Source organism: Lonchura striata, chromosome 6 (assembly GCF_050655825.1).
Source record: "Lonchura striata isolate lonStrDom1 chromosome 6, ASM5065582v1, whole genome shotgun sequence".
NCBI classification, from domain to species: Eukaryota; Metazoa; Chordata; class Aves; order Passeriformes; family Estrildidae; genus Lonchura; species Lonchura striata.
This window is the reverse complement of record NC_140708.1, coordinates 8,420,243-8,708,600: the sequence shown is the minus strand read 5'-3', so window position 1 is coordinate 8,708,600 and position 288,358 is coordinate 8,420,243.

Sequence of the window (288,358 nt, the reverse complement as noted above, 5' to 3'; positions counted from 1 at the left end):
TGACATCAGGAACCTGGACTGCTGAGTTTTCTTTCCCAGGGAAAATGGAAAAAGGATATGCCCAGGGGCCCCTGGCCCTGACTGCAAAAAATCCTTATATCGAAGTATGGACCCCACATCAAAGTGGTCCCCACCTCAAACTTGTGCTGCCCTGATACACCCAAGGGAACCCTACAAACTGACATCAGGAACCTGGACTGCTGAGTTTTCTTTCCCAGGGAAAATGGAAAAAGGATGTGCCCAGGGGGCCCTGGCCCTGACTGTAAACAATCCTTATATCGAAGGATGGAGCCCACACCAAAGATGTCCCCAACTCAAACTTTTGCTGCCCTGATACACCCAAGGGAACCCTACAAACTGACATCAGGAACCTGGACTGCTGAGTTTTCTTTCCCAGGGAAAATGGAAAAAGATTGTTCCCAGGGGCCCCTGGCCCTGGGGTGGGGCCTCACTACAAAAAATCCTTATATCGAAGGATGGAGCCCACACCGAATTTGTCCCCATCTCAAACTTGTGCTGCCCTGATAGACCCAAGGGAGCCCTATAAACTGACATCAGGAACCTGGACTGCAGAGTTTTCTTTCCCAGGGAAAATGGAAAAAGGATGTGCCCAGGGGCCCCTGGCCCTGACTGCAAAAAATCCTTATATCGAAGGATGGAGCCCACACCGAAGTTGTCCCCACCTCAAACTTGTGCTGCCCTGATAGACCCAAGGGAGCCCTACAAACTGACATCAGGAACCTGGACTGCTGAGTTTTCTTTCCCAGGGAAAATGGAAAAAGGATGTGCCCAGGGGCCCCTGGCCCTGACTGCAAAAAATCCTTATATCGAAGGATGGAGCCCACACCGAAGTTGTCCCCACCTCAAACTTGTGCTGCCCTGATAGACCCAAGGGAGCCCTACAAACTGACATCAGGAACCTGGACTGCTGAGTTTTCTTTCCCAGGGAAAATGGAAAAAGGATGTGCCCAGGGGCCCCAGGCCCTGACTGCAAAAAATCCTTATATCGAAGGATGGACCCCACATCAAAGTGGTCCCCACCTCAAACTTGTGCTGCCCTGATACACCCAAGGGAACCCTACAAACTGACATCAGGAACCTGGACTGCTGAGTTTTCTTTCCCAGGGAAAATGGAAAAAGGATGTGCCCAGGGGGCCCTGGCCCTGACTGCAAACAATCCTTATATCGAAGGGTGGACCCCACACCGAAGTTGTCCCCACCTCAAACTTGTGCTGCCCTGATAGACCCAAGGGAGCCCTACAAACTGACATCAGGAACCTGGACTGCTGAGTTTTCTTTCCCAGGGAAAATGGAAAAAGGATGTGCCCAGGGGCCCCTGGCCCTGACTGCAAAGAATCCTTATATCGAAGGATGGACCCCACACCAAAGTTGTCCCCACCTCAAACTTGTGCTGCCCTGATAGACCCAAGGGAGCCCTACAAACTGATATCAGGAACCTGGACTGCTGAGTTTTCTTTCCCAGGGAAAATGGAAAAAGGATGTGCCCAGGGGCCCCTGGCCCTGACTGCAAAGAATCCTTATATCGAAGGATGGACCCCACACCAAAGTGTTCCCCACCTCAAACTTGTGCTGCCCTGATAGACCCAAGGGAGCCCTACAAACTGACATCAGGAACCTGGACTGCTGAGTTTTCTTTCCCAGGGAAAATGGAAAAAGGTTGTGCCCAGGTGCCCCTGGCTCTGGGGTGGGGCCTCACTGCAAAAAATCCTTATATCGAAGGATGGAGCCCACACCGAATTTGTCCCCATCTCAAACTTGTGCTGCCCTGATAGACCAAAGGGAGCCCTACAAACTGACATCAGGAACCTGGACTGCTGAGTTTTCTTTCCCAGGGAAAATGGAAAAAGGATGTGCCCAGGGGCCCCTGGCCCTGACTGCAAAAAATCCTTATATCGAAGGATGGAGCCCACACCGAAGTTGTCCCCACCTCAAACTTGTGCTGCCCTGATAGACCCAAGGGAGCCCTACAAACTGACATCAGGAACCTGGACTGCTGAGTTTTCTTTCCCAGGGAAAATGGAAAAAGGTTGTGCCCAGGGGCCCCTGGCCCTGACTGTAAAAAATCCTTATATCGAAGGATGGACCCCACACCGAAGTTGTCCCCACCTCAAACTTGTGCTGCCCTGATAGACCCAAGGGAGCCCTACAAACTGACATCAGGAACCTGGACTGCAGAGTTTTCTTTCCCAGGGAAAATGGAAAAAGGATGTGCCCAGGGGCCCCTAGCCCTGACTGCAAAAAATCCTTATATCGAAGGATGGACCCCACACCGAAGTTGTCCCCACCTCAAACTTGTGCTGCCCTGATAGACGCAAGGGAGCCCTACAAACTGACATCAGGAACCTGGACTGCTGAGTTTTCTTTCCCAGGGAATATGGAAAAAGCATGTGCCCAGGGGGCCCTGGCCCTGACTGCAAACAATCCTTATATCGAAGGATGGAGCCCACACCGAAGTTGTCCCCACCTCAAACTTTTGCTGCCCTGATAGACCCAAGGGAGCCCTACAAACTGACATCAGGAACCTGGTCTGCTGAGTTTTCTTTCCCAGGGAAAATGGCCAAAGGATGTGCCCAGGGGCCCCTGGCCCTGACTGCAAAAAATCCTTATATCAAAGGATGGACCCCACACCAAAGTGTTCCCCACCTCAAACTTGTGCTGCCCTGATAGACCCAAGGGAGCCCTACAAACTGACATCAGGAACCTGGACTGCTGAGTTTTCTTTCCCAGGGAAAATGGAAAAAGGTTGTGCCCAGGGGCCCCTGGCTCTGGGGTGGGGCCTCACTGCAAAAAATCCTTATATCGAAGGATGGAGCCCACACCGAATTTGTCCCCATCTCAAACTTGTGCTGCCCTGATAGACCCAAGGGAGCCCTACAAACTGACATCAGGAACCTGGACTGCTGAGTTTTCTTTCCCAGGGAAAATGGAAAAAGGATGTGCCCAGGGGCCCCTGGCCCTGACTGCAAAAAATCCTTATATCGAAGGATGGAGCCCACACCGAAGTTGTCCCCACCTCAAACTTGTGCTGCCCTGATAGACCCAAGGGAGCCCTACAAACTGACATCAGGAACCTGGACTGCTGAGTTTTCTTTCCCAGGGAAAATGGAAAAAGGATGTGCCCAGGGGCCCCTGGCCCTGACTGTAAAAAATCCTTATATCGAAGGATGGACCCACACCGAAGTTGTCCCCACCTCAAACTTGTGCTGCCCTGATAGACCCAAGGGAGCCCTACAAACTGACATCAGGAACCTGGACTGCAGAGTTTTCTTTCCCAGGGAAAATGGAAAAAGATTGTGCCCAGGGGCCCCTGGCCCTGACTGCAAAAAATCCTTATATCGAAGGGTGGACCCCACACCGAAGTTGCCCCCACCTCAAACTTGTGCTGCCCTGATAGACCCAAGGGAGCCCTACAAACTGACATCAGGAACCTGGACTGCTGAATTTTCTTTCCCAGGGAAAATGGAAAAAGGATGTGCCCAGGGGCCCCTGGCCCTGACTGCAAAAATCCTTATATCGAAGGATGGACCCCACACCAAAGTTGTCCCCACCTCAAACTTGTACTGCCCTGATAGACCCAAGGGAGCCCTACAAACTGACATCAGGAACCTGGACTGCTGAGTTTTCTTTCCCAGGGAAAATGGAAAAAGGATGTGCCCAGGGGCCCCAGGCCCTGACTGCAAAAAATCCATATATCGAAGGGTGTACCCCACACTGAAGTTGTCCCCACCTCAAACTTGTGCTGCCCTGATAGACCCAAGGGAGCCCTACAAACTGACATCAGGAACCTGGACTGCTGAGTTTTCTTTCCCAGGGAAAATGGAAAAAGGATGTGCCCAGGGGCCCCTGGCCCTGACTGCAAAAAATCCTTATATCGAAGGATGGAGCCCACACTAAATTTTTTCCCACCTCAAACTTGTGCTGCCCTGATAGACCCAAGGGAGCCCTACAAACTGACATCAGGAACCTGGACTGCTGAGTTTTCTTTCCCAGGGAAAATGGAAAAAGGATGTGCCCAGGGGCCCCTGGCCCTGACTGCAAAAAATCCTTATATCGAAGTATGGACCCCACATCAAAGTGGTCCCCACCTCAAACTTGTGCTGCCCTGATACACCCAAGGGAACCCTACAAACTGACATCAGGAACCTGGACTGCTGAATTTTCTTTCCCAGGGAAAATGGAAAAGGGATGTGCCCACGGGGCCCTGGCCCTGACTGCAAACAATCCTTATATCGAAGGATGGAGCCCACACCGAAGTTGTCCCCACCTCAAACTTTTGCTGCCCTGATACACCCAAGGGAACCCTACAAACTGACATCAGGAACCTGGACTGCTGAGTTTTCTTTCCCAGGGAAAATGGAAAAAGGTTGTGCCCAGGGGCCCCTGGCCCTGACTGCAAAAAATCCTTATATCGAAGGATGGACCCCACATCAAAGTTGTCCCCACCTAAAGCTTGTGCTGCCCTGATAGACCCAAGGGAGCCCTACAAACTGACATCAGTAACCTGGTCTGCTGAGTTTTCTTTCCCAGGGAAAATGGCCAAAGGATGTGCCCAGGGGCCCCTGGCCCTGACTGCAAAAAATCCTTATATCGAAGGATGGAGCCCACACCGAAGTTGTCCCCACCTCAAACTTGTGCTGCCCTGATAGACCCAAGGGAGCCCTACAAACTGACATCAGGAACCTGGACTGCTGAGTTTTCTTTCCCAGGGAAAATGGAAAAAGGATGTGCCCAGGGGCCCCAGGCCCTGACTGCAAAAAATCCTTATATCGAAGGATGGACCCCACATCAAAGTGGTCCCCACCTCAAACTTGTGCTGCCCTGATACACCCAAGGGAACCCTACAAACTGACATCAGGAACCTGGACTGCTGAGTTTTCTTTCCCAGGGAAAATGGAAAAAGGATGTGCCCAGGGGGCCCTGGCCCTGACTGCAAACAATCCTTATATCGAAGGGTGGACCCCACACCGAAGTTGTCCCCACCTCAAACTTGTGCTGCCCTGATAGACCCAAGGGAGCCCTACAAACTGACATCAGGAACCTGGACTGCTGAGTTTTCTTTCCCAGGGAAAATGGAAAAAGGATGTGCCCAGGGGCCCCTGGCCCTGACTGCAAAGAATCCTTATATCGAAGGATGGACCCCACACCAAAGTTGTCCCCACCTCAAACTTGTGCTGCCCTGATAGACCCAAGGGAGCCCTACAAACTGATATCAGGAACCTGGACTGCTGAGTTTTCTTTCCCAGGGAAAATGGAAAAAGGATGTGCCCAGGGGCCCCTGGCCCTGACTGCAAAGAATCCTTATATCGAAGGATGGACCCCACACCAAAGTGTTCCCCACCTCAAACTTGTGCTGCCCTGATAGACCCAAGGGAGCCCTACAAACTGACATCAGGAACCTGGACTGCTGAGTTTTCTTTCCCAGGGAAAATGGAAAAAGGTTGTGCCCAGGTGCCCCTGGCTCTGGGGTGGGGCCTCACTGCAAAAAATCCTTATATCGAAGGATGGAGCCCACACCGAATTTGTCCCCATCTCAAACTTGTGCTGCCCTGATAGACCAAAGGGAGCCCTACAAACTGACATCAGGAACCTGGACTGCTGAGTTTTCTTTCCCAGGGAAAATGGAAAAAGGATGTGCCCAGGGGCCCCTGGCCCTGACTGCAAAAAATCCTTATATCGAAGGATGGAGCCCACACCGAAGTTGTCCCCACCTCAAACTTGTGCTGCCCTGATAGACCCAAGGGAGCCCTACAAACTGACATCAGGAACCTGGACTGCTGAGTTTTCTTTCCCAGGGAAAATGGAAAAAGGTTGTGCCCAGGGGCCCCTGGCCCTGACTGTAAAAAATCCTTATATCGAAGGATGGACCCCACACCGAAGTTGTCCCCACCTCAAACTTGTGCTGCCCTGATAGACCCAAGGGAGCCCTACAAACTGACATCAGGAACCTGGACTGCAGAGTTTTCTTTCCCAGGGAAAATGGAAAAAGGATGTGCCCAGGGGCCCCTAGCCCTGACTGCAAAAAATCCTTATATCGAAGGATGGACCCCACACCGAAGTTGTCCCCACCTCAAACTTGTGCTGCCCTGATAGACGCAAGGGAGCCCTACAAACTGACATCAGGAACCTGGACTGCTGAGTTTTCTTTCCCAGGGAATATGGAAAAAGCATGTGCCCAGGGGGCCCTGGCCCTGACTGCAAACAATCCTTATATCGAAGGATGGAGCCCACACCGAAGTTGTCCCCACCTCAAACTTTTGCTGCCCTGATAGACCCAAGGGAGCCCTACAAACTGACATCAGGAACCTGGTCTGCTGAGTTTTCTTTCCCAGGGAAAATGGCCAAAGGATGTGCCCAGGGGCCCCTGGCCCTGACTGCAAAAAATCCTTATATCAAAGGATGGACCCCACACCAAAGTGTTCCCCACCTCAAACTTGTGCTGCCCTGATAGACCCAAGGGAGCCCTACAAACTGACATCAGGAACCTGGACTGCTGAGTTTTCTTTCCCAGGGAAAATGGAAAAAGGTTGTGCCCAGGGGCCCCTGGCTCTGGGGTGGGGCCTCACTGCAAAAAATCCTTATATCGAAGGATGGAGCCCACACCGAATTTGTCCCCATCTCAAACTTGTGCTGCCCTGATAGACCCAAGGGAGCCCTACAAACTGACATCAGGAACCTGGACTGCTGAGTTTTCTTTCCCAGGGAAAATGGAAAAAGGATGTGCCCAGGGGCCCCTGGCCCTGACTGCAAAAAATCCTTATATCGAAGGATGGAGCCCACACCGAAGTTGTCCCCACCTCAAACTTGTGCTGCCCTGATAGACCCAAGGGAGCCCTACAAACTGACATCAGGAACCTGGACTGCTGAGTTTTCTTTCCCAGGGAAAATGGAAAAAGGATGTGCCCAGGGGCCCCTGGCCCTGACTGTAAAAAATCCTTATATCGAAGGATGGACCCACACCGAAGTTGTCCCCACCTCAAACTTGTGCTGCCCTGATAGACCCAAGGGAGCCCTACAAACTGACATCAGGAACCTGGACTGCAGAGTTTTCTTTCCCAGGGAAAATGGAAAAAGATTGTGCCCAGGGGCCCCTGGCCCTGACTGCAAAAAATCCTTATATCGAAGGGTGGACCCCACACCGAAGTTGCCCCCACCTCAAACTTGTGCTGCCCTGATAGACCCAAGGGAGCCCTACAAACTGACATCAGGAACCTGGACTGCTGAATTTTCTTTCCCAGGGAAAATGGAAAAAGGATGTGCCCAGGGGCCCCTGGCCCTGACTGCAAAAATCCTTATATCGAAGGATGGACCCCACACCAAAGTTGTCCCCACCTCAAACTTGTACTGCCCTGATAGACCCAAGGGAGCCCTACAAACTGACATCAGGAACCTGGACTGCTGAGTTTTCTTTCCCAGGGAAAATGGAAAAAGGATGTGCCCAGGGGCCCCAGGCCCTGACTGCAAAAAATCCATATATCGAAGGGTGTACCCCACACTGAAGTTGTCCCCACCTCAAACTTGTGCTGCCCTGATAGACCCAAGGGAGCCCTACAAACTGACATCAGGAACCTGGACTGCTGAGTTTTCTTTCCCAGGGAAAATGGAAAAAGGATGTGCCCAGGGGCCCCTGGCCCTGACTGCAAAAAATCCTTATATCGAAGGATGGAGCCCACACTAAATTTTTTCCCACCTCAAACTTGTGCTGCCCTGATAGACCCAAGGGAGCCCTACAAACTGACATCAGGAACCTGGACTGCTGAGTTTTCTTTCCCAGGGAAAATGGAAAAAGGATGTGCCCAGGGGCCCCTGGCCCTGACTGCAAAAAATCCTTATATCGAAGTATGGACCCCACATCAAAGTGGTCCCCACCTCAAACTTGTGCTGCCCTGATACACCCAAGGGAACCCTACAAACTGACATCAGGAACCTGGACTGCTGAATTTTCTTTCCCAGGGAAAATGGAAAAGGGATGTGCCCACGGGGCCCTGGCCCTGACTGCAAACAATCCTTATATCGAAGGATGGAGCCCACACCGAAGTTGTCCCCACCTCAAACTTTTGCTGCCCTGATACACCCAAGGGAACCCTACAAACTGACATCAGGAACCTGGACTGCTGAGTTTTCTTTCCCAGGGAAAATGGAAAAAGGTTGTGCCCAGGGGCCCCTGGCCCTGACTGCAAAAAATCCTTATATCGAAGGATGGACCCCACATCAAAGTTGTCCCCACCTAAAGCTTGTGCTGCCCTGATAGACCCAAGGGAGCCCTACAAACTGACATCAGTAACCTGGTCTGCTGAGTTTTCTTTCCCAGGGAAAATGGCCAAAGGATGTGCCCAGGGGCCCCTGGCCCTGACTGCAAAAAATCCTTATATCGAAGGATGGACCCCACACCAAAGTGTTCCCCACCTCAAACTTGTGCTGCCCTGATAGACCCAAGGGAGCCCTACAAACTGACATCAGGAACCTGGACTGCTGAGTTTTCTTTCCCAGGGAAAATGGAAAAAGGTTGTGCCCAGGGGCCCCTGGCCCTGACTGCAAAAAATCCTTATATCGAAGGATGGACCCCACACCAAAGTGTTCCCCACCTCAAACTTGTGCTGCCCTGATAGACCCAAGGGAGCCCTACAAACTGACATCAGGAACCTGGACTGCTGAGTTTTCTTTCCCAGGGAAAATGGAAAAAGGTTGTGCCCAGGGGCCCCTGGCCCTGGGGTGGGGCCTCACTGCAAAAAATCCTTATATCGAAGGATGGAGCCCACACCGAAGTTGTCCCCACCTCAAACTTGTGCTGCCCTGATAGACCCAAGGGAGCCCTACAAACTGATATCAGGAACCTGGACTGCTGAGTTTTCTTTCCCAGGGAAAATGGAAAAAGGTTGTGCCCAGGGGCCCCTGGCCCTGACTGCAAAAAATCCTTATATCGAAGGATGGAGCCCACACCGAAGTTGTCCCCACCTCAAACTTGTGCTGCCCTGATAGACCCAAGGGAGCCCTACAAACTGACATCAGGAACCTGGACTGCTGAGTTTTCTTTCGCAGGGAAAATGGAAAAAGGATATGCCCAGGGGCCCCTGGCCCTGACTGCAAAAAATCCTTATATCGAAGGGTGGACCCCACACCGAAGTTGTCCCCACCTCAAACTTGTGCTGCCCTGATAGACCCAAGGGAGCCCTACAAACTGACATCAGGAACCTGGACTGCTGAGTTTTCTTTCCCAGGGAAAATGGAAAAAGGATGTGCCCAGGGGCCCCTGGCCCTGACTGCAAAGAATCCTTATATCGAAGGATGGACCCCACACCAAAGTGTTCCCCACCTCAAACTTGTGCTGCCCAGATAGACCCAAGGGAGCCCTACAAACTGACATCAGGAACCTGGACTGCTGAGTTTTCTTTCCCAGGGAAAATGGAAAAAGGTTGTGCCCAGGGGCCCCTGGCTCTGGGTTGGGGCCTCACTGCAAAAAATCCTTATATCGAAGGATGGAGCCCACACCGAAGTTGTCCCCACCTCAAACTTGTGCTGCCCTGATAGACCCAAGGGAGCCCTACAAACTGACATCAGGAACCTGGACTGCTGAGTTTTCTTTCCCAGGGAAAATGGAAAAAGGTTGTGCCCAGGGGCCCCTGGCCCTGACTGTAAAAAATCCTTATATCGAAGGATGGACCCCACACCGAAGTTGTCCCCACCTCAAACTTGTGCTGCCCTGATAGACCCAAGGGAGCCCTACAAACTGACATCAGGAACCTGGACTGCAGAGTTTTCTTTCCCAGGGAAAATGGAAAAAGGATGTGCCCAGGGGCCCCTAGCCCTGACTGCAAAAAATCCTTATATCGAAGGATGGACCCCACACCGAAGTTGTCCCCACCTCAAACTTGTGCTGCCCTGATAGACGCAAGGGAGCCCTACAAACTGACATCAGGAACCTGGACTGCTGAGTTTTCTTTCCCAGGGAATATGGAAAAAGCATGTGCCCAGGGGGCCCTGGCCCTGACTGCAAACAATCCTTATATCGAAGGATGGAGCCCACACCGAAGTTGTCCCCACCTCAAACTTTTGCTGCCCTGATAGACCCAAGGGAGCCCTACAAACTGACATCAGGAACCTGGTTTGCTGAGTTTTCTTTCCCAGGGAAAATGGCCAAAGGATGTGCCCAGGGGCCCCTGGCCCTGACTGCAAAAAATCCTTATATCGAAGGATGGACCCCACACCAAAGTGTTCCCCACCTCAAACTTGTGCTGCCCTGATAGACCCAAGGGAGCCCTACAAACTGACATCAGGAACCTGGACTGCTGAGTTTTCTTTCCCAGGGAAAATGGAAAAAGGTTGTGCCCAGGGGCCCCTGGCACTGGGGTGGGGCCTCACTGCAAAAAATCCTTATATCGAAGGATGGAGCCCACACCGAATTTGTCCCCATCTCAAACTTGTGCTGCCCTGATAGACCCAAGGGAGCCCTACAAACTGACATCAGGAACCTGGACTGCTGAGTTTTCTTTCCCAGGGAAAATGGAAAAAGGATGTGCCCAGGGGCCCCTGGCCCTGACTGCAAAAAATCCTTATATCGAAGGATGGAGCCCACACCGAAGTTGTCCCCACCTCAAACTTGTGCTGCCCTGATAGACCCAAGGGAGCCCTACAAACTGACATCAGGAACCTGGACTGCTGAGTTTTCTTTCCCAGGGAAAATGGAAAAAGGATGTGCCCAGGGGCCCCTGGCCCTGACTGTAAAAAATCCTTATATCGAAGGATGGACCCACACCGAAGTTGTCCCCACCTCAAACTTGTGCTGCCCTGATAGACCCAAGGGAGCCCTACAAACTGACATCAGGAACCTGGACTGCTGAATTTTCTTTCCCAGGGAAAATGGAAAAAGGATGTGCCCAGGGGCCCCTGGCCCTGACTGCAAAAATCCTTATATCGAAGGATGGACCCCACACCAAAGTTGTCCCCACCTCAAACTTGTACTGCCCTGATAGACCCAAGGGAGCCCTACAAACTGACATCAGGAACCTGGACTGCTGAGTTTTCTTTCCCAGGGAAAATGGAAAAAGGATGTGCCCAGGGGCCCCAGGCCCTGACTGCAAAAAATCCATATATCGAAGGGTGTACCCCACACTGAAGTTGTCCCCACCTCAAACTTGTGCTGCCCTGATAGACCCAAGGGAGCCCTACAAACTGACATCAGGAACCTGGACTGCTGAGTTTTCTTTCCCAGGGAAAATGGAAAAAGGATGTGCCCAGGGGCCCCTGGCCCTGACTGCAAAAAATCCTTATATCGAAGGATGGAGCCCACACTAAATTTTTTCCCACCTCAAACTTGTGCTGCCCTGATAGACCCAAGGGAGCCCTACAAACTGACATCAGGAACCTGGACTGCTGAGTTTTCTTTCCCAGGGAAAATGGAAAAAGGATGTGCCCAGGGGCCCCTGGCCCTGACTGCAAAAAATCCTTATATCGAAGTATGGACCCCACATCAAAGTGGTCCCCACCTCAAACTTGTGCTGCCCTGATACACCCAAGGGAACCCTACAAACTGACATCAGGAACCTGGACTGCTGAATTTTCTTTCCCAGGGAAAATGGAAAAGGGATGTGCCCACGGGGCCCTGGCCCTGACTGCAAACAATCCTTATATCGAAGGATGGAGCCCACACCGAAGTTGTCCCCACCTCAAACTTTTGCTGCCCTGATACACCCAAGGGAACCCTACAAACTGACATCAGGAACCTGGACTGCTGAGTTTTCTTTCCCAGGGAAAATGGAAAAAGGTTGTGCCCAGGGGCCCCTGGCCCTGACTGCAAAAAATCCTTATATCGAAGGATGGACCCCACATCAAAGTTGTCCCCACCTAAAGCTTGTGCTGCCCTGATAGACCCAAGGGAGCCCTACAAACTGACATCAGTAACCTGGTCTGCTGAGTTTTCTTTCCCAGGGAAAATGGCCAAAGGATGTGCCCAGGGGCCCCTGGCCCTGACTGCAAAAAATCCTTATATCGAAGGATGGACCCCACACCAAAGTGTTCCCCACCTCAAACTTGTGCTGCCCTGATAGACCCAAGGGAGCCCTACAAACTGACATCAGGAACCTGGACTGCTGAGTTTTCTTTCCCAGGGAAAATGGAAAAAGGTTGTGCCCAGGGGCCCCTGGCCCTGACTGCAAAAAATCCTTATATCGAAGGATGGACCCCACACCAAAGTGTTCCCCACCTCAAACTTGTGCTGCCCTGATAGACCCAAGGGAGCCCTACAAACTGACATCAGGAACCTGGACTGCTGAGTTTTCTTTCCCAGGGAAAATGGAAAAAGGTTGTGCCCAGGGGCCCCTGGCCCTGGGGTGGGGCCTCACTGCAAAAAATCCTTATATCGAAGGATGGAGCCCACACCGAAGTTGTCCCCACCTCAAACTTGTGCTGCCCTGATAGACCCAAGGGAGCCCTACAAACTGATATCAGGAACCTGGACTGCTGAGTTTTCTTTCCCAGGGAAAATGGAAAAAGGTTGTGCCCAGGGGCCCCTGGCCCTGACTGCAAAAAATCCTTATATCGAAGGATGGAGCCCACACCGAAGTTGTCCCCACCTCAAACTTGTGCTGCCCTGATAGACCCAAGGGAGCCCTACAAACTGACATCAGGAACCTGGACTGCTGAGTTTTCTTTCGCAGGGAAAATGGAAAAAGGATATGCCCAGGGGCCCCTGGCCCTGACTGCAAAAAATCCTTATATCGAAGGGTGGACCCCACACCGAAGTTGTCCCCACCTCAAACTTGTGCTGCCCTGATAGACCCAAGGGAGCCCTACAAACTGACATCAGGAACCTGGACTGCTGAGTTTTCTTTCCCAGGGAAAATGGAAAAAGGATGTGCCCAGGGGCCCCTGGCCCTGACTGCAAAGAATCCTTATATCGAAGGATGGACCCCACACCAAAGTGTTCCCCACCTCAAACTTGTGCTGCCCAGATAGACCCAAGGGAGCCCTACAAACTGACATCAGGAACCTGGACTGCTGAGTTTTCTTTCCCAGGGAAAATGGAAAAAGGTTGTGCCCAGGGGCCCCTGGCTCTGGGTTGGGGCCTCACTGCAAAAAATCCTTATATCGAAGGATGGAGCCCACACCGAAGTTGTCCCCACCTCAAACTTGTGCTGCCCTGATAGACCCAAGGGAGCCCTACAAACTGACATCAGGAACCTGGACTGCTGAGTTTTCTTTCCCAGGGAAAATGGAAAAAGGTTGTGCCCAGGGGCCCCTGGCCCTGACTGTAAAAAATCCTTATATCGAAGGATGGACCCCACACCGAAGTTGTCCCCACCTCAAACTTGTGCTGCCCTGATAGACCCAAGGGAGCCCTACAAACTGACATCAGGAACCTGGACTGCAGAGTTTTCTTTCCCAGGGAAAATGGAAAAAGGATGTGCCCAGGGGCCCCTAGCCCTGACTGCAAAAAATCCTTATATCGAAGGATGGACCCCACACCGAAGTTGTCCCCACCTCAAACTTGTGCTGCCCTGATAGACGCAAGGGAGCCCTACAAACTGACATCAGGAACCTGGACTGCTGAGTTTTCTTTCCCAGGGAATATGGAAAAAGCATGTGCCCAGGGGGCCCTGGCCCTGACTGCAAACAATCCTTATATCGAAGGATGGAGCCCACACCGAAGTTGTCCCCACCTCAAACTTTTGCTGCCCTGATAGACCCAAGGGAGCCCTACAAACTGACATCAGGAACCTGGTTTGCTGAGTTTTCTTTCCCAGGGAAAATGGCCAAAGGATGTGCCCAGGGGCCCCTGGCCCTGACTGCAAAAAATCCTTATATCGAAGGATGGACCCCACACCAAAGTGTTCCCCACCTCAAACTTGTGCTGCCCTGATAGACCCAAGGGAGCCCTACAAACTGACATCAGGAACCTGGACTGCTGAGTTTTCTTTCCCAGGGAAAATGGAAAAAGGTTGTGCCCAGGGGCCCCTGGCTCTGGGGTGGGGCCTCACTGCAAAAAATCCTTATATCGAAGGATGGAGCCCACACCGAATTTGTCCCCATCTCAAACTTGTGCTGCCCTGATAGACCCAAGGGAGCCCTACAAACTGACATCAGGAACCTGGACTGCTGAGTTTTCTTTCCCAGGGAAAATGGAAAAAGGATGTGCCCAGGGGCCCCTGGCCCTGACTGCAAAAAATCCTTATATCGAAGGATGGAGCCCACACCGAAGTTGTCCCCACCTCAAACTTGTGCTGCCCTGATAGACCCAAGGGAGCCCTACAAACTGACATCAGGAACCTGGACTGCTGAGTTTTCTTTCCCAGGGAAAATGGAAAAAGGATGTGCCCAGGGGCCCCTGGCCCTGACTGTAAAAAATCCTTATATCGAAGGATGGACCCACACCGAAGTTGTCCCCACCTCAAACTTGTGCTGCCCTGATAGACCCAAGGGAGCCCTACAAACTGACATCAGGAACCTGGACTGCAGAGTTTTCTTTCCCAGGGAAAATGGAAAAAGGATGTGCCCAGGGGCCCCAGGCCCTGACTGCAAAAAATCCTTATATCGAAGGGTGTACCCCACACTGAAGTTGTCCCCACCTCAAACTTGTGCTGCCCTGATAGACCCAAGGGAGCCCTACAAACTGACATCAGGAACCTGGACTGCTGAGTTTTCTTTTCCAGGGAAAATGGAAAAAGGATGTGCCCAGGGGCCCCTGGCCCTGACTGCAAAAAATCCTTATATCGAAGGATGGAGCCCACACTGAATTTGTTCCCACCTCAAACTTGTGCTGCCCTGATAGACCCAAGGGAGCCCTACAAACTGACATCAGGAACCTGGACTGCTGAGTTTTCTTTCCCAGGGAAAATGGAAAAAGGATGTGCCCAGGGGCCCCTGGCCCTGACTGCAAAAAATCCTTATATCGAAGTATGGACCCCACATCAAAGTGGTCCCCACCTCAAACTTGTGCTGCCCTGATACACCCAAGGGAACCCTACAAACTGACATCAGGAACCTGGACTGCTGAGTTTTCTTTCCCAGGGAAAATGGAAAAAGGTTGTGCCCAGGGGCCCCTGGCCCTGACTGCAAAAAATCCTTATATCGAAGGATGGACCCCACATCAAAGTTGTCCCCACCTAAAGCTTGTGCTGCCCTGATAGACCCAAGGGAGCCCTAAAAACTGACATCAGGAACCTGGTCTGATGAGTTTTCTTTCCCAGGGAAAATGGCCAAAGGATGTGCCCAGGGGCCCCTGGCCCTGACTGCAAAAAATCCTTATATCGAAGGATGGACCCCACACCAAAGTGTTCCCCACCTCAAACTTGTGCTGCCCTGATAGACCCAAGGGAGCCCTACAAACTGACATCAGGAACCTGGACTGCTGAGTTTTCTTTCCCAGGGAAAATGGAAAAAGGTTGTGCCCAGGGGCCCCTGGCCCTGACTGCAAAAAATCCTTATATCGAAGGATGGACCCCACACCAAAGTGTTCCCCACCTCAAACTTGTGCTGCCCTGATAGACCCAAGGGAGCCCTACAAACTGACATCAGGAACCTGGACTGCTGAGTTTTCTTTCCCAGGGAAAATGGAAAAAGGTTGTGCCCAGGGGCCCCTGGCCCTGGGGTGGGGCCTCACTGCAAAAAATCCTTATATCGAAGGATGGAGCCCACACCGAAGTTGTCCCCACCTCAAACTTGTGCTGCCCTGATAGACCCAAGGGAGCCCTACAAACTGATATCAGGAACCTGGACTGCTGAGTTTTCTTTCCCAGGGAAAATGGAAAAAGGTTGTGCCAAGGGGCCCCTGGCCCTGACTGCAAAAAATCCTTATATCGAAGGATGGAGCCCACACCGAAGTTGTCCCCACCTCAAACTTGTGCTGCCCTGATAGACCCAAGGGAGCCCTACAAACTGACATCAGGAACCTGGACTGCTGAGTTTTCTTTCCCAGGGAAAATGGAAAAAGGATATGCCCAGGGGCCCCTGGCCCTGACTGCAAAAAATCCTTATATCGAAGGGTGGACCCCACACCGAAGTTGTCCCCACCTCAAACTTGTGCTGCCCTGATAGACCCAAGGGAGCCCTACAAACTGACATCAGGAACCTGGACTGCTGAGTTTTCTTTCCCAGGGAAAATGGAAAAAGGTTGTGCCCAGGGGCCCCTGGCTCTGGGGTGGGGCCTCACTGCAAAAAATCCTTATATCGAAGGATGGAGCCCACACCGAATTTGTCCCCATCTCAAACTTGTGCTGCCCTGATAGACCCAAGGGAGCCCTACAAACTGACATCAGGAACCTGGACTGCTGAGTTTTCTTTCCCAGGGAAAATGGAAAAAGGATGTGCCCAGGGGCCCCTGGCCCTGACTGCAAAAAATCCTTATATCGAAGGATGGACCCCACACCGAAGTTGTCCCCACCTCAAACTTGTGCTGCCCTGATAGACCCAAGGGAGCCCTACAAACTGACATCAGGAACCTGGACTGCTGAGTTTTCTTTCCCAGGGAAAATGGAAAAAGGATGTGCCCAGGGGCCCCTGGCCCTGACTGCAAAAAATCCTTATATCGAAGGATGGAGCCCACACCGAAGTTGTCCCCACCTCAAACTTGTGCTGCCCTGATAGACCCAAGGGAGCCCTACAAACTGACATCAGGAACCTGGACTGCTGAGTTTTCTTTCCCAGGGAAAATGGAAAAAGGATGTGCCCAGGGGCCCTAGGCCCTGACTGCAAAAATCCTTATATCGAAGGGTGTACCCCACACTGAAGTTGTCCCCACCTCAAACTTGTGCTGCCCTGATAGACCCAAGGGAGCCCTACAAACTGACATCAGGAACCTGGACTGCTGAGTTTTCTTTCCCAGGGAAAATGGAAAAAGGATGTGCCCAGGGGCCCCTGGCGCTGACTGCAAAATATCCTTATATTGAAGGATGGACCCCACATCAAAGTTGTCCCCACCTAAAACTTGTGCTGCCCTGATAGACCCAAGGGAGCCCTACAAACTGACATCAGGAACCTGGACTGCTGAGTTTTCTTTCCCAGGGAAAATGGAAAAAGGTTGTGCCCAGGGGCCCCTGGCCCTGGGGTGGGGCCTCACTGCAAAAAATCCTTATATCGAAGGATGGACCCCACACCGAAATTGTCCCCACCTCAAACTTGTGCTGCCCTGATAGACCCAAGGGAGCCCTACAAACTGACATCAGGAACCTGGACTGCTGAGTTTTCTTTCCCAGGGAAAATGGAAAAAGGTTGTGCCCAGGGGCCCCTGGCCCTGACTGCAAAAAATCCTTATATCGAAGGATGGAGCCCACACCGAAGTTGTCCCCACCTCAAACTTGTGCTGCCCTGATAGACCCAAGGGATCCCTACAAACTGACATCAGGAACCTGGACTGCTGAGTTTTCTTTCCCAGGGAAAATGGAAAAAGGATATGCCCAGGGGCCCCTGGCCCTGACTGCAAAAAATCCTTATATCGAAGGGTGGACCCCACACCGAAGTTGTCCCCACCTCAAACTTGTGCTGCCCTGATAGACCCAAGGGAGCCCTACAAACTGACATCAGGAACCTGGACTGCTGAGTTTTCTTTCCCAGGGAAAATGGAAAAAGGATGTGCCCAGGGGCCCCTGGCCCTGACTGCAAAGAATCCTTATATCGAAGGATGGACCCCACACCAAAGTGTTCCCCACCTCAAACTTGTGCTGCCCTGATAGACCCAAGGGAGCCCTACAAACTGACATCAGGAACCTGGACTGCTGAGTTTTCTTTCCCAGGGAAAATGGAAAAAGGTTGTGCCCAGGGGCCCCTGGCCCTGGGGTGGGGCCGCACTACAAAAAATCCTTATATCGAAGGATGGACCCACACCGAAGTTGTCCCCACCTCAAACTTGTGCTGCCCTGATAGACCCAAGGGAGCCCTACAAACTGACATCAGGAACCTGGACTGCTGAGTTTTCTTTCCCAGGGAAAATGGAAAAAGGGTATGCCCAGGGGCCCCTGGCCCTGACTGCAAAAAATCCTTATATCGAAGGGTGGACCCCACACCGAAGTTGTCCCCACCTCAAACTTGTGCTGCCCTAATAGACGCAAGGGAGCCCTACAAACTGACATCAGGAACCTGGACTGCTGAGTTTTCTTTCCCAGGGAAAATGGAAAAAGGATGTGCCCAGGGGCCCCTGGCCCTGACTGCAAAGAATCCTTATATCGAACGATGGACCCCACACCAAAGTGTTCCCCACCTCAAACTTGTGCTGCCCTGATAGACCCAAGGGAGCCCTACAAACTGACATCAGGAACCTGGACTGCAGAGTTTTCTTTCCCAGGGAAAATGGAAAAAGATTGTGCCCAGGGGCCCCTGGCCCTGACTGCAAAAAATCCTTATATCGAAGGGTGGACCCCACACCGAAGTTGCCCCCACCTCAAACTTGTGCTGCCCTGATAGACCCAAGGGAGCCCTACAAACTGACATCAGGAACCTGGACTGCTGAATTTTCTTTCCCAGGGAAAATGGAAAAAGGATGTGCTCAGGGGCCCCTGGCCCTGACTGCAAAAATCCTTATATCGAAGGATGGACCCCACACCAAAGTTGTCCCCACCTCAAACTTGTACTGCCCTGATAGACCCAAGGGAGCCCTACAAACTGACATCAGGAACCTGGACTGCAGAGTTTTCTTTCCCAGGGAAAATGGAAAAAGGATGTGCCCAGGGGCCCCAGGCCCTGACTGCAAAAAATCCTTATATCGAAGGGTGGACCCCACACTGAAGTTGTCCCCACCTCAAACTTGTGCTGCCCTGATAGACCCAAGGGAGCCCTACAAACTGACATCAGGAACCTGGACTGCTGAGTTTTCTTTTCCAGGGAAAATGGAAAAAGGATGTGCCCAGGGGCCCCTGGCCCTGACTGCAAAAAATCCTTATATCGAAGGATGGAGCCCACACTAAATTTTTTCCCACCTCAAACTTGTGCTGCCCTGATAGACCCAAGGGAGCCCTACAAACTGACATCAGGAACCTGGACTGCTGAGTTTTCTTTCCCAGGGAAAATGGAAAAAGGATGTGCCCAGGGGCCCCTGGCCCTGACTGCAAAAAATCCTTATATCGAAGTATGGACCCCACATCAAAGTGGTCCCCACCTCAAACTTGTGCTGCCCTGATACACCCAAGGGAACCCTACAAACTGACATCAGGAACCTGGACTGCTGAGTTTTCTTTCCCAGGGAAAATGGAAAAAGGTTGTGCCCAGGGGCCCCTGGCCCTGACTGCAAAAAATCCTTATATCGAAGGATGGACCCCACATCAAAGTTGTCCCCACCTAAAGCTTGTGCTGCCCTGATAGACCCAAGGGAGCCCTAAAAACTGACATCAGGAACCTGGTCTGATGAGTTTTCTTTCCCAGGGAAAATGGCCAAAGGATGTGCCCAGGGGCCCCTGGCCCTGACTGCAAAAAATCCTTATATCGAAGGATGGACCCCACACCAAAGTGTTCCCCACCTCAAACTTGTGCTGCCCTGATAGACCCAAGGGAGCCCTACAAACTGACATCAGGAACCTGGACTGCTGAGTTTTCTTTCCCAGGGAAAATGGAAAAAGGTTGTGCCCAGGGGCCCCTGGCCCTGACTGCAAAAAATCCTTATATCGAAGGATGGACCCCACACCAAAGTGTTCCCCACCTCAAACTTGTGCTGCCCTGATAGACCCAAGGGAGCCCTACAAACTGACATCAGGAACCTGGACTGCTGAGTTTTCTTTCCCAGGGAAAATGGAAAAAGGTTGTGCCCAGGGGCCCCTGGCCCTGGGGTGGGGCCTCACTGCAAAAAATCCTTATATCGAAGGATGGAGCCCACACCGAAGTTGTCCCCACCTCAAACTTGTGCTGCCCTGATAGACCCAAGGGAGCCCTACAAACTGATATCAGGAACCTGGACTGCTGAGTTTTCTTTCCCAGGGAAAATGGAAAAAGGTTGTGCCAAGGGGCCCCTGGCCCTGACTGCAAAAAATCCTTATATCGAAGGATGGAGCCCACACCGAAGTTGTCCCCACCTCAAACTTGTGCTGCCCTGATAGACCCAAGGGAGCCCTACAAACTGACATCAGGAACCTGGACTGCTGAGTTTTCTTTCCCAGGGAAAATGGAAAAAGGATATGCCCAGGGGCCCCTGGCCCTGACTGCAAAAAATCCTTATATCGAAGGGTGGACCCCACACCGAAGTTGTCCCCACCTCAAACTTGTGCTGCCCTGATAGACCCAAGGGAGCCCTACAAACTGACATCAGGAACCTGGACTGCTGAGTTTTCTTTCCCAGGGAAAATGGAAAAAGGTTGTGCCCAGGGGCCCCTGGCTCTGGGGTGGGGCCTCACTGCAAAAAATCCTTATATCGAAGGATGGAGCCCACACCGAATTTGTCCCCATCTCAAACTTGTGCTGCCCTGATAGACCCAAGGGAGCCCTACAAACTGACATCAGGAACCTGGACTGCTGAGTTTTCTTTCCCAGGGAAAATGGAAAAAGGATGTGCCCAGGGGCCCCTGGCCCTGACTGCAAAAAATCCTTATATCGAAGGATGGACCCCACACCGAAGTTGTCCCCACCTCAAACTTGTGCTGCCCTGATAGACCCAAGGGAGCCCTACAAACTGACATCAGGAACCTGGACTGCTGAGTTTTCTTTCCCAGGGAAAATGGAAAAAGGATGTGCCCAGGGGCCCCTGGCCCTGACTGCAAAAAATCCTTATATCGAAGGATGGAGCCCACACCGAAGTTGTCCCCACCTCAAACTTGTGCTGCCCTGATAGACCCAAGGGAGCCCTACAAACTGACATCAGGAACCTGGACTGCTGAGTTTTCTTTCCCAGGGAAAATGGAAAAAGGATGTGCCCAGGGGCCCTAGGCCCTGACTGCAAAAATCCTTATATCGAAGGGTGTACCCCACACTGAAGTTGTCCCCACCTCAAACTTGTGCTGCCCTGATAGACCCAAGGGAGCCCTACAAACTGACATCAGGAACCTGGACTGCTGAGTTTTCTTTCCCAGGGAAAATGGAAAAAGGATGTGCCCAGGGGCCCCTGGCGCTGACTGCAAAATATCCTTATATTGAAGGATGGACCCCACATCAAAGTTGTCCCCACCTAAAACTTGTGCTGCCCTGATAGACCCAAGGGAGCCCTACAAACTGACATCAGGAACCTGGACTGCTGAGTTTTCTTTCCCAGGGAAAATGGAAAAAGGTTGTGCCCAGGGGCCCCTGGCCCTGGGGTGGGGCCTCACTGCAAAAAATCCTTATATCGAAGGATGGACCCCACACCGAAATTGTCCCCACCTCAAACTTGTGCTGCCCTGATAGACCCAAGGGAGCCCTACAAACTGACATCAGGAACCTGGACTGCTGAGTTTTCTTTCCCAGGGAAAATGGAAAAAGGTTGTGCCCAGGGGCCCCTGGCCCTGACTGCAAAAAATCCTTATATCGAAGGATGGAGCCCACACCGAAGTTGTCCCCACCTCAAACTTGTGCTGCCCTGATAGACCCAAGGGATCCCTACAAACTGACATCAGGAACCTGGACTGCTGAGTTTTCTTTCCCAGGGAAAATGGAAAAAGGATATGCCCAGGGGCCCCTGGCCCTGACTGCAAAAAATCCTTATATCGAAGGGTGGACCCCACACCGAAGTTGTCCCCACCTCAAACTTGTGCTGCCCTGATAGACCCAAGGGAGCCCTACAAACTGACATCAGGAACCTGGACTGCTGAGTTTTCTTTCCCAGGGAAAATGGAAAAAGGATGTGCCCAGGGGCCCCTGGCCCTGACTGCAAAGAATCCTTATATCGAAGGATGGACCCCACACCAAAGTGTTCCCCACCTCAAACTTGTGCTGCCCTGATAGACCCAAGGGAGCCCTACAAACTGACATCAGGAACCTGGACTGCTGAGTTTTCTTTCCCAGGGAAAATGGAAAAAGGTTGTGCCCAGGGGCCCCTGGCCCTGGGGTGGGGCCGCACTACAAAAAATCCTTATATCGAAGGATGGACCCACACCGAAGTTGTCCCCACCTCAAACTTGTGCTGCCCTGATAGACCCAAGGGAGCCCTACAAACTGACATCAGGAACCTGGACTGCTGAGTTTTCTTTCCCAGGGAAAATGGAAAAAGGGTATGCCCAGGGGCCCCTGGCCCTGACTGCAAAAAATCCTTATATCGAAGGGTGGACCCCACACCGAAGTTGTCCCCACCTCAAACTTGTGCTGCCCTAATAGACGCAAGGGAGCCCTACAAACTGACATCAGGAACCTGGACTGCTGAGTTTTCTTTCCCAGGGAAAATGGAAAAAGGATGTGCCCAGGGGCCCCTGGCCCTGACTGCAAAGAATCCTTATATCGAACGATGGACCCCACACCAAAGTGTTCCCCACCTCAAACTTGTGCTGCCCTGATAGACCCAAGGGAGCCCTACAAACTGACATCAGGAACCTGGACTGCAGAGTTTTCTTTCCCAGGGAAAATGGAAAAAGATTGTGCCCAGGGGCCCCTGGCCCTGACTGCAAAAAATCCTTATATCGAAGGGTGGACCCCACACCGAAGTTGCCCCCACCTCAAACTTGTGCTGCCCTGATAGACCCAAGGGAGCCCTACAAACTGACATCAGGAACCTGGACTGCTGAATTTTCTTTCCCAGGGAAAATGGAAAAAGGATGTGCTCAGGGGCCCCTGGCCCTGACTGCAAAAATCCTTATATCGAAGGATGGACCCCACACCAAAGTTGTCCCCACCTCAAACTTGTACTGCCCTGATAGACCCAAGGGAGCCCTACAAACTGACATCAGGAACCTGGACTGCAGAGTTTTCTTTCCCAGGGAAAATGGAAAAAGGATGTGCCCAGGGGCCCCAGGCCCTGACTGCAAAAAATCCTTATATCGAAGGGTGGACCCCACACTGAAGTTGTCCCCACCTCAAACTTGTGCTGCCCTGATAGACCCAAGGGAGCCCTACAAACTGACATCAGGAACCTGGACTGCTGAGTTTTCTTTTCCAGGGAAAATGGAAAAAGGATGTGCCCAGGGGCCCCTGGCCCTGACTGCAAAAAATCCTTATATCGAAGGATGGAGCCCACACTAAATTTTTTCCCACCTCAAACTTGTGCTGCCCTGATAGACCCAAGGGAGCCCTACAAACTGACATCAGGAACCTGGACTGCTGAGTTTTCTTTCCCAGGGAAAATGGAAAAAGGATGTGCCCAGGGGCCCCTGGCCCTGACTGCAAAAAATCCTTATATCGAAGTATGGACCCCACATCAAAGTGGTCCCCACCTCAAACTTGTGCTGCCCTGATACACCCAAGGGAACCCTACAAACTGACATCAGGAACCTGGACTGCTGAATTTTCTTTCCCAGGGAAAATGGAAAAGGGATGTGCCCACGGGGCCCTGGCCCTGACTGCAAACAATCCTTATATCGAAGGATGGAGCCCACACCGAAGTTGTCCCCACCTCAAACTTTTGCTGCCCTGATACACCCAAGGGAACCCTACAAACTGACATCAGGAACCTGGACTGCTGAGTTTTCTTTCCCAGGGAAAATGGAAAAAGGTTGTGCCCAGGGGCCCCTGGCCCTGACTGCAAAAAATCCTTATATCGAAGGATGGACCCCACATCAAAGTTGTCCCCACCTAAAGCTTGTGCTGCCCTGATAGACCCAAGGGAGCCCTACAAACTGACATCAGGAACCTGGTCTGCTGAGTTTTCTTTCCCAGGGAAAATGGCCAAAGGATGTGCCCAGGGGCCCCTGGCCCTGACTGCAAAAAATCCTTATATCGAAGGATGGACCCCACACCAAAGTGTTCCCCACCTCAAACTTGTGCTGCCCTGATAGACCCAAGGGAGCCCTACAAACTGACATCAGGAACCTGGACTGCTGAGTTTTCTTTCCCAGGGAAAATGGAAAAAGGATGTGCCCAGGGGCCCCTGGCCCTGACTGCAAAGAATCCTTATATCGAAGGATGGACCCCACACCAAAGTGTTCCCCACCTCAAACTTGTGCTGCCCTGATAGACCCAAGGGAGCCCTACAAACTGACATCAGGAACCTGGACTGCTGAGTTTTCTTTCCCAGGGAAAATGGAAAAAGGTTGTGCCCAGGGGCCCCTGGCCCTGGGGTGGGGCCTCACTACAAAAAATCCTTATATCGAAGGATGGACCCACACCGAAGTTGTCCCCACCTCAAACTTGTGCTGCCCTGATAGACCCAAGGGAGCCCTACAAACTGACATCAGGAACCTGGACTGCTGAGTTTTCTTTCCCAGGGAAAATGGAAAAAGGTTGTGCCGAGGGGCCCCTGGCCCTGGGGTGGGGCCTCAACTGCAAAAAATCCTTATATCGAAGGATGGACCCCACACCGAAGTTGTCCCCACCTCAAACTTGTGCTGCCCTGATAGACGCAAGTGAGCCCTACAAACTGATATCAGGAACCTGGACTGCTGAGTTTTCTTTCCCAGGGAAAATGGAAAAAGGTTGTGCCCAGGGGCCTCTGGCCCTGACTGCAAAAAATCCTTATATCGAAGGATGGACCCCACACCGAAGTGTTCCCCACCTCAAACTTGTGCTGCCCTGATAGACCCAAGGGAGCCCTACAAACTGACATCAGGAACCTGGACTGCTGAGTTTTCTTTCCCAGGGAAAATGGAAAAAGGATATGCCCAGGGGCCCCTGGCCCTGACTGCAAAAAATCCTTATATCGAAGGGTGGACCCCACACCGAAGTTGTCCCCACCTCAAACTTGTGCTGCCCTAATAGACGCAAGGGAGCCCTACAAACTGACATCAGGAACCTGGACTGCTGAGTTTTCTTTCCCAGGGAAAATGGAAAAAGGATGTGCCCAGGGGCCCCTGGCCCTGACTGCAAAGAATCCTTATATCGAAGGATGGACCCCACACCAAAGTGTTCCCCACCTCAAACTTGTGCTGCCCTGATAGACCCAAGGGAGCCCTACAAACTGACATCAGGAACCTGGACTGCTGAGTTTTATTTCCCAGGGAAAATGGAAAAAGGTTGTGCCCAGGGGCCCCTGGCTCTGGGGTGGGGCCTCACTGCAAAAAATCCTTATATCGAAGGATGGAGCCCACACCGAATTTGTCCCCATCTCAAACTTGTGCTGCCCTGATAGACCCAAGGGAGACCTACAAACTGACATCAGGAACCTGGACTGCTGAGTTTTCTTTCCCAGGGAAAATGGAAAAAGGATGTGCCCAGGGGCCCCTGGCCCTGACTGCAAAAAATCCTTATATCGAAGGATGGAGCCCACACCGAAGTTGTCCCCACCTCAAACTTGTGCTGCCCTGATAGACCCAAGGGAGCCCTACAAACTGACATCAGGAACCTGGACTGCTGAGTTTTCTTTCCCAGGGAAAATGGAAAAAGGATGTGCCCAGGGGCCCCTGGCCCTGACTGCAAAAAATCCTTATATCGAAGGATGGACCCACACCGAAGTTGTCCCCACCTCAAACTTGTGCTGCCCTGATAGACCCAAGGGAGCCCTACAAACTGACATCAGGAACCTGGACTGCAGAGTTTTCTTTCCCAGGGAAAATGGAAAAAGGATGTGCCCAGGGGCCCCTGGCCCTGGGCTGGGGCCACACTACAAAAAATCCTTATATCGAAGTATGGACCCCACACCAAAGTTGTCCCCACCTCAAACTTGTACTGCCCTGATAGCCCCAAGGGAGCCCTACAAACTGACATCAGGAACCTGGACTGCTGAGTTTTCTTTCCCAGGGAAAATGGAAAAAGGATGTGCCCAGGGGCCCCTGGCCCTGACTGCAAAAAATCCTTATATCGAAGGGTGGACCCCACACCGAAGTTGTCCCCACCTCAAACTTGTGCTGCCCTGATAGACCCAAGGGAGCCCTACAAACTGACATCAGGAACCTGGACTGCTGAGTTTTCTTTCCCAGGGAAAATGGAAAAAGGTTGTGCCCAGGGGCCCCTGGCCCTGACTGCAAAGAATCCTTATATCGAAGGATGGACCCCACACCAAAGTGTTCCCCACCTCAAACTTGTGCTGCCCTGATAGACCCAAGGGAGCCCTACAAACTGACATCAGGAACCTGGACTGCTGAGTTTTCTTTCCCAGGGAAAATGGAAAAAGGTTGTGCCCAGTAGCAACCTGGCCCTGGGGTGGGGCCTCACTACAAAAAATCCTTATATCGAAGGATGGACCCCACACCGAAGTTGTCCCCACCTCAAACTTGTGCTGCCCTGATAGACCCAAGGGAGCCCTACAAACTGACATCAGGAACCTGGACTGCTGAGTTTTCTTTCCCAGGGAAAATGGCTAAAGGATGTGCCCAGGGGCCCCTAGCCCTGACTGCAAAAAATCCTTATATCGAAGGATGGACCCCACACCGAAGTTGTCCCCACCTCAAACTTGTGCTGCCCTGATAGACCCAAGGGAGCCCTACAAACTGACATCAGGAACCTGGACTGCTGAGTTTTCTTTCCCAGGGAAAATGGAAAAAGGATGTGCCCAGGGGCCCCAGGCCCTGACTGCAAAAAATCCATATATCGAAGGGTGTACCCCACACTGAAGTTGTCCCCACCTCAAACTTGTGCTGCCCTGATAGACCCAAGGGAGCCCTACAAACTGACATCAGGAACCTGGACTGCTGAGTTTTCTTTCCCAGGGAAAATGGAAAAAGGATGTGCCCAGGGGCCCCTGGCCCTGACTGCAAAAAATCCTTATATCGAAGGATGGAGCCCACACTAAATTTTTTCCCACCTCAAACTTGTGCTGCCCTGATAGACCCAAGGGAGCCCTACAAACTGACATCAGGAACCTGGACTGCTGAGTTTTCTTTCCCAGGGAAAATGGAAAAAGGATGTGCCCAGGGGCCCCTGGCCCTGACTGCAAAAAATCCTTATATCGAAGTATGGACCCCACATCAAAGTGGTCCCCACCTCAAACTTGTGCTGCCCTGATACACCCAAGGGAACCCTACAAACTGACATCAGGAACCTGGACTGCTGAATTTTCTTTCCCAGGGAAAATGGAAAAGGGATGTGCCCACGGGGCCCTGGCCCTGACTGCAAACAATCCTTATATCGAAGGATGGAGCCCACACCGAAGTTGTCCCCACCTCAAACTTTTGCTGCCCTGATACACCCAAGGGAACCCTACAAACTGACATCAGGAACCTGGACTGCTGAGTTTTCTTTCCCAGGGAAAATGGAAAAAGGTTGTGCCCAGGGGCCCCTGGCCCTGACTGCAAAAAATCCTTATATCGAAGGATGGACCCCACATCAAAGTTGTCCCCACCTAAAGCTTGTGCTGCCCTGATAGACCCAAGGGAGCCCTACAAACTGACATCAGTAACCTGGTCTGCTGAGTTTTCTTTCCCAGGGAAAATGGCCAAAGGATGTGCCCAGGGGCCCCTGGCCCTGACTGCAAAAAATCCTTATATCGAAGGATGGACCCCACACCAAAGTGTTCCCCACCTCAAACTTGTGCTGCCCTGATAGACCCAAGGGAGCCCTACAAACTGACATCAGGAACCTGGACTGCTGAGTTTTCTTTCCCAGGGAAAATGGAAAAAGGTTGTGCCCAGGGGCCCCTGGCCCTGACTGCAAAAAATCCTTATATCGAAGGATGGACCCCACACCAAAGTGTTCCCCACCTCAAACTTGTGCTGCCCTGATAGACCCAAGGGAGCCCTACAAACTGACATCAGGAACCTGGACTGCTGAGTTTTCTTTCCCAGGGAAAATGGAAAAAGGTTGTGCCCAGGGGCCCCTGGCCCTGGGGTGGGGCCTCACTGCAAAAAATCCTTATATCGAAGGATGGAGCCCACACCGAAGTTGTCCCCACCTCAAACTTGTGCTGCCCTGATAGACCCAAGGGAGCCCTACAAACTGATATCAGGAACCTGGACTGCTGAGTTTTCTTTCCCAGGGAAAATGGAAAAAGGTTGTGCCCAGGGGCCCCTGGCCCTGACTGCAAAAAATCCTTATATCGAAGGATGGAGCCCACACCGAAGTTGTCCCCACCTCAAACTTGTGCTGCCCTGATAGACCCAAGGGAGCCCTACAAACTGACATCAGGAACCTGGACTGCTGAGTTTTCTTTCGCAGGGAAAATGGAAAAAGGATATGCCCAGGGGCCCCTGGCCCTGACTGCAAAAAATCCTTATATCGAAGGGTGGACCCCACACCGAAGTTGTCCCCACCTCAAACTTGTGCTGCCCTGATAGACCCAAGGGAGCCCTACAAACTGACATCAGGAACCTGGACTGCTGAGTTTTCTTTCCCAGGGAAAATGGAAAAAGGATGTGCCCAGGGGCCCCTGGCCCTGACTGCAAAGAATCCTTATATCGAAGGATGGACCCCACACCAAAGTGTTCCCCACCTCAAACTTGTGCTGCCCAGATAGACCCAAGGGAGCCCTACAAACTGACATCAGGAACCTGGACTGCTGAGTTTTCTTTCCCAGGGAAAATGGAAAAAGGTTGTGCCCAGGGGCCCCTGGCTCTGGGTTGGGGCCTCACTGCAAAAAATCCTTATATCGAAGGATGGAGCCCACACCGAAGTTGTCCCCACCTCAAACTTGTGCTGCCCTGATAGACCCAAGGGAGCCCTACAAACTGACATCAGGAACCTGGACTGCTGAGTTTTCTTTCCCAGGGAAAATGGAAAAAGGTTGTGCCCAGGGGCCCCTGGCCCTGACTGTAAAAAATCCTTATATCGAAGGATGGACCCCACACCGAAGTTGTCCCCACCTCAAACTTGTGCTGCCCTGATAGACCCAAGGGAGCCCTACAAACTGACATCAGGAACCTGGACTGCAGAGTTTTCTTTCCCAGGGAAAATGGAAAAAGGATGTGCCCAGGGGCCCCTAGCCCTGACTGCAAAAAATCCTTATATCGAAGGATGGACCCCACACCGAAGTTGTCCCCACCTCAAACTTGTGCTGCCCTGATAGACGCAAGGGAGCCCTACAAACTGACATCAGGAACCTGGACTGCTGAGTTTTCTTTCCCAGGGAATATGGAAAAAGCATGTGCCCAGGGGGCCCTGGCCCTGACTGCAAACAATCCTTATATCGAAGGATGGAGCCCACACCGAAGTTGTCCCCACCTCAAACTTTTGCTGCCCTGATAGACCCAAGGGAGCCCTACAAACTGACATCAGGAACCTGGTTTGCTGAGTTTTCTTTCCCAGGGAAAATGGCCAAAGGATGTGCCCAGGGGCCCCTGGCCCTGACTGCAAAAAATCCTTATATCGAAGGATGGACCCCACACCAAAGTGTTCCCCACCTCAAACTTGTGCTGCCCTGATAGACCCAAGGGAGCCCTACAAACTGACATCAGGAACCTGGACTGCTGAGTTTTCTTTCCCAGGGAAAATGGAAAAAGGTTGTGCCCAGGGGCCCCTGGCTCTGGGGTGGGGCCTCACTGCAAAAAATCCTTATATCGAAGGATGGAGCCCACACCGAATTTGTCCCCATCTCAAACTTGTGCTGCCCTGATAGACCCAAGGGAGCCCTACAAACTGACATCAGGAACCTGGACTGCTGAGTTTTCTTTCCCAGGGAAAATGGAAAAAGGATGTGCCCAGGGGCCCCTGGCCCTGACTGCAAAAAATCCTTATATCGAAGGATGGAGCCCACACCGAAGTTGTCCCCACCTCAAACTTGTGCTGCCCTGATAGACCCAAGGGAGCCCTACAAACTGACATCAGGAACCTGGACTGCTGAGTTTTCTTTCCCAGGGAAAATGGAAAAAGGATGTGCCCAGGGGCCCCTGGCCCTGACTGTAAAAAATCCTTATATCGAAGGATGGACCCACACCGAAGTTGTCCCCACCTCAAACTTGTGCTGCCCTGATAGACCCAAGGGAGCCCTACAAACTGACATCAGGAACCTGGACTGCAGAGTTTTCTTTCCCAGGGAAAATGGAAAAAGGATGTGCCCAGGGGCCCCAGGCCCTGACTGCAAAAAATCCTTATATCGAAGGGTGTACCCCACACTGAAGTTGTCCCCACCTCAAACTTGTGCTGCCCTGATAGACCCAAGGGAGCCCTACAAACTGACATCAGGAACCTGGACTGCTGAGTTTTCTTTTCCAGGGAAAATGGAAAAAGGATGTGCCCAGGGGCCCCTGGCCCTGACTGCAAAAAATCCTTATATCGAAGGATGGAGCCCACACTGAATTTGTTCCCACCTCAAACTTGTGCTGCCCTGATAGACCCAAGGGAGCCCTACAAACTGACATCAGGAACCTGGACTGCTGAGTTTTCTTTCCCAGGGAAAATGGAAAAAGGATGTGCCCAGGGGCCCCTGGCCCTGACTGCAAAAAATCCTTATATCGAAGTATGGACCCCACATCAAAGTGGTCCCCACCTCAAACTTGTGCTGCCCTGATACACCCAAGGGAACCCTACAAACTGACATCAGGAACCTGGACTGCTGAGTTTTCTTTCCCAGGGAAAATGGAAAAAGGTTGTGCCCAGGGGCCCCTGGCCCTGACTGCAAAAAATCCTTATATCGAAGGATGGACCCCACATCAAAGTTGTCCCCACCTAAAGCTTGTGCTGCCCTGATAGACCCAAGGGAGCCCTACAAACTGACATCAGGAACCTGGTCTGATGAGTTTTCTTTCCCAGGGAAAATGGCCAAAGGATGTGCCCAGGGGCCCCTGGCCCTGACTGCAAAAAATCCTTATATCGAAGGATGGACCCCACACCAAAGTGTTCCCCACCTCAAACTTGTGCTGCCCTGATAGACCCAAGGGAGCCCTACAAACTGACATCAGGAACCTGGACTGCTGAGTTTTCTTTCCCAGGGAAAATGGAAAAAGGTTGTGCCCAGGGGCCCCTGGCCCTGACTGCAAAAAATCCTTATATCGAAGGATGGACCCCACACCAAAGTGTTCCCCACCTCAAACTTGTGCTGCCCTGATAGACCCAAGGGAGCCCTACAAACTGACATCAGGAACCTGGACTGCTGAGTTTTCTTTCCCAGGGAAAATGGAAAAAGGTTGTGCCCAGGGGCCCCTGGCCCTGGGGTGGGGCCTCACTGCAAAAAATCCTTATATCGAAGGATGGAGCCCACACCGAAGTTGTCCCCACCTCAAACTTGTGCTGCCCTGATAGACCCAAGGGAGCCCTACAAACTGATATCAGGAACCTGGACTGCTGAGTTTTCTTTCCCAGGGAAAATGGAAAAAGGTTGTGCCAAGGGGCCCCTGGCCCTGACTGCAAAAAATCCTTATATCGAAGGATGGAGCCCACACCGAAGTTGTCCCCACCTCAAACTTGTGCTGCCCTGATAGACCCAAGGGAGCCCTACAAACTGACATCAGGAACCTGGACTGCTGAGTTTTCTTTCCCAGGGAAAATGGAAAAAGGATATGCCCAGGGGCCCCTGGCCCTGACTGCAAAAAATCCTTATATCGAAGGGTGGACCCCACACCGAAGTTGTCCCCACCTCAAACTTGTGCTGCCCTGATAGACCCAAGGGAGCCCTACAAACTGACATCAGGAACCTGGACTGCTGAGTTTTCTTTCCCAGGGAAAATGGAAAAAGGTTGTGCCCAGGGGCCCCTGGCTCTGGGGTGGGGCCTCACTGCAAAAAATCCTTATATCGAAGGATGGAGCCCACACCGAATTTGTCCCCATCTCAAACTTGTGCTGCCCTGATAGACCCAAGGGAGCCCTACAAACTGACATCAGGAACCTGGACTGCTGAGTTTTCTTTCCCAGGGAAAATGGAAAAAGGATGTGCCCAGGGGCCCCTGGCCCTGACTGCAAAAAATCCTTATATCGAAGGATGGACCCCACACCGAAGTTGTCCCCACCTCAAACTTGTGCTGCCCTGATAGACCCAAGGGAGCCCTACAAACTGACATCAGGAACCTGGACTGCTGAGTTTTCTTTCCCAGGGAAAATGGAAAAAGGATGTGCCCAGGGGCCCCTGGCCCTGACTGCAAAAAATCCTTATATCGAAGGATGGAGCCCACACCGAAGTTGTCCCCACCTCAAACTTGTGCTGCCCTGATAGACCCAAGGGAGCCCTACAAACTGACATCAGGAACCTGGACTGCTGAGTTTTCTTTCCCAGGGAAAATGGAAAAAGGATGTGCCCAGGGGCCCTAGGCCCTGACTGCAAAAATCCTTATATCGAAGGGTGTACCCCACACTGAAGTTGTCCCCACCTCAAACTTGTGCTGCCCTGATAGACCCAAGGGAGCCCTACAAACTGACATCAGGAACCTGGACTGCTGAGTTTTCTTTCCCAGGGAAAATGGAAAAAGGATGTGCCCAGGGGCCCCTGGCGCTGACTGCAAAATATCCTTATATTGAAGGATGGACCCCACATCAAAGTTGTCCCCACCTAAAACTTGTGCTGCCCTGATAGACCCAAGGGAGCCCTACAAACTGACATCAGGAACCTGGACTGCTGAGTTTTCTTTCCCAGGGAAAATGGAAAAAGGTTGTGCCCAGGGGCCCCTGGCCCTGGGGTGGGGCCTCACTGCAAAAAATCCTTATATCGAAGGATGGACCCCACACCGAAATTGTCCCCACCTCAAACTTGTGCTGCCCTGATAGACCCAAGGGAGCCCTACAAACTGACATCAGGAACCTGGACTGCTGAGTTTTCTTTCCCAGGGAAAATGGAAAAAGGTTGTGCCCAGGGGCCCCTGGCCCTGACTGCAAAAAATCCTTATATCGAAGGATGGAGCCCACACCGAAGTTGTCCCCACCTCAAACTTGTGCTGCCCTGATAGACCCAAGGGATCCCTACAAACTGACATCAGGAACCTGGACTGCTGAGTTTTCTTTCCCAGGGAAAATGGAAAAAGGATATGCCCAGGGGCCCCTGGCCCTGACTGCAAAAAATCCTTATATCGAAGGGTGGACCCCACACCGAAGTTGTCCCCACCTCAAACTTGTGCTGCCCTGATAGACCCAAGGGAGCCCTACAAACTGACATCAGGAACCTGGACTGCTGAGTTTTCTTTCCCAGGGAAAATGGAAAAAGGATGTGCCCAGGGGCCCCTGGCCCTGACTGCAAAGAATCCTTATATCGAAGGATGGACCCCACACCAAAGTGTTCCCCACCTCAAACTTGTGCTGCCCTGATAGACCCAAGGGAGCCCTACAAACTGACATCAGGAACCTGGACTGCTGAGTTTTCTTTCCCAGGGAAAATGGAAAAAGGTTGTGCCCAGGGGCCCCTGGCCCTGGGGTGGGGCCGCACTACAAAAAATCCTTATATCGAAGGATGGACCCACACCGAAGTTGTCCCCACCTCAAACTTGTGCTGCCCTGATAGACCCAAGGGAGCCCTACAAACTGACATCAGGAACCTGGACTGCTGAGTTTTCTTTCCCAGGGAAAATGGAAAAAGGGTATGCCCAGGGGCCCCTGGCCCTGACTGCAAAAAATCCTTATATCGAAGGGTGGACCCCACACCGAAGTTGTCCCCACCTCAAACTTGTGCTGCCCTAATAGACGCAAGGGAGCCCTACAAACTGACATCAGGAACCTGGACTGCTGAGTTTTCTTTCCCAGGGAAAATGGAAAAAGGATGTGCCCAGGGGCCCCTGGCCCTGACTGCAAAGAATCCTTATATCGAACGATGGACCCCACACCAAAGTGTTCCCCACCTCAAACTTGTGCTGCCCTGATAGACCCAAGGGAGCCCTACAAACTGACATCAGGAACCTGGACTGCAGAGTTTTCTTTCCCAGGGAAAATGGAAAAAGATTGTGCCCAGGGGCCCCTGGCCCTGACTGCAAAAAATCCTTATATCGAAGGGTGGACCCCACACCGAAGTTGCCCCCACCTCAAACTTGTGCTGCCCTGATAGACCCAAGGGAGCCCTACAAACTGACATCAGGAACCTGGACTGCTGAATTTTCTTTCCCAGGGAAAATGGAAAAAGGATGTGCTCAGGGGCCCCTGGCCCTGACTGCAAAAATCCTTATATCGAAGGATGGACCCCACACCAAAGTTGTCCCCACCTCAAACTTGTACTGCCCTGATAGACCCAAGGGAGCCCTACAAACTGACATCAGGAACCTGGACTGCAGAGTTTTCTTTCCCAGGGAAAATGGAAAAAGGATGTGCCCAGGGGCCCCAGGCCCTGACTGCAAAAAATCCTTATATCGAAGGGTGGACCCCACACTGAAGTTGTCCCCACCTCAAACTTGTGCTGCCCTGATAGACCCAAGGGAGCCCTACAAACTGACATCAGGAACCTGGACTGCTGAGTTTTCTTTTCCAGGGAAAATGGAAAAAGGATGTGCCCAGGGGCCCCTGGCCCTGACTGCAAAAAATCCTTATATCGAAGGATGGAGCCCACACTAAATTTTTTCCCACCTCAAACTTGTGCTGCCCTGATAGACCCAAGGGAGCCCTACAAACTGACATCAGGAACCTGGACTGCTGAGTTTTCTTTCCCAGGGAAAATGGAAAAAGGATGTGCCCAGGGGCCCCTGGCCCTGACTGCAAAAAATCCTTATATCGAAGTATGGACCCCACATCAAAGTGGTCCCCACCTCAAACTTGTGCTGCCCTGATACACCCAAGGGAACCCTACAAACTGACATCAGGAACCTGGACTGCTGAATTTTCTTTCCCAGGGAAAATGGAAAAGGGATGTGCCCACGGGGCCCTGGCCCTGACTGCAAACAATCCTTATATCGAAGGATGGAGCCCACACCGAAGTTGTCCCCACCTCAAACTTTTGCTGCCCTGATACACCCAAGGGAACCCTACAAACTGACATCAGGAACCTGGACTGCTGAGTTTTCTTTCCCAGGGAAAATGGAAAAAGGTTGTGCCCAGGGGCCCCTGGCCCTGACTGCAAAAAATCCTTATATCGAAGGATGGACCCCACATCAAAGTTGTCCCCACCTAAAGCTTGTGCTGCCCTGATAGACCCAAGGGAGCCCTACAAACTGACATCAGGAACCTGGTCTGCTGAGTTTTCTTTCCCAGGGAAAATGGCCAAAGGATGTGCCCAGGGGCCCCTGGCCCTGACTGCAAAAAATCCTTATATCGAAGGATGGACCCCACACCAAAGTGTTCCCCACCTCAAACTTGTGCTGCCCTGATAGACCCAAGGGAGCCCTACAAACTGACATCAGGAACCTGGACTGCTGAGTTTTCTTTCCCAGGGAAAATGGAAAAAGGATGTGCCCAGGGGCCCCTGGCCCTGACTGCAAAGAATCCTTATATCGAAGGATGGACCCCACACCAAAGTGTTCCCCACCTCAAACTTGTGCTGCCCTGATAGACCCAAGGGAGCCCTACAAACTGACATCAGGAACCTGGACTGCTGAGTTTTCTTTCCCAGGGAAAATGGAAAAAGGTTGTGCCCAGGGGCCCCTGGCCCTGGGGTGGGGCCTCACTACAAAAAATCCTTATATCGAAGGATGGACCCACACCGAAGTTGTCCCCACCTCAAACTTGTGCTGCCCTGATAGACCCAAGGGAGCCCTACAAACTGACATCAGGAACCTGGACTGCTGAGTTTTCTTTCCCAGGGAAAATGGAAAAAGGTTGTGCCGAGGGGCCCCTGGCCCTGGGGTGGGGCCTCAACTGCAAAAAATCCTTATATCGAAGGATGGACCCCACACCGAAGTTGTCCCCACCTCAAACTTGTGCTGCCCTGATAGACGCAAGTGAGCCCTACAAACTGATATCAGGAACCTGGACTGCTGAGTTTTCTTTCCCAGGGAAAATGGAAAAAGGTTGTGCCCAGGGGCCTCTGGCCCTGACTGCAAAAAATCCTTATATCGAAGGATGGACCCCACACCGAAGTGTTCCCCACCTCAAACTTGTGCTGCCCTGATAGACCCAAGGGAGCCCTACAAACTGACATCAGGAACCTGGACTGCTGAGTTTTCTTTCCCAGGGAAAATGGAAAAAGGATATGCCCAGGGGCCCCTGGCCCTGACTGCAAAAAATCCTTATATCGAAGGGTGGACCCCACACCGAAGTTGTCCCCACCTCAAACTTGTGCTGCCCTAATAGACGCAAGGGAGCCCTACAAACTGACATCAGGAACCTGGACTGCTGAGTTTTCTTTCCCAGGGAAAATGGAAAAAGGATGTGCCCAGGGGCCCCTGGCCCTGACTGCAAAGAATCCTTATATCGAAGGATGGACCCCACACCAAAGTGTTCCCCACCTCAAACTTGTGCTGCCCTGATAGACCCAAGGGAGCCCTACAAACTGACATCAGGAACCTGGACTGCTGAGTTTTATTTCCCAGGGAAAATGGAAAAAGGTTGTGCCCAGGGGCCCCTGGCTCTGGGGTGGGGCCTCACTGCAAAAAATCCTTATATCGAAGGATGGAGCCCACACCGAATTTGTCCCCATCTCAAACTTGTGCTGCCCTGATAGACCCAAGGGAGACCTACAAACTGACATCAGGAACCTGGACTGCTGAGTTTTCTTTCCCAGGGAAAATGGAAAAAGGATGTGCCCAGGGGCCCCTGGCCCTGACTGCAAAAAATCCTTATATCGAAGGATGGAGCCCACACCGAAGTTGTCCCCACCTCAAACTTGTGCTGCCCTGATAGACCCAAGGGAGCCCTACAAACTGACATCAGGAACCTGGACTGCTGAGTTTTCTTTCCCAGGGAAAATGGAAAAAGGATGTGCCCAGGGGCCCCTGGCCCTGACTGCAAAAAATCCTTATATCGAAGGATGGACCCACACCGAAGTTGTCCCCACCTCAAACTTGTGCTGCCCTGATAGACCCAAGGGAGCCCTACAAACTGACATCAGGAACCTGGACTGCAGAGTTTTCTTTCCCAGGGAAAATGGAAAAAGGATGTGCCCAGGGGCCCCTGGCCCTGGGCTGGGGCCACACTACAAAAAATCCTTATATCGAAGTATGGACCCCACACCAAAGTTGTCCCCACCTCAAACTTGTACTGCCCTGATAGCCCCAAGGGAGCCCTACAAACTGACATCAGGAACCTGGACTGCTGAGTTTTCTTTCCCAGGGAAAATGGAAAAAGGATGTGCCCAGGGGCCCCTGGCCCTGACTGCAAAAAATCCTTATATCGAAGGGTGGACCCCACACCGAAGTTGTCCCCACCTCAAACTTGTGCTGCCCTGATAGACCCAAGGGAGCCCTACAAACTGACATCAGGAACCTGGACTGCTGAGTTTTCTTTCCCAGGGAAAATGGAAAAAGGTTGTGCCCAGGGGCCCCTGGCCCTGACTGCAAAGAATCCTTATATCGAAGGATGGACCCCACACCAAAGTGTTCCCCACCTCAAACTTGTGCTGCCCTGATAGACCCAAGGGAGCCCTACAAACTGACATCAGGAACCTGGACTGCTGAGTTTTCTTTCCCAGGGAAAATGGAAAAAGGTTGTGCCCAGTAGCAACCTGGCCCTGGGGTGGGGCCTCACTACAAAAAATCCTTATATCGAAGGATGGACCCCACACCGAAGTTGTCCCCACCTCAAACTTGTGCTGCCCTGATAGACCCAAGGGAGCCCTACAAACTGACATCAGGAACCTGGACTGCTGAGTTTTCTTTCCCAGGGAAAATGGCTAAAGGATGTGCCCAGGGGCCCCTAGCCCTGACTGCAAAAAATCCTTATATCGAAGGATGGACCCCACACCGAAGTTGTCCCCACCTCAAACTTGTGCTGCCCTGATAGACCCAAGGGAGCCCTACAAACTGACATCAGGAACCTGGACTGCTGAGTTTTCTTTCCCAGGGAAAATGGAAAAAGGATGTGCCCAGGGGCCCCTGGCCCTGACTGCAAAAAATCCTTATATCGAAGTATGGAGCCCACACTGAATTTGTCCCCAACTCAAACTTGTGCTGCCCTGATAGACCCAAGGGAGCCCTACAAACTGACATCAGGAACCTGGACTGCTGAGTTTTCTTTCCCAGGGAAAATGGAAAAAGGATATGCCCAGGGGCCCCTGGCCCTGACTGCAAAAAATCCTTATATCGAAGTATGGACCCCACATCAAAGTGGTCCCCACCTCAAACTTGCGCTGCCCTGATACACCCAAGGGAACCCTACAAACTGACATCAGGAACCTGGACTGCTGAGTTTTCTTTCCCAGGGAAAATGGAAAAAGGATGTGCCCAGGGGGCCCTGGCCCTGACTGTAAACAATCCTTATATCGAAGGATGGAGCCCACACCAAAGATGTCCCCAACTCAAACTTTTGCTGCCCTGATACACCCAAGGGAACCCTACAAACTGACATCAGGAACCTGGACTGCTGAGTTTTCTTTCCCAGGGAAAATGGAAAAAGATTGTTCCCAGGGGCCCCTGGCCCTGGGGTGGGGCCTCACTACAAAAAATCCTTATATCGAAGGATGGAGCCCACACCGAATTTGTCCCCATCTCAAACTTGTGCTGCCCTGATAGACCCAAGGGAGCCCTACAAACTGACATCAGGAACCTGGACTGCAGAGTTTTCTTTCCCAGGGAAAATGGAAAAAGGATGTGCCCAGGGGCCCCTGGCCCTGACTGCAAAAAATCCTTATATCGAAGGATGGAGCCCACACCGAAGTTGTCCCCACCTCAAACTTGTGCTGCCCTGATAGACCCAAGGGAGCCCTACAAACTGACATCAGGAACCTGGACTGCAGAGTTTTCTTTCCCAGGGAAAATGGAAAAAGGATGTGCCCAGGGGCCCCTAGCCCTGACTGCAAAAAATCCTTATATCGAAGGATGGACCCCACACCGAAGTTGTCCCCACCTCAAACTTGTGCTGCCCTGATAGACGCAAGGGAGCCCTACAAACTGACATCAGGAACCTGGACTGCTGAGTTTTCTTTCCCAGGGAATATGGAAAAAGGATGTGCCCAGGGGGCCCTGGCCCTGACTGCAAACAATCCTTATATCGAAGGATGGAGCCCACACCGAAGTTGTCCCCACGTCAAACTTTTGCTGCCCTGATAGACCCAAGGGAGCCCTACAAACTGACATCAGGAACCTGGTCTGCTGAGTTTTCTTTCCCAGGGAAAATGGCCAAAGGATGTGCCCAGGGGCCCCAGGCCCTGACTGCAAAAAATCCTTATATCGAAGGATGGACCCCACACCAAAGTGTTCCCCACCTCAAACTTGTGCTGCCCTGATAGACCCAAGGGAGCCCTACAAACTGACATCAGGAACCTGGACTGCTGAGTTTTCTTTCCCAGGGAAAATGGAAAAAGGTTGTGCCCAGGGGCCCCTGGCTCTGGGGTGGGGCCTCACTGCAAAAAATCCTTATATCGAAGGATGGAGCCCACACCGAATTTGTCCCCATCTCAAACTTGTGCTGCCCTGATAGACCCAAGGGAGCCCTACAAACTGACATCAGGAACCTGGACTGCTGAGTTTTCTTTCCCAGGGAAAATGGAAAAAGGATGTGCCCAGGGGCCCCTGGCCCTGACTGTAAAAAATCCTTATATCGAAGGATGGACCCACACCGAAGTTGTCCCCACCTCAAACTTGTGCTGCCCTGATAGACCCAAGGGAGCCCTACAAACTGACATCAGGAACCTGGACTGCAGAGTTTTCTTTCCCAGGGAAAATGGAAAAAGGATGTGCCCAGGGGCCCCTGGCCCTGACTGTAAAAAATCCTTATATCGAAGGATGGACCCACACCGAAGTTGTCCCCACCTCAAACTTGTGCTGCACTGATAGACCCAAGGGAGCCCTACAAACTGACATCAGGAACCTGGACTGCAGAGTTTTCTTTCCCAGGGAAAATGGAAAAAGATTGTGCCCAGGGGCCCCTGGCCCTGACTGCAAAAAATCCTTATATCGAAGGGTGGACCCCACACCGAAGTTGCCCCCACCTCAAACTTGTGCTGCCCTGATAGACCCAAGGGAGCCCTACAAACTGACATCAGGAACCTGGACTGCTGAATTTTCTTTCCCAGGGAAAATGGAAAAAGGATGTGCTCAGGGGCCCCTGGCCCTGACTGCAAAAATCCTTATATCGAAGGATGGACCCCACACCAAAGTTGTCCCCACCTCAAACTTGTACTGCCCTGATAGACCCAAGGGAGCCCTACAAACTGACATCAGGAACCTGGACTGCAGAGTTTTCTTTCCCAGGGAAAATGGAAAAAGGATGTGCCCAGGGGCCCCAGGCCCTGACTGCAAAAAATCCTTATATCGAAGGGTGGACCCCACACTGAAGTTGTCCCCACCTCAAACTTGTGCTGCCCTGATAGACCCAAGGGAGCCCTACAAACTGACATCAGGAACCTGGACTGCTGAGTTTTCTTTTCCAGGGAAAATGGAAAAAGGATGTGCCCAGGGGCCCCTGGCCCTGACTGCAAAAAATCCTTATATCGAAGGATGGAGCCCACACTAAATTTTTTCCCACCTCAAACTTGTGCTGCCCTGATAGACCCAAGGGAGCCCTACAAACTGACATCAGGAACCTGGACTGCTGAGTTTTCTTTCCCAGGGAAAATGGAAAAAGGATGTGCCCAGGGGCCCCTGGCCCTGACTGCAAAAAATCCTTATATCGAAGTATGGACCCCACATCAAAGTGGTCCCCACCTCAAACTTGTGCTGCCCTGATACACCCAAGGGAACCCTACAAACTGACATCAGGAACCTGGACTGCTGAATTTTCTTTCCCAGGGAAAATGGAAAAGGGATGTGCCCACGGGGCCCTGGCCCTGACTGCAAACAATCCTTATATCGAAGGATGGAGCCCACACCGAAGTTGTCCCCACCTCAAACTTTTGCTGCCCTGATACACCCAAGGGAACCCTACAAACTGACATCAGGAACCTGGACTGCTGAGTTTTCTTTCCCAGGGAAAATGGAAAAAGGTTGTGCCCAGGGGCCCCTGGCCCTGACTGCAAAAAATCCTTATATCGAAGGATGGACCCCACATCAAAGTTGTCCCCACCTAAAGCTTGTGCTGCCCTGATAGACCCAAGGGAGCCCTACAAACTGACATCAGGAACCTGGTCTGCTGAGTTTTCTTTCCCAGGGAAAATGGCCAAAGGATGTGCCCAGGGGCCCCTGGCCCTGACTGCAAAAAATCCTTATATCGAAGGATGGACCCCACACCAAAGTGTTCCCCACCTCAAACTTGTGCTGCCCTGATAGACCCAAGGGAGCCCTACAAACTGACATCAGGAACCTGGACTGCTGAGTTTTCTTTCCCAGGGAAAATGGAAAAAGGTTGTGCCCAGGGGCCCCTGGCCCTGACTGCAAAAAATCCTTATATCGAAGGATGGACCCCACACCAAAGTGTTCCCCACCTCAAACTTGTGCTGCCCTGATAGACCCAAGGGAGCCCTACAAACTGACATCAGGAACCTGGACTGCTGAGTTTTCTTTCCCAGGGAAAATGGAAAAAGGTTGTGCCCAGGGGCCCCTGGCCCTGGGGTGGGGACTCACTACAAAAAATCCTTATATCGAAGGATGGAGCCCACACCGAAGTTGTCCCCACCTCAAACTTGTGCTGCCCTGATAGACCCAAGGGAGCCCTACAAACTGATATCAGGAACCTGGACTGCTGAGTTTTCTTTCCCAGGGAAAATGGAAAAAGGTTTTGCCCAGGGGCCCCTGGCCCTGACTGCAAAAAATCCTTATATCGAAGGATGGAGCCCACACCGAAGTTGTCCCCACCTCAAACTTGTGCTGCCCTGATAGACCCAAGGGAGCCCTACAAACTGACATCAGGAACCTGGACTGCTGAGTTTTCTTTCCCAGGGAAAATGGAAAAAGGATGTGCCCAGGGGCCCCTGGCCCTGACTGTAAAAAATCCTTATATCGAAGGATGGACCCACACCGAAGTTGTCCCCACCTCAAACTTGTGCTGCCCTGATAGACCCAAGGGAGCCCTACAAACTGATATCAGGAACCTGGACTGCTGAGTTTTCTTTCCCAGGGAAAATGGAAAAAGGTTGTGCCCAGGGGCCCCTGGCCCTGACTGCAAAAAATCCTTATATCGAAGGATGGAGCCCACACCGAAGTTGTCCCCACCTCAAACTTGTGCTGCCCTGATAGACCCAAGGGAGCCCTACAAACTGACATCAGGAACCTGGACTGCTGAGTTTTCTTTCCCAGGGAAAATGGAAAAAGGATATGCCCAGGGGCCCCTGGCCCTGACTGCAAAAAATCCTTATATCGAAGGGTGGACCCCACACCGAAGTTGTCCCCACCTCAAACTTGTGCTGCCCTGATAGACCCAAGGGAGCCCTACAAACTGACATCAGGAACCTGGACTGCTGAGTTTTCTTTCCCAGGGAAAATGGAAAAAGGTTGTGCCCAGGGGCCCCTGGCTCTGGGGTGGGGCCTCACTGCAAAAAATCCTTATATCGAAGGATGGAGCCCACACCGAATTTGTCCCCATCTCAAACTTGTGCTGCCCTGATAGACCCAAGGGAGCCCTACAAACTGACATCAGGAACCTGGACTGCTGAGTTTTCTTTCCCAGGGAAAATGGAAAAAGGATGTGCCCAGGGGCCCCTGGCCCTGACTGCAAAAAATCCTTATATCGAAGGATGGACCCCACACCGAAGTTGTCCCCACCTCAAACTTGTGCTGCCCTGATAGACCCAAGGGAGCCCTACAAACTGACATCAGGAACCTGGACTGCTGAGTTTTCTTTCCCAGGGAAAATGGAAAAAGGATGTGCCCAGGGGCCCCTGGCCCTGACTGCAAAAAATCCTTATATCGAAGGATGGAGCCCACACCGAAGTTGTCCCCACCTCAAACTTGTGCTGCCCTGATAGACCCAAGGGAGCCCTACAAACTGACATCAGGAACCTGGACTGCTGAGTTTTCTTTCCCAGGGAAAATGGAAAAAGGATGTGCCCAGGGGCCCCAGGCCCTGACTGCAAAAATCCTTATATCGAAGGGTGTACCCCACACTGAAGTTGTCCCCACCTCAAACTTGTGCTGCCCTGATAGACCCAAGGGAGCCCTACAAACTGACATCAGGAACCTGGACTGCTGAGTTTTCTTTCCCAGGGAAAATGGAAAAAGGATGTGCCCAGGGGCCCCTGGCCCTGACTGCAAAATATCCTTATATTGAAGGATGGACCCCACATCAAAGTTGTCCCCACCTAAAACTTGTGCTGCCCTGATAGACCCAAGGGAGCCCTACAAACTGACATCAGGAACCTGGACTGCTGAGTTTTCTTTCCCAGGGAAAATGGAAAAAGGTTGTGCCCAGGGGCCCCTGGCCCTGGGGTGGGGCCTCACTGCAAAAAATCCTTATATCGAAGGATGGACCCCACACCGAAATTGTCCCCACCTCAAACTTGTGCTGCCCTGATAGACCCAAGGGAGCCCTACAAACTGACATCAGGAACCTGGACTGCTGAGTTTTCTTTCCCAGGGAAAATGGAAAAAGGTTGTGCCCAGGGGCCCCTGGCCCTGACTGCAAAAAATCCTTATATCGAAGGATGGAGCCCACACCGAAGTTGTCCCCACCTCAAACTTGTGCTGCCCTGATAGACCCAAGGGATCCCTACAAACTGACATCAGGAACCTGGACTGCTGAGTTTTCTTTCCCAGGGAAAATGGAAAAAGGATATGCCCAGGGGCCCCTGGCCCTGACTGCAAAAAATCCTTATATCGAAGGGTGGACCCCACACCGAAGTTGTCCCCACCTCAAACTTGTGCTGCCCTGATAGACCCAAGGGAGCCCTACAAACTGACATCAGGAACCTGGACTGCTGAGTTTTCTTTCCCAGGGAAAATGGAAAAAGGATGTGCCCAGGGGCCCCTGGCCCTGACTGCAAAGAATCCTTATATCGAAGGATGGACCCCACACCAAAGTGTTCCCCACCTCAAACTTGTGCTGCCCTGATAGACCCAAGGGAGCCCTACAAACTGACATCAGGAACCTGGACTGCTGAGTTTTCTTTCCCAGGGAAAATGGAAAAAGGTTGTGCCCAGGGGCCCCTGGCCCTGGGGTGGGGCCTCACTACAAAAAATCCTTATATCGAAGGATGGACCCACACCGAAGTTGTCCCCACCTCAAACTTGTGCTGCCCTGATAGACCCAAGGGAGCCCTACAAACTGACATCAGGAACCTGGACTGCTGAGTTTTCTTTCCCAGGGAAAATGGAAAAAGGGTATGCCCAGGGGCCCCTGGCCCTGACTGCAAAAAATCCTTATATCGAAGGGTGGACCCCACACCGAAGTTGTCCCCACCTCAAACTTGTGCTGCCCTAATAGACGCAAGGGAGCCCTACAAACTGACATCAGGAACCTGGACTGCTGAGTTTTCTTTCCCAGGGAAAATGGAAAAAGGATGTGCCCAGGGGCCCCTGGCCCTGACTGCAAAGAATCCTTATATCGAACGATGGACCCCACACCAAAGTGTTCCCCACCTCAAACTTGTGCTGCCCTGATAGACCCAAGGGAGCCCTACAAACTGACATCAGGAACCTGGACTGCTGAGTTTTCTTTCCCAGGGAAAATGGAAAAAGGTTGTGCCCAGGGGCCCCTGGCTCTGGGGTGGGGCCTCACTGCAAAAAATCCTTATATCGAAGGATGGAGCCCACACCGAATTTGTCCCCATCTCAAACTTGTGCTGCCCTGATAGACCCAAGGGAGCCCTACAAACTGACATCAGGAACCTGGACTGCTGAGTTTTCTTTCCCAGGGAAAATGGAAAAAGGATGTGCCCAGGGGCCCCTGGCCCTGACTGCAAAAAATCCTTATATCGAAGGATGGAGCCCACACCGAAGTTGTCCCCACCTCAAACTTGTGCTGCCCTGATAGACCCAAGGGAGCCCTACAAACTGACATCAGGAACCTGGACTGCTGAGTTTTCTTTCCCAGGGAAAATGGAAAAAGGTTGTGCCCAGGGGCCCCTGGCCCTGACTGTAAAAAATCCTTATATCGAAGGATGGACCCACACCGAAGTTGTCCCCACCTCAAACTTGTGCTGCCCTGATAGACCCAAGGGAGCCCTACAAACTGACATCAGGAACCTGGACTGCTGAGTTTTCTTTCCCAGGGAAAATGGAAAAAGGATATGCCCAGGGGCCCCTGGCCCTGACTGCAAAAAATCCTTATATCGAAGGGTGGACCCCACACCGAAGTTGTCCCCACCTCAAACTTGTGCTGCCCTGATAGACGCAAGGGAGCCCTACAAACTGACATCAGGAACCTGGACTGCAGAGTTTTCTTTCCCAGGGAAAATGGAAAAAGGATGTGCCCAGGGGCCCCTGGCCCTGGGCTGGGGCCGCACTACAAAAAATCCTTATATCGAAGGATGGACCCCACACCAAAGTTGTCCCCACCTCAAACTTGTACTGCCCTGATAGACCCAAGGGAGCCCTACAAACTGACATCAGGAACCTGGACTGCTGAGTTTTCTTTCCCAGGGAAAATGGAAAAAGGATATGCCCAGGGGCCCCTGGCCCTGACTGCAAAAAATCCTTATATCGAAGGGTGGACCCCACACCGAAGTTGTCCCCACCTCAAACTTGTGCTGCCCTGATAGACCCAAGGGAGCCCTACAAACTGACATCAGGAACCTGGACTGCTGAGTTTTCTTTCCCAGGGAAAATGGAAAAAGGATGTGCCCAGGGGCCCCTGGCCCTGACTGCAAAGAATCCTTATATCGAAGGATGGACCCCACACCAAAGTGTTCCCCACCTCAAACTTGTGCTGCCCTGATAGACCCAAGGGAGCCCTACAAACTGACATCAGGAACCTGGACTGCTGAGTTTTCTTTCCCAGGGAAAATGGAAAAAGGTTGTGCCCAGGGGCCCCTGGCCCTGGGGTGGGGCCTCACTACAAAAAATCCTTATATCGAAGGATGGACCCACACCGAAGTTGTCCCCACCTCAAACTTGTGCTGCCCTGATAGACCCAAGGGAGCCCTACAAACTGACATCAGGAACCTGGACTGCTGAGTTTTCTTTCCCAGGGAAAATGGAAAAAGGTTGTGCCGAGGGGCCCCTGGCCCTGGGGTGGGGCCTCAACTGCAAAAAATCCTTATATCGAAGGGTGGACCCCACACCGAAGTTGTCCCCACCTCAAACTTGTGCTGCCCTGATAGACGCAAGTGAGCCCTACAAACTGATATCAGGAACCTGGACTGCTGAGTTTTCTTTCCCAGGGAAAATGGAAAAAGGTTGTGCCCAGGGGCCTCTGGCCCTGACTGCAAAAAATCCTTATATCGAAGGATGGACCCCACACCGAAGTGTTCCCCACCTCAAACTTGTGCTGCCCTGATAGACCCAAGGGAGCCCTACAAACTGACATCAGGAACCTGGACTGCTGAGTTTTCTTTCCCAGGGAAAATGGAAAAAGGATATGCCCAGGGGCCCCTGGCCCTGACTGCAAAAAATCCTTATATCGAAGGGTGGACCCCACACCGAAGTTGTCCCCACCTCAAACTTGTGCTGCCCTGATAGACGCAAGGGAGCCCTACAAACTGACATCAGGAACCTGGACTGCTGAGTTTTCTTTCCCAGGGAAAATGGAAAAAGGATGTGCCCAGGGGCCCCTGGCCCTGACTGCAAAGAATCCTTATATCGAAGGATGGACCCCACACCAAAGTGTTCCCCACCTCAAACTTGTGCTGCCCTGATAGACCCAAGGGAGCCCTACAAACTGACATCAGGAACCTGGACTGCTGAGTTTTATTTCCCAGGGAAAATGGAAAAAGGTTGTGCCCAGGGGCCCCTGGCTCTGGGGTGGGGCCTCACTGCAAAAAATCCTTATATCGAAGGATGGAGCCCACACCGAATTTGTCCCCATCTCAAACTTGTGCTGCCCTGATAGACCCAAGGGAGACCTACAAACTGACATCAGGAACCTGGACTGCTGAGTTTTCTTTCCCAGGGAAAATGGAAAAAGGATGTGCCCAGGGGCCCCTGGCCCTGACTGCAAAAAATCCTTATATCGAAGGATGGAGCCCACACCGAAGTTGTCCCCACCTCAAACTTGTGCTGCCCTGATAGACCCAAGGGAGCCCTACAAACTGACATCAGGAACCTGGACTGCTGAGTTTTCTTTCCCAGGGAAAATGGAAAAAGGATGTGCCCAGGGGCCCCTGGCCCTGACTGTAAAAAATCCTTATATCGAAGGATGGACCCACACCGAAGTTGTCCCCACCTCAAACTTGTGCTGCCCTGATAGACCCAAGGGAGCCCTACAAACTGACATCAGGAACCTGGACTGCAGAGTTTTCTTTCCCAGGGAAAATGGAAAAAGGATGTGCCCAGGGGCCCCTGGCCCTGGGCTGGGGCCACACTACAAAAAATCCTTATATCGAAGTATGGACCCCACACCAAAGTTGTCCCCACCTCAAACTTGTACTGCCCTGATAGCCCCAAGAGAGCCCTACAAACTGACATCAGGAACCTGGACTGCTGAGTTTTCTTTCCCAGGGAAAATGGAAAAAGGATGTGCCCAGGGGCCCCTGGCCCTGACTGCAAAAAATCCTTATATCGAAGGGTGGACCCCACACCGAAGTTGTCCCCACCTCAAACTTGTGCTGCCCTGATAGACCCAAGGGAGCCCTACAAACTGACATCAGGAACCTGGACTGCTGAGTTTTCTTTCCCAGGGAAAATGGAAAAAGGTTGTGCCCAGGGGCCCCTGGCCCTGACTGCAAAGAATCCTTATATCGAAGGATGGACCCCACACCAAAGTGTTCCCCACCTCAAACTTGTGCTGCCCTGATAGACCCAAGGGAGCCCTACAAACTGACATCAGGAACCTGGACTGCTGAGTTTTCTTTCCCAGGGAAAATGGAAAAAGGTTGTGCCCAGTAGCAACCTGGCCCTGGGGTGGGGCCTCACTACAAAAAATCCTTATATCGAAGGATGGACCCCACACCGAAGTTGTCCCCACCTCAAACTTGTGCTGCCCTGATAGACCCAAGGGAGCCCTACAAACTGACATCAGGAACCTGGACTGCTGAGTTTTCTTTCCCAGGGAAAATGGCCAAAGGATGTGCCCAGGGGCCCCTAGCCCTGACTGCAAAAAATCCTTATATCGAAGGATGGACCCCACACCGAAGTTGTCCCCACCTCAAACTTGTGCTGCCCTGATAGACCCAAGGGAGCCCTACAAACTGACATCAGGAACCTGGACTGCTGAGTTTTCTTTCCCAGGGAAAATGGAAAAAGGATGTGCCCAGGGGCCCCTGGCCCTGACTGCAAAAAATCCTTATATCGAAGTATGGAGCCCACACTGAATTTGTCCCCAACTCAAACTTGTGCTGCCCTGATAGACCCAAGGGAGCCCTACAAACTGACATCAGGAACCTGGACTGCTGAGTTTTCTTTCCCAGGGAAAATGGAAAAAGGATATGCCCAGGGGCCCCTGGCCCTGACTGCAAAAAATCCTTATATCGAAGTATGGACCCCACATCAAAGTGGTCCCCACCTCAAACTTGCGCTGCCCTGATACACCCAAGGGAACCCTACAAACTGACATCAGGAACCTGGACTGCTGAGTTTTCTTTCCCAGGGAAAATGGAAAAAGGATGTGCCCAGGGGGCCCTGGCCCTGACTGTAAACAATCCTTATATCGAAGGATGGAGCCCACACCAAAGATGTCCCCAACTCAAACTTTTGCTGCCCTGATACACCCAAGGGAACCCTACAAACTGACATCAGGAACCTGGACTGCTGAGTTTTCTTTCCCAGGGAAAATGGAAAAAGATTGTTCCCAGGGGCCCCTGGCCCTGGGGTGGGGCCTCAATACAAAAAATCCTTATATCGAAGGATGGAGCCCACACCGAATTTGTCCCCATCTCAAACTTGTGCTGCCCTGATAGACGCAAGGGAGCCCTACAAACTGACATCAGGAACCTGGACTGCAGAGTTTTCTTTCCCAGGGAAAATGGAAAAAGGATGTGCCCAGGGGCCCCTGGCCCTGACTGCAAAAAATCCTTATATCGAAGGATGGAGCCCACACCGAAGTTGTCCCCACCTCAAACTTGTGCTGCCCTGATAGACCCAAGGGAGCCCTACAAACTGACATCAGGAACCTGGACTGCAGAGTTTTCTTTCCCAGGGAAAATGGAAAAAGGATGTGCCCAGGGGCCCCTAGCCCTGACTGCAAAAAATCCTTATATCGAAGGATGGACCCCACACCGAAGTTGTCCCCACCTCAAACTTGTGCTGCCCTGATAGACGCAAGGGAGCCCTACAAACTGACATCAGGAACCTGGACTGCTGAGTTTTCTTTCCCAGGGAATATGGAAAAAGGATGTGCCCAGGGGGCCCTGGCCCTGACTGCAAACAATCCTTATATCGAAGGATGGAGCCCACACCGAAGTTGTCCCCACGTCAAACTTTTGCTGCCCTGATAGACCCAAGGGAGCCCTACAAACTGACATCAGGAACCTGGTCTGCTGAGTTTTCTTTCCCAGGGAAAATGGCCAAAGGATGTGCCCAGGGGCCCCAGGCCCTGACTGCAAAAAATCCTTATATCGAAGGATGGACCCCACATCAAAGTGGTCCCCACCTCAAACTTGTGCTGCCCTGATAGACCCAAGGGAGCCCTACAAACTGACATCAGGAACCTGGACTGCTGAGTTTTCTTTCCCAGGGAAAATGGAAAAAGGTTGTGCCCAGGGGCCCCTGGCTCTGGGGTGGGGCCTCACTGCAAAAAATCCTTATATCGAAGGATGGAGCCCACACCGAATTTGTCCCCATCTCAAACTTGTGCTGCCCTGATAGACCCAAGGGAGCCCTACAAACTGACATCAGGAACCTGGACTGCTGAGTTTTCTTTCCCAGGGAAAATGGAAAAAGGATGTGCCCAGGGGCCCCTGGCCCTGACTGTAAAAAATCCTTATATCGAAGGATGGACCCACACCGAAGTTGTCCCCACCTCAAACTTGTGCTGCCCTGATAGACCCAAGGGAGCCCTACAAACTGACATCAGGAACCTGGACTGCAGAGTTTTCTTTCCCAGGGAAAATGGAAAAAGGATGTGCCCAGGGGCCCCTGGCCCTGACTGTAAAAAATCCTTATATCGAAGGATGGACCCACACCGAAGTTGTCCCCACCTCAAACTTGTGCTGCCCTGATAGACCCAAGGGAGCCCTACAAACTGACATCAGGAACCTGGACTGCAGAGTTTTCTTTCCCAGGGAAAATGGAAAAAGATTGTGCCCAGGGGCCCCTGGCCCTGACTGCAAAAAATCCTTATATCGAAGGGTGGACCCCACACCGAAGTTGCCCCCACCTCAAACTTGTGCTGCCCTGATAGACCCAAGGGAGCCCTACAAACTGACATCAGGAACCTGGACTGCTGAATTTTCTTTCCCAGGGAAAATGGAAAAAGGATGTGCTCAGGGGCCCCTGGCCCTGACTGCAAAAATCCTTATATCGAAGGATGGACCCCACACCAAAGTTGTCCCCACCTCAAACTTGTACTGCCCTGATAGACCCAAGGGAGCCCTACAAACTGACATCAGGAACCTGGACTGCAGAGTTTTCTTTCCCAGGGAAAATGGAAAAAGGTTGTGCCCAGGGGCCCCAGGCCCTGACTGCAAAAAATCCTTATATCGAAGGGTGGACCCCACACTGAAGTTGTCCCCACCTCAAACTTGTGCTGCCCTGATAGACCCAAGGGAGCCCTACAAACTGACATCAGGAACCTGGACTGCTGAGTTTTCTTTTCCAGGGAAAATGGAAAAAGGATGTGCCCAGGGGGCCCTGGCCCTGACTGCAAAAAATCCTTATATCGAAGGATGGAGCCCACACTAAATTTTTTCCCACCTCAAACTTGTGCTGCCCTGATAGACCCAAGGGAGCCCTACAAACTGACATCAGGAACCTGGACTGCTGAGTTTTCTTTCCCAGGGAAAATGGAAAAAGGATGTGCCCAGGGGCCCCTGGCCCTGACTGCAAAAAATCCTTATATCGAAGTATGGACCCCACATCAAAGTGGTCCCCACCTCAAACTTGTGCTGCCCTGATACACCCAAGGGAACCCTACAAACTGACATCAGGAACCTGGACTGCTGAATTTTCTTTCCCAGGGAAAATGGAAAAGGGATGTGCCCACGGGGCCCTGGCCCTGACTGCAAACAATCCTTATATCGAAGGATGGAGCCCACACCGAAGTTGTCCCCACCTCAAACTTTTGCTGCCCTGATACACCCAAGGGAACCCTACAAACTGACATCAGGAACCTGGACTGCTGAGTTTTCTTTCCCAGGGAAAATGGAAAAAGGTTGTGCCCAGGGGCCCCTGGCCCTGACTGCAAAAAATCCTTATATCGAAGGATGGACCCCACATCAAAGTTGTCCCCACCTAAAGCTTGTGCTGCCCTGATAGACCCAAGGGAGCCCTACAAACTGACATCAGGAACCTGGTCTGCTGAGTTTTCTTTCCCAGGGAAAATGGCCAAAGGATGTGCCCAGGGGCCCCTGGCCCTGACTGCAAAAAATCCTTATATCGAAGGATGGACCCCACACCAAAGTGTTCCCCACCTCAAACTTGTGCTGCCCTGATAGACCCAAGGGAGCCCTACAAACTGACATCAGGAACCTGGACTGCTGAGTTTTCTTTCCCAGGGAAAATGGAAAAAGGTTGTGCCCAGGGGCCCCTGGCCCTGACTGCAAAAAATCCTTATATCGAAGGATGGACCCCACACCAAAGTGTTCCCCACCTCAAACTTGTGCTGCCCTGATACACCCAAGGGAACCCTACAAACTGACATCAGGAACCTGGACTGCTGAGTTTTCTTTCCCAGGGAAAATGGAAAAAGGTTGTGCCCAGGGGCCCCTGGCCCTGACTGCAAAAAATCCTTATATCGAAGGATGGACCCCACATCAAAGTTGTCCCCACCTAAAGCTTGTGCTGCCCTGATAGACCCAAGGGAGCCCTACAAACTGACATCAGGAACCTGGTCTGCTGAGTTTTCTTTCCCAGGGAAAATGGCCAAAGGATGTGCCCAGGGGCCCCTGGCCCTGACTGCAAAAAATCCTTATATCGAAGGATGGACCCCACACCAAAGTGTTCCCCACCTCAAACTTGTGCTGCCCTGATAGACCCAAGGGAGCCCTACAAACTGACATCAGGAACCTGGACTGCTGAGTTTTCTTTCCCAGGGAAAATGGAAAAAGGTTGTGCCCAGGGGCCCCTGGCCCTGACTGCAAAAAATCCTTATATCGAAGGATGGACCCCACACCAAAGTGTTCCCCACCTCAAACTTGTGCTGCCCTGATAGACCCAAGGGAGCCCTACAAACTGACATCAGGAACCTGGACTGCTGAGTTTTCTTTCCCAGGGAAAATGGAAAAAGGTTGTGCCCAGGGGCCCCTGGCCCTGGGGTGGGGACTCACTACAAAAAATCCTTATATCGAAGGATGGAGCCCACACCGAAGTTGTCCCCACCTCAAACTTGTGCTGCCCTGATAGACCCAAGGGAGCCCTACAAACTGATATCAGGAACCTGGACTGCTGAGTTTTCTTTCCCAGGGAAAATGGAAAAAGGTTTTGCCCAGGGGCCCCTGGCCCTGACTGCAAAAAATCCTTATATCGAAGGATGGAGCCCACACCGAAGTTGTCCCCACCTCAAACTTGTGCTGCCCTGATAGACCCAAGGGAGCCCTACAAACTGACATCAGGAACCTGGACTGCTGAGTTTTCTTTCCCAGGGAAAATGGAAAAAGGATGTGCCCAGGGGCCCCTGGCCCTGACTGTAAAAAATCCTTATATCGAAGGATGGACCCACACCGAAGTTGTCCCCACCTCAAACTTGTGCTGCCCTGATAGACCCAAGGGAGCCCTACAAACTGACATCAGGAACCTGGACTGCAGAGTTTTCTTTCCCAGGGAAAATGGAAAAAGATTGTGCCCAGGGGCCCCTGGCCCTGACTGCAAAAAATCCTTATATCGAAGGGTGGACCCCACACCGAAGTTGCCCCCACCTCAAACTTGTGCTGCCCTGATAGACCCAAGGGAGCCCTACAAACTGACATCAGGAACCTGGACTGCTGAATTTTCTTTCCCAGGGAAAATGGAAAAAGGATGTGCTCAGGGGCCCCTGCCCTGACTGCAAAAATCCTTATATCGAAGGATGGACCCCACACCAAAGTTGTCCCCACCTCAAACTTGTACTGCCCTGATAGACCCAAGGGAGCCCTACAAACTGACATCAGGAACCTGGACTGCAGAGTTTTCTTTCCCAGGGAAAATGGAAAAAGGATGTGCCCAGGGGCCCCAGGCCCTGACTGCAAAAAATCCTTATATCGAAGGGTGGACCCCACACTGAAGTTGTCCCCACCTCAAACTTGTGCTGCCCTGATAGACCCAAGGGAGCCCTACAAACTGACATCAGGAACCTGGACTGCTGAGTTTTCTTTTCCAGGGAAAATGGAAAAAGGATGTGCCCAGGGGCCCCTGGCCCTGACTGCAAAAAATCCTTATATCGAAGGATGGAGCCCACACTAAATTTTTTCCCACCTCAAACTTGTGCTGCCCTGATAGACCCAAGGGAGCCCTACAAACTGACATCAGGAACCTGGACTGCTGAGTTTTCTTTCCCAGGGAAAATGGAAAAAGGATGTGCCCAGGGGCCCCTGGCCCTGACTGCAAAAAATCCTTATATCGAAGTATGGACCCCACATCAAAGTGGTCCCCACCTCAAACTTGTGCTGCCCTGATACACCCAAGGGAACCCTACAAACTGACATCAGGAACCTGGACTGCTGAATTTTCTTTCCCAGGGAAAATGGAAAAGGGATGTGCCCACGGGGCCCTGGCCCTGACTGCAAACAATCCTTATATCGAAGGATGGAGCCCACACCGAAGTTGTCCCCACCTCAAACTTTTGCTGCCCTGATACACCCAAGGGAACCCTACAAACTGACATCAGGAACCTGGACTGCTGAGTTTTCTTTCCCAGGGAAAATGGAAAAAGGTTGTGCCCAGGGGCCCCTGGCCCTGACTGCAAAAAATCCTTATATCGAAGGATGGACCCCACATCAAAGTTGTCCCCACCTAAAGCTTGTGCTGCCCTGATAGACCCAAGGGAGCCCTACAAACTGACATCAGGAACCTGGTCTGCTGAGTTTTCTTTCCCAGGGAAAATGGCCAAAGGATGTGCACAGGGGCCCCTGGCCCTGACTGCAAAAAATCCTTATATCGAAGGATGGACCCCACACCAAAGTGTTCCCCACCTCAAACTTGTGCTGCCCTGATAGACCCAAGGGAGCCCTACAAACTGACATCAGGAACCTGGACTGCTGAGTTTTCTTTCCCAGGGAAAATGGAAAAAGGTTGTGCCCAGGGGCCCCTGGCCCTGACTGCAAAAAATCCTTATATCGAAGGATGGACCCCACACCAAAGTGTTCCCCACCTCAAACTTGTGCTGCCCTGATAGACCCAAGGGAGCCCTACAAACTGACATCAGGAACCTGGACTGCTGAGTTTTCTTTCCCAGGGAAAATGGAAAAAGGTTGTGCCCAGGGGCCCCTGGCCCTGGGGTGGGGACTCACTACAAAAAATCCTTATATCGAAGGATGGAGCCCACACCGAAGTTGTCCCCACCTCAAACTTGTGCTGCCCTGATAGACCCAAGGGAGCCCTACAAACTGATATCAGGAACCTGGACTGCTGAGTTTTCTTTCCCAGGGAAAATGGAAAAAGGTTTTGCCCAGGGGCCCCTGGCCCTGACTGCAAAAAATCCTTATATCGAAGGATGGAGCCCACACCGAAGTTGTCCCCACCTCAAACTTGTGCTGCCCTGATAGACCCAAGGGAGCCCTACAAACTGACATCAGGAACCTGGACTGCTGAGTTTTCTTTCCCAGGGAAAATGGAAAAAGGATATGCCCAGGGGCCCCTGGCCCTGACTGCAAAAAATCCTTATATCGAAGGGTGGACCCCACACCGAAGTTGTCCCCACCTCAAACTTGTGCTGCCCTGATAGACCCAAGGGAGCCCTACAAACTGACATCAGGAACCTGGACTGCTGAGTTTTCTTTCCCAGGGAAAATGGAAAAAGGATGTGCCCAGGGGCCCCTAGCCCTGACTGCAAAGAATCCTTATATCGAAGGATGGACCCCACACCAAAGTGTTCCCCACCTCAAACTTGTGCTGCCCAGATAGACCCAAGGGAGCCCTACAAACTGACATCAGGAACCTGGACTGCTGAGTTTTCTTTCCCAGGGAAAATGGAAAAAGGTTGTGCCCAGGGGCCCCTGGCTCTGGGTTGGGGCCTCACTGCAAAAAATCCTTATATCGAAGGATGGAGCCCACACCGAAGTTGTCCCCACCTCAAACTTGTGCTGCCCTGATAGACCCAAGGGAGCCCTACAAACTGATATCAGGAACCTGGACTGCTGAGTTTTCTTTCCCAGGGAAAATGGAAAAAGGTTGTGCCCAGGGGCCCCTGGCCCTGACTGCAAAAAATCCTTATATCGAAGGATGGACCCCACACCGAAGTTGTCCCCACCTCAAACTTGTGCTGCCCTGATAGACCCAAGGGAGCCCTACAAACTGACATCAGGAACCTGGACTGCTGAGTTTTCTTTCCCAGGGAAAATGGAAAAAGGATATGCCCAGGGGCCCCTGGCCCTGACTGCAAAAAATCCTTATATCGAAGGGTGGACCCCACACCGAAGTTGTCCCCACCTCAAACTTGTGCTGCCCTGATAGACCCAAGGGAGCCCTACAAACTGACATCAGGAACCTGGACTGCTGAGTTTTCTTTCCCAGGGAAAATGGAAAAAGGATGTGCCCAGGGGCCCCTGGCCCTGACTGCAAAGAATCCTTATATCGAAGGATGGACCCCACACCAAAGTGTTCCCCACCTCAAACTTGTGCTGCCCAGATAGACCCAAGGGAGCCCTACAAACTGACATCAGGAACCTGGACTGCTGAGTTTTCTTTCCCAGGGAAAATGGAAAAAGGTTGTGCCCAGGGGCCCCTGGCTCTGGGGTGGGGCCTCACTGCAAAAAATCCTTATATCGAAGGATGGAGCCCACACCAAATTTGTCCCCATCTCAAACTTGTGCTGCCCTGATAGACCCAAGGGAGCCCTACAAACTGACATCAGGAACCTGGACTGCTGAGTTTTCTTTCCCAGGGAAAATGGAAAAAGGATGTGCCCAGGGGCCCCTGGCCCTGACTGCAAAAAATCCTTATATCGAAGGATGGAGCCCACACCGAAGTTGTCCCCACCTCAAACTTGTGCTGCCCTGATAGACCCAAGGGAGCCCTACAAACTGACATCAGGAACCTGGACTGCTGAGTTTTCTTTCCCAGGGAAAATGGAAAAAGGATGTGCCCAGGGGCCCCTGGCCCTGACTGCAAAAAATCCTTATATCGAAGGATGGAGCCCACACCGAAGTTGTCCCCACCTCAAACTTCTGCTGCCCTGATAGACCCAAGGGAGCCCTACAAACTGACATCAGGAACCTGGACTGCTGAGTTTTCTTTCCCAGGGAAAATGGAAAAAGGATGTGCCCAGGGGCCCCAGGCCCTGACTGCAAAAATCCTTATATCGAAGGGTGTACCCCACACTGAAGTTGTCCCCACCTCAAACTTGTGCTGCCCTGATAGACCCAAGGGAGCCCTACAAACTGACATCAGGAACCTGGACTGCTGAGTTTTCTTTCCCAGGGAAAATGGAAAAAGGATGTGCCCAGGGGCCCCTGGCCCTGACTGCAAAATATCCTTATATTGAAGGATGGACCCCACATCAAAGTTGTCCCCACCTAAAACTTGTGCTGCCCTGATAGACCCAAGGGAGCCCTACAAACTGACATCAGGAACCTGGACTGCTGAGTTTTCTTTCCCAGGGAAAATGGAAAAAGGTTGTGCCCAGGGGCCCCTGGCCCTGGGGTGGGGCCTCACTGCAAAAAATCCTTATATCGAAGGATGGACCCCACACCGAAATTGTCCCCACCTCAAACTTGTGCTGCCCTGATAGACCCAAGGGAGCCCTACAAACTGACATCAGGAACCTGGACTGCTGAGTTTTCTTTCCCAGGGAAAATGGAAAAAGGTTGTGCCCAGGGGCCCCTGGCCCTGACTGCAAAAAATCCTTATATCGAAGGATGGAGCCCACACCGAAGTTGTCCCCACCTCAAACTTGTGCTGCCCTGATAGACCCAAGGGATCCCTACAAACTGACATCAGGAACCTGGACTGCTGAGTTTTCTTTCCCAGGGAAAATGGAAAAAGGATATGCCCAGGGGCCCCTGGCCCTGACTGCAAAAAATCCTTATATCGAAGGATGGACCCCACACCGAAGTTGTCCCCACCTCAAACTTGTGCTGCCCTGATAGACCCAAGGGAGCCCTACAAACTGACATCAGGAACCTGGACTGCTGAGTTTTCTTTCCCAGGGAAAATGGAAAAAGGATGTGCCCAGGGGCCCCTGGCCCTGACTGCAAAGAATCCTTATATCGAAGGATGGACCCCACACCAAAGTGTTCCCCACCTCAAACTTGTGCTGCCCTGATAGACCCAAGGGAGCCCTACAAACTGACATCAGGAACCTGGACTGCTGAGTTTTCTTTCCCAGGGAAAATGGAAAAAGGATGTGCCCAGGGGCCCCTGGCCCTGACTGCAAAAAATCCTTATATCGAAGGATGGAGCCCACACCGAAGTTGTCCCCACCTCAAACTTGTGCTGCCCTGATAGACCCAAGGGAGCCCTACAAACTGACATCAGGAACCTGGACTGCTGAGTTTTCTTTCCCAGGGAAAATGGAAAAAGGATGTGCCCAGGGGCCCCTGGCCCTGACTGCAAAAAATCCTTATATCGAAGGATGGAGCCCACACCGAAGTTGTCCCCACCTCAAACTTCTGCTGCCCTGATAGACCCAAGGGAGCCCTACAAACTGACATCAGGAACCTGGACTGCTGAGTTTTCTTTCCCAGGGAAAATGGAAAAAGGATGTGCCCAGGGGCCCCAGGCCCTGACTGCAAAAATCCTTATATCGAAGGGTGTACCCCACACTGAAGTTGTCCCCACCTCAAACTTGTGCTGCCCTGATAGACCCAAGGGAGCCCTACAAACTGACATCAGGAACCTGGACTGCTGAGTTTTCTTTCCCAGGGAAAATGGAAAAAGGATGTGCCCAGGGGCCCCTGGCCCTGACTGCAAAATATCCTTATATTGAAGGATGGACCCCACATCAAAGTTGTCCCCACCTAAAACTTGTGCTGCCCTGATAGACCCAAGGGAGCCCTACAAACTGACATCAGGAACCTGGACTGCTGAGTTTTCTTTCCCAGGGAAAATGGAAAAAGGTTGTGCCCAGGGGCCCCTGGCCCTGGGGTGGGGCCTCACTGCAAAAAATCCTTATATCGAAGGATGGACCCCACACCGAAATTGTCCCCACCTCAAATATCTGCTGCCCTGATAGACCCAAGGGAGCCCTACAAACTGACATCAGGAACCTGGACTGCTGAGTTTTCTTTCCCAGGGAAAATGGAAAAAGGATGTGCCCAGGGGCCCCTGGCCCTGACTGCAAAAAATCCTTATATCGAAGGATGGAGCCCACACCGAAGTTGTCCCCACCTCAAACTTCTGCTGCCCTGATAGACCCAAGGGAGCCCTACAAACTGACATCAGGAACCTGGACTGCTGAGTTTTCTTTCCCAGGGAAAATGGAAAAAGGATATGCCCAGGGGCCCCTGGCCCTGACTGCAAAAAATCCTTATATCGAAGGGTGGACCCCACACCGAAGTTGTCCCCACCTCAAACTTGTGCTGCCCTGATAGACCCAAGGGAGCCCTACAAACTGACATCAGGAACCTGGACTGCTGAGTTTTCTTTCCCAGGGAAAATGGAAAAAGGATGTGCCCAGGGGCCCCTGGCCCTGACTGCAAAGAATCCTTATATCGAAGGATGGACCCCACACCAAAGTGTTCCCCACCTCAAACTTGTGCTGCCCAGATAGACCCAAGGGAGCCCTACAAACTGACATCAGGAACCTGGACTGCTGAGTTTTCTTTCCCAGGGAAAATGGAAAAAGGTTGTGCCCAGGGGCCCCTGGCTCTGGGGTGGGGCCTCACTGCAAAAAATCCTTATATCGAAGGATGGAGCCCACACCAAATTTGTCCCCATCTCAAACTTGTGCTGCCCTGATAGACCCAAGGGAGCCCTACAAACTGACATCAGGAACCTGGACTGCTGAGTTTTCTTTCCCAGGGAAAATGGAAAAAGGATGTGCCCAGGGGCCCCTGGCCCTGACTGCAAAAAATCCTTATATCGAAGGATGGAGCCCACACCGAAGTTGTCCCCACCTCAAACTTGTGCTGCCCTGATAGACCCAAGGGAGCCCTACAAACTGACATCAGGAACCTGGACTGCTGAGTTTTCTTTCCCAGGGAAAATGGAAAAAGGATGTGCCCAGGGGCCCCTGGCCCTGACTGCAAAAAATCCTTATATCGAAGGATGGAGCCCACACCGAAGTTGTCCCCACCTCAAACTTCTGCTGCCCTGATAGACCCAAGGGAGCCCTACAAACTGACATCAGGAACCTGGACTGCTGAGTTTTCTTTCCCAGGGAAAATGGAAAAAGGATGTGCCCAGGGGCCCCAGGCCCTGACTGCAAAAATCCTTATATCGAAGGGTGTACCCCACACTGAAGTTGTCCCCACCTCAAACTTGTGCTGCCCTGATAGACCCAAGGGAGCCCTACAAACTGACATCAGGAACCTGGACTGCTGAGTTTTCTTTCCCAGGGAAAATGGAAAAAGGATGTGCCCAGGGGCCCCTGGCCCTGACTGCAAAATATCCTTATATTGAAGGATGGACCCCACATCAAAGTTGTCCCCACCTAAAACTTGTGCTGCCCTGATAGACCCAAGGGAGCCCTACAAACTGACATCAGGAACCTGGACTGCTGAGTTTTCTTTCCCAGGGAAAATGGAAAAAGGTTGTGCCCAGGGGCCCCTGGCCCTGGGGTGGGGCCTCACTGCAAAAAATCCTTATATCGAAGGATGGACCCCACACCGAAATTGTCCCCACCTCAAACTTGTGCTGCCCTGATAGACCCAAGGGAGCCCTACAAACTGACATCAGGAACCTGGACTGCTGAGTTTTCTTTCCCAGGGAAAATGGAAAAAGGTTGTGCCCAGGGGCCCCTGGCCCTGACTGCAAAAAATCCTTATATCGAAGGATGGAGCCCACACCGAAGTTGTCCCCACCTCAAACTTGTGCTGCCCTGATAGACCCAAGGGATCCCTACAAACTGACATCAGGAACCTGGACTGCTGAGTTTTCTTTCCCAGGGAAAATGGAAAAAGGATATGCCCAGGGGCCCCTGGCCCTGACTGCAAAAAATCCTTATATCGAAGGATGGACCCCACACCGAAGTTGTCCCCACCTCAAACTTGTGCTGCCCTGATAGACCCAAGGGAGCCCTACAAACTGACATCAGGAACCTGGACTGCTGAGTTTTCTTTCCCAGGGAAAATGGAAAAAGGATGTGCCCAGGGGCCCCTGGCCCTGACTGCAAAGAATCCTTATATCGAAGGATGGACCCCACACCAAAGTGTTCCCCACCTCAAACTTGTGCTGCCCTGATAGACCCAAGGGAGCCCTACAAACTGACATCAGGAACCTGGACTGCTGAGTTTTCTTTCCCAGGGAAAATGGAAAAAGGATGTGCCCAGGGGCCCCTGGCCCTGACTGCAAAAAATCCTTATATCGAAGGATGGAGCCCACACCGAAGTTGTCCCCACCTCAAACTTGTGCTGCCCTGATAGACCCAAGGGAGCCCTACAAACTGACATCAGGAACCTGGACTGCTGAGTTTTCTTTCCCAGGGAAAATGGAAAAAGGATGTGCCCAGGGGCCCCTGGCCCTGACTGCAAAAAATCCTTATATCGAAGGATGGAGCCCACACCGAAGTTGTCCCCACCTCAAACTTCTGCTGCCCTGATAGACCCAAGGGAGCCCTACAAACTGACATCAGGAACCTGGACTGCTGAGTTTTCTTTCCCAGGGAAAATGGAAAAAGGATGTGCCCAGGGGCCCCAGGCCCTGACTGCAAAAATCCTTATATCGAAGGGTGTACCCCACACTGAAGTTGTCCCCACCTCAAACTTGTGCTGCCCTGATAGACCCAAGGGAGCCCTACAAACTGACATCAGGAACCTGGACTGCTGAGTTTTCTTTCCCAGGGAAAATGGAAAAAGGATGTGCCCAGGGGCCCCTGGCCCTGACTGCAAAATATCCTTATATTGAAGGATGGACCCCACATCAAAGTTGTCCCCACCTAAAACTTGTGCTGCCCTGATAGACCCAAGGGAGCCCTACAAACTGACATCAGGAACCTGGACTGCTGAGTTTTCTTTCCCAGGGAAAATGGAAAAAGGTTGTGCCCAGGGGCCCCTGGCCCTGGGGTGGGGCCTCACTGCAAAAAATCCTTATATCGAAGGATGGACCCCACACCGAAATTGTCCCCACCTCAAATATCTGCTGCCCTGATAGACCCAAGGGAGCCCTACAAACTGACATCAGGAACCTGGACTGCTGAGTTTTCTTTCCCACGGAAAATGGCCAAAGGATGTGCCCAGGGGCCCCTGGCCCTGGGCTGGAACCTGACTGCAAAGAATCCTTATATCGAAGGATGGACCCCACACCGAAGTTGTCCCCACCTCAAACTTGTGCTGCCCTGATAGACCCAAGGGAGCCCTACAAACTGACATCAGGAACCTGGACTGCTGAGTTTTCTTTCCCAGGGAAAATGGAAAAAGGATGTGCCCAGGGGCCCCTAGCCCTGACTGCAAAAAATCCTTATATCGAAGGATGGACCCCACACCGAAGTTGTCCCCACCTCAAACTTGTGCTGCCCTGATAGACCCAAGGGAGCCCTACAAACTGACATCAGGAACCTGGACTGCTGAGTTTTCTTTCCCAGGGAAAATGGAAAAAGGATGAGCCCAGGGGACCCTGGCCCTGGGCTGGGGACTCACTACAAAAAATCCTTATATCGAAGGATGGACCCCACACCGAAGTTGTCCCCACTTCAAACTTGTGCTGCCCTGATAGACCCAAGGGAGCCCTACAAACTGACATCAGGAACCTGGACTGCTGAGTTTTCTTTCCCAGGGAAAATGGAAAAAGGATATGCCCAGGGGCCCCTGGCACTGACTGCAAAAAATCCTTATATCGAAGGATGGAGCCCACACCGAAGTTGTCCCCACCTCAAACTTGTGCTGCCCTGATAGACCCAAGGGAGCCCTACAAACTGACATCAGGAACCTGGACTGCTGAGTTTTCTTTCCCAGGGAAAATGGCCAAAGGATGTGCCCAGGGGGCCCTGGCCCTGACTGCAAAAAATCCTTATATCGAAGTATGGACCCCACATCAAAGTGGTCCCCACCTCAAACTTGTGCTGCCCTGATACACCTAAGGGAACCCTACAAACTGACATCAGGAACCTGGACTGCTGAATTTTCTTTCCCAGGGAAAATGGAAAAAGGATGTGCCCACGGGGCCCTCGCCCTGACTGCAAACAATCCTTATATCGAAGGATGGAGCCCACACCGAAGTTGTCCCCACCTCAAACTTTTGCTGCCCTGATACACCCAAGGGAACCCTACAAACTGACATCAGGAACCTGGACTGCTGAGTTTTCTTTCCCAGGGAAAATGGAAAAAGGTTGTGCCCAGGGGCCCCTGGCCCTGACTGCAAAAAATCCTTATATCAAAGGATGGACCCCACACCAAAGTGTTCCCCACCTCAAACTTGTGCTGCCCTGATAGACCCAAGGGAGCCCTACAAACTGACATCAGGAACCTGGACTGCTGAGTTTTCTTTCCCAGGGAAAATGGAAAAAGGTTGTGCCCAGGGGCCCCTGGCCCTGGGGTGGGGCCTCACTGCAAAAAATCCTTATATCGAAGGATGGAGCCCACACCGAAGTTGTCCCCACCTCAAACTTGTGCTGCCCTGATAGACCCAAGGGAGCCCTACAAACTGATATCAGGAACCTGGACTGCTGAGTTTTCTTTCCCAGGGAAAATGGAAAAAGGTTGTGCCCAGGGGCCCCTGGCCCTGACTGCAAAAAATCCTTATATCGAAGGATGGAGCCCACACCGAAGTTGTCCCCACCTCCAACTTGTGCTGCCCTGATAGACCCAAGGGAGCCCTACAAACTGACATCAGGAACCTGGACTGCTGAGTTTTCTTTCCCAGGGAAAATGGAAAAAGGATATGCCCAGGGGCCCCTGGCCCTGACTGCAAAAAATACTTATAGCGAAGGGTGGACCCCACACCGAAGTTGTCCCCACCTCAAACTTGTGCTGCCCTGATAGACCCAAGGGAGCCCTACAAACTGACATCAGGAACCTGGACTGCTGAGTTTTCTTTCCCAGGGAAAATGGAAAATGGATGTGCCCAGGGGCCCCTGGCCCTGACTGCAAAGAATCCTTATATCGAAGGATGGACCCCACACCGAAGTTGTCCCCACTTCAAACTTGTGCTGCCCTGATAGACCCAAGGGAGCCCTACAAACTGACATCAGGAACCTGGACTGCTGAGTTTTCTTTCCCAGGGAAAATGGAAAAAGGATGTGCCCAGGGGGCCCTGGCCCTGACTGCAAACAATCCTTATATCGAAGGATGGACCCCACACCAAAGTTGTCCCCACCTCAAACTTGTGCTGCCCTGATAGACCCAAGGGAGCCCTACAAACTGACATCAGGAACCTGGACTGCTGAGTTTTCTTTCCCAGGGAAAATGGAAAAAGGATGTGCCCAGGGGCCCCTGGCCCTGACTGCAAAAATCCTTATATCGAAGGATGGACCCCAGACCAAAGTTGTCCCCACCTCAAACTTGTACTGCCCTGATAGACCCAAGGGAGCCCTACAAACTGACATCAGGAACCTGGACTGCTGAGTTTTCTTTCCCAGGGAAAATGGAAAAAGGATGTGCCCAGGGGCCCCAGGCCCTGACTGCAAAAATCCTTATATCGAAGGGTGTACCCCACACTGAAGTTGTCCCCACCTCAAACTTGTGCTGCCCTGATAGACCCAAGGGAGCCCTACAAACTGACATCAGGAACCTGGACTGCTGAGTTTTCTTTCCCAGGGAAAATGGAAAAAGGATGTGCCCAGGGGCCCCTGGCCCTGACTGCAAAATATCCTTATATTGAAGGATGGACCCCACATGAAAGTTGTCCCCACCTAAAACTTGTGCTGCCCTGATAGACCCAAGGGAGCCCTACAAACTGACATCAGGAACCTAGTCTGCTGAGTTTTCTTTCCCAGGGAAAATGGCCAAAGGATGTGCCCAGGGGCCCCTGGCCCTGACTGCAAAAAATCCTTATATCGAAGGATGGACCCCACACCGAAATTGTCCCCACCTCAAACTTGTGCTGCCCTGATAGACCCAAGGGAGCCCTACAAACTGACATCAGGAACCTGGACTGCTGAGTTTTCTTTCCCAGGGAAAATGGAAAAAGGATGTGCCCAGGGGCCCCTGGCCCTGACTGCAAAGAATCCTTATATCGAAGGATGGACCCCACACCGAAGTTGTCCCCACGTCAAACTTGTGCTGCCCTGATAGACCCAAGGGAGACCTACAAACTGACATCAGGAACCTGGACTGCTGAGTTTTCTTTCCCAGGGAAAATGGAAAAAGGATGTGCCCAGGGGCCCCTGGCCCTGACTGCAAAAAATCCTTATATCGAAGGATGGAGCCCACACCGAAGTTGTCCCCACCTCAAATATCTGCTGCCCTGATAGAACCAAGGGAGCCCTACAAACTGACATCAGGAACCTGGACTGCTGAGTTTTCTTTCCCACGGAAAATGGCCAAAGGATGTGCCCAGGGGCCCCTGGCCCTGGGCTGGAACCTGACTGCAAAGAATCCTTATATTGAAGGATGGACCCCACACCAAAGTGTTCCCCACCTCAAACTTGTGCTGCCCTGATAGACCCAAGGGAGCCCTACAAACTGACATCAGGAACCTGGACTGCTGAGTTTTCTTTCCCAGGGAAAATGGAAAAAGGATGTGCCCAGGGGCCCCTAGCCCTGACTGCAAAAAATCCTTATATCGAAGGATGGACCCCACACCGAAGTTGTCCCCACCTCAAACTTGTGCTGCCCTGATAGACCCAAGGGAGCCCTACAAACTGACATCAGGAACCTGGACTGCTGAGTTTTCTTTCCCAGGGAAAATGGAAAAAGGATGTGCCCAGGGGCCCCTGGCCCTGGGCTGGGGACTCACTACAAAAAATCCTTATATCGAAGGATGGAGCCCACACCGAAGTTGTCCCCACTTCAAACTTGTGCTGCCCTGATAGACCCAAGGGAGCCCTACAAACTGACATCAGGAACCTGGACTGCTGAGTTTTCTTTCCCAGGGAAAATGGAAAAAGGATATGCCCAGGGGCCCCTGGCACTGACTGCAAAAAATCCTTATATCGAAGGATGGACCCCACACCGAAGTTGTCCCCACCTCAAACTTGTGCTGCCCTGATAGACCCAAGGGAGCCCTACAAACTGACATCAGGAACCTGGACTGCTGAGTTTTCTTTCCCAGGGAAAATGGCCAAAGGATGTGCCCAGGGGGCCCTGGCCCTGACTGCAAAGAATCCTTATATCGAAGGATGGACCCCACACCAAAATTGCCCCACCTCAAACTTGTGCTGCCCTAATAGTCCCAAGGGAGCCCTACAAACTGACATCAGGAACCTGGACTGCTGAGTTTTCTTTCCCAGGGAAAATGGAAAAAGGATGTGCCCAGGGGCCCCTAGCCCTGACTGCAAAAAATCCTTATATCGAAGGATGGACCCCACACCGAAGTTGTCCCCACCTCAAACTTGTGCTGCCCTGATAGACCCAAGGGAGCCCTACAAACTGACATCAGGAACCTGGACTGCTGAGTTTTCTTTCCCAGGGAAAATGGAAAAAGGATGTGCCCAGGGGCCCCTGGCCCTGGGCTGGGGACTCACTACAAAAAATCCTTATATCGAAGGATGGAGCCCACACCGAAGTTGTCCCCACTTCAAACTTGTGCTGCCCTGATAGACCCAAGGGAGCCCTACAAACTGACATCAGGAACCTGGACTGCTGAGTTTTCTTTCCCAGGGAAAATGGAAAAAGGATATGCCCAGGGGCCCCTGGCACTGACTGCAAAAAATCCTTATATCGAAGGATGGACCCCACACCGAAGTTGTCCCCACCTCAAACTTGTGCTGCCCTGATAGACCCAAGGGAGCCCTACAAACTGACATCAGGAACCTGGACTGCTGAGTTTTCTTTCCCAGGGAAAATGGCCAAAGGGTGTGCCCAGGGGGCCCTGGCCCTGACTACAAAAAATCCTTATATCGAAGGATGGACCCCACACCAAAATTGCCCCACCTCAAACTTGTGCTGCCCAGATAGACCCAAGGGAGCCCTACAAACTGACATCAGGAACCTGGACTGCTGAGTTTTCTTTCCCAGGGAAAATGGAAAAAGGTTGTGCCCAGGGGCCCCAGGCCCTGACTGCAAAAAATCCTTATATCAAAGGATGGACCCCACATCAAAGTGTTCCCCACCTCAAACATCTGCTGCCCTGATAGACCCAAGGGAGCCCTACAAACTGACATCAGGAACCTGGACTGCTGAGTTTTCTTTCCAACGGAAAATGGCCAAAGGATGTGCCCAGGGGCCCCTGGCCCTGGGCTGGAACCTGACTGCAAAGAATCCTTATATCGAAGGATGGACCCCACACCGAAGTTGTCCCCACCTCAAACTTGTGCTGCCCTGATAGACCCAAGGGAGCCCTACAAACTGACATCAGGAACCTGGACTGCTGAGTTTTCTTTCCAAGGGAAAATGGAAAAAGGATGTGCCCAGGGGCCCCTAGCCCTGACTGCAAAAAATCCTTATATCGAAGGATGGACCCCACACCGAAGTTGTCCCCACCTCAAACTTGTGCTGCCCTGATAGACCCAAGGGAGCCCTACAAACTGACATCAGGAACCTGGACTGCTGAGTTTTCTTTCCCAGGGAAAATGGAAAAAGGATGTGCCCAGGGGCCCCTGGCCCTGGGCTGGGGACTCACTACAAAAAATCCTTATATCGAAGGATGGACCCCACACCGAAGTTGTCCCCACTTCAAACTTGTGCTGCCCTGATAGACCCAAGGGAGCCCTACAAACTGACATCAGGAACCTGGACTGCTGAGTTTTCTTTCCCAGGGAAAATGGAAAAAGGATATGCCCAGGGGCCCCTGGCCCTGGGGTGGGGCCTCACTGCAAAAAATCCTTATATCGAAGGATGGACCCCACACCGAAGTTGTCCCCACCTCAAACTTGTGCTGCCCTGATAGACCCAAGGGAGCCCTACAAACTGACATCAGGAACCTGGACTGCTGAGTTTTCTTTCCCAGGGAAAATGGAAAAAGGTTGTGCCCAGGGGCCCCTGGCCCTGACTGCAAAAAATCCTTATATCGAAGAATGGAGCCCACACCGAAGTTGTCCCCACCTCAAACTTGTGCTGCCCTGATACACCTAAGGGAGCCCTACAAACTGACATCAGGAACATGGACTGCTGAGTTTTCTTTCCCAGGGAAAATGGAAAAAGGATGTGCCCAGGGGCCCCTGGCCCTGACTGCAAAGAATCCTTATATCGAATGATGGACCCCACACCAAAGTGTTCCCCACCTCAAACTTGTGCTGCCCAGATAGACCCAAGGGAGCCCTACAAACTGACATCAGGAACCTGGACTGCTGAGTTTTCTTTCCCAGGGAAAATGGAAAAAGGTTGTGCCCAGGGGCCCCTGGCTCTGGGATGGGGCCTCACTGCAAAAAATCCTTATATCGAAGGATGGAGCCCACACCGAATTTCTCCCCATCTCAAACTTGTGCTGCCCTGATAGACCCAAGGGAGCCCTACAAACTGACATCAGGAACCTGGACTGCTGAGTTTTCTTTCCCAGGGAAAATGGAAAAAGGATGTGCCCAGGGGCCCCTGGCCCTGACTGCAAAAAATCCTTATATCGAAGGATGGAGCCCACACCGAAGTTGTCCCCACCTCAAACTTGTGCTGCCCTGATAGACCCAAGGGAGCCCTACAAACTGACATCAGGAACCTGGACTGCTGAGTTTTCTTTCCCAGGGAAAATGGAAAAAGGATGTGCCCAGGGGCCCCTGGCCCTGACTGCAAAAAATCCTTATATCGAAGGATGGAGCCCACACCGAAGTTGTCCCCACCTCAAACTTGTGCTGCCCTGATAGACCCAAGGGAGCCCTACAAACTGACATCAGGAACCTGGACTGCTGAGTTTTCTTTCCCAGGGAAAATGGAAAAAGGATGTGCCCAGGGGCCCCTGGCCCTGGGCTGGGGCCTCACTACAAAAAATCCTTATATCGAAGGATGGACCCCACACCGAAGTTGTCCCCACTTCAAACTTGTGCTGCCCTGATAGACCCAAGGGAGCCCTACAAACTGACATCAGGAACCTGGACTGCTGAGTTTTCTTTCCCAGGGAAAATGGAAAGAGGATGTGCCCAGGGGCCCCTGGCCCTGACTGCAAAAAATCGTTATATCGAAGGATGGACCCCACACCAAAGTTGTCCCCACCTCAAACTTGTGCTGCCCTGATAGACCCAAGGGAGCCCTACAAACTGACATCAGGAACCTGGACTGCAGAGTTTTCTTTCCCAGGGAAAATGGAAAAAGGATGTGCCCAGGGGCCCCTGGCCCTGACTGCAAAAATCCTTATATCGAAGGATGGACCCCACACCAAAGTTGTCCCCACCTCAAACTTGTACTGCCCTGATAGACCCAAGGGAGCCCTACAAACTGACATCAGGAACCTGGACTGCTGAGTTTTCTTTCCCAGGGAAAATGGAAAAAGGATGTGCCCAGGGGCCCCAAGCCCTGACTGCAAAAATCCTTATATCGAAGGGTGTACCCCACACTGAAGTTGTCCCCACCTCAAACTTGTGCTGCCCTGATAGACCCAAGGGAGCCCTACAAACTGACATCAGGAACCTGGACTGCTGAGTTTTCTTTCCCACGGAAAATGGAAAAAGGATGTGCCCAGGGGCCCCTGGCCCTGACTGCAAAAAATCCTTATATCGAAGGATGGAGCCCACACTGAATTTGTTCCCACCTCAAACTTGTGCTGCCCTGATAGACCCAAGGGAGCCCTACAAACTGACATCAGGAACCTGGACTGCTGAGTTTTCTTTCCCAGGGAAAATGGAAAAAGGATATGCCCAGGGGCCCCTGGCCCTGACTGCAAAAAATCCTTATATCGAAGTATGGACCCCACATCAAAGTGGTCCCCACCTCAAACTTGTGCTGCCCTGATACACCCAAGGGAACCCTACAAACTGACATCAGGAACCTGGACTGCTGAGTTTTCTTTCCCAGGGAAAATGGAAAAAGGATGTGCCCAGGGGGCCCTGGCCCTGACTGCAAACAATCCTTATATCGAAGGATGGAGCCCACACCGAAGTTGTCCCCACCTCAAACTTTTGCTGCCCTGATACACCCAAGGGAACCCTACAAACTGACATCAGGAACCTGGACTGCTGAGTTTTCTTTCCCAGGGAAAATGGAAAAAGGATGTGCCCAGGGGCCCCTGGCCCTGACTGCAAAATATCCTTATATTGAAGGATGGACCCCACATCAAAGTTGTCCCCACCTAAAACTTGTGCTGCCCTGATAGACCCAAGGGAGCCCTACAAACTGACATCAGGAACCTAGTCTGCTGAGTTTTCTTTCCCAGGGAAAATGGCCAAAGGATGTGCCCAGGGGCCCCTAGCCCTGACTGCAAAAAATCCTTATATCGAAGGATGGACCCCACACCGAAGTTGTCCCCACCTCAAACTTGTGCTGCCCTGATAGACCCAAGGGAGCCCTACAAACTGACATCAGGAACCTGGACTGCTGAGTTTTCTTTCCCAGGGAAAATGGAAAAAGGATGTGCCCAGGGGCCCCTGGCCCTGGGCTGGGGACTCACTACAAAAAATCCTTATATCGAAGGATGGAGCCCACACCGAAGTTGTCCCCACTTCAAACTTGTGCTGCCCTGATAGACCCAAGGGAGCCCTACAAACTGACATCAGGAACCTGGACTGCTGAGTTTTCTTTCCCAGGGAAAATGGAAAAAGGATATGCCCAGGGGCCCCTGGCACTGACTGCAAAAAATCCTTATATCGAAGGATGGACCCCACACCGAAGTTGTCCCCACCTCAAACTTGTGCTGCCCTGATAGACCCAAGGGAGCCCTACAAACTGACATCAGGAACCTGGACTGCTGAGTTTTCTTTCCCAGGGAAAATGGCCAAAGGGTGTGCCCAGGGGGCCCTGGCCCTGACTACAAAAAATCCTTATATCGAAGGATGGACCCCACACCAAAATTGCCCCACCTCAAACTTGTGCTGCCCAGATAGACCCAAGGGAGCCCTACAAACTGACATCAGGAACCTGGACTGCTGAGTTTTCTTTCCCAGGGAAAATGGAAAAAGGTTGTGCCCAGGGGCCCCAGGCCCTGACTGCAAAAAATCCTTATATCAAAGGATGGACCCCACATCAAAGTGTTCCCCACCTCAAACATCTGCTGCCCTGATAGACCCAAGGGAGCCCTACAAACTGACATCAGGAACCTGGACTGCTGAGTTTTCTTTCCAACGGAAAATGGCCAAAGGATGTGCCCAGGGGCCCCTGGCCCTGGGCTGGAACCTGACTGCAAAGAATCCTTATATCGAAGGATGGACCCCACACCGAAGTTGTCCCCACCTCAAACTTGTGCTGCCCTGATAGACCCAAGGGAGCCCTACAAACTGACATCAGGAACCTGGACTGCTGAGTTTTCTTTCCAAGGGAAAATGGAAAAAGGATGTGCCCAGGGGCCCCTAGCCCTGACTGCAAAAAATCCTTATATCGAAGGATGGACCCCACACCGAAGTTGTCCCCACCTCAAACTTGTGCTGCCCTGATAGACCCAAGGGAGCCCTACAAACTGACATCAGGAACCTGGACTGCTGAGTTTTCTTTCCCAGGGAAAATGGAAAAAGGATGTGCCCAGGGGCCCCTGGCCCTGGGCTGGGGACTCACTACAAAAAATCCTTATATCGAAGGATGGACCCCACACCGAAGTTGTCCCCACTTCAAACTTGTGCTGCCCTGATAGACCCAAGGGAGCCCTACAAACTGACATCAGGAACCTGGACTGCTGAGTTTTCTTTCCCAGGGAAAATGGAAAAAGGATATGCCCAGGGGCCCCTGGCCCTGGGGTGGGGCCTCACTGCAAAAAATCCTTATATCGAAGGATGGACCCCACACCGAAGTTGTCCCCACCTCAAACTTGTGCTGCCCTGATAGACCCAAGGGAGCCCTACAAACTGACATCAGGAACCTGGACTGCTGAGTTTTCTTTCCCAGGGAAAATGGAAAAAGGTTGTGCCCAGGGGCCCCTGGCCCTGACTGCAAAAAATCCTTATATCGAAGAATGGAGCCCACACCGAAGTTGTCCCCACCTCAAACTTGTGCTGCCCTGATACACCTAAGGGAGCCCTACAAACTGACATCAGGAACATGGACTGCTGAGTTTTCTTTCCCAGGGAAAATGGAAAAAGGATGTGCCCAGGGGCCCCTGGCCCTGACTGCAAAGAATCCTTATATCGAATGATGGACCCCACACCAAAGTGTTCCCCACCTCAAACTTGTGCTGCCCAGATAGACCCAAGGGAGCCCTACAAACTGACATCAGGAACCTGGACTGCTGAGTTTTCTTTCCCAGGGAAAATGGAAAAAGGTTGTGCCCAGGGGCCCCTGGCTCTGGGATGGGGCCTCACTGCAAAAAATCCTTATATCGAAGGATGGAGCCCACACCGAATTTCTCCCCATCTCAAACTTGTGCTGCCCTGATAGACCCAAGGGAGCCCTACAAACTGACATCAGGAACCTGGACTGCTGAGTTTTCTTTCCCAGGGAAAATGGAAAAAGGATGTGCCCAGGGGCCCCTGGCCCTGACTGCAAAAAATCCTTATATCGAAGGATGGAGCCCACACCGAAGTTGTCCCCACCTCAAACTTGTGCTGCCCTGATAGACCCAAGGGAGCCCTACAAACTGACATCAGGAACCTGGACTGCTGAGTTTTCTTTCCCAGGGAAAATGGAAAAAGGATGTGCCCAGGGGCCCCTGGCCCTGACTGCAAAAAATCCTTATATCGAAGGATGGAGCCCACACCGAAGTTGTCCCCACCTCAAACTTGTGCTGCCCTGATAGACCCAAGGGAGCCCTACAAACTGACATCAGGAACCTGGACTGCTGAGTTTTCTTTCCCAGGGAAAATGGAAAAAGGATGTGCCCAGGGGCCCCTGGCCCTGGGCTGGGGCCTCACTACAAAAAATCCTTATATCGAAGGATGGACCCCACACCGAAGTTGTCCCCACTTCAAACTTGTGCTGCCCTGATAGACCCAAGGGAGCCCTACAAACTGACATCAGGAACCTGGACTGCTGAGTTTTCTTTCCCAGGGAAAATGGAAAGAGGATGTGCCCAGGGGCCCCTGGCCCTGACTGCAAAAAATCGTTATATCGAAGGATGGACCCCACACCAAAGTTGTCCCCACCTCAAACTTGTGCTGCCCTGATAGACCCAAGGGAGCCCTACAAACTGACATCAGGAACCTGGACTGCAGAGTTTTCTTTCCCAGGGAAAATGGAAAAAGGATGTGCCCAGGGGCCCCTGGCCCTGACTGCAAAAATCCTTATATCGAAGGATGGACCCCACACCAAAGTTGTCCCCACCTCAAACTTGTACTGCCCTGATAGACCCAAGGGAGCCCTACAAACTGACATCAGGAACCTGGACTGCTGAGTTTTCTTTCCCAGGGAAAATGGAAAAAGGATGTGCCCAGGGGCCCCAAGCCCTGACTGCAAAAATCCTTATATCGAAGGGTGTACCCCACACTGAAGTTGTCCCCACCTCAAACTTGTGCTGCCCTGATAGACCCAAGGGAGCCCTACAAACTGACATCAGGAACCTGGACTGCTGAGTTTTCTTTCCCACGGAAAATGGAAAAAGGATGTGCCCAGGGGCCCCTGGCCCTGACTGCAAAAAATCCTTATATCGAAGGATGGAGCCCACACTGAATTTGTTCCCACCTCAAACTTGTGCTGCCCTGATAGACCCAAGGGAGCCCTACAAACTGACATCAGGAACCTGGACTGCTGAGTTTTCTTTCCCAGGGAAAATGGAAAAAGGATATGCCCAGGGGCCCCTGGCCCTGACTGCAAAAAATCCTTATATCGAAGTATGGACCCCACATCAAAGTGGTCCCCACCTCAAACTTGTGCTGCCCTGATACACCCAAGGGAACCCTACAAACTGACATCAGGAACCTGGACTGCTGAGTTTTCTTTCCCAGGGAAAATGGAAAAAGGATGTGCCCAGGGGGCCCTGGCCCTGACTGCAAACAATCCTTATATCGAAGGATGGACCCCACACCAAAGTTGTCCCCACCTCAAACTTTTGCTGCCCTGATACACCCAAGGGAACCCTACAAACTGACATCAGGAACCTGGACTGCTGAGTTTTCTTTCCCAGGGAAAATGGAAAAAGGATGTGCCCAGGGGCCCCTGGCCCTGACTGCAAAATATCCTTATATTGAAGGATGGACCCCACATCAAAATTGTCCCCACCTAAAACTTGTGCTGCCCTGATAGACCCAAGGGAGCCCTACAAACTGACATCAGGAACCTAGTCTGCTGAGTTTTCTTTCCCAGGGAAAATGGCCAAAGGATGTGCCCAGGGGCCCCTGGCCCTGACTGCAAAAAATCCTTATATCGAAGGATGGACCCCACACCAAAGTGTTCCCCACCTCAAACTTGTGCTGCCCTGATAGACCCAAGGGAGCCCTACAAACTGACATCAGGAACCTGGACTGCTGAGTTTTCTTTCCCAGTGAAAATGGAAAAAGGTTGTGCCCAGGGGCCCCTGGCCCTGGGGTGGGGCCTCACTGCAAAAAATCCTTATATCGAAGGATGGACCCCACACCGAAATTGTCCCCACCTCAAACTTGTGCTGCCCTGATAGACCCAAGGGAGCCCTACAAACTGACATCAGGAACCTGGACTGCTGAGTTTTCTTTCCCAGGGAAAATGGAAAAAGGTTGTGCCCAGGGGCCCCTGGCCCTGACTGCAAAAAATCCTTATATCGAAGGATGGAGCCCACACCGAAGTTGTCCCCACCTCAAACTTGTGCTGCCCTGATAGACCCAAGGGAGCCCTACAAACTGACATCAGGAACCTGGACTGCTGAGTTTTCTTTCCCAGGGAAAATGGAAAAAGGATGTGCCCAGGGGCCCCTGGCCCTGACCGCAAAAAATCCTTATATCGAAGGATGGACCCCACACCGAAGTTGTCCCCACCTCAAACTTGTGCTGCCCTGATAGACCCAAGGGAGCCCTACAAACTGACATCAGGAACCTGGACTGCTGAGTTTTCTTTCCCAGGGAAAATGGAAAAAGGATGTGCCCAGGGGCCCCTGGCCCTGACTGCAAAAAATCCTTATATCGAAGGATGGAGCCCACACCGAAGTTGTCCCCACCTCAAACATCTGCTGCCCTGATAGACCCAAGGGAGCCCTACAAACTGACATCAGGAACCTGGACTGCTGAGTTTTCTTTCCCACGGAAAATGGCCAAAGGATGTGCCCAGGGGCCCCTGGCCCTGGGCTGGAACCTGACTGCAAAGAATCCTTATATCGAAGGATGGACCCCACACCGAAGTTGTCCCCACCTCAAACTTGTGCTGCCCTGATAGACCCAAGGGAGCCCTACAAACTGACATCAGGAACCTGGACTGCTGAGTTTTCTTTCCCAGGGAAAATGGAAAAAGGATGTGCCCAGGGGCCCCTGGCCCTGACTGCAAAAAATCCTTATATCGAAGGATGGACCCCACACCGAAGTTGTCCCCACCTCAAACTTGTGCTGCCCTGATAGACCCAAGGGAGCCCTACAAACTGACATCAGGAACCTGGACTGCTGAGTTTTCTTTCCCAGGGAAAATGGAAAAAGGATGTGCCCAGGGGCCCCTGGCCCTGGGCTGTGGACTCACTACAAAAAATCCATATATCGAAGGATGGACCCCACACCGAAGTTGTCCCCACTTCAAACTTGTGCTGCCCTGATAGACCCAAGGGAGCCCTACAAACTGACATCAGGAACCTGGACTGCTGAGTTTTCTTTCCCAGGGAAAATGGAAAAAGGATATGCCCAGGGGCCCCTGGCACTGACTGCAAAAAATCCTTATATCGAAGGATGGAGCCCACACCGAAGTTGTCCCCACCTCAAACTTGTGCTGCCCTGATAGACCCAAGGGAGCCCTACAAACTGACATCAGGAACCTGGACTGCTGAGTTTTCTTTCCCAGGGAAAATGGCCAAAGGATGTGCCCAGGGGGCCCTGGCCCTGACTGCAAAAAATCCTTATATCGAAGGATGGACCCCACACCAAAATTGCCCCACCTCAAACTTGTGCTGCCCTGATAGACCCAAGGGAGCCCTACAAACTGACATCAGGAACCTGGACTGCTGAGTTTTCTTTCCCAGGGAAAATGGAAAAAGGATGTGCCCAGGGGCCCCTGGCCCTGGGCTGGGGACTCACTATAAAAAATCCTTATATCAAAGGATGGACCCCACACAGAAGTTGTCCCCACTTCAAACTTGTGCTGCCCTGATAGACCCAAGGGAGCCCTACAAACTGACATCAGGAACCTGGACTGCTGAGTTTTCTTTCCCAGGGAAAATGGAAAAAGGATATGCCCAGGGGCCCCTGGCACTGACTGCAAAAAATCCTTATATCGAAGGATGGACGCCACACCAAAATTGCCCCACCTCAAACTTGTGCTGCCCTGATACACCCAAGGGAACCCTACAAACTGAAATCAGGAACCTGGACTGCTGAGTTTTCTTTCCCAGGGAAAATGGAAAAAGGATGTGCCCAGGGGGCCCTGGCCCTGACTGCAAACAATCCGTATATCGAAGGATGGAGCCCACACCGAAGTTGTCCCCACCTCAAACTTTTGCTGCCCTGATAGACCCAAGGGAACCCTACAAACTGACATCAGGAACCTGGACTGCTGAGTTTTCTTTCCCAGGGAAAATGGAAAAAGGTTGTGGCCAGGGGCCCCTGGCCCTGACTGCAAAAAATCCTTATATCGAAGGATGGACCCCACACCGAAGTTGTCCCCACCTCAAACTTGTGCTGCCCTGATAGACCCAAGGGAGCCCTACAAACTGACATCAGGAACCTGGACTGCTGAGTTTTCTTTCCCAGGGAAAATGGAAAAAGGTTGTGCCCAGGGGCCCCTGGCCCTGGGGTGGGGCCTCACTGCAAAAAATCCTTATATCGAAGGATGGACCCCACACCGAAGTTGTCCCCACCTCAAACTTGTGCTGCCCTGATAGACCCAAGGGAGCCCTACAAACTGACATCAGGAACCTGGACTGCTGAGTTTTCTTTCCCAGGGAAAATGGAAAAAGGTTGTGCCCAGGGGCCCCTGGCCCTGACTGCAAAAAATCCTTATATCGAAGGATGGAGCCCACACTGAATTTGTCCCCACCTCAAACTTGTGCTGCCCTGATAGACCCAAGGGAGCCCTACAAACTGACATCAGGAACCTGGACTGCTGAGTTTTCTTTCCCAGGGAAAATGGAAAAAGGATGTGCCCAGGGGCCCCTGGCCCTGACTGCAAAAAATCCTTATATCGAAGGATGGACCCCACACCGAAGTTGTCCCCACCTCAAACTTGTGCTGCCCTGATAGACCCAAGGGAGCCCTACAAACTGACATCAGGAACCTGGACTGCTGAGTTTTCTTTCCCAGGGAAAATGGAAAAAGGATGTGCCCAGGGGCCCCTAGCCCTGACTGCAAAAAATCCTTATATCGAAGGATGGAGCCCACACCGAAGTTGTCCCCACCTCAAACTTGTGCTGCCCTGATAGACCCAAGGGAGCCCTACAAACTGACATCAGGAACCTGGACTGCTGAGTTTTCTTTCCCAGGGAAAATGGAAAAAGGATGTGCCCAGGGGCCCCTGGCCCTGGGCTGGGGACTCACTACAAAAAATCCTTATATCGAAGGATGGACCCCACACCGAAGTTGTCCCCACTTCAAACTTGTGCTGCCCTGATAGACCCAAGGGAGCCCTACAAACTGACATCAGGAACCTGGACTGCTGAGTTTTCTTTCCCAGGGAAAATGGAAAAAGGATATGCCCAGGGGCCCCTGGCACTGACTGCAAAAAATCCTTATATCGAAGGATGGAGCCCACACCGAAGTTGTCCCCACCTCAAACTTGTGCTGCCCTGATAGACCCAAGGGAGCCCTACAAACTGACATCAGGAACCTGGACTGCTGAGTTTTCTTTCCCAGGGAAAATGGCCAAAGGATGTGCCCAGGGGGCCCTGGCCCTGACTGCAAAAAATCCTTATATCGAAGGATGGACCCCACACCAAAATTGCCCCACCTCAAACTTGTGCTGCCCTGATAGACCCAAGGGAGCCCTACAAACTGACATCAGGAACCTGGACTGCTGAGTTTTCTTTCCCAGGGAAAATGGAAAAAGGATGTGCCCAGGGGCCCCTAGCCCTGACTGCAAAAAATCCTTATATCGAAGGATGGACCCCACACCGAAGTTGTCCCCACCTCAAACTTGTGCTGCCCTGATAGACCCAAGGGAGCCCTACAAACTGACATCAGGAACCTGGACTGCTGAGTTTTCTTTCCCAGGGAAAATGGAAAAAGGATGTGCCCAGGGGCCCCTGGCGCTGGGCTGGGGACTCACTACAAAAAATCCTTATATCGAAGGATGGACCCCACACCGAAGTTGTCCCCACTTCAAACTTGTGCTGCCCTGATAGACCCAAGGGAGCCCTACAAACTGACATCAGGAACCTGGACTGCTGAGTTTTCTTTCCCAGGGAAAATGGAAAAAGGATATGCCCAGGGGCCCCTGGCACTGACTGCAAAAAATCCTTATATCGAAGGATGGACCCCACACCGAAGTTGTCCCCACCTCAAACTTGTGCTGCCCTGATAGACCCAAGGGAGCCCTACAAACTGACATCAGGAACCTGGACTGCTGAGTTTTCTTTCCCAGGGAAAATGGAAAAAGGTTGTGCCCAGGGGCCCCTGGCCCTGACTGCAAAAAATCCTTATATCGAAGGATGGAGCCCACACCGAAGTTGTCCCCACCTCAAACTTGTGCTGCCCTGATAGACCCAAGGGAGCCCTACAAACTGACATCAGGAACCTGGACTGCTGAGTTTTCTTTCCCAGGGAAAATGGAAAAAGGATATGCCCAGGGGCCCCTGGCCCTGACTGCAAAAAATCCTTATATCGAAGGATGGACCCCACACCAAAGTGTACCCCACCTCAAACTTGTGCTGCCCTGATAGACCCAAGGGAGCCCTACAAACTGACATCAGGAACCTGGACTGCTGAGTTTTCTTTCCCAGGGAAAATGGAAAAAGGTTGTGCCCAGGGGCCCCTGGCTCTGGGGTGGGGCCTCACTGCAAAAAATCCTTATATCGAAGGATGGAGCCCACACCGAATTTGTCCCCATCTCAAACTTGTGCTGCCCTGATAGACCCAAGGGAGCCCTACAAACTGACATCAGGAACCTGGACTGCTGAGTTTTCTTTCCCAGGGAAAATGGAAAAAGGATATGCCCAGGGGCCCCTGGCACTGACTGCAAAAAATCCTTATATCGAAGGATGGACCCCACACCGAAGTTGTCCCCACCTCAAACTTGTGCTGCCCTGATAGACCCAAGGGAGCCCTACAAACTGACATCAGGAACCTGGACTGCTGAGTTTTCTTTCCCAGGGAAAATGGCCAAAGGGTGTGCCCAGGGGGCCCTGGCCCTGACTACAAAAAATCCTTATATCGAAGGATGGACCCCACACCAAAATTGCCCCAACTCAAACTTGTGCTGCCCTGATAGACCCAAGGGAGCCCTACAAACTGACATCAGGAACCTGGACTGCTGAGTTTTCTTTCCCAGGGAAAATGGAAAAAGGATGTGCCCAGGGCCCCAGGCCCTGACTGCAAAAAATCCTTATATCAAAGGATGGACCCCACATCAAAGTGTTCCCCACCTCAAACTTGTGCTGCCCTGATAGACCCAAGGGAGCCCTACAAACTGACATCAGGAACCTGGACTGCTGAGTTTTCTTTCCCAGGGAAAATGGAAAAAGGATGTGCCCAGGGGCCCCTAGCCCTGACTGCAAAAAATCCTTATATCGAAGGATGGACCCCACACCGAAGTTGTCCCCACCTCAAACTTGTGCTGCCCTGATAGACCCAAGGGAGCCCTACAAACTGACATCAGGAACCTGGACTGCTGAGTTTTCTTTCCCAGGGAAAATGGAAAAAGGATGTGCCCAGGGGCCCCTGGCCCTGGGCTGGGGACTCACTACAAAAAATCCTTATATCGAAGGATGGACCCCACACCGAAGTTGTCCCCACTTCAAACTTGTGCTGCCCTGATAGACCCAAGGGAGCCCTACAAACTGACATCAGGAACCTGGACTGCTGAGTTTTCTTTCCCAGGGAAAATGGAAAAAGGATATGCCCAGGGGCCCCTGGCCCTGGGGTGGGGCCTCACTGCAAAAAATCCTTATATCGAAGGATGGACCCCACACCGAAGTTGTCCCCACCTCAAACTTGTGCTGCCCTGATAGACCCAAGGGAGCCCTACAAACTGACATCAGGAACCTGGACTGCTGAATTTCTTTCCCAGGGAAAATGGAAAAAGGTTGTGCCCAGGGGCCCCTGGCCCTGACTGCAAAAAATCCTTATATTGAAGGATGGACCCCACACCGAAGTTGTCCCCACCTCAAACTTGTGCTGCCCTGATAGACCCAAGGGAGCCCTACAAACTGACATCAGGAACCTGGACTGCTGAGTTTTCTTTCCCAGGGAAAATGGAAAAAGGATGAGCCCAGGGGCCCCTGGCCCTGACTGCAAAGAATCCTTATATCGAAGGATGGACCCCACACCAAAGTGTTCCCCACCTCAAACTTGTGCTGCCCAGATAGACCCAAGGGAGCCCTACAAACTGACATCAGGAACCTGGACTGCTGAGTTTTCTTTCCCAGGGAATATGGAAAAAGGTTGTGCCCAGGGGCCCCTGGCTCTGGGATGGGGCCTCACTGCAAAAAATCCTTATATCGAAGGATGGAGCCCACACCGAATTTGTCCCCATCTCAAACTTGTGCTGCCCTGATAGACCCAAGGGAGCCCTACAAACTGACATCAGGAACCTGGACTGCTGAGTTTTCTTTCCCAGGGAAAATGGAAAGAGGATGTGCCCAGGGGCCCCTGGCCCTGACTGCAAAAAATCGTTATATCGAAGGATGGACCCCACACCAAAGTTGTCCCCACCTCAAACTTGTGCTGCCCTGATAGACCCAAGGGAGCCCTACAAACTGACATCAGGAACCTGGACTGCAGAGTTTTCTTTTTCAGGGAAAATGGAAAAAGGATGTGCCCAGGGGCCCCTGGCCCTGACTGCAAAAATCCTTATATCGAAGGATGGACCCCACACCAAAGTTGTCCCCACCTCAAACTTGTACTGCCCTGATAGACCCAAGGGAGCCCTACAAACTGACATCAGGAACCTGGACTGCTGAGTTTTCTTTCCCAGGGAAAATGGAAAAAGGATGTGCCCAGGGGCCCCTGGCCCTGACTGCAAAAATCCTTATATCGAAGGGTGTACCCCACACTGAAGTTGTCCCCACCTCAAACTTGTGCTGCCCTGATAGACCCAAGGGAGCCCTACAAACTGACATCAGGAACCTGGACTGCTGAGTTTTCTTTCCCACGGAAAATGGAAAAAGGATGTGCCCAGGGGCCCCTGGCCCTGACTGCAAAAAATCCTTATATCGAAGGATGGAGCCCACACTGAATTTGTTCCCACCTCAAACTTGTGCTGCCCTGATAGACCCAAGGGAGCCCTACAAACTGACATCAGGAACCTGGACTGCTGAGTTTTCTTTCCCAGGGAAAATGGAAAAAGGATATGCCCAGGGGCCCCTGGCCCTGACTGCAAAAAATCCTTATATCGAAGTATGGACCCCACATCAAAGTGGTCCCCACCTCAAACTTGTGCTGCCCTGATACACCCAAGGGAGCCCTACAAACTGACATCAGGAACCTGGACTGCTGAGTTTTCTTTCCCAGGGAAAATGGAAAAAGGATGTGCCCAGGGGGCCCTGGCCCTGACTGCAAACAATCCTTATATCGAAGGATGGAGCCCACACCGAAGTTGTCCCCACCTCAAACTTTTGCTGCCCTGATACACCCAAGGGAACCCTACAAACTGACATCAGGAACCTGGACTGCTGAGTTTTCTTTCCCAGGGAAAATGGAAAAAGGGTGTGCCCAGGGGCCCCTAGCCCTGACTGCAAAATATCCTTATATTGAAGGATGGACCCCACATCAAAGTTGTCCACACCTAAAACTTGTGCTGCCCTGATAGACCCAAGGGAGCCCTACAAACTGACATCAGGAACCTAGTCTGCTGAGTTTTCTTTCCCAGGGAAAATGGCCAAAGGATGTGCCCAGGGGCCCCTGGCCCTGACTGCAAAAAATCCTTATATCGAAGGATGGACCCCACACCAAAGTGTTCCCCACCTCAAACTTGTGCTGCCCTGATAGACCCAAGGGAGCCCTACAAACTGACATCAGGAACCTGGACTGCTGAGTTTTCTTTCCCAGGGAAAATGGAAAAAGGATGTGCCCAGGGGCCCCTGGCCCTGACTGCAAAGAATCCTTATATCGAAGGATGGACCCCACACCAAAGTGTTCCCCACCTCAAACTTGTGCTGCCCAGATAGACCCAAGGGAGCCCTACAAACTGACATCAGGAACCTGGACTGCTGAGTTTTCTTTCCCAGGGAAAATGGAAAAAGGTTGTGCCCAGGGGCCCCTGGCTCTGGGATGGGGCCTCACTGCAAAAAATCCTTATATCGAAGGATGGAGCCCACACCGAATTTGTCCCCATCTCAAACTTGTGCTGCCCTGATAGACCCAAGGGAGCCCTACAAACTGACATCAGGAACCTGGACTGCTGAGTTTTCTTTCCCAGGGAAAATGGAAAAAGGATGTGCCCAGGGGCCCCTGGCCCTGACTGCAAAAAATCCTTATATCGAAGGATGGACCCCACACCGAAGTTGTCCCCACCTCAAACTTGTGCTGCCCTGATAGACCCAAGGGAGCCCTACAAACTGACATCAGGAACCTGGACTGCTGAGTTTTCTTTCCCAGGGAAAATGGAAAAAGGATGTGCCCAGGGGCCCCTGGCCCTGACTGCAAAAAATCCTTATATCGAAGGATGGAGCCCACACCGAAGTTGTCCCCACCTCAAACTTCTGCTGCCCTGATAGACCCAAGGGAGCCCTACAAACTGACATCAGGAACCTGGACTGCTGAGTTTTCTTTCCCAGGGAAAATGGAAAAAGGATGTGCCCAGGGGCCCCTGGCCCTGGGCTGGGGCCTCACTACAAAGAATCCTTATATCGAAGGATGGACCCCACACCGAAGTTGTCCCCACTTCAAACTTGTGCTGCCCTGATAGACCCAAGGGAGCCCTACAAACTGACATCAGGAACCTGGACTGCTGAGTTTTCTTTCCCAGGGAAAATGGAAAGAGGATGTGCCCAGGGGCCCCTGGCCCTGACTGCAAAAAATCGTTATATCGAAGGATGGACCCCACACCAAAGTTGTCCCCACCTCAAACTTGTGCTGCCCTGATAGACCCAAGGGAGCCCTACAAACTGACATCAGGAACCTGGACTGCTGAGTTTTCTTTCCCAGGGAAAATGGAAAAAGGATGTGCCCAGGGGCCCCTGGCCCTGACTGCAAAAATCCTTATATCGAAGGATGGACCCCACACCAAAGTTGTCCCCACCTCAAACTTGTACTGCCCTGATAGACCCAAGGGAGCCCTACAAACTGACATCAGGAACCTGGACTGCTGAGTTTTCTTTCCCAGGGAAAATGGAAAAAGGATGTGCCCAGGGGCCCCAGGCCCTGACTGCAAAAATCCTTATATCGAAGGGTGTACCCCACACTGAAGTTGTCCCCACCTCAAACTTGTGCTGCCCTGATAGACCCAAGGGAGCCCTACAAACTGACATCAGGAACCTGGACTGCTGAGTTTTCTTTCCCACGGAAAATGGAAAAAGGATGTGCCCAGGGGCCCCTGGCCCTGACTGCAAAAAATCCTTATATCGAAGGATGGAGCCCACACTGAATTTGTTCCCACCTCAAACTTGTGCTGCCCTGATAGACCCAAGGGAGCCCTACAAACTGACATCAGGAACCTGGACTGCTGAGTTTTCTTTCCCAGGGAAAATGGAAAAAGGATATGCCCAGGGGCCCCTGGCCCTGACTGCAAAAAATCCTTATATCGAAGTATGGACCCCACATCAAAGTGGTCCCCACCTCAAACTTGTGCTGCCCTGATACACCCAAGGGAACCCTACAAACTGACATCAGGAACCTGGACTGCAGAGTTTTCTTTCCCAGGGAAAATGGAAAAAGGATGTGCCCAGGGGGCCCTGGCCCTGACTGCAAACAATCCTTATATCGAAGGATGGAGCCCACACCGAAGTTGTCCCCACCTCAAACTTTTGCTGCCCTGATACACCCAAGGGAACCCTACAAACTGACATCAGGAACCTGGACTGCTGAGTTTTCTTTCCCAGGGAAAATGGAAAAAGGGTGTGCCCAGGGGCCCCTGGCCCTGACTGCAAAATATCCTTATATTGAAGGATGGACCCCACATCAAAGTTGTCCCCACCTAAAACTTGTGCTGCCCTGATAGACCCAAGGGAGCCCTACAAACTGACATCAGGAACCTAGTCTGCTGAGTTTTCTTTCCCAGGGAAAATGGCCAAAGGATGTGCCCAGGGGCCCCTGGCCCTGACTGCAAAAAATCCTTATATCGAAGGATGGACCCCACACCAAAGTGTTCCCCACCTCAAACTTGTGCTGCCCTGATAGACCCAAGGGAGCCCTACAAACTGACATCAGGAACCTGGACTGCTGAGTTTTCTTTCCCAGGGAAAATGGAAAAAGGTTGTGCCCAGGGGCCCCTGGCCCTGGGGTGGGGCCTCACTGCAAAAAATCCTTATATCGAAGGATGGACCCCACACCGAAATTGTCCCCACCTCAAACTTGTGCTGCCCTGATAGACCCAAGGGAGCCCTACAAACTGACATCAGGAACCTGGACTGCTGAGTTTTCTTTCCCAGGGAAAATGGAAAAAGGTTGTGCCAGGGGGCCCCTGGCCCTGACTGCAAAAAATCCTTATATCGAAGGATGGAGCCCACACCGAAGTTGTCCCCACCTCAAACTTGTGCTGCCCTGATAGACCCAAGGGAGCCCTACAAACTGACATCAGGAACCTGGACTGCTGAGTTTTCTTTCCCAGGGAAAATGGAAAAAGGATGTGCCCAGGGGCCCCTGGCCCTGACCGCAAAAAATCCTTATATCGAAGGATGGACCCCACACCGAAGTTGTCCCCACCTCAAACTTGTGCTGCCCTGATAGACCCAAGGGAGCCCTACAAACTGACATCAGGAACCTGGACTGCTGAGTTTTCTTTCCCAGGGAAAATGGAAAAAGGATGTGCCCAGGGGCCCCTGGCCCTGACTGCAAAGAATCCTTATATCGAAGGATGGAGCCCACACCGAAGTTGTCCCCACCTCAAACATCTGCTGCCCTGATAGACCCAAGGGAGCCCTACAAACTGACATCAGGAACCTGGACTGCTGAGTTTTCTTTCCCACGGAAAATGGCCAAAGGATGTGCCCAGGGGCCCCTGGCCCTGGGCTGGAACCTGACTGCAAAGAATCCTTATATCGAAGGATGGACCCCACACCGAAGTTGTCCCCACCTCAAACTTGTGCTGCCCTGATAGACCCAAGGGAGCCCTACAAACTGACATCAGGAACCTGGACTGCTGAGTTTTCTTTCCCAGGGAAAATGGAAAAAGGATGTGCCCAGGGGCCCCTGGCCCTGACTGCAAAAAATCCTTATATCGAAGGATGGAGCCCACACCGAAGTTGTCCCCACCTCAAACTTCTGCTGCCCTGATAGACCCAAGGGAGCCCTACAAACTGACATCAGGAACCTGGACTGCTGAGTTTTCTTTCCCAGGGAAAATGGAAAAAGGATGTGCCCAGGGGCCCCTGGCCCTGGGCTGGGGCCTCACTACAAAAAATCCTTATATCGAAGGATGGACCCCACACCGAAGTTGTCCCCACTTCAAACTTGTGCTGCCCTGATAGACCCAAGGGAGCCCTACAAACTGACATCAGGAACCTGGACTGCTGAGTTTTCTTTCCCAGGGAAAATGGAAAGAGGATGTGCCCAGGGGCCCCTGGCCCTGACTGCAAAAAATCGTTATATCGAAGGATGGACCCCACACCAAAGTTGTCCCCACCTCAAACTTGTGCTGCCCTGATAGACCCAAGGGAGCCCTACAAACTGACATCAGGAACCTGGACTGCTGAGTTTTCTTTCCCAGGGAAAATGGAAAAAGGATGTGCCCAGGGGCCCCTGGCCCTGACTGCAAAAATCCTTATATCGAAGGATGGACCCCACACCAAAGTTGTCCCCACCTCAAACTTGTACTGCCCTGATAGACCCAAGGGAGCCCTACAAACTGACATCAGGAACCTGGATTGCTGAGTTTTCTTTCCCAGGGAAAATGGAAAAAGGATGTGCCCAGGGGCCCCAGGCCCTGACTGCAAAAATCCTTATATCGAAGGGTGTACCCCACACTGAAGTTGTCCCCACCTCAAACTTGTGCTGCCCTGATAGACCCAAGGGAGCCCTACAAACTGACATCAGGAACCTGGACTGCTGAGTTTTCTTTCCCACGGAAAATGGAAAAAGGATGTGCCCAGGGGCCCCTGGCCCTGACTGCAAAAAATCCTTATATCGAAGGATGGAGCCCACACTGAATTTGTTCCCACCTCAAACTTGTGCTGCCCTGATAGACCCAAGGGAGCCCTACAAACTGACATCAGGAACCTGGACTGCTGAGTTTTCTTTCCCAGGGAAAATGGAAAAAGGATATGCCCAGGGGCCCCTGGCCCTGACTGCAAAAAATCCTTATATCGAAGTATGGACCCCACATCAAAGTGGTCCCCACCTCAAACTTGTGCTGCCCTGATACACCCAAGGGAACCCTACAAACTGACATCAGGAACCTGGACTGCTGAGTTTTCTTTCCCAGGGAAAATGGAAAAAGGATGTGCCCAGGGGGCCCTGACCCTGACTGCAAACAATCCTTATATCGAAGGATGGAGCCCACACCGAAGTTGTCCCCACCTCAAACTTTTGCTGCCCTGATACACCCAAGGGAACCCTACAAACTGACATCAGGAACCTGGACTGCTGAGTTTTCTTTCCCTGGGAAAATGGAAAAAGGGTGTGCCCAGGGGCCCCTGGCCCTGACTGCAAAATATCCTTATATCGAAGGATGGAGCCCACACCGAAGTTGTCCCCACCTAAAACTTGTGCTGCCCTGATAGACCCAAGGGAGCCCTACAAACTGACATCAGGAACCTAGTCTGCTGAGTTTTCTTTCCCAGGGAAAATGGCCAAAGGATGTGCCCAGGGGCCCCTGGCCCTGACTGCAAAAAATCCTTATATCGAAGGATGGACCCCACACCAAAGTGTTCCCCACCTCAAACTTGTGCTGCCCTGATAGACCCAAGGGAGCCCTACAAACTGACATCAGGAACCTGGACTGCTGAGTTTTCTTTCCCAGGGAAAATGGAAAAAGGTTGTGCCCAGGGGCCCCTGGCCCTGGGGTGGGGCCTCACTGCAAAAAATCCTTATATCGAAGGATGGACCCCACACCGAAATTGTCCCCACCTCAAACTTGTGCTGCCCTGATAGACCCAAGGGAGCCCTACAAACTGACATCAGGAACCTGGACTGCTGAGTTTTCTTTCCCAGGGAAAATGGAAAAAGGATATGCCCAGGGGCCCCTGGCACTGACTGCAAAAAATCCTTATATCGAAGGATGGAGCCCACACCGAAGTTGTCCCCACCTCAAACTTGTGCTGCCCTGATAGACCCAAGGGAGCCCTACAAACTGACATCAGGAACCTGGACTGCTGAGTTTTCTTTCCCAGGGAAAATGGCCAAAGGATGTGCCCAGGGGGCCCTGGCCCTGACTGCAAAAAATCCTTATATCGAAGGATGGACGCCACACCAAAATTGCCCCACCTCAAACTTGTGCTGCCCTAATAGACCCAAGGGAGCCCTACAAACTGACATCAGGAACCTGGACTGCTGAGTTTTCTTTCCCAGGGAAAATGGAAAAAGGATGTGCCCAGGGGCCCCTAGCCCTGACTGCAAAAAATCCTTATATCGAAGGATGGACCCCACACCGAAGTTGTCCCCACCTCAAACTTGTGCTGCCCTGATAGACCCAAGGGAGCCCTACAAACTGACATCAGGAACCTGGACTGCTGAGTTTTCTTTCCCAGGGAAAATGGAAAAAGGATGTGCCCTGGGGCCCCTGGCCCTGGGCTGGGGACTCACTACAAAAAATCCTTATATCAAAGGATGGACCCCACACCGAAGTTGTCCCCACTTCAAACTTGTGCTGCCCTGATAGACCCAAGGGAGCCCTACAAACTGACATCAGGAACCTGGACTGCTGAGTTTTCTTTCCAAGGGAAAATGGAAAAAGGATATGCCCAGGGGCCCCTGGCACTGACTGCAAAAAATCCTTATATCGAAGGATGGACCCCACACCGAAGTTGTCCCCACCTCAAACTTGTGCTGCCCTGATAGACCCAAGGGAGCCCTACAAACTGACATCAGGAACCTGGACTGCTGAGTTTTCTTTCCCAGGGAAAATGGCCAAAGGGTGTGCCCAGGGGGCCCTGGCCCTGACTGCAAAAAATCCTTATATCGAAGGATGGACCCCACACCAAAATTGCCCCACCTCAAACTTGTGCTGCCCTGATAGACCCAAGGGAGCCCTACAAACTGACATCAGGAACCTGGACTGCTGAGTTTTCTTTCCCAGGGAAAATGGAAAAAGGATGTGCCCAGGGGCCCCAGGCCCTGACTGCAAAAAATCCTTATATCAAAGGATGGACCCCACATCAAAGTGGTCCCCACCTCAAACTTGTGCTGCCCTGATACACCCAAGGGAACCCTACAAACTGACATCAGGAACCTGGACTGCTGAGTTTTCTTTCCCAGGGAAAATGGAAAAAGGATGTGCCCAGGAGGCCCTGGCCCTGACTGCAAACAATCCGTATATCGAAGGATGGAGCCCACACCGAAGTTGTCCCCACCTCAAACTTTTGCTGCCCTGATAGACCCAAGGGAACCCTACAAACTGACATCAGGAACCTGGACTGCTGAGTTTTCTTTCCCAGGGAAAATGGAAAAAGGTTGTGGCCAGGGGCCCCTGGCCCTGACTGCAAAAAATCCTTATATCGAAGGATGGACCCCACACCGAAGTTGTCCCCACCTCAAACTTGTGCTGCCCTGATAGACCCAAGGGAGCCCTACAAACTGACATCAGGAACCTGGACTGCTGAGTTTTCTTTCCCAGGGAAAATGGCCAAAGGATGTGCCCAGGGGCCCCTGGCCCTGACTGCAAAAAATCCTTATATCGAAGGATGGACCCCACACCAAAGTGTTCCCCACCTCAAACTTGTGCTGCCCTGATAGACCCAAGGGAGCCCTACAAACTGACATCAGGAACCTGGACTGCTGAGTTTTCTTTCCCAGGGAAAATGGAAAAAGGATGTGCCCAGGGGCCCCTGGCCATGGGGTGGGGCCTCACTGCAAAGAATCCTTATATCGAAGGATGGACCCCACACCGAAGTTGTCCCCACCTCAAAATTGTGCTGCCCTGATAGACCCAAGGGAGCCCTACAAACTGACATCAGGAACCTGGACTGCTGAGTTTTCTTTCCCAGGGAAAATGGAAAAAGGTTGTGCCCAGGGGCCCCTGGCCCTGACTGCAAAAAATCCTTATATCGAAGGATGGAGCCCACACCGAAGTTGTCCCCACCTCAAACTTGTGCTGCCCTGATAGACCCAAGGGAGCCCTACAAACTGACATCAGGAACCTGGACTGCTGAGTTTTCTTTCCCAGGGAAAATGGAAAAAGGATGTGCCCAGGGGCCCCTGGCCCTGACTGCAAAAAATCCTTATATCGAAGGATGGACCCCACACCGAAGTTGTCCCCACCTCAAACATCTGCTGCCCTGATAGACCCAAGGGAGCCCTACAAACTGACATCAGGAACCTGGACTGCTGAGTTTTCTTTCCCACGGAAAATGGCCAAAGGATGTGCCCAGGGGCCCCTGGCCCTGGGCTGGAACCTGACTTCAAAGAATCCTTATATCGAAGGATGGACCCCACACCGAAGTTGTCCCCACCTCAAACTTGTGCTGCCCTGATAGACCCAAGGGAGCCCTACAAACTGACATCAGGAACCTGGACTGCTGAGTTTTCTTTCCCAGGGAAAATGGAAAAAGGATGTGCCCAGGGGCCCCTAGCCCTGACTGCAAAAAATCCTTATATCGAAGGATGGAGCCCACACCGAAGTTGTCCCCACCTCAAACTTGTGCTGCCCTGATAGACCCAAGGGAGCCCTACAAACTGACATCAGGAACCTGGACTGCTGAGTTTTCTTTCCCAGGGAAAATGGAAAAAGGATGTGCCCAGGGGCCCCTGGCCCTGGGCTGGGGACTCACTACAAAAAATCCTTATATCGAAGGATGGACCCCACACCGAAGTTGTCCCCACTTCAAACTTGTGCTGCCCTGATAGACCCAAGGGAGCCCTACAAACTGACATCAGGAACCTGGACTGCTGAGTTTTCTTTCCCAGGGAAAATGGAAAAAGGATATGCCCAGGGGCCCCTGGCACTGACTGCAAAAAATCCTTATATCGAAGGATGGAGCCCACACCGAAGTTGTCCCCACCTCAAACTTGTGCTGCCCTGATAGACCCAAGGGAGCCCTACAAACTGACATCAGGAACCTGGACTGCTGAGTTTTCTTTCCCAGGGAAAATGGCCAAAGGATGTGCCCAGGGGGCCCTGGCCCTGACTGCAAAAAATCCTTATATCGAAGGATGGACCCCACACCGAAGTTGTCCCCACCTCAAACTTGTGCTGCCCTGATAGACCGAAGGGAGCCCTACAAACTGACATCAGGAACCTGGACTGCTGAGTTTTCTTTCCCAGGGAAAATGGAAAAAGGATGTGCCCAGGGGCCCCTAGCCCTGACTGCAAAAAATCCTTATATCGAAGGATGGAGCCCACACCGAAGTTGTCCCCACCTCAAACTTGTGCTGCCCTGATAGACCCAAGGGAGCCCTACAAACTGACATCAGGAACCTGGACTGCTGAGTTTTCTTTCCCAGGGAAAATGGAAAAAGGTTGTGCCCAGGAGCCCCTGGCCCTGGGGTGGGGCCTCACTGCAAAAAATCCTTATATCGAAGGATGGACCCCACACCGAAGTTGTCCCCACCTCAAACTTGTGCTGCCCTGATAGACCCAAGGGAGCCCTACAAACTGACATCAGGAACCTGGACTGCTGAGTTTTCTTTCCCAGGGAAAATGGAAAAAGGTTGTGCCCAGGGGCCCCTGGCCCTGACTGCAAAAAATCCTTATATCGAAGGATGGAGCCCACACCGAAGTTGTCCCCACCTCAAACTTGTGCTGCCCTGATAGACCCAAGGGAGCCCTACAAACTGACATCAGGAACCTGGACTGCTGAGTTTTCTTTCCCAGGGAAAATGGAAAAAGGATGTGCCCAGGGGCCCCTGGCCCTGACTGCAAAAAATCCTTATATCGAAGGATGGAGCCCACACCGAAGTTGTCCCCACCTCAAACTTCTGCTGCCCTGATAGACCCAAGGGAGCCCTACAAACTGACATCAGGAACCTGGACTGCTGAGTTTTCTTTCCCAGGGAAAATGGCCAAAGGATGTGCCCAGGGGCCCCTGGCCCTGGGCTGGGGCCTCACTGCAAAAAATCCTTATATCGAAGGATGGACCCCACACCGAAGTTGTCCCCACCTCAAACTTCTGCTGCCCTCATAGAGCCAAGGGAGCCCTACAAACTGACATCAGGAACCTGGACTGCAGAGTTTTCTTTCCCAGGGAAAATGGAAAAAGGGTATGCCCAGGGGCCCGTGGCACTGTCTGCAAAAAATCCTTATATTGAAGGATGGACCCCACACCAAAGTTGTCCCCACCTCAAACTTCTGCTGCCCTCATAGAGCCAAGGGAGCCCTACAAACTGACATCAGGAACCTGGACTGCAGAGTTTTCTTTCCCAGGGAAAATGGAAAAAGGTTGTGCCCAGGGGGCCCTGGCCCTGACTGCAAAAAATCCTTGTATCGAAGGATGGACCCCACACCAAAATTGCCCCACCTCAAAATTGTGCTGCCCTAATAGACCCAAGGGAGCCCTACAAACTGACATCAGGAACCTGGACTGCTGAGTTTTCTTTCCCAGGGAAAATGGAAAAAGGATGTGCCCAGGGGCCCCAGGCCCTGACTGCAAAAAATCCTTATATCGAAGGATGGACCCCACACCGAAGTTGTCCCCACCTCAAACTTGTGCTGCCCTGATAGACCCAAGGGAGCCCTACAAACTGACATCAGGAACCTGGACTGCTGAGTTTTCTTTCCCAGGGAAAATGGAAAAAGGATGTGCCCAGGGGTCCCTGGCCCTGGGTTGGGGCCTCACAACAAAAAATCCTTATATCGAAGGATGGACCCCACACCCCAAAGTTGTCCCCACCTCAAACTTGTACTGCCCTGATACACCCAAGGGAGCCCTACAAACTGACATCAGGAACCTGGACTGCTGAGTTTTCTTTCCCAGGGAAAATGGAAAAAGGATATGCCCAGTGGCCGCTATCCCTGACTGCAAAAAATCCTTATATCAAAGGGTGGACCCCACACCGAAGTTGTCCCCACCTCAAACTTGTGCTGCCCTGATAGACCCAAGGGAGCCCTACAAACTGACATCAGGAACCTGGACTGCTGAGTTTTCTTTCCCAGGGAAAATGGAAAAAGGATGTGCCCAGGGGCCCCTGGCCCTGACTGCAAAGAATCCTTATATCGAAGGATGGACCCCACACCAAAGTGTTCCCCACCTCAAACTTGTGCTGCCCTGATAGACCCAAGGGAGCCCTACAAACTGACATCAGGAACCTGGACTGCTGAGTTTTCTTTCCCAGGGAAAATGGCCAAAGGATGTGCCCAGGGGCCCCTAGCCCTGACTGCAAAAAATCCTTATATTGAAGGATGGACACCACACCGAAGTTGTCCCCACCTCAAACTTGTGCTGCCCTGATAGACCCAAGGGAGCCCTACAAACTGACATCAGGAACCTGGACTGCTGAGTTTTCTTTCCCAGGGAAAATGGAAAAAGGATGTGCCCAGGGGCCCCTGGCCCTGACTGCAAAAAATCCTTATATCGAAGAATGGAGCCCACACCAAAGTTGTCCCCACCTCAAAATTTGCTGCCCTGATACACCCAAGGGAACCCTACAAACTGACATCAGGAACCTGGACTGCTGAGTTTTCTTTCCCAGGGAAAATGGAAAAAGGTTGTGCCCAGGGGCCCCTGGCCCTGACTGCAAAAAATCCTTATATCGAAGGATGGACCCCACATCAAAGTTGTACCAACCTCAAACTTGTGCTGCCCTGATAGACCCAAGGGAGCCCTACAAACTGACATCAGGAACCTGGACTGCTGAGTTTTCTTTCCCAGGGAAAATGGAAAAAGGATGTGCCCAGGGGCCCCGGGCCCTGGGCTGGGGCCTCACTGCAAAAAATCCTTATATCGAAGGATGGACCCCACACCGAAGTTGTCCCCACCTCAAACTTGTGCTGCCCTGATAGACCCAAGGGAGCCCTACAAACTGACATCAGGAACCTGGACTGCTGAGTTTTCTTTCCCAGTGAAAATGGAAAAAGGATGTGCCCACTGGTCCCTGGCCCTGACTGGAATAATCCTTATATCGAAGGATGGACCCCACACCAAATTTGTACCCACCTCAAACTTGTGCTGCCCTGATAGACCCAAGGGAGCCCTACAAACTGACATCAGGAACCTGGACTGCTGAGTTTTCTTTCCCAGGGAAAATGGAAAAAGGATATGCCCAGGGGCCCCTGACCCTGACTGCAAAAAATCCTTATATCGAAGGGTGGACCCCACACCGAAGTTGTCCCCACCTCAAACTTGTGCTGCCCTGATAGACCCAAGGGAGCCCTACAAACTGACATCAGGAACCTGGACTGCTGAGTTTTCTTTCCCAGGGAAAATGGAAAAAGGATGTGCCCAGGGGCCCCTGGCCCTGACTGCAAAGAATCCTTATATCGAAGGATGGACCCCACACCAAAGTGTTCCCCACCTCAAACTTGTGCTGCCCTGATAGACCCAAGGGAGCCCTACAAACTGACATCAGGAACCTGGACTGCTGAGTTTTCTTTCCCAGGGAAAATGGAAAAAGGTTGTGCCCAGGGGCCCCTGGCCCTGGGGTGGGGCCTCACTGCAAAAAATCCTTATATCGAAGGATGGACCCCACATCAAAGTTGTCCCCACCTCAAACTTGTGCTGCCCTGATAGACCCAAGGGAGCCCTACAAACTGACATCAGGAACCTGGACTGCTGAGTTTTCTTTCCCAGGGAAAATGGCCAAAGGATGTGCCCAGGGGCCCCTAGCCCTGACTGCAAAAAATCCTTATATCGAAGGATGGACACCACACCGAAGTTGTCCCCACCTCAAACTTGTGCTGCCCTGATACACCTAAGGGAGCCCTACAAACTGACATCAGGAACCTGGACTGCTGAGTTTTCTTTCCCAGGGAAAATGGAAAAAGGTTGTGCCCAGGGGCCCCTGGCCCTGACTGCAAAGAATCCTTATATCGAAGGATGGACCCCACACCGAAGTTGTCCCCACCTCAAACTTGTGCTGCCCTGATAGACCCAAGGGAGCCCTACAAACTGACATCAGGAACCTGGACTGCTGAGTTTTCTTTCCCAGGGAAAATGGCCAAAGGATGTGCCCAGGGGCCCCTAGCCCTGACTGCAAAAAATCCTTATATCGAAGGATGGACACCACACCGAAGTTGTCCCCACCTCAAACTTGTGCTGCCCTGATAGACCCAAGGGAGCCCTACAAACTGACATCAGGAACCTGGACTGCTGAGTTTTCTTTCCCAGGGAAAATGGAAAAAGGTTGTGCCCAGGGGCCCCTGGCCCTGGGGTGGGGCCTCACTGCAAAAAATGCTTATATCGAAGGATGGACCCCACATCAAAATTGTCCCCACCTCAAACTTTTGCTGCCCTGATACACCCAAGGGAACCCTATAAACTGACATCAGGAACCTGGACTGCTGAGTTTTCTTTCCCAGGGAAAATGGAAAAAGGATATGCCCAGGGGCCCCTGACCCTGACTGCAAAAAATCCTTATATCGAAGGGTGGACCCCACACCAAAGTTGTCCCCACCTCAAACTTGTGCTGCCCTGATAGACCCAAGGGAGCCCTACAAACTGACATCAGGAACCTGGACTGCTGAGTTTTCTTTCCCAGGGAAAATGGAAAAAGGATGTGCCCAGGGGCCCCTGGCCCTGACTGCAAAGAATCCTTATATCGAAGGATGGACCCCACACCAAAGTGTTCCCCACCTCAAACTTGTGCTGCCCTGATAGACCCAAGGGAGCCCTACAAACTGACATCAGGAACCTGGACTGCTGAGTTTTCTTTCCCAGGGAAAATGGAAAAAGGATGTGCCCAGGGGCCCCTGGCCCTGGGGTGGGGCCTCACTGCAAAAAATCCTTATATTGAAGGATGGACCCCACACCGAAGTTGTCCCCACCTCAAACTTGTGCTGCCCTGATAGACCCAAGGGAGCCCTACAAACTGACATCAGGAACCTGGACTGCTGAGTTTTCTTTCCCAGTGAAAATGGAAAAAGGATGTGCCCATGGGTCCCTGGCCCTGACTGGAATAATCCTTATATCGAAGGATGGACCCCACACCAAATTTGTACCCACCTCAAACTTGTGCTGCCCTGATAGACCCAAGGGAGCCCTACAAACTGACATCAGGAACCTGGTCTGCTGAGTTTTCTTTCCCAGGGAAAATGGCCAAAGGATGTGCCCAGGGGCCCCTGACCCTGACTGCAAAAAATCCTTATATCGAAGGGTGGACCCCACACCGAAGTTGTCCCCACCTCAAACTTGTGCTGCCCTGATAGACCCAAGGGAGCCCTACAAACTGACATCAGGAACCTGGACTGCTGAGTTTTCTTTCCCAGGGAAAATGGAAAAAGGATGTACCCAGGGGCCCCTGGCCCTGACTGCAAAGAATCCTTATATCGAAGGATGGACCCCACACCAAAGTGTTCCCCACCTCAAACTTGTGCTGCCCTGATAGACCCAAGGGAGCCCTACAAACTGACATCAGGAACCTGGACTGCTGAGTTTTCTTTCCCAGGGAAAATGGAAAAAGGTTGTGCCCAGGGGCCCCTGGCCCTGGGGTGGGGCCTCACTGCAAAAAATCCTTATATCGAAGGATGGACCCCACACCGAAGTTGTCCCCACCTCAAACTTGTGCTGCCCTGATAGACCCAAGGGAGCCCTACAAACTGACATCAGGAACCTGGACTGCTGAGTTTTCTTTCCCAGGGAAAATGGCCAAAGGATGTGCCCAGGGGCCCCTAGCCCTGACTGCAAAAAATCCTTATATCGAAGGATGGACACCACACCGAAGTTGTCCCCACCTCAAACTTGTGCTGCCCTGATACACCTAAAGGAGCCCTACAAACTGACATCAGGAACCTGGACTGCTGAGTTTTCTTTCCCAGGGAAAATGGAAAAAGATTGTGCCCAGGGGCCCCTGGCCCTGACTGCAAAAAATCCTTATATCGAAGGATGGACCCCACACCAAAGTTGTCCCCACCTCAAACTTGTGCTGCCCTGATAGACCCAAGGGAGCCCTACAAACTGACATCAGGAACCTGGACTGCTGAGTTTTCTTTCCCAGGGAAAATGGAAAAAGAATGTGCCCAGGGGCCCCTGGCCCTGACTGCAAAAAATCCTTATATCAAAGGATGGACCCCACATCAAAGTTGTCCCCACCTCAAACTTGTGCTGCCCTGATAGACCCAAGGGAGCCCTACAAACTGACATCAGGAACCTGGACTGCTGAGTTTTCTTTCCCAGGGAAAATGGAAAAAGGTTGTGCCCAGGGGCCCCTGGCCCTGACTGCAAAAAATCCTTATATCGAAGGATGGACCCCACACCAAAGTGTTCCCCACCTCAAACTTGTGCTGCCCTGATAGACCCAAGGGAGCCCTACAAACTGACATCAGGAACCTGGACTGCTGAGTTTTCTTTCCCAGGGAAAATGGAAAAAGGATATGCCCAGGGGCCCCTGGCCCTGGGGTGGGGCCTCACTGCAAAAAATCCTTATATCGAAGGATGGAGCCCACACCGAATTTGTCCCCATCTCAAACTTGTGCTGCCCTGATAGACCCAAGGGAGCCCTACAAACTGACATCAGGAACCTGGACTGCTGAGTTTTCTTTCCCAGGGAAAATGGAAAAAGGATGTGCCCAGGGGCCCCTGGCCCTGACTGCAAAAAATCCTTATATCGAAGGATGGACCCCACACCGAAGTTGTCCCCACCTCAAACTTGTGCTGCCCTGATAGACCCAAGGGAGCCCTACAAACTGACATCAGGAACCTGGACTGCTGAGTTTTCTTTCCCAGGGAAAATGGAAAAAGGATGTGCCCAGGGGCCCCTGGCCCTGACTGCAAAAAATCCTTATATCGAAGGATGGAGCCCACAACGAAGTTGTCCCCACCTCAAACTTCTGCTGCCCTGATAGACCCAAGGGAGCCCTACAAACTGACATCAGGAACCTGGACTGCTGAGTTTTCTTTCCCACGGAAAATGGCCAAAGGATGTGCCTAGGGGCCCCTGGCCCTGGGCTGGGGCCTCACTGCAAAAAATCCTTATATCGAAGGATGGACCCCACACCGAAGTTGTCCCCACCTCAAACTTGTGCTGCCCTGATAGACCCAAGGAAGCCCTACAAACTGACATCAGGAACCTGGACTGCTGAGTTTTCTTTCCCAGGGAAAATGGAAAAAGGATGTGCCCAGGGGCCCCTGGCCCTGACTGCAAAAAATCCTTATATCGAAGGATGGACCCCACACCGAAGTTGTCCCCACCTCAAACTTGTGCTGCCCTGATAGACCCAAGGGAGCCCTACAAACTGACATCAGGAACCTGGACTGCTGAGTTTTCTTTCCCAGGGAAAATGGAAAAAGGGTATGCCCAGGGGCCCCTGGCACTGTCTGCAAAAAATCCTTATATTGAAGGATGGACCCCACACCAAAGTTGTCCCCACCTCAAACTTCTGCTGCCCTCATAGAGCCAAGGGAGCCCTACAAACTGACATCAGGAACCTGGACTGCAGAGTTTTCTTTCCCAGGGAAAATGGAAAAAGGTTGTGCCCAGGGGGCCCTGGCCCTGACTGCAAAAAATCCTTGTATCGAAGGATGGACCCCACACCAAAATTGCCCCACCTCAAAATTGTGCTGCCCTAATAGACCCAAGGGAGCCCTACAAACTGACATCAGGAACCTGGACTGCTGAGTTTTCTTTCCCAGGGAAAATGGAAAAAGGATGTGCCCAGGGGCCCCAGGCCCTGACTGCAAAAAATCCTTATATCGAAGGATGGACCCCACACCGAAGTTGTCCCCACCTCAAACTTGTGCTGCCCTGATAGACCCAAGGGAGCCCTACAAACTGACATCAGGAACCTGGACTGCTGAGTTTTCTTTCCCAGGGAAAATGGAAAAAGGATGTGCCCAGGGGTCCCTGGCCCTGGGGTGGGGCCTCACTACAAAAAATCCTTATATCGAAGGATGGACCCCACACCCCAAAGTTGTCCCCACCTCAAACTTGTACTGCCCTGATAGACCCAAGGGAGCCCTACAAACTGACATCAGGAACCTGGACTGCTGAGTTTTCTTTCCCAGGGAAAATGGAAAAAGGATATGCCCAGGGGCCCCTGGCACTGACTGCAAAAAATCCTTATATCAAAGGGTGGACCCCACACCGAAGTTGTCCCCACCTCAAACTTGTGCTGCCCTGATAGACCCAAGGGAGCCCTACAAACTGACATCAGGAACCTGGACTGCTGAGTTTTCTTTCCCAGGGAAAATGGAAAAAGGATGTGCCCAGGGGCCCCTGGCCCTGACTGCAAAGAATCCTTATATCGAAGGATGGACCCCACACCAAAGTGTTCCCCACCTCAAACTTGTGCTGCCCTGATAGACCCAAGGGAGCCCTACAAACTGACATCAGGAACCTGGACTGCTGAGTTTTCTTTCCCAGGGAAAATGGCCAAAGGATGTGCCCAGGGGCCCCTGACCCTGACTGCAAAAAATCCTTATATCGAAGGGTGGACCCCACACCAAAGTTGTCCCCACCTCAAACTTGTGCTGCCCTGATAGACCCAAGGGAGCCCTACAAACTGACATCAGGAACCTGGACTGCTGAGTTTTCTTTCCCAGGGAAAATGGAAAAAGGATGTGCCCAGGGGCCCCTGGCCCTGACTGCAAAGAATCCTTATATCGAAGGATGGACCCCACACCAAAGTGTTCCCCACCTCAAACTTGTGCTGCCCTGATAGACCCAAGGGAGCCCTACAAACTGACATCAGGAACCTGGACTGCTGAGTTTTCTTTCCCAGGGAAAATGGAAAAAGGATGTGCCCAGGGGCCCCTGGCCCTGGGGTGGGGCCTCACTGCAAAAAATCCTTATATTGAAGGATGGACCCCACACCGAAGTTGTCCCCACCTCAAACTTGTGCTGCCCTGATAGACCCAAGGGAGCCCTACAAACTGACATCAGGAACCTGGACTGCTGAGTTTTCTTTCCCAGTGAAAATGGAAAAAGGATGTGCCCATGGGTCCCTGGCCCTGACTGGAATAATCCTTATATCGAAGGATGGACCCCACACCAAATTTGTACCCACCTCAAACTTGTGCTGCCCTGATAGACCCAAGGGAGCCCTACAAACTGACATCAGGAACCTGGTCTGCTGAGTTTTCTTTCCCAGGGAAAATGGCCAAAGGATGTGCCCAGGGGCCCCTGACCCTGACTGCAAAAAATCCTTATATCGAAGGGTGGACCCCACACCGAAGTTGTCCCCACCTCAAACTTGTGCTGCCCTGATAGACCCAAGGGAGCCCTACAAACTGACATCAGGAACCTGGACTGCTGAGTTTTCTTTCCCAGGGAAAATGGAAAAAGGATGTACCCAGGGGCCCCTGGCCCTGACTGCAAAGAATCCTTATATCGAAGGATGGACCCCACACCAAAGTGTTCCCCACCTCAAACTTGTGCTGCCCTGATAGACCCAAGGGAGCCCTACAAACTGACATCAGGAACCTGGACTGCTGAGTTTTCTTTCCCAGGGAAAATGGAAAAAGGTTGTGCCCAGGGGCCCCTGGCCCTGGGGTGGGGCCTCACTGCAAAAAATCCTTATATCGAAGGATGGACCCCACACCGAAGTTGTCCCCACCTCAAACTTGTGCTGCCCTGATAGACCCAAGGGAGCCCTACAAACTGACATCAGGAACCTGGACTGCTGAGTTTTCTTTCCCAGGGAAAATGGCCAAAGGATGTGCCCAGGGGCCCCTAGCCCTGACTGCAAAAAATCCTTATATCGAAGGATGGACACCACACCGAAGTTGTCCCCACCTCAAACTTGTGCTGCCCTGATACACCTAAGGGAGCCCTACAAACTGACATCAGGAACCTGGACTGCTGAGTTTTCTTTCCCAGGGAAAATGGAAAAAGGTTGTGCCCAGGGGCCCCTGGCCCTGACTGCAAAAAATCCTTATATCGAAGGATGGACCCCACACCAAAGTTGTCCCCACCTCAAACTTGTGCTGCCCTGATAGACCCAAGGGAGCCCTACAAACTGACATCAGGAACCTGGACTGCTGAGTTTTCTTTCCCAGGGAAAATGGAAAAAGGTTGTGCCCAGGGTCCCCTGGCCCTTGGCTGGGGCCTCACTGCAAAAAATCCTTATATCGAAGGATGGACCCCACACCGAAGTTGTCCCCACCTCAAACTTGTGCTGCCCTGATAGACCCAAGGGAGCCCTACAAACTGACATCAGGAACCTGGACTGCTGAGTTTTCTTTCCCAGGGAAAATGGCCAAAGGATGTGCCCAGGGGCCCCTAGCCCTGACTGCAAAAAATCCTTATATCGAAGGATGGACACCACACCGAAGTTGTCCCCACCTCAAACTTGTGCTGCCCTGATAGACCCAAGGGAGCCCTACAAACTGACATCAGGAACCTGGACTGCTGAGTTTTCTTTCCCAGGGAAAATGGAACAAGGTTGTGCCCAGGGGCCCCTGGCCCTGGGGTGGGGCCTCACTGCAAAAAATCCTTATATCGAAGGATGGACCCCACATCAAAATTGTCCCCACCTCAAACTTTTGCTGCCCTGATACACCCAAGGGAACCCTATAAACTGACATCAGGAACCTGGACTGCTGAGTTTTCTTTCCCAGGGAAAATGGAAAAAGGATATGCCCAGGGGCCCCTGACCCTGACTGCAAAAAATCCTTATATCGAAGGGTGGACCCCACACCAAAGTTGTCCCCACCTCAAACTTGTGCTGCCCTGATAGACCCAAGGGAGCCCTACAAACTGACATCAGGAACCTGGACTGCTGAGTTTTCTTTCCCAGGGAAAATGGAAAAAGGATGTGCCCAGGGGCCCCTGGCCCTGACTGCAAAGAATCCTTATATCGAAGGATGGACCCCACACCAAAGTGTTCCCCACCTCAAACTTGTGCTGCCCTGATAGACCCAAGGGAGCCCTACAAACTGACATCAGGAACCTGGACTGCTGAGTTTTCTTTCCCAGTGAAAATGGAAAAAGGATGTGCCCATGGGTCCCTGGCCCTGACTGGAATAATCCTTATATCGAAGGATGGACCCCACACCAAATTTGTACCCACCTCAAACTTGTGCTGCCCTGATAGACCCAAGGGAGCCCTACAAACTGACATCAGGAACCTGGACTGCTGAGTTTTCTTTCCCAGGGAAAATGGCCAAAGGATTTGCCCAGGGGCCCCTAGCCCTGACTGCAAAAAATCCTTATATTGAAGGATGGACACCACACCGAAGTTGTCCCCACCTCAAACTTGTGCTGCCCTGATAGACCCAAGGGAGCCCTACAAACTGACATCAGGAACCTGGACTGCTGAGTTTTCTTTCCCAGGGAAAATGGAAAAAGGATGTGCCCAGGGGCCCCTGGCCCTGACTGCAAAAAATCCTTATATCGAAGAATGGAGCCCACACCAAAGTTGTCCCCACCTCAAACTTGTGCTGCCCTGATACACCCAAGGGAACCCTACAAACTGACATCAGGAACCTGGACTGCTGAGTTTTCTTTCCCAGCGAAAATGGAAAAAGGTTGTGCCCAGGGGCCCCTGGCCCTGACTGCAAAAAATCCTTATATCGAAGGATGGACCCCACATCAAAGTTGTACCAACCTCAAACTTGTGCTGCCCTGATAGACCCAAGGGAGCCCTACAAACTGACATCAGGAACCTGGACTGCTGAGTTTTCTTTCCCAGGGAAAATGGAAAAAGGATGTGCCCAGGGGCCCCGGGCCCTGGGCTGGGGCCTCACTGCAAAAAATCCTTATATCGAAGGATGGACCCCACACCGAAGTTGTCCCCACCTCAAACTTGTGCTGCCCTGATAGACCCAAGGGAGCCCTACAAACTGACATCAGGAACCTGGACTGCTGAGTTTTCTTTCCCAGGGAAAATGGAAAAAGGTTGTGCCCAGGGGCCCCTGGCCCTGACTGCAAAGAATCCTTATATCGAAGGATGGACCCCACACCAAAGTGTTCCCCACCTCAAACTTGTGCTGCCCTGATAGACCCAAGGGAGCCCTACAAACTGACATCAGGAACCTGGACTGCTGAATTTTCTTTCCCAGGGAAAATGGAAAAAGGTTGTGCCCAGGGGCCCCTGGCCCTGGGCTGGGGCCTCACTACAAGAAATCCTTATATCGAAGGATGGATCCCACACCAAAGTTGTCCCCACCTCAAACTTGTGCTGCCCTGATAGACCCAAGGGAGCCCTACAAACTGACATCAGGAACCTGGACTGCTGAGTTTTCTTTCCCAGTGAAAATGGAAAAAGGATGTGCCCACTGGTCCCTGGCCCTGACTGGAATAATCCTTATATCGAAGGATGGACCCCACACCAAATTTGTACCCACCTCAAACTTGTGCTGCCCTGATAGACCCAAGGGAGCCCTACAAACTGACATCAGGAACCTGGACTGCTGAGTTTTCTTTCCCAGGGAAAATGGAAAAAGGATGTGCCCAGGGGCCCCTAGCCCTGGGCTGGGGCCTCACTGCAAAAAATCCTTATATCGAAGGATGGACCCCACACCGAAGTTGTCCCCACCTCAAACTTGTGCTGCCCTGATACACCTAAGGGAGCCCTACAAACTGACATCAGGAACCTGGACTGCTGAGTTTTCTTTCCCAGGGAAAATGGAAAAAGGTTGTGCCCAGGGGCCCCTGGCCCTGACTGCAAAAAATCCTTATATCGAAGGATGGACCCCACACCAAAGTTGTCCCCACCTCAAACTTTTGCTGCCCTGATACACCCAAGGGAAACCTACAAACTGACATCAGGAACCTGGACTGCTGAGTTTTCTTTCCCAGGGAAAATGGAAAAAGAATGTGCCCAGGGGCCCCTGGCCCTGACTGCAAAAAATCCTTATATCAAAGGATGGACCCCACATCAAAGTTGTGCCCACCTCAAACTTGTGCTGCCCTGATAGACCCAAGGGAGCCCTACAAACTGACATCAGGAACCTGGACTGCTGAGTTTTCTTTCCCAGGGAAAATGGAAAAAGGATGTGCCCAGGGGCCCCTGGCCCTTGGCTGGGGCCTCACTGCAAAAAATCCTTATATCGAAGGATGGACCCCACACCGAAGTTGTCCCCACCTCAAACTTGTGCTGCCCTGATAGACCCAAGGGAGCCCTACAAACTGACATCAGGAACCTGGACTGCTGAGTTTTCTTTCCCAGGGAAAATGGCCAAAGGATGTGCCCAGGGGCCCCTAGCCCTGACTGCAAAAAATCCTTATATCGAAGGATGGACACCACACCGAAGTTGTCCCCACCTCAAACTTGTGCTGCCCTGATAGACCCAAGGGAGCCCTACAAACTGACATCAGGAACCTGGACTGCTGAGTTTTCTTTACCAGGGAAAATGGAAAAAGGTTGTGCCCAGGGGCCCCTGGCCCTGGGGTGGGGCCTCACTGCAAAAAATCCTTATATCGAAGGATGGACCCCACATCAAAATTGTCCCCACCTCAAACTTTTGCTGCCCTGATACACCCAAGGGAACCCTATAAACTGACATCAGGAACCTGGACTGCTGAGTTTTCTTTCCCAGGGAAAATGGAAAAAGGGTATGCCCAGGGGCCCCTGACCCTGACTGCAAAAAATCCTTATATCGAAGGGTGGACCCCACACCAAAGTTGTCCCCACCTCAAACTTGTGCTGCCCTGATAGACCCAAGGGAGCCCTACAAACTGACATCAGGAACCTGGACTGCTGAGTTTTCTTTCCCAGGGAAAATGGAAAAAGGATGTGCCCAGGGGCCCCTGGCCCTGACTGCAAAGAATCCTTATATCGAAGGATGGACCCCACACCAAAGTGTTCCCCACCTCAAACTTGTGCTGCCCTGATAGACCCAAGGGAGCCCTACAAACTGACATCAGGAACCTGGACTGCTGAGTTTTCTTTCCCAGTGAAAATGGAAAAAGGATGTGCCCATGGGTCCCTGGCCCTGACTGGAATAATCCTTATATCGAAGGATGGACCCCACACCAAATTTGTACCCACCTCAAAATTGTGCTGCCCTGATAGACCCAAGGGAGCCCTACAAACTGACATCAGGAACCTGGTCTGCTGAGTTTTCTTTCCCAGGGAAAATGGCCAAAGGATGTGCCCAGGGGCCCCTGACCCTGACTGCAAAAAATCCTTATATCGAAGGGTGGACCCCACACCGAAGTTGTCCCCACCTCAAACTTGTGCTGCCCTGATAGACCCAAGGGAGCCCTACAAACTGACATCAGGAACCTGGACTGCTGAGTTTTCTTTACCAGGGAAAATGGAAAAAGGATGTACCCAGGGGCCCCTGGCCCTGACTGCAAAGAATCCTTATATCGAAGGATGGACCCCACACCAAAGTGTTCCCCACCTCAAACTTGTGCTGCCCTGATAGACCCAAGGGAGCCCTACAAACTGACATCAGGAACCTGGACTGCTGAGTTTTCTTTCCCAGGGAAAATGGAAAAAGGTTGTGCCCAGGGGCCCCTGGCCCTGGGGTGGGGCCTCACTGCAAAAAATCCTTATATCGAAGGATGGACCCCACACCGAAGTTGTCCCCACCTCAAACTTGTGCTGCCCTGATAGACCCAAGGGAGCCCTACAAACTGACATCAGGAACCTGGACTGCTGAGTTTTCTTTCCCAGGGAAAATGGCCAAAGGATGTGCCCAGGGGCCCCTAGCCCTGACTGCAAAAAATCCTTATATCGAAGGATGGACACCACACCGAAGTTGTCCCCACCTCAAACTTGTGCTGCCCTGATACACCTAAGGGAGCCCTACAAACTGACATCAGGAACCTGGACTGCTGAGTTTTCTTTCCCAGGGAAAATGGAAAAAGATTGTGCCCAGGGGCCCCTGGCCCTGACTGCAAAAAATCCTTATATCGAAGGATGGACCCCACACCAAAGTTGTCCCCACCTCAAACTTGTGCTGCCCTGATAGACCCAAGGGAGCCCTACAAACTGACATCAGGAACCTGGACTGCTGAGTTTTCTTTCCCAGGGAAAATGGAAAAAGACTGTGCCCAGGGGCCCCTGGCCCTGACTGCAAAAAATCCTTATATCAAAGGATGGACCCCACATCAAAGTTGTCCCCACCTCAAACTTGTGCTGCCCTGATAGACCCAAGGGAGCCCTACAAACTGACATCAGGAACCTGGACTGCTGAGTTTTCTTTCCCAGGGAAAATGGAAAAAGGTTGTGCCCAGGGGCCCCTGGCCCTGGGGTGGGGCCTCACTGCAAAAAATCCTTATATCGAAGGATGGACCCCACATCAAAATTGTCCCCACCTCAAACTTTTGCTGCCCTGATACACCCAAGGGAACCCTATAAACTGACATCAGGAACCTGGACTGCTGAGTTTTCTTTCCCAGGGAAAATGGAAAAAGGATATGCCCAGGGGCCCCTGACCCTGACTGCAAAAAATCCTTATATCGAAGGGTGGACCCCACACCAAAGTTGTCCCCACCTCAAACTTGTGCTGCCCTGATAGACCCAAGGGAGCCCTACAAACTGACATCAGGAACCTGGACTGCTGAGTTTTCTTTCCCAGGGAAAATGGAAAAAGGATGTGCCCAGGGGCCCCTGGCCCTGACTGCAAAGAATCCTTATATCGAAGGATGGACCCCACACCAAAGTGTTCCCCACCTCAAACTTGTGCTGCCCTGATAGACCCAAGGGAGCCCTACAAACTGACATCAGGAACCTGGACTGCTGAGTTTTCTTTCCCAGTGAAAATGGAAAAAGGATGTGCCCATGGGTCCCTGGCCCTGACTGGAATAATCCTTATATCGAAGGATGGACCCCACACCAAATTTGTACCCACCTCAAACTTGTGCTGCCCTGATAGACCCAAGGGAGCCCTACAAACTGACATCAGGAACCTGGTCTGCTGAGTTTTCTTTCCCAGGGAAAATGGCCAAAGGATGTGCCCAGGGGCCCCTGACCCTGACTGCAAAAAATCCTTATATCGAAGGGTGGACCCCACACCGAAGTTGTCCCCACCTCAAACTTGTGCTGCCCTGATAGACCCAAGGGAGCCCTACAAACTGACATCAGGAACCTGGACTGCTGAGTTTTCTTTCCCAGGGAAAATGGAAAAAGGATGTACCCAGGGGCCCCTGGCCCTGACTGCAAAGAATCCTTATATCGAAGGATGGACCCCACACCAGAGTGTTCCCCACCTCAAACTTGTGCTGCCCTGATAGACCCAAGGGAGCCCTACAAACTGACATCAGGAACCTGGACTGCTGAGTTTTCTTTCCCAGGGAAAATGGAAAAAGGTTGTGCCCAGGGGCCCCTGGCCCTGGGGTGGGGCCACACTGCAAAAAATCCTTATATCGAAGGATGGACCCCACACCGAAGTTGTCCCCACCTCAAACTTGTGCTGCCCTGATAGACCCAAGGGAGCCCTACAAACTGACATCAGGAACCTGGACTGCTGAGTTTTCTTTCCCAGGGAAAATGGCCAAAGGATGTGCCCAGGGGCCCCTAGCCCTGACTGCAAAAAATCCTTATATCGAAGGATGGACACCACACCGAAGTTGTCCCCACCTCAAACTTGTGCTGCCCTGATACACCTAAGGGAGCGCTACAAACTGACATCAGGAACCTGGACTGCTGAGTTTTCTTTCCCAGGGAAAATGGAAAAAGATTGTGCCCAGGGGCCCCTGGCCCTGGGCTGGGGCCTCACTGCAAAAAATCCTTATATCGAAGGATGGACCCCACACCGAAGTTGTCCCCACCTCAAACTTGTGCTGCCCTGATAGACCCAAGGGAGCCCTACAAACTGACATCAGGAACCTGGACTGCTGAGTTTTCTTTCCCAGGGAAAATGGAAAAAGAATGTGCCCAGGGGCCCCTGGCCCTGACTGCAAAAAATCCTTATATCAAAGGATGGACCCCACATCAAAGTTGTCCCCACCTCAAACTTGTGCTGCCCTGATAGACCCAAGGGAGCCCTACAAACTGACATCAGGAACCTGGACTGCTGAGTTTTCTTTCCCAGGGAAAATGGAAAAAGGTTGTGCCCAGGGGCCCCTGGCCCTGGGGTGGGGCCTCACTGCAAAAAATCCTTATATCGAAGGATGGACCCCACATCAAAATTGTCCCCACCTCAAACTTTTGCTGCCCTGATACACCCAAGGGAACCCTATAAACTGACATCAGGAACCTGGACTGCTGAGTTTTCTTTCCCAGGGAAAATGGAAAAAGGATATGCCCAGGGGCCCCTGACCCTGACTGCAAAAAATCCTTATATCGAAGGGTGGACCCCACACCAAAGTTGTCCCCACCTCAAACTTGTGCTGCCCTGATAGACCCAAGGGAGCCCTACAAACTGACATCAGGAACCTGGACTGCTGAGTTTTCTTTCCCAGGGAAAATGGAAAAAGGTTGTGCCCAGGGGCCCCTGGCCCTGGGGTGGGGCCACACTGCAAAAAATCCTTATATCGAAGGATGGACCCCACACCGAAGTTGTCCCCACCTCAAACTTGTGCTGCCCTGATACACCTAAGGGAGCCCTACAAACTGACATCAGGAACCTGGACTGCTGAGTTTTCTTTCCCAGGGAAAATGGAAAAAGATTGTGCCCAGGGGCCCCTGGCCCTGACTGCAAAAAATCCTTATATCGAAGGATGGACCCCACACCAAAGTTGTCCCCACCTCAAACTTGTGCTGCCCTGATAGACCCAAGGGAGCCCTACAAACTGACATCAGGAACCTGGACTGCTGAGTTTTCTTTCCCAGGGAAAATGGAAAAAGAATGTGCCCAGGGGCCCCTGGCCCTGACTGCAAAAATCCTTATATCAAAGGATGGACCCCACATCAAAGTTGTCCCCACCTCAAACTTGTGCTGCCCTGATAGACCCAAGGGAGCCCTACAAACTGACATCAGGAACCTGGACTGCTGAGTTTTCTTTCCCAGGGAAAATGGAAAAAGGTTGTGCCCAGGGGCCCCTGGCCCTGACTGCAAAAAATCCTTATATCGAAGGATGGACCCCACACCAAAGTGTTCCCCACCTCAAACTTGTGCTGCCCTGATAGACCCAAGGGAGCCCTACAAACTGACATCAGGAACCTGGACTGCTGAGTTTTCTTTCCCAGGGAAAATGGAAAAAGGTTGTGCCCAGGGGCCCCTGGCCCTGGGGTGGGGCCTCACTGCAAAAAATCCTTATATCGAAGGATGGACCCCACATCAAAATTGTCCCCACCTCAAACTTGTGCTGCCCTGATACACCCAAGGGAACCCTACAAACTGACATCAGGAACCTGGACTGCTGAGTTTTCTTTCCCAGGGAAAATGGAAAAAGGATATGCCCAGGGGCCCCTGACCCTGACTGCAAAAAATCCTTATATCGAAGGCTGGACCCCACACCGAAGTTGTCCCCACCTCAAACTTGTGCTGCCCTGATAGACCCAAGGGAGCCCTACAAACTGACATCAGGAACCTGGACTGCTGAGTTTTCTTTCCCAGGGAAAATGGAAAAAGGATGTGCCCAGGGGCCCCTGGCCCTGACTGCTAAGAATCCTTATATCGAAGGATGGACCCCACACCGAAGTTGTCCCCACCTCAAACTTGTGCTGCCCTGATAGACCCAAGGGAGCCCTACAAACTGACATCAGGAACCTGGACTGCTGAGTTTTCTTTCCCAGGGAAAATGGAAAAAGGATGTGCCCAGGGGCCCCTGGCCCTGGGGTGGGGCCTCACTGCAAAAAATCCTTATATTGAAGGATGGACCCCACACCGAAGTTGTCCCCACCTCAAACTTGTGCTGCCCTGATAGACCCAAGGGAGCCCTACAAACTGACATCAGGAACCTGGACTGCTGAGTTTTCTTTCCCAGGGAAAATGGAAAAAGGATGTGCCCAGGGGCCCCTGGCCCTGACTGCAAAGAATCCTTATATCGAAGGATGGACCCCACACCAAAGTGTTCCCCACCTCAAACTTGTGCTGCCCTGATAGACCCAAGGGAGCCCTACAAACTGACATCAGGAACCTGGACTGCTGAGTTTTCTTTCCCAGGGAAAATGGAAAAAGATTGTACCCAGGGGCCCCTGGCCCTGGGGTGGGGCCTCACTGCAAAAAATCCTTATATCGAAGGATGGACCCCACATCAAAGTTGTCCCCACCTCAAACTTGTGCTGCCCTGATAGACCCAAGGGAGCCCTACAAACTGACATCAGGAACCTGGACTGCTGAGTTTTCTTTCCCAGGGAAAATGGCCAAAGGATGTGCCCAGGGGCCCCTAGCCCTGACTGCAAAAAATCCTTATATCGAAGGATGGACACCACACCGAAGTTGTCCCCACCTCAAACTTGTGCTGCCCTGATACACCTAAGGGAGCCCTACAAACTGACATCAGGAACCTGGACTGCTGAGTTTTCTTTCCCAGGGAAAATGGAAAAAGATTGTGCCCAGGGGCCCCTGGCCCTGACTGCAAAAAATCCTTATATCGAAGGATGGACCCCACACCAAAGTTGTCCCCACCTCAAACTTTTGCTGCCCTGATAGACCCAAGGGAAACCTACAAACTGACATCAGGAACCTGGACTGCTGAGTTTTCTTTCCCAGGGAAAATGGAAAAAGGATATGCCCAGTGGCCGCTGACCCTGACTGCAAAAAATCCTTATATCAAAGGGTGGACCCCACACCGAAGTTGTCCCCACCTCAAACTTGTGCTGCCCTGATAGACCCAAGGGAGCCCTACAAACTGACATCAGGAACCTGGACTGCTGAGTTTTCTTTCCCAGGGAAAATGGAAAAAGGATGTGCCCAGGGGCCCCTGGCCCTGACTGCAAAGAATCCTTATATCGAAGGATGGACCCCACACCAAAGTGTTCCCCACCTCAAACTTGTGCTGCCCTGATAGACCCAAGGGAGCCCTACAAACTGACATCAGGAACCTGGACTGCTGAGTTTTCTTTCCCAGGGAAAATGGATAAAGGATGTGCCCAGGGGCCCCTGGCCCTGGGCTGGGGCCTCACTGCAAAAAATCCTTATATCGAAGGATGGACCCCACACCGAAGTTGTCCCCACCTCAAACTTGTGCTGCCCTGATAGACCCAAGGGAGCCCTACAAACTGACATCAGGAACCTGGACTGCTGAGTTTTCTTTCCCAGGGAAAATGGAAAAAGGTTGTGCCCAGGGGCCCCTGGCCCTGACTGCAAAAAATCCTTATATCGAAGGATGGACCCCACATCAAAGTTGTACCAACCTAAAACTTGTGCTGCCCTGATAGACCCAAGGGAGCCCTACAAACTGACATCAGGAACCTGGACTGCTGAGTTTTCTTTCCCAGGGAAAATGGAAAAAGGATGTGCCCAGGGGCCCCGGGCCCTGGGCTGGGGCCTCACTGCAAAAAATCCTTATATCGAAGGATGGACCCCACACCGAAGTTGTCCCCACCTCAAACTTGTGCTGCCCTGATAGACCCAAGGGAGCCCTACAAACTGACATCAGGAACCTGGACTGCTGAGTTTTCTTTCCCAGGGAAAATGGCCAAAGGATGTGCCCAGGGGCCCCTAGCCCTGACTGCAAAAAATCCTTATATCGAAGGATGGACACCACACCGAAGTTGTCCCCACCTCAAACTTGTGCTGCCCTGATACACCTAAGGGAGCCCTACAAACTGACATCAGGAACCTGGACTGCTGAGTTTTCTTTCCCAGGGAAAATGGAAAAAGATTGTGCCCAGGGGCCCCTGGCCCTGACTGCAAAAAATCCTTATATCGAAGGATGGACCCCACACCAAAGTTGTCCCCACCTCAAACTTGTGCTGCCCTGATAGACCCAAGGGAGCCCTACAAACTGACATCAGGAACCTGGACTGCTGAGTTTTCTTTCCCAGGGAAAATGGAAAAAGAATGTGCCCAGGGGCCCCTGGCCCTGACTGCAAAAAATCCTTATATCAAAGGATGGACCCCACATCAAAGTTGTCCCCACCACAAACTTGTGCTGCCCTGATAGACCCAAGGGAGCCCTACAAACTGACATCAGGAACCTGGACTGCTGAGTTTTCTTTCCCAGGGAAAATGGATAAAGGATGTGCCCAGGGGCCCCTGGCCCTGGGCTGGGGCCTCACTGCAAAAAATCCTTATATCGAAGGATGGACCCCACACCGAAGTTGTCCCCACCTCAAACTTGTGCTGCCCTGATAGACCCAAGGGAGCCCTACAAACTGACATCAGGAACCTGGACTGCTGAGTTTTCTTTCCCAGGGAAAATGGAAAAAGGTTGTGCCCAGGGGCCCCTGGCCCTGACTGCAAAAAATCCTTATATCGAAGGATGGACCCCACACCAAAGTGTTCCCCACCTCAAACTTGTGCTGCCCTGATAGACCCAAGGGAGCCCTACAAACTGACATCAGGAACCTGGACTGCTGAGTTTTCTTTCCCAGGGAAAATGGAAAAAGGTTGTGCCCAGGGGCCCCTGGCCCTGGGGTGGGGCCTCACTGCAAAAAATCCTTATATCGAAGGATGGACCCCACACCGAAGTTGTCCCCACCTCAAACTTGTGCTGCCCTGATAGACCCAAGGGAGCCCTACAAACTGACATCAGGAACCTGGACTGCTGAGTTTTCTTTCCCAGGGAAAATGGAAAAAGAATGTGCCCAGGGGCCCCTGGCCCTGACTGCAAAAAATCCTTATATCAAAGGATGGACCCCACATCAAAGTTGTCCCCACCTCAAACTTGTGCTGCCCTGATAGACCCAAGGGAGCCCTACAAACTGACATCAGGAACCTGGACTGCTGAGTTTTCTTTCCCAGGGAAAATGGATAAAGGATGTGCCCAGGGGCCCCTGGACCTGGGCTGGGGCCTCACTGCAAAAAATCCTTATATCGAAGGATGGACCCCACACCGAAGTTGTCCCCACCTCAAACTTGTGCTGCCCTGATAGACCCAAGGGAGCCCTACAAACTGACATCAGGAACCTGGACTGCTGAGTTTTCTTTCCCAGGGAAAATGGAAAAAGGTTGTGCCCAGGGGCCCCTGGCCCTGACTGCAAAAAATCCTTATATCGAAGGATGGACCCCATATCAAAGTTGTACCAACCTAAAACTTGTGCTGCCCTGATAGACCCAAGGGAGCCCTACAAACTGACATCAGGAACCTGGACTGCTGAGTTTTCTTTCCCAGGGAAAATGGAAAAAGGATGTGCCCAGGGGCCCCGGGCCCTGGGCTGGGGCCTCACTGCAAAAAATCCTTATATCGAAGGATGGACCCCACACCGAAGTTGTCCCCACCTCAAACTTGTGCTGCCCTGATAGACCCAAGGGAGCCCTACAAACTGACATCAGGAACCTGGACTGCTGAGTTTTCTTTCCCAGGGAAAATGGAAAAAGGTTGTGCCCAGGGGCCCCTGCCCCTGACTGCAAAGAATCCTTATATCGAAGGATGGACCCCACACCAAAGTGTTCCCCACCTCAAACTTGTGCTGCCCTGATAGACCCAAGGGATCCCTACAAACTGACATCAGGAACCTGGACTGCTGAATTTTCTATCCCAGGGAAAATGGAAAAAGGTTGTGCCCAGGGGCCCCTGGCCCTGGGCTGGGGCCTCACTACAAGAAATCCTTATATCGAAGGATGGATCCCACACCAAAGTTGTCCCCACCTCAAACTTGTGCTGCCCTGATAGACCCAAGGGAGCCCTACAAACTGACATCAGGAACCTGGACTGCTGAGTTTTCTTTCCCAGTGAAAATGGAAAAAGGATGTGCCCACTGGTCCCTGGCCCTGACTGGAATAATCCTTATATCGAAGGATGGACCCCACACCAAATTTGTACCCACCTCAAACTTGTGCTGCCCTGATAGACCCAAGGGAGCCCTACAAACTGACATCAGGAACCTGGACTGCTGAGTTTTCTTTCCCAGGGAAAATGGAAAAAGGATATGCCCAGGGGCCCCTGACCCTGACTGCAAAAAATCCTTATATCGAAGGGTGGACCCCACACCGAAGTTGTCCCCACCTCAAACTTGTGCTGCCCTGATAGACCCAAGGGAGCCCTACAAACTGACATCAGGAACCTGGACTGCTGAGTTTTCTTTCCCAGGGAAAATGGAAAAAGGATGTGCCCAGGGGCCCCTGGCCCTGACTGCAAAGAATCCTTATATCGAAGGATGGACCCCACACCAAAGTGTTCCCCACCTCAAACTTGTGCTGCCCTGATAGACCCAAGGGAGCCCTACAAACTGACATCAGGAACCTGGACTGCTGAGTTTTCTTTCCCAGGGAAAATGGAAAAAGGTTGTGCCCAGGGGCCCCTGGCCCTGGGGTGGGGCCTCACTGCAAAAAATCCTTATATCGAAGGATGGACCCCACATCAAAGTTGTCCCCACCTCAAACTTGTGCTGCCCTGATAGACCCAAGGGAGCCCTACAAACTGACATCAGGAACCTGGACTGCTGAGTTTTCTTTCCCAGGGAAAATGGCCAAAGGATGTGCCCAGGGGCCCCTAGCCCTGACTGCAAAAAATCCTTATATCGAAGGATGGACACCACACCGAAGTTGTCCCCACCTCAAACTTGTGCTGCCCTGATACACCTAAGGGAGCCCTACAAACTGACATCAGGAACCTGGACTGCTGAGTTTTCTTTCCCAGGGAAAATGGAAAAAGGTTGTGCCCAGGGGCCCCTGGCCCTGACTGCAAAAAATCCTTATATCGAAGGATGGACCCCACACCAAAGTTGTCCCCACCTCAAACTTTTGCTGCCCTGATACACCCAAGGGAAACCTACAAACTGACATCAGGAACCTGGACTGCTGAGTTTTCTTTCCCAGGGAAAATGGAAAAAGAATGTGCCCAGGGGCCCCTGGCCCTGACTGCAAAAAATCCTTATATCAAAGGATGGACCCCACATCAAAGTTGTCCCCACCTCAAACTTGTGCTGCCCTGATAGACCCAAGGGAGCCCTACAAACTGACATCAGGAACCTGGACTGCTGAGTTTTCTTTCCCAGGGAAAATGGAAAAAGGATGTGCCCAGGGGCCCCTGGCCCTTGGCTGGGGCCTCACTGCAAAAAATCCTTATATCGAAGGATGGACCCCACACCGAAGTTGTCCCCACCTCAAACTTGTGCTGCCCTGATAGACCCAAGGGAGCCCTACAAACTGACATCAGGAACCTGGACTGCTGAGTTTTCTTTCCCAGGGAAAATGGCCAAAGGATGTGCCCAGGGGCCCCTAGCCCTGACTGCAAAAAATCCTTATATCGAAGGATGGACCCCACATCAAAGTTGTCCCCACCTCAAACTTGTGCTGCCCTGATAGACCCAAGGGAGCCCTACAAACTGACATCAGGAACCTGGACTGCTGAGTTTTCTTTCCCAGGGAAAATGGAAAAAGGATGTGCCCAGGGGCCCCTGGCCCTGGGGTGGGGCCTCACTGCAAAAAATCCTTATATCGAAGGATGGACCCCACATCAAAATTGTCCCCACCTCAAACTTGTGCTGCCCTGATAGACCCAAGGGAGCCCTACAAACTGACATCAGGAACCTGGACTGCTGAGTTTTCTTTCCCAGGGAAAATGGAAAAAGGATGTGCCCAGGGGCCCCTGGCCCTGACTGCAAAGAATCCTTATATCGAAGGATGGACCCCACACCAAAGTGTTCCCCACCTCAAACTTGTGCTGCCCTGATAGACCCAAGGGAGCCCTACAAACTGACATCAGGAACCTGGACTGCTGAGTTTTCTTTCCCAGGGAAAATGGAAAAAGGTTGTGCCCAGGGGCCCCTGGCCCTGGGGTGGGGCCTCACTGCAAAAAATCCTTATATTGAAGGATGGACCCCACACCGAAGTTGTCCCCACCTCAAACTTGTGCTGCCCTGATAGACCCAAGGGAGCCCTACAAACTGACATCAGGAACCTGGACTGCTGAGTTTTCTTTCCCAGTGAAAATGGAAAAAGGATGTGCCCATGGGTCCCTGGCCCTGACTGGAATAATCCTTATATCGAAGGATGGACCCCACACCAAATTTGTACCCACCTCAAACTTGTGCTGCCCTGATAGACCCAAGGGAGCCCTACAAACTGACATCAGGAACCTGGTCTGCTGAGTTTTCTTTCCCAGGGAAAATGGAAAAAGGATGTGCCCAGGGGCCCCTGACCCTGACTGCAAAAAATCCTTATATCGAAGGGTGGACCCCACACCGAAGTTGTCCCCACGTCAAACTTGTGCTGCCCTGATAGACCCAAGGGAGCCCTACAAACTGACATCAGGAACCTGGACTGCTGAGTTTTCTTTCCCAGGGAAAATGGAAAAAGGATGTACCCAGGGGCCCCTGGCCCTGACTGCAAAGAATCCTTATATCGAAAGATGGACCCCACACCAAAGTGTTCCCCACCTCAAACTTGTGCTGCCCTGATAGACCCAAGGGAGCCCTACAAACTGACATCAGGAACCTGGACTGCTGAGTTTTCTTTCCCAGGGAAAATGGAAAAAGGTTGTGCCCAGGGGCCCCTGGCCCTGGGGTGGGGCCTCACTGCAAAAAATCCTTATATCGAAGGATGGACCCCACACCGAAGTTGTCCCCACCTCAAACTTGTGCTGCCCTGATAGACCCAAGGGAGCCCTACAAACTGACATCAGGAACCTGGACTGCTGAGTTTTCTTTCCCAGGGAAAATGGCCAAAGGATGTGCCCAGGGGCCCCTAGCCCTGACTGCAAAAAATCCTTATATCGAAGGATGGACACCACACCAAAGTGTTCCCCACCTCAAACTTGTGCTGCCCTGATAGACCCAAGGGAGCCCTACAAACTGACATCAGGAACCTGGACTGCTGAGTTTTCTTTCCCAGGGAAAATGGAAAAAGAATGTGCCCAGGGGCCCCTGGCCCTGACTGCAAAAAATCCTTATATCAAAGGATGGACCCCACATCAAAGTTGTCCCCACCTCAAACTTGTGCTGCCCTGATAGACCCAAGGGAGCCCTACAAACTGACATCAGGAACCTGGACTGCTGAGTTTTCTTTCCCAGGGAAAATGGAAAAAGGTTGTGCCCAGGGGCCCCTGGCCCTGGGGTGGGGCCTCACTGCAAAAAATCCTTATATCGAAGGATGGACCCCACATCAAAATTGTCCCCACCTCAAACTTTTGCTGCCCTGATACACCCAAGGGAACCCTATAAACTGACATCAGGAACCTGGACTGCTGAGTTTTCTTTCCCAGGGAAAATGGAAAAAGGATATGCCCAGGGGCCCCTGACCCTGACTGCAAAAAATCCTTATATCGAAGGGTGGACCCCACACCAAAGTTGTCCCCACCTCAAACTTGTGCTGCCCTGATAGACCCAAGGGAGCCCTACAAACTGACATCAGGAACCTGGACTGCTGAGTTTTCTTTCCCAGGGAAAATGGAAAAAGGATGTGCCCAGGGGCCCCTGGCCCTGACTGCAAAGAATCCTTATATCGAAGGATGGACCCCACACCAAAGTGTTCCCCACCTCAAACTTGTGCTGCCCTGATAGACCCAAGGGAGCCCTACAAACTGACATCAGGAACCTGGACTGCTGAGTTTTCTTTCCCAGTGAAAATGGAAAAAGGATGTGCCCATGGGTCCCTGGCCCTGACTGGAATAATCCTTATATCGAAGGATGGACCCCACACCAAATTTGTACCCACCTCAAACTTGTGCTGCCCTGATAGACCCAAGGGAGCCCTACAAACTGACATCAGGAACCTGGACTGCTGAGTTTTCTTTCCCAGGGAAAATGGCCAAAGGATGTGCCCAGGGGCCCCTAGCCCTGACTGCAAAAAATCCTTATATTGAAGGATGGACACCACACCGAAGTTGTCCCCACCTCAAACTTGTGCTGCCCTGATAGACCCAAGGGAGCCCTACAAACTGACATCAGGAACCTGGACTGCTGAGTTTTCTTTCCCAGGGAAAATGGAAAAAGGATGTGCCCAGGGGCCCCTGGCCCTGACTGCAAAAAATCCTTATATCGAAGAATGGAGCCCACACCAAAGTTGTACCAACCTCAAACTTGTGCTGCCCTGATAGACCCAAGGGAGCCCTACAAACTGACATCAGGAACCTGGACTGCTGAGTTTTCTTTCCCAGGGAAAATGGAAAAAGGATGTGCCCAGGGGCCCCGGGCCCTGGGCTGGGGCCTCACTGCAAAAAATCCTTATATCGAAGGATGGACCCCACACCGAAGTTGTCCCCACCTCAAACTTGTGCTGCCCTGATAGACCCAAGGGAGCCCTACAAACTGACATCAGGAACCTGGACTGCTGAGTTTTCTTTCCCAGGGAAAATGGAAAAAGGTTGTGCCCACGGGCCCCTGGCCCTGACTGCAAAGAATCCTTATATCGAAGGATGGACCCCACACCAAAGTGTTCCCCACCTCAAACTTGTGCTGCCCTGATAGACCCAAGGGAGCCCTACAAACTGACATCAGGAACCTGGACTGCTGAATTTTCTTTCCCAGGGAAAATGGAAAAAGGTTGTGCCCAGGGGCCCCTGGCCCTGGGCTGGGGCCTCACTACAAGAAATCCTTATATCGAAGGATGGATCCCACACCAAAGTTGTCCCCACCTCAAACTTGTGCTGCCCTGATAGACCCAAGGGAGCCCTACAAACTGACATCAGGAACCTGGACTGCTGAGTTTTCTTTCCCAGTGAAAATGGAAAAAGGATGTGCCCACTGGTCCCTGGCCCTGACTGGAATAATCCTTATATCGAAGGATGGACCCCACACCAAATTTGTACCCACCTCAAACTTGTGCTGCCCTGATAGACCCAAGGGAGCCCTACAAACTGACATCAGGAACCTGGACTGCTGAGTTTTCTTTCCCAGGGAAAATGGAAAAAGGATATGCCCAGGGGCCCCTGACCCTGACTGCAAAAAATCCTTATATCGAAGGGTGGACCCCACACCGAAGTTGTCCCCACCTCAAACTTGTGCTGCCCTGATAGACCCAAGGGAGCCCTACAAACTGACATCAGGAACCTGGACTGCTGAGTTTTCTTTCCCAGGGAAAATGGAAAAAGGATGTGCCCAGGGGCCCCTGGCCCTGACTGCAAAGAATCCTTATATCGAAGGATAGACCCCACACCAAAGTGTTCCCCACCTCAAACTTGTGCTGCCCTGATAGACCCAAGGGAGCCCTACAAACTGACATCAGAAACCTGGACTGCTGAGTTTTCTTTCCCAGGGAAAATGGCCAAAGGATGTGCCCAGGGGCCCCTAGCCCTGACTGCAAAAAATCCTTATATCGAAGGATGGACACCACACCGAAGTTGTCCCCACCTCAAACTTGTGCTGCCCTGATACACCTAAGGGAGCCCTACAAACTGACATCAGGAACCTGGACTGCTGAGTTTTCTTTCCCAGGGAAAATGGAAAAAGGTTGTGCCCAGGGGCCCCTGGCCCTGACTGCAAAAAATCCTTATATCGAAGGATGGACCCCACACCAAAGTTGTCCCCACCTCAAACTTTTGCTGCCCTGATACACCCAAGGGAAACCTACAAACTGACATCAGGAACCTGGACTGCTGAGTTTTCTTTCCCAGGGAAAATGGAAAAAGAATGTGCCCAGGGGCCCCTGGCCCTGACTGCAAAAAATCCTTATATCAAAGGATGGACCCCACATCAAAGTTGTGCCCACCTCAAACTTGTGCTGCCCTGATAGACCCAAGGGAGCCCTACAAACTGACATCAGGAACCTGGACTGCTGAGTTTTCTTTCCCAGGGAAAATGGAAAAAGGATGTGCCCAGGGGCCCCTGGCCCTTGGCTGGGGCCTCACTGCAAAAAATCCTTATATCGAAGGATGGACCCCACACCGAAGTTGTCCCCACCTCAAACTTGTGCTGCCCTGATAGACCCAAGGGAGCCCTACAAACTGACATCAGGAACCTGGACTGCTGAGTTTTCTTTCCCAGGGAAAATGGCCAAAGGATGTGCCCAGGGGCCCCTAGCCCTGACTGCAAAAAATCCTTATATCGAAGGATGGACACCACACCGAAGTTGTCCCCACCTCAAACTTGTGCTGCCCTGATAGACCCAAGGGAGCCCTACAAACTGACATCAGGAACCTGGACTGCTGAGTTTTCTTTCCCAGGGAAAATGGAAAAAGGTTGTGCCCAGGGGCCCCTGGCCCTGGGGTGGGGCCTCACTGCAAAAAATCCTTATATCGAAGGATGGACCCCACATCAAAATTGTCCCCACCTCAAACTTTTGCTGCCCTGATACACCCAAGGGAACCCTATAAACTGACATCAGGAACCTGGACTGCTGAGTTTTCTTTCCCAGGGAAAATGGAAAAAGGGTATGCCCAGGGGCCCCTGACCCTGACTGCAAAAAATCCTTATATCGAAGGGTGGACCCCACACCAAAGTTGTCCCCACCTCAAACTTGTGCTGCCCTGATAGACCCAAGGGAGCCCTACAAACTGACATCAGGAACCTGGACTGCTGAGTTTTCTTTCCCAGGGAAAATGGAAAAAGGATGTGCCCAGGGGCCCCTGGCCCTGACTGCAAAGAATCCTTATATCGAAGGATGGACCCCACACCAAAGTGTTCCCCACCTCAAACTTGTGCTGCCCTGATAGACCCAAGGGAGCCCTACAAACTGACATCAGGAACCTGGACTGCTGAGTTTTCTTTCCCAGTGAAAATGGAAAAAGGATGTGCCCATGGGTCCCTGGCCCTGACTGGAATAATCCTTATATCGAAGGATGGACCCCACACCAAATTTGTACCCACCTCAAACTTGTGCTGCCCTGATAGACCCAAGGGAGCCCTACAAACTGACATCAGGAACCTGGTCTGCTGAGTTTTCTTTCCCAGGGAAAATGGCCAAAGGATGTGCCCAGGGGCCCCTGACCCTGACTGCAAAAAATCCTTATATCGAAGGGTGGACCCCACACCGAAGTTGTCCCCACCTCAAACTTGTGCTGCCCTGATAGACCCAAGGGAGCCCTACAAACTGACATCAGGAACCTGGACTGCTGAGTTTTCTTTCCCAGGGAAAATGGAAAAAGGATGTACCCAGGGGCCCCTGGCCCTGACTGCAAAGAATCCTTATATCGAAGGATGGACCCCACACCAAAGTGTTCCCCACCTCAAACTTGTGCTGCCCTGATAGACCCAAGGGAGCCCTACAAACTGACATCAGGAACCTGGACTGCTGAGTTTTCTTTCCCAGGGAAAATGGAAAAAGGTTGTGCCCAGGGGCCCCTGGCCCTGGGGTGGGGCCTCACTGCAAAAAATCCTTATATCGAAGGATGGACCCCACACCGAAGTTGTCCCCACCTCAAACTTGTGCTGCCCTGATAGACCCAAGGGAGCCCTACAAACTGACATCAGGAACCTGGACTGCTGAGTTTTCTTTCCCAGGGAAAATGGCCAAAGGATGTGCCCAGGGGCCCCTAGCCCTGACTGCAAAAAATCCTTATATCGAAGGATGGACACCACACCGAAGTTGTCCCCACCTCAAACTTGTGCTGCCCTGATACACCTAAGGGAGCCCTACAAACTGACATCAGGAACCTGGACTGCTGAGTTTTCTTTCCCAGGGAAAATGGAAAAAGGTTGTGCCCAGGGGCCCCTGGCCCTGGGGTGGGGCCTCACTGCAAAAAATCCTTATATCGAAGGATGGACCCCACATCAAAATTGTCCCCACCTCAAACTTTTGCTGCCCTGATACACCCAAGGGAACCCTATAAACTGACATCAGGAACCTGGACTGCTGAGTTTTCTTTCCCAGGGAAAATGGAAAAAGGATATGCCCAGGGGCCCCTGACCCTGACTGCAAAAAATCCTTATATCGAAGGGTGGACCCCACACCAAAGTTGTCCCCACCTCAAACTTGTGCTGCCCTGATAGACCCAAGGGAGCCCTACAAACTGACATCAGGAACCTGGACTGCTGAGTTTTCTTTCCCAGGGAAAATGGAAAAAGGATGTGCCCAGGGGCCCCTGGCCCTGACTGCAAAGAATCCTTATATCGAAGGATGGACCCCACACCAAAGTGTTCCCCACCTCAAACTTGTGCTGCCCTGATAGACCCAAGGGAGCCCTACAAACTGACATCAGGAACCTGGACTGCTGAGTTTTCTTTCCCAGTGAAAATGGAAAAAGGATGTGCCCATGGGTCCCTGGCCCTGACTGGAATAATCCTTATATCGAAGGATGGACCCCACACCAAATTTGTACCCACCTCAAACTTGTGCTGCCCTGATAGACCCAAGGGAGCCCTACAAACTGACATCAGGAACCTGGTCTGCTGAGTTTTCTTTCCCAGGGAAAATGGCCAAAGGATGTGCCCAGGGGCCCCTGACCCTGACTGCAAAAAATCCTTATATCGAAGGGTGGACCCCACACCGAAGTTGTCCCCACCTCAAACTTGTGCTGCCCTGATAGACCCAAGGGAGCCCTACAAACTGACATCAGGAACCTGGACTGCTGAGTTTTCTTTCCCAGGGAAAATGGAAAAAGGATGTACCCAGGGGCCCCTGGCCCTGACTGCAAAGAATCCTTATATCGAAGGATGGACCCCACACCAGAGTGTTCCCCACCTCAAACTTGTGCTGCCCTGATAGACCCAAGGGAGCCCTACAAACTGACATCAGGAACCTGGACTGCTGAGTTTTCTTTCCCAGGGAAAATGGAAAAAGGTTGTGCCCAGGGGCCCCTGGCCCTGGGGTGGGGCCACACTGCAAAAAATCCTTATATCGAAGGATGGACCCCACACCGAAGTTGTCCCCACCTCAAACTTGTGCTGCCCTGATAGACCCAAGGGAGCCCTACAAACTGACATCAGGAACCTGGACTGCTGAGTTTTCTTTCCCAGGGAAAATGGCCAAAGGATGTGCCCAGGGGCCCCTAGCCCTGACTGCAAAAAATCCTTATATCGAAGGATGGACACCACACCGAAGTTGTCCCCACCTCAAACTTGTGCTGCCCTGATACACCTAAGGGAGCCCTACAAACTGACATCAGGAACCTGGACTGCTGAGTTTTCTTTCCCAGGGAAAATGGAAAAAGATTGTGCCCAGGGGCCCCTGGCCCTGGGCTGGGGCCTCACTGCAAAAAATCCTTATATCGAAGGATGGACCCCACACCGAAGTTGTCCCCACCTCAAACTTGTGCTGCCCTGATAGACCCAAGGGAGCCCTACAAACTGACATCAGGAACCTGGACTGCTGAGTTTTCTTTCCCAGGGAAAATGGAAAAAGAATGTGCCCAGGGGCCCCTGGCCCTGACTGCAAAAAATCCTTATATCAAAGGATGGACCCCACATCAAAGTTGTCCCCACCTCAAACTTGTGCTGCCCTGATAGACCCAAGGGAGCCCTACAAACTGACATCAGGAACCTGGACTGCTGAGTTTTCTTTCCCAGGGAAAATGGAAAAAGGTTGTGCCCAGGGGCCCCTGGCCCTGGGGTGGGGCCTCACTGCAAAAAATCCTTATATCGAAGGATGGACCCCACATCAAAATTGTCCCCACCTCAAACTTTTGCTGCCCTGATACACCCAAGGGAACCCTATAAACTGACATCAGGAACCTGGACTGCTGAGTTTTCTTTCCCAGGGAAAATGGAAAAAGGATATGCCCAGGGGCCCCTGACCCTGACTGCAAAAAATCCTTATATCGAAGGGTGGACCCCACACCAAAGTTGTCCCCACCTCAAACTTGTGCTGCCCTGATAGACCCAAGGGAGCCCTACAAACTGACATCAGGAACCTGGACTGCTGAGTTTTCTTTCCCAGGGAAAATGGAAAAAGGTTGTGCCCAGGGGCCCCTGGCCCTGGGGTGGGGCCACACTGCAAAAAATCCTTATATCGAAGGATGGACCCCACACCGAAGTTGTCCCCACCTCAAACTTGTGCTGCCCTGATACACCTAAGGGAGCCCTACAAACTGACATCAGGAACCTGGACTGCTGAGTTTTCTTTCCCAGGGAAAATGGAAAAAGATTGTGCCCAGGGGCCCCTGGCCCTGACTGCAAAAAATCCTTATATCGAAGGATGGACCCCACACCAAAGTTGTCCCCACCTCAAACTTGTGCTGCCCTGATAGACCCAAGGGAGCCCTACAAACTGACATCAGGAACCTGGACTGCTGAGTTTTCTTTCCCAGGGAAAATGGAAAAAGAATGTGCCCAGGGGCCCCTGGCCCTGACTGCAAAAAATCCTTATATCAAAGGATGGACCCCACATCAAAGTTGTCCCCACCTCAAACTTGTGCTGCCCTGATAGACCCAAGGGAGCCCTACAAACTGACATCAGGAACCTGGACTGCTGAGTTTTCTTTCCCAGGGAAAATGGAAAAAGGTTGTGCCCAGGGGCCCCTGGCCCTGACTGCAAAAAATCCTTATATCGAAGGATGGACCCCACACCAAAGTGTTCCCCACCTCAAACTTGTGCTGCCCTGATAGACCCAAGGGAGCCCTACAAACTGACATCAGGAACCTGGACTGCTGAGTTTTCTTTCCCAGGGAAAATGGAAAAAGGTTGTGCCCAGGGGCCCCTGGCCCTGGGGTGGGGCCTCACTGCAAAAAATCCTTATATCGAAGGATGGACCCCACATCAAAATTGTCCCCACCTCAAACTTGTGCTGCCCTGATACACCCAAGGGAACCCTACAAACTGACATCAGGAACCTGGACTGCTGAGTTTTCTTTCCCAGGGAAAATGGAAAAAGGATATGCCCAGGGGCCCCTGACCCTGACTGCAAAAAATCCTTATATCGAAGGCTGGACCCCACACCGAAGTTGTCCCCACCTCAAACTTGTGCTGCCCTGATAGACCCAAGGGAGCCCTACAAACTGACATCAGGAACCTGGACTGCTGAGTTTTCTTTCCCAGGGAAAATGGAAAAAGGATGTGCCCAGGGGCCCCTGGCCCTGACTGCTAAGAATCCTTATATCGAAGGATGGACCCCACACCGAAGTTGTCCCCACCTCAAACTTGTGCTGCCCTGATAGACCCAAGGGAGCCCTACAAACTGACATCAGGAACCTGGACTGCTGAGTTTTCTTTCCCAGGGAAAATGGAAAAAGGATGTGCCCAGGGGCCCCTGGCCCTGGGGTGGGGCCTCACTGCAAAAAATCCTTATATTGAAGGATGGACCCCACACCGAAGTTGTCCCCACCTCAAACTTGTGCTGCCCTGATAGACCCAAGGGAGCCCTACAAACTGACATCAGGAACCTGGACTGCTGAGTTTTCTTTCCCAGGGAAAATGGAAAAAGGATGTGCCCAGGGGCCCCTGGCCCTGACTGCAAAGAATCCTTATATCGAAGGATGGACCCCACACCAAAGTGTTCCCCACCTCAAACTTGTGCTGCCCTGATAGACCCAAGGGAGCCCTACAAACTGACATCAGGAACCTGGACTGCTGAGTTTTCTTTCCCAGGGAAAATGGAAAAAGATTGTACCCAGGGGCCCCTGGCCCTGGGGTGGGGCCTCACTGCAAAAAATCCTTATATCGAAGGATGGACCCCACATCAAAGTTGTCCCCACCTCAAACTTGTGCTGCCCTGATAGACCCAAGGGAGCCCTACAAACTGACATCAGGAACCTGGACTGCTGAGTTTTCTTTCCCAGGGAAAATGGCCAAAGGATGTGCCCAGGGGCCCCTAGCCCTGACTGCAAAAAATCCTTATATCGAAGGATGGACACCACACCGAAGTTGTCCCCACCTCAAACTTGTGCTGCCCTGATACACCTAAGGGAGCCCTACAAACTGACATCAGGAACCTGGACTGCTGAGTTTTCTTTCCCAGGGAAAATGGAAAAAGATTGTGCCCAGGGGCCCCTGGCCCTGACTGCAAAAAATCCTTATATCGAAGGATGGACCCCACACCAAAGTTGTCCCCACCTCAAACTTTTGCTGCCCTGATAGACCCAAGGGAAACCTACAAACTGACATCAGGAACCTGGACTGCTGAGTTTTCTTTCCCAGGGAAAATGGAAAAAGGATATGCCCAGTGGCCGCTGACCCTGACTGCAAAAAATCCTTATATCAAAGGGTGGACCCCACACCGAAGTTGTCCCCACCTCAAACTTGTGCTGCCCTGATAGACCCAAGGGAGCCCTACAAACTGACATCAGGAACCTGGACTGCTGAGTTTTCTTTCCCAGGGAAAATGGAAAAAGGATGTGCCCAGGGGCCCCTGGCCCTGACTGCAAAGAATCCTTATATCGAAGGATGGACCCCACACCAAAGTGTTCCCCACCTCAAACTTGTGCTGCCCTGATAGACCCAAGGGAGCCCTACAAACTGACATCAGGAACCTGGACTGCTGAGTTTTCTTTCCCAGGGAAAATGGATAAAGGATGTGCCCAGGGGCCCCTGGCCCTGGGGTGGGGCCTCACTGCAAAAAATCCTTATATCGAAGGATGGACCCCACACCGAAGTTGTCCCCACCTCAAACTTGTGCTGCCCTGATAGACCCAAGGGAGCCCTACAAACTGACATCAGGAACCTGGACTGCTGAGTTTTCTTTCCCAGGGAAAATGGAAAAAGGTTGTGCCCAGGGGCCCCTGGCCCTGACTGCAAAAAATCCTTATATCGAAGGATGGACCCCACATCAAAGTTGTACCAACCTAAAACTTGTGCTGCCCTGATAGACCCAAGGGAGCCCTACAAACTGACATCAGGAACCTGGACTGCTGAGTTTTCTTTCCCAGGGAAAATGGAAAAAGGATGTGCCCAGGGGCCCCGGGCCCTGGGCTGGGGCCTCACTGCAAAAAATCCTTATATCGAAGGATGGACCCCACACCGAAGTTGTCCCCACCTCAAACTTGTGCTGCCCTGATAGACCCAAGGGAGCCCTACAAACTGACATCAGGAACCTGGACTGCTGAGTTTTCTTTCCCAGGGAAAATGGCCAAAGGATGTGCCCAGGGGCCCCTAGCCCTGACTGCAAAAAATCCTTATATCGAAGGATGGACACCACACCGAAGTTGTCCCCACCTCAAACTTGTGCTGCCCTGATACACCTAAGGGAGCCCTACAAACTGACATCAGGAACCTGGACTGCTGAGTTTTCTTTCCCAGGGAAAATGGATAAAGGATGTGCCCAGGGGCCCCTGGCCCTGGGGTGGGGCCTCACTGCAAAAAATCCTTATATCGAAGGATGGACCCCACACCGAAGTTGTCCCCACCTCAAACTTGTGCTGCCCTGATAGACCCAAGGGAGCCCTACAAACTGACATCAGGAACCTGGACTGCTGAGTTTTCTTTCCCAGGGAAAATGGAAAAAGGTTGTGCCCAGGGGCCCCTGGCCCTGACTGCAAAAAATCCTTATATCGAAGGATGGACCCCACATCAAAGTTGTACCAACCTAAAACTTGTGCTGCCCTGATAGACCCAAGGGAGCCCTACAAACTGACATCAGGAACCTGGACTGCTGAGTTTTCTTTCCCAGGGAAAATGGAAAAAGGATGTGCCCAGGGGCCCCGGGCCCTGGGCTGGGGCCTCACTGCAAAAAATCCTTATATCGAAGGATGGACCCCACACCGAAGTTGTCCCCACCTCAAACTTGTGCTGCCCTGATAGACCCAAGGGAGCCCTACAAACTGACATCAGGAACCTGGACTGCTGAGTTTTCTTTCCCAGGGAAAATGGCCAAAGGATGTGCCCAGGGGCCCCTAGCCCTGACTGCAAAAAATCCTTATATCGAAGGATGGACACCACACCGAAGTTGTCCCCACCTCAAACTTGTGCTGCCCTGATACACCTAAGGGAGCCCTACAAACTGACATCAGGAACCTGGACTGCTGAGTTTTCTTTCCCAGGGAAAATGGAAAAAGATTGTGCCCAGGGGCCCCTGGCCCTGACTGCAAAAAATCCTTATATCGAAGGATGGACCCCACACCAAAGTTGTCCCCACCTCAAACTTGTGCTGCCCTGATAGACCCAAGGGAGCCCTACAAACTGACATCAGGAACCTGGACTGCTGAGTTTTCTTTCCCAGGGAAAATGGAAAAAGAATGTGCCCAGGGGCCCCTGGCCCTGACTGCAAAAAATCCTTATATCAAAGGATGGACCCCACATCAAAGTTGTCCCCACCACAAACTTGTGCTGCCCTGATAGACCCAAGGGAGCCCTACAAACTGACATCAGGAACCTGGACTGCTGAGTTTTCTTTCCCAGGGAAAATGGATAAAGGATGTGCCCAGGGGCCCCTGGCCCTGGGCTGGGGCCTCACTGCAAAAAATCCTTATATCGAAGGATGGACCCCACACCGAAGTTGTCCCCACCTCAAACTTGTGCTGCCCTGATAGACCCAAGGGAGCCCTACAAACTGACATCAGGAACCTGGACTGCTGAGTTTTCTTTCCCAGGGAAAATGGAAAAAGGTTGTGCCCAGGGGCCCCTGGCCCTGACTGCAAAAAATCCTTATATCGAAGGATGGACCCCACACCAAAGTGTTCCCCACCTCAAACTTGTGCTGCCCTGATAGACCCAAGGGAGCCCTACAAACTGACATCAGGAACCTGGACTGCTGAGTTTTCTTTCCCAGGGAAAATGGAAAAAGGTTGTGCCCAGGGGCCCCTGGCCCTGGGGTGGGGCCTCACTGCAAAAAATCCTTATATCGAAGGATGGACCCCACACCGAAGTTGTCCCCACCTCAAACTTGTGCTGCCCTGATAGACCCAAGGGAGCCCTACAAACTGACATCAGGAACCTGGACTGCTGAGTTTTCTTTCCCAGGGAAAATGGAAAAAGAATGTGCCCAGGGGCCCCTGGCCCTGACTGCAAAAAATCCTTATATCAAAGGATGGACCCCACATCAAAGTTGTCCCCACCTCAAACTTGTGCTGCCCTGATAGACCCAAGGGAGCCCTACAAACTGACATCAGGAACCTGGACTGCTGAGTTTTCTTTCCCAGGGAAAATGGATAAAGGATGTGCCCAGGGGCCCCTGGACCTGGGCTGGGGCCTCACTGCAAAAAATCCTTATATCGAAGGATGGACCCCACACCGAAGTTGTCCCCACCTCAAACTTGTGCTGCCCTGATAGACCCAAGGGAGCCCTACAAACTGACATCAGGAACCTGGACTGCTGAGTTTTCTTTCCCAGGGAAAATGGAAAAAGGTTGTGCCCAGGGGCCCCTGGCCCTGACTGCAAAAAATCCTTATATCGAAGGATGGACCCCACATCAAAGTTGTACCAACCTAAAACTTGTGCTGCCCTGATAGACCCAAGGGAGCCCTACAAACTGACATCAGGAACCTGGACTGCTGAGTTTTCTTTCCCAGGGAAAATGGAAAAAGGATGTGCCCAGGGGCCCCGGGCCCTGGGCTGGGGCCTCACTGCAAAAAATCCTTATATCGAAGGATGGACCCCACACCGAAGTTGTCCCCACCTCAAACTTGTGCTGCCCTGATAGACCCAAGGGAGCCCTACAAACTGACATCAGGAACCTGGACTGCTGAGTTTTCTTTCCCAGGGAAAATGGAAAAAGGTTGTGCCCAGGGGCCCCTGCCCCTGACTGCAAAGAATCCTTATATCGAAGGATGGACCCCACACCAAAGTGTTCCCCACCTCAAACTTGTGCTGCCCTGATAGACCCAAGGGATCCCTACAAACTGACATCAGGAACCTGGACTGCTGAATTTTCTATCCCAGGGAAAATGGAAAAAGGTTGTGCCCAGGGGCCCCTGGCCCTGGGCTGGGGCCTCACTACAAGAAATCCTTATATCGAAGGATGGATCCCACACCAAAGTTGTCCCCACCTCAAACTTGTGCTGCCCTGATAGACCCAAGGGAGCCCTACAAACTGACATCAGGAACCTGGACTGCTGAGTTTTCTTTCCCAGTGAAAATGGAAAAAGGATGTGCCCACTGGTCCCTGGCCCTGACTGGAATAATCCTTATATCGAAGGATGGACCCCACACCAAATTTGTACCCACCTCAAACTTGTGCTGCCCTGATAGACCCAAGGGAGCCCTACAAACTGACATCAGGAACCTGGACTGCTGAGTTTTCTTTCCCAGGGAAAATGGAAAAAGGATATGCCCAGGGGCCCCTGACCCTGACTGCAAAAAATCCTTATATCGAAGGGTGGACCCCACACCGAAGTTGTCCCCACCTCAAACTTGTGCTGCCCTGATAGACCCAAGGGAGCCCTACAAACTGACATCAGGAACCTGGACTGCTGAGTTTTCTTTCCCAGGGAAAATGGAAAAAGGATGTGCCCAGGGGCCCCTGGCCCTGACTGCAAAGAATCCTTATATCGAAGGATGGACCCCACACCAAAGTGTTCCCCACCTCAAACTTGTGCTGCCCTGATAGACCCAAGGGAGCCCTACAAACTGACATCAGGAACCTGGACTGCTGAGTTTTCTTTCCCAGGGAAAATGGAAAAAGGTTGTGCCCAGGGGCCCCTGGCCCTGGGGTGGGGCCTCACTGCAAAAAATCCTTATATCGAAGGATGGACCCCACATCAAAGTTGTCCCCACCTCAAACTTGTGCTGCCCTGATAGACCCAAGGGAGCCCTACAAACTGACATCAGGAACCTGGACTGCTGAGTTTTCTTTCCCAGGGAAAATGGCCAAAGGATGTGCCCAGGGGCCCCTAGCCCTGACTGCAAAAAATCCTTATATCGAAGGATGGACACCACACCGAAGTTGTCCCCACCTCAAACTTGTGCTGCCCTGATACACCTAAGGGAGCCCTACAAACTGACATCAGGAACCTGGACTGCTGAGTTTTCTTTCCCAGGGAAAATGGAAAAAGGTTGTGCCCAGGGGCCCCTGGCCCTGACTGCAAAAAATCCTTATATCGAAGGATGGACCCCACATCAAAGTTGTCCCCACCTCAAACTTTTGCTGCCCTGATACACCCAAGGGAAACCTACAAACTGACATCAGCAACCTGGACTGCTGAGTTTTCTTTCCCAGGGAAAATGGAAAAAGAATGTGCCCAGGGGCCCCTGGCCCTGACTGCAAAAAATCCTTATATCAAAGGATGGACCCCACATCAAAGTTGTCCCCACCTCAAACTTGTGCTGCCCTGATAGACCCAAGGGAGCCCTACAAACTGACATCAGGAACCTGGACTGCTGAGTTTTCTTTCCCAGGGAAAATGGAAAAAGGATGTGCCCAGGGGCCCCTGGCCCTTGGCTGGGGCCTCACTGCAAAAAATCCTTATATCGAAGGATGGACCCCACACCGAAGTTGTCCCCACCTCAAACTTGTGCTGCCCTGATAGACCCAAGGGAGCCCTACAAACTGACATCAGGAACCTGGACTGCTGAGTTTTCTTTCCCAGGGAAAATGGCCAAAGGATGTGCCCAGGGGCCCCTAGCCCTGACTGCAAAAAATCCTTATATCGAAGGATGGACCCCACATCAAAGTTGTCCCCACCTCAAACTTGTGCTGCCCTGATAGACCCAAGGGAGCCCTACAAACTGACATCAGGAACCTGGACTGCTGAGTTTTCTTTCCCAGGGAAAATGGAAAAAGGTTGTGCCCAGGGGCCCCTGGCCCTGGGGTGGGGCCTCACTGCAAAAAATCCTTATATCGAAGGATGGACCCCACATCAAAATTGTCCCCACCTCAAACTTGTGCTGCCCTGATAGACCCAAGGGAGCCCTACAAACTGACATCAGGAACCTGGACTGCTGAGTTTTCTTTCCCAGGGAAAATGGAAAAAGGATGTGCCCAGGGGCCCCTGGCCCTGACTGCAAAGAATCCTTATATCGAAGGATGGACCCCACACCAAAGTGTTCCCCACCTCAAACTTGTGCTGCCCTGATAGACCCAAGGGAGCCCTACAAACTGACATCAGGAACCTGGACTGCTGAGTTTTCTTTCCCAGGGAAAATGGAAAAAGGTTGTGCCCAGGGGCCCCTGGCCCTGGGGTGGGGCCTCACTGCAAAAAATCCTTATATTGAAGGATGGACCCCACACCGAAGTTGTCCCCACCTCAAACTTGTGCTGCCCTGATAGACCCAAGGGAGCCCTACAAACTGACATCAGGAACCTGGACTGCTGAGTTTTCTTTCCCAGTGAAAATGGAAAAAGGATGTGCCCATGGGTCCCTGGCCCTGACTGGAATAATCCTTATATCGAAGGATGGACCCCACACCAAATTTGTACCCACCTCAAACTTGTGCTGCCCTGATAGACCCAAGGGAGCCCTACAAACTGACATCAGGAACCTGGTCTGCTGAGTTTTCTTTCCCAGGGAAAATGGAAAAAGGATGTGCCCAGGGGCCCCTGACCCTGACTGCAAAAAATCCTTATATCGAAGGGTGGACCCCACACCGAAGTTGTCCCCACGTCAAACTTGTGCTGCCCTGATAGACCCAAGGGAGCCCTACAAACTGACATCAGGAACCTGGACTGCTGAGTTTTCTTTCCCAGGGAAAATGGAAAAAGGATGTACCCAGGGGCCCCTGGCCCTGACTGCAAAGAATCCTTATATCGAAAGATGGACCCCACACCAAAGTGTTCCCCACCTCAAACTTGTGCTGCCCTGATAGACCCAAGGGAGCCCTACAAACTGACATCAGGAACCTGGACTGCTGAGTTTTCTTTCCCAGGGAAAATGGAAAAAGGTTGTGCCCAGGGGCCCCTGGCCCTGGGGTGGGGCCTCACTGCAAAAAATCCTTATATCGAAGGATGGACCCCACACCGAAGTTGTCCCCACCTCAAACTTGTGCTGCCCTGATAGACCCAAGGGAGCCCTACAAACTGACATCAGGAACCTGGACTGCTGAGTTTTCTTTCCCAGGGAAAATGGCCAAAGGATGTGCCCAGGGGCCCCTAGCCCTGACTGCAAAAAATCCTTATATCGAAGGATGGACACCACACCGAAGTTGTCCCCACCTCAAACTTGTGCTGCCCTGATACACCTAAGGGAGCCCTACAAACTGACATCAGGAACCTGGACTGCTGAGTTTTCTTTCCCAGGGAAAATGGAAAAATATTGTGCCCAGGGGCCCCTGGCCCTGACTGCAAAAAATCCTTATATCGAAGGATGGACCCCACACCAAAGTTGTCCCCACCTCAAACTTGTGCTGCCCTGATAGACCCAAGGGAGCCCTACAAACTGACATCAGGAACCTGGACTGCTGAGTTTTCTTTCCCAGGGAAAATGGAAAAAGAATGTGCCCAGGGGCCCCTGGCCCTGACTGCAAAAAATCCTTATATCAAAGGATGGACCCCACATCAAAGTTGTCCCCACCTCAAACTTGTGCTGCCCTGATAGACCCAAGGGAGCCCTACAAACTGACATCAGGAACCTGGACTGCTGAGTTTTCTTTCCCAGGGAAAATGGAAAAAGGATGTGCCCAGGGGCCCCTGGCCCTGGGCTGGGGCCTCACTGCAAAAAATCCTTATATCGAAGGATGGACCCCACACCGAAGTTGTCCCCACCTCAAACTTGTGCTGCCCTGATAGACCCAAGGGAGCCCTACAAACTGACATCAGGAACCTGGACTGCTGAGTTTTCTTTCCCAGGGAAAATGGAAAAAGGTTGTGCCCAGGGGCCCCTGGCCCTGACTGCAAAAAATCCTTATATCGAAGGATGGACCCCACACCAAAGTGTTCCCCACCTCAAACTTGTGCTGCCCTGATAGACCCAAGGGAGCCCTACAAACTGACATCAGGAACCTGGACTGCTGAGTTTTCTTTCCCAGGGAAAATGGAAAAAGGATGTGCCCAGGGGCCCCTGGCCCTGACTGCAAAGAATCCTTATATCGAAGGATAGACCCCACACCAAAGTGTTCCCCACCTCAAACTTGTGCTGCCCTGATAGACCCAAGGGAGCCCTACAAACTGACATCAGAAACCTGGACTGCTGAGTTTTCTTTCCCAGGGAAAATGGAAAAAGGATGTGCCCAGGGGCCCCTGGCCCTGGGGTGGGGCCTCACTGCAAAAAATCCTTATATCGAAGGATGGACTCCACATCAAAGTTGTCCCCACCTCAAACTTGTGCTGCCCTGATAGACCCAAGGGAGCCCTACAAACTGACATCAGGAACCTGGACTGCTGAGTTTTCTTTCCCAGGGAAAATGGCCAAAGGATGTGCCCAGGGGCCCCTAGCCCTGACTGCAAAAAATCCTTATATCGAAGGATGGACACCACACCGAAGTTGTCCCCACCTCAAACTTGTGCTGCCCTGATACACCTAAGGGAGCCCTACAAACTGACATCAGGAACCTGGACTGCTGAGTTTTCTTTCCCAGGGAAAATGGAAAAAGGTTGTGCCCAGGGGCCCCTGGCCCTGACTGCAAAAAATCCTTATATCGAAGGATGGACCCCACACCAAAGTTGTCCCCACCTCAAACTTTTGCTGCCCTGATACACCCAAGGGAAACCTACAAACTGACATCAGGAACCTGGACTGCTGAGTTTTCTTTCCCAGGGAAAATGGAAAAAGAATGTGCCCAGGGGCCCCTGGCCCTGACTGCAAAAAATCCTTATATCAAAGGATGGACCCCACATCAAAGTTGTGCCCACCTCAAACTTGTGCTGCCCTGATAGACCCAAGGGAGCCCTACAAACTGACATCAGGAACCTGGACTGCTGAGTTTTCTTTCCCAGGGAAAATGGAAAAAGGATGTGCCCAGGGGCCCCTGGCCCTTGGCTGGGGCCTCACTGCAAAAAATCCTTATATCGAAGGATGGACCCCACACCGAAGTTGTCCCCACCTCAAACTTGTGCTGCCCTGATAGACCCAAGGGAGCCCTACAAACTGACATCAGGAACCTGGACTGCTGAGTTTTCTTTCCCAGGGAAAATGGCCAAAGGATGTGCCCAGGGGCCCCTAGCCCTGACTGCAAAAAATCCTTATATCGAAGGATGGACACCACACCGAAGTTGTCCCCACCTCAAACTTGTGCTGCCCTGATAGACCCAAGGGAGCCCTACAAACTGACATCAGGAACCTGGACTGCTGAGTTTTCTTTCCCAGGGAAAATGGAAAAAGGTTGTGCCCAGGGGCCCCTGGCCCTGGGGTGGGGCCTCACTGCAAAAAATCCTTATATCGAAGGATGGACCCCACATCAAAATTGTCCCCACCTCAAACTTTTGCTGCCCTGATACACCCAAGGGAACCCTATAAACTGACATCAGGAACCTGGACTGCTGAGTTTTCTTTCCCAGGGAAAATGGAAAAAGGGTATGCCCAGGGGCCCCTGACCCTGACTGCAAAAAATCCTTATATCGAAGGGTGGACCCCACACCAAAGTTGTCCCCACCTCAAACTTGTGCTGCCCTGATAGACCCAAGGGAGCCCTACAAACTGACATCAGGAACCTGGACTGCTGAGTTTTCTTTCCCAGGGAAAATGGAAAAAGGATGTGCCCAGGGGCCCCTGGCCCTGACTGCAAAGAATCCTTATATCGAAGGATGGACCCCACACCAAAGTGTTCCCCACCTCAAACTTGTGCTGCCCTGATAGACCCAAGGGAGCCCTACAAACTGACATCAGGAACCTGGACTGCTGAGTTTTCTTTCCCAGTGAAAATGGAAAAAGGATGTGCCCATGGGTCCCTGGCCCTGACTGGAATAATCCTTATATCGAAGGATGGACCCCACACCAAATTTGTACCCACCTCAAACTTGTGCTGCCCTGATAGACCCAAGGGAGCCCTACAAACTGACATCAGGAACCTGGTCTGCTGAGTTTTCTTTCCCAGGGAAAATGGCCAAAGGATGTGCCCAGGGGCCCCTGACCCTGACTGCAAAAAATCCTTATATCGAAGGGTGGACCCCACACCGAAGTTGTCCCCACCTCAAACTTGTGCTGCCCTGATAGACCCAAGGGAGCCCTACAAACTGACATCAGGAACCTGGACTGCTGAGTTTTCTTTCCCAGGGAAAATGGAAAAAGGATGTACCCAGGGGCCCCTGGCCCTGACTGCAAAGAATCCTTATATCGAAGGATGGACCCCACACCAAAGTGTTCCCCACCTCAAACTTGTGCTGCCCTGATAGACCCAAGGGAGCCCTACAAACTGACATCAGGAACCTGGACTGCTGAGTTTTCTTTCCCAGGGAAAATGGAAAAAGGTTGTGCCCAGGGGCCCCTGGCCCTGGGGTGGGGCCTCACTGCAAAAAATCCTTATATCGAAGGATGGACCCCACACCGAAGTTGTCCCCACCTCAAACTTGTGCTGCCCTGATAGACCCAAGGGAGCCCTACAAACTGACATCAGGAACCTGGACTGCTGAGTTTTCTTTCCCAGGGAAAATGGCCAAAAGATGTGCCCAGGGGCCCCTAGCCCTGACTGCAAAAAATCCTTATATCGAAGGATGGACCCCACACCAAAGTTGTCCCCACCTCAAACTTGTGCTGCCCTGATAGACCCAAGGGAGCCCTACAAACTGACATCAGGAACCTGGACTGCTGAGTTTTCTTTCCCAGGGAAAATGGAAAAAGACTGTGCCCAGGGGCCCCTGGCCCTGACTGCAAAAAATCCTTATATCAAAGGATGGACCCCACATCAAAGTTGTCCCCACCTCAAACTTGTGCTGCCCTGATAGACCCAAGGGAGCCCTACAAACTGACATCAGGAACCTGGACTGCTGAGTTTTCTTTCCCAGGGAAAATGGAAAAAGGTTGTGCCCAGGGGCCCCTGGCCCTGGGGTGGGGTCTCACTGCAAAAAATCCTTATATCGAAGGATGGACCCCACATCAAAATTGTCCCCACCTCAAACTTTTGCTGCCCTGATACACCCAAGGGAACCCTATAAACTGACATCAGGAACCTGGACTGCTGAGTTTTCTTTCCCAGGGAAAATGGAAAAAGGATATGCCCAGGGGCCCCTGACCCTGACTGCAAAAAATCCTTATATCGAAGGGTGGACCCCACACCAAAGTTGTCCCCACCTCAAACTTGTGCTGCCCTGATAGACCCAAGGGAGCCCTACAAACTGACATCAGGAACCTGGACTGCTGAGTTTTCTTTCCCAGGGAAAATGGAAAAAGGATGTGCCCAGGGGCCCCTGGCCCTGACTGCAAAGAATCCTTATATCGAAGGATGGACCCCACACCAAAGTGTTCCCCACCTCAAACTTGTGCTGCCCTGATAGACCCAAGGGAGCCCTACAAACTGACATCAGGAACCTGGACTGCTGAGTTTTCTTTCCCAGTGAAAATGGAAAAAGGATGTGCCCATGGGTCCCTGGCCCTGACTGGAATAATCCTTATATCGAAGGATGGACCCCACACCAAATTTGTACCCACCTCAAACTTGTGCTGCCCTGATAGACCCAAGGGAGCCCTACAAACTGACATCAGGAACCTGGTCTGCTGAGTTTTCTTTCCCAGGGAAAATGGCCAAAGGATGTGCCCAGGGGCCCCTGACCCTGACTGCAAAAAATCCTTATATCGAAGGGTGGACCCCACACCGAAGTTGTCCCCACCTCAAACTTGTGCTGCCCTGATAGACCCAAGGGAGCCCTACAAACTGACATCAGGAACCTGGACTGCTGAGTTTTCTTTCCCAGGGAAAATGGAAAAAGGATGTACCCAGGGGCCCCTGGCCCTGACTGCAAAGAATCCTTATATCGAAGGATGGACCCCACACCAGAGTGTTCCCCACCTCAAACTTGTGCTGCCCTGATAGACCCAAGGGAGCCCTACAAACTGACATCAGGAACCTGGACTGCTGAGTTTTCTTTCCCAGGGAAAATGGAAAAAGGTTGTGCCCAGGGGCCCCTGGCCCTGGGGTGGGGCCACACTGCAAAAAATCCTTATATCGAAGGATGGACCCCACACCGAAGTTGTCCCCACCTCAAACTTGTGCTGCCCTGATAGACCCAAGGGAGCCCTACAAACTGACATCAGGAACCTGGACTGCTGAGTTTTCTTTCCCAGGGAAAATGGCCAAAGGATGTGCCCAGGGGCCCCTAGCCCTGACTGCAAAAAATCCTTATATCGAAGGATGGACACCACACCGAAGTTGTCCCCACCTCAAACTTGTGCTGCCCTGATACACCTAAGGGAGCCCTACAAACTGACATCAGGAACCTGGACTGCTGAGTTTTCTTTCCCAGGGAAAATGGAAAAAGATTGTGCCCAGGGGCCCCTGGCCCTGGGCTGGGGCCTCACTGCAAAAAATCCTTATATCGAAGGATGGACCCCACACCGAAGTTGTCCCCACCTCAAACTTGTGCTGCCCTGATAGACCCAAGGGAGCCCTACAAACTGACATCAGGAACCTGGACTGCTGAGTTTTCTTTCCCAGGGAAAATGGAAAAAGAATGTGCCCAGGGGCCCCTGGCCCTGACTGCAAAAAATCCTTATATCAAAGGATGGACCCCACATCAAAGTTGTCCCCACCTCAAACTTGTGCTGCCCTGATAGACCCAAGGGAGCCCTACAAACTGACATCAGGAACCTGGACTGCTGAGTTTTCTTTCCCAGGGAAAATGGAAAAAGGTTGTGCCCAGGGGCCCCTGGCCCTGGGGTGGGGCCTCACTGCAAAAAATCCTTATATCGAAGGATGGACCCCACATCAAAATTGTCCCCACCTCAAACTTTTGCTGCCCTGATACACCCAAGGGAACCCTATAAACTGACATCAGGAACCTGGACTGCTGAGTTTTCTTTCCCAGGGAAAATGGAAAAAGGATATGCCCAGGGGCCCCTGACCCTGACTGCAAAAAATCCTTATATCGAAGGGTGGACCCCACACCAAAGTTGTCCCCACCTCAAACTTGTGCTGCCCTGATAGACCCAAGGGAGCCCTACAAACTGACATCAGGAACCTGGACTGCTGAGTTTTCTTTCCCAGGGAAAATGGAAAAAGGTTGTGCCCAGGGGCCCCTGGCCCTGGGGTGGGGACACACTGCAAAAAATCCTTATATCGAAGGATGGACCCCACACCGAAGTTGTCCCCACCTCAAACTTGTGCTGCCCTGATACACCTAAGGGAGCCCTACAAACTGACATCAGGAACCTGGACTGCTGAGTTTTCTTTCCCAGGGAAAATGGAAAAAGGTTGTGCCCAGGGGCCCCTGGCCCTGACTGCAAAAAATCCTTATATCGAAGGATGGACCCCACACCAAAGTTGTCCCCACCTCAAACTTGTGCTGCCCTGATAGACCCAAGGGAGCCCTACAAACTGACATCAGGAACCTGGACTGCTGAGTTTTCTTTCCCAGGGAAAATGGAAAAAGGATGTGCCCAGGGGCCCCTGGCCCTGACTGCAAAAAATCCTTATATCAAAGGATGGACCCCACATCAAAGTTGTCCCCACCTCAAACTTGTGCTGCCCTGATAGACCCAAGGGAGCCCTACAAACTGACATCAGGAACCTGGACTGCTGAGTTTTCTTTCCCAGGGAAAATGGAAAAAGGTTGTGCCCAGGGGCCCCTGGCCCTGACTGCAAAAAATCCTTATATCGAAGGATGGACCCCACACCAAAGTGTTCCCCACCTCAAACTTGTGCTGCCCTGATAGACCCAAGGGAGCCCTACAAACTGACATCAGGAACCTGGACTGCTGAGTTTTCTTTCCCAGGGAAAATGGAAAAAGGTTGTGCCCAGGGGCCCCTGGCCCTGGGGTGGGGCCTCACTGCAAAAAATCCTTATATCGAAGGATGGACCCCACATCAAAATTGTCCCCACCTCAAACTTGTGCTGCCCTGATACACCCAAGGGAACCCTACAAACTGACATCAGGAACCTGGACTGCTGAGTTTTCTTTCCCAGGGAAAATGGAAAAAGGATATGCCCAGGGGCCCCTGACCCTGACTGCAAAAAATCCTTATATCGAAGGCTGGACCCCACACCGAAGTTGTCCCCACCTCAAACTTGTGCTGCCCTGATAGACCCAAGGGAGCCCTACAAACTGACATCAGGAACCTGGACTGCTGAGTTTTCTTTCCCAGGGAAAATGGAAAAAGGATGTGCCCAGGGGCCCCTGGCCCTGACTGCTAAGAATCCTTATATCGAAGGATGGACCCCACACCGAAGTTGTCCCCACCTCAAACTTGTGCTGCCCTGATAGACCCAAGGGAGCCCTACAAACTGACATCAGGAACCTGGACTGCTGAGTTTTCTTTCCCAGGGAAAATGGAAAAAGGATGTGCCCAGGGGCCCCTGGCCCTGGGGTGGGGCCTCACTGCAAAAAATCCTTATATTGAAGGATGGACCCCACACCGAAGTTGTCCCCACCTCAAACTTGTGCTGCCCTGATAGACCCAAGGGAGCCCTACAAACTGACATCAGGAACCTGGACTGCTGAGTTTTCTTTCCCAGGGAAAATGGAAAAAGGATGTGCCCAGGGGCCCCTGGCCCTGACTGCAAAGAATCCTTATATCGAAGGATGGACCCCACACCAAAGTGTTCCCCACCTCAAACTTGTGCTGCCCTGATAGACCCAAGGGAGCCCTACAAACTGACATCAGGAACCTGGACTGCTGAGTTTTCTTTCCCAGGGAAAATGGAAAAAGATTGTACCCAGGGGCCCCTGGCCCTGGGGTGGGGCCTCACTGCAAAAAATCCTTATATCGAAGGATGGACCCCACATCAAAGTTGTCCCCACCTCAAACTTGTGCTGCCCTGATAGACCCAAGGGAGCCCTACAAACTGACATCAGGAACCTGGACTGCTGAGTTTTCTTTCCCAGGGAAAATGGCCAAAGGATGTGCCCAGGGGCCCCTAGCCCTGACTGCAAAAAATCCTTATATCGAAGGATGGACACCACACCGAAGTTGTCCCCACCTCAAACTTGTGCTGCCCTGATACACCTAAGGGAGCCCTACAAACTGACATCAGGAACCTGGACTGCTGAGTTTTCTTTCCCAGGGAAAATGGAAAAAGATTGTGCCCAGGGGCCCCTGGCCCTGACTGCAAAAAATCCTTATATCGAAGGATGGACCCCACACCAAAGTTGTCCCCACCTCAAACTTTTGCTGCCCTGATAGACCCAAGGGAAACCTACAAACTGACATCAGGAACCTGGACTGCTGAGTTTTCTTTCCCAGGGAAAATGGAAAAAGGATATGCCCAGTGGCCGCTGACCCTGACTGCAAAAAATCCTTATATCAAAGGGTGGACCCCACACCGAAGTTGTCCCCACCTCAAACTTGTGCTGCCCTGATAGACCCAAGGGAGCCCTACAAACTGACATCAGGAACCTGGACTGCTGAGTTTTCTTTCCCAGGGAAAATGGAAAAAGGATGTGCCCAGGGGCCCCTGGCCCTGACTGCAAAGAATCCTTATATCGAAGGATGGACCCCACACCAAAGTGTTCCCCACCTCAAACTTGTGCTGCCCTGATAGACCCAAGGGAGCCCTACAAACTGACATCAGGAACCTGGACTGCTGAGTTTTCTTTCCCAGGGAAAATGGATAAAGGATGTGCCCAGGGGCCCCTGGCCCTGGGCTGGGGCCTCACTGCAAAAAATCCTTATATCGAAGGATGGACCCCACACCGAAGTTGTCCCCACCTCAAACTTGTGCTGCCCTGATAGACCCAAGGGAGCCCTACAAACTGACATCAGGAACCTGGACTGCTGAGTTTTCTTTCCCAGGGAAAATGGAAAAAGGTTGTGCCCAGGGGCCCCTGGCCCTGACTGCAAAAAATCCTTATATCGAAGGATGGACCCCACATCAAAGTTGTACCAACCTAAAACTTGTGCTGCCCTGATAGACCCAAGGGAGCCCTACAAACTGACATCAGGAACCTGGACTGCTGAGTTTTCTTTCCCAGGGAAAATGGAAAAAGGATGTGCCCAGGGGCCCCGGGCCCTGGGCTGGGGCCTCACTGCAAAAAATCCTTATATCGAAGGATGGACCCCACACCGAAGTTGTCCCCACCTCAAACTTGTGCTGCCCTGATAGACCCAAGGGAGCCCTACAAACTGACATCAGGAACCTGGACTGCTGAGTTTTCTTTCCCAGGGAAAATGGCCAAAGGATGTGCCCAGGGGCCCCTAGCCCTGACTGCAAAAAATCCTTATATCGAAGGATGGACACCACACCGAAGTTGTCCCCACCTCAAACTTGTGCTGCCCTGATACACCTAAGGGAGCCCTACAAACTGACATCAGGAACCTGGACTGCTGAGTTTTCTTTCCCAGGGAAAATGGAAAAAGATTGTGCCCAGGGGCCCCTGGCCCTGACTGCAAAAAATCCTTATATCGAAGGATGGACCCCACACCAAAGTTGTCCCCACCTCAAACTTGTGCTGCCCTGATAGACCCAAGGGAGCCCTACAAACTGACATCAGGAACCTGGACTGCTGAGTTTTCTTTCCCAGGGAAAATGGAAAAAGAATGTGCCCAGGGGCCCCTGGCCCTGACTGCAAAAAATCCTTATATCAAAGGATGGACCCCACATCAAAGTTGTCCCCACCACAAACTTGTGCTGCCCTGATAGACCCAAGGGAGCCCTACAAACTGACATCAGGAACCTGGACTGCTGAGTTTTCTTTCCCAGGGAAAATGGATAAAGGATGTGCCCAGGGGCCCCTGGCCCTGGGCTGGGGCCTCACTGCAAAAAATCCTTATATCGAAGGATGGACCCCACACCGAAGTTGTCCCCACCTCAAACTTGTGCTGCCCTGATAGACCCAAGGGAGCCCTACAAACTGACATCAGGAACCTGGACTGCTGAGTTTTCTTTCCCAGGGAAAATGGAAAAAGGTTGTGCCCAGGGGCCCCTGGCCCTGACTGCAAAAAATCCTTATATCGAAGGATGGACCCCACACCAAAGTGTTCCCCACCTCAAACTTGTGCTGCCCTGATAGACCCAAGGGAGCCCTACAAACTGACATCAGGAACCTGGACTGCTGAGTTTTCTTTCCCAGGGAAAATGGAAAAAGGTTGTGCCCAGGGGCCCCTGGCCCTGGGGTGGGGCCTCACTGCAAAAAATCCTTATATCGAAGGATGGACCCCACACCGAAGTTGTCCCCACCTCAAACTTGTGCTGCCCTGATAGACCCAAGGGAGCCCTACAAACTGACATCAGGAACCTGGACTGCTGAGTTTTCTTTCCCAGGGAAAATGGAAAAAGAATGTGCCCAGGGGCCCCTGGCCCTGACTGCAAAAAATCCTTATATCAAAGGATGGACCCCACATCAAAGTTGTCCCCACCTCAAACTTGTGCTGCCCTGATAGACCCAAGGGAGCCCTACAAACTGACATCAGGAACCTGGACTGCTGAGTTTTCTTTCCCAGGGAAAATGGATAAAGGATGTGCCCAGGGGCCCCTGGACCTGGGCTGGGGCCTCACTGCAAAAAATCCTTATATCGAAGGATGGACCCCACACCGAAGTTGTCCCCACCTCAAACTTGTGCTGCCCTGATAGACCCAAGGGAGCCCTACAAACTGACATCAGGAACCTGGACTGCTGAGTTTTCTTTCCCAGGGAAAATGGAAAAAGGTTGTGCCCAGGGGCCCCTGGCCCTGACTGCAAAAAATCCTTATATCGAAGGATGGACCCCACATCAAAGTTGTACCAACCTAAAACTTGTGCTGCCCTGATAGACCCAAGGGAGCCCTACAAACTGACATCAGGAACCTGGACTGCTGAGTTTTCTTTCCCAGGGAAAATGGAAAAAGGATGTGCCCAGGGGCCCCGGGCCCTGGGCTGGGGCCTCACTGCAAAAAATCCTTATATCGAAGGATGGACCCCACACCGAAGTTGTCCCCACCTCAAACTTGTGCTGCCCTGATAGACCCAAGGGAGCCCTACAAACTGACATCAGGAACCTGGACTGCTGAGTTTTCTTTCCCAGGGAAAATGGAAAAAGGTTGTGCCCAGGGGCCCCTGCCCCTGACTGCAAAGAATCCTTATATCGAAGGATGGACCCCACACCAAAGTGTTCCCCACCTCAAACTTGTGCTGCCCTGATAGACCCAAGGGATCCCTACAAACTGACATCAGGAACCTGGACTGCTGAATTTTCTATCCCAGGGAAAATGGAAAAAGGTTGTGCCCAGGGGCCCCTGGCCCTGGGCTGGGGCCTCACTACAAGAAATCCTTATATCGAAGGATGGATCCCACACCAAAGTTGTCCCCACCTCAAACTTGTGCTGCCCTGATAGACCCAAGGGAGCCCTACAAACTGACATCAGGAACCTGGACTGCTGAGTTTTCTTTCCCAGTGAAAATGGAAAAAGGATGTGCCCACTGGTCCCTGGCCCTGACTGGAATAATCCTTATATCGAAGGATGGACCCCACACCAAATTTGTACCCACCTCAAACTTGTGCTGCCCTGATAGACCCAAGGGAGCCCTACAAACTGACATCAGGAACCTGGACTGCTGAGTTTTCTTTCCCAGGGAAAATGGAAAAAGGATATGCCCAGGGGCCCCTGACCCTGACTGCAAAAAATCCTTATATCGAAGGGTGGACCCCACACCGAAGTTGTCCCCACCTCAAACTTGTGCTGCCCTGATAGACCCAAGGGAGCCCTACAAACTGACATCAGGAACCTGGACTGCTGAGTTTTCTTTCCCAGGGAAAATGGAAAAAGGATGTGCCCAGGGGCCCCTGGCCCTGACTGCAAAGAATCCTTATATCGAAGGATGGACCCCACACCAAAGTGTTCCCCACCTCAAACTTGTGCTGCCCTGATAGACCCAAGGGAGCCCTACAAACTGACATCAGGAACCTGGACTGCTGAGTTTTCTTTCCCAGGGAAAATGGAAAAAGGTTGTGCCCAGGGGCCCCTGGCCCTGGGGTGGGGACTCACTGCAAAAAATCCTTATATCGAAGGATGGACCCCACATCAAAGTTGTCCCCACCTCAAACTTGTGCTGCCCTGATAGACCCAAGGGAGCCCTACAAACTGACATCAGGAACCTGGACTGCTGAGTTTTCTTTCCCAGGGAAAATGGCCAAAGGATGTGCCCAGGGGCCCCTAGCCCTGACTGCAAAAAATCCTTATATCGAAGGATGGACACCACACCGAAGTTGTCCCCACCTCAAACTTGTGCTGCCCTGATACACCTAAGGGAGCCCTACAAACTGACATCAGGAACCTGGACTGCTGAGTTTTCTTTCCCAGGGAAAATGGAAAAAGGTTGTGCCCAGGGGCCCCTGGCCCTGACTGCAAAAAATCCTTATATCGAAGGATGGACCCCACACCAAAGTTGTCCCCACCTCAAACTTTTGCTGCCCTGATACACCCAAGGGAAACCTACAAACTGACATCAGGAACCTGGACTGCTGAGTTTTCTTTCCCAGGGAAAATGGAAAAAGAATGTGCCCAGGGGCCCCTGGCCCTGACTGCAAAAAATCCTTATATCAAAGGATGGACCCCACATCAAAGTTGTCCCCACCTCAAACTTGTGCTGCCCTGATAGACCCAAGGGAGCCCTACAAACTGACATCAGGAACCTGGACTGCTGAGTTTTCTTTCCCAGGGAAAATGGAAAAAGGATGTGCCCAGGGGCCCCTGGCCCTTGGCTGGGGCCTCACTGCAAAAAATCCTTATATCGAAGGATGGACCCCACACCGAAGTTGTCCCCACCTCAAACTTGTGCTGCCCTGATAGACCCAAGGGAGCCCTACAAACTGACATCAGGAACCTGGACTGCTGAGTTTTCTTTCCCAGGGAAAATGGCCAAAGGATGTGCCCAGGGGCCCCTAGCCCTGACTGCAAAAAATCCTTATATCGAAGGATGGACCCCACATCAAAGTTGTCCCCACCTCAAACTTGTGCTGCCCTGATAGACCCAAGGGAGCCCTACAAACTGACATCAGGAACCTGGACTGCTGAGTTTTCTTTCCCAGGGAAAATGGAAAAAGGTTGTGCCCAGGGGCCCCTGGCCCTGGGGTGGGGCCTCACTGCAAAAAATCCTTATATCGAAGGATGGACCCCACATCAAAATTGTCCCCACCTCAAACTTGTGCTGCCCTGATAGACCCAAGGGAGCCCTACAAACTGACATCAGGAACCTGGACTGCTGAGTTTTCTTTCCCAGGGAAAATGGAAAAAGGATGTGCCCAGGGGCCCCTGGCCCTGACTGCAAAGAATCCTTATATCGAAGGATGGACCCCACACCAAAGTGTTCCCCACCTCAAACTTGTGCTGCCCTGATAGACCCAAGGGAGCCCTACAAACTGACATCAGGAACCTGGACTGCTGAGTTTTCTTTCCCAGGGAAAATGGAAAAAGGTTGTGCCCAGGGGCCCCTGGCCCTGGGGTGGGGCCTCACTGCAAAAAATCCTTATATTGAAGGATGGACCCCACACCGAAGTTGTCCCCACCTCAAACTTGTGCTGCCCTGATAGACCCAAGGGAGCCCTACAAACTGACATCAGGAACCTGGACTGCTGAGTTTTCTTTCCCAGTGAAAATGGAAAAAGGATGTGCCCATGGGTCCCTGGCCCTGACTGGAATAATCCTTATATCGAAGGATGGACCCCACACCAAATTTGTACCCACCTCAAACTTGTGCTGCCCTGATAGACCCAAGGGAGCCCTACAAACTGACATCAGGAACCTGGTCTGCTGAGTTTTCTTTCCCAGGGAAAATGGAAAAAGGATGTGCCCAGGGGCCCCTGACCCTGACTGCAAAAAATCCTTATATCGAAGGGTGGACCCCACACCGAAGTTGTCCCCACGTCAAACTTGTGCTGCCCTGATAGACCCAAGGGAGCCCTACAAACTGACATCAGGAACCTGGACTGCTGAGTTTTCTTTCCCAGTGAAAATGGAAAAAGGATGTACCCAGGGGCCCCTGGCCCTGACTGCAAAGAATCCTTATATCGAAAGATGGACCCCACACCAAAGTGTTCCCCACCTCAAACTTGTGCTGCCCTGATAGACCCAAGGGAGCCCTACAAACTGACATCAGGAACCTGGACTGCTGAGTTTTCTTTCCCAGGGAAAATGGAAAAAGGTTGTGCCCAGGGGCCCCTGGCCCTGGGGTGGGGCCTCACTGCAAAAAATCCTTATATCGAAGGATGGACCCCACACCGAAGTTGTCCCCACCTCAAACTTGTGCTGCCCTGATAGACCCAAGGGAGCCCTACAAACTGACATCAGGAACCTGGACTGCTGAGTTTTCTTTCCCAGGGAAAATGGCCAAAGGATGTGCCCAGGGGCCCCTAGCCCTGACTGCAAAAAATCCTTATATCGAAGGATGGACACCACACCAAAGTTGTCCCCACCTCAAACTTGTGCTGCCCTGATACACCTAAGGGAGCCCTACAAACTGACATCAGGAACCTGGACTGCTGAGTTTTCTTTCCCAGGGAAAATGGAAAAATATTGTGCCCAGGGGCCCCTGGCCCTGACTGCAAAAAATCCTTATATCGAAGGATGGACCCCACACCAAAGTTGTCCCCACCTCAAACTTGTGCTGCCCTGATAGACCCAAGGGAGCCCTACAAACTGACATCAGGAACCTGGACTGCTGAGTTTTCTTTCCCAGGGAAAATGGAAAAAGAATGTGCCCAGGGGCCCCTGGCCCTGACTGCAAAAAATCCTTATATCAAAGGATGGACCCCACATCAAAGTTGTCCCCACCTCAAACTTGTGCTGCCCTGATAGACCCAAGGGAGCCCTACAAACTGACATCAGGAACCTGGACTGCTGAGTTTTCTTTCCCAGGGAAAATGGAAAAAGGATGTGCCCAGGGGCCCCTGGCCCTGGGCTGGGGCCTCACTGCAAAAAATCCTTATATCGAAGGATGGACCCCACACCGAAGTTGTCCCCACCTCAAACTTGTGCTGCCCTGATAGACCGAAGGGAGCCCTACAAACTGACATCAGGAACCTGGACTGCTGAGTTTTCTTTCCCAGGGAAAATGGAAAAAGGTTGTGCCCAGGGGCCCCTGGCCCTGACTGCAAAAAATCCTTATATCGAAGGATGGACCCCACACCAAAGTGTTCCCCACCTCAAACTTGTGCTGCCCTGATAGACCCAAGGGAGCCCTACAAACTGACATCAGGAACCTGGACTGCTGAGTTTTCTTTCCCAGGGAAAATGGCCAAAGGATGTGCCCAGGGGCCCCTGGCCCTGGGGTGGGGCCTCACTGCAAAAAATCCTTATATCGAAGGATGGACCCCACATCAAAATTGTCCCCACCTCAAACTTGTGCTGCCCTGATACACCCAAGGGAACCCTACAAACTGACATCAGGAACCTGGACTGCTGAGTTTTCTTTCCCAGGGAAAATGGAAAAAGGATATGCCCAGGGGCCCCTGACCCTGACTGCAAAAAATCCTTATATCGAAGGGTGGACCCCACACCGAAGTTGTCCCCACCTCAAACTTGTGCTGCCCTGATAGACCCAAGGGAGCCCTACAAACTGACATCAGGAACCTGGACTGCTGAGTTTTCTTTCCCAGGGAAAATGGAAAAAGGATGTGCCCAGGGGCCCCTGGCCCTGACTGCAAAGAATCCTTATATCGAAGGATGGACCCCACACCAAAGTGTTCCCCACCTCAAACTTGTGCTGCCCTGATAGACCCAAGGGAGCCCTACAAACTGACATCAGGAACCTGGACTGCTGAGTTTTCTTTCCCAGGGAAAATGGAAAAAGGATGTGCCCAGGGGCCCCTGGCCCTGGGGTGGGGCCTCACTGCAAAAAATCCTTATATTGAAGGATGGACCCCACACCGAAGTTGTCCCCACCTCAAACTTGTGCTGCCCTGATAGACCCAAGGGAGCCCTACAAACTGACATCAGGAACCTGGACTGCTGAGTTTTCTTTCCCAGGGAAAATGGAAAAAGGATGTGCCCAGGGGCCCCTGGCCCTGACTGCAAAGAATCCTTATATCGAAGGATGGACCCCACACCAAAGTGTTCCCCACCTCAAACTTGTGCTGCCCTGATAGACCCAAGGGAGCCCTACAAACTGACATCAGGAACCTGGACTGCTGAGTTTTCTTTCCCAGGGAAAATGGAAAAAGATTGTACCCAGGGGCCCCTGGCCCTGGGGTGGGGCCTCACTGCAAAAAATCCTTATATCGAAGGATGGACCCCACATCAAAGTTGTCCCCACCTCAAACTGGTGCTGCCCTGATAGACCCAAGGGAGCCCTACAAACTGACATCAGGAACCTGGACTGCTGAGTTTTCTTTCCCAGGGAAAATGGCCAAAGGATGTGCCCAGGGGCCCCTAGCCCTGACTGCAAAAAATCCTTATATCGAAGGATGGACACCACACCGAAGTTGTCCCCACCTCAAACTTGTGCTGCCCTGATACACCTAAGGGAGCCCTACAAACTGACATCAGGAACCTGGACTGCTGAGTTTTCTTTCCCAGGGAAAATGGAAAAAGATTGTGCCCAGGGGCCCCTGGCCCTGACTGCAAAAAATCCTTATATCGAAGGATGGACCCCACACCAAAGTTGTCCCCACCTCAAACTTGTGCTGCCCTGATACACCCAAGGGAAACCTACAAACTGACATCAGGAACCTGGACTGCTGAGTTTTCTTTCCCAGGGAAAATGGAAAAAGGATATGCCCAGTGGCCTCTGACCCTGACTGCAAAAAATCCTTATATCAAAGGATGGAGCCCACACCGAAGTTGTCCCCACCTCAAACTTGTGCTGCCCTGATAGACCCAAGGGAGCCCTACAAACTGACATCAGGAACCTGGACTGCTGAGTTTTCTTTCCCAGGGAAAATGGAAAAAGGATGTGCCCAGGGGCCCCTGGCCCTGACTGCAAAAAATCCTTATATCGAAGAATGGAGCCCACACCAAAGTTGTCCCCACCTCAAAATTTGCTGCCCTGATACACCCAAGGGAGCCCTACAAACTGACATCAGGAACCTGGACTGCTGAGTTTTCTTTCCCAGGGAAAATGGAAAAAGGTTGTGCCCAGGGGCCCCTGGCCCTGACTGCAAAGAATCCTTATATCGAAGGATGGACCCCACACCAAAGTGTTCCCCACCTCAAACTTGTGCTGCCCTGATAGACCCAAGGGAGCCCTACAAACTGACATCAGGAACCTGGACTGCTGAGTTTTCTTTCCCAGGGAAAATGGAAAAAGGTTGTGCCCAGGGGCCCCTGGCCCTGGGCTGGGGCCTCACTGCAAAAAATCCTTATATCGAAGGATGGACCCCACACCGAAGTTGTCCCCACCTCAAACTTGTGCTGCCCTGATAGACCCAAGGGAGCCCTACAAACTGACATCAGGAACCTGGACTGCTGAGTTTTCTTTCCCAGGGAAAATGGCCAAAGGATGTGCCCAGGGGCCCCTAGCCCTGACTGCAAAAAATCCTTATATCGAAGGATGGACACCACACCGAAGTTGTCCCCACCTCAAACTTGTGCTGCCCTGATACACCTAAGGGAGCCCTACAAACTGACATCAGGAACCTGGACTGCTGAGTTTTCTTTCCCAGGGAAAATGGAAAAAGATTGTGCCCAGGGGCCCCTGGCCCTGACTGCAAAAAATCCTTATATCGAAGGATGGACCCCACACCAAAGTTGTCCCCACCTCAAACTTGTGCTGCCCTGATAGACCCAAGGGAGCCCTACAAACTGACATCAGGAACCTGGACTGCTGAGTTTTCTTTCCCAGGGAAAATGGAAAAAGAATGTGCCCAGGGGCCCCTGGCCCTGACTGCAAAAAATCTTTATATCAAAGGATGGACCCCACATCAAAGTTGTCCCCACCTCAAACTTGTGCTGCCCTGATAGACCCAAGGGAGCCCTACAAACTGACATCAGGAACCTGGACTGCTGAGTTTTCTTTCCCAGGGAAAATGGATAAAGGATGTGCCCAGGGGCCCCTGGCCCTGGGCTGGGGCCTCACTGCAAAAAATCCTTATATCGAAGGATGGACCCCACACCGAAGTTGTCCCCACCTCAAACTTGTGCTGCCCTGATAGACCCAAGGGAGCCCTACAAACTGACATCAGGAACCTGGACTGCTGAGTTTTCTTTCCCAGGGAAAATGGAAAAAGGTTGTGCCCAGGGGCCCCTGGCCCTGACTGCAAAAAATCCTTATATCGAAGGATGGACCCCACACCAAAGTGTTCCCCACCTCAAACTTGTGCTGCCCTGATAGACCCAAGGGAGCCCTACAAACTGACATCAGGAACCTGGACTGCTGAGTTTTCTTTCCCAGGGAAAATGGAAAAAGGTTGTGCCCAGGGGCCCCTGGCCCTGGGCTGGGGCCTCACTGCAAAAAATCCTTATATCGAAGGATGGACCCCACATCAAAATTGTCCCCACCTCAAACTTGTGCTGCCCTGATACACCCAAGGGAACCCTACAAACTGACATCAGGAACCTGGACTGCTGAGTTTTCTTTCCCAGGGAAAATGGAAAAAGGATATGCCCAGGGGCCCCTGACCCTGACTGCAAAAAATCCTTATATCGAAGGGTGGACCCCACACCGAAGTTGTCCCCACCTCAAACTTGTGCTGCCCTGATAGACCCAAGGGAGCCCTACAAACTGACATCAGGAACCTGGACTGCTGAGTTTTCTTTCCCAGGGAAAATGGAAAAAGGATGTGCCCAGGGGCCCCTGGCCCTGACTGCAAAGAATCCTTATATCGAAGGATGGACCCCACACCAAAGTGTTCCCCACCTCAAACTTGTGCTGCCCTGATAGACCCAAGGGAGCCCTACAAACTGACATCAGGAACCTGGACTGCTGAGTTTTCTTTCCCAGGGAAAATGGAAAAAGGATGTGCCCAGGGGCCCCTGGCCCTGGGGTGGGGCCTCACTGCAAAAAATCCTTATATTGAAGGATGGACCCCACACCGAAGTTGTCCCCACCTCAAACTTGTGCTGCCCTGATAGACCCAAGGGAGCCCTACAAACTGACATCAGGAACCTGGACTGCTGAGTTTTCTTTCCCAGGGATAATGGAAAAAGGATGTGCCCAGGGGCCCCTAGCCCTGACTGCAAAGAATCCTTATATCGAAGGATGGACCCCACACCAAAGTGTTCCCCACCTCAAACTTGTGCTGCCCTGATAGACCCAAGGGAGCCCTACAAACTGACATCAGGAACCTGGACTGCTGAGTTTTCTTTCCCAGGGAAAATGGAAAAAGATTGTACCCAGGGGCCCCTGGCCCTAGGGTGGGGCCTCACTGCAAAAAATCCTTATATCGAAGGATGGACCCCACATCAAAGTTGTCCCCACCTCAAACTTGTGCTGCCCTGATAGACCCAAGGGAGCCCTACAAACTGACATCAGGAACCTGGACTGCTGAGTTTTCTTTCCCAGGGAAAATGGCCAAAGGATGTGCCCAGGGGCCCCTGACCCTGACTGCAAAAAATCCTTATATCGAAGGATGGACACCACACCGAAGTTGTCCCCACCTCAAACTTGTGCTGCCCTGATACACCTAAGGGAGCCCTACAAACTGACATCAGGAACCTGGACTGCTGAGTTTTCTTTCCCAGGGAAAATGGAAAAAGATTGTGCCCAGGGGCCCCTGGCCCTGACTGCAAAAAATCCTTATATCGAAGGATGGACCCCACACCAAAGTTGTCCCCACCTCAAACTTTTGCTGCCCTGATACACCCAAGGGAAACCTACAAACTGACATCAGGAACCTGGACTGCTGAGTTTTCTTTCCCAGGGAAAATGGAAAAAGGATATGCCCAGTGGCCGCTGACCCTGACTGCAAAAAATCCTTATATCAAAGGGTGGACCCCACACCGAAGTTGTCCCCACCTCAAACTTGTGCTGCCCTGATAGACCCAAGGGAGCCCTACAAACTGACATCAGGAACCTGGACTGCTGAGTTTTCTTTCCCAGGGAAAATGGAAAAAGGATGTGCCCAGGGGCCCCTGGCCCTGACTGCAAAGAATCCTTATATCGAAGGATGGACCCCACACCAAAGTGTTCCCCACCTCAAACTTGTGCTGCCCTGATAGACCCAAGGGAGCCCTACAAACTGACATCAGGAACCTGGACTGCTGAGTTTTCTTTCCCAGGGAGAATGGCCAAAGGATGTGCCCAGGGGCCCCTAGCCCTGACTGCAAAAAATCCTTATATTGAAGGATGGACACCACACCGAAGTTGTCCCCACCTCAAACTTGTGCTGCCCTGATAGACCCAAGGGAGCCCTACAAACTGACATCAGGAACCTGGACTGCTGAGTTTTCTTTCCCAGGGAAAATGGAAAAAGGATGTGCCCAGGGGCCCCTGGCCCTGACTGCAAAAAATCCTTATATCGAAGAATGGAGCCCACACCAAAGTTGTCCCCACCTCAAAATTTGCTGCCCTGATACACCCAAGGGAACCCTACAAACTGACATCAGGAACCTGGACTGCTGAGTTTTCTTTCCCAGGGAAAATGGAAAAAGGTTGTGCCCAGGGGCCCCTGGCCCTGACTGCAAAAAATCCTTATATCGAAGGATGGACCCCACATCAAAGTTGTACCAACCTAAAACTTGTGCTGCCCTGATAGACCCAAGGGAGCCCTACAAACTGACATCAGGAACCTGGACTGCTGAGTTTTCTTTCCCAGGGAAAATGGAAAAAGGATGTGCCCAGAGGCCCCTGGCCCTGGGCTGGGGCCTCACTGCAAAAAATCCTTATATCGAAGGATGGACCCCACACCGAAGTTGTCCCCACCTCAAACTTGTGCTGCCCTGATAGACCCAAGGGAGCCCTACAAACTGACATCAGGAACCTGGACTGCTGAGTTTTCTTTCCCAGGGAAAATGGAAAAAGGATGTGCCCAGGGGCCCCTGGCCCTGACTGCAAAGAATCCTTATATCGAAGGATGGACCCCACACCAAAGTGTTCCCCACCTCAAACTTGTGCTGCCCTGATAGACCCAAGGGAGCCCTACAAACTGACATCAGGAACCTGGACTGCTGAGTTTTCTTTCCCAGGGAAAATGGAAAAAGGTTGTGCCCAGGGGCCCCTGGCCCTGGGGTGGGGCCTCACTGCAAAAAATCCTTATATCGAAGGATGGACCCCACACCGAAGTTGTCCCCACCTCAAACTTGTGCTGCCCTGATAGACCCAAGGGAGCCCTACAAACTGACATCAGGAACCTGGACTGCTGAGTTTTCTTTCCCAGGGAAAATGGCCAAAGGATGTGCCCAGGGGCCCCTAGCCCTGACTGCAAAAAATCCTTATATCGAAGGATGGACACCACACCGAAGTTGTCCCCACCTCAAACTTGTGCTGCCCTGATACACCTAAGGGAGCCCTACAAACTGACATCAGGAACCTGGACTGCTGAGTTTTCTTTCCCAGGGAAAATGGAAAAAGAATGTGCCCAGGGGCCCCTGGCCCTGACTGCAAAAAATCCTTATATCAAAGGATGGACCCCACATCAAAGTTGTCCCCACCTCAAACTTGTGCTGCCCTGATAGACCCAAGGGAGCCCTACAAACTGACATCAGGAACCTGGACTGCTGAGTTTTCTTTCCCAGGGAAAATGGAAAAAGGATGTGCCCAGGGGCCCCTGGCCCTGGGCTGGGGCCTCACTGCAAAAAATCCTTATATCGAAGGATGGACCCCACACCGAAGTTGTCCCCACCTCAAACTTGTGCTGCCCTGATAGACCCAAGGGAGCCCTACAAACTGACATCAGGAACCTGGACTGCTGAGTTTTCTTTCCCAGGGAAAATGGAAAAAGGTTGTGCCCAGGGGCCCCTGGCCCTGACTGCAAAAAATCCTTATATCGAAGGATGGACCCCACACCAAAGTGTTCCCCACCTCAAACTTGTGCTGCCCTGATAGACCCAAGGGAGCCCTACAAACTGACATCAGGAACCTGGACTGCTGAGTTTTCTTTCCCAGGGAAAATGGAAAAAGGTTGTGCCCAGGGGCCCCTGGCCCTGACTGCAAAAAATCCTTATATCGAAGGATGGACCCCACACCAAAGTGTTCCCCACCTCAAACTTGTGCTGCCCTGATAGACCCAAGGGAGCCCTACAAACTGACATCAGGAACCTGGACTGCTGAGTTTTCTTTCCCAGGGAAAATGGAAAAAGGTTGTGCCCAGGGGCCCCTGGCCCTGGGCTGGGGCCTCACTGCAAAAAATCCTTATATCGAAGGATGGACCCCACATCAAAATTGTCCCCACCTCAAACTTGTGCTGCCCTGATACACCCAAGGGAACCCTACAAACTGACATCAGGAACCTGGACTGCTGAGTTTTCTTTCCCAGGGAAAATGGAAAAAGGATATGCCCAGGGGCCCCTGACCCTGACTGCAAAAAATCCTTATATCGAAGGGTGGACCCCACACCGAAGTTGTCCCCACCTCAAACTTGTGCTGCCCTGATAGACCCAAGGGAGCCCTACAAACTGACATCAGGAACCTGGACTGCTGAGTTTTCTTTCCCAGGGAAAATGGAAAAAGGATGTGCCCAGGGGCCCCTGGCCCTGACTGCAAAGAATCCTTATATCGAAGGATGGACCCCACACCAAAGTGTTCCCCACCTCAAACTTGTGCTGCCCTGATAGACCCAAGGGAGCCCTACAAACTGACATCAGGAACCTGGACTGCTGAGTTTTCTTTCCCAGGGAAAATGGAAAAAGGATGTGCCCAGGGGCCCCTGGCCCTGGGGTGGGGCCTCACTGCAAAAAATCCTTATATTGAAGGATGGACCCCACACCGAAGTTGTCCCCACCTCAAACTTGTGCTGCCCTGATAGACCCAAGGGAGCCCTACAAACTGACATCAGGAACCTGGACTGCTGAGTTTTCTTTCCCAGGGATAATGGAAAAAGGATGTGCCCAGGGGCCCCTAGCCCTGACTGCAAAGAATCCTTATATCGAAGGATGGACCCCACACCAAAGTGTTCCCCACCTCAAACTTGTGCTGCCCTGATAGACCCAAGGGAGCCCTACAAACTGACATCAGGAACCTGGACTGCTGAGTTTTCTTTCCCAGGGAAAATGGAAAAAGATTGTACCCAGGGGCCCCTGGCCCTAGGGTGGGGCCTCACTGCAAAAAATCCTTATATCGAAGGATGGACCCCACATCAAAGTTGTCCCCACCTCAAACTTGTGCTGCCCTGATAGACCCAAGGGAGCCCTACAAACTGACATCAGGAACCTGGACTGCTGAGTTTTCTTTCCCAGGGAAAATGGCCAAAGGATGTGCCCAGGGGCCCCTGACCCTGACTGCAAAAAATCCTTATATCGAAGGATGGACACCACACCGAAGTTGTCCCCACCTCAAACTTGTGCTGCCCTGATACACCTAAGGGAGCCCTACAAACTGACATCAGGAACCTGGACTGCTGAGTTTTCTTTCCCAGGGAAAATGGAAAAAGATTGTGCCCAGGGGCCCCTGGCCCTGACTGCAAAAAATCCTTATATCGAAGGATGGACCCCACACCAAAGTTGTCCCCACCTCAAACTTTTGCTGCCCTGATACACCCAAGGGAAACCTACAAACTGACATCAGGAACCTGGACTGCTGAGTTTTCTTTCCCAGGGAAAATGGAAAAAGGATATGCCCAGTGGCCGCTGACCCTGACTGCAAAAAATCCTTATATCAAAGGGTGGACCCCACACCGAAGTTGTCCCCACCTCAAACTTGTGCTGCCCTGATAGACCCAAGGGAGCCCTACAAACTGACATCAGGAACCTGGACTGCTGAGTTTTCTTTCCCAGGGAAAATGGAAAAAGGATGTGCCCAGGGGCCCCTGGCCCTGACTGCAAAGAATCCTTATATCGAAGGATGGACCCCACACCAAAGTGTTCCCCACCTCAAACTTGTGCTGCCCTGATAGACCCAAGGGAGCCCTACAAACTGACATCAGGAACCTGGACTGCTGAGTTTTCTTTCCCAGGGAGAATGGCCAAAGGATGTGCCCAGGGGCCCCTAGCCCTGACTGCAAAAAATCCTTATATTGAAGGATGGACACCACACCGAAGTTGTCCCCACCTCAAACTTGTGCTGCCCTGATAGACCCAAGGGAGCCCTACAAACTGACATCAGGAACCTGGACTGCTGAGTTTTCTTTCCCAGGGAAAATGGAAAAAGGATGTGCCCAGGGGCCCCTGGCCCTGACTGCAAAAAATCCTTATATCGAAGAATGGAGCCCACACCAAAGTTGTCCCCACCTCAAAATTTGCTGCCCTGATACACCCAAGGGAACCCTACAAACTGACATCAGGAACCTGGACTGCTGAGTTTTCTTTCCCAGGGAAAATGGAAAAAGGTTGTGCCCAGGGGCCCCTGGCCCTGACTGCAAAAAATCCTTATATCGAAGGATGGACCCCACATCAAAGTTGTACCAACCTAAAACTTGTGCTGCCCTGATAGACCCAAGGGAGCCCTACAAACTGACATCAGGAACCTGGACTGCTGAGTTTTCTTTCCCAGGGAAAATGGAAAAAGGATGTGCCCAGAGGCCCCTGGCCCTGGGCTGGGGCCTCACTGCAAAAAATCCTTATATCGAAGGATGGACCCCACACCGAAGTTGTCCCCACCTCAAACTTGTGCTGCCCTGATAGACCCAAGGGAGCCCTACAAACTGACATCAGGAACCTGGACTGCTGAGTTTTCTTTCCCAGGGAAAATGGAAAAAGGATGTGCCCAGGGGCCCCTGGCCCTGACTGCAAAGAATCCTTATATCGAAGGATGGACCCCACACCAAAGTGTTCCCCACCTCAAACTTGTGCTGCCCTGATAGACCCAAGGGAGCCCTACAAACTGACATCAGGAACCTGGACTGCTGAGTTTTCTTTCCCAGGGAAAATGGAAAAAGGTTGTGCCCAGGGGCCCCTGGCCCTGGGGTGGGGCCTCACTGCAAAAAATCCTTATATCGAAGGATGGACCCCACACCGAAGTTGTCCCCACCTCAAACTTGTGCTGCCCTGATAGACCCAAGGGAGCCCTACAAACTGACATCAGGAACCTGGACTGCTGAGTTTTCTTTCCCAGGGAAAATGGCCAAAGGATGTGCCCAGGGGCCCCTAGCCCTGACTGCAAAAAATCCTTATATCGAAGGATGGACACCACACCGAAGTTGTCCCCACCTCAAACTTGTGCTGCCCTGATACACCTAAGGGAGCCCTACAAACTGACATCAGGAACCTGGACTGCTGAGTTTTCTTTCCCAGGGAAAATGGAAAAAGAATGTGCCCAGGGGCCCCTGGCCCTGACTGCAAAAAATCCTTATATCAAAGGATGGACCCCACATCAAAGTTGTCCCCACCTCAAACTTGTGCTGCCCTGATAGACCCAAGGGAGCCCTACAAACTGACATCAGGAACCTGGACTGCTGAGTTTTCTTTCCCAGGGAAAATGGAAAAAGGATGTGCCCAGGGGCCCCTGGCCCTGGGCTGGGGCCTCACTGCAAAAAATCCTTATATCGAAGGATGGACCCCACACCGAAGTTGTCCCCACCTCAAACTTGTGCTGCCCTGATAGACCCAAGGGAGCCCTACAAACTGACATCAGGAACCTGGACTGCTGAGTTTTCTTTCCCAGGGAAAATGGAAAAAGGTTGTGCCCAGGGGCCCCTGGCCCTGACTGCAAAAAATCCTTATATCGAAGGATGGACCCCACACCAAAGTGTTCCCCACCTCAAACTTGTGCTGCCCTGATAGACCCAAGGGAGCCCTACAAACTGACATCAGGAACCTGGACTGCTGAGTTTTCTTTCCCAGGGAAAATGGAAAAAGGTTGTGCCCAGGGGCCCCTGGCCCTGGGGTGGGGCCTCACTGCAAAAAATCCTTATATCGAAGGATGGACCCCACATCAAAATTGTCCCCACCTCAAACTTGTGCTGCCCTGATACACCCAAGGGAACCCTACAAACTGACATCAGGAACCTGGACTGCTGAGTTTTCTTTCCCAGGGAAAATGGAAAAAGGATATGCCCAGGGGCCCCTGACCCTGACTGCAAAAAATCCTTATATCGAAGGGTGGACCCCACACCAAAGTTGTCCCCACCTCAAACTTGTGCTGCCCTGATAGACCCAAGGGAGCCCTACAAACTGACATCAGGAACCTGGACTGCTGAGTTTTCTTTCCCAGGGAAAATGGAAAAAGGATGTGCCCAGGGGCCCCTGGCCCTTATTGCAAAGAATCCTTATATCGAAGGATGGACCCCACACCAAAGTGTTCCCCACCTAAAACTTGTGCTGCCCTGATAGACCCAAGGGAGCCCTACAAACTGACATCAGGAACCTGGACTGCTGAGTTTTCTTTCCCAGGGAAAATGGAAAAAGGATGTGCCCAGGGGCCCCTGGCCCTGGGGTGGGGCCTCACTGCAAAAAATCCTTATATTGAAGGATGGACCCCACACCGAAGTTGTCCCCACCTCAAACTTGTGCTGCCCTGATAGACCCAAGGGAGCCCTACAAACTGACATCAGGAACCTGGACTGCTGAGTTTTCTTTCCCAGGGAAAATGGCCAAAGGATGTGCCCAGGGGCCCCTGACCCTGACTGCAAAAAATCCTTATATCGAAGGATGGACACCACACCGAAGTTGTCCCCACCTCAAACTTGTGCTGCCCTGATACACCTAAGGGAGCCCTACAAACTGACATCAGGAACCTGGACTTCTGAGTTTTCTTTCCCAGGGAAAATGGAAAAAGATTGTGCCCAGGGGCCCCTGGCCCTGACTGCAAAAAATCCTTATATCGAAGGATGGACCCCACACCAAAGTTGTCCCCACCTCAAACTTTTGCTGCCCTGATACACCCAAGGGAAACCTACAAACTGACATCAGGAACCTGGACTGCTGAGTTTTCTTTCCCAGGGAAAATGGAAAAAGGATATGCCCAGTGGCCCCTGGCCCTGACTGCAAAAAATCCTTATATCAAAGGGTGGACCCCACACCGAAGTTGTCCCCACCTCAAACTTGTGCTGCCCTGATAGACCCAAGGGAGCCCTGCAAACTGACATCAGGAACCTGGACTGCTGAGTTTTCTTTCCCAGGGAAAATGGAAAAAGGATGTGCCCAGGGGCCCCTGGCCCTGACTGCAAAGGATCCTTATATCGAAGGATGGACCCCACACCAAAGTGTTCCCCACCTCAAACTTGTGCTGCCCTGATAGACCCAAGGGAGCCCTACAAACTGACATCAGGAACCTGGACTGCTGAGTTTTCTTTCCCAGGGAAAATGGCCAAAGGATGTGCCCAGGGGCCCCTAGCCCTGACTGCAAAAAATCCTTATATTGAAGGATGGACACCACACCGAAGTTGTCCCCACCTCAAACTTGTGCTGCCCTGATAGACCCAAGGGAGCCCTACAAACTGACATCAGGAACCTGGACTGCTGAGTTTTCTTTCCCAGGGAAAATGGAAAAAGGATGTGCCCAGGGGCCCCTGGCCCTGACTGCAAAAAATCCTTATATCGAAGAATGGAGCCCACACCAAAGTTGTCCCCACCTCAAAATTTGCTGCCCTGATACACCCAAGGGAACCCTACAAACTGACATCAGGAACCTGGACTGCTGAGTTTTCTTTCCCAGGGAAAATGGAAAAAGGTTGTGCCCAGGGGCCCCTGGCCCTGACTGCAAAAAATCCTTATATCGAAGGATGGACCCCACATCAAAGTTGTACCAACCTAAAACTTGTGCTGCCCTGATAGACCCAAGGGAGCCCTACAAACTGACATCAGGAACCTGGACTGCTGAGTTTTCTTTCCCAGGGAAAATGGAAAAAGGATGTGCCCAGGGGCCCCTGGCCCTGGGGTGGGGCCTCACTGCAAAAAATCCTTATATCGAAGGATGGACCCCACACCGAAGTTGTCCCCACCTCAAACTTGTGCTGCCCTGATAGACCCAAGGGAGCCCTACAAACTGACATCAGGAACCTGGACTGCTGAGTTTTCTTTCCCAGGGAAAATGGAAAAAGGTTGTGCCCAGGGGCCCCTGGCCCTGACTGCAAAGAATCCTTATATCGAAGGATGGACCCCACACCAAAGTGTTCCCCACCTCAAACTTGTGCTGCCCTGATAGACCCAAGGGAGCCCTACAAACTGACATCAGGAACCTGGACTGCTGAATTTTCTTTCCCAGGGAAAATGGAAAAAGGTTGTGCCCAGGGGCCCCTGGCCCTGGGCTGGGGCCTCACTACAAGAAATCCTTATATCGAAGGATGGATCCCACACCAAAGTTGTCCCCACCTCAAACTTGTGCTGCCCTGATAGACCCAAGGGAGCCCTACAAACTGACATCAGGAACCTGGACTGCTGAGTTTTCTTTCCCAGTGAAAATGGAAAAAGGATGTGCCCACTGGTCCCTGGCCCTGACTGGAATAATCCTTATATCGAAGGATGGACCCCACACCAAATTTGTACCCACCTCAAACTTGTGCTGCCCTGATAGACCCAAGGGAGCCCTACAAACTGACATCAGGAACCTGGACTGCTGAGTTTTCTTTCCCAGGGAAAATGGAAAAAGGATGTGCCCAGGGGCCCCTGGCCCTGACTGCAAAGAATCCTTATATCGAAGGATGGACCCCACACCAAAGTGTTCCCCACCTCAAACTTGTGCTGCCCTGATAGACCCAAGGGAGCCCTACAAACTGACATCAGGAACCTGGACTGCTGAGTTTTCTTTCCCAGGGAAAATGGAAAAAGGATGTGCCCAGGGGCCCCTGGCCCTGGGGTGGGGCCTCACTGCAAAAAATCCTTATATTGAAGGATGGACCCCACACCGAAGTTGTCCCCACCTCAAACTTGTGCTGCCCTGATAGACCCAAGGGAGCCCTACAAACTGACATCAGGAACCTGGACTGCTGAGTTTTCTTTCCCAGGGATAATGGAAAAAGGATGTGCCCAGGGGCCCCTAGCCCTGACTGCAAAGAATCCTTATATCGAAGGATGGACCCCACACCAAAGTGTTCCCCACCTCAAACTTGTGCTGCCCTGATAGACCCAAGGGAGCCCTACAAACTGACATCAGGAACCTGGACTGCTGAGTTTTCTTTCCCAGGGAAAATGGAAAAAGATTGTACCCAGGGGCCCCTGGCCCTAGGGTGGGGCCTCACTGCAAAAAATCCTTATATCGAAGGATGGACCCCACATCAAAGTTGTCCCCACCTCAAACTTGTGCTGCCCTGATAGACCCAAGGGAGCCCTACAAACTGACATCAGGAACCTGGACTGCTGAGTTTTCTTTCCCAGGGAAAATGGCCAAAGGATGTGCCCAGGGGCCCCTGACCCTGACTGCAAAAAATCCTTATATCGAAGGATGGACACCACACCGAAGTTGTCCCCACCTCAAACTTGTGCTGCCCTGATACACCTAAGGGAGCCCTACAAACTGACATCAGGAACCTGGACTGCTGAGTTTTCTTTCCCAGGGAAAATGGAAAAAGATTGTGCCCAGGGGCCCCTGGCCCTGACTGCAAAAAATCCTTATATCGAAGGATGGACCCCACACCAAAGTTGTCCCCACCTCAAACTTTTGCTGCCCTGATACACCCAAGGGAAACCTACAAACTGACATCAGGAACCTGGACTGCTGAGTTTTCTTTCCCAGGGAAAATGGAAAAAGGATATGCCCAGTGGCCGCTGACCCTGACTGCAAAAAATCCTTATATCAAAGGGTGGACCCCACACCGAAGTTGTCCCCACCTCAAACTTGTGCTGCCCTGATAGACCCAAGGGAGCCCTACAAACTGACATCAGGAACCTGGACTGCTGAGTTTTCTTTCCCAGGGAAAATGGAAAAAGGATGTGCCCAGGGGCCCCTGGCCCTGACTGCAAAGAATCCTTATATCGAAGGATGGACCCCACACCAAAGTGTTCCCCACCTCAAACTTGTGCTGCCCTGATAGACCCAAGGGAGCCCTACAAACTGACATCAGGAACCTGGACTGCTGAGTTTTCTTTCCCAGGGAGAATGGCCAAAGGATGTGCCCAGGGGCCCCTAGCCCTGACTGCAAAAAATCCTTATATTGAAGGATGGACACCACACCGAAGTTGTCCCCACCTCAAACTTGTGCTGCCCTGATAGACCCAAGGGAGCCCTACAAACTGACATCAGGAACCTGGACTGCTGAGTTTTCTTTCCCAGGGAAAATGGAAAAAGGATGTGCCCAGGGGCCCCTGGCCCTGACTGCAAAAAATCCTTATATCGAAGAATGGAGCCCACACCAAAGTTGTCCCCACCTCAAAATTTGCTGCCCTGATACACCCAAGGGAACCCTACAAACTGACATCAGGAACCTGGACTGCTGAGTTTTCTTTCCCAGGGAAAATGGAAAAAGGTTGTGCCCAGGGGCCCCTGGCCCTGACTGCAAAAAATCCTTATATCGAAGGATGGACCCCACATCAAAGTTGTACCAACCTAAAACTTGTGCTGCCCTGATAGACCCAAGGGAGCCCTACAAACTGACATCAGGAACCTGGACTGCTGAGTTTTCTTTCCCAGGGAAAATGGAAAAAGGATGTGCCCAGAGGCCCCTGGCCCTGGGCTGGGGCCTCACTGCAAAAAATCCTTATATCGAAGGATGGACCCCACACCGAAGTTGTCCCCACCTCAAACTTGTGCTGCCCTGATAGACCCAAGGGAGCCCTACAAACTGACATCAGGAACCTGGACTGCTGAGTTTTCTTTCCCAGGGAAAATGGAAAAAGGATGTGCCCAGGGGCCCCTGGCCCTGACTGCAAAGAATCCTTATATCGAAGGATGGACCCCACACCAAAGTGTTCCCCACCTCAAACTTGTGCTGCCCTGATAGACCCAAGGGAGCCCTACAAACTGACATCAGGAACCTGGACTGCTGAGTTTTCTTTCCCAGGGAAAATGGAAAAAGGTTGTGCCCAGGGGCCCCTGGCCCTGGGGTGGGGCCTCACTGCAAAAAATCCTTATATCGAAGGATGGACCCCACACCGAAGTTGTCCCCACCTCAAACTTGTGCTGCCCTGATAGACCCAAGGGAGCCCTACAAACTGACATCAGGAACCTGGACTGCTGAGTTTTCTTTCCCAGGGAAAATGGCCAAAGGATGTGCCCAGGGGCCCCTAGCCCTGACTGCAAAAAATCCTTATATCGAAGGATGGACACCACACCGAAGTTGTCCCCACCTCAAACTTGTGCTGCCCTGATACACCTAAGGGAGCCCTACAAACTGACATCAGGAACCTGGACTGCTGAGTTTTCTTTCCCAGGGAAAATGGAAAAAGAATGTGCCCAGGGGCCCCTGGCCCTGACTGCAAAAAATCCTTATATCAAAGGATGGACCCCACATCAAAGTTGTCCCCACCTCAAACTTGTGCTGCCCTGATAGACCCAAGGGAGCCCTACAAACTGACATCAGGAACCTGGACTGCTGAGTTTTCTTTCCCAGGGAAAATGGAAAAAGGATGTGCCCAGGGGCCCCTGGCCCTGGGCTGGGGCCTCACTGCAAAAAATCCTTATATCGAAGGATGGACCCCACACCGAAGTTGTCCCCACCTCAAACTTGTGCTGCCCTGATAGACCCAAGGGAGCCCTACAAACTGACATCAGGAACCTGGACTGCTGAGTTTTCTTTCCCAGGGAAAATGGAAAAAGGTTGTGCCCAGGGGCCCCTGGCCCTGACTGCAAAAAATCCTTATATCGAAGGATGGACCCCACACCAAAGTGTTCCCCACCTCAAACTTGTGCTGCCCTGATAGACCCAAGGGAGCCCTACAAACTGACATCAGGAACCTGGACTGCTGAGTTTTCTTTCCCAGGGAAAATGGAAAAAGGTTGTGCCCAGGGGCCCCTGGCCCTGGGGTGGGGCCTCACTGCAAAAAATCCTTATATCGAAGGATGGACCCCACATCAAAATTGTCCCCACCTCAAACTTGTGCTGCCCTGATACACCCAAGGGAACCCTACAAACTGACATCAGGAACCTGGACTGCTGAGTTTTCTTTCCCAGGGAAAATGGAAAAAGGATATGCCCAGGGGCCCCTGACCCTGACTGCAAAAAATCCTTATATCGAAGGGTGGACCCCACACCAAAGTTGTCCCCACCTCAAACTTGTGCTGCCCTGATAGACCCAAGGGAGCCCTACAAACTGACATCAGGAACCTGGACTGCTGAGTTTTCTTTCCCAGGGAAAATGGAAAAAGGATGTGCCCAGGGGCCCCTGGCCCTTATTGCAAAGAATCCTTATATCGAAGGATGGACCCCACACCAAAGTGTTCCCCACCTAAAACTTGTGCTGCCCTGATAGACCCAAGGGAGCCCTACAAACTGACATCAGGAACCTGGACTGCTGAGTTTTCTTTCCCAGGGAAAATGGAAAAAGGATGTGCCCAGGGGCCCCTGGCCCTGGGGTGGGGCCTCACTGCAAAAAATCCTTATATTGAAGGATGGACCCCACACCGAAGTTGTCCCCACCTCAAACTTGTGCTGCCCTGATAGACCCAAGGGAGCCCTACAAACTGACATCAGGAACCTGGACTGCTGAGTTTTCTTTCCCAGGGAAAATGGCCAAAGGATGTGCCCAGGGGCCCCTGACCCTGACTGCAAAAAATCCTTATATCGAAGGATGGACACCACACCGAAGTTGTCCCCACCTCAAACTTGTGCTGCCCTGATACACCTAAGGGAGCCCTACAAACTGACATCAGGAACCTGGACTTCTGAGTTTTCTTTCCCAGGGAAAATGGAAAAAGATTGTGCCCAGGGGCCCCTGGCCCTGACTGCAAAAAATCCTTATATCGAAGGATGGACCCCACACCAAAGTTGTCCCCACCTCAAACTTTTGCTGCCCTGATACACCCAAGGGAAACCTACAAACTGACATCAGGAACCTGGACTGCTGAGTTTTCTTTCCCAGGGAAAATGGAAAAAGGATATGCCCAGTGGCCCCTGGCCCTGACTGCAAAAAATCCTTATATCAAAGGGTGGACCCCACACCGAAGTTGTCCCCACCTCAAACTTGTGCTGCCCTGATAGACCCAAGGGAGCCCTGCAAACTGACATCAGGAACCTGGACTGCTGAGTTTTCTTTCCCAGGGAAAATGGAAAAAGGATGTGCCCAGGGGCCCCTGGCCCTGACTGCAAAGGATCCTTATATCGAAGGATGGACCCCACACCAAAGTGTTCCCCACCTCAAACTTGTGCTGCCCTGATAGACCCAAGGGAGCCCTACAAACTGACATCAGGAACCTGGACTGCTGAGTTTTCTTTCCCAGGGAAAATGGCCAAAGGATGTGCCCAGGGGCCCCTAGCCCTGACTGCAAAAAATCCTTATATTGAAGGATGGACACCACACCGAAGTTGTCCCCACCTCAAACTTGTGCTGCCCTGATAGACCCAAGGGAGCCCTACAAACTGACATCAGGAACCTGGACTGCTGAGTTTTCTTTCCCAGGGAAAATGGAAAAAGGATGTGCCCAGGGGCCCCTGGCCCTGACTGCAAAAAATCCTTATATCGAAGAATGGAGCCCACACCAAAGTTGTCCCCACCTCAAAATTTGCTGCCCTGATACACCCAAGGGAACCCTACAAACTGACATCAGGAACCTGGACTGCTGAGTTTTCTTTCCCAGGGAAAATGGAAAAAGGTTGTGCCCAGGGGCCCCTGGCCCTGACTGCAAAAAATCCTTATATCGAAGGATGGACCCCACATCAAAGTTGTACCAACCTAAAACTTGTGCTGCCCTGATAGACCCAAGGGAGCCCTACAAACTGACATCAGGAACCTGGACTGCTGAGTTTTCTTTCCCAGGGAAAATGGAAAAAGGATGTGCCCAGGGGCCCCTGGCCCTGGGGTGGGGCCTCACTGCAAAAAATCCTTATATCGAAGGATGGACCCCACACCGAAGTTGTCCCCACCTCAAACTTGTGCTGCCCTGATAGACCCAAGGGAGCCCTACAAACTGACATCAGGAACCTGGACTGCTGAGTTTTCTTTCCCAGGGAAAATGGAAAAAGGTTGTGCCCAGGGGCCCCTGGCCCTGACTGCAAAGAATCCTTATATCGAAGGATGGACCCCACACCAAAGTGTTCCCCACCTCAAACTTGTGCTGCCCTGATAGACCCAAGGGAGCCCTACAAACTGACATCAGGAACCTGGACTGCTGAATTTTCTTTCCCAGGGAAAATGGAAAAAGGTTGTGCCCAGGGGCCCCTGGCCCTGGGCTGGGGCCTCACTACAAGAAATCCTTATATCGAAGGATGGATCCCACACCAAAGTTGTCCCCACCTCAAACTTGTGCTGCCCTGATAGACCCAAGGGAGCCCTACAAACTGACATCAGGAACCTGGACTGCTGAGTTTTCTTTCCCAGTGAAAATGGAAAAAGGATGTGCCCACTGGTCCCTGGCCCTGACTGGAATAATCCTTATATCGAAGGATGGACCCCACACCAAATTTGTACCCACCTCAAACTTGTGCTGCCCTGATAGACCCAAGGGAGCCCTACAAACTGACATCAGGAACCTGGACTGCTGAGTTTTCTTTCCCAGGGAAAATGGAAATAGATTGTGCCCAGGGGCCCCTGGCCCTGACTGCAAAAATCCTTATATCGAAGGATGGACCCCACATCAAAATTGTCCCCACCTCAAACTTGTGCTGCCCTGATAGACCCAAGGGAGCCCTACAAACTGACATCAGGAACCTGGACTGCTGAGTTTTCTTTCCCAGGGAAAATGGAAAAAGGTTGTGCCCAGGGGCCCCTGGCCCTGGGGTGGGGCCTCACTGCAAAAAATCCTTATATCGAAGGATGGACCCCACATCAAAATTGTCCCCACCTCAAACTTGTGCTGCCCTGATACACCCAAGGGAACCCTACAAACTGACATCAGGAACCTGGACTGCTGAGTTTTCTTTCCCAGGGAAAATGGAAAAAGGATATGCCCAGGGGCCCCTGACCCTGACTGCAAAAAATCCTTATATCGAAGGCTGGACCCCACACCGAAGTTGTCCCCACCTCAAACTTGTGCTGCCCTGATAGACCCAAGGGAGCCCTACAAACTGACATCAGGAACCTGGACTGCTGAGTTTTCTTTCCCAGGGAAAATGGAAAAAGGATGTGCCCAGGGGCCCCTGGCCCTGACTGCAAAGAATCCTTATATCGAAGGATGGACCCCACACCAAAGTGTTCCCCACCTCAAACTTGTGCTGCCCTGATAGACCCAAGGGAGCCCTACAAACTGACATCAGGAACCTGGACTGCTGAGTTTTCTTTCCCAGGGAAAATGGAAAAAGGATGTGCCCAGGGGCCCCTGGCCCTGGGGTGGGGCCTCACTGCAAAAAATCCTTATATTGAAGGATGGACCCCACACCGAAGTTGTCCCCACCTCAAACTTGTGCTGCCCTGATAGACCCAAGGGAGCCCTACAAACTGACATCAGGAACCTGGACTGCTGAGTTTTCTTTCCCAGGGAAAATGGAAAAAGGATGTGCCCAGGGGCCCCTGGCCCTGACTGCAAAGAATCCTTATATCGAAGGATGGACCCCACACCAAAGTGTTCCCCACCTCAAACTTGTGCTGCCCTGATAGACCCAAGGGAGCCCTACAAACTGACATCAGGAACCTGGACTGCTGAGTTTTCTTTCCCAGGGAAAATGGAAAAAGGTTGTGCCCAGGGGCCCCTGGCCCTGGGGTGGGGCCTCACTGCAAAAAATCCTTATATCGAAGGATGGACCCCACATCAAAGTTGTCCCCACCTCAAACTTGTGCTGCCCTGATACACCCAAGGGAACCCTACAAACTGACATCAGGAACCTGGACTGCTGAGTTTTCTTTCCCAGGGAAAATGGAAAAAGGATATGCCCAGGGGCCCCTGACCCTGACTGCAAAAAATCCTTTTATCGAAGGGTGGACCCCACACCGAAGTTGTCCCCACCTCAAACTTGTGCTGCCCTGATAGACCCAAGGGAGCCCTACAAACTGACATCAGGAACCTGGACTGCTGAGTTTTCTTTCCCAGGGAAAATGGAAAAAGGATGTGCCCAGGGTCCCCTGGCCCTGACTGCAAAAAATCCTTATATCGAAGGATGGACCCCACACCAAAGTGTTCCCCACCTCAAACTTGTGCTGCCCTGATAGACCCAAGGGAGCCCTACAAACTGACATCAGGAACCTGGACTGCTGAGTTTTCTTTCCCAGGGAAAATGGAAAAAGGTTGTGCCCAGGGGCCCCTGGCCCTGGGGTGGGGCCTCACTGCAAAAAATCCTTATATTGAAGGATGGACCCCACACCGAAGTTGTCCCCACCTCAAACTTGTGCTGCCCTGATAGACCCAAGGGAGCCCTACAAACTGACATCAGGAACCTGGACTGCTGAGTTTTCTTTCCCAGTGAAAATGGAAAAAGGATGTGCCCACGGGTCCCTGGCCCTGACTGGAATAATCCTTATATCGAAGGATGGACCCCACACCAAATTTGTACCCACCTCAAACTTGTGCTGCCCTGATAGACCCAAGGGAGCCCTACAAACTGACATCAGGAACCTGGACTGCTGAGTTTTCTTTCCCAGGGAAAATGGAAAAAGATTGTGCCCAGGGGCCCCTGGCCCTGACTGCAAAAAATCCTTATATCGAAGGATGGACCCCACACCAAAGTTGTCCCCACCTCAAACTTTTGCTGCCCTGATACACCCAAGGGAAACCTACAAACTGACATCAGGAACCTGGACTGCTGAGTTTTCTTTCCCAGGGAAATTGGAAAAAGAATGTGCCCAGGGGCCACTGGCCGTGACTGCAAAAAATCCTTATATCAAAGGATGGACCCCACATCAAAGTTGTCCCCACCTCAAACTTGTGCTGCCCTGATAGACCCAAGGGAGCCCTACAAACTGACATCAGGAACCTGGACTGCTGAGTTTTCTTTCCCAGGGAAAATGGAAAAAGGATGTGCCCAGGGGCCCCTGGCCCTGGGCTGGGGCCTCACTGCAAAAAATCCTTATATCGAAGGATGGACCCCACACCGAAGTTGTCCCCACCTCAAACTTGTGCTGCCCTGATAGACCCAAGGGAGCCCTACAAACTGACATCAGGAACCTGGACTGCTGAGTTTTCTTTCCCAGGGAAAATGGAAAAAGGTTGTGCCCAGGGGCCCCTGGCCCTGACTGCAAAAAATCCTTATATCGAAGGATGGACCCCACACCAAAGTGTTCCCCACCTCAAACTTGTGCTGCCCTGATAGACCCAAGGGAGCCCTACAAACTGACATCAGGAACCTGGACTGCTGAGTTTTCTTTCCCAGGGAAAATGGAAAAAGGTTGTGCCCAGGGGCCCCTGGCCCTGGGGTGGGGCCTCACTGCAAAAAATCCTTATATCGAAGGATGGACCCCACATCAAAATTGTCCCCACCTGAAACTTGTGCTGCCCTGATACACCCAAGGGAACCCTACAAACTGACATCAGGAACCTGGACTGCTGAGTTTTCTTTCCCAGGGAAAATGGAAAAAGGATATGCCCAGGGGCCCCTGACCCTGACTGCAAAAAATCCTTATATCGAAGGGTGGACCCCACACCGAAGTTGTCCCCACCTCAAACTTGTGCTGCCCTGATAGACCCAAGGGAGCCCTACAAACTGACATCAGGAACCTGGACTGCTGAGTTTTCTTTCCCAGGGGAAATGGAAAAAGGATGTGCCCAGGGGCCCCTGGCCCTGACTGCAAAGAATCCTTATATCGAAGGATGGACCCCACACCAAAGTGTTCCCCACCTCAAACTTCTGCTGCCCTGATAGACCCAAGGGAGCCCTACAAACTGACATCAGGAACCTGGACTGCTGAGTTTTCTTTCCCATGGAAAATGGAAAAAGGTTGTGCCCAGGGGCCCCTGGCCCTGGGGTGGGGCCTCACTGCAAAAAATCCTTATATTGAAGGATGGACCCCACACCGAAGTTGTCCCCACCTCAAACTTGTGCTGCCCTGATAGACCCAAGGGAGCCCTACAAACTGACATCAGGAACCTGGACTGCTGAGTTTTCTTTCCCAGGGAAAATGGAAAAAGGATGTGCCCAGGGGCCCCTGGCCCTGGGCTGGGGCCTCACTACAAGAAATCCTTATATCGAAGGATGGATCCCACACCAAAGTTGTCCCCACCTCAAACTTGTGCTGCCCTGATAGACCCAAGGGAGCCCTACAAACTGACATCAGGAACCTGGACTGCTGAGTTTTCTTTCCCAGGGAAAATGGAAAAAGGATGTGCCCAGGGGTCCCTGGCCCTGACTGGAAAAATCCTTATATCGAAGGATGGACCCCACACCAAATTTGTACCCACCTCAAACTTGTGCTGCCCTGATAGACCCAAGGGAGCCCTACAAACTGACATCAGGAACCTGGACTGCTGAGTTTTCTTTCCCAGGGAAAATGGAAAAAGGATGTGCCCAGGGGCCCCTGGCCCTGACTGTAAATAATCCTTATATCGAAGGATGGACCCCACACCGAAGTTGTCCCCACCTCAAATTTGTGCTGCCCTGATAGACCCAAGGGAGCCCTACAAACTGACATCAGGAACCTGGACTGCTGAGTTTTCTTTCCCAGGGAAAATGGAAAAAGGATGTGCCCAGGGGCCCCTGGCACTGACTGCAAAAAATCCTTATATCGAAGGGTGGAGCCCACACCGAAATTGTCCCCACCTCAAACTTGTGCTGCCCTGATAGACCCAAGGGAGCCCTACAAACTGACATCAGGAACCTGGACTGCTGAGTTTTCTTTCCCAGGGAAAATGGAAAAAGGTTGTGCCCAGGGGCCCCTGGCCCTGGGCTGGGGCCTCAATACAAAAAATCCTTATATCGAAGGATGGACCCCACACCAAAGTTGTCCCCACCTCAAACTTGTACTGCCCGGATAGACCCAAGGGAGCCCTACAAACTGACATCAGGAACCTGGACTGCTGAGTTTCCTTTCCCAGGGAAAATGGAAAAAGGATGTGCCCAGGGGCCCCTGGCCCTGACTGCAAAAAATCCTTATATCAAAGGGTGGACCCCACACCGAAGTTGTCCCCACCTCAAACTTGTGCTGCCCTGATAGACCCAAGGGAGCCCTACAAACTGACATCAGGAACCTGGACTGCTGAGTTTTCTTTCCCAGGGAAAATGGAAAAAGGATGTGCCCAGGGGCCCCTGGCCCTGACTGCAAAAATCCTTATATCGAAGGATGGACCCCACACCGAAGTTGTCCCCACCTCAAACTTGTACTGCCCTGATAGACCCAAGGGAGCCCTACAAACTGACATCAGGAACCTGGACTGCTGAGTTTTCTTTCCCAGGGAAAATGGAAAAAGGATGTGCCCAGGGGCCCCAGGCCCTGACTGCAAAAAATCCTTATATCGAAGGGTGGACCCCACACCGAAGTTGTCCCCACCTCAAACTTGTGCTGCCCTGATAGACCCAAGGGAGCCCTACAAACTGACATCAGGAACCTGGACTGCTGAGTTTTCTTTCCCAGGGAAAATGGAAAAAGGATGTGCCCAGGGGCCCCTGGCCCTGGGCTGGGGCCTCACTGCAAAAAATCCTTATATCGAAGGATGGACCCCACATCAAAGTTGTCCCCACTTCAAACTTGTGCTGCCCTGATACACCCAAGGGAACCCCACAAACTGACATCAGGAACCTGGACAACTGAGTTTTCTTTCCCAGGGAAAATGGAAAAAGGATATGCCCAGGGGCCCCTGGCCCTGACTGCAAAAAATCCTTATATCGAAGGGTGGACCCCACACCGAAGTTGTCCCCACCTCAAACTTGTGCTGCCCTGATAGACCCAAGGGAGCCCAACAAACTGACATCAGGAACCTGGACTGCTGAGTTTTCTTTCCCAGGGAAAATGGAAAAAGAATGTGCCCAGGGGCCCCTGGCCCTGGGCTGGGGCCTCACTACAAAAAATCCTTACATCGAAGGATGGACCCCACACCAAAATTGTCCCCACCTCAAACTTGTACTGCCCTGATAGACCCAAGGGAGCCCTACAAACTGACATCAGGAACCTGGACTGCTGAGTTTTCTTTCCCAGGGAAAATGGAAAAAGGATGTGCCCAGGGGCCCCTGGCCCTGGGGTGGGGCCTCACTGCAAAAAATCCTTATATCGAAGGATGGACCCCACACCGAAGTTGTCCCCACCTCAAACTTGTGCTGCCCTGATAGACCCAAGGGAGCCCTACAAACTGACATCAGGAACCTGGACTGCTGAGTTTTCTTTCCCAGGGAAAATGGAAAAAGGTTGTGCCCAGGGGCCCCTGGCCCTGACTGCAAAGAATCCTTATATCGAAGGATGGACCCCACACCAAAGTGTTCCCCACCTCAAACTTGTGCTGCCCTGATAGACCCAAGGGAGCCCTACAAACTGACATCAGGAACCTGGACTGCTGAATTTTCTTTCCCAGGGAAAATGGAAAAAGGTTGTGCCCAGGGGCCCCTGGCCCTGGGCTGGGGCCTCACTACAAGAAATCCTTATATCGAAGGATGGATCCCACACCAAAGTTGTCCCCACCTCAAACTTGTGCTGCCCTGATAGACCCAAGGGAGCCCTACAAACTGACATCAGGAACCTGGACTGCTGAGTTTTCTTTCCCAGTGAAAATGGAAAAAGGATGTGCCCACTGGTCCCTGGCCCTGACTGGAATAATCCTTATATCGAAGGATGGACCCCACACCAAATTTGTACCCACCTCAAACTTGTGCTGCCCTGATAGACCCAAGGGAGCCCTACAAACTGACATCAGGAACCTGGACTGCTGAGTTTTCTTTCCCAGGGAAAATGGAAATAGATTGTGCCCAGGGGCCCCTGGCCCTGACTGCAAAAATCCTTATATCGAAGGATGGACCCCACATCAAAATTGTCCCCACCTCAAACTTGTGCTGCCCTGATAGACCCAAGGGAGCCCTACAAACTGACATCAGGAACCTGGACTGCTGAGTTTTCTTTCCCAGGGAAAATGGAAAAAGGTTGTGCCCAGGGGCCCCTGGCCCTGGGGTGGGGCCTCACTGCAAAAAATCCTTATATCGAAGGATGGACCCCACATCAAAATTGTCCCCACCTCAAACTTGTGCTGCCCTGATACACCCAAGGGAACCCTACAAACTGACATCAGGAACCTGGACTGCTGAGTTTTCTTTCCCAGGGAAAATGGAAAAAGGATATGCCCAGGGGCCCCTGACCCTGACTGCAAAAAATCCTTATATCGAAGGCTGGACCCCACACCGAAGTTGTCCCCACCTCAAACTTGTGCTGCCCTGATAGACCCAAGGGAGCCCTACAAACTGACATCAGGAACCTGGACTGCTGAGTTTTCTTTCCCAGGGAAAATGGAAAAAGGATGTGCCCAGGGGCCCCTGGCCCTGACTGCAAAGAATCCTTATATCGAAGGATGGACCCCACACCAAAGTGTTCCCCACCTCAAACTTGTGCTGCCCTGATAGACCCAAGGGAGCCCTACAAACTGACATCAGGAACCTGGACTGCTGAGTTTTCTTTCCCAGGGAAAATGGAAAAAGGATGTGCCCAGGGGCCCCTGGCCCTGGGGTGGGGCCTCACTGCAAAAAATCCTTATATTGAAGGATGGACCCCACACCGAAGTTGTCCCCACCTCAAACTTGTGCTGCCCTGATAGACCCAAGGGAGCCCTACAAACTGACATCAGGAACCTGGACTGCTGAGTTTTCTTTCCCAGGGAAAATGGAAAAAGGATGTGCCCAGGGGCCCCTGGCCCTGACTGCAAAGAATCCTTATATCGAAGGATGGACCCCACACCAAAGTGTTCCCCACCTCAAACTTGTGCTGCCCTGATAGACCCAAGGGAGCCCTACAAACTGACATCAGGAACCTGGACTGCTGAGTTTTCTTTCCCAGGGAAAATGGAAAAAGGTTGTGCCCAGGGGCCCCTGGCCCTGGGGTGGGGCCTCACTGCAAAAAATCCTTATATCGAAGGATGGACCCCACATCAAAGTTGTCCCCACCTCAAACTTGTGCTGCCCTGATAGACCCAAGGGAACCCTACAAACTGACATCAGGAACCTGGACTGCTGAGTTTTCTTTCCCAGGGAAAATGGAAAAAGGATATGCCCAGGGGCCCCTGACCCTGACTGCAAAAAATCCTTTTATCGAAGGGTGGACCCCACACCGAAGTTGTCCCCACCTCAAACTTGTGCTGCCCTGATAGACCCAAGGGAGCCCTACAAACTGACATCAGGAACCTGGACTGCTGAGTTTTCTTTCCCAGGGAAAATGGAAAAAGGATGTGCCCAGGGTCCCCTGGCCCTGACTGCAAAAAATCCTTATATCGAAGGATGGACCCCACACCAAAGTGTTCCCCACCTCAAACTTGTGCTGCCCTGATAGACCCAAGGGAGCCCTACAAACTGACATCAGGAACCTGGACTGCTGAGTTTTCTTTCCCAGGGAAAATGGAAAAAGGTTGTGCCCAGGGGCCCCTGGCCCTGGGGTGGGGCCTCACTGCAAAAAATCCTTATATTGAAGGATGGACCCCACACCGAAGTTGTCCCCACCTCAAACTTGTGCTGCCCTGATAGACCCAAGGGAGCCCTACAAACTGACATCAGGAACCTGGACTGCTGAGTTTTCTTTCCCAGTGAAAATGGAAAAAGGATGTGCCCACGGGTCCCTGGCCCTGACTGGAATAATCCTTATATCGAAGGATGGACCCCACACCAAATTTGTACCCACCTCAAACTTGTGCTGCCCTGATAGACCCAAGGGAGCCCTACAAACTGACATCAGGAACCTGGACTGCTGAGTTTTCTTTCCCAGGGAAAATGGAAAAAGATTGTGCCCAGGGGCCCCTGGCCCTGACTGCAAAAAATCCTTATATCGAAGGATGGACCCCACACCAAAGTTGTCCCCACCTCAAACTTTTGCTGCCCTGATACACCCAAGGGAAACCTACAAACTGACATCAGGAACCTGGACTGCTGAGTTTTCTTTCCCAGGGAAATTGGAAAAAGAATGTGCCCAGGGGCCACTGGCCGTGACTGCAAAAAATCCTTATATCAAAGGATGGACCCCACATCAAAGTTGTCCCCACCTCAAACTTGTGCTGCCCTGATAGACCCAAGGGAGCCCTACAAACTGACATCAGGAACCTGGACTGCTGAGTTTTCTTTCCCAGGGAAAATGGAAAAAGGATGTGCCCAGGGGCCCCTGGCCCTGGGCTGGGGCCTCACTGCAAAAAATCCTTATATCGAAGGATGGACCCCACACCGAAGTTGTCCCCACCTCAAACTTGTGCTGCCCTGATAGACCCAAGGGAGCCCTACAAACTGACATCAGGAACCTGGACTGCTGAGTTTTCTTTCCCAGGGAAAATGGAAAAAGGTTGTGCCCAGGGGCCCCTGGCCCTGACTGCAAAAAATCCTTATATCGAAGGATGGACCCCACACCAAAGTGTTCCCCACCTCAAACTTGTGCTGCCCTGATAGACCCAAGGGAGCCCTACAAACTGACATCAGGAACCTGGACTGCTGAGTTTTCTTTCCCAGGGAAAATGGAAAAAGGTTGTGCCCAGGGGCCCCTGGCCCTGGGGTGGGGCCTCACTGCAAAAAATCCTTATATCGAAGGATGGACCCCACATCAAAATTGTCCCCACCTCAAACTTGTGCTGCCCTGATAGACCCAAGGGAGCCCTACAAACTGACATCAGGAACCTGGACTGCTGAGTTTTCTTTCCCAGGGAAAATGGAAAAAGGATGTGCCCAGGGGCCCCTGGCCCTGGGCTGGGGCCTCACTACAAGAAATCCTTATATCGAAGGATGGATCCCACACCAAAGTTGTCCCCACCTCAAACTTGTGCTGCCCTGATAGACCCAAGGGAGCCCTACAAACTGACATCAGGAACCTGGACTGCTGAGTTTTCTTTCCCAGGGAAAATGGAAAAAGGATGTGCCCAGGGGTCCCTGGCCCTGACTGGAAAAATCCTTATATCGAAGGATGGACCCCACACCAAATTTGTACCCACCTCAAACTTGTGCTGCCCTGATAGACCCAAGGGAGCCCTACAAACTGACATCAGGAACCTGGACTGCTGAGTTTTCTTTCCCAGGGAAAATGGAAAAAGGATGTGCCCAGGGGCCCCTGGCCCTGACTGTAAATAATCCTTATATCGAAGGATGGACCCCACACCGAAGTTGTCCCCACCTCAAATTTGTGCTGCCCTGATAGACCCAAGGGAGCCCTACAAACTGACATCAGGAACCTGGACTGCTGAGTTTTCTTTCCCAGGGAAAATGGAAAAAGGATGTGCCCAGGGGCCCCTGGCCCTGACTGCAAAAAATCCTTATATCGAAGGGTGGACCCCACACCGAAATTGTCCCCACCTCAAACTTGTGCTGCCCTGATAGACCCAAGGGAGCCCTACAAACTGACATCAGGAACCTGGACTGCTGAGTTTTCTTTCCCAGGGAAAATGGAAAAAGGTTGTGCCCAGGGGCCCCTGGCCCTGGGCTGGGGCCTCAATACAAAAAATCCTTATATCGAAGGATGGACCCCACACCAAAGTTGTCCCCACCTCAAACTTGTACTGCCCGGATAGACCCAAGGGAGCCCTACAAACTGACATCAGGAACCTGGACTGCTGAGTTTCCTTTCCCAGGGAAAATGGAAAAAGGATGTGCCCAGGGGCCCCTGGCCCTGACTGCAAAAAATCCTTATATCAAAGGGTGGACCCCACACCGAAGTTGTCCCCACCTCAAACTTGTGCTGCCCTGATAGACCCAAGGGAGCCCTACAAACTGACATCAGGAACCTGGACTGCTGAGTTTTCTTTCCCAGGGAAAATGGAAAAAGGATGTGCCCAGGGGCCCCTGGCCCTGACTGCAAAAATCCTTATATCGAAGGATGGACCCCACACCGAAGTTGTCCCCACCTCAAACTTGTACTGCCCTGATAGACCCAAGGGAGCCCTACAAACTGACATCAGGAACCTGGACTGCTGAGTTTTCTTTCCCAGGGAAAATGGAAAAAGGATGTGCCCAGGGGCCCCAGGCCCTGACTGCAAAAAATCCTTATATCGAAGGGTGGACCCCACACCGAAGTTGTCCCCACCTCAAACTTGTGCTGCCCTGATAGACCCAAGGGAGCCCTACAAACTGACATCAGGAACCTGGACTGCTGAGTTTTCTTTCCCAGGGAAAATGGAAAAAGAATGTGCCCAGGGGCCCCTGGCCCTGGGCTGGGACCTCACTGCAAAAAATCCTTATATCGAAGGATGGACCCCACATCAAAGTTGTCCCCACTTCAAACTTGTGCTGCCCTGATACACCCAAGGGAACCCCACAAACTGACATCAGGAACCTGGACAACTGAGTTTTCTTTCCCAGGGAAAATGGAAAAAGGATATGCCCAGGGGCCCCTGGCCCTGACTGCAAAAAATCCTTATATCGAAGGGTGGACCCCACACCGAAGTTGTCCCCACCTCAAACTTGTGCTGCCCTGATAGACCCAAGGGAGCCCAACAAACTGACATCAGGAACCTGGACTGCTGAGTTTTCTTTCCAGGGAAAATGGAAAAAGGATGTGCCCAGGGGCCCCTGGCCCTGACTGCAAAGAATCCTTATATCGAAGGATGGACCCCACACCAAAGTGTTCCCCACCTCAAACTTGTGCTGCCCTGATAGACCCAAGGGAGCCCTACAAACTGACATCAGGAACCTGGACTGCTGAGTTTTCTTTCCCAGGGAAAATGGAAAAAGGATGTGCCCAGGGGCCCCAGGCCCTGACTGCAAAAAATCCTTATATCGAAGGGTGGACCCCACAACGAAGTTGTCCCCACCTCAAACTTGTGCTGCCCTGATAGACCCAAGGGAGCCCTACAAACTGACATCAGGAACCTGGACTGCTGAGTTTTCTTTCCCAGGGAAAATGGAAAAAGGATGTGCCCAGGGGCCCCTGGCCCTGACTGCAAAGAATCCTTATATCGAAGGATGGACCCCACACCAAAGTGTTCCCCACCTCAAACTTCTGCTGCCCTGATAGACCCAAGGGAGCCCTACAAACTGACATCAGGAACCTGGACTGCAGAGTTTTCTTTCCCAGGGAAAATGGAAAAAGTTTGTGCCCAGGGGGCCCAGGCCCTGACTTCAAAAAATCCTTATATCGAAGGATGGACCCCACACCGAAGTTGTCCCCACCTCAAACTTGTGCTGCCCTGATAGACCCAAGGGAGCCCTACAAACTGACATCAGGAACCTGGACTGCTGAGTTTTCTTTCCCAGGGAAAATGGAAAAAGGATGTGCCCAGGGGCCCCTGGCCCTGGGGTGGGGCCTCACTGCAAAAAATCCTTATATCGAAGGATGGACCCCACATCAAAGTTGTCCCCACTTCAAACTTGTGCTGCCCTGATACACCCAAGGGAACCCCACAAACTGACATCAGGAACCTGGACAACTGAGTTTTCTTTCCCAGGGAAAATGGAAAAAGGATATGCCCAGGGGCCCCTGGCCCTGTCTGCAAAAAATCCTTATATCGAAGGGTGGACCCCACACCGAAGTTGTCCCCACCTCAAACTTGTGCTGCCCTGATAGACCCAAGGGAGCCCTACAAACTGACATCAGGAACCTGGACTGCTGAGTTTTCTTTCCAGGGAAAATGGAAAAAGGATGTGCCCAGGGGCCCCTGGCCCTGACTGCAAAGAATCCTTATATCGAAGGATGGACCCCACACCAAAGTGTTCCCCACCTCAAACTTGTGCTGCCCTGATACACCCAAGGGAGCCCTACAAACTGACATCAGGAACCTGGACTGCTGAGTTTTCTTTCCCAGGGAAAACGGCCAAAGGATGTGCCCAGGGGCCCCTGACCCTGGTCCCCTGGCCCTGACTGCAAAAAATCCTTATATCGAAGGATGGACCCCACACCGAAGTTGTCCCCACCTCAAACTTGTGCTGCCCTGATAGACCCAAGGGAGCCCTACAAACTGACATCAGGAACCTGGACTGCTGAGTTTTCTTTCCCAGGGAAAATGGCCAAAGGATGTGCCCAGGGGCCCCTAGCCCTGACTGCAAAAAATCCTTATATCGAAGGATGGACACCACACCGAAGTTGTCCCCACCTCAAACTTGTGCTGCCCTGATACACCTAAGGGAGCCCTACAAACTGACATCAGGAACCTGGACTGCTGAGTTTTCTTTCCCAGGGAAAATGGAAAAAGATTGTGCCCAGGGGCCCCTGGCCCTGACTGCAAAAAATCCTTATATCGAAGGATGGAGCCCACACCGAAGTTGTCCCCACATCAAACTTGTGCTGCCCTGATAGACCCAAGGGAGCCCTACAAACTGACATCAGGAACCTGGACTGCTGAGTTTTCTTTCCCAGGGAAAATGGAAAAAGAATGTGCCCAGGGGCCCCTGGCCCTGACTGCAAAAAATCCTTATATCAAAGGATGGACCCCACATCAAAGTTGTCCCCACCTCAAACTTGTGCTGCCCTGATAGACCCAAGGGAGCCCTACAAACTGACATCAGGAACCTGGACTGCTGAGTTTTCTTTCCCAGGGAAAATGGATAAAGGATGTGCCCAGGGGCCCCTGGCCCTGGGCTGGGGCCTCACTGCAAAAAATCCTTATATCGAAGGATGGACCCCACACCGAAGTTGTCCCCACCTCAAACTTGTGCTGCCCTGATAGACCCAAGGGAGCCCTACAAACTGACATCAGGAACCTGGACTGCTGAGTTTTCTTTCCCAGGGAAAATGGAAAAAGGTTGTGCCCAGGGGCCCCTGGCCCTGACTGCAAAAAATCCTTATATCGAAGGATGGACCCCACACCAAAGTGTTCCCCACCTCAAACTTGTGCTGCCCTGATAGACCCAAGGGAGCCCTACAAACTGACATCAGGAACCTGGACTGCTGAGTTTTCTTTCCCAGGGAAAATGGAAAAAGGTTGTGCCCAGGGGCCCCTGGCCCTGGGGTGGGGCCTCACTGCAAAAAATCCTTATATCGAAGGATGGACCCCACATCAAAATTGTCCCCACCTCAAACTTGTGCTGCCCTGATACACCCAAGGGAACCCTACAAACTGACATCAGGAACCTGGACTGCTGAGTTTTCTTTCCCAGGGAAAATGGAAAAAGGATATGCCCAGGGGCCCCTGACCCTGACTGCAAAAAATCCTTATATCGAAGGGTGGACCCCACACCGAAGTTGTCCCCACCTCAAACTTGTGCTGCCCTGATAGACCCAAGGGAGCCCTACAAACTGACATCAGGAACCTGGACTGCTGAGTTTTCTTTCCCAGGGAAAATGGAAAAAGGATGTGCCCAGGGGCCCCTGGCCCTGGGGTGGGGGCTCACTGCAAAAAATCCTTATATTGAAGGATGGACCCCACACCGAAGTTGTCCCCACCTCAAACTTGTGCTGCCCTGATAGACCCAAGGGAGCCCTACAAACTGACATCAGGAACCTGGACTGCTGAGTTTTCTTTCCCAGGGATAATGGAAAAAGGATGTGCCCAGGGGCCCCTAGCCCTGACTGCAAAGAATCCTTATATCGAAGGATGGACCCCACACCAAAGTGTTCCCCACCTCAAACTTGTGCTGCCCTGATAGACCCAAGGGAGCCCTACAAACTGACATCAGGAACCTGGACTGCTGAGTTTTCTTTCCCAGGGAAAATGGAAAAAGATTGTACCCAGGGGCCCCTGGCCCTAGGGTGGGGCCTCACTGCAAAAAATCCTTATATCGAAGGATGGACCCCACATCAAAGTTGTCCCCACCTCAAACTTGTGCTGCCCTGATAGACCCAAGGGAGCCCTACAAACTGACATCAGGAACCTGGACTGCTGAGTTTTCTTTCCCAGGGAAAATGGCCAAAGGATGTGCCCAGGGGCCCCTGACCCTGACTGCAAAAAATCCTTATATCGAAGGATGGACACCACACCGAAGTTGTCCCCACCTCAAACTTGTGCTGCCCTGATACACCTAAGGGAGCCCTACAAACTGACATCAGGAACCTGGACTGCTGAGTTTTCTTTCCCAGGGAAAATGGAAAAAGATTGTGCCCAGGGGCCCCTGGCCCTGACTGCAAAAAATCCTTATATCGAAGGATGGACCCCACACCAAAGTTGTCCCCACCTCAAACTTTTGCTGCCCTGATACACCCAAGGGAAACCTACAAACTGACATCAGGAACCTGGACTGCTGAGTTTTCTTTCCCAGGGAAAATGGAAAAAGGATATGCCCAGTGGCCGCTGACCCTGACTGCAAAAAATCCTTATATCAAAGGGTGGACCCCACACCGAAGTTGTCCCCACCTCAAACTTGTGCTGCCCTGATAGACCCAAGGGAGCCCTACAAACTGACATCAGGAACCTGGACTGCTGAGTTTTCTTTCCCAGGGAAAATGGAAAAAGGATGTGCCCAGGGGCCCCTGGCCCTGACTGCAAAGAATCCTTATATCGAAGGATGGACCCCACACCAAAGTGTTCCCCACCTCAAACTTGTGCTGCCCTGATAGACCCAAGGGAGCCCTACAAACTGACATCAGGAACCTGGACTGCTGAGTTTTCTTTCCCAGGGAGAATGGCCAAAGGATGTGCCCAGGGGCCCCTAGCCCTGACTGCAAAAAATCCTTATATTGAAGGATGGACACCACACCGAAGTTGTCCCCACCTCAAACTTGTGCTGCCCTGATAGACCCAAGGGAGCCCTACAAACTGACATCAGGAACCTGGACTGCTGAGTTTTCTTTCCCAGGGAAAATGGAAAAAGGATGTGCCCAGGGGCCCCTGGCCCTGACTGCAAAAAATCCTTATATCGAAGAATGGAGCCCACACCAAAGTTGTCCCCACCTCAAAATTTGCTGCCCTGATACACCCAAGGGAACCCTACAAACTGACATCAGGAACCTGGACTGCTGAGTTTTCTTTCCCAGGGAAAATGGAAAAAGGTTGTGCCCAGGGGCCCCTGGCCCTGACTGCAAAAAATCCTTATATCGAAGGATGGACCCCACATCAAAGTTGTACCAACCTAAAACTTGTGCTGCCCTGATAGACCCAAGGGAGCCCTACAAACTGACATCAGGAACCTGGACTGCTGAGTTTTCTTTCCCAGGGAAAATGGAAAAAGGATGTGCCCAGAGGCCCCTGGCCCTGGGCTGGGGCCTCACTGCAAAAAATCCTTATATCGAAGGATGGACCCCACACCGAAGTTGTCCCCACCTCAAACTTGTGCTGCCCTGATAGACCCAAGGGAGCCCTACAAACTGACATCAGGAACCTGGACTGCTGAGTTTTCTTTCCCAGGGAAAATGGCCAAAGGATGTGCCCAGGGGCCCCTGACCCTGACTGCAAAAAATCCTTATATCGAAGGATGGACACCACACCGAAGTTGTCCCCACCTCAAACTTGTGCTGCCCTGATACACCTAAGGGAGCCCTACAAACTGACATCAGGAACCTGGACTGCTGAGTTTTCTTTCCCAGGGAAAATGGAAAAAGATTGTGCCCAGGGGCCCCTGGCCCTGACTGCAAAAAATCCTTATATCGAAGGATGGACCCCACACCAAAGTTGTCCCCACCTCAAACTTTTGCTGCCCTGATACACCCAAGGGAAACCTACAAACTGACATCAGGAACCTGGACTGCTGAGTTTTCTTTCCCAGGGAAAATGGAAAAAGGATATGCCCAGTGGCCCCTGGCCCTGACTGCAAAAAATCCTTATATCAAAGGGTGGACCCCACACCGAAGTTGTCCCCACCTCAAACTTGTGCTGCCCTGATAGACCCAAGGGAGCCCTGCAAACTGACATCAGGAACCTGGACTGCTGAGTTTTCTTTCCCAGGGAAAATGGAAAAAGGATGTGCCCAGGGGCCCCTGGCCCTGACTGCAAAGGATCCTTATATCGAAGGATGGACCCCACACCAAAGTGTTCCCCACCTCAAACTTGTGCTGCCCTGATAGACCCAAGGGAGCCCTACAAACTGACATCAGGAACCTGGACTGCTGAGTTTTCTTTCCCAGGGAAAATGGCCAAAGGATGTGCCCAGGGGCCCCTAGCCCTGACTGCAAAAAATCCTTATATTGAAGGATGGACACCACACCGAAGTTGTCCCCAGCTCAAACTTGTGCTGCCCTGATAGACCCAAGGGAGCCCTACAAACTGACATCAGGAACCTGGACTGCTGAGTTTTCTTTCCCAGGGAAAATGGAAAAAGGATGTGCCCAGGGGCCCCTGGCCCTGACTGCAAAAAATCCTTATATCGAAGAATGGAGCCCACACCAAAGTTGTCCCCACCTCAAAATTTGCTGCCCTGATACACCCAAGGGAACCCTACAAACTGACATCAGGAACCTGGACTGCTGAGTTTTCTTTCCCAGGGAAAATGGAAAAAGGTTGTGCCCAGGGGCCCCTGGCCCTGACTGCAAAAAATCCTTATATCGAAGGATGGACCCCACATCAAAGTTGTACCAACCTAAAACTTGTGCTGCCCTGATAGACCCAAGGGAGCCCTACAAACTGACATCAGGAACCTGGACTGCTGAGTTTTCTTTCCCAGGGAAAATGGAAAAAGGATGTGCCCAGGGGCCCCTGGCCCTGGGGTGGGGCCTCACTGCAAAAAATCCTTATATCGAAGGATGGACCCCACACCGAAGTTGTCCCCACCTCAAACTTGTGCTGCCCTGATAGACCCAAGGGAGCCCTACAAACTGACATCAGGAACCTGGACTGCTGAGTTTTCTTTCCCAGGGAAAATGGAAAAAGGTTGTGCCCAGGGGCCCCTGGCCCTGACTGCAAAGAATCCTTATATCGAAGGATGGACCCCACACCAAAGTGTTCCCCACCTCAAACTTGTGCTGCCCTGATAGACCCAAGGGAGCCCTACAAACTGACATCAGGAACCTGGACTGCTGAATTTTCTTTCCCAGGGAAAATGGAAAAAGGTTGTGCCCAGGGGCCCCTGGCCCTGGGCTGGGGCCTCACTACAAGAAATCCTTATATCGAAGGATGGATCCCACACCAAAGTTGTCCCCACCTCAAACTTGTGCTGCCCTGATAGACCCAAGGGAGCCCTACAAACTGACATCAGGAACCTGGACTGCTGAGTTTTCTTTCCCAGTGAAAATGGAAAAAGGATGTGCCCACTGGTCCCTGGCCCTGACTGGAATAATCCTTATATCGAAGGATGGACCCCACACCAAATTTGTACCCACCTCAAACTTGTGCTGCCCTGATAGACCCAAGGGAGCCCTACAAACTGACATCAGGAACCTGGACTGCTGAGTTTTCTTTCCCAGGGAAAATGGAAAAAGATTGTGCCCAGGGGCCCCTGGCCCTGACTGCAAAAATCCTTATATCGAAGGATGGACCCCACATCAAAATTGTCCCCACCTCAAACTTGTGCTGCCCTGATAGACCCAAGGGAGCCCTACAAACTGACATCAGGAACCTGGACTGCTGAGTTTTCTTTCCCAGGGAAAATGGAAAAAGGTTGTGCCCAGGGGCCCCTGGCCCTGGGGTGGGGCCTCACTGCAAAAAATCCTTATATCGAAGGATGGACCCCACATCAAAATTGTCCCCACCTCAAACTTGTGCTGCCCTGATACACCCAAGGGAACCCTACAAACTGACATCAGGAACCTGGACTGCTGAGTTTTCTTTCCCAGGGAAAATGGAAAAAGGATATGCCCAGGGGCCCCTGACCCTGACTGCAAAAAATCCTTATATCGAAGGGTGGACCCCACACCAAAGTTGTCCCCACCTCAAACTTGTGCTGCCCTGATAGACCCAAGGGAGCCCTACAAACTGACATCAGGAACCTGGACTGCTGAGTTTTCTTTCCCAGGGAAAATGGAAAAAGGATGTGCCCAGGGGCCCCTGGCCCTGACTGCAAAGAATCCTTATATCGAAGGATGGACCCCACACCAAAGTGTTCCCCACCTCAAACTTGTGCTGCCCTGATAGACCCAAGGGAGCCCTACAAACTGACATCAGGAACCTGGACTGCTGAGTTTTCTTTCCCAGGGAAAATGGAAAAAGGATGTGCCCAGGGGCCCCTGGCCCTGGGGTGGGGCCTCACTGCAAAAAATCCTTATATTGAAGGATGGACCCCACCCCGAAGTTGTCCCCACCTCAAACTTGTGCTGCCCTGATAGACCCAAGGGAGCCGAACAAACTGACATCAGGAACCTGGACTGCTGAGTTTTCTTTCCCAGGGAAAATGGAAAAAGGATGTGCCCAGGGGCCCCTGGCCCTGACTGCAAAGAATCCTTATATCGAAGGATGGACCCCACACCAAAGTGTTCCCCACCTCAAACTTGTGCTGCCCTGATAGACCCAAGGGAGCCCTACAAACTGACATCAGGAACCTGGACTGCTGAGTTTTCTTTCCCAGGGAAAATGGAAAAAGGTTGTGCCCAGGGGCCCCTGGCCCTGGGGTGGGGCCTCACTGCAAAAAATCCTTATATCGAAGGATGGACCCCACATCAAAGTTGTCCCCACCTCAAACTTGTGCTGCCCTGATACACCCAAGGGAACCCTACAAACTGACATCAGGAACCTGGACTGCTGAGTTTTCTTTCCCAGGGAAAATGGAAAAAGGATATGCCCAGGGGCCCCTGACCCTGACTGCAAAAAATCCTTTTATCGAAGGGTGGACCCCACACCGAAGTTGTCCCCACCTCAAACTTGTGCTGCCCTGATAGACCCAAGGGAGCCCTACAAACTGACATCAGGAACCTGGACTGCTGAGTTTTCTTTCCCAGGGAAAATGGAAAAAGGATGTGCCCAGGGTCCCCTGGCCCTGACTGCAAAAAATCCTTATATCGAAGGATGGACCCCACACCAAAGTGTTCCCCACCTCAAACTTGTGCTGCCCTGATAGACCCAAGGGAGCCCTACAAACTGACATCAGGAACCTGGACTGCTGAGTTTTCTTTCCCAGGGAAAATGGAAAAAGGTTGTGCCCAGGGGCCCCTGGCCCTGGGGTGGGGCCTCACTGCAAAAAATCCTTATATTGAAGGATGGACCCCACACCGAAGTTGTCCCCACCTCAAACTTGTGCTGCCCTGATAGACCCAAGGGAGCCCTACAAACTGACATCAGGAACCTGGACTGCTGAGTTTTCTTTCCCAGTGAAAATGGAAAAAGGATGTGCCCACGGGTCCCTGGCCCTGACTGGAATAATCCTTATATCGAAGGATGGACCCCACACCAAATTTGTACCCACCTCAAACTTGTGCTGCCCTGATAGACCCAAGGGAGCCCTACAAACTGACATCAGGAACCTGGACTGCTGAGTTTTCTTTCCCAGGGAAAATGGAAAAAGGATGTGCCCAGGGGCCCCTGGCCCTGGGCTGGGGCCTCACTACAAGAAATCCTTATATCGAAGGATGGATCCCACACCAAAGTTGTCCCCACCTCAAACTTGTGCTGCCCTGATAGACCCAAGGGAGCCCTACAAACTGACATCAGGAACCAGGACTGCTGAGTTTTCTTTCCCAGGGAAAATGGAAAAAGGATGTGCCCAGGGGTCCCTGGCCCTGACTGGAAAAATCCTTATATCGAAGGATGGACCCCACACCAAATTTGTACCCACCTCAAACTTGTGCTGCCCTGATAGACCCAAGGGAGCCCTACAAACTGACATCAGGAACCTGGACTGCTGAGTTTTCTTTCCCAGGGAAAATGGAAAAAGGATGTGCCCAGGGGCCCCTGGCCCTGACTGTAAATAATCCTTATATCGAAGGATGGACCCCACACCGAAGTTGTCCCCACCTCAAATTTGTGCTGCCCTGATAGACCCAAGGGAGCCCTACAAACTGACATCAGGAACCTGGACTGCTGAGTTTTCTTTCCCAGGGAAAATGGAAAAAGGATGTGCCCAGGGGCCCCTGGCCCTGACTGCAAAAAATCCTTATATCGAAGGGTGGACCCCACACCGAAATTGTCCCCACCTCAAACTTGTGCTGCCCTGATAGACCCAAGGGAGCCCTACAAACTGACATCAGGAACCTGGACTGCTGAATTTTCTTTCCCAGGGAAAATGGAAAAAGGTTGTGCCCAGGGGCCCCTGGCCCTGGGCTGGGGCCTCACTACAAGAAATCCTTATATCGAAGGATGGATCCCACACCAAAGTTGTCCCCACCTCAAACTTGTGCTGCCCTGATAGACCCAAGGGAGCCCTACAAACTGACATCAGGAACCTGGACTGCTGAGTTTTCTTTCCCAGTGAAAATGGAAAAAGGATGTGCCCACTGGTCCCTGGCCCTGACTGGAATAATATTTATATCGAAGGATGGACCCCACACCAAATTTGTACCCACCTCAAACTTGTGCTGCCCTGATAGACCCAAGGGAGCCCTACAAACTGACATCAGGAACCTGGACTGCTGAGTTTTCTTTCCCAGGGAAAATGGAAAAAGATTGTGCCCAGGGGCCCCTGGCCCTGACTGCAAAAATCCTTATATCGAAGGATGGACCCCACATCAAAATTGTCCCCACCTCAAACTTGTGCTGCCCTGATAGACCCAAGGGAGCCCTACAAACTGACATCAGGAACCTGGACTGCTGAGTTTTCTTTCCCAGGGAAAATGGAAAATGGTTGTGCCCAGGGGCCCCTGGCCCTGGGGTGGGGCCTCACTGCAAAAAATCCTTATATCGAAGGATGGACCCCACATCAAAATTGTCCCCACCTCAAACTTGTGCTGCCCTGATACACCCAAGGGAACCCTACAAACTGACATCAGGAACCTGGACTGCTGAGTTTTCTTTCCCAGGGAAAATGGAAAAAGGATATGCCCAGGGGCCCCTGACCCTGACTGCAAAAAATCCTTATATCGAAGGCTGGACCCCACACCGAAGTTGTCCCCACCTCAAACTTGTGCTGCCCTGATAGACCCAAGGGAGCCCTACAAACTGACATCAGGAACCTGGACTGCTGAGTTTTCTTTCCCAGGGAAAATGGAAAAAGGATGTGCCCAGGGGCCCCTGGCCCTGACTGCAAAGAATCCTTATATCGAAGGATGGACCCCACACCAAAGTGTTCCCCACCTCAAACTTGTGCTGCCCTGATAGACCCAAGGGAGCCCTACAAACTGACATCAGGAACCTGGACTGCTGAGTTTTCTTTCCCAGGGAAAATGGAAAAAGGATGTGCCCAGGGGCCCCTGGCCCTGGGGTGGGGCCTCACTGCAAAAAATCCTTATATTGAAGGATGGACCCCACCCCGAAGTTGTCCCCACCTCAAACTTGTGCTGCCCTGATAGACCCAAGGGAGCCGAACAAACTGACATCAGGAACCTGGACTGCTGAGTTTTCTTTCCCAGGGAAAATGGAAAAAGGATGTGCCCAGGGGCCCCTGGCCCTGACTGCAAAGAATCCTTATATCGAAGGATGGACCCCACACCAAAGTGTTCCCCACCTCAAACTTGTGCTGCCCTGATAGACCCAAGGGAGCCCTACAAACTGACATCAGGAACCTGGACTGCTGAGTTTTCTTTCCCAGGGAAAATGGAAAAAGGTTGTGCCCAGGGGCCCCTGGCCCTGGGGTGGGGCCTCACTGCAAAAAATCCTTATATCGAAGGATGGACCCCACATCAAAGTTGTCCCCACCTCAAACTTGTGCTGCCCTGATACACCCAAGGGAACCCTACAAACTGACATCAGGAACCTGGACTGCTGAGTTTTCTTTCCCAGGGAAAATGGAAAAAGGATATGCCCAGGGGCCCCTGACCCTGACTGCAAAAAATCCTTTTATCGAAGGGTGGACCCCACACCGAAGTTGTCCCCACCTCAAACTTGTGCTGCCCTGATAGACCCAAGGGAGCCCTACAAACTGACATCAGGAACCTGGACTGCTGAGTTTTCTTTCCCAGTGAAAATGGAAAAAGGGTGTGCCCACGGGTCCCTGGCCCTGACTGGAATAATCCTTATATCGAAGGATGGACCCCACACCAAATTTGTACCCACCTCAAACTTGTGCTGCCCTGATAGACCCAAGGGAGCCCTACAAACTGACATCAGGAACCTGGACTGCTGAGTTTTCTTTCCCAGGGAAAATGGAAAAAGGATGTGCCCAGGGGCCCCTGGCCCTGGGCTGGGGCCTCACTACAAGAAATCCTTATATCGAAGGATGGATCCCACACCAAAGTTGTCCCCACCTCAAACTTGTGCTGCCCTGATAGACCCAAGGGAGCCCTACAAACTGACATCAGGAACCTGGACTGCTGAGTTTTCTTTCCCAGGGAAAATGGAAAAAGGATGTGCCCAGGGGTCCCTGGCCCTGACTGGAAAAATCCTTATATCGAAGGATGGACCCCACACCAAATTTGTACCCACCTCAAACTTGTGCTGCCCTGATAGACCCAAGGGAGCCCTACAAACTGACATCAGGAACCTGGACTGCTGAGTTTTCTTTCCCAGGGAAAATGGAAAAAGGATGTGCCCAGGGGCCCCTGGCCCTGACTGCAAAAAATCCTTATATCGAAGGGTGGACCCCACACCGAAATTGTCCCCACCTCAAACTTGTGCTGCCCTGATAGACCCAAGGGAGCCCTACAAACTGACATCAGGAACCTGGACTGCTGAGTTTTCTTTCCCAGGGAAAATGGAAAAAGGTTGTGCCCAGGGGCCCCTGGCCCTGGGCTGGGGCCTCAATACAAAAAATCCTTATATCGAAGGATGGACCCCACACCAAAATTGTCCCCACCTCAAACTTGTACTGCCCGGATAGACCCAAGGGAGCCCTACAAACTGACATCAGGAACCTGGACTGCTGAGTTTCCTTTCCCAGGGAAAATGGAAAAAGGATGTGCCCAGGGGCCCCTGGCCCTGACTGCAAAAAATCCTTATATCAAAGGGTGGACCCCACACCGAAGTTGTCCCCACCTCAAACTTGTGCTGCCCTGATAGACCCAAGGGAGCCCTACAAACTGACATCAGGAACCTGGACTGCTGAGTTTTCTTTCCCAGGGAAAATGGAAAAAGGATGTGCCCAGGGGCCCCTGGCCCTGACTGCAAAATCCTTATATCGAAGGATGGACCCCACACCGAAGTTGTCCCCACCTCAAACTTGTACTGCCCTGATAGACCCAAGGGAGCCCTACAAACTGACATCAGGAACCTGGACTGCTGAGTTTTCTTTCCCAGGGAAAATGGAAAAAGAATGTGCCCAGGGGCCCCTGGCCCTGGGCTGGGGCCTCACTACAAAAAATCCTTACATCGAAGGATGGACCCCACACCAAAATTGTCCCCACCTCAAACTTGTACTGCCCTGATAGACCCAAGGGAGCCCTACAAACTGACATCAGGAACCTGGACTGCTGAGTTTCCTTTCCCAGGGAAAATGGAAAAAGGATGTGCCCAGGGGCCCCTGGCCCTGACTGCAAAAAATCCTTATATCGAAGGGTGGACCCCACACCGAAGTTGTCCCCACCTCAAACTTGTGCTGCCCTGATAGACCCAAGGGAGCCCTACAAACTGACATCAGGAACCTGGACTGCTGAGTTTTCTTTCCAGGGAAAATGGAAAAAGGATGTGCCCAGGGGCCCCTGGCCCTGACTGCAAAGAATCCTTATATCGAAGGATGGACCCCACACCAAAGTGTTCCCCACCTCAAACTTGTGATGCCCTGATAGACCCAAGGGAGCCCTACAAACTGACATCAGGAACCTGGACTGCTGAGTTTTCTTTCCCAGGGAAAATGGAAAAAGGATGTGCCCAGAGGCCCCTGGCCCTGACTGCAAAAATCCTTATATCGAAGGATGGACCCCACACCGAAGTTGTCCCCACCTCAAACTTGTACTGCCCTGATAGACCCAAGGGAGCCCTACAAACTGACATCAGGAACCTGGACTGCTGAGTTTTCTTTCCCAGGGAAAATGGAAAAAGGATGTGCCCAGGGGCCCCAGGCCCTGACTGCAAAAAATCCTTATATCGAAGGGTGGACCCCACAACGAAGTTGTCCCCACCTCAAACTTGTGCTGCCCTGATAGACCCAAGGGAGCCCTACAAACTGACATCAGGAACCTGGACTGCTGAGTTTTCTTTCCCAGGGAAAATGGAAAAAGGATGTGCCCAGGGGCCCCTGGCCCTGACTGCAAAGAATCCTTATATCGAAGGATGGACCCCACACCAAAGTGTTCCCCACCTCAAACTTCTGCTGCCCTGATAGACCCAAGGGAGCCCTACAAACTGACATCAGGAACCTGGACTGCAGAGTTTTCTTTCCCAGGGAAAATGGAAAAAGTTTGTGCCCAGGGGGCCCAGGCCCTGACTGCAAAAAATCCTTATATCGAAGGATGGACCCCACACCGAAGTTGTCCCCACCTCAAACTTGTGCTGCCCTGATAGACCCAAGGGAGCCCTACAAACTGACATCAGGAACCTGGACTGCTGAGTTTTCTTTCCCAGGGAAAATGGAAAAAGGATGTGCCCAGGGGCCCCTGGCCCTGGGGTGGGGCCTCACTGCAAAAAATCCTTATATCGAAGGATGGACCCCACATCAAAGTTGTCCCCACTTCAAATTTGTGCTGCCCTGATACACCCAAGGGAACCCCACAAACTGACATCAGGAACCTGGACAACTGAGTTTTCTTTCCCAGGGAAAATGGAAAAAGGATATGCCCAGGGGCCCCTGGCCCTGTCTGCAAAAAATCCTTATATCGAAGGGTGGACCCCACACCGAAGTTGTCCCCACCTCAAACTTGTGCTGCCCTGATAGACCCAAGGGAGCCCAACAAACTGACATCAGGAACCTGGACTGCTGAGTTTTCTTTCCCAGGGAAAATGGAAAAAGAATGTGCCCAGGGGCCCCTGGCCCTGGGCTGGGGCCTCACTACAAAAAATCCTTATATCGAAGGATGGACCCCACACCAAAATTGTCCCCACCTCAAACTTGTACTGCCCTGATAGACCCAAGGGAGCCCTACAAACTGACATCAGGAACCTGGACTGCTGAGTTTCCTTTCCCAGGGAAAATGGAAAAAGGATGTGCCCAGGGGCCCCTGGCCCTGACTGCAAAAAATCCTTATATCGAAGGGTGGACCCCACACCGAAGTTGTCCCCACCTCAAACTTGTGCTGCCCTGATAGACCCAAGGGAGCCCTACAAACTGACATCAGGAACCTGGACTGCTGAGTTTTCTTTCCAGGGAAAATGGAAAAAGGATGTGCCCAGGGGCCCCTGGCCCTGACTGCAAAGAATCCTTATATCGAAGGATGGACCCCACACCAAAGTGTTCCCCACCTCAAACTTGTGCTGCCCTGATACACCCAAGGGAGCCCTACAAACTGACATCAGGAACCTGGACTGCTGAGTTTTCTTTCCCAGGCAAAATTGAAAAAGGTTATGCCCAGGGGCCCCTGGCCCTGACTGCAAGAAATCCTTATATCGAAGGGTGGACCCCACACCGAAGTTGTCCCCACCTCAAACTTGTGCTGCCCTGATAGACCCAAGGGAGCCCTACAAACTGACATCAGGAACCTGGACTGCTGAGTTTTCTTTCCCAGGGAAAATGGAAAAAGGATGTGCCCAGGGGCCCCTGGCCCTGGGCTGGGGCCGCACTGCAAAGAATCCTTATATCGAAGGATGGACCCCACACCGAAGTTGTCCCCACCTCAAACTTGTGCTGCCCTGATAGACCCAAGGGAGCCCTACAAACTGACATCAGGAACCTGGACTGCTGAGTTTTCTTTCCCAGGGAAAATGGAAAAAGGATGTGCCCAGAGGCCCCTGGCCCTGACTGCAAAAATCCTTATATCGAAGGATGGACCCCACACCGAAGTTGTCCCCACCTCAAACTTGTACTGCCCTGATAGACCCAAGGGAGCCCTACAAACTGACATCAGGAACCTGGACTGCTGAGTTTTCTTTCCCAGGGAAAATGGAAAAAGGATGTGCCCAGGGGCCCCTGGCCCTGACTGCAAAAAATCCTTATATCGAAGGGTGGACCCCACAACGAAGTTGTCCCCACCTCAAACTTGTGCTGCCCTGATAGACCCAAGGGAGCCCTACAAACTGACATCAGGAACCTGGACTGCTGAGTTTTCTTTCCCAGGGAAAATGGCCAAAGGATGTGCCCAGGGGCCCCTGGCCCTGGGGTGGGGCCTCACTGCAAAATATCCTTATATTGAAGGATGGACCCCACACCGAAGTTGTCCCCACCTCAAACTTGTGCTGCCCTGATACACCCAAGGGAACCCCACAAACTGACATCAGGAACCTGGACTGCTGAGTTTTCTTTCTCAGGGAAAATGGCCAAAGGATGTGCCCAGGGGCCCCTAGCCCTGGGCTGGGGCCTCACTGCAAAAAATCCTTATATCGAAGGATGGACCCCACACCGAAGTTGTCCCCACCTCAAACTTGTGCTGCCCTGATAGACCCAAGGGAGCCCTACAAAGTGACATCAGGAACCTGGACTGCTGAGTTTTCTTTCCCAGGGAAAATGGAAAAAGGATGTGCCCAGGGGCCCCTGGCCCTGGGCTGGGGCCTCGCTACAAGAATTCCTTATATCGAAGGATGGATCCCACACCAAAGTTGTCCCCACCTCAAACTTGTGCTGCCCTGATAGACCCAAGGGAGCCCTACAAACTGACATCAGGAATTTGGTCTGCTGAGTTTTCTTTCCCAGGGAAAATGGAAAAAGGATGTGCCCAGGGGCCCCTGGCCCTGACTGTAAAAAATCCTTATATCGAAGGATGGACCCCACACCGAAGTTGTCCCCACCTCAAACTTGTGCTGCCCTGATAGACCCAAGGGAGCCCTACAAACTGACATCAGGAACCTGGACTGCTGAGTTTTCTTTCCCAGGGAAAATGGAAAAAGGATGTGCCCAGGGGCCCCTGGCCCTGACTGCAAAAAATCCTTATATCGAAGGATGGAGCCCACACCAAAGTTGTCCCCACCTCAAACTTGTGCTGCCCTGATAGACCCAAGGGAGCCCTACAAACTGACATCAGGAACCTGGACTGCTGAGTTTTCTTTCCCAGGGAAAATGGAAAAAGTTTGTGCCCAGGGGGCCCAGGCCCTGACTGCAAATAATCCTTATATCGAAGGATGGACCCCACACCGAAGTTGTCCCCACCTCAAACTTGTGCTGCCCTGATAGACCCAAGGGAGCCCTACAAACTGACATCAGGAACCTGGACTGCTGAGTTTTCTTTCCCAGGGAAAATGGAAAAAGGTTGTGCCCAGGGGCCCCTTGCCCTGACTGCAAAAAATCCTTATATCGAAGGATGGACCCCACACCGAAGTTGTCCCCACCTCAAACTTGTGCTGCCCTGATAGACCCAAGGGAGCCCTACAAACTGACATCAGGAACCTGGACTGCTGAGTTTTCTTTCCTACGGAAAATGGCCAAAGGATGTGCCCAGGGGCCCCTCTCCCTGGGGTGGGGCCTCACTGCAAAAAATCCTTATATCGAAGGATGGACCCCACACCAAAGTTGTCCCCACCTCAAACTTGTGCTGCCCTGATAGACCCAAGGGAGCCCTACAAACTGACATCAGGAACCTGGACTGCTGAGTTTTCTTTCCCAGGGAAAATGGCCAAAGGATGTGCCCAGGGGCCCCTAGCCCTGACTGCAAAAAATCCTTATATCGAAGGATGGACCCCACACCGAAGTTGTCCCCACCTCAAACTTGTGCTGCCCTGATAGACCCAAGGGAGCCCTACAAACTGACATCAGGAACCTGGACTGCTGAGTTTTCTTTCCCAGGGAAAATGGAAAAAGGTTGTGCCCAGGGGCCCCTGGCCCTGACTGCAAAAAATCCTGATATCGAAGGATGGAGCCCACACCGAATTTGTCGCCATCTCAAACTTGTGCTGCCCTGATAGACCCAAGGGAGCCCTACAAAGTGACATCAGGAACCTGGTCTGCTGAGTTTTCTTTCCCAGGGAAAATGGAAAAAGGATGTGCCCAGGGGCCCCTGGCCCTGGGCTGGGGCCTCACTACAAAAAATCCTTATATCGAAGGATGGATCCCACACCGAAGTTGTCCCCACCTCAAACTTGTGCTGCCCTGATAGACCCAAGGGAGCCCTACAAACTGACATCAGGAACCTGGACTGCTGAGTTTTCTTTCCCAGGGAAAATGGAAAAAGGATGTGCCCAGGGGCCCCTGGCCCTGGGGTGGGGCCTCACTGCAAAATATCCTTATATTGAAGGATGGACCCCACACCGAAGTTGTCCCCACCTCAAACTTGTGCTGCCCTGATACACCCAAGGGAACCCCACAAACTGACATCAGGAACCTGGACTGCTGAGTTTTCTTTCTCAGGGAAAATGGCCAAAGGATGTGCCCAGGGGCCCCTAGCCCTGGGCTGGGGCCTCACTGCAAAAAATCCTTATATCGAAGGATGGACCCCACACCGAAGTTGTCCCCACCTCAAACTTGTGCTGCCCTGATAGACCCAAGGGAGCCCTACAAAGTGACATCAGGAACCTGGACTGCTGAGTTTTCTTTCCCAGGGAAAATGGAAAAAGGATGTGCCCAGGGGCCCCTGGCCCTGGGCTGGGGCCTCGCTACAAGAATTCCTTATATCGAAGGATGGATCCCACACCAAAGTTGTCCCCACCTCAAACTTGTGCTGCCCTGATAGACCCAAGGGAGCCCTACAAACTGACATCAGGAATTTGGTCTGCTGAGTTTTCTTTCCCAGGGAAAATGGAAAAAGGATGTGCCCAGGGGCCCCTGGCCCTGACTGTAAAAAATCCTTATATCGAAGGATGGACCCCACACCGAAGTTGTCCCCACCTCAAACTTGTGCTGCCCTGATAGACCCAAGGGAGCCCTACAAACTGACATCAGGAACCTGGACTGCTGAGTTTTCTTTCCCAGGGAAAATGGAAAAAGGATGTGCCCAGGGGCCCCTGGCCCTGACTGCAAAAAATCCTTATATCGAAGGATGGAGCCCACACCAAAGTTGTCTCCACCTCAAACTTGTGCTGCCCTGATAGACCCAAGGGAGCCCTACAAACTGACATCAGGAACCTGGACTGCTGAGTTTTCTTTCCCAGGGAAAATGGAAAAAGTTTGTGCCCAGGGGGCCCAGGCCCTGACTGCAAATAATCCTTATATCGAAGGATGGACCCCACACCGAAGTTGTCCCCACCTCAAACTTGTGCTGCCCTGATAGACCCAAGGGAGCCCTACAAACTGACATCAGGAACCTGGACTGCTGAGTTTTCTTTCCCAGGGAAAATGGAAAAAGGTTGTGCCCAGGGGCCCCTTGCCCTGACTGCAAAAAATCCTTATATCGAAGGATGGACCCCACACCGAAGTTGTCCCCACCTCAAACTTGTGCTGCCCTGATAGACCCAAGGGAGCCCTACAAACTGACATCAGGAACCTGGACTGCTGAGTTTTCTTCCCTACGGAAAATGGCCAAAGGATGTGCCCAGGGGCCCCTCTCCCTGGGGTGGGGCCTCACTGCAAAAAATCCTTATATCGAAGGATGGACCCCACACCAAAGTTGTCCCCACCTCAAACTTGTGCTGCCCTGATAGACCCAAGGGAGCCCTACAAACTGACATCAGGAACCTGGACTGCTGAGTTTTCTTTCCCAGGGAAAATGGCCAAAGGATGTGCCCAGGGGCCCCTAGCCCTGACTGCAAAAAATCCTTATATCGAAGGATGGACCCCACACCGAAGTTGTCCCCACCTCAAACTTGTGCTGCCCTGATAGACCCAAGGGAGCCCTACAAACTGACATCAGGAACCTGGACTGCTGAGTTTTCTTTCCCAGGGAAAATGGAAAAAGGTTGTGCCCAGGGGCCCCTGGCCCTGACTGCAAAAAATCCTTATATCGAAGGATGGAGCCCACACCGAATTTGTCGCCATCTCAAACTTGTGCTGCCCTGATAGACCCAAGGGAGCCCTACAATGTGACATCAGGAACCTGGTCTGCTGAGTTTTCTTTCCCAGGGAAAATGGAAAAAGGATGTGCCCAGGGGCCCCTGGCCCTGGGCTGGGGCCTCACTACAAAAAATCCTTATATCGAAGGATGGATCCCACACCGAAGTTGTCCCCACCTCAAACTTGTGCTGCCCTGATAGACCCAAGGGAGCCCTACAAACTGACATCAGGAACCTGGACTGCTGGGTTTTCTTTCCCAGGGAAAATGGAAAAAGGATGTGCCCAGGGGCCCTTGGCCCTGGGCTGGGGCCTCACTACAAGAAATCCTTATATCGAAGGATGGATCCCACACCAAAGTGTTCCCCACCTCAAACTTGTGCTGCCCTGATAGACCCAAGGGAGCCCTACAAACTGACATCAGGAACCTGGACTGCTGAGTTTTCTTTTCCAGGGAAAATGCAAAAAGGATGTGCCCAGGGGTCCCTGGCCCTGACTGGAAAAATCCTTATATCGAAGGATGGACCCCACACCAAATTTGTACCCACCTCAAACTTGTGCTGCCCTGATAGACCCAAGGGAGCCCTACAAACTGACATCAGGAACCTGGACTGCTGAGTTTTCTTTCCCAGGGAAAATGGAAAAAGGATGTGCCCAGGGGCCCCTGGCCCTGACTGCAAAGAATCCTTATATCGAAGGATGGACCACACAAAAGTGTTCCCCACCTCAAACTTGTGCTGCCCTGATACACCCAAGGGAGCCCTACAAACTGACATCAGGAACCTGGACTGCTGAGTTTTCTTTCCCAGGGAAAATTGAAAAAGGTTATGCCCAGGGGCCCCTGGCCCTGACTGCAAGAAATCCTTATATCGAAGGGTGGACCCCACACCGAAGTTGTCCCCACCTCAAACTTGTGCTGCCCTGATAGACCCAAGGGAGCCCTACAAACTGACATCAGGAACCTGGACTGCTGAGTTTTCTTTCCCAGGGAAAATGGAAAAAGGATGTGCCCAGGGGCCCCTGGCCCTGGGCTGGGGCCGCACTGCAAAGAATCCTTATATCGAAGGATGGACCCCACACCGAAGTTGTCCCCACCTCAAACTTGTGCTGCCCTGATAGACCCAAGGGAGCCCTACAAACTGACATCAGGAACCTGGACTGCTGAGTTTTCTTTCCCAGGGAAAATGGAAAAAGGATGTGCCCAGAGGCCCCTGGCCCTGACTGCAAAAATCCTTATATCGAAGGATGGACCCCACACCGAAGTTGTCCCCACCTCAAACTTGTACTGCCCTGATAGACCCAAGGGAGCCCTACAAACTGACATCAGGAACCTGGACTGCTGAGTTTTCTTTCCCAGGGAAAATGGAAAAAGGATGTGCCCAGGGGCCCCTGGCCCTGACTGCAAAAAATCCTTATATCGAAGGGTGGACCCCACAACGAAGTTGTCCCCACCTCAAACTTGTGCTGCCCTGATAGACCCAAGGGAGCCCTACAAACTGACATCAGGAACCTGGACTGCTGAGTTTTCTTTCCCAGGGAAAATGGAAAAAGGATGTGCCCAGGGGCCCCTGGCCCTGGGGTGGGGCCTCACTGCAAAATATCCTTATATTGAAGGATGGACCCCACACCGAAGTTGTCCCCACCTCAAACTTGTGCTGCCCTGATACACCCAAGGGAACCCCACAAACTGACATCAGGAACCTGGACTGCTGAGTTTTCTTTCTCAGGGAAAATGGCCAAAGGATGTGCCCAGGGGCCCCTAGCCCTGGGCTGGGGCCTCACTGCAAAAAATCCTTATATCGAAGGACGGACCCCACACCGAAGTTGTCCCCACCTCAAACTTGTGCTGCCCTGATAGACCCAAGGGAGCCCTACAAAGTGACATCAGGAACCTGGACTGCTGAGTTTTCTTTCCCAGGGAAAATGGAAAAAGGATGTGCCCAGGGGCCCCTGGCCCTGGGCTGGGGCCTCACTACAAGAATTCCTTATATCGAAGGATGGATCCCACACCAAAGTTGTCCCCACCTCAAACTTGTGCTGCCCTGATAGACCCAAGGGAGCCCTACAAACTGACATCAGGAATTTGGTCTGCTGAGTTTTCTTTCCCAGGGAAAATGGAAAAAGGATGTGCCCAGGGGCCCCTGGCCCTGACTGTAAAAAATCCTTATATCGAAGGATGGACCCCACACCGAAGTTGTCCCCACCTCAAACTTGTGCTGCCCTGATAGACCCAAGGGAGCCCTACAAACTGACATCAGGAACCTGGACTGCTGAGTTTTCTTTCCCAGGGAAAATGGAAAAAGGATGTGCCCAGGGGCCCCTGGCCCTGACTGCAAAAAATCCTTATATCGAAGGATGGAGCCCACACCAAAGTTGTCCCCACCTCAAACTTGTGCTGCCCTGATAGACCCAAGGGAGCCCTACAAACTGACATCAGGAACCTGGACTGCTGAGTTTTCTTTCCCAGGGAAAATGGAAAAAGTTTGTGCCCAGGGGGCCCAGGCCCTGACTGCAAATAATCCTTATATCGAAGGATGGACCCCACACCGAAGTTGTCCCCACCTCAAACTTGTGCTGCCCTGATAGACCCAAGGGAGCCCTACAAACTGACATCAGGAACCTGGACTGCTGAGTTTTCTTTCCCAGGGAAAATGGAAAAAGGTTGTGCCCAGGGGCCCCTTGCCCTGACTGCAAAAAATCCTTATATCGAAGGATGGACCCCACACCGAAGTTGTCCCCACCTCAAACTTGTGCTGCCCTGATAGACCCAAGGGAGCCCTACAAACTGACATCAGGAACCTGGACTGCTGAGTTTTCTTTCCTACGGAAAATGGCCAAAGGATGTGCCCAGGGGCCCCTCGCCCTGGGGTGGGGCCTCACTGCAAAAAATCCTTATATCGAAGGATGGACCCCACACCAAAGTTGTCCCCACCTCAAACTTGTGCTGCCCTGATAGACCCAAGGGAGCCCTACAAACTGACATCAGGAACCTGGACTGCTGAGTTTTCTTTCCAAGGGAAAATGGCCAAAGGATGTGCCCAGGGGCCCCTAGCCCTGACTGCAAAAAATCCTTATATCGAAGGATGGACCCCACACCGAAGTTGTCCCCACCTCAAACTTGTGCTGCCCTGATAGACCCAAGGGAGCCCTACAAACTGACATCAGGAACCTGGACTGCTGAGTTTTCTTTCCCAGGGAAAATGGAAAAAGGATGTGCCCAGGGGCCCCTGGCCCTTACTGCAAAAAATCCTGATATCGAAGGATGGAGCCCACACCGAATTTGTCGCCATCTCAAACTTGTGCTGCCCTGATAGACCCAAGGGAGCCCTACAAAGTGACATCAGGAACCTGGTCTGCTGAGTTTTCTTTCCCAGGGAAAATGGAAAAAGGATGTGCCCAGGGGCCCCTGGCCCTGGGCTGGGGCCTCACTACAAAAAATCCTTATATCGAAGGATGGATCCCACACCGAAGTTGTCCCCACCTCAAACTTGTGCTGCCCTGATAGACCCAAGGGAGCCCTACAAACTGACATCAGGAACCTGGACTGCTGGGTTTTCTTTCCCAGGGAAAATGGAAAAAGGATGTGCCCAGGGGCCCTTGGCCCTGGGCTGGGGCCTCACTACAAGAAATCCTTATATCGAAGGATGGATCCCACACCAAAGTTGTCCCCACCTCAAACTTGTGCTGCCCTGATAGACCCAAGGGAGCCCTACAAACTGACATCAGGAACCTGGACTGCTGAGTTTTCTTTTCCAGGGAAAATGCAAAAAGGATGTGCCCAGGGGTCCCTGGCCCTGACTGGAAAAATCCTTATATCGAAGGATGGACCCCACACCAAATTTGTACCCACCTCAAACTTGTGCTGCCCTGATAGACCCAAGGGAGCCCTACAAACTGACATCAGGAACCTGGACTGCTGAGTTTTCTTTCCCAGGGAAAATGGAAAAAGGATGTGCCCAGGGGCCCCTGGCCCTGACTGTAAATAATCCTTATATCGAAGGATGGACCCCACACCGAAGTTGTCCCCACCTCAAACTTGTGCTGCCCTGATAGACCCAAGGGAGCCCTACAAACTGACATCAGGAACCTGGACTGCTGAGTTTTCTTTCCCAGGGAAAATGGAAAAAGGATGTGCCCAGGGGCCCCTGGCCCTGACTGCAAAAAATCCTTATATCGAAGGGTGGACCCCACACCGAAATTGTCCCCACCTCAAACTTGTGCTGCCCTGATAGACCCAAGGGAGCCCTACAAACTGACATCAGGAACCTGGACTGCTGAGTTTTCTTTCCCAGGGAAAATGGAAAAAGGATGTGCCCAGGGGCCCCTGGCCCTGGGCTGGGGCCTCAATACAAAAAATCCTTATATCGAAGGATGGACCCCACACCAAAGTTGTCCCCACCTCAAACTTGTACTGCCCTGATAGACCCAAGGGAGCCCTACAAACTGACATCAGGAACCTGGACTGCTGAGTTTTCTTTCCCAGGGAAAATGGAAAAAGGATGTGCCCAGGGGCCCCAGGCCCTGACTGCAAAAAATCCTTATATCGAAGGGTGGACCCCACAACGAAGTTGTCCCCACCTCAAACTTGTGCTGCCCTGATAGACCCAAGGGAGCCCTACAAACTGACATCAGGAACCTGGACTGCTGAGTTTTCTTTCCCAGGGAAAATGGAAAAAGGGTGTGCCCAGGGGCCCCTGGCCCTGACTGCAAAGAATCCTTATATCGAAGGATGGACCCCACACCAAAGTGTTCCCCACCTCAAACTTGTGCTGCCCTGATAGACCCAAGGGAGCCCTACAAACTGACATCAGGAACCTGGACTGCTGAGTTTTCTTTCCCAGGGAAAATGGAAAAAGTTTGTGCCCAGGGGGCCCAGGCCCTGACTGCAAAAAATCCTTATATCGAAGGATGGACCCCCCACCGAAGTTTTCCCCACCTCAAACTTGTGCTGCCCTGATAGACCCAAGGGAGCCCTACAAACTGACATCAGGAACCTGGACTGCTGAGTTTTCTTTCCCAGGGAAAATGGAAAAAGGATGTGCCCAGGGGCCCCTGGCCCTGGGGTGGGGCCTCACTGCAAAAAATCCTTATATCGAAGGATGGACCCCACATCAAAGTTGTCCCCACCTCAAACTTGTGCTGCCCTGATACACCCAAGGGAACCCCACAAACTGACATCAGGAACCTGGACTGCTGAGTTTTCTTTCCCAGGGAAAATTGAAAAAGGTTATGCCCAGGGGCCCCTGGCCCTGACTGCAAAAAATCCTTATATCGAAGGGTGGACCCCACACCGAAGTTGTCCCCACCTCAAACTTGTGCTGCCCTGATAGACCCAAGGGAGCCCTACAAACTGACATCAGGAACCTGGACTGCTGAGTTTTCTTTCCCAGGGAAAATGGAAAAAGGATGTGCCCAGGGGCCCCTGGCCCTGGGCTGGGGCCGCACTGCAAAGAATCCTTATATCGAAGGATGGACCCCACACCGAAGTTGTCCCCACATCAAACTTGTACTGCCCTGATAGACCCAAGGGAGCCCTACAAACTGACATCAGGAACCTGGACTGCTGAGTTTTCTTTCCCAGGGAAAATGGAAAAAGGATGTGCCCAGGGGCCCCAGGCCCTGACTGCAAAAAATCCTTATATCGAAGGGTGGACCCCACAACGAAGTTGTCCCCACCTCAAACTTGTGCTGCCCTGATAGACCCAAGGGAGCCCTACAAACTGACATCAGGAACCTGGACTGCTGAGTTTTCTTTCCCAGGGAAAATGGAAAAAGGATGTGCCCAGGGGCCCCTGGCCCTGACTGCCACGAATCCTTATATCGAAGGATGGACCCCACACCAAAGTGTTCCCCACCTCAAACTTGTGCTGCCCTGATAGACCCAAGGGAGCCCTACAAACTGACATCAGGAACCTGGACTGCAGAGTTTCCTTTCCCAGGTAAAATGGAAAAAGTTTGTGCCCAGGGGGCCCAGGCCCTGACTGCAAAAAATCCTTATATCGAAGGATGGACCCCACACCAAAGTTGTCCCCACCTCAAACTTGTGCTGCCCTGATAGACCCAAGGGAGCCCTACAAACTGACATCAGGAACCTGGACTGCTGAGTTTTCTTTCCCAGGGAAAATGGAAAAAGGTTGTGCCCAGGGGCCCCTGGCCCTGGGGTGGGGCCTCACTGCAAAATATCCTTATATCGAAGGATGGACCCCACATCAAGATTGTCCCCACCTCAAACTTGTGCTGCCCTGATACAGCCAAGGGAACCCCACAAACTGACATCAGGAACCTGGACTGCTGAGTTTTCTTTCCCAGGGAAAATGGAAAAAGGATATGCCCAGGGGCCCCTGGCCCTGACTGCAAAAAATCCTTATATCGAAGGGTGGACCCCACACCGAAGTTGTCCCCACCTCAAACTTGTGCTGCCCTGATAGACCCAAGGGAGCCCTACAAACTGACATCAGGAACCTGGACTGCTGAGTTTTCTTTCCCAGGGAAAATGGAAAAAGGATGTGCCCAGGGGCCCCTGGCCCTGACTGCAAAGAATCCTTATATCGAAGGATGGAGCCCACACCAAAGTTGTCCCCACCTCAAACTTGTGCTGCCCTGATAGACCCAAGGGAGCCCTACAAACTGACATCAGGAACCTGGACTGCTGAGTTTTCTTTCCCAGGGAAAATGGAAAAAGTTTGTGCCCAGGGGGCCCAGGCCCTGACTGCAAATAATCCTTATATCGAAGGATGGACCCCACACCGAAGTTGTCCCCACCTCAAACTTGTGCTGCCCTGATAGACCCAAGGGAGCCCTACAAACTGACATCAGGAACCTGGACTGCTGAGTTTTCTTTCCCAGGGAAAATGGAAAAAGGTTGTGCCCAGGGGCCCCTTGCCCTGACTGCAAAAAATCCTTATATCGAAGGATGGACCCCACACCGAAGTTGTCCCCACCTCAAACTTGTGCTGCCCTGATAGACCCAAGGGAGCCCTACAAACTGACATCAGGAACCTGGACTGCTGAGTTTTCTTTCCTACGGAAAATGGCCAAAGGATGTGCCCAGGGGCCCCTCGCCCTGGGGTGGGGCCTCACTGCAAAAAATCCTTATATCGAAGGATGGACCCCACACCAAAGTTGTCCCCACCTCAAACTTGTGCTGCCCTGATAGACCCAAGGGAGCCCTACAAACTGACATCAGGAACCTGGACTGCTGAGTTTTCTTTCCCAGGGAAAATGGAAAAAGGGTGTGCCCAGGGGCCCCTGGCCCTGACTGCAAAGAATCCTTATATCGAAGGATGGACCCCACACCAAAGTGTTCCCCACCTCAAACTTGTGCTGCCCTGATAGACCCAAGGGAGCCCTACAAACTGACATCAGGAACCTGGACTGCTGAGTTTTCTTTCCCAGGGAAAATGGAAAAAGTTTGTGCCCAGGGGGCCCAGGCCCTGACTGCAAAAAATCCTTATATCGAAGGATGGACCCCCCACCGAAGTTTTCCCCACCTCAAACTTGTGCTGCCCTGATAGACCCAAGGGAGCCCTACAAACTGACATCAGGAACCTGGACTGCTGAGTTTTCTTTCCCAGGGAAAATGGAAAAAGGATGTGCCCAGGGGCCCCTGGCCCTGGGGTGGGGCCTCACTGCAAAAAATCCTTATATCGAAGGATGGACCCCACATCAAAGTTGTCCCCACCTCAAACTTGTGCTGCCCTGATACACCCAAGGGAACCCCACAAACTGACATCAGGAACCTGGACTGCTGAGTTTTCTTTCCCAGGGAAAATTGAAAAAGGTTATGCCCAGGGGCCCCTGGCCCTGACTGCAAAAAATCCTTATATCGAAGGGTGGACCCCACACCGAAGTTGTCCCCACCTCAAACTTGTGCTGCCCTGATAGACCCAAGGGAGCCCTACAAACTGACATCAGGAACCTGGACTGCTGAGTTTTCTTTCCCAGGGAAAATGGAAAAAGGATGTGCCCAGGGGCCCCTGGCCCTGGGCTGGGGCCGCACTGCAAAGAATCCTTATATCGAAGGATGGACCCCACACCGAAGTTGTCCCCACATCAAACTTGTACTGCCCTGATAGACCCAAGGGAGCCCTACAAACTGACATCAGGAACCTGGACTGCTGAGTTTTCTTTCCCAGGGAAAATGGAAAAAGGATGTGCCCAGGGGCCCCAGGCCCTGACTGCAAAAAATCCTTATATCGAAGGATGGACCCCACACCGAAGTTGTCCCCACCTCAAACTTGTGCTGCCCTGATAGACCCAAGGGAGCCCTACAAACTGACATCAGGAACCTGGACTGCTGAGTTTTCTTTCCCAGGGAAAATGGCCAAAGGATGTGCCCAGGGGCCCCTCGCCCTGGGCTGGGGCCTCACTACAAAAAATCCTTATATCGAAGGATGGACCCCACACCGAAGTTGTCCCCACCTCAAACTTGTGCTGCCCTGATAGACCCAAGGGAGCCCTACAAACTGACATCAGGAACCTGGACTGCTGAGTTTTCTTTCCCAGGGAAAATGGCCAAAGGTTGTGCCCAGGGGCCCCTAGCCCTGACTGCAAAAAATCCTTATATCGAAGGATGGACCCCACACCGAAGTTGTCCCCACCTCAAACTTGTGCTGCCCTGATAGACCCAAGGGAGCCCTACAAACTGACATCAGGAACCTGGACTGCTGAGTTTTCTTTCCCAGGGAAAATGGAAAAAGGATGTGCCCAGGGGCCCCTGGCCCTGGGGTGGGGCCTCACTGCAAAATATCCTTATATCGAAGGATGGACCCCACATCAAGATTGTCCCCACCTCAAACTTGTGCTGCCCTGATACAGCCAAGGGAACCCCACAAACTGACATCAGGAACCTGGACTGCTGAGTTTTCTTTCCCAGGGAAAATGGAAAAAGGATATGCCCAGGGGCCCCTGGCCCTGACTGCAAAAAATCCTTATATCGAAGGGTGGACCCCACACCGAAGTTGTCCCCACCTCAAACTTGTGCTGCCCTGATAGACCCAAGGGAGCCCTACAAACTGACATCAGGAACCTGGACTGCTGAGTTTTCTTTCCCAGGGAAAATGGAAAAAGGATGTGCCCAGGGGCCCCTGGCCCTGACTGCAAAGAATCCTTATATCGAAGGATGGAGCCCACACCAAAGTTGTCCCCACCTCAAACTTGTGCTGCCCTGATAGACCCAAGGGAGCCCTACAAACTGACATCAGGAACCTGGACTGCTGAGTTTTCTTTCCCAGGGAAAATGGAAAAAGTTTGTGCCCAGGGGGCCCAGGCCCTGACTGCAAATAATCCTTATATCGAAGGATGGACCCCACACCGAAGTTGTCCCCACCTCAAACTTGTGCTGCCCTGATAGACCCAAGGGAGCCCTACAAACTGACATCAGGAACCTGGACTGCTGAGTTTTCTTTCCCAGGGAAAATGGAAAAAGGTTGTGCCCAGGGGCCCCTTGCCCTGACTGCAAAAAATCCTTATATCGAAGGATGGACCCCACACCGAAGTTGTCCCCACCTCAAACTTGTGCTGCCCTGATAGACCCAAGGGAGCCCTACAAACTGACATCAGGAACCTGGACTGCTGAGTTTTCTTTCCTACGGAAAATGGCCAAAGGATGTGCCCAGGGGCCCCTCGCCCTGGGGTGGGGCCTCACTGCAAAAAATCCTTATATCGAAGGATGGACCCCACACCAAAGTTGTCCCCACCTCAAACTTGTGCTGCCCTGATAGACCCAAGGGAGCCCTACAAACTGACATCAGGAACCTGGACTGCTGAGTTTTCTTTCCCAGGGAAAATGGCCAAAGGATGTGCCCAGGGGCCCCTAGCCCTGACTGCAAAAAATCCTTATATCGAAGGATGGACCCCACACCGAAGTTGTCCCCACCTCAAACTTGTGCTGCCCTGATAGACCCAAGGGAGCCCTACAAACTGACATCAGGAACCTGGACTGCTGAGTTTTCTTTCCCAGGGAAAATGGAAAAAGGTTGTGCCCAGGGGCCCCTGGCCCTGACTGCAAAAAATCCTTATATCGAAGGATGGAGCCCACACCGAATTTGTCGCCATCTCAAACTTGTGCTGCCCTGATAGACCCAAGGGAGCCCTACAAAGTGACATCAGGAACCTGGTCTGCTGAGTTTTCTTTCCCAGGGAAAATGGAAAAAGGATGTGCCCAGGGGCCCCTGGCCCTGGGCTGGGGCCTCACTACAAAAAATCCTTATATCGAAGGATGGATCCCACACCGAAGTTGTCCCCACCTCAAACTTGTGCTGCCCTGATAGACCCAAGGGAGCCCTACAAACTGACATCAGGAACCTGGACTGCTGAGTTTTCTTTCCCAGGGAAAATGGAAAAAGGATGTGCCCAGGGGCCCCTAGCCCTGACTGCAAAGAATCCTTATATCGAAGGATGGACCCCACATTAAAGTAGTCCCCACCTAAAACTTGTGCTGCCCTGATAGACCCAAGGGAGCCCTACAAACTGACATCAGGAACCTGGACTGCTGAGTTTTCTTTCCCAGGGAAAATGGAAAAAGGATGTGCCCAGGGGCCCCTGGCCCTGTGCTGGGACCTCACTGCAAAAAATCCTTATATCGAAGGATGGACCCCACACCGAAGTGTTCCCCACCTCAAACTTGTGCTGCCCTGATAGACCCAAGGGAGCCCTACAAACTGACATCAGGAACCTGGACTGCTGACTTTTCTTTCCCAGGGAAAATGGAAAAAGGATGTGCCCAGGGGCCCCTGGCCCTGACTGCAAAAAATCCTTATATCGAAGGATGGACCCCACACCGAAGTTGTCCCCACCTCAAACTTGTGCTGCCCTGATAGACCCAAGGGAGCCCTACAAACTGACATCAGGAACCTGGACTGCTGAGTTTTCTTTCCCAGGGAAAATGGCCAAAGGATGTGCCCAGGGGCCCCTCGCCCTGGGCTGGGGCCTCACTACAAAAAATCCTTATATCGAAGGATGGACCCCACACCGAAGTTGTCCCCACCTCAAACTTGTGCTGCCCTGATAGACCCAAGGGAGCCCTACAAACTGACATCAGGAACCTGGACTGCTGAGTTTTCTTTCCCAGGGAAAATGGCCAAAGGTTGTGCCCAGGGGCCCCTAGCCCTGACTGCAAAAAATCCTTATATCGAAGGATGGACCCCACACCGAAGTTGTCCCCACCTCAAACTTGTGCTGCCCTGATAGACCCAAGGGAGCCCTACAAACTGACATCAGGAACCTGGACTGCTGAGTTTTCTTTCCCAGGGAAAATGGAAAAAGGATGTGCCCAGGGGCCCCTAGCCCTGACTGCAAAAAATCCTTATATCGAAGGATGGAGCCCACACCGAATTTGTCCCCATCTCAAACTTGTGCTGCCCTGATAGACCCAAGGGAGCCCTACAAACTGACGTCAGGAACCTGGACTGCTGAGTTTTCTTTCCCACGGAAAATGGCCAAAGGATGTGCCCAGGGGCCACTCGCCCTGGGCTGGGGCCTCACTGCAAAAAATCCTTATATCGAAGGATGGAGCCCACACCGAAGTTGTCCCCACCTCAAACTTGTGCTGCCCTGATAGACCCAAGGGAGCCCTACAAACTGACATCAGGAACCTGGACTGCTGAGTTTTCTTTCCCAGGGAAAATGGAAAAAGGATGTGCCCAGGGGCCCCTGGCCCTGAATGCAAAAAATCCTTATATCGAAGGATGGACCCCACACCGAAGTTGTCCCCACCTCAAACTTGTGCTGCCCTGATAGACCCAAGGGAGCCCTTCAAACTGACATCAGGAACCTGGACTGCTGAGTTTTCTTTCCCAGGGAAAATGGAAAAAGGATATGCCCAGGGGCCCCTGACCCTGACTGCAAAAAATCCACATATCGAAGGGTGGACCCCACACCGAAGTTGTCCCCACCTCAAACTTGTGCTGCCCTGATAGACCCAAGGGAGCCCTACAAACTGACATCAGGAACCTGGACTGCTGAGTTTTCTTTCCCAGGGAAAATGGCCAAAGGATGTGCCCAGGGGCACCTGGCCCTGACTGCAAAAAATCCTTATATCGAAGGATGGACCCCACACCGAAGTTTTCCCCACGTCAAACTTGTGCTACCCTGATAGACCCAAGGGAGCCCTACAAACTGACATCAGGAACCTGGACTGCTGAGTTTTCTTTCCCAGGGAAAATGGAAAAAGGATGTGCCCAGGGGCCCCTGGCCCTGACTGCAAAAAATCCTTATATCGAAGGATGGACCCCACATCAAAGTTGTCCCCACCTCAAACTTGTGCTGCCCTGATAGACCCAAGGGAGCCCTACAAACTGACATCAGGAACCTGGACTGCTGAGTTTTCTTTCCCAGGGAAAATGGAAAAAGGATGTGCCCAGGGGCCCCTGGCCATGGGCTGGGGCCACACTGCAAAGAATCCTTATATCGAAGGATGGACCCCACACCGAAGTGTTCCCCACCTCAAACTTGTGCTGCCCTGATAGACCCAAGGGAGCCCTACAAACTGACATCAGGAACCTGGACTGCTGAGTTTTCTTTCCCAGGGAAAATGGAAAAAGGATGTGCCCAGGGGCCCCTGGCCCTGACTGCAAAAAATCCTTATATCGAAGGATGGACCCCACACCGAAGTTGTCCCCACCTCAAACTTGTGCTGCCCTGATAGACCCAAGGGAGCCCTACAAACTGACATCAGGAACCTGGACTGCTGAGTTTTCTTTCCCAGGGAAAATGGCCAAAGGATGTGCCCAGGGGGCCCTGGCCCTGACTGCAAAAAATCCTGATATCGAAGGATGGAGCCCACACCGAATTTGTCGCCATCTCAAACTTGTGCTGCCCTGATAGACCCAAGGGAGCCCTACAAAGTGACATCAGGAACCTGGTCTGCTGAGTTTTCTTTCCCAGGGAAAATGGAAAAAGGATGTGCCCAGGGGCCCCTGGCCCTGGGCTGGGGCCTCACTACAAAAAATCCTTATATCGAAGGATGGATCCCACACCGAAGTTGTCCCCACCTCAAACTTGTGCTGCCCTGATAGACCCAAGGGAGCCCTACAAACTGACATCAGGAACCTGGACTGCTGGGTTTTCTTTCCCAGGGAAAATGGAAAAAGGATGTGCCCAGGGGCCCTTGGCCCTGGGCTGGGGCCTCACTACAAGAAATCCTTATATCGAAGGATGGATCCCACACCAAAGTTGTCCCCACCTCAAACTTGTGCTGCCCTGATAGACCCAAGGGAGCCCTACAAACTGACATCAGGAACCTGGACTGCTGAGTTTTCTTTTCCAGGGAAAATGCAAAAAGGATGTGCCCAGGGGTCCCTGGCCCTGACTGGAAAAATCCTTATATCGAAGGATGGACCCCACACCAAATTTGTACCCACCTCAAACTTGTGCTGCCCTGATAGACCCAAGGGAGCCCTACAAACTGACATCAGGAACCTGGACTGCTGAGTTTTCTTTCCCAGGGAAAATGGAAAAAGGATGTGCCCAGGGGCCCCTGGCCCTGACTGCAAAGAATCCTTATATCGAAGGATGGACCCCACACCAAAGTGTTCCCCACCTCAAACTTGTGCTGCCCTGATACACCCAAGGGAGCCCTACAAACTGACATCAGGAACCTGGACTGCTGAGTTTTCTTTCCCAGGGAAAATTGAAAAAGGTTATGCCCAGGGGCCCCTGGCCCTGACTGCAAGAAATCCTTATATCGAAGGGTGGACCCCACACCGAAGTTGTCCCCACCTCAAACTTGTGCTGCCCTGATAGACCCAAGGGAGCCCTACAAACTGACATCAGGAACCTGGACTGCTGAGTTTTCTTTCCCAGGGAAAATGGAAAAAGGATGTGCCCAGGGGCCCCTGGTCCTGGGCTGGGGCCGCACTGCAAAGAATCCTTATATCGAAGGATGGACCCCACACCGAAGTTGTCCCCACCTCAAACTTGTGCTGCCCTGATAGACCCAAGGGAGCCCTACAAACTGACATCAGGAACCTGGACTGCTGAGTTTTCTTTCCCAGGGAAAATGGAAAAAGGATGTGCCCAGAGGCCCCTGGCCCTGACTGCAAAAATCCTTATATCGAAGGATGGACCCCACACCGAAGTTGTCCCCACCTCAAACTTGTACTGCCCTGATAGACCCAAGGGAGCCCTACAAACTGACATCAGGAACCTGGACTGCTGAGTTTTCTTTCCCAGGGAAAATGGAAAAAGGATGTGCCCAGGGGCCCCTGGCCCTGACTGCAAAAAATCCTTATATCGAAGGGTGGACCCCACAACGAAGTTGTCCCCACCTCAAACTTGTGCTGCCCTGATAGACCCAAGGGAGCCCTACAAACTGACATCAGGAACCTGGACTGCTGAGTTTTCTTTCCCAGGGAAAATGGAAAAAGGATGTGCCCAGGGGCCCCTGGCCCTGGGGTGGGGCCTCACTGCAAAATATCCTTATATTGAAGGATGGACCCCACACCGAAGTTGTCCCCACCTCAAACTTGTGCTGCCCTGATACACCCAAGGGAACCCCACAAACTGACATCAGGAACCTGGACTGCTGAGTTTTCTTTCTCAGGGAAAATGGCCAAAGGATGTGCCCAGGGGCCCCTAGCCCTGGGCTGGGGCCTCACTGCAAAAAATCCTTATATCGAAGGATGGACCCCACACCGAAGTTGTCCCCACCTCAAACTTGTGCTGCCCTGATAGACCCAAGGGAGCCCTACAAACTGACATCAGGAACCTGGACTGCTGAGTTTTCTTTCCCAGGGAAAATGGAAAAAGGATGTGCCCAGGGGCCCCTGGCCCTGGGCTGGGGCCTCACTACAAGAATTCCTTATATCGAAGGATGGATCCCACACCAAAGTTGTCCCCACCTCAAACTTGTGCTGCCCTGATAGACCCAAGGGAGCCCTACAAACTGACATCAGGAATTTGGTCTGCTGAGTTTTCTTTCCCAGGGAAAATGGAAAAAGGATGTGCCCAGGGGCCCCTGGCCCTGACTGTAAAAAATCCTTATATCGAAGGATGGACCCCACACCGAAGTTGTCCCCACCTCAAACTTGTGCTGCCCTGATAGACCCAAGGGAGCCCTACAAACTGACATCAGGAACCTGGACTGCTGAGTTTTCTTTCCCAGGGAAAATGGAAAAAGGATGTGCCCAGGGGCCCCTGGCCCTGACTGCAAAAAATCCTTATATCGAAGGATGGAGCCCACACCAAAGTTGTCCCCACCTCAAACTTGTGCTGCCCTGATAGACCCAAGGGAGCCCTACAAACTGACATCAGGAACCTGGACTGCTGAGTTTTCTTTCCCAGGGAAAATGGAAAAAGTTTGTGCCCAGGGGGCCCAGGCCCTGACTGCAAATAATCCTTATATCGAAGGATGGACCCCACACCGAAGTTGTCCCCACCTCAAACTTGTGCTGCCCTGATAGACCCAAGGGAGCCCTACAAACTGACATCAGGAACCTGGACTGCTGAGTTTTCTTTCCCAGGGAAAATGGAAAAAGGTTGTGCCCAGGGGCCCCTTGCCCTGACTGCAAAAAATCCTTATATCGAAGGATGGACCCCACACCGAAGTTGTCCCCACCTCAAACTTGTGCTGCCCTGATAGACCCAAGGGAGCCCTACAAACTGACATCAGGAACCTGGACTGCTGAGTTTTCTTTCCCAGGGAAAATGGCCAAAGGATGTGCCCAGGGGCCCCTCGCCCTGGGGTGGGGCCTCACTGCAAAAAATCCTTATATCGAAGGATGGACCCCACACCAAAGTTGTCCCCACCTCAAACTTGTGCTGCCCTGATAGACCCAAGGGAGCCCTACAAACTGACATCAGGAACCTGGACTGCTGAGTTTTCTTTCCCAGGGAAAATGGCCAAAGGATGTGCCCAGGGGCCCCTAGCCCTGACTGCAAAAAATCCTTATATCGAAGGATGGACCCCACACCGAAGTTGTCCCCACCTCAAACTTGTGCTGCCCTGATAGACCCAAGGGAGCCCTACAAACTGACATCAGGAACCTGGACTGCTGAGTTTTCTTTCCCAGGGAAAATGGAAAAAGGTTGTGCCCAGGGGCCCCTGGCCCTGACTGCAAAAAATCCTGATATCGAAGGATGGAGCCCACACCGAATTTGTCGCCATCTCAAACTTGTGCTGCCCTGATAGACCCAAGGGAGCCCTACAAAGTGACATCAGGAACCTGGTCTGCTGAGTTTTCTTTCCCAGGGAAAATGGAAAAAGGATGTGCCCAGGGGCCCCTGGCCCTGGGCTGGGGCCTCACTACAAAAAATCCTTATATCGAAGGATGGATCCCACACCGAAGTTGTCCCCACCTCAAACTTGTGCTGCCCTGATAGACCCAAGGGAGCCCTACAAACTGACATCAGGAACCTGGACTGCTGGGTTTTCTTTCCCAGGGAAAATGGAAAAAGGATGTGCCCAGGGGCCCTTGGCCCTGGGCTGGGGCCTCACTACAAGAAATCCTTATATCGAAGGATGGATCCCACACCAAAGTTGTCCCCACCTCAAACTTGTGCTGCCCTGATAGACCCAAGGGAGCCCTACAAACTGACATCAGGAACCTGGACTGCTGAGTTTTCTTTTCCAGGGAAAATGCAAAAAGGATGTGCCCAGGGGTCCCTGGCCCTGACTGGAAAAATCCTTATATCGAAGGATGGACCCCACACCAAATTTGTACCCACCTCAAACTTGTGCTGCCCTGATAGACCCAAGGGAGCCCTACAAACTGACATCAGGAACCTGGACTGCTGAGTTTTCTTTCCCAGGGAAAATGGAAAAAGGATGTGCCCAGGGGCCCCTGGCCCTGACTGTAAATAATCCTTATATCGAAGGATGGACCCCACACCGAAGTTGTCCCCACCTCAAATTTGTGCTGCCCTGATAGACCCAAGGGAGCCCTACAAACTGACATCAGGAACCTGGACTGCTGAGTTTTCTTTCCCAGGGAAAATGGAAAAAGGATGTGCCCAGGGGCCCCTGGCCCTGACTGCAAAAAATCCTTATATCGAAGGGTGGACCCCACACCGAAATTGTCCCCAACTCAAACTTGTGCTGCCCTGATAGACCCAAGGGAGCCCTACAAACTGACATCAGGAACCTGGACTGCTGAGTTTTCTTTCCCAGGGAAAATGGAAAAAGGATGTGCCCAGGGGCCCCTGGCCCTGGGCTGGGGCCTCAATACAAAAAATCCTTATATCGAAGGATGGACCCCACACCAAAGTTGTCCCCACCTCAAACTTGTACTGCCCTGATAGACCCAAGGGAGCCCTACAAACTGACATCAGGAACCTGGACTGCTGAGTTTTCTTTCCCAGGGAAAATGGAAAAAGGATGTGCCCAGGGGCCCCAGGCCCTGACTGCAAAAAATCCTTATATCGAAGGGTGGACCCCACAACGAAGTTGTCCCCACCTCAAACTTGTGCTGCCCTGATAGACCCAAGGGAGCCCTACAAACTGACATCAGGAACCTGGACTGCTGAGTTTTCTTTCCCAGGGAAAATGAAAAAAGGATGTGCCCAGGGGCCCTGGCCCTGACTGCAAAGAATCCTTATATCGAAGGATGGACCCCACACCAAAGTGTTCCCCACCTCAAACTTGTGCTGCCCTGATAGACCCAAGGGAGCCCTACAAACTGACATCAGGAACCTGGACTGCTGAGTTTTCTTTCCCAGGGAAAATGGAAAAAGTTTGTGCCCAGGGGGCCCAGGCCCTGACTGCAAAAAATCCTTATATCGAAGGATGGACCCCACACCGAAGTTGTCCCCACCTCAAACTTGTGCTGCCCTGATAGACCCAAGGGAGCCCTACAAACTGACATCAGGAACCTGGACTGCTGAGTTTTCTTTCCCAGGGAAAATGGAAAAAGGATGTGCCCAGGGGCCCCTGGCCCTGGGGTGGGGCCTCACTGCAAAAAATCCTTATATCGAAGGATGGACCCCACATCAAAGTTGTCCCCACCTCAAACTTGTGCTGCCCTGATACACCCAAGGGAACCCCACAAACTGACATCAGGAACCTGGACTGCTGAGTTTTCTTTCCCAGGGAAAATTGAAAAAGGTTATGCCCAGGGGCCCCTGGCCCTGACTGCAAAAAATCCTTATATCGAAGGGTGGACCCCACACCGAAGTTGTCCCCACCTCAAACTTGTGCTGCCCTGATAGACCCAAGGGAGCCCTACAAACTGACATCAGGAACCTGGACTGCTGAGTTTTCTTTCCCAGGGAAAATGGAAAAAGGATGTGCCCAGGGGCCCCTGGCCCTGGGCTGGGGCCGCACTGCAAAGAATCCTTATATCGAAGGATGGACCCCACACCGAAGTTGTCCCCACCTCAAACTTGTGCTGCCCTGATAGACCCAAGGGAGCCCTACAAACTGACATCAGGAACCTGGACTGCTGAGTTTTCTTTCCCAGGGAAAATGGAAAAAGGATGTGCCCAGAGGCCCCTGGCCCTGACTGCAAAAATCCTTATATCGAAGGATGGACCCCACACCGAAGTTGTCCCCACATCAAACTTGTACTGCCCTGATAGACCCAAGGGAGCCCTACAAACTGACATCAGGAACCTGGACTGCTGAGTTTTCTTTCCCAGGGAAAATGGAAAAAGGATGTGCCCAGGGGCCCCAGGCCCTGACTGCAAAAAATCCTTATATCGAAGGGTGGACCCCACAACGAAGTTGTCCCCACCTCAAACTTGTGCTGCCCTGATAGACCCAAGGGAGCCCTACAAACTGACATCAGGAACCTGGACTGCTGAGTTTTCTTTCCCAGGGAAAATGGAAAAAGGATGTGCCCAGGGGCCCCTGGCCCTGACTGCCACGAATCCTTATATCGAAGGATGGACCCCACACCAAAGTGTTCCCCACCTCAAACTTGTGCTGCCCTGATAGACCCAAGGGAGCCCTACAAACTGACATCAGGAACCTGGACTGCAGAGTTTCCTTTCCCAGGTAAAATGGAAAAAGTTTGTGCCCAGGGGGCCCAGGCCCTGACTGCAAAAAATCCTTATATCGAAGGATGGACCCCACACCAAAGTTGTCCCCACCTCAAACTTGTGCTGCCCTGATAGACCCAAGGGAGCCCTACAAACTGACATCAGGAACCTGGACTGCTGAGTTTTCTTTCCCAGGGAAAATGGAAAAAGGTTGTGCCCAGGGGCCCCTGGCCCTGGGGTGGGGCCTCACTGCAAAATATCCTTATATCGAAGGATGGACCCCACATCAAGATTGTCCCCACCTCAAACTTGTGCTGCCCTGATACAGCCAAGGGAACCCCACAAACTGACATCAGGAACCTGGACTGCTGAGTTTTCTTTCCCAGGGAAAATGGAAAAAGGATATGCCCAGGGGCCCCTGGCCCTGACTGCAAAAAATCCTTATATCGAAGGGTGGACCCCACACCGAAGTTGTCCCCACCTCAAACTTGTGCTGCCCTGATAGACCCAAGGGAGCCCTACAAACTGACATCAGGAACCTGGACTGCTGAGTTTTCTTTCCCAGGGAAAATGGAAAAAGGATGTGCCCAGGGGCCCCTGGCCCTGACTGCAAAAAATCCTTATATCGAAGGATGGAGCCCACACCAAAGTTGTCCCCACCTCAAACTTGTGCTGCCCTGATAGACCCAAGGGAGCCCTACAAACTGACATCAGGAACCTGGACTGCTGAGTTTTCTTTCCCAGGGAAAATGGAAAAAGTTTGTGCCCAGGGGGCCCAGGCCCTGACTGCAAATAATCCTTATATCGAAGGATGGACCCCACACCGAAGTTGTCCCCACCTCAAACTTGTGCTGCCCTGATAGACCCAAGGGAGCCCTACAAACTGACATCAGGAACCTGGACTGCTGAGTTTTCTTTCCCAGGGAAAATGGAAAAAGGTTGTGCCCAGGGGCCCCTTGCCCTGACTGCAAAAAATCCTTATATCGAAGGATGGACCCCACACCGAAGTTGTCCCCACCTCAAACTTGTGCTGCCCTGATAGACCCAAGGGAGCCCTACAAACTGACATCAGGAACCTGGACTGCTGAGTTTTCTTTCCTACGGAAAATGGCCAAAGGATGTGCCCAGGGGCCCCTCGCCCTGGGGTGGGGCCTCACTGCAAAAAATCCTTATATCGAAGGATGGACCCCACACCAAAGTTGTCCCCACCTCAAACTTGTGCTGCCCTGATAGACCCAAGGGAGCCCTACAAACTGACATCAGGAACCTGGACTGCTGAGTTTTCTTTCCCAGGGAAAATGGAAAAAGGTTGTGCCCAGGGGCCCCTGGCCCTGACTGCAAAAAATCCTTATATCGAAGGATGGAGCCCACACCGAATTTGTCGCCATCTCAAACTTGTGCTGCCCTGATAGACCCAAGGGAGCCCTACAAAGTGACATCAGGAACCTGGTCTGCTGAGTTTTCTTTCCCAGGGAAAATGGAAAAAGGATGTGCCCAGGGGCCCCTGGCCCTGGGCTGGGGCCTCACTACAAAAAATCCTTATATCGAAGGATGGATCCCACACCGAAGTTGTCCCCACCTCAAACTTGTGCTGCCCTGATAGACCCAAGGGAGCCCTACAAACTGACATCAGGAACCTGGACTGCTGAGTTTTCTTTCCCAGGGAAAATGGAAAAAGGATGTGCCCAGGGGCCCCTAGCCCTGACTGCAAAGAATCCTTATATCGAAGGATGGACCCCACATTAAAGTAGTCCCCACCTAAAACTTGTGCTGCCCTGATAGACCCAAGGGAGCCCTACAAACTGACATCAGGAACCTGGACTGCTGAGTTTTCTTTCCCAGGGAAAATGGAAAAAGGATGTGCCCAGGGGCCCCTGGCCCTATGTTGGGACCTCACTGCAAAAAATCCTTATATCGAAGGATGGACCCCACACCGAAGTGTTCCCCACCTCAAACTTGTGCTGCCCTGATAGACCCAAGGGAGCCCTACAAACTGACATCAGGAACCTGGACTGCTGAGTTTTCTTTCCCAGGGAAAATGGAAAAAGGATGTGCCCAGGGGCCCCTGGCCCTGACTGCAAAAAATCCTTATATCGAAGGATGGACCCCACACCGAAGTTGTCCCCACCTCAAACTTGTGCTGCCCTGATAGACCCAAGGGAGCCCTACAAACTGACATCAGGAACCTGGACTGCTGAGTTTTCTTTCCCAGGGAAAATGGCCAAAGGATGTGCCCAGGGGCCCCTCGCCCTGGGCTGGGGCCTCACTACAAAAAATCCTTATATCGAAGGATGGACCCCACACCGAAGTTGTCCCCACCTCAAACTTGTGCTGCCCTGATAGACCCAAGGGAGCCCTACAAACTGACATCAGGAACCTGGACTGCTGAGTTTTCTTTCCCAGGGAAAATGGCCAAAGGTTGTGCCCAGGGGCCCCTAGCCCTGACTGCAAAAAATCCTTATATCGAAGGATGGACCCCACACCGAAGTTGTCCCCACCTCAAACTTGTGCTGCCCTGATAGACCCAAGGGAGCCCTACAAACTGACATCAGGAACCTGGACTGCTGAGTTTTCTTTCCCAGGGAAAATGGAAAAAGGATGTGCCCAGGGGCCCCTAGCCCTGACTGCAAAAAATCCTTATATCGAAGGATGGAGCCCACACCGAATTAGTCCCCATCTCAAACTTGTGCTGCCCTGATAGACCCAAGGGAGCCCTACAAACTGACGTCAGGAACCTGGACTGCTGAGTTTTCTTTCCCACGGAAAATGGCCAAAGGATGTGCCCAGGGGCCACTCGCCCTGGGCTGGGGCCTCACTGCAAAAAATCCTTATATCGAAGGATGGAGCCCACACCGAAGTTGTCCCCACCTCAAACTTGTGCTGCCCTGATAGACCCAAGGGAGCCCTACAAACTGACATCAGGAACCTGGACTGCTGAGTTTTCTTTCCCAGGGAAAATGGAAAAAGGATGTGCCCAGGGGCCCCTGGCCCTGAATGCAAAAAATCCTTATATCGAAGGATGGACCCCACACCGAAGTTGTCCCCACCTCAAACTTGTGCTGCCCTGATAGACCCAAGGGAGCCCTTCAAACTGACATCAGGAACCTGGACTGCTGAGTTTTCTTTCCCAGGGAAAATGGAAAAAGGATATGCCCAGGGGCCCCTGACCCTGACTGCAAAAAATCCTTATATCGAAGGGTGGACCCCACACCGAAGTTGTCCCCACCTCAAACTTGTGCTGCCCTGATAGACCCAAGGGAGCCCTACAAACTGACATCAGGAACCTGGACTGCTGAGTTTTCTTTCCCAGGGAAAATGGCCAAAGGATGTGCCCAGGGGCACCTGGCCCTGACTGCAAAAAATCCTTATATCGAAGGATGGACCCCACACCGAAGTTTTCCCCACGTCAAACTTGTGCTACCCTGATAGACCCAAGGGAGCCCTACAAACTGACATCAGGAACCTGGACTGCTGAGTTTTCTTTCCCAGGGAAAATGGAAAAAGGATGTGCCCAGGGGCCCCTGGCCCTGACTGCAAAAAATCCTTATATCGAAGGATGGACCCCACACCAAAGTTGTCCCCACCTCAAACTTGTGCTGCCCTGATAGACCCAAGGGAGCCCTACAAACTGACATCAGGAACCTGGACTGCTGAGTTTTCTTTCCCAGGGAAAATGGAAAAAAGATGTGCCCAGGGGCCCCTGGCCATGGGCTGGGGCCACACTGCAAAGAATCCTTATATCGAAGGATGGACCCCACACCGAAGTGTTCCCCACCTCAAACTTGTGCTGCCCTGATAGACCCAAGGGAGCCCTACAAACTGACATCAGGAACCTGGACTGCTGAGTTTTCTTTCCCAGGGAAAATGGAAAAAGGATGTGCCCAGGGGCCCCTGGCCCTGACTGCAAAAAATCCTTATATCGAAGGATGGACCCCACACCGAAGTTGTCCCCACCTCAAACTTGTGCTGCCCTGATAGACCCAAGGGAGCCCTACAAACTGACATCAGGAACCTGGACTGCTGAGTTTTCTTTCCCAGGGAAAATGGCCAAAGGATGTGCCCAGGGGCCCCTAGCCCTGACTGCAAAGAATCCTTATATCGAAGGATGGAGCCCACACCGAAGTTGTCCCCACCTCAAACTTGTGCTGCCCTGATACACCCAAGGGAGCCCTACAAACTGACATCAGAAACCTGGACTGCTGAGTTTTCTTTCCCAGGGAAAATGGAAAAAGGATGTGCCCAGGGGCCCCTGGCCCTGACTGTAAAAAATCCTTATATCGAAGGATGGACCCCACACCGAAGTTGTCCCCACCTCAAACTTGTGCTGCCCTGATAGACCCAAGGGAGCCCTACAAACTGACATCAGGAACCTGGACTGCTGAGTTTTCTTTCCCAGGGAAAATGGAAAAAGGATGTGCCCAGGGGCCCCTGGCCCTGGGCTGGGGCCTCACAACAAGAAATCCTTATATCGAAGGATGGATCCCACACCAAAGTTGTCCCCACCTCAAACTTGTGCTGCCCTGATAGACCCAAGGGAGCCCTACAAACTGACATCAGGAACCTGGACTGCTGAGTTTTCTTTCCCAGGGAAAATGGCCAAAGGATGTGCCCTGGGGCCTCCGGCCCTGGGTGGCGCCTCACTGCAAAAATTCCTTATATCGAAGGATGGAGCCCACACCGAAGTTGTCCCCACCTCAAACTTGTGCTGCCCTGATAGACCCAAGGGAGCCCTACAAACTGACATCAGGAACCTGGACTGCTGAGTTTTCTTTCCCAGGGAAAATGGCCAAAGGATGTGCCCAGGGGCCCCTGGCCCTGACTGCAAAAAATCCTTATATCGAAGGATGGATCCCACACCGAAGTTGTCCCCACCTCAAACTTGTGCTGCCCTGATACACCCAAGGGAGCCCTACAAACTGACATCAGGAACCTGGACTGCTGAGTTTTCTTTCCCAGGGAAAATGGAAAAAGGATGTGCCCAGGGGCCCCTGGCCCTGACTGTAAAAAATCCTTATATCGAAGGATGGACCCCACACCGAAGTTGTCCCCACCTCAAACTTGTGCTGCCCTGATAGACCCAAGGGAGCCCTACAAACTGACATCAGGAACCTGGACTGCTGAGGTTTCTTTCCCAGGGAAAATAGAAAAAGGATGTGCCCAGGGGCCCCTGGCCCTGGGCTGGGGCCTCACTACAAGAAATCCTTATATCGAAGGATGGATCCCACACCAAAGTTGTCCCCACCTCAAACTTGTGCTGCCCTGATAGACCCAAGGGAGCCCTACAAACTGACATCAGGAACCTGGACTGCTGAGTTTTCTTTCCCAGGGAAAATGGAAAAAGGATGTGCCCAGAGGCCCCTGGCCCTGACTGGAAAAATCCTTATATCGAAGGATGGACCCCACATCAAATTTGTACCCACCTCAAACTTGTGCTGCCCTGATAGACCCAAGGGAGCCCTACAAACTGACATCAGGAACCTGGACTTCTGAGTTTTCTTTACCAGGGAAAATGGAAAAAGGATGTGCCCAGGGGCCCCTGGCCCTGACTGCAAAAAATCCTTATATCGAAGGATGGACCCCACACCGAAGTTGTCCCCACCTCAAACTTGTGCTGCCCTGATAGACCCAAGGGATCCCTACAAACTGACATCAGGAACCTGGACTGCTGAGTTTTCTTTCCCAGGGAAAATGGAAAAAGGATGTGCCCAGGGGCCCCTGGCCCTGACTTCAAAAAAATCCTTATATCGAAGGATGGACCCCACACCAAAGTTGTCCCCACCTCAAACTTGTGCTGCCCTGATAGACCCAAGGGAGCCCTACAAACTGACATCAGGAACCTGGACTGCAGAGTTTTCTTTCCCAGGGAAAATGGCCAAAGGATGTGCCCAGGGGCCTTTAGCCCTGACTGCAAAAAATCCTTATATCGAAGGATGGAGCCCACACCGAAGTTGTCCCCACCTCAAACTTGTGCTGCCCTGATAGACCCAAGGGAGCCCTACAAACTGACATCAGGAACCTGGACTGCTGAGTTTTCTTTCCCAGGGAAAATGGAAAAAGGATGTGCCCAGGGGCCCCTGGTCCTGGGCTGGGGCCTCACTGCAAAGAATCCTTATATCGAAGGATGCACCCCACACCGAAGTTGTCCCCACCTCAATCTTGTGCTGCCCTGATAGACCCAAGGGAGCCCTACAAACTGACATCAGCAACCTGGACTGCTGAGTTTTCTTTTCCAGGGAAAATGGAAAAAGGCTGTGCCCTGGGGCCCCTGGCCCTGGGCAGACACCTCACTACAAAAAATCCTTGTATCGAAGGATGGAGCCCACACCGAAGTTGTCCCCATCTCAAACTTGTGCTGCCCTGATAGACCCAAGGGAGCCCTACAAACTGACATCAGGAACCTGGACTGCTGAGTTTTCTTTCCCAGGGAAAATGGCCAAAGGATGTGCCCAGGGGCCCCTAGCCCTGACTGCAAAGAATCCTTATATCGAAGGATGGAGCCCACACCGAAGTTGTCCCCACCTCAAACTTGTGCTGCCCTGATACACCCAAGGGAGCCCTACAAACTGACATCAGAAACCTGGACTGCTGAGTTTTCTTTCCCAGGGAAAATGGAAAAAGGATGTGCCCAGGGGCCCCTGGCACTGGGTTGGGGCCTGACTGCAAAGAATCCTTATATCGAAGGATGGACCCCACACCGAAGTTGTCCCCACCTCAAACTTGTGCTGCCCTGATACACCCAAGGGAGCCCTACAAACTGACATCAGGAACCTGGACTGGTAAGCTTTCTTTCCCAGGTCAAATGGAAAAGGGACGTGCCCAGGGGCCCCTGGCCCTGACTGCAAAGAATCCTTATATCGAAGGATGGAGCCCACACCGAAGTTGTCCCCACCTCAAACTTGTGCTGCCCTGATAGACCGAAGGGAGCCCTACAAACTGACATCAGGAACCTGGACTGCTGAGTTTTCTTTCCCAGGGAAAATGGAAAAAGGTTGTGCCCAGGGGGCCCAGGCCCTGACTGCAAGAAATCCTTATATCGAAGGATGGACCCCACACCGAAGTTGTCCCCACCTCAAACTTGTGCTGCCCTGATAGACCCAAGGGAGCCCTACAAACTGACATCAGGAACCTGGACTGCTGAGTTTTCTTTCCCAGGGAAAATTGAAAAAGGTTATGCCCAGGGGCCCCTGGCCCTGACTGCAAAAAATCCTTATATCGAAGGATGGACCCCACACCGAAGTTGTCCCCACCTCAAACTTGTGCTGCCCTGATAGACCCAAGGGAGCCCTACAAACTGACATCAGGAACCTGGACTGCTGAGTTTTCTTTCCCACGGAAAATGGCCAAAGGATGTGCCCAGGGGCCCCTCGCCCTGGGCTGGGGCCTCACTGCAAAAAATCCATATATCGAAGGATGGAGCCCACACCGAAGTTGTCCCCACCTCAAACTTGTGCTGCCCTGATATACCCAAGGGAGCCGTACAAACTGACATCAGGAACCTGGACTGCTGAGGTTTCTTTCCCAGGGAAAATGGAAAAAGGATGTGCCCAGGGGCCCCTAGCCCTGACTGCAAAAAATCCTTATATCGAAGGATGGACCCCACACCGAAGTTGTCCCCACGTCAAACTTGTGCTGCCCTGATAGACCCAAGGGAGCCCTACAAACTGACATCAGGAACCTGGACTGCTGAGTTTTCTTTCCCAGGGAAAATGGAAAAAGGTTGTGCCCAGGGGCCCCTGGCCCTGACTGTAAAAAATCCTTATATCGAAGGATGGACCCCACACCGAAGTTGTCCCCACCTCAAACTTGTGCTGCCCTGATAGACCGAAGGGAGCCCTACAAACTGACATCAGGAACCTGGACTGCTGAGTTTTCTTTCCCAGGGAAAATGGAAAAAGGATGTGCCCAGGGGCCCCTGACCCTGGTCCCCTGGCCCTGACTGCAAAGAATCCTTATATCGAAGGATGCACCCCACATCGAAGTTGTCCTCACCTCAAACTTGTGCTGCCCTGATAGACCCAAGGGAGCCCTACAAACTGACATCAGGAACCTGGACTGCTGAGTTTTCTTTCCCAGGGAAAATGGAAAAAGGATGTGCCCAGGGGCCCCTGGTCCTGGGCTGGGGCCTCACTGCAAAGAATCCTTATATCGAAGGATGCACCCCACACCGAAGTTGTCCCCACCTCAATCTTGTGCTGCCCTGATAGACCCAAGGGAGCCCTACAAACTGACATCAGCAACCTGGACTGCTGAGTTTTCTTTTCCAGGGAAAATGGAAAAAGGCTGTGCCCAGGGGCCCCTGGCCCTGGGCAGAGACCTCACTACAAAAAATCCTTATATCGAAGGATGGAGCCCACACCGAAGTTGTCCCCATCTCAAACTTGTGCTGCCCTGATAGACCCAAGGGAGCCCTACAAACTGACATCAGGAACCTGGACTGCTGAGTTTTCTTTCCCAGGGAAAATGGCCAAAGGATGTGCCCAGGGGCCCCTAGCCCTGACTGCAAAAAATCCTTATATCGAAGGATGGAGCCCACACCGAATTTGTCCCCACCTCAAACTTGTTCTGCCCTGATACACCCAAGGGAGCCCTACAAACAGACATCAGGAACCTGGACTGGTAAGCTTTCTTTCCCAGGTCAAATGGAAAAGGGACGTGCCCAGGGGCCCCTGGCCCTGACTGCAAAGAATCCTTATATCGAAGGATGGAGCCCACACCGAAGTTGTCCCCTGTGGAGTTGCGTTATGTATATGTTTTATTATCCCTGTATTATGTATTGGTTTATTCCTTTGTACCCCCGTGTGCAACTTGGTTTATCCCCAGTTTTCCCGCCTTGTCCTCCCTTCCCGCCTTCCCAGTATCTATCCATCACCCTGAAAGAGGCATTTTACCCCCCCCGGGTGCCTTGTCTATCACTCGGTGCCCCTTCCCATCCATCCAGAAGCTTCTACTCAGGGCACCGGGTGATTGGGCGAGGACCTGGGGCTCCCCCCATATCCTTCCCCCATTGGACCCCACCATATCCCCCCATCCCGGAGCCACCCCCTATCCCTATCCCCATTGGTCGTTAGATACCCCTCCCTTACAGTTTATAAGCCAGTGCAAGCACCTTGTGCTTGTTCCTGTTGGCTGGCATCGTTCTAGGACATTTGGCCGCGTTGGGCTACAATAAACTCGGACTTAGCCCCCAGCAGGATCCGCTCTTCATTTACCACCGCGAGGCTTGCTAGCGCTGCTCGGGACCCACAAAGGCACTCTCCAAACCCCAGCTGGGAGCGGCGGAGGGTGCCTCCATCGCCCGCCCTCGCCCCAGGATGAGAGCTAGCCGGGGCTGAGACAAAGGGAACGGGGGCGGGAGCGCGGCAGTCCCCACCTCAAACTTGTGCTGCCCTGATAGACCCAAGGAAGCCCTACAAACTGACATCAGGAACCTGGACTGCTGAGTTTTCTTTCCCAGGGAAGATGGCCAAAGGATATGCCCTGGGGCCCCTGGCCCTGGGACCCTGGCCCTGACTGCAAAAAATCCTTATATCGAAGGATGGACCCCAGACCAATGCTGTCCCCACCTCAAACTTGTGCTGCCTTGATAGACCCAAGGGAGCCCTACAAACTGACATCAGGAACCTGGACTGCTGAGTTTTCTTTCCCAGGGAAAATGGAAAAAGGATGTGCCCAGGGGCCCCTGGCACTGGGTTGGGGCCTGACTGCAAAGAATCCTTATATCGAAGGATGGACCCCACACCGAAGTTGTCCCCACCTCAAACTTGTGCTGCCCTGATACACCCAAGGGAGCCCTACAAACTGACATCAGGAACCTGGACTGGTAAGCTTTCTTACCCAGGTCAAATGGAAAAGGGACGTGCCAAGGGGCCCCTGGCCCTGACTGCAAAGAATCCTTATATCGAAGGATGGAGCCCACACCGAAGTTGTCCCCACCTCAAACTTGTGCTGCCCTGATAGACCCAAGGGAGCCCTACAAACTGACATCAGGAACCTGGACTGCTGAGTTTTCTTTCCCAGGGAAGAATGAAAATAGACGTGCCAAGGGGCCCCTGACCCTGGGCTGGGACCGGACTGCAAAGAATCCTTATATCGAAGGATAGAGCCCAGACCAAAGTTGTCCCCACCTCAAACTTGTGCTGCTGTGATAGACCCAAGGGAGCCCTACAAACTGACATCAGGAACCTGGACTGCTGAGTTTTCTTTCCCAGGGAAAATGGAAAAAGTATGTGCCCAGGGGTCCCTGGCCCTGACTGGAAAAATCCTTATATCGAAGGATGGACCCCACACCAAATTTGTACCCACCTCAAACTTGTGCTGCCCTGATAGACCCAAGGGAGCCCTACAAACTGACATCAGGAACCTGGACTGCTGAGTTTTCTTTCCTACGGAAAATGGCCAAAGGATGTGCCCAGGGGCCCCTCGCTCTGGGGTGGGGCCTCACTGCAAAAAATCCTTATATCGAAGGATGGACCCCACACCAAAGTTGTCCCCACCTCAAACTTGTGCTGCCCTGATAGACCCAAGGGAGCCCTACAAACTGACATCAGGAACCTGGACTGCTGAGTTTTCTTTCCCAGGGAAAATGGCCAAAGGATGTGCCCAGGGGCCCCTAGCCCTGACTGCAAAAAATCCTTATATCGAAGGATGGACCCCACACCGAAGTTGTCCCCACCTCAAACTTGTGCTGCCCTGATAGACCCAAGGGAGCCCAACAAACTGACATCAGGAACCTGGACTGCTGAGTTTTCTTTCCCAGGGAAAATGGAAAAAGAATGTGCCCAGGGGCCCCTGGCCCTGGGCTGGGGCCTCACTACAAAAAATCCTTATATCGAAGGATGGACCCCACACCAAAATTGTCCCCACCTCAAACTTGTACTGCCCTGATAGACCCAAGGGAGCCCTACAAACTGACATCAGGAACCTGGACTGCTGAGTTTCCTTTCCCAGGGAAAATGGAAAAAGGATGTGCCCAGGGGCCCCTGGCCCTGACTGCAAAAAATCCTTATATCGAAGGGTGGACCCCACACCGAAGTTGTCCCCACCTCAAACTTGTGCTGCCCTGATAGACCCAAGGGAGCCCTACAAACTGACATCAGGAACCTGGACTGCTGAGTTTTCTTTCCAGGGAAAATGGAAAAAGGATGTGCCCAGGGGCCCCTGGCCCTGACTGCAAAGAATCCTTATATCGAAGGATGGACCCCACACCAAAGTGTTCCCCACCTCAAACTTGTGCTGCCCTGATAGACCCAAGGGAGCCCTACAAACTGACATCAGGAACCTGGACTGCTGAGTTTTCTTTCCCAGGGAAAATGGAAAAAGGATGTGCCCAGAGGCCCCTGGCCCTGACTGCAAAAATCCTTATATCGAAGGATGGACCCCACACCGAAGTTGTCCCCACCTCAAACTTGTACTGCCCTGATAGACCCAAGGGAGCCCTACAAACTGACATCAGGAACCTGGACTGCTGAGTTTTCTTTCCCAGGGAAAATGGAAAAAGGATGTGCCCAGGGGCCCCAGGCCCTGACTGCAAAAAATCCTTATATCGAAGGGTGGACACCACACCGAAGTTGTCCCCACCTCAAACTTGTGCTGCCCTGATAGACCCAAGGGAGCCCTACAAACTGACATCAGGAACCTGGACTGCTGAGTTTTCTTTCCAGGGAAAATGGAAAAAGGATGTGCCCAGGGGCCCCTGGCCCTGACTGCAAAGAATCCTTATATCGAAGGATGGACCCCACACCAAAGTGTTCCCCACCTCAAACTTGTGCTGCCCTGATAGACCCAAGGGAGCCCTACAAACTGACATCAGGAACCTGGACTGCTGAGTTTTCTTTCCCAGGGAAAATGGAAAAAGGATGTGCCCAGGGGCCCCTGGCCCTGGGCTGGGGCCTCACTGCAAAAAATCCTTATATCGAAGGATGGACCCCACATCAAAGTTGTCCCCACTTCAAACTTGTGCTGCCCTGATACACCCAAGGGAACCCCACAAACTGACATCAGGAACCTGGACTACTTAGTTTTCTTTCCCAGGGAAAATGGAAAAAGGATATGCCCAGGGGCCCCTGGCCCTGACTGCAAAAAATCCTTATATCGAAGGGTGGACCCCACACCGAAGTTGTCCCCACCTCAAACTTGTGCTGCCCTGATAGACCCAAGGGAGCCCAACAAACTGACATCAGGAACCTGGACTGCTGAGTTTTCTTTCCCAGGGAAAATGGAAAAAGAATGTGCCCAGGGGCCCCTGGCACTGGGCTGGGGCCTCACTACAAAAAATCCTTATATCGAAGGATGGACCCCACACCAAAATTGTCCCCACCTCAAACTTGTACTGCCCTGATAGACCCAAGGGAGCCCTACAAACTGACATCAGGAACCTGGACTGCTGAGTTTCCTTTCCCAGGGAAAATGGAAAAAGGATGTGCCCAGGGGCCCCTGGCCCTGACTGCAAAAAATCCTTATATCGAAGGGTGGACCCCACACCGAAGTTGTCCCCACCTCAAACTTGTGCTGCCCTGATAGACCCAAGGGAGCCCTACAAACTGACATCAGGAACCTGGACTGCTGAGTTTTCTTTCCAGGGAAAATGGAAAAAGGATGTGCCCAGGGGCCCCTGGCCCTGACTGCAAAGAATCCTTATATCGAAGGATGGACCCCACACCAAAGTGTTCCCCACCTCAAACTTGTGCTGCCCTGATAGACCCAAGGGAGCCCTACAAACTGACATCAGGAACCTGGACTGCTGAGTTTTCTTTCCCAGGGAAAATGGAAAAAGGATGTGCCCAGAGGCCCCTGGCCCTGACTGCAAAAATCCTTATATCGAAGGATGGACCCCACACCGAAGTTGTCCCCACCTCAAACTTGTACTGCCCTGATAGACCCAAGGGAGCCCTACAAACTGACATCAGGAACCTGGACTGCTGAGTTTTCTTTCCCAGGGAAAATGGAAAAAGGATGTGCCCAGGGGCCCCAGGCCCTGACTGCAAAAAATCCTTATATCGAAGGGTGGACCCCACAACGAAGTTGTCCCCACCTCAAACTTGTGCTGCCCTGATAGACCCAAGGGAGCCCTACAAACTGACATCAGGAACCTGGACTGCTGAGTTTTCTTTCCCAGGGAAAATGGAAAAAGGATGTGCCCAGGGGCCCCTGGCCCTGACTGCAAGGAATCCTTATATCGAAGGATGGACCCCACACCAAAGTGTTCCCCACCTCAAACTTGTGCTGCCCTGATAGACCCAAGGGAGCCCTACAAACTGACATCAGGAACCTGGACTGCAGAGTTTTCTTTCCCAGGGAAAATGGAAAAAGTTTGTGCCCAGTGGGCCCAGGCCCTGACTGCAAAAAATCCTTATATCGAAGGATGGACCCCACACCGAAGTTGTCCCCACCTCAAACTTGTGCTGCCCTGATAGACCCAAGGGAGCCCTACAAACTGACATCAGGAACCTGGACTGCTGAGTTTTCTTTCCCAGGGAAAATGGAAAAAGGATGTGCCCAGGGGCCCCTGGCCCTGGGGTGGGGCCTCACTGCAAAATATCCTTATATCGAAGGATGGACCCCACATCAAAGTTGTCCCCACCTCAAACTTGTGCTGCCCTGATACACCCAAGGGAACCCCACAAACTGACATCAGGAACCTGGACTGCTGAGTTTTCTTTCCCAGGGAAAATGGAAAAAGGATATGCCCAGGGGCCCCTGGCCCTGACTGCAAAAAATCCTTATATCGAAGGGTGGACCCCACACCGAAGTTGTCCCCACCTCAAACTTGTGCTGCCCTGATAGACCCAAGGGAGCCCTACAAACTGACATCAGGAACCTGGACTGCTGAGTTTTCTTTCCCAGGGAAAATGGAAAAAGGATGTGCCCAGGGGCCCCTGGCCCTGGGCTGGGACCGCACTGCAAAGAATCCTTATATCGAAGGATGGACCCCACACCGAAGTTGTCCCCACCTCAAACTTGTGCTGCCCTGATAGACCCAAGGGAGCCCTACAAACTGACATCAGGAACCTGGACTGCTGAGTTTTCTTTCCCAGGGAAAATGGAAAAAGGATGTGCCCAGAGGCCCCTGGCCCTGACTGCAAAAATCCTTATATCGAAGGATGGACCCCACACCGAAGTTGTCCCCACCTCAAACTTGTACTGCCCTGATAGACCCAAGGGAGCCCTACAAACTGACATCAGGAACCTGGACTGCTGAGTTTTCTTTCCCAGGGAAAATGGAAAAAGGATGTGCCCAGGGGCCCCAGGCCCTGACTGCAAAAAATCCTTATATCGAAGGGTGGACCCCACAACGAAGTTGTCCCCACCTCAAACTTGTGCTGCCCTGATAGACCCAAGGGAGCCCTACAAACTGACATCAGGAACCTGGACTGCTGAGTTTTCTTTCCCAGGGAAAATGGAAAAAGGATGTGCCCAGGGGCCCCTGGCCCTGACTGCCACGAATCCTTATATCGAAGGATGGACCCCACACCAAAGTGTTCCCCACCTCAAACTTGTGCTGCCCTGATAGACCCAAGGGAGCCCTACAAACTGACATCAGGAACCTGGACTGCAGAGTTTCCTTTCCCAGGTAAAATGGAAAAAGTTTGTGCCCAGGGGGCCCAGGCCCTGACTGCAAAAAATCCTTATATCGAAGGATGGACCCCACACCAAAGCTGTCCCCACCTCAAACTTGTGCTGCCCTGATAGACCCAAGGGAGCCCTACAAACTGACATCAGGAACCTGGACTGCTGAGTTTTCTTTCCCAGGGAAAATGGAAAAAGGTTGTGCCCAGGGGCCCCTGGCCCTGGGCTGGGGCCTCACTACAAAAAATCCTTATATCGAAGGATGGATCCCACACCGAAGTTGTCCCCACCTCAAACTTGTGCTGCCCTGATACACCCAAGGGAGCCCTACAAACTGACATCAGGAACCTGGACTGCTGAGTTTTCTTTCCCAGGGAAAATGGAAAAAGGATGTGCCCAGGGGCCCCTGGCCCTGACTGTAAAAAATCCTTATATCGAAGGATGGACCCCACACCGAAGTTGTCCCCACCTCAAACTTGTGCTGCCCTGATAGACCCAAGGGAGCCCTACAAACTGACATCAGGAACCTGGACTGCTGAGTTTTCTTTCCCAGGGAAAATGGAAAAAGGATGTGCCCAGGGGCCCCTGGCCCTGGGCTGGGGCCTCACTACAAGAAATCCTTATATCGAAGGATGGATCCCACACCAAAGTTGTCCCCACCTCAAACTTGTGCTGCCCTGATAGACCCAAGGGAGCCCTACAAACTGACATCAGGAACCTGGACTGCTGAGTTTTCTTTCCCAGGGAAAATGGCCAAAGGATGTGCCCTGGGGCCTCCGGCCCTGGGCTGGGGCCTCACTGCAAAAATTCCTTAATTCGAAGGATGGAGCCCACACCGAAGTTGTCCCCACCTCAAACTTGTGCTGCCCTGATAGACCCAAGGGAGCCCTACAAACTGACATCAGGAACCTGGACTGCTGAGTTTTCTTTCCCAGGGAAAATGGCCAAAGGGTGTGCCCAGGGGCCCCTGGCCCTGACTGCAAAAAATCCTTATATCGAAGGATGGATCCCACACCGAAGTTGTCCACACCTCAAACTTGTGCTGCCCTGATACACCCAAGGGAGCCCTACAAACTGACATCAGGAACCTGGTCTGCTGAGTTTTCTTTCCCAGGGAAAATGGAAAAAGGATGTGCCCAGGGGCCCCTGGCCCTGACTGTAAAAAATCCTTTTATCGAAGGATGGACCCCACACCGAAGTTGTCCCCACCTCAAACTTGTGCTGCCCTGATAGACCCAAGGGAGCCCTACAAACTGACATCAGGAACCTGGACTGCTGAGGTTTCTTTCCCAGGGAAAATGGAAAAAGGATGTGCCCAGGGGCCCCTGGCCCTGGGCTGGGGCCTCACTACAAGAAATCCTTATATCGAAGGATGGATCCCACACCAAAGTTGTCCCCACCTCAAACTTGTGCTGCCCTGATAGACCCAAGGGAGCCCTACAAACTGACATCAGGAACCTGGACTGCTGAGTTTTCTTTCCCAGGGAAAATGGAAAAAGGATGTGCCCAGGGGCCCCTGGCCCTGACTGGAAAAATCCTTATATCGAAGGATGGACCCCACATCAAATTTGTACCCACCTCAAACTTGTGCTGCCCTGATAGACCCAAGGGAGCCCTACAAACTGACATCAGGAACCTGGACTTCTGAGTTTTCTTTACCAGGGAAAATGGAAAAAGGATGTGCCCAGGGGCCCCTGGCCCTGACTGCAAAAAATCCTTATATCGAAGGATGGACCCCACACCGAAGTTGTCCCCACCTCAAACTTGTGCTGCCCTGATAGACCCAAGGGATCCCTACAAACTGACATCAGGAACCTGGACTGCTGAGTATTCTTTCCCAGGGAAAATGGAAAAAGGATGTGCCCAGGGGCCCCTGGCCCTGACTGCAAAAAAATCCTTATATCGAAGGATGGACCCCACACCGAAGTTGTCCCCACCTCAAACTTGTGCTGCCCTGATAGACCCAAGGGAGCCCTACAAACTGACATCAGGAACCTGGACTGCAGAGTTTTCTTTCCCAGGGAAAATGGAAAAAGGTTGTGCCCAGGGGGCCCAGGCCCTGACTGCAAGAAATCCTTATATCGAAGGATGGACCCCACACCGAAGTTGTCCCCACCTCAAACTTGTGCTGCCCTGATAGACCCAAGGGAGCCCTACAAACTGACATCAGGAACCTGGACTGCTGAGTTTTCTTTCCCAGGGAAAATGGAAAACGGTTATGCCCAAGGGCCCCAGGCCCTGACTGCAAAAAATCCTTATATCGAAGGATGGACCCCACACCGAAGTTGTCCCCACCTCAAACTTGTGCTGCCCTGATAGACCCAAGGGAGCCCTACAAACTGACATCAGGAACCTGGACTGCTGAGTTTTCTTTCCCAGGGAAAATGGCCAAAGGATGTGCCCAGGGGCCCCTCGCCCTGGGCTGGGGCCTCACTGCAAAAAATCCATATATCGAAGGATGGACCCCACACCGAAGTTGTCCCCACCTCAAACTTGTGCTGCCCTGATAGACCCAAGGGAGCCCTACAAACTGACATCAGGAACCTGGACTGCTGAGTTTTCTTTCCCAGGGAAAATGGCCAAAGGATGTGCCCAGGGGCCTTTAGCCCTGACTGCAAAAAATCCTTATATCGAAGGATGGAGCCCACACCGAAGTTGTCCCCACCTCAAACTTGTGCTGCCCTGATAGACCCAAGGGAGCCCTACAAACTGACATCAGGAACCTGGACTGCTGAGTTTTCTTTCCCAGGGAAAATGGAAAAAGGATGTGCCCAGGGGCCCCTGGTCCTGGGCTGGGGCCTCACTGCAAAGAATCCTTATATCGAAGGATGCACCCCACACCGAAGTTGTCCCCACCTCAATCTTGTGCTGCCCTGATAGACCCAAGGGAGCCCTACAAACTGACATCAGCAACCTGGACTGCTGAGTTTTCTTTTCCAAGGAAAATGGAAAAAGGCTGTGCCCTGGGGCCCCTGGCCCTGGGCAGACACCTCACTACAAAAAATCCTTATATCGAAGGATGGAGCCCACACCGAAGTTGTCCCCATCTCAAACTTGTGCTGCCCTGATAGACCCAAGGGAGCCCTACAAACTGACATCAGGAACCTGGACTGCTGAGTTTTCTTTCCCAGGGAAAATGGCCAAAGGATGTGCCCAGGGGCCCCTAGCCCTGACTGCAAAGAATCCTTATATCGAAGGATGGAGCCCACACCGAAGTTGTCCCCACCTCAAACTTGTGCTGCCCTGATAGACCCAAGGGAGCCCTACAAACTGACATCAGGAACCTGGACTGCTGAGTTTTCTTTCCCAGGGAAAATGGAAAAAGGATGTGCCCAGGGGCCCCTGGCACTGGGTTGGGGCCTGACTGCAAAGAATCCTTATATTGAAGGATGGACCCCACACCGAAGTTGTCCCCACCTCAAACTTGTGCTGCCCTGATACACCCAAGGGAGCCCTACAAACTGACATCAGGAACCTGGACTGGTAAGCTTTCTTTCCCAGGTCAAATGGAAAAGGGACGTGCCCAGGGGCCCCTGGCCCTGACTGCAAAGAATCCTTATATCGAAGGATGGAGCCCACACCGAAGTTGTCCCCACCTCAAACTTGTGCTGCCCTGATAGACCGAAGGGAGCCCTACAAACTGACATCAGGAACCTGGACTGCTGAGTTTTCTTTCCCAGGGAAAATGGAAAAAGGTTGTGCCCAGGGGGCCCAGGCCCTGACTGCAAGAAATCCTTATATCGATGGATGGACCCCACACCGAAGTTGTCCCCACCTCAAACTTGTGCTGCCCTGATAGACCCAAGGGAGCCCTACAAACTGACATCAGGAACCTGGACTGCTGAGTTTTCTTTCCCAGGGAAAATGGAAAAAGGTTATGCCCAGGGGCCCCTGGCCCTGACTGCAAAAAATCCTTATATCGAAGGATGGACCCCACACCGAAGTTGTCCCCACCTCAAACTTGTGCTGCCCTGATAGACCCAAGGGAGCCCTACAAACTGACATCAGGAACCTGGACTGCTGAGGTTTCTTTCCCAGGGAAAATGGAAAAAGGATGTGCCCAGGGGCCCCTAGCCCTGACTGCAAAAAATCCTTATATCGAAGGATGGACCTCACACCGAAGTTGTCCCCACGTCAAACTTGTGCTGCCCTGATAGACCCAAGGGAGCCCTACAAACTGACATCAGGAACCTGGACTGCTGAGTTTTCTTTCCCAGGGAAAATGGAAAAAGGTTGTGCCCCGGGGCCCCTGGCCCTGACTGTAAAAAATCCTTATATCGAAGGATGGACCCCACACCGAAGTTGTCCCCACCTCAAACTTGTGCTGCCCTGATAGACCGAAGGGAGCCCTACAAACTGACATCAGGAACCTGGACTGCTGAGTTTTCTTTCCCAGGGAAAATGGAAAAAGGATGTGCCCAGGGGCCCCTGACCCTGGTCCCCTGGCCCTGACTGCAAGAATCCTTATATCGAAGGATGCACCCCACATCGAAGTTGTCCTCACCTCAAACTTGTGCTGCCCTGATAGACCCAAGGGAGCCCTACAAACTGACATCAGGAACCTGGACTGCTGAGTTTTCTTTCCCAGGGAAAATGGAAAAAGGATGTGCCCAGGGGCCCCTGGTCCTGGGCTGGGGCCTCACTGCAAAGAATCCTTATATCGAAGGATGCACCCCACACCGAAGTTGTCCCCACCTCAATCTTGTGCTGCCCTGATAGACCCAAGGGAGCCCTACAAACTGACATCAGCAACCTGGACTGCTGAGTTTTCTTTTCCAGGGAAAATGGAAAAAGGCTGTGCCCAGGGGCCCCTGGCCCTGGGCAGAGACCTCACTACAAAAAATCCTTATATCGAAGGATGGAGCCCACACCGAAGTTGTCCCCATCTCAAACTTGTGCTGCCCTGATAGACCCAAGGGAGCCCTACAAACTGACATCAGGAACCTGGACTGCTGAGTTTTCTTTCCCAGGGAAAATGGCCAAAGGATGTGCCCAGGGGCCCCTAGCCCTGACTGCAAAAAATCCTTATATCGAAGGATGGAGCCCACACCGAATTTGTCCCCACCTCAAACTTGTGCTGCCCTGATACACCCAAGGGAGCCCTACAAACAGACATCAGGAACCTGGACTGGTAAGCTTTCTTTCCCAGGTCAAATGGAAAAGGGACGTGCCCAGGGGCTTGGGCCTGACTTCAAAGAATCCTTATATCGAAGGATGGAGCCCACACCGAAGTTGTCCCCTGTGGAGTTGCGTTATGTATATGTTTTATTATCCCTGTATTATGTATTGGTTTATTCCTTTGTACCCCCGTGTGCAACTTGGTTTATCCCCAGTTTTCCCGCCTTGTCCTCCCTTCCCGCCTTCCCAGTATCTATCCATCACCCTGAAAGAGGCATTTTACCCCCCCCGGGTGCCTTGTCTATCACTCGGTGCCCCTTCCCATCCATCCAGAAGCTTCTACTCAGGGCACCGGGTGATTGGGCGAGGACCTGGGGCTCCCCCCATATCCTTCCCCCATTGGACCCCACCATATCCCCCCATCCCGGAGCCACCCCCTATCCCTATCCCCATTGGTCGTTAGATACCCCTCCCTTACAGTTTATAAGCCAGTGCAAGCACCTTGTGCTTGTTCCTGTTGGCTGGCATCGTTCTAGGACATTTGGCCGCGTTGGGCTACAATAAACTCGGACTTAGCCCCCAGCAGGATCCGCTCTTCATTTACCACCGCGAGGCTTGCTAGCGCTGCTCGGGACCCACAAAGGCACTCTCCAAACCCCAGCTGGGAGCGGCGGAGGGTGCCTCCATCGCCCGCCCTCGCCCCAGGATGAGAGCTAGCCGGGGCTGAGACAAAGGGAACGGGGGCGGGAGCGCGGCAGTCCCCACCTCAAACTTGTGCTGCCCTGATAGACCCAAGGAAGCCCTACAAACTGACATCAGGAACCTGGACTGCTGAGTTTTCTTTCCCAGGGAAGATGGCCAAAGGATATGCCCTGGGGCCCCTGGCCCTGGGACCCTGGCCCTGACTGCAAAAAATCCTTATATCGAAGGATGGACCCCAGACCAATGCTGTCCCCACCTCAAACTTGTGCTGCCTTGATAGACCCAAGGGAGCCCTACAAACTGACATCAGGAACCTGGACTGCTGAGTTTTCTTTCCCAGGGAAAATGGAAAAAGGATGTGCCCAGGGGCCCCTGGCACTGGGTTGGGGCCTGACTGCAAAGAATCCTTATATCGAAGGATGGACCCCACACCGAAGTTGTCCCCACCTCAAACTTGTGCTGCCCTGATACACCCAAGGGAGCCCTACAAACTGACATCAGGAACCTGGACTGGTAAGCTTTCTTACCCAGGTCAAATGGAAAAGGGACGTGCCCAGGGGCCCCTGGCCCTGACTGCAAAGAATCCTTATATCGAAGGATGGAGCCCACACCGAAGTTGTCCCCACCTCAAACTTGTGCTGCCCTGATAGACCCAAGGGAGCCCTACAAACTGACATCAGGAACCTGGACTGCTGAGTTTTCTTTCCCAGGGAAGAATGAAAAAGGACGTGCCAAGGGGCCCCTGACCCTGGGCTGGGACCGGACTGCAAAGAATCCTTATATCGAAGGATAGAGCCCAGACCAAAGTTGTCCCCACCTCAAACTTGTGCTGCTGTGATAGACCCAAGGGAGCCCTACAAACTGACATCAGGAACCTGGACTGCTGAGTTTTCTTTCCCAGGGAAAATGGAAAAAGGATGTGCCCAGGGGTCCCTGGCCCTGACTGGAAAAATCCTTATATCGAAGGATGGACCCCACACCAAATTTGTACCCACCTCAAACTTGTGCTGCCCTGATAGACCCAAGGGAGCCCTACAAACTGACATCAGGAACCTGGACTTCTGAGTTTTCTTTACCAGGGAAAATGGAAAAAGGATGTGCCCAGGGGCCCCTGGCCCTGACTGTAAAAAATCCTTATATCGAAGGATGGACCCCACACCGAAGTTGTCCCCACCTCAAACTTGTGCTGCCCTGATAGACCCAAGGGAGCCCTACAAACTGACATCAGGAACCTGGACTGCAGAGTTTTCTTTCCCAGGGAAAATGGAAAAAGGATGCGCCCAGGGGCCCCTGGCCCTGACTGCAAAAAATCCTTATATCGAAGGATGGACCCCAGACCAAAGTTGTCCCCACCTCAAACTTGTGCTGCCCTGATAGACCCAAGGGAGCCCTACAAACTGACATCAGGAACCTGGACTGCAGAGTTTTCTTTCCCAGGGAAAATGGAAAAAGGTTGTGCCCAGGGGGCCCAGGCCCTGACTGCAAGAAATCCTTATATCGAAGGATGGAGCCCACACCAAAGTTGTCCCCACCTCAAACTTGTGCTGCCCTGAAAGACCCAAGGGAGCCCTACAAACTGACATCAGGAACCTGGACTGCTGAGTTTTCTTTCCCACGGAAAATGGCCAAAGGATGTGCCCAGGGGCCCCTCGCCCTGGGCTGGGGCCTCACTGCAAAAAATCCTTATATCGAAGGATGCACCCCACACCGAAGTTGTCCCCACCTCAAACTTGTGCTGCCCGGATAGACCCAAGGGAGCCCTACAAACTGACATCAGGAACCTGGACTGGTGAGGTTTCTTTCCCAGGGAAAATGGAAAAAGGATGTGCCCAGGGGCCCCTAGCCCTGACTGCAAAAAATCCTTATATCGAAGGATGGACCCCACACCGAAGTTGTCCCCACCTCAAACTTGTGCTGCCCTGATAGACCCAAGGGAGCCCTACAAACTGACATCAAGAACCTGGACTGCTGAGTTTTCTTTCTCAGGGAAAATGGAAAAAGGATGTGCCCAGGGGCCCCTGGCCCTGACTGTAAAAAATCCTTATATCGAAGGATGGACCCCACACCGAAGTTTTCCCCACCTCAAACTTGTGCTGCCCTGATAGACCCAAGGGAGCCCTACAAACTGACATGAGGAACCTGGACTGCTGAGTTTTCTTTCCCAGGGAAAATGGAAAAAGGATGTGCCCAGGGGCCCCTGGCCCTGGGCTTGGGCCTGACTTCAAAGAATCCTTATATCGAAGGATGGAGCCCAGACCAAAATTGTCCTCAACTCAAACTTGTGCTGCCCTGATAGACCGAAGGGAGCCCTACAAACTGACATCAGGAACCTGGACTGCTGAGTTTTCTTTACCAGGGAAAATGGAAAAAGGATGTGCCCAGGGCCCCTGGTCCTGGGCTGGGACCGGACTGCAAAGAATCCTTATATCGAAGGATGCACCCCACACCGAAGTTGTCCCCACCTCAATCTTGTGCTGCCCTGATAGACCCAAGGGAGCCCTACAAACTGACATCAGCAACCTGGACTGCTGAGTTTTCTTTTCCAGGGAAAATGGAAAAAGGCTGTGCCCAGGGGCCCCTGGCCCTGGGCAGAGACCTCACTACAAAAAATCCTTATATCGAAGGATGGAGCCCACACCGAAGTTGTCCCCATCTCAAACTTGTGCTACCCTGATAGACCCAAGGGAGCCCTACAAACTGACATCAGGAACCTGGACTGCTGAGTTTTCTTTCCCAGGGAAAATGGCCAAAGGATGTGCCCAGGGGCCCCTAGCCCTGACTGCAAAAAATCCTTATATCGAAGGATGGAGCCCACACCGAATTTGTCCCCACCTCAAACTTGTGCTGCCCTGATACACCCAAGGGAGCCCTACAAACAGACATCAGGAACCTGGACTGCTGAGTTTTCTTTCCCAGGGAAAATGGAAAAAGGATGTGCCCAGGGGCCCCTGGCACTGGGTTGGGGCCTGACTGCAAAGAATCCTTATATCGAAGGATGGAGCCCACACCGAAGTTGTCCCCATCTCAAACTTGTGCTGCCCTGATAGACCCAAGGGAGCCCTACAAACTGACATCAGGAACCTGGACTGGTAAGCTTTCTTTCCCAGGTCAAATGGAAAAGGGACGTGCCCAGGGGCCCCTGGCCCTGACTGCAAAGAATCCTTATATCGAAGGATGGACCCCACACCGAAGTTGTCCCCACCTCAATCTTGTGCTGCCCTGATAGACCCAAGGGAGCCCTACAAACTGACATCAGCAACCTGGACTGCTGAGTTTTCTTTTCCAGGGAAAATGGAAAAAGGCTGTGCCCAGGGGCCCCTGGCCCTGGGCAGAGACCTCACTACAAAAAATCCTTATATCGAAGGATGGAGCCCACACCGAAGTTGTCCCCATCTCAAACTTGTGCTGCCCTGATAGACCCAAGGGAGCCCTACAAACTGACATCAGGAACCTGGACTGCTGAGTTTTCTTTCCCAGGGAAAATGGCCAAAGGATGTGCCCAGGGGCCCCGGGCCCTGGGCTGGGACCTGACTGCCAGGAATCCTTCTATCGAAGGATTGAGCCCACACCAAAGTTGTCCCCACATCAAATTTGTGCTGCCCTGATAGACCCAAGGAAGCCCTACAAACTGACATGAGCAACCTGGACTGCTGAGTTTTCTTTCCCAGGGAAAATGGAAAAAGGTTGTGCCCAGGGGGCCCAGGCCCTGACTGCAAGAAATCCTTATATCGAAGGATGGACCCCACACCGAAGTTGTCCCCACCTCAAACTTGTGCTGCCCTGATAGACCCAAGGGAGCCCTACAAACTGACATCAGGAACCTGGACTGCTGAGTTTTCTTTCCCAGGGAAAATGGAAAAAGGTTATGCCCAGGGGCCCCTGGCCCTGACTGCAAAAAATCCTTATATCGAAGGATGGACCCCACACCGAAGTTGTCCCCACCTCAAACTTGTGCTGCCCTGATAGACCCAAGGGAGCCCTACAAACTGACATCAGGAACCTGGACTGCTGAGGTTTCTTTCCCAGGGAAAATGGAAAAAGGATGTGCCCAGGGGCCCCTAGCCCTGACTGCAAAAAATCCTTATATCGAAGGATGGACCTCACACCGAAGTTGTCCCCACGTCAAACTTGTGCTGCCCTGATAGACCCAAGGGAGCCCTACAAACTGACATCAGGAACCTGGACTGCTGAGTTTTCTTTCCCAGGGAAAATGGAAAAAGGTTGTGCCCCGGGGCCCCTGGCCCTGACTGTAAAAAATCCTTATATCGAAGGATGGACCCCACACCGAAGTTGTCCCCACCTCAAACTTGTGCTGCCCTGATAGACCGAAGGGAGCCCTACAAACTGACATCAGGAACCTGGACTGCTGAGTTTTCTTTCCCAGGGAAAATGGAAAAAGGATGTGCCCAGGGGCCCCTGACCCTGGTCCCCTGGCCCTGACTGCAAGAATCCTTATATCGAAGGATGCACCCCACATCGAAGTTGTCCTCACCTCAAACTTGTGCTGCCCTGATAGACCCAAGGGAGCCCTACAAACTGACATCAGGAACCTGGACTGCTGAGTTTTCTTTCCCAGGGAAAATGGAAAAAGGATGTGCCCAGGGGCCCCTGGTCCTGGGCTGGGGCCTCACTGCAAAGAATCCTTATATCGAAGGATGCACCCCACACCGAAGTTGTCCCCACCTCAATCTTGTGCTGCCCTGATAGACCCAAGGGAGCCCTACAAACTGACATCAGCAACCTGGACTGCTGAGTTTTCTTTTCCAGGGAAAATGGAAAAAGGCTGTGCCCAGGGGCCCCTGGCCCTGGGCAGAGACCTCACTACAAAAAATCCTTATATCGAAGGATGGAGCCCACACCGAAGTTGTCCCCATCTCAAACTTGTGCTGCCCTGATAGACCCAAGGGAGCCCTACAAACTGACATCAGGAACCTGGACTGCTGAGTTTTCTTTCCCAGGGAAAATGGCCAAAGGATGTGCCCAGGGGCCCCTAGCCCTGACTGCAAAAAATCCTTATATCGAAGGATGGAGCCCACACCGAATTTGTCCCCACCTCAAACTTGTGCTGCCCTGATACACCCAAGGGAGCCCTACAAACAGACATCAGGAACCTGGACTGGTAAGCTTTCTTTCCCAGGTCAAATGGAAAAGGGACGTGCCCAGGGGCTTGGGCCTGACTTCAAAGAATCCTTATATCGAAGGATGGAGCCCACACCGAAGTTGTCCCCTGTGGAGTTGCGTTATGTATATGTTTTATTATCCCTGTATTATGTATTGGTTTATTCCTTTGTACCCCCGTGTGCAACTTGGTTTATCCCCAGTTTTCCCGCCTTGTCCTCCCTTCCCGCCTTCCCAGTATCTATCCATCACCCTGAAAGAGGCATTTTACCCCCCCCGGGTGCCTTGTCTATCACTCGGTGCCCCTTCCCATCCATCCAGAAGCTTCTACTCAGGGCACCGGGTGATTGGGCGAGGACCTGGGGCTCCCCCCATATCCTTCCCCCATTGGACCCCACCATATCCCCCCATCCCGGAGCCACCCCCTATCCCTATCCCCATTGGTCGTTAGATACCCCTCCCTTACAGTTTATAAGCCAGTGCAAGCACCTTGTGCTTGTTCCTGTTGGCTGGCATCGTTCTAGGACATTTGGCCGCGTTGGGCTACAATAAACTCGGACTTAGCCCCCAGCAGGATCCGCTCTTCATTTACCACCGCGAGGCTTGCTAGCGCTGCTCGGGACCCACAAAGGCACTCTCCAAACCCCAGCTGGGAGCGGCGGAGGGTGCCTCCATCGCCCGCCCTCGCCCCAGGATGAGAGCTAGCCGGGGCTGAGACAAAGGGAACGGGGGCGGGAGCGCGGCAGTCCCCACCTCAAACTTGTGCTGCCCTGATAGACCCAAGGAAGCCCTACAAACTGACATCAGGAACCTGGACTGCTGAGTTTTCTTTCCCAGGGAAGATGGCCAAAGGATATGCCCTGGGGCCCCTGGCCCTGGGACCCTGGCCCTGACTGCAAAAAATCCTTATATCGAAGGATGGACCCCAGACCAATGCTGTCCCCACCTCAAACTTGTGCTGCCTTGATAGACCCAAGGGAGCCCTACAAACTGACATCAGGAACCTGGACTGCTGAGTTTTCTTTCCCAGGGAAAATGGAAAAAGGATGTGCCCAGGGGCCCCTGGCACTGGGTTGGGGCCTGACTGCAAAGAATCCTTATATCGAAGGATGGACCCCACACCGAAGTTGTCCCCACCTCAAACTTGTGCTGCCCTGATACACCCAAGGGAGCCCTACAAACTGACATCAGGAACCTGGACTGGTAAGCTTTCTTACCCAGGTCAAATGGAAAAGGGACGTGCCCAGGGGCCCCTGGCCCTGACTGCAAAGAATCCTTATATCGAAGGATGGAGCCCACACCGAAGTTGTCCCCACCTCAAACTTGTGCTGCCCTGATAGACCCAAGGGAGCCCTACAAACTGACATCAGGAACCTGGACTGCTGAGTTTTCTTTCCCAGGGAAGAATGAAAAAGGACGTGCCAAGGGGCCCCTGACCCTGGGCTGGGACCGGACTGCAAAGAATCCTTATATCGAAGGATAGAGCCCAGACCAAAGTTGTCCCCACCTCAAACTTGTGCTGCTGTGATAGACCCAAGGGAGCCCTACAAACTGACATCAGGAACCTGGACTGCTGAGTTTTCTTTCCCAGGGAAAATGGAAAAAGGATGTGCCCAGGGGTCCCTGGCCCTGACTGGAAAAATCCTTATATCGAAGGATGGACCCCACACCAAATTTGTACCCACCTCAAACTTGTGCTGCCCTGATAGACCCAAGGGAGCCCTACAAACTGACATCAGGAACCTGGACTTCTGAGTTTTCTTTACCAGGGAAAATGGAAAAAGGATGTGCCCAGGGGCCCCTGGCCCTGACTGTAAAAAATCCTTATATCGAAGGATGGACCCCACACCGAAGTTGTCCCCACCTCAAACTTGTGCTGCCCTGATAGACCCAAGGGAGCCCTACAAACTGACATCAGGAACCTGGACTGCAGAGTTTTCTTTCCCAGGGAAAATGGAAAAAGGATGCGCCCAGGGGCCCCTGGCCCTGACTGCAAAAAATCCTTATATCGAAGGATGGACCCCAGACCAAAGTTGTCCCCACCTCAAACTTGTGCTGCCCTGATAGACCCAAGGGAGCCCTACAAACTGACATCAGGAACCTGGACTGCAGAGTTTTCTTTCCCAGGGAAAATGGAAAAAGGTTGTGCCCAGGGGGCCCAGGCCCTGACTGCAAGAAATCCTTATATCGAAGGATGGAGCCCACACCAAAGTTGTCCCCACCTCAAACTTGTGCTGCCCTGAAAGACCCAAGGGAGCCCTACAAACTGACATCAGGAACCTGGACTGCTGAGTTTTCTTTCCCACGGAAAATGGCCAAAGGATGTGCCCAGGGGCCCCTCGCCCTGGGCTGGGGCCTCACTGCAAAAAATCCTTATATCGAAGGATGCACCCCACACCGAAGTTGTCCCCACCTCAAACTTGTGCTGCCCGGATAGACCCAAGGGAGCCCTACAAACTGACATCAGGAACCTGGACTGGTGAGGTTTCTTTCCCAGGGAAAATGGAAAAAGGATGTGCCCAGGGGCCCCTAGCCCTGACTGCAAAAAATCCTTATATCGAAGGATGGACCCCACACCGAAGTTGTCCCCACCTCAAACTTGTGCTGCCCTGATAGACCCAAGGGAGCCCTACAAACTGACATCAAGAACCTGGACTGCTGAGTTTTCTTTCTCAGGGAAAATGGAAAAAGGATGTGCCCAGGGGCCCCTGGCCCTGACTGTAAAAAATCCTTATATCGAAGGATGGACCCCACACCGAAGTTTTCCCCACCTCAAACTTGTGCTGCCCTGATAGACCCAAGGGAGCCCTACAAACTGACATGAGGAACCTGGACTGCTGAGTTTTCTTTCCCAGGGAAAATGGAAAAAGGATGTGCCCAGGGGCCCCTGGCCCTGGGCTTGGGCCTGACTTCAAAGAATCCTTATATCGAAGGATGGAGCCCAGACCAAAATTGTCCTCAACTCAAACTTGTGCTGCCCTGATAGACCGAAGGGAGCCCTACAAACTGACATCAGGAACCTGGACTGCTGAGTTTTCTTTACCAGGGAAAATGGAAAAAGGATGTGCCCAGGGCCCCTGGTCCTGGGCTGGGACCGGACTGCAAAGAATCCTTATATCGAAGGATGCACCCCACACCGAAGTTGTCCCCACCTCAATCTTGTGCTGCCCTGATAGACCCAAGGGAGCCCTACAAACTGACATCAGCAACCTGGACTGCTGAGTTTTCTTTTCCAGGGAAAATGGAAAAAGGCTGTGCCCAGGGGCCCCTGGCCCTGGGCAGAGACCTCACTACAAAAAATCCTTATATCGAAGGATGGAGCCCACACCGAAGTTGTCCCCATCTCAAACTTGTGCTACCCTGATAGACCCAAGGGAGCCCTACAAACTGACATCAGGAACCTGGACTGCTGAGTTTTCTTTCCCAGGGAAAATGGCCAAAGGATGTGCCCAGGGGCCCCTAGCCCTGACTGCAAAAAATCCTTATATCGAAGGATGGAGCCCACACCGAATTTGTCCCCACCTCAAACTTGTGCTGCCCTGATACACCCAAGGGAGCCCTACAAACAGACATCAGGAACCTGGACTGCTGAGTTTTCTTTCCCAGGGAAAATGGAAAAAGGATGTGCCCAGGGGCCCCTGGCACTGGGTTGGGGCCTGACTGCAAAGAATCCTTATATCGAAGGATGGAGCCCACACCGAAGTTGTCCCCATCTCAAACTTGTGCTGCCCTGATAGACCCAAGGGAGCCCTACAAACTGACATCAGGAACCTGGACTGGTAAGCTTTCTTTCCCAGGTCAAATGGAAAAGGGACGTGCCCAGGGGCCCCTGGCCCTGACTGCAAAGAATCCTTATATCGAAGGATGGACCCCACACCGAAGTTGTCCCCACCTCAATCTTGTGCTGCCCTGATAGACCCAAGGGAGCCCTACAAACTGACATCAGCAACCTGGACTGCTGAGTTTTCTTTTCCAGGGAAAATGGAAAAAGGCTGTGCCCAGGGGCCCCTGGCCCTGGGCAGAGACCTCACTACAAAAAATCCTTATATCGAAGGATGGAGCCCACACCGAAGTTGTCCCCATCTCAAACTTGTGCTGCCCTGATAGACCCAAGGGAGCCCTACAAACTGACATCAGGAACCTGGACTGCTGAGTTTTCTTTCCCAGGGAAAATGGCCAAAGGATGTGCCCAGGGGCCCCGGGCCCTGGGCTGGGACCTGACTGCCAGGAATCCTTCTATCGAAGGATTGAGCCCACACCAAAGTTGTCCCCACATCAAATTTGTGCTGCCCTGATAGACCCAAGGAAGCCCTACAAACTGACATGAGCAACCTGGACTGCTGAGTTTTCTTTCCCAGGGAAAATGGAAAAAGGTTGTGCCCAGGGGGCCCAGGCCCTGACTGCAAGAAATCCTTATATCGAAGGATGGAGCCCACACCAAAGTTGTCCCCACCTCAAACTTGTGCTGCCCGGATAGACCCAAGGGAGCCCTACAAACTGACATCAGGAACCTGGACTGCTGAGGTTTCTTTCCCAGGGAAAATGGAAAAAGGATGTGCCCAGGGGCCCCTAGCCCTGACTGCAAAAAATCCTTATATCGAAGGATGGACCCCACACCGAAGTTGTCCCCACCTCAAACTTGTGCTGCCCTGATAGACCCAAGGGAGCCCTACAAACTGACATCAAGAACCTGGACTGCTGAGTTTTCTTTCTCAGGGAAAATGGAAAAAGGATGTGCCCAGGGGCCCCTGGCCCTGACTGTAAAAAATCCTTATATCGAAGGATGGACCCCACACCGAAGTTTTCCCCACCTCAAACTTGTGCTGCCCTGATAGACCCAAGGGAGCCCTACAAACTGACATGAGGAACCTGGACTGCTGAGTTTTCTTTCCCAGGGAAAATGGAAAAAGGATGTGCCCAGGGGCCCCTGGCCCTGGGCTTGGGCCTGACTTCAAAGAATCCTTATATCGAAGGATGGAGCCCAGACCAAAATTGTCCTCAACTCAAACTTGTGCTGCCCTGATAGACCGAAGGGAGCCCTACAAACTGACATCAGGAACCTGGACTGCTGAGTTTTCTTTCCCAGGGAAAATGGAAAAAGGATGTGCCCAGGGGCCCCTGACCCTGGTCCCCTGGCCCTGACTGCAAAAAATCCTTATATCGAAGGATGCACCCCACATCGAAGTTGTCCCCACCTCAAACTTGTGCTGCCCTGATAGACCCAAGGGAGCCCTACAAACTGACATCAGGAACCTGGACTGCTGAGTTTTCTTTCCCAGGGAAAATGGAAAAAGGATGTGCCCAGGGGCCCCTGGTCCTGGGCTGAGACCGGACTGCAAAGAATCCTTATATCGAAGGATGCACCCCACACCGAAGTTGTCCCCACCTCAATCTTGTGCTGCCCTGATAGACCCAAGGGAGCCCTACAAACTGACATCAGCAACCTGGACTGCTGAGTTTTCTTTTCCAGGGAAAATGGAAAAAGGCTGTGCCCAGGGGCCCCTGGCCCTGGGCAGAGACCTCACTACAAAAAATCCTTATATCGAAGGATGGAGCCCACACCGAAGTTGTCCCCATCTCAAACTTGTGCTGCCCTGATAGACCCAAGGGAGCCCTACAAACTGACATCAGGAACCTGGACTGCTGAGTTTTCTTTCCCAGGGAAAATGGCCAAAGGATGTGCCCAGGGGCCCCTAGCCCTGACTGCAAAAAATCCTTATATCGAAGGATGGAGCCCACACCGAATTTGTCCCCACCTCAAACTTGTGCTGCCCTGATACACCCAAGGGAGCCCTACAAACAGACATCAGGAACCTGGACTGCTGAGTTTTCTTTCCCAGGGAAAATGGAAAAAGGATGTGCCCAAAGGCCCCTGGCACTGGGTTGGGGCCTGACTGCAAAGAATCCTTATATCGAAGGATGGAGCCCACACCGAAGTTGTCCCCATCTCAAACTTGTGCTGCCCTGATAGACCCAAGGGAGCCCTACAAACTGACATCAGGAACCTGGACTGGTAAGCTTTCTTTCCCAGGTCAAATGGAAAAGGGACGTGCCCAGGGGCCCCTGGCCCTGAGTGCAAAGAATCCTTATATCGAAGGATGGACCCCACACCGAAGTTGTCCCCACCTCAATCTTGTGCTGCCCTGATAGACCCAAGGGAGCCCTACAAACTGACATCAGCAACCTGGACTGCTGAGTTTTCTTTTCCAGGGAAAATGGAAAAAGGCTGTGCCCAGGGGCCCCTGGCCCTGGGCAGAGACCTCACTACAAAAAATCCTTATATCGAAGGATGGAGCCCACACCGAAGTTGTCCCCATCTCAAACTTGTGCTGCCCTGATAGACCCAAGGGAGCCCTACAAACTGACATCAGGAACCTGGACTGCTGAGTTTTCTTTCCCAGGGAAAATGGCCAAAGGATGTGCCCAGGGGCCCCGGGCCCTGGGCTGGGACCTGACTGCAGGAATCCTTCTATCGAAGGATTGAGCCCACACCAAAGTTGTCCCCACATCAAATTTGTGCTGCCCTGATAGACCCAAGGAAGCCCTACAAACTGACATCAGCAACCTGGACTGCTGAGTTTTCTTTCCCAGGGAAAATGGAAAAAGGTTGTGCCCAGGGGCCCCAGACCCTGGGCTGGGCCTTGACTGCCAAAAATCCTTATATCGAAGGATGCATCCCACACCAAAGTTGTCCCCACCTCAATCTTGTGCTGCCCTGATAGACCCAAGGGAGCCCTACAAACTGACATCAGGAACCTGGACTGCTGAGTTTTCTTTCCCAGGGAAGATGGCCAAAGGATGTGCCCTGGGGCCCCTGGCCCTGGGACCCTGGCCCTGACTGCAAAAAATCCTTATATCGAAGGATGGACCCCAGACCAATGCTGTCCCCACCTCAAACTTGTGCTGCCTTGATAGACCCAAGGAAGCCCTACAAACTGACATCAGGAACCTGGACTTCTGATTTTTCTTTCCCAGGGAAAATGGAAAAAGGTTGTGCACAGGGGCCCCTGGCCCTGGGCTAGCACATGACTGCAAATAATCCTTATATCGAAGGATGGACCCCACACCAAAGTTGTCCCCACATCAAATTTGTGCTGCCCTGATAGACCCAAGGAAGCCCTACAAACTGACATCAGCAACCTGGACTGCTGAGTTTTCTTTCCCAGGGAAAATGGAAAAAGGTTGTGCCCAGGGGCCCCAGGCCCTGGGCTGGGCCTTGACTGCCAAAAATCCTTATATCGAAGGATGCATCCCACACCAAAGTTGTCCCCACCTCAATCTTGTGCTGCCCTGATAGACCCAAGGGAGCCCTACAAACTGACATCAGGAACCTGGACTGCTGAGTTTTCTTTCCCAGGGAAGATGGCCAAAGGATGTGCCCTGGGGCCCCTGGCCCTGGGACCCTGGCCCTGACTGCAAAAAATCCTTATATCGAAGGATGGACCCCAGACCAATGCTGTCCCCACCTCAAACTTGTGCTGCCTTGATAGACCCAAGGAAGCCCTACAAACTGACATCAGGAACCTGGACTGCTGAGTTTTCTTTCCCAGGGAAAATGGAAAAAGGATGTGCCCAGGGGCCCCTGGCACTGGGTTGGGGCCTGACTGCAAAGAATCCTTATATCGAAGGATGGACCCCACACCGAAGTTGTCCCCACCTCAAACTTGTGCTGCCCTGATACACCCAAGGGAGCCCTACAAACTGACATCAGGAACCTAGACTGGTAAGCTTTCTTACCCAGGTCAAATGGAAAAGGGACGTGCCCAGGGGCCCCTGGCCCTGACTGCAAAGAATCCTTATATCGAAGGATGGAGCCCACACCGAAGTTGTCCCCACCTCAAACTTGTGCTGCCCTGATAGACCCAAGGGAGCCCTACAAACTGACATCAGGAACCTGGACTGCTGAGTTTTCTTTCCCAGGGAAGAATGAAAAAGGACGTGCCAAGGGGACCCTGACCCTGGGCTGGGACCGGACTGCAAAGAATCCTTATATCGAAGGATAGAGCCCAGACCAAAGTTGTCCCCACCTCAAACTTGTGCTGCTGTGATAGACCCAAGGGAGCCCTACAAACTGACATCAGGAACCTGGACTGCTGAGTTTTCTTTCCCAGGGAAAATGGAAAAAGGATGTGCCCAGGGGTCCCTGGCCCTGACTGGAAAAATCCTTATATCGAAGGATGGACCCCACACCGAAGTTGTCCCCACCTCAAACTTGTGCTGCCCTGATACACCCAAGGGAGCCCTACAAACTGACATCAGGAACCTAGACTGGTAAGCTTTCTTACCCAGGTCAAATGGAAAAGGGACGTGCCCAGGGGCCCCTGGCCCTGACTGCAAAGAATCCTTATATCGAAGGATGGAGCCCACACCGAAGTTGTCCCCACCTCAAACTTGTGCTGCCCTGATAGACCCAAGGGAGCCCTACAAACTGACATCAGGAACCTGGACTGCTGAGTTTTCTTTCCCAGGGAAGAATGAAAAAGGACGTGCCAAGGGGCCCCTGACCCTGGGCAGGGACCGGACTGCAAAGAATCCTTATATCGAAGGATAGAGCCCAGACCAAAGTTGTCCCCACCTCAAACTTGTGCTGCTGTGATAGACCCAAGGGAGCCCTACAAACTGACATCAGGAACCTGGACTGCTGAGTTTTCTTTCCCAGGGAAAATGGAAAAAGGATGTGCCCAGGGGTCCCTGGCCCTGACTGGAAAAATCCTTATATCGAAGGATGGACCCCACACCAAATTTGTACCCACCTCAAACTTGTGCTGCCCTGATAGACCCAAGGGAGCCCTACAAACTGACATCAGGAACCTGGACTTCTGAGTTTTCTTTACCAGGGAAAATGGAAAAAGGATGTGCCCAGGGGCCCCTGGCCCTGACTGTAAAAAATCCTTATATCGAAGGATGGAGCCCACACCGAAGTTGTCCCCACCTCAAACTTGTGCTGCCCTGATAGACCCAAGGGAGCCCTACAAACTGACATCAGGAACCTGGACTGCTGAGTTTTCTTTCCCAGGGAAAATGGAAAAAGGATGCGCCCAGGGGCCCCTGGCCCTGACTGCAAAAAATCCTTATATCGAAGGATGGACCCCAGACCAAAGTTGTCCCCACCTCAAACTTGTGCTGCCCTGATAGACCCAAGGGAGCCCTACAAACTGACATCAGGAACCTGGACTGCAGAGTTTTCTTTCCCAGGGAAAATGGAAAAAGGTTGTGCCCAGGGGGCCCAGGCCCTGACTGCAAGAAATCCTTATATCGAAGGATGGAGCCCACACCAAAGTTGTCCCCACCTCAAACTTGTGCTGCCCTGAAAGACCCAAGGGAGTCCTACAAACTGACATCAGGAACCTGGACTGCTGAGTTTTCTTTCCCACGGAAAATGGCCAAAGGATGTGCCCAGGGGCCCCTCGCCCTGGGCTGGGGCCTCACTGCAAAAAATCCTTATATCGAAGGATGGAGCCCACACCGAAGTTGTCCCCACCTCAAACTTGTGCTGCCCGGATAGACCCAAGGGAGCCCTACAAACTGACATCAGGAACCTGGACTGCTGAGGTTTCTTTCCCAGGGAAAATGGAAAAAGGATGTACCCAGGGGCCCCTAGCCCTGACTGCAAAAAATCCTTATATCGAAGGATGGACCCCACACCGAAGTTGTCCCCACCTCAAACTTGTGCTGCCCTGATAGACCCAAGGGAGCCCTACAAACTGACATCAAGAACCTGGACTGCTGAGTTTTCTTTCTCAGGGAAAATGGAAAAAGGATGTGCCCAGGGGCCCCTGGCCCTGACTGTAAAAAATCCTTATATCGAAGGATGGACCCCACACCGAAGTTTTCCCCACCTCAAACTTGTGCTGCCCTGATAGACCCAAGGGAGCCCTACAAACTGACATGAGGAACCTGGACTGCTGAGTTTTCTTTCCCAGGGAAAATGGAAAAAGGATGTGCCCAGGGGCCCCTGGCCCTGGGCTTGGGCCTGACTTCAAAGAATCCTTATATCGAAGGATGGAGCCCAGACCAAAATTGTCCTCAACTCAAACTTGTGCTGCCCTGATAGACCGAAGGGAGCCCTACAAACTGACATCAGGAACCTGGACTGCTGAGTTTTCTTTCCCAGGGAAAATGGAAAAAGGATGTGCCCAGGGGCCCCTGACCCTGGTCCCCTGGCCCTGACTGCAAAAAATCCTTATATCGAAGGATGCACCCCACATCGAAGTTGTCCCCACCTCAAACTTGTGCTGCCCTGATAGACCCAAGGGAGCCCTACAAACTGAAATCAGGAACCTGGACTGCTGAGTTTTCTTTCCCAGGGAAAATGGAAAAAGGATGTGCCCAGGGGCCCCTGGTCCTGGGCTGGGACCGGACTGCAAAGAATCCTTATATCGAAGGATGCACCCCACACCGAAGTTGTCCCCACCTCAATCTTGTGCTGCCCTGATAGACCCAAGGGAGCCCTACAAACTGACATCAGCAACCTGGACTGCTGAGTTTTCTTTTCCAGGGAAAATGGAAAAAGGCTGTGCCCAGGGGCCCCTGGCCCTGGGCAGAGACCTCACTACAAAAAATCCTTATATCGAAGGATGGAGCCCACACCGAAGTTGTCCCCATCTCAAACTTGTGCTGCCCTGATAGACCCAAGGGAGCCCTACAAACTGACATCAGGAACCTGGACTGCTGAGTTTTCTTTCCCAGGGAAAATGGCCAAAGCATGTGCCCAGGGGCCCCTAGCCCTGACTGCAAAAAATCCTTATATCGAAGGATGGAGCCCACACCGAATTTGTCCCCACCTCAAACTTGTGCTGCCCTGATACACCCAAGGGAGCCCTACAAACAGACATCAGGAACCTGGACTGCTGAGTTTTCTTTCCCAGGGAAAATGGAAAAAGGATGTGCCCAGGGGCCCCTGGCACTGGGTTGGGGCCTCACTGCAAAGAATCCTTATATCGAAGGATGGAGCCCACACCGAAGTTGTCCCCATCTCAAACTTCTGCTGCCCTGATAGACCCAAGGGAGGCCTACAAACTGACATCAGGAACCTGGACTGGTAAGCTTTCTTTCCCAGGTCAAATGGAAAAGGGACGTGCCCAGGGGCCCCTGGCCCTGAGTGCAAAGAATCCTTATATCGAAGGATGGACCCCACACCGAAGTTGTCCCCACCTCAATCTTGTGCTGCCCTGATAGACCCAAGGGAGCCCTACAAACTGACATCAGCAACCTGGACTGCTGAGTTTTCTTTTCCAGGGAAAATGGAAAAAGGCTGTGCCCAGGGGCCCCTGGCCCTGGGCAGAGACCTCACTACAAAAAATCCTTATATCGAAGGATGGAGCCCACACCGAAGTTGTCCCCATCTCAAACTTGTGCTGCCCTGATAGACCCAAGGGAGCCCTACAAACTGACATCAGGAACCTGGACTGCTGAGTTTTCTTTCCCAGGGAAAATGGCCAAAGGATGTGCCCAGGGGCCCCGGGCCCTGGGCTGGGACCTGACTGCCAGGAATCCTTCTATCGAAGGATTGAGCCCACACCAAAGTTGTCCCCACATCAAATTTGTGCTGCCCTGATAGACCCAAGGAAGCCCTACAAACTGACATGAGCAACCTGGACTGCTGAGTTTTCTTTCCCAGGGAAAATGGAAAAAGGTTGTGCCCAGGGGGCCCAGGCCCTGACTGCAAGAAATCCTTATATCGAAGGATGGAGCCCACACCAAAGTTGTCCCCACCTCAAACTTGTGCTGCCCTGAAAGACCCAAGGGAGCCCTACAAACTGACATCAGGAACCTGGACTGCTGAGTTTTCTTTCCCACGGAAAATGGCCAAAGGATGTGCCCAGGGGCCCCTCGCCCTGGGCTGGGGCCTCACTGCAAAAAATCCTTATATCGAAGGATGGAGCCCACACCGAAGTTGTCCCCACCTCAAACTTGTGCTGCCCGGATAGACCCAAGGGAGCCCTACAAACTGACATCAGGAACCTGGACTGCTGAGGTTTCTTTCCCAGGGAAAATGGAAAAAGGATGTGCCCAGGGGCCCCTAGCCCTGACTGCAAAAAATCCTTATATCGAAGGATGGACCCCACACCGAAGTTGTCCCCACCTCAAACTTGTGCTGCCCTGATAGACCCAAGGGAGCCCTACAAACTGACATCAAGAACCTGGACTGCTGAGTTTTCTTTCTCAGGGAAAATGGAAAAAGGATGTGCCCAGGGGCCCCTGGCCCTGACTGTAAAAAATCCTTATATCGAAGGATGGATCCCACACCGAAGTTTTCCCCACCTCAAACTTGTGCTGCCCTGATAGACCCAAGGGAGCCCTACAAACTGACATGAGGAACCTGGACTGCTGAGTTTTCTTTCCCAGGGAAAATGGAAAAAGGATGTGCCCAGGGGCCCCTGGCCCTGGGCTTGGGCCTGACTTCAAAGAATCCTTATATCGAAGGATGGAGCCCAGACCAAAATTGTCCTCAACTCAAACTTGTGCTGCCCTGATAGACCGAAGGGAGCCCTACAAACTGACATCAGGAACCTGGACTGCTGAGTTTTCTTTCCCAGGGAAAATGGAAAAAGGATGTGCCCAGGGGCCCCTGACCCTGGTCCCCTGGCCCTGACTGCAAAAAATCCTTATATCGAAGGATGCACCCCACATCGAAGTTGTCCCCACCTCAAACTTGTGCTGCCCTGATAGACCCAAGGGAGCCCTACAAACTGACATCAGGAACCTGGACTGCTGAGTTTTCTTTCCCAGGGAAAATGGAAAAAGGATGTGCCCAGGGGCCCCTGGTCCTGGGCTGGGTCCGGACTGCAAAGAATCCTTATATCGAAGGATGCACCCCACACCGAAGTTGTCCCCACCTCAATCTTGTGCTGCCCTGATAGACCCAAGGGAGCCCTACAAACTGACATCAGCAACCTGGACTGCTGAGTTTTCTTTTCCAGGGAAAATGGCCAAAGGATGTGCCCAGGGGCCCCTAGCCCTGACTGCAAAAAATCCTTATATCGAAGGATGGAGCCCACACCGAATTTGTCCCCACCTCAAACTTGTGCTGCCCTGATACACCCAAGGGAGCCCTACAAACAGACATCAGGAACCTGGACTGCTGAGTTTTCTTTCCCAGGGAAAATGGAAAAAGGATGTGCCCAGGGGCCCCTGGCACTGGGTTGGGGCCTGACTGCAAAGAATCCTTATATCGAAGGATGGAGCCCACACCGAAGTTGTCCCCATCTCAAACTTGTGCTGCCCTGATAGACCCAAGGGAGCCCTACAAACTGACATCAGGAACCTGGACTGGTAAGCTTTCTTTAACAGGTCAAATGGAAAAGGGACGTGCCCAGGGGCCCCTGGCCCTGACTGCAAAGAATCCTTATATCGAAGGATGGACCCCACACCGAAGTTGTCCCCACCTCAATCTTGTGCTGCCCTGATAGACCCAAGGGAGCCCTACAAACTGACATCAGGAACCTGGACTGCTGAGTTTTCTTTCCCAGGGAAAATGGCCAAAGGATGTGCCCAGGGGCCCCGGGCCCTGGGCTGGGACCTGACTGCCAGGAATCCTTCTATCGAAGGATTGAGCCCACACCAAAGTTGTCCCCACATCAAATTTGTGCTGCCCTGATAGACCCAAGGAAGCCCTACAAACTGACATCAGCAACCTGGACTGCTGAGTTTTCTTTCCCAGGGAAAATGGAAAAAGGTTGTGCCCAGGGGCCCCAGGCCCTGGGCTGGGCCTTGACTGCCAAAAATCCATATATCGAAGGATGCATCCCACACCAAAGTTGTCCCCACCTCAATCTTGTGCTGCCCTGATAGACCCAAGGGAGCCCTACAAACTGACATCAGGAACCTGGACTGCTGAGTTTTCTTTCCCAGGGAAAATGGAAAAAGGATGTGCCCAGGGGCCCCTGGTCCTGGGCTGGGACCGGACTGCAAAGAATCCTTATATCGAAGGATGCACCCCACACCGAAGTTGTCCCCACCTCAATCTTGTGCTGCCCTGATAGACCCAAGGGAGCCCTACAAACTGACATCAGGAACCTGGACTGCTGAGTTTTCTTTCCCAGGGAAAATGGAAAAAGGCTGTGCCCAGGGGCCCCTGGCCCTGGGCAGAGACCTCACTACAAAAAATCCTTATATCGAAGGATGGAGCCCACACCGAAGTTGTCCCCATCTCAAACTTGTGATGCCCTGATAGACCCAAGGGAGCCCTACAAACTGACATCAGGAACCTGGACTGCTGAGTTTTCTTTCCCAGGGAAAATGGCCAAAGGATGTGCCCAGGGGCCCCTAGCCCTGACTGCAAAAAATCCTTATATCGAAGGATGGAGCCCACACCGAATTTGTCCCCACCTCAAACTTGTGCTGCCCTGATACACCCAAGGGAGCCCTACAAACAGACATCAGGAACCTGGACTGCTGAGTTTTCTTTCCCAGGGAAAATGGAAAAAGGATGTGCCCAGGGGCCCCTGGCACTGGGTTGGGGCCTGACTGCAAAGAATCCTTATATCGAAGGATGGAGCCCACACCGAAGTTGTCCCCATCTCAAACTTGTGCTGCCCTGATAGACCCAAGGGAGCCCTACAAACTGACATCAGGAACCTGGACTGGTAAGCTTTCTTTAACAGGTCAAATGGAAAAGGGACGTGCCCAGGGGCCCCTGGCCCTGACTGCAAAGAATCCTTATATCGAAGGATGGACCCCACACCGAAGTTGTCCCCACCTCAAACTTGTGCTGCCCTGATAGACCCAAGGGAGCCCTACAAACTGACATCAGCAACCTGGACTGCTGAGTTTTCTTTTCCAGGGAAAATGGAAAAAGGCTGTGCCCAGGGGCCCCTGGCCCTGGGCAGAAACCTCACTACAAAAAATCCTTATATCGAAGGATGGAGCCCACACCGAAGTTGTCCCCATCTCAAACTTGTGCTGCCCTGATAGACCCAAGGGAGCCCTACAAACTGACATCAGGAACCTGGACTGCTGAGTTTTCTTTCCCAGGGAAAATGGCCAAAGGATGTGCCCAGGGGCCCCGGGCCCTGGGCTGGGACCTGACTGCCAGGAATCCTTCTATCGAAGGATTGAGCCAACACCAAAGTTGTCCCCACATCAAATTTGTGCTGCCCTGATAGACCCAAGGAAGCCCTACAAACTGACATCAGCAACCTGGACTGCTGAGTTTTCTTTCCCAGGGAAAATGGAAAAAGGTTGTGCCCAGGGGCCCCAGGCCCTGGGCTGGGCCTTGACTGCCAAAAATCCTTATATCGAAGGATGCATCCCACACCAAAGTTGTCCCCACCTCAATCTTGTGCTGCCCTGATAGACCCAAGGGAGCCCTACAAACTGACATCAGGAACCTGGACTGCTGAGTTTTCTTTCCCAGGGAAGATGGCCAAAGGATGTGCCCTGGGGCCCCTGGCCCTGGGACCCTGGCCCTGACTGCAAAAAATCCTTATATCGAAGGATGGACCCCAGACCAATGCTGTCCCCACCTCAAACTTGTGCTGCCTTGATAGACCAAGGAAGCCCTACAAACTGACATCAGCAACCTGGACTTCTGAGTTTTCTTTCCCAGGGAAAATGGCCAAAGGATGTGCACAGGGGCCCCTGGCCCTGGGCTAGCACATGACTGCAAATAATCCTTATATCGAAGGATGGACCCCACACCGAAGTTGTCCCCACCTCAAACTTGTGCTGCCCTGATACACCCAAGGGAGCCCTACAAACTGACATCAGGAACCTGGACTGCTGAGTTTTCTTTCCCAGGGAAAATGGCCAAAGGATATGACCTGGGGCCCCTGGTCCTGGGCTGGGGCCTCACTGCAAAAAATCCTTATATCGAAGGATGGAGCCCACAGCAATGTTGTCCCCAACTCTAAGTTGTGCTGCCCTGATAGACCCAAGGAAGCCCTACAAACTGACATCAGGAACCTGGACTGCTGAGTTTTCTTTCCCAGGGAAAATGGAAAAAGGATGTGCCCAGGGGCCCCTGGCCCTGGGCTGGGGCCTCACTGCAAAAAATCCTTATATCGAAGGATGGACCCCACACCGAAGATGTCCCCACCTCAAACTTGTGCTGCCCTGATAGACCCAAGGGAGCCCTACAAACTGACATCAGGAACCTGGACTGCTGAGTTTTCTTTCCCAGGGAAAATGGAAAAAGGATGTGCCCAGGGGCCCCTGGCCCTGACTGCTAAAAATCCTTATATGGAAGGATGGAGCCCAGACCGAAGTTGTCCTCAACTCAAACTTGTGCTGCCCTGATAGACCGAAGGGAGGTCTACAAACTGACATCAGGAACCTGGACTGCTGAGTTTTCTTTCCTAGGGAAAATGGCCAAAGGATGTGCCCAGGTGATCTCCCAAACCCTGTTCAAGGTACTCACCGTCCTTCCATGAGACAGCCCTGGGAGCCCCCCATAAACTCCTCTTCTCCAGCAGCTCCATGCAAAAGCAGGACGCGGCAAAGCCTCGCCTTTAAATAACCTCCCCCCAGAGGGATCCGCCCCTCTTCCTCATCATCTTAACAGCTCACACCTGTGTCTGCTCTGAGCCCTCATCAAGTTAGCAGCTCACACCTGCCACTGTTGCCACTCTCCAACAGCATCTCTTGGTCTCTCCCTCTCCAGCACACAGCCCACTTCTCACAGACACAGATCCAACAAAACTCTGCTACAGGTGTCGGCTTTTCTTAATCCACCTGGTTACACGATTAAAACACATACATGCATTGATGGTCATTGAGAGAAAGCTTTTTACTGGAGAAAACAATCCTTTTGCCGGCACCCTTTGATACACCTTTGGAAAAAGCAGAATCTGCACCAACTCCTAAGACCCCTGCCGAGGAACCCAGACCTGCCTGGGAAACCCAAAGCAGCAGACCTTGAAAAAGGAGGGGAAAAGTCAAGCTTGGAGTGGAAAAAGAGGATAGAAGTACAGCAGGCTTTAAAAATGCCTGCACAGAGCAATAGTGGGAACCAGACACATTTATTCTTTCCTTGCTTTCTGCGATTACATAAATAGGAAGTAAGAACACGTTAAAAAAAAGGCAGAGCTAGAATTTTACAAGAATTTATTTTGGCAGGCTGCATGAAAAACACCTCTTCCGGGACTGCGATGCCTTTTGGGGAATGTTAGAGAACAGAGGCAAAGGCCGGGAGCCCTTTTTGTTCCCTTCAGGACCTGCAGCCATTTTCCCTGGGAAAGAAAACTCAGCAGTCCAGGTTCCTGATGTCAGTTTGTAGGGCTCCCTTGGGTCTATCAGGGCAGCAAAAGTTTGAGGTGGGGACAACTTCGGTGTGGAGTCCATCCTTCGATATAAGGATTTTTTGCAGTGAGGCCCCAGCCCAGGGCCAGGGGCCCCTGGGCACATCCTTTTTCCATTTTCCTATGGAAAGAAAACACAGCAGTCAAGGTTCCTGATGTCAGTTTGTAGGGCTCCCTTGGGTCTATCAGGGCAGCACAAGTTTGAGGTGGGGACAACTTCGGTGTGTGGTCCATCCTTCGATATAAGGAGTTTTTGCAGTCAGGGCCACGGGCCCAGGCCCAGGGGCTCCTGGGCACATCCTTTTTCCATTTTCCCTGGGAAAGAAACCTCAGCAGTCCAGGTTCCTGATGTCAGTTTGTAGGGCTCCCTTGGGTCTATCAGGGCAGCACAAGTTTGAGGTGGGGACAACTTCGGTGTGGGGTGCATGCTTTGATATAAGGATTTTTTGCAGTCAGGGCTAGGGGCCCCTGGGCACATCCTTTGGACATTTTCACTGGGAAAGAAAACTCAGCAGTCCAGGTTCCTGATGTCAGTTTGCAGGGCTCCCTTGGGTCTATCAGGGCAGCACAAGATTGAGGTGGGAACAACTTCGGTCTGGGCTCCATCCTTCGATATAAGGATTTTTTGCAGTCAGGGCCCAGCCCAGGGCCACAAGCCCGTGGGCACATCCTTTTTCCATTTTCCCTGGGAAAGAAAACTCAGCAGTCCAGGTTCCTGATGTCAGTTTGTAGGGCTCCCTTGGGTCTATCAGGGCAGCACAAGTTTGAGGTGGGGACAACTTCGGTGTGGGGTCCATCTTTCGATATAAGGACTTTTTGCAGTGCTGGCCCAGCTCATGGCCAGGGGCCCCTGGGCACATCCTCTGGCCATTTTCCCTGGGAAAGAAAACTCAGCAGTCCAGGTTCCTGATGTCAGTTTGTAGGGCTCCCTTGGGTCTATCAGGGCAGCACAATTTTGAGGTGGGGACAAATTCGGTCTGGGCTCCATCCTTTGATATAAGGATTTTTGGCAGCGAGGGCCAGGGGCCCCTGGGCACATCCTTTTCCATTTTCCCTGGAAAGAAAACTCAGCAGTCCAGGTTCCTGATGTCAGTTTGTAGGGCTCCCTTGGGTCTATCAGGGCAGCACAAGTTTGAGGTGGGGACAACTTCGGTGTGGGGTCCACCCTTCGATATAAGGATTTTTTGCAGTCAGGGCCAGGGGCCCCTGGGCACATCCTTTTTCCATTTTCCCTGGGAAAGAAAACTCAGCAGTCCAGGTTCCTGATGTCAGTTTGTAGGGCTCCCTTGGGTCTATCAGGGCAGCACAAGTTTGAGGTGGGGACATCTTCGGTGTGGGGTCCATCCTTCGATATAAGGATTTTTTGCAGTCAGGTTCCAGCCCAGGGCCAGGGGACCCGGGGCACATCCTTTTTCCATTTTCCCTGGGAAAGAAAACTCAGCAGTCCAGGTTCCTGATGTCAGTTTGTAGGGTTCCCTTGGGTCTATCAGGGCAGCACAAGATTGAGGTGGGGACACCTTCGGTGTGGAGTCCATCCTTCGATATAAGGATTTTTGCAGTCAGGGCCAGGGGCCCCTGGGCACATCCTTTTTCCATTTTCCCTGGGAAAGAAAGCTCAGCAGTCCAGGTTCCTGATGTCAGTTTGTAGGGCTCCCTTGGGTCTATAAGGGCAGCACAAGTTTGAGGTGGGGACAACTTTGGTGTGGGCTCCATCCTTCGATATAAGGATTTTTTGCAGTCAGGGCCAGGGGACCAGGGTCAGGGGCCCCTGGGCACATCCTTTGGCCGTTTTCCCTGGGAAAGAAAACTCAGCAGTCCAGGTTCCTGATGTCAGTTTGTAGGGCTCCCTTGGGTGTATCAGGGCAGCACAAGTTTGAGGTGGGGACAACTTCGGTGTGGGCTCCATCCTTCGATATAAGGATTTTTTGCAGTCAGGGCCAGGGGCCCCTGGGCACATCCTTTTTCCATTTTCCCTGGGAAAGAAAACTCAGCAGTCCAGGTTCCTGATGTCAGTTTGTAGGGCTCCCTTGGGTCTATCAGGGCAGCACAAGTTTGAGGTGGGGACATCTTCGGTGTGGGGTCCATCCTTCGATATAAGGATTTTTTGTAGTGAGGCCCCAGCACAGTGCCAGGGACCCCTGGACACATCCTTTTTCCATTTTCCCTGGGAAAGAAAACTCAGCAGACCAGGTTCCTGATGTCAGTTTGTTGGGCTCCCTTGGGTCTATCAGGGCAGCACAAGTTTGAGGTGGGGACAAATTCGGTGTGGGCTCCATCCTTCGATATAAGGATTTTTTGCAGTAAGGGCCAGGGGCCCCTGGGCACATCCTTTTTCCATTTTCCCTGGGAAAGAAAACTCAGCAGTCCAGGTTCCTGATATCAGTTTGTAGGGCTCCCTTGGGTCTATCAGGGCAGCACAAGTTTGAGGTGGGGACAACTTCGGTGTGGGCTCCATCCTTCGATATAAGGATTTTTTGCAGTCACGGCTAGGGGCCCCTGGGCACAACCTTTGGCCATTTTCCCTGGGAAAGGAAACTCATCAGTCCAAGTTCCTGATGTCAGTTTGTAGGGCTCCCTTGCCTCTATCAGGGCAGCACAATTTTAATGTGGGGATAACTTCGGTGTGGGCTCCATCCTTCGATATAAGGATTCTTTGCAGTGAGGCCCCAGCCCAGGGCCAGGGGCCCCTGGGCACATCCTTTTTCCATTTTCCCTGGGAAAGAAAACTCAGCAGTCCAGGTTCCTGATGTCAGTTTGTAGGGCTCCCTTGGGTCTATCAGGGCAGCACAAGTTTCAGGTGGGGACATCTTCGGTGTGGGGTCCATCCTTCGATATAAGGATTTTTTGCAGTCAGGCCCCAGCCCAGGGCCAGGGGAGCCGGGGCACAACCTTTTTCCATTTACCCTGGGAAAGAAAACTCAGCAGTCCAGGTTCCTCATGTCAGTTTGTAGGGCTCCCTTGGGTCTATCAGGGCAGCACAAGTTTGAGGTGGGGACAACTTTGGTGTGGGGTCCATCCTTCGATATAAGGATTTTTTGAAGTCAGGGTCAGGGGCCCCCGGGCATATCCTTTTTCCATTTTCCCTGGGAAAGAAAACTCAGCAGTCCAGGTTCGTGATGTCAGTTTGTAGGGCTCCCTTGGGTCTATCAGGGCAGCACAAGTTTGAGGTGGGGACAAATTCGGTGTGGGGTCCATCCTTCGATATATGGATTTTTTGCAGTCAGGGCCAGGGGCCCCTGGGCACATCCTTTTTCCATTTTCCCTGGGAAAGAAAACTCAGCAGTCCAGGTTCCTGATGTCAGTTTGTTGGGCTCCCTTGGGTCTATCAGGGCAGCACAAGTTTGAGGTGGGGACAATTTCGGTGTGGGGTCCATCCTTCGATATAAGGATTCTTTGCAGTGAGGCCCCAGCCCAGGGCCAGGTGCCCCTGGGCACATCCTTTTTCCATTTTCCCTGGGAAAGAAAACTCAGCAGTCCAGGTTCCTGATGTCAGTTTGTAGGGCTCCCTTGGGTCTATCAGGGCAGCTCAAGTTTGAGGTGGGGACAACTTCGGTGTGGGGTCCATCCTTCAATATAAGGATTTTTTGCAGTCAGGGCCAGGGGCCCAGGGCCAGGGGCCCCTGGGTACATCCTTTTTCCATTTTCCCTGGGAAAGAAAACTCAGCAGTCCAGGTTCCTGATGTCAGTTTGTTGGGCTCCCTGGGGTCTATCAGGGCAGCACAAGTTTGAGGTGGGGACAACTTCGGTGTGGGGTCCATCCTTCGATATAAGGATTTTTTCCAGTCAGGGCTAGGGGCCCTTGGGCACATCCTTTATCCATTTTCCCTGGGAAAGAAAACTCAGCAGTCCAGGTTCCTGATGTCAGTTTGTAGGGCTCCCTTGGGTCTATCTGGGCAGCACAAGTTTGAGGTGGGGACATCTTCGGTGTGGGGTCCATCCTTCGATATAAGGATTTTTTGCAGTCAGGTTCCAGCCCAGGGCCAGGGGCCCCTGGGCACATCCTTTTTCCATTTTCCCTGGGAAAGAAAACTCAGCAGTCCAGGTTCCTGATGTCAGTTTGTAGGGTTCCCTTGGGTCTATCAGGGCAGCACAAGATTGAGGTGGGGACACCTTCGGTGTGGAGTCCATCCTTCGATATAAGGATTTTTTGCAGTCAGGGCCAGGGGCCCCTGGGCACATCCTTTTTCCATTTTCCCTGGGAAAGAAAGCTCAGCAGTCCAGGTTGCTGATGTCAGTTTGTAGGGCTCCCTTGGGTCTATAAGGGCAGCACAAGTTTGAGGTGGGGACAACTTTGGTGTGGGCTCCATCCTTCGATATAAGGATTTTTTGCAGTCAGGGCCAGGGGACCAGGGTCAGGGGCCCCTGGGCACATCCTTTGGCCGTTTTCCCTGGGAAAGAAAACTCAGCAGTCCAGGTTCCTGATGTCAGTTTGTAGGGCTCCCTTGGGTGTATCAGGGCAGCACAAGTTTGAGGTGGGGACAACTTCGGTGTGGGCTCCATCCTTCGATATAAGGATTTTTTGCAGTCAGGGCCAGGGGCCCCTGGGCACATCCTTTTTCCATTTTCCCTGGGAAAGAAAACTCAGCAGTCCAGGTTCCTGATGTCAGTTTGTAGGGCTCCCTTGGGTCTATCAGGGCAGCACAAGTTTGAGGTGGGGACATCTTCGGTGTGGGGTCCATCCTTCGATATAAGGATTTTTTGTAGTGAGGCCCCAGCACAGTGCCAGGGACCCCTGGACACATCCTTTTTCCATTTTCCCTGGGAAAGAAAACTCAGCAGTCCAGGTTCCTGATGTCAGTTTGTTGGGCTCCCTTGGGTCTATCAGGGCAGCACAAGTTTGAGGTGGGGACAAATTCGGTGTGGGCTCCATCCTTCGATATAAGGATTTTTTGCAGTCAGGGCCAGGGGCCCCTGGGCACATCCTTTTTCCATTTTCCCTGGGAAAGAAAACTCAGCAGTCCAGGTTCCTGATATCAGTTTGTAGGGCTCCCTTGGGTCTATCAGGGCAGCACAAGTTTGAGGTGGGGACAACTTCGGTGTGGGCTCCATCCTTCGATATAAGGATTTTTTGCAGTCACGGCTAGGGGCCCCTGGGCACAACCTTTGGCCATTTTCCCTGGGAAAGGAAACTCATCAGTCCAAGTTCCTGATGTCAGTTTGTAGGGCTCCCTTGCCTCTATCAGGGCAGCACAATTTTAATGTGGGGACAACTTCGGTGTGGGCTCCATCCTTCGATATAAGGATTCTTTGCAGTGAGGCCCCAGCCCAGGGCCAGGGGCCCCTGGGCACATCCTTTTTCCATTTTCCCTGGGAAAGAAAACTCAGCAGTCCAGGTTCCTGATGTCAGTTTGTAGGGCTCCCTTGGGTCTATCAGGGCAGCACAAGTTTCAGGTGGGGACATCTTCGGTGTGGGGTCCATCCTTCGATATAAGGATTTTTTGCAGTCAGGCCCCAGCCCAGGGCCAGGGGAGCCGGGGCACATCCTTTTTCCATTTTCCCTGGGAAAGAAAACTCAGCAGTCCAGGTTCCTGATGTCAGTTTGTAGGGCTCCCTTGGGTCTATCAGGGCAGCACAAGTTTGAGGTGGGGACAACTTTAGTGTGGGGTCCATCCTTCGATATAAGGATTTTTTGAAGTCAGGGTCAGGGGCCCCCGGGCACATCCTTTTTCCATTTTCCCTGGGAAAGAAAACTCAGCAGTCCAGGTTCGTGATGTCAGTTTGTAGGGCTCCCTTGGGTCTATCAGGGCAGCACAAGTTTGAGGTGGGGACAACTTCGGTGTGGGGTCCATCCTTCGATATATGGATTTTTTGCAGTCAGGGCCAGGGGCCCCTGGGCACATCCTTTTTCCATTTTCCCTGGGAAAGAAAACTCAGCAGTCCAGGTTCCTGATGTCAGTTTGTTGGGCTCCCTTGGGTCTATCAGGGCAGCACAAGTTTGAGGTGGGGACAATTTCGGTGTGGGGTCCATCCTTCGATATAAGGATTCTTTGCAGTGAGGCCCCAGCCCAGGGCCAGGTGCCCCTGGGCACATCCTTTTTCCATTTTCCCTGGGAAAGAAAACTCAGCAGTCCAGGTTCCTGATGTCAGTTTGTAGGGCTCCCTTGGGTCTATCAGGGCAGCTCAAGTTTGAGGTGGGGACAACTTCGGTGTGGGGTCCATCCTTCAATATAAGGATTTTTTGCAGTCAGGGCCAGGGGCCCAGGGCCAGGGGCCCCTGGGTACATCCTTTTTCCATTTTCCCTGGGAAAGAAAACTCAGCAGTCCAGGTTCCTGATGTCAGTTTGTAGGGCTCCCTGGGGTCTATCAGGGCAGCACAAGTTTGAGGTGGGGACAACTTCGGTGTGGGGTCCATCCTTCGATATAAGGATTTTTTCCAGTCAGGGCTAGGGGCCCTTGGGCACATCCTTTATCCATTTTCCCTGGGAAAGAAAACTCAGCAGTCCAGGTTCCTGATGTCAGTTTGTAGGGCTCCCTTGGGTCTATCAGGGCAGCACAAGTTTGAGGTGGGGACATCTTCGGTGTGGGGTCCATCCTTCTATATAAGGATTCTTTGCAGTGAGGCCCCAGCCCAGGGCCAGGGGCCCCTGGGCACATCCTTTTTCCATTTTCCCTGGGAAAGAAAACTCAGCAGTCCAGGTTCCTGATGTCAGTTTGTAGGGCTCCCTTGGGTCTATCAGGGCAGCACAAATTTGAGGAGGGGACAACTTCGGTGTGGGGTCCATCCTTCGATATAAGGATTTTTTGCAGTAAGGGCCAGGGGCCCCTGGGCACATCCTTTTTCCATTTTCCCTGGGAAAGAAAACTCAGCAGTCCAGGTTCCTGATGTCAGTTTGTAGGGCTCCCTTTGGTCTATCAGGGCAGCACAAGTTTGAGGTGGGGAGAACTTCGGTCTGGGCTCCATCCTTCGATATAAGGATTTTTTGCAGTCAGGGCCAGGGGCCCCTTGGCACAACCTTTGGCCATTTTCCTTGGGAAAGGAAACTCATCAGTCCAAGTTCCTGATGTCAGTTTGTAGGGCCCCCTTGGGTGTATCAGGGCAGCACAAGTTTGAGGTGGGGAGAACTTGGGTGTGGGGTCCATCCTTCGATATAAGGATTTTTTGAAGTCAGGGCCAGGGGCCCCCGGGCACATCCTTTTTCCATTTTCCCTGGGAAAGAAAACTCAGCAGTCCAGGTTCCTGATGTCAGTTTGTAGGGCTCCCTTGGGTCTATCAGGGCAGCACAAGTTTGAGGTGGGGGAACTTCGGTGTGGGGTCCATCCTTCGATATATGGATTTTTTGCAGTCAGGGCCAGGGGCCCCTGGGCACATCCTTTTTCCATTTTCCCTGGGAAAGAAAACTCAGCAGTCCAGGTTCCTGATGTCAGTTTGTTGGGCTCCCTTGGGTCTATCAGGGCAGCACAAGTTTGAGGTGGGGACAATTTCGGTGTGGGGTCCATCCTTCGATATAAGGATTCTTTGCAGTGAGGCCCCAGCCCAGGGCCAGGGGCCCCTGGGCACAACCTTTTTCCATTTTCCCTGGGAAAGAAAACTCAGCAGTCCAGGTTCCTGATGTCAGTTTGTAGGGTTCCCTTGGGTGTATCAGGGCAGCAAAAGTTTGAGGTGGGGACAACTTCGGTGTGGGGTCCATCCTTCAATATAAGGATTTTTTGCAGTCAGGACCAGGGGCCCAGGGCCAGGGGCCCCTGGGTACATACTTTTTCCATTTTCCCTGGGAAAGAAAACTCAACAGTCCAGGTTCCTGATGTCAGTTTGTAGGGCTCCCTTGGGTCTATCAGGGCAGCACAAGTTTGAGGTGGGGACAACTTCGGTGTGGGGTCCATCCTTCGATATAAGGATTTTTTGCAGTCAGGGCCAGGGGCCCCTGGGCACATCCTTTTTCCATTTTCCCTGGGAAAGAAAACTCAGCAGTCCAGGTTCCTGATGTCAGTTTGTAGGGCTCCCTTGGGTCTATCAGGGCAGCACAAGTTTGCGGTGGGGACATCTTCGGTGTGGGGTCCATCCTTCGATATAAGGATTTTTTGCAGTCAGGTTCCAGCCCAGGGCCAGGGGACCCGGGGCACATCCTTTTTCCATTTTCCCTGGGAAAGAAAACTCAGCAGTCCAGGTTCCTGATGTCAGTTTGTAGGGTTCCCTTGGGTCTATCAGGGCAGCACAAGATTGAGGTGGGGACACCTTCGGTGTGGAGTCCATCCTTCGATATAAGGATTCTTTGCAGTCAGGGCCAGGGGCCCCTGGGCACATCCTTTTTCCATTTTCCCTGGGAAAGAAAGCTCAGCAGTCCAGGTTCCTGATGTCAGTTTGTAGGGCTCCCTTGGGTCTATAAGGGCAGCACAAGTTTGAGGTGGGGACAACTTTGGTGTGGGCTCCATCCTTCGATATAAGGATTTTTTGCAGTCAGGGCCAGGGGACAAGGGTCAGGGGCCCCTGGGCACATCCTTTGGCCGTTTTCCCTGGGAAAGAAAACTCAGCAGTCCAGGTTCCTGATGTCAGTTTGTAGGGCTCCCTTGGGTGTATCAGGGCAGCACAAGTTTGAGGTGGGGACAACTTCGGTGTGGGCTCCATCCTTCGATATAAGGATTTTTTGCAGTCAGGGCCAGGGGCCCCTGGGCACATCCTTTTTCCATTTTCCCTGGGAAAGAAAACTCAGCAGTCCAGGTTCCTGATGTCAGTTTGTAGGGCTCCCTTGGGTCTATCAGGGCAGCACAAGTTTGAGGTGGGGACATCTTCGGTGTGGGGTCCATCCTTCGATATAAGGATTTTTTGCAGTGAGGCCCCAGCCCAGGGCCAGGGGCCCCTGGGCACATCCTTTTTCCATTTTCCCTGGGAAAGAAAACTCAGCAGTCCAGGTTCCTGATGTCAGTTTGTAGGGCTCCCTTGGGTCTATCAGGGCAGCACAAGTTTCAGGTGGGGACATCTTCGGTGTGGGGTCCATCCTTCGATATAAGGATTTTTTGCAGTCAGGCCCCAGCCCAGGGCCAGGGGAGCCGGGGCACATCCTTTTTCCATTTTCCCTGGGAAAGAAAACTCAGCAGTCCAGGTTCCTGATGTCAGTTTGTAGGGCTCCCTTGGGTCTATCAGGGCAGCACAAGTTTGAGGTGGGGACAACTTTGGTGTGGGGTCCATCCTTCGATATAAGGATTTTGTGAAGTCAGGGCCAGGGGCCCCCGGGCACATCCTTTTTCCATTTTCCCTGGGAAAGAAAACTCAGCAGTCCAGGTTCGTGATGTCAGTTTGTAGGGCTCCCTTGGGTCTATCAGGGCAGCACAAGTTTGAGGTGGGGACAACTTCGGTGTGGGGTCCATCCTTCGATATATGGATTTTTTGCAGTCAGGGCCAGGGGCCCCTGGGCACATCCTTTTTCCATTTTCCCTGGGAAAGAAAACTCAGCAGTCCAGGTTCCTGATGTCAGTTTGTTGGGCTCCCTTGGGTCTATCAGGGCAGCACAAGTTTGAGGTGGGGACAATTTCGGTGTGGGGTCCATCCTTCGATATAAGGATTCTTTGCAGTGAGGCCCCAGCCCAGGGCCAGGTGCCCCTGGGCACATCCTTTTTCCATTTTCCCTGGGAAAGAAAACTCAGCAGTCCAGGTTCCTGATGTCAGTTTGTAGGGCTCCCTTGGGTCTATCAGGGCAGCTCAAGTTTGAGGTGGGGACAACTTCGGTGTGGGGTCCATCCTTCAATATAAGGATTTTTTGCAGTCAGGGCCAGGGGCCCAGGGCCAGGGGCCCCTGGGTACATCCTTTTTCCATTTTCCCTGGGAAAGAAAACTCAGCAGTCCAGGTTCCTGATGTCAGTTTGTTGGGCTCCCTGGGGTCTATCAGGGCAGCACAAGTTTGAGGTGGGGACAACTTCGGTGTGGGGTCCATCCTTCGATATAAGGATTTTTTCCAGTCAGGGCTAGGGGCCCTTGGGCACATCCTTTATCCATTTTCCCTGGGAAAGAAAACTCAGCAGTCCAGGTTCCTGATGTCAGTTTGTAGGGCTCCCTTGGGTCTATCTGGGCAGCACAAGTTTGAGGTGGGGACATCTTCGGTGTGGGGTCCATCCTTCGATATAAGGATTTTTTGCAGTCAGGTTCCTGCCCAGGGCCAGGGGACCCGGGGCACATCCTTTTTCCATTTTCCCTGGGAAAGAAAACTCAGCAGTCCAGGTTCCTGATGTCAGTTTGTAGGGTTCCCTTGGGTCTATCAGGGCAGCACAAGATTGAGGTGGGGACACCTTCGGTGTGGAGTCCATCCTTCGATATAAGGATTCTTTGCAGTCAGGGCCAGGGGCCCCTGGGCACATCCTCTTTCCATTTTCCCTGGGAAAGAAAGCTCAGCAGTCCAGGTTCCTGATGTCAGTTTGTAGGGCTCCCTTGGGTGTATCAGGGCAGCACAAGTTTGAGGTGGGGACAACTTCGGTGTGGGCTCCATCCTTCGATATAAGGATTTTTTGCAGTCAGGGCCAGGGGCCCCTGGGCACATCCTTTTTCCATTTTCCCTGGGAAAGAAAACTCAGCAGTCCAGGTTCCTGATGTCAGTTTGTAGGGCTCCCTTGGGTCTATCAGGGCAGCACAAGTTTGAGGTGGGGACATCTTCGGTGTGGGGTCCATCCTTCGATATAAGGATTTTTTGCAGTGAGGCCCCAGCCCAGGGCCAGGGGGCCCTGGGCACATCCTTTTTCCATTTTCCCTGGGAAAGAAAACTCAGCAGTCCAGGTTCCTGATGTCAGTTTGTTGGGCTCCCTTGGGTCTATCAGGGCAGCACAAGTTTCAGGTGGGGACATCTTCGGTGTGGGGTCCATCCTTCGATATAAGGATTTTTTGCAGTCAGGCCCCAGCCCAGGGCCAGGGGAGCCGGGGCACATCCTTTTTCCATTTTCCCTGGGAAAGAAAACTCAGCAGTCCAGGTTCCTGATGTCAGTTTGTAGGGCTCCCTTGGGTCTATCAGGGCAGCACAAGTTTGAGGTGGGGACAACTTTGGTGTGGGGTCCATCCTTCGATATAAGGATTTTTTGAAGTCAGGGCCAGGGGCCCCCGGGCACATCCTTTTTCCATTTTCCCTGGGAAAGAAAACTCAGCAGTCCAGGTTCGTGATGTCAGTTTGTAGGGCTCCCTTGGGTCTATCAGGGCAGCACAAGTTTGAGGTGGGGACAACTTCGGTGTGGGGTCCATCCTTCGATATATGGATTTTTTGCAGTCAGGGCCAGGGGCCCCTGGGCACATCCTTTTTCCATTTTCCCTGGGAAAGAAAACTCAGCAGTCCAGGTTCCTGATGTCAGTTTGTTGGGCTCCCTTGGGTCTATCAGGGCAGCACAAGTTTGAGGTGGGGACAATTTCGGTGTGGGGTCCATCCTTCGATATAAGGATTCTTTGCAGTGAGGCCCCAGCCCAGGGCCAGGTGCCCCTGGGCACATCCTTTTTCCATTTTCCCTGGGAAAGAAAACTCAGCAGTCCAGGTTCCTGATGTCAGTTTGTAGGGCTCCCTTGGGTCTATCAGGGCAGCTCAAGTTTGAGGTGGGGACAACTTCGGTGTGGGGTCCATCCTTCAATATAAGGATTTTTTGCAGTCAGGGCCAGGGGCCCAGGGCCAGGGGCCCCTGGGTACATCCTTTTTCCATTTTCCCTGGGAAAGAAAACTCAGCAGTCCAGGTTCCTGATGTCAGTTTGTTGGGCTCCCTGGGGTCTATCAGGGCAGCACAAGTTTGAGGTGGGGACAACTTCGGTGTGGGGTCCATCCTTCGATATAAGGATTTTTTCCAGTCAGGGCTAGGGGCCCTTGGGCACATCCTTTATCCATTTTCCCTGGGAAAGAAAACTCAGCAGTCCAGGTTCCTGATGTCAGTTTGTAGGGCTCCCTTGGGTCTATCTGGGCAGCACAAGTTTGAGGTGGGGACATCTTCGGTGTGGGGTCCATCCTTCGATATAAGGATTTTTTGCAGTCAGGTTCCTGCCCAGGGCCAGGGGACCCGGGGCACATCCTTTTTCCATTTTCCCTGGGAAAGAAAACTCAGCAGTCCAGGTTCCTGATGTCAGTTTGTAGGGTTCCCTTGGGTCTATCAGGGCAGCACAAGATTGAGGTGGGGACACCTTCGGTGTGGAGTCCATCCTTCGATATAAGGATTCTTTGCAGTCAGGGCCAGGGGCCCCTGGGCACATCCTCTTTCCATTTTCCCTGGGAAAGAAAGCTCAGCAGTCCAGGTTCCTGATGTCAGTTTGTAGGGCTCCCTTTGGTCTATCAGGGCAGCACAAGTTTGAGGTGGGAACAAATTCAGTGTGGGCTCCATCCTTCGATATAAGGATTTTTTGCAGTCAGGGCCAGGGGACCAGGGTCAGGGGCCCCTGGGCACATCCTTTGGCCGTTTTCCCTGGGAAAGAAAACTCAGCAGTCCAGGTTCCTGATGTCAGTTTGTAGGGCTCCCTTGGGTGTATCAGGGCAGCACAAGTTTGAGGTGGGGACAACTTCGGTGTGGGCTCCATCCTTCGATATAAGGATTTTTTGCAGTCAGGGCCAGGGGCCCCTGGGCACATCCTTTTTCCATTTTCCCTGGGAAAGAAAACTCAGCAGTCCAGGTTCCTGATGTCAGTTTGTAGGGCTCCCTTGGGTCTATCAGGGCAGCACAAGTTTGAGGTGGGGACATCTTCGGTGTGGGGTCCATCCTTCGATATAAGGATTTTGTGTAGTGAGGCCGCAGCACAGTGCCAGGGACCCCTGGACACATCCTTTTTCCATTTTCCCTGGGAAAGAAAACTCAGCAGTCCAGGTTCCTGATGTCAGTTTGTTGGGCTCCCTTGGGTCTATCAGGGCAGCACAAGTTTGAGGTGGGGACAAATTCGGTGTGGGGTCCATCCTTCGATATAAGGATTTTTTGCAGTCAGGGCCAGGGGCCCCTGGGCACATCCTTTTTACATTTTCCCTGGGAAAGAAAACTCAGCAGTCCAGGTTCCTGATATCAGTTTGTAGGGCTCCCTTGGGTCTATCAGGGCAGCACAAGTTTGAGGTGGGGACAACTTTGGTGTGGGCTCCATCCTTCGATATAAGGATTTTTTGCAGTCACGGCTAGGGGCCCCTGGGCACAAACTTTGGCCATTTTCCCTGGGAAAGGAAACTCATCAGTCCAAGTTCCTGATGTCAGTTTGTAGGGCTCCCTTGCCTCTATCAGGGCAGCACAATTTTAATGTGGGGACAACTTCGGTGTGGGCTCCATCCTTCGATATAAGGATTCTTTGCAGTGAGGCCCCAGCCCAGGGCCAGGGGCCCCTGGGCACATCCTTTTTCCATTTTCCCTGGGAAAGAATACTCAGCAGTCCAGGTTCCTGATGTCAGTTTGTAGGGCTCCCTTGGGTCTATCAGGGCAGCACAAGTTTCAGGTGGGGACATCTTCGGTGTGGGGTCCATCCTTCGATATATGGATTTTTTGCAGTCAGGCCCCAGCCCAGGGCCAGGGGAGCCGGGGCACATCCTTTTTCCATTTTCCCTGGGAAAGAAAACTCAGCAGTCCAGGTTCCTGATGTCAGTTTGTAGGGCTCCCTTGGGTCTATCAGGGCAGCACAAGTTTGAGGTGGGGACAACTTTGGTGTGGGGTCCATCCTTCGATATAAGGATTTTTTGAAGTCAGGGTCAGGGGCCCCCGGGCACATCCTTTTTCCATTTTCCCTGGGAAAGAAAACTCAGCAGTCCAGGTTCGTGATGTCAGTTTGTAGGGCTCCCTTGGGTCTATCAGGGCAGCACAAGTTTGAGGTGGGGACAACTTCGGTGTGGGCTCCATCCTTCGATATATGGATTTTTTGCAGTCAGGGCCAGGGGCCCCTGGGCACATCCTTTTTCCATTTTCCCTGGGAAAGAAAACTCAGCAGTCCAGGTTCCTGATGTCAGTTTGTTGGGCTCCCTTGGGTCTATCAGGGCAGCACAAGTTTGAGGTGGGGACAATTTCGGTGTGGGGTCCATCCTTCGATATAAGGATTCTTTGCAGTGAGGCCCCAGCCCAGGGCCAGGTGCCCCTGGGCACATCCTTTTTCCATTTTCCCTGGGAAAGAAAACTCAGCAGTCCAGGTTCCTGATGTCAGTTTGTAGGGCTCCCTTGGGTCTATCAGGGCAGCTCAAGTTTGAGGTGGGGACAACTTCGGTGTGGGGTCCATCCTTCAATATAAGGATTTTTTGCAGTCAGGGCCAGGGGCCCAGGGCCAGGGGCCCCTGGGTACATCCTTTTTCCATTTTCCCTGGGAAAGAAAACTCAGCAGTCCAGGTTCCTGATGTCAGTTTGTTGGGCTCCCTGGGGTCTATCAGGGCAGCACAAGTTTGAGGTGGGGACAACTTCGGTGTGGGGTCCATCCTTCGATATAAGGATTTTTTCCAGTCAGGGCTAGGGGCCCTTGGGCACATCCTTTATCCATTTTCCCTGGGAAAGAAAACTCAGCAGTCCAGGTTCCTGATGTCAGTTTGTAGGGCTCCCTTGGGTCTATCAGGGCAGCACAAGTTTGAGGTGGGGACATCTTCGGTGTGGGGTCCATCCTTCTATATAAGGATTCTTTGCAGTGAGGCCCCAGCCCAGGGCCAGGGGCCCCTGGGCACATCCTTTTTCCATTTTCCCTGGGAAAGAAAACTCAGCAGTCCAGGTTCCTGATGTCAGTTTGTAGGGCTCCCTTGGGTCTATCAGGGCAGCACAAATTTGAGGAGGGGACAACTTCGGTGTGGGGTCCATCCTTCGATATAAGGATTTTTTGCAGTAAGGGCCAGGGGCCCCTGGGCACATCCTTTTTCCATTTTCCCTGGGAAAGAAAACTCAGCAGTCCAGGTTCCTGATGTCAGTTTGTAGGGCTCCCTTTGGTCTATCAGGGCAGCACAAGTTTGAGGTGGGGAGAACTTCGGTCTGGGCTCCATCCTTCGATATAAGGATTTTTTGCAGTCAGGGCCAGGGGCCCCTGGGCACAACCTTTGGCCATTTTCCTTGGGAAAGGAAACTCATCAGTCCAAGTTCCTGATGTCAGTTTGTAGGGCCCCCTTGGGTCTATCAGGGCAGCACAAGTTTGAGGTGGGGAGAACTTGGGTGTGGGGTCCATCCTTCGATATAAGGATTTTTTGAAGTCAGGGCCAGGGGCCCCCGGGCACATCCTTTTTCCATTTTCCCTGGGAAAGAAAACTCAGCAGTCCAGGTTCCTGATGTCAGTTTGTAGGGCTCCCTTGGGTCTATCAGGGCAGCACAAGTTTGAGGTGGGGGAACTTCGGTGTGGGGTCCATCCTTCGATATATGGATTTTTTGCAGTCAGGGCCAGGGGCCCCTGGGCACATCCTTTTTCCATTTTCCCTGGGAAAGAAAACTCAGCAGTCCAGGTTCCTGATGTCAGTTTGTTGGGCTCCCTTGGGTCTATCAGGGCAGCACAAGTTTGAGGTGGGGACAATTTCGGTGTGGGGTCCATCCTTCGATATAAGGATTCTTTGCAGTGAGGCCCCAGCCCAGGGCCAGGGGCCCCTGGGCACAACCTTTTTCCATTTTCCCTGGGAAAGAAAACTCAGCAGTCCAGGTTCCTGATGTCAGTTTGTAGGGTTCCCTTGGGTGTATCAGGGCAGCACAAGTTTGAGGTGGGGACAACTTTGGTGTGGGCTCCATCCTTCGATATAAGGATTTTTTGCAGTCAGGGCCAGGGGACCAGGGTCAGGGGCCCCTGGGCACATCCTTTGGCCGTTTTCCCTGGGAAAGAAAACTCAGCAGTCCAGGTTCCTGATGTCAGTTTGTAGGGCTCCCTTGGGTGTATCAGGGCAGCACAAGTTTGAGGTGGGGACAACTTCGGTGTGGGCTCCATCCTTCGATATAAGGATTTTTTGCAGTCAGGGCCAGGGGCCCCTGGGCACATCCTTTTTCCATTTTCCCTGGGAAAGAAAACTCAGCAGTCCAGGTTCCTGATGTCAGTTTGTAGGGCTCCCTTGGGTCTATCAGGGCAGCACAAGTTTGAGGTGGGGACATCTTCGGTGTGGGGTCCATCCTTCGATATAAGGATTTTTTGCAGTGAGGCCCCAGCCCAGGGCCAGGGGCCCCTGGGCACATCCTTTTTCCATTTTCCCTGGGAAAGAAAACTCAGCAGTCCAGGTTCCTGATGTCAGTTTGTAGGGCTCCCTTGGGTCTATCAGGGCAGCACAAGTTTCAGGTGGGGACATCTTCGGTGTGGGGTCCATCCTTCGATATAAGGATTTTTTGCAGTCAGGCCCCAGCCCAGGGCCAGGGGAGCCGGGGCACATCCTTTTTCCATTTTCCCTGGGAAAGAAAACTCAGCAGTCCAGGTTCCTGATGTCAGTTTGTAGGGCTCCCTTGGGTCTATCAGGGCAGCACAAGTTTGAGGTGGGGACAACTTTGGTGTGGGGTCCATCCTTCGATATAAGGATTTTTTGAAGTCAGGGCCAGGGGCCCCCGGGCACATCCTTTTTCCATTTTCCCTGGGAAAGAAAACTCAGCAGTCCAGGTTCGTGATGTCAGTTTGTAGGGCTCCCTTGGGTCTATCAGGGCAGCACAAGTTTGAGGTGGGGACAACTTCGGTGTGGGGTCCATCCTTCGATATATGGATTTTTTGCAGTCAGGGCCAGGGGCCCCTGGGCACATCCTTTTTCCATTTTCCCTGGGAAAGAAAACTCAGCAGTCCAGGTTCCTGATGTCAGTTTGTTGGGCTCCCTTGGGTCTATCAGGGCAGCACAAGTTTGAGGTGGGGACAACTTCGGTGTGGGGTCCATCCTTCGATATATGGATTTTTTGCAGTCAGGGCCAGGGGCCCCTGGGCACATCCTTTTTCCATTTTCCCTGGGAAAGAAAACTCAGCAGTCCAGGTTCCTGATGTCAGTTTGTTGGGCTCCCTGGGGTCTATCAGGGCAGCACAAGTTTGAGGTGGGGACAACTTCGGTGTGGGGTCCATCCTTCGATATAAGGATTTTTTCCAGTCAGGGCTAGGGGCCCTTGGGCACATCCTTTATCCATTTTCCCTGGGAAAGAAAACTCAGCAGTCCAGGTTCCTGATGTCAGTTTGTAGGGCTCCCTTGGGTCTATCAGGGCAGCACAAGTTTGAGGTGGGGACATCTTCGGTGTGGGGTCCATCCTTCTATATAAGGATTCTTTGCAGTGAGGCCCCAGCCCAGGGCCAGGGGCCCCTGGGCACATCCTTTTTCCATTTTCCCTGGGAAAGAAAACTCAGCAGTCCAGGTTCCTGATGTCAGTTTGTAGGGCTCCCTTGGGTCTATCAGGGCAGCACAAATTTGAGGAGGGGACAACTTCGGTGTGGGGTCCATCCTTCGATATAAGGATTTTTTGCAGTAAGGGCCAGGGGCCCCTGGGCACATCCTTTTTCCATTTTCCCTGGGAAAGAAAACTCAGCAGTCCAGGTTCCTGATGTCAGTTTGTAGGGCTCCCTTTGGTCTATCAGGGCAGCACAAGTTTGAGGTGGGGAGAACTTCGGTCTGGGCTCCATCCTTCGATATAAGGATTTTTTGCAGTCAGGGCCAGGGGCCCCTGGGCACAACCTTTGGCCATTTTCCTTGGGAAAGGAAACTCATCAGTCCAAGTTCCTGATGTCAGTTTGTAGGGCCCCCTTGGGTCTATCAGGGCAGCACAAGTTTGAGGTGGGGAGAACTTGGGTGTGGGGTCCATCCTTCGATATAAGGATTTTTTGAAGTCAGGGCCAGGGGCCCCCGGGCACATCCTTTTTCCATTTTCCCTGGGAAAGAAAACTCAGCAGTCCAGGTTCCTGATGTCAGTTTGTAGGGCTCCCTTGGGTCTATCAGGGCAGCACAAGTTTGAGGTGGGGGAACTTCGGTGTGGGGTCCATCCTTCGATATATGGATTTTTTGCAGTCAGGGCCAGGGGCCCCTGGGCACATCCTTTTTCCATTTTCCCTGGGAAAGAAAACTCAGCAGTCCAGGTTCCTGATGTCAGTTTGTTGGGCTCCCTTGGGTCTATCAGGGCAGCACAAGTTTGAGGTGGGGACAATTTCGGTGTGGGGTCCATCCTTCGATATAAGGATTCTTTGCAGTGAGGCCCCAGCCCAGGGCCAGGGGCCCCTGGGCACAACCTTTTTCCATTTTCCCTGGGAAAGAAAACTCAGCAGTCCAGGTTCCTGATGTCAGTTTGTAGGGTTCCCTTGGGTGTATCAGGGCAGCAAAAGTTTGAGGTGGGGACAACTTCGGTGTGGGGTCCATCCTTCAATATAAGGATTTTTTGCAGTCAGGGCCAGGGGCCCAGGGCCAGGGGCCCCTGGGTACATACTTTTTCCATTTTCCCTGGGAAAGAAAACTCAGCAGTCCAGGTTCCTGATGTCAGTTTGTAGGGCTCCCTTGGGTCTATCAGGGCAGCACAAGTTTGAGGTGGGGACAACTTCGGTGTGGGGTCCATCCTTCGATATAAGGATTTTTTGCAGTCAGGGCCAGGGGCCCCTGGGCACATCCTTTTTCCATTTTCCCTGGGAAAGAAAACTCAGCAGTCCAGGTTCCTGATGTCAGTTTGTAGGGCTCCCTTGGGTCTATCAGGGCAGCACAAGTTTGAGGTGGGGACATCTTCGGTGTGGGGTCCATCCTTCGATATAAGGATTTTTTGCAGTCAGGTTCCAGCCCAGGGCCAGGGGACCCGGGGCACATCCTTTTTCCATTTTCCCTGGGAAAGAAAACTCAGCAGTCCAGGTTCCTGATGTCAGTTTGTAGGGTTCCCTTGGGTCTATCAGGGCAGCACAAGATTGAGGTGGGGACACCTTCGGTGTGGAGTCCATCCTTCGATATAAGGATTCTTTGCAGTCAGGGCCAGGGGCCCCTGGGCACATCCTTTTTCCATTTTCCCTGGGAAAGAAAGCTCAGCAGTCCAGGTTCCTGATGTCAGTTTGTAGGGCTCCCTTGGGTCTATAAGGGCAGCACAAGTTTGAGGTGGGGACAACTTTGGTGTGGGCTCCATCCTTCGATATAAGGATTTTTTGCAGTCAGGGCCAGGGGACCAGGGTCAGGGGCCCCTGGGCACATCCTTTGGCCGTTTTCCCTGGGAAAGAAAACTCAGCAGTCCAGGTTCCTGATGTCAGTTTGTAGGGCTCCCTTGGGTGTATCAGGGCAGCACAAGTTTGAGGTGGGGACAACTTCGGTGTGGGCTCCATCCTTCGATATAAGGATTTTTTGCAGTCAGGGCCAGGGGCCCCTGGGCACATCCTTTTTCCATTTTCCCTGGGAAAGAAAACTCAGCAGTCCAGGTTCCTGATGTCAGTTTGTAGGGCTCCCTTGGGTCTATCAGGGCAGCACAAGTTTGAGGTGGGGACATCTTCGGTGTGGGGTCCATCCTTCGATATAAGGATTTTTTGCAGTGAGGCCCCAGCCCAGGGCCAGGGGCCCCTGGGCACATCCTTTTTCCATTTTCCCTGGGAAAGAAAACTCAGCAGTCCAGGTTCCTGATGTCAGTTTGTAGGGCTCCCTTGGGTCTATCAGGGCAGCACAAGTTTGAGGTGGGGACATCTTCGGTGTGGGGTCCATCCTTCGATATAAGGATTTTTTGCAGTCAGGCCCCAGCCCAGGGCCAGGGGAGCCGGGGCACATCCTTTTTCCATTTTCCCTGGGAAAGAAAACTCAGCAGTCCAGGTTCCTGATGTCAGTTTGTAGGGCTCCCTTGGGTCTATCAGGGCAGCACAAGTTTGAGGTGGGGACAACTTTGGTGTGGGGTCCATCCTTCGATATAAGGATTTTTTGAAGTCAGGGCCAGGGGCCCCCGGGCACATCCTTTTTCCATTTTCCCTGGGAAAGAAAACTCAGCAGTCCAGGTTCGTGATGTCAGTTTGTAGGGCTCCCTTGGGTCTATCAGGGCAGCACAAGTTTGAGGTGGGGACAACTTCGGTGTGGGGTCCATCCTTCGATATATGGATTTTTTGCAGTCAGGGCCAGGGGCCCCTGGGCACATCCTTTTTCCATTTTCCCTGGGAAAGAAAACTCAGCAGTCCAGGTTCCTGATGTCAGTTTGTTGGGCTCCCTTGGGTCTATCAGGGCAGCACAAGTTTGAGGTGGGGACAATTTCGGTGTGGGGTCCATCCTTCGATATAAGGATTCTTTGCAGTGAGGCCCCAGCGCAGGGCCAGGTGCCCCTGGGCACATCCTTTTTCCATTTTCCCTGGGAAAGAAAACTCAGCAGTCCAGGTTCCTGATATCAGTTTGTAGGGCTCCCTTGGGTCTATCAGGGCAGCACAAGTTTGAGGTGGGGACAACTTCGGTGTGGGGTCCATCCTTCAATATAAGGATTTTTTGCAGTCAGGGCCAGGGGCGCAGGGCCAGGGGCCCCTGGGTACATACTTTTTCCATTTTCCCTGGGAAAGAAAACTCAGCAGTCCAGGTTCCTGATGTCAGTTTGTTGGGCTCCCTGGGGTCTATCAGGGCAGCACAAGTTTGAGGTGGGGACAACTTCGGTGTGGGGTCCATCCTTCGATATAAGGATTTTTTCCAGTCAGGGCTAGGGGCCCTTGGGCACATCCTTTATCCATTTTCCCTGGGAAAGAAAACTCAGCAGTCCAGGTTCGTGATGTCAGTTTGTAGGGCTCCCTTGGGTCTATCAGGGCAGCACAAGTTTGAGGTGGGGACATCTTCGGTGTGGGGTCCATCCTTCTATATAAGGATTCTTTGCAGTGAGGCCCCAGCCCAGGGCCAGGGGCCCCTGGGCACATCCTTTTTCCATTTTCCCTGGGAAAGAAAACTCAGCAGTCCAGGTTCCTGATGTCAGTTTGTAGGGCTCCCTTGGGTCTATCAGGGCAGCACAAATTTGATGAGGGGACAACTTCGGTGTGGGGTCCATCCTTCGATATAAGGATTTTTTGCAGTAAGGGCCAGGGGACCCTGGGCACATCCTTTTTCCATTTTCCCTGGGAAAGAAAACTCAGCAGTCCAGGTTCCTGATGTCAGTTTGTAGGGCTCCCTTGGGTCTATCAGGGCAGCACAAGTTTGAGGTGGGGAGAACTTCGGTCTGGGCTCCATCCTTCGATATAAGGATTTTTTGCAGTCAGGGCCAGGGGCCCCTGGGCACAACCTTTGGCCATTTTCCTTGGGAAAGGAAACTCATCAGTCCAAGTTCCTGATGTCAGTTTGTAGGGCTCCCTTGGGTCTATCAGGGCAGCACAAGTTTGAGGTGGGGAGAACTTGGGTGTGGGGTCCATCCTTCGATATAAGGATTTTTTGAAGTCAGGGCCAGGGGCCCCCGGGCACATCCTTTTTCCATTTTCCCTGGGAAAGAAAACTCAGCAGTCCAGGTTCCTGATGTCAGTTTGTAGGGCTCCCTTGGGTCTATCAGGGCAGCACAAGTTTGAGGTGGGGGAACTTCGGTGTGTGGTCCATCCTTCGATATATGGATTTTTTGCAGTCAGGGCCAGGGGCCCCTGGGCACATCCTTTTTCCATTTTCCCTGGGAAAGAAAACTCAGCAGTCCAGGTTCCTGATGTCAGTTTGTTGGGCTCCCTTGGGTCTATCAGGGCAGCACAAGTTTGAGGTGGGGACAATTTCGGTGTGGGGTCCATCCTTCGATATAAGAATTCTTTGCAGTGAGGCCCCAGCCCAGGGCCAGGGGCCCCTGGGCACAACCTTTTTCCATTTTCCCTGGGAAAGAAAACTCAGCAGTCCAGGTTCCTGATGTCAGTTTGTAGGGTTCCCTTGGGTGTATCAGGGCAGCAAAAGTTTGAGGTGGGGACAACTTCGGTGTGGGGTCCATCCTTCAATATAAGGATTTTTTGCAGTCAGGGCCAGGGGCCCAGGGCCAGGGGCCCCTGGGTACATACTTTTTCCATTTTCCCTGGGAAAGAAAACTCAGCAGTCCAGGTTCCTGATGTCAGTTTGTAGGGCTCCCTTGGGTCTATCAGGGCAGCACAAGTTTGAGGTGGGGACAACTTCGGTGTGGGGTCCATCCTTCGATATAAGGATTTTTTCTAGTCAGGGCTAGGGGCCCTTGGGCACATCCTTTTTCCATTTTCCCTGGGAAAGAAAACTCAGCAGTCCAGGTTCCTGATGTCAGTTTGTAGGGCTCCCTTGGGTCTATCAGGGCAGCACAAGTTTGAGGTGGGGAGAACTTCGGTCTGGGCTCCATCCTTCGATATAAGGATTTTTTGCAATCAGGGCCAGGGGCCCCTGGGCACATCCTTTTTCCATTTTCCCTGGGAAAGAAAACTCAGCAGTCCAGGTTCCTGATGTCAGTTTGTAGGGCTCCCTTGGGTCTATCAGGGCAGCACAAGTTTGAGGTGGGGACAACTTCGGTGTGGGCTCCATCCTTCGATATATAGATTTTTTGTAGTGAGGCCCCAGCCCAGGGCCAGGGGCCCATGGACACATCCTTTTTCCATTTTCCCTGGGAAAGAAAACGCAGAAGTCCAGGTTCCTGATATCAGTTTTTAGGGCTCCCTTGGGTGTATCAGGGCAGCACAAGTTTGAGGTGGGGACACCTTCGGTCTGCGCTCCATCCTTCGATATAAGGATTTTTTGCAGTCAGGGCCAGGGGCCCCTGGGCACATCCTTTTTCCATTTTCCATGGGAGAGAAAACTCAGCAGTCCAGGTTCCTGATGTCAGTTTGTAGGGCTCCCTTGGGTCTATCAGGGCAGCACAAGTTTGAGGTGGGGACAACTTCGTTGTGGGCTCCATCCTTCGTTATAAGGATTTTTTGCAGTCATGGCCAGGTGCCCCTGGGCACATCCTTTTTCCATTTTCCCTGGGAAAGAAAACTCAGCAGTCCAGGTTCCTGATGTCAGTTTGTAGGGCTCCCTTGGGTGTATCAGGGCAGCACAAGTTTGAGGTGGGGACAACTTCGGTGTGGGGTCCATCCTTAGATATATGGATTTTTTGCATTCAGGGCTAAGGGCCCCTGGGCACATCCTTTTTCCATTTTCCCTGGCAAAGAAAACTCAGCAGTCCAGGTTCCTGATGTCAGTTTGTAGGGTTCCCTTGGGTCTATCAGGGCAGCACAAGTTTGAGGTGGATACATCTTCGGTGTGGGGTCCATCCTTCGATATAAGGATTTTTTGCAGTCAGGGCCAGGGGCCCCTGGGCACATCCTTTTTCCATTTTCCCTGGGAAAGAAAACTCAGCAGTCCAGGTTCCTGATGTCAGTTTGTAGGGCTCCCTTGGGTCTATCAGGGCAGCACAAGTTTGAGGTGGGGACATCTTCGGTGTGGGGTCCATCCTTCGATATAAGGATTATTTACAGTGAGTTTCCAGCCCAGGGCCAGGGGCCCCGGGGCACATCCTTTTTCCATTTTCCCTGGGAAAGAAAACTCAGCAGTCCAGGTTCCTGATGTCAGTTTGTAGGGCTCCCTTGGGTCTATCAGGGCAGCACAAGTTTGAGGTGGGGACAACTTCGGTGTGGGCTCCATCCTTCAATATAAGGATTTTTTGCAGTCAGGGCCAGAGGCCCCTGGGCACAACCTTTTTCCATTTTCCCTGGGAAAGAAAACTCAGCAGTCCAGGTTCCTGATGTCAGTTTGTAGGGCTCCCTTGGGTCTATCAGGGCAGCACAATTTGAGGTGGGGACATCTTCGGTGTGGGGTCCATCCTTCGATATAAGGATTTTTTGCAGTCAGGGCTAGGAGCCCCTGGGCACAACCTTTGGCCATTTTCCCTGGGAAAGAAAACTCAGCAGTCCAGGTTCCTGATGTCAGTTTGTAGGGCTCCCTTGGGTCTATCAGGGCAGCACAAGTTTGAGGTGGGGACAACTTCGGGGTGGGGTCCATCCTTCGATATAAGGATTTTTTGCAGTCAGGGCCAGGGCCCCTTGGGCACACCCTTTTCCATTTTCCCTGGGAAAGAAAACTCAGCAGTCCAGGTTCCTGATGTCAGTTTGTAGGGCTCCCTTGGGTCTATCAGGGCAGCACAAGTTTGAGGTGGGGACATCTTCGGTATGGGGTCCATTCTTCGATATAAGGATTTTTTGCAGTCAGGGCAAGGGGCCCCTGGGCACAACCTTGTGCCATTTTCCCTGGGAAAGAAAACTCAGCAGTCCAGGTTCCTGATGTCAGTTTGTAGGGCTCCCTTGGGTCTATCAGGGCAGCACAAGATTGAGGTGGGGACACCTTCGGTGTGGAGTCCATCCTTCGATATAAGGATTCTTTGCAGTCAGGGCCAGGGGCCCCTGGGCACATCCTTTTTCCATTTTCCCTGGGAAAGAAAGCTCAGCAGTCCAGGTTCCTGATGTCAGTTTGTAGGGCTCCCTTGGGTCTATAAGGGCAGCACAAGTTTGAGGTGGGGACAACTTTGGTGTGGGCTCCATCCTTCGATACAAGGATTTTTTGCAGTCAGGGCCAGGGGACCAGGGTCAGGGGCCCCTGGGCACACCCTTTGGCCGTTTTCCCTGGGAAAGAAAACTCAGCAGTCCAGGTTCCTGATGTCAGTTTGTAGGGCTCCCTTGGGTGTATCAGGGCAGCACAAGTTTGAGGTGGGGACAACTTCGGTGTGGGCTCCATCCTTCGATATAAGGATTTTTTGCAGTCAGGGCCAGGGGCCCCTGGGCACATCCTTTTTCCATTTTCCCTGGGAAAGAAAACTCAGCAGTCCAGGTTCCTGATGTCAGTTTGTAGGGCTCCCTTGGGTCTATCAGGGCAGCACAAGTTTGAGGTGGGGACATCTTCGGTGTGGGGTCCATCCTTCGATATAAGGATTTTTTGTAGTGAGGCCCCAGCACAGTGCCAGGGACCCCTGGACACATCCTTTTTCCATTTTCCCTGGGAAAGAAAACTCAGCAGACCAGGTTCCTGATGTCAGTTTGTTGGGCTCCCTTGGGTCTATCAGGGCAGCACAAGTTTGAGGTGGGGACAAATTCGGTGTGGGCTCCATCCTTCGATATAAGGATTTTTTGCAGTCAGGGCCAGGGGCCCCTGGGCACATCCTTTTTCCATTTTCCCTGGGAAAGAAAACTCAGCAGTCCAGGTTCCTGATATCAGTTTGTAGGGCTCCCTTGGGTCTATCAGGGCAGCACAAGTTTGAGGTGGGGACAACTTCGGTGTGGGCTCCATCCTTCGATATAAGGATTTTTTGCAGTCACGGCTAGGGGCCCCTGGGCACAACCTTTGGCCATTTTCCCTGGGAAAGGAAACTCATCAGTCCAAGTTCCTGATGTCAGTTTGTAGGGCTCCCTTGCCTCTATCAGGGCAGCACAATTTTAATGTGGGGATAACTTCGGTGTGGGCTCCATCCTTCGATATAAGGATTCTTTGCAGTGAGGCCCCAGCCCAGGGCCAGGGGCCCCTGGGCACATCCTTTTTCCATTTTCCCTGGGAAAGAAAACTCAGCAGTCCAGGTTCCTGATGTCAGTTTGTAGGGCTCCCTTGGGTCTATCAGGGCAGCACAAGTTTCAGGTGGGGACATCTTCGGTGTGGGGTCCATCCTTCGATATAAGGATTTTTTGCAGTCAGGCCCCAGCCCAGGGCCAGGGGAGCCGGGGCACAACCTTTTTCCATTTTCCCTGGGAAAGAAAACTCAGCAGTCCAGGTTCCTCATGTCAGTTTGTAGGGCTCCCTTGGGTCTATCAGGGCAGCACAAGTTTGAGGTGGGGACAACTTTGGTGTGGGGTCCATCCTTCGATATAAGGATTTTTTGAAGTCAGGGTCAGGGGCCCCCGGGCATATCCTTTTTCCATTTTCCCTGGGAAAGAAAACTCAGCAGTCCAGGTTCGTGATGTCAGTTTGTAGGGCTCCCTTGGGTCTATCAGGGCAGCACAAGTTTGAGGTGGGGACAAATTCGGTGTGGGGTCCATCCTTCGATATATGGATTTTTTGCAGTCAGGGCCAGGGGCCCCTGGGCACATCCTTTTTCCATTTTCCCTGGGAAAGAAAACTCAGCAGTCCAGGTTCCTGATGTCAGTTTGTTGGGCTCCCTTGGGTCTATCAGGGCAGCACAAGTTTGAGGTGGGGACAATTTCGGTGTGGGGTCCATCCTTCGATATAAGGATTCTTTGCAGTGAGGCCCCAGCCCAGGGCCAGGTGCCCCTGGGCACATCCTTTTTCCATTTTCCCTGGGAAAGAAAACTCAGCAGTCCAGGTTCCTGATGTCAGTTTGTAGGGCTCCCTTGGGTCTATCAGGGCAGCTCAAGTTTGAGGTGGGGACAACTTCGGTGTGGGGTCCATCCTTCAATATAAGGATTTTTTGCAGTCAGGGCCAGGGGCCCAGGGCCAGGGGCCCCTGGGTACATCCTTTTTCCATTTTCCCTGGGAAAGAAAACTCAGCAGTCCAGGTTCCTGATGTCAGTTTGTTGGGCTCCCTGGGGTCTATCAGGGCAGCACAAGTTTGAGGTGGGGACAACTTCGGTGTGGGGTCCATCCTTCGATATAAGGATTTTTTCCAGTCAGGGCTAGGGGCCCTTGGGCACATCCTTTATCCATTTTCCCTGGGAAAGAAAACTCAGCAGTCCAGGTTCCTGATGTCAGTTTGTAGGGCTCCCTTGGGTCTATCTGGGCAGCACAAGTTTGAGGTGGGGACATCTTCGGTGTGGGGTCCATCCTTCGATATAAGGATTTTTTGCAGTCAGGTTCCAGCCCAGGGCCAGGGGCCCCTGGGCACATCCTTTTTCCATTTTCCCTGGGAAAGAAAACTCAGCAGTCCAGGTTCCTGATGTCAGTTTGTAGGGTTCCCTTGGGTCTATCAGGGCAGCACAAGATTGAGGTGGGGACACCTTCGGTGTGGAGTCCATCCTTCGATATAAGGATTTTTTGCAGTCAGGGCCAGGGGCCCCTGGGCACATCCTTTTTCCATTTTCCCTGGGAAAGAAAGCTCAGCAGTCCAGGTTGCTGATGTCAGTTTGTAGGGCTCCCTTGGGTCTATAAGGGCAGCACAAGTTTGAGGTGGGGACAACTTTGGTGTGGGCTCCATCCTTCGATATAAGGATTTTTTGCAGTCAGGGCCAGGGGACCAGGGTCAGGGGCCCCTGGGCACATCCTTTGGCCGTTTTCCCTGGGAAAGAAAACTCAGCAGTCCAGGTTCCTGATGTCAGTTTGTAGGGCTCCCTTGGGTGTATCAGGGCAGCACAAGTTTGAGGTGGGGACAACTTCGGTGTGGGCTCCATCCTTCGATATAAGGATTTTTTGCAGTCAGGGCCAGGGGCCCCTGGGCACATCCTTTTTCCATTTTCCCTGGGAAAGAAAACTCAGCAGTCCAGGTTCCTGATGTCAGTTTGTAGGGCTCCCTTGGGTCTATCAGGGCAGCACAAGTTTGAGGTGGGGACATCTTCGGTGTGGGGTCCATCCTTCGATATAAGGATTTTTTGTAGTGAGGCCCCAGCACAGTGCCAGGGACCCCTGGACACATCCTTTTTCCATTTTCCCTGGGAAAGAAAACTCAGCAGTCCAGGTTCCTGATGTCAGTTTGTTGGGCTCCCTTGGGTCTATCAGGGCAGCACAAGTTTGAGGTGGGGACAAATTCGGTGTGGGCTCCATCCTTCGATATAAGGATTTTTTGCAGTCAGGGCCAGGGGCCCCTGGGCACATCCTTTTTCCATTTTCCCTGGGAAAGAAAACTCAGCAGTCCAGGTTCCTGATATCAGTTTGTAGGGCTCCCTTGGGTCTATCAGGGCAGCACAAGTTTGAGGTGGGGACAACTTCGGTGTGGGCTCCATCCTTCGATATAAGGATTTTTTGCAGTCACGGCTAGGGGCCCCTGGGCACAACCTTTGGCCATTTTCCCTGGGAAAGGAAACTCATCAGTCCAAGTTCCTGATGTCAGTTTGTAGGGCTCCCTTGCCTCTATCAGGGCAGCACAATTTTAATGTGGGGACAACTTCGGTGTGGGCTCCATCCTTCGATATAAGGATTCTTTGCAGTGAGGCCCCAGCCCAGGGCCAGGGGCCCCTGGGCACATCCTTTTTCCATTTTCCCTGGGAAAGAAAACTCAGCAGTCCAGGTTCCTGATGTCAGTTTGTAGGGCTCCCTTGGGTCTATCAGGGCAGCACAAGTTTCAGGTGGGGACATCTTCGGTGTGGGGTCCATCCTTCGATATAAGGATTTTTTGCAGTCAGGCCCCAGCCCAGGGCCAGGGGAGCCGGGGCACATCCTTTTTCCATTTTCCCTGGGAAGGAAAACTCAGCAGTCCAGGTTCCTGATGTCAGTTTGTAGGGCTCCCTTGGGTCTATCAGGGCAGCACAAGTTTGAGGTGGGGACAACTTTAGTGTGGGGTCCATCCTTCGATATAAGGATTTTTTGAAGTCAGGGTCAGGGGCCCCCGGGCACATCCTTTTTCCATTTTCCCTGGGAAAGAAAACTCAGCAGTCCAGGTTCGTGATGTCAGTTTGTAGGGCTCCCTTGGGTCTATCAGGGCAGCACAAGTTTGAGGTGGGGACAACTTCGGTGTGGGGTCCATCCTTCGATATATGGATTTTTTGCAGTCAGGGCCAGGGGCCCCTGGGCACATCCTTTTTCCATTTTCCCTGGGAAAGAAAACTCAGCAGTCCAGGTTCCTGATGTCAGTTTGTTGGGCTCCCTTGGGTCTATCAGGGCAGCACAAGTTTGAGGTGGGGACAATTTCGGTGTGGGGTCCATCCTTCGATATAAGGATTCTTTGCAGTGAGGCCCCAGCCCAGGGCCAGGTGCCCCTGGGCACATCCTTTTTCCATTTTCCCTGGGAAAGAAAACTCAGCAGTCCAGGTTCCTGATGTCAGTTTGTTGGGCTCCCTGGGGTCTATCAGGGCAGCACAAGTTTGAGGTGGGGACAACTTCGGTGTGGGGTCCATCCTTCGATATAAGGATTTTTTCCAGTCAGGGCTAGGGGCCCTTGGGCACATCCTTTATCCATTTTCCCTGGGAAAGAAAACTCAGCAGTCCAGGTTCCTCATGTCAGTTTGTAGGGCTCCCTTGGGTCTATCAGGGCAGCACAAGTTTGAGGTGGGGACATCTTCGGTGTGGGGTCCATCCTTCTATATAAGGATTCTTTGCAGTGAGGCCCCAGCCCAGGGCCAGGGGCCCCTGGGCACATCCTTTTTCCATTTTCCCTGGGAAAGAAAACTCAGCAGTCCAGGTTCCTGATGTCAGTTTGTAGGGCTCCCTTGGGTCTATCAGGGCAGCACAAATTTGAGGAGGGGACAACTTCGGTGTGGGGTCCATCCTTCGATATAAGGATTTTTTGCAGTAAGGGCCAGGGGCCCCTGGGCACATCCTTTTTCCATTTTCCCTGGGAAAGAAAACTCAGCAGTCCAGGTTCCTGATGTCAGTTTGTAGGGCTCCCTTTGGTCTATCAGGGCAGCACAAGTTTGAGGTGGGGAGAACTTCGGTCTGGGCTCCATCCTTCGATATAAGGATTTTTTGCAGTCAGGGCCAGGGGCCCCTTGGCACAACCTTTGGCCATTTTCCTTGGGAAAGGAAACTCATCAGTCCAAGTTCCTGATGTCAGTTTGTAGGGCCCCCTTGGGTCTATCAGGGCAGCACAAGTTTGAGGTGGGGAGAACTTGGGTGTGGGGTCCATCCTTCGATATAAGGATTTTTTGAAGTCAGGGCCAGGGGCCCCCGGGCACATCCTTTTTCCATTTTCCCTGGGAAAGAAAACTCAGCAGTCCAGGTTCCTGATGTCAGTTTGTAGGGCTCCCTTGGGTCTATCAGGGCAGCACAAGTTTGAGGTGGGGGAACTTCGGTGTGGGGTCCATCCTTCGATATATGGATTTTTTGCAGTCAGGGCCAGGGGCCCCTGGGCACATCCTTTTTCCATTTTCCCTGGGAAAGAAAACTCAGCAGTCCAGGTTCCTGATGTCAGTTTGTTGGGCTCCCTTGGGTCTATCAGGGCAGCACAAGTTTGAGGTGGGGACAATTTCGGTGTGGGGTCCATCCTTCGATATAAGGATTCTTTGCAGTGAGGCCCCAGCCCAGGGCCAGGGGCCCCTGGGCACAACCTTTTTCCATTTTCCCTGGGAAAGAAAACTCAGCAGTCCAGGTTCCTGATGTCAGTTTGTAGGGTTCCCTTGGGTGTATCAGGGCAGCAAAAGTTTGAGGTGGGGAAAACTTCGGTGTGGGTTCCATCCTTCAATATAAGGATTTTTTGCAGTCAGGACCAGGGGCCCAGGGCCAGGGGCCCCTGGGTACATACTTTTTCCATTTTCCCTGGGAAAGAAAACTCAGCAGTCCAGGTTCCTGATGTCAGTTTGTAGGGCTCCCTTGGGTCTATCAGGGCAGCACAAGTTTGAGGTGGGGACAACTTTGGTGTGGGGTCCATCCTTCGATATAAGGATTTTTTGCAGTCAGGGCCAGGGGCCCCTGGGCACATCCTTTTTCCATTTTCCCTGGGAAAGAAAACTCAGCAGTCCAGGTTCCTGATGTCAGTTTGTAGGGCTCCCTTGGGTCTATCAGGGCAGCACAAGTTTGAGGTGGGGACATCTTCGGTGTGGGGTCCATCCTTCGATATAAGGATTTTTTGCAGTCAGGTTCCAGCCCAGGGCCAGGGGACCCGGGGCA